Source organism: Hyperoodon ampullatus (genome assembly GCF_949752795.1).
Source record: "Hyperoodon ampullatus genome assembly, chromosome: 4".
NCBI lineage: Eukaryota > Metazoa > Chordata > Mammalia > Artiodactyla > Ziphiidae > Hyperoodon > Hyperoodon ampullatus.
In genome coordinates, this window is record NC_136917.1 from 56,105,553 (window position 1) to 56,349,443 (window position 243,891).

The 243,891-nt window shown below is 43.9% G+C and overlaps 3 protein-coding genes across 4 annotated transcripts; 2 read left to right on the forward strand and 1 right to left on the reverse strand.

The window, feature by feature from the left end:
- Positions 1-94,788: 94,788 nt before the first annotated feature.
- NDFIP1 (Nedd4 family interacting protein 1) lies at positions 94,789-222,222 on the reverse strand. 2 transcript variants are annotated; one of them, XM_079701882.1, is made up of 9 exons: positions 222,176-222,222; positions 221,168-221,300; positions 115,788-115,875; positions 112,100-112,230; positions 108,664-108,751; positions 107,560-107,684; positions 105,114-105,180; positions 101,863-101,968; positions 94,789-95,815 (listed from the first exon to the last, which is right to left on the reverse strand). In XM_079701882.1, the coding sequence occupies exons 2-8, from the start codon at positions 221,168-221,170 to the stop codon at positions 101,865-101,867; spliced, it is 606 nt and encodes a 201-aa protein (XP_079558008.1). In that variant the 5' UTR covers positions 221,171-221,300; positions 222,176-222,222; the 3' UTR covers positions 94,789-95,815; positions 101,863-101,864. The 2 variants fall into 2 exon arrangements, with proteins under 2 accessions (XP_079558008.1, XP_079558007.1); XM_079701881.1 differs by lacking the exons at positions 221,168-221,300; positions 222,176-222,222 and adding an exon at positions 149,803-150,022.
- LOC307052369 (calmodulin-alpha-like) lies at positions 129,593-130,197 on the forward strand. The gene has a single exon (XM_079703269.1). The coding sequence runs from the start codon at positions 129,685-129,687 to the stop codon at positions 130,132-130,134; it is 450 nt and encodes a 149-aa protein (XP_079559395.1). The 5' UTR covers positions 129,593-129,684; the 3' UTR covers positions 130,135-130,197.
- A 555-nt stretch (positions 222,223-222,777) lies between the features above and the next one.
- On the forward strand, positions 222,778-231,961 carry GNPDA1 (glucosamine-6-phosphate deaminase 1; the record flags this gene model as incomplete). The annotated part of the gene is made up of 6 exons (XM_079703346.1): positions 222,778-222,901; positions 226,243-226,344; positions 227,546-227,728; positions 228,769-228,953; positions 230,775-230,949; positions 231,861-231,961. The coding sequence occupies 6 exons, from the start codon at positions 222,778-222,780 to the stop codon at positions 231,959-231,961; spliced, it is 870 nt and encodes a 289-aa protein (XP_079559472.1).
- Between the last annotated feature and the right edge of the window lie 11,930 nt (positions 231,962-243,891).

Consider the following 243,891-nt stretch of genomic DNA (forward strand, 5'->3'; position numbering starts at 1 on the left):
AATCTGCTTTACTCAGTCCATTGATTCAAATGTTAATCTCATCCAGAAACACCCTCACAGACACTCTGGATAATGACTGGCCAGTATCTGGGCATACTGTGGCCCAGTCAAGTGGACACATAAAACTGACCAGCACAGATGGAGAGTAAGGGAGGGAGGAAAGGAATGGGGGGGTCTCATGTTCCAGGAAGAGATATACACTGAGTAGCCTAACTCAGGACCAAATGGCAGAGGTGAAGAGGGGAGACCATGGAGAAGCCAATGGCTGGTGGACGCTGCCCTATTGGAGAGGAAAGCTGAGTCACTGCCTCAGCACTGAGACTCTCTTACAGTTTCTGTCTTCTCCCATCTCTAGAAAAGCATTTCCCTGCCAGCTACTGAGGCAAACAGCTCCCATCATGAAGTAGTCCTTTGACAGTGAAGGCATCATCATCACCAAGCAAATGGATCAGTGAAAAGCTGAATTACACTGGGTACCATCTTCAGACATGGAAACGGAATCTTTGAAAACCTTCCCTCTGCCTCTCCAGCACATGCAGGACTGCTCAGGTTTATACAATTACTACCAAGCTATCGTGCTACACCACTTCTGTAGTGTTCTGATCACAGTCTGAGTGGGTGATTTCCACACCAGTGAAATAAGACCTATGGCTACACTCAAGATCTTCCAGCTTCCCTTGCCTTATTGTTTTCTCCATTTGTTAAGATAGAAATCCACTGAGATTTTGAGATTTTTTAAGACAGAATCCACTAGAAGCAGGTGCTCAATAAATATTTAGGATATAAATAATCCTACAGACTTCCACCTTGATATTAAGAAAGAATATTCCTACAAGGTCTGTTCTAAGTAAAGGCATTGTATTAGTTATCCCCTGCTGCATAACAAATTACCTCAAAACATAGTGGTTTAAACAACAAACATTGATTCGCTTGCAGTTTCCGTGGGTCAAGAATCCAGAAGCAGCTGAAACTGTGTGGCTCTGACTCAGGGTCTTTCATGAGTTTGCAGTCAAGATGCTGGCTAGGGCTATGACAGTCATCTGACAGCTTGATGGGGATGGGGATGGAGGCTTTCTTGGAAAAATAGCCTTGATGGAGGCTGTTCTTCCAAGATTGCTCCCTCACATGGCTGTTTTTAGGAGACCCCAGTTCCTTGCTGTTAGAAGGAGACCTAAGTTCCTCACCATGTGAGCCTCTCCCTAGGGCTGCTTGAGTGTTCTCACAACATGGCAGCTGTCTTCCCCTAGAACAAATAATTTCAGAGAGAGCAAGGAGGAAGCTGCAGTGCCTTTTATGATCTGCCCTTAGATGTCACACACCCCATTATTTCGGCCACATTCTATTGGTTAGAAGTGAATAGCTAAGTACAACCCCCACTCAAAGGGTGGGGAATTCAGCTCTACTTCTTCACGGGAAGAACATCAAATAATTTGAGGGCATATTTTAAATGTCCAGATACTCTGGGATCTTGTCTCTGACACCGAGCAGTCTCTGAGAAATGGTCATTGTACAATAAAGGAGAGATCTTTCCTCACTTACTCTGGAAAACTAATGAGCCACAGATTGGGATAATATCTCTCTCCTTCCCTGTGAGTTGGGTGGCAAGAACATCAATAAAACATCAACAATAATAATGGCACCTAATATTTGCTGAGTACGCATGAGAATGATAGCATCTCAAGAGCAGCAGCATTGCCTGTCTAGTTCTCTACTGTATTTCCAGCTCCCAGAACCAGGTGCTCAATAAATATTCAGAATTGAATGAATGCACTTCTCATTTTAATGTCAGAAGAACCTTATGAGGTAGACAATGTTATTGTTCCCATTCTACAGATGGGAAAATAGAGGCATAGGGAAATTAAATAATTTGTCAAAGTGACATGACTAATAATGGTAGAGTTAGGATTAGAACCCAGACAATCTGACTCCAAACACCACCACCACCACCATGGTCCATAGAGAAATCGAATGACAACTTGTAATTACTGAACCAGTACTGGTAACAACGGCTTGGCTTACACTAATGGAAGGAAGATGAGGCCTGAATTAAAACAAAACACTGAATAATCCAAAAACCATTTTCATTTGGCTCAGGAATATAGCCGGAGACATACTCTCAGAGGAGCAGCTACATTCAAACCATATGCACTTGGCCCTGATCTGTATCCCGGGCTGACACTCTCTTGAAGGGATCCTCAAAGGATCCAGTTCTTGCCCTCCAAGCTGCCCTGAGCTAGGGCATCCCTAAGATTCTCTAGAAAAACAGTGTCCACCCACACCTCTGGAAGATATGTCCCTATTTTTTAGTCTCTTCTTCCTGAAGTCTCATGTATAATGCTTGTTTTGCAAACAGCATATTTCTCCCTGTTGTGCCCTTAGGATGAAAACATGTTCCTTAATTTGAAAAAGCCACCTATGATGCACCCTGGGGGAACTCCGCACAAGGACCAGGGAAAGGTCCATTTCCCAACACAGGCTTGAAGGGCAAGCTGAGAGCTGTTCATGTTTCAGGATGAGATCCTGGTTCATATTCTGACTTATTAACTATATCCAACTCTTCTAGTTTCTCAGAGCCCCTCTTGCCAACTACAGCAAACACAGGCGGATACCACTGCGCACACAGCCCACATGTGGAAGCATGAGCAAGCACAGAGAAATGCTTGTAAGGCCGGCTTCAGTTTGAGGCAGAGGGCAGGTTTCATGTGGAAACCTGGAGCCTATATGGTTTCAGCTCAGCTCTGGTCCTGACTCAGTAAACCATATGCAAGCTACCCCCTCTTTCTGGATTCAGTTTCCTTCTCAAGAGCTCAGAGGTACATGCAGGGCTTTCCTTTTCCAAGGGGTGGGGTGAATATGCCAAAGGGATCTCAGTCCAATGTGGGTTCAGGTCAAAGGGCAAACTGGCCCTGAGAATCCCATGGGTTGAGTATGATTTGAAGATATTCTTTTTTTGTGTGTGGTATGCGGGCCTCTCACTGTTGTGGCCTCTCCCATTGCGGAGCGCAGGCTCAGCGGCCATGGCTCACGGACACAGCTGCCCCGTGGCACGTGGGATCCTCCCAGACCGGGGAACGAACCCGTGTCCCCTGCATCGGCAGGCAGACTCTCAACCACTGCGCCACCAGGGAAGCCCTGAAGATATTCTTTTAAAAGAATCATTGTTTCCTTAAATTTAAATTAGTTGCTAATGGTTAAAAAAAGAGAGAGAGAGAGAGAGAGAAAGAGAGAGAAAGAAAGAAAAAGGAAAAAAAAAAGGAGGTTTTATATTTTTAAAAATTCAGATATCCAGGAATCGGAAACTCTAACAACATCAGATGGATTGCGTTCCCAGAGGGAACAGAGCTGAGTACTGGCTGTCACTGATTTCAGACCAGGCGGTACCTCTTTCGACCAGTTTACCCCAGTCTCCACCACTCCCTATTGTTTAACCCTGTTCCATGTTAATCATTATGAAAATGTAATTTAAGTATTTTATTTGATTTTTTAGTAAATTACAAGCCTCATAATAGGTTAGAATGACAAAATTTCCTTTGCGTAAAATTTGGTATAGTTCATAAAAGCTGAGTTTAGGGAGTGCCCTTGCTTTGCAGATACCTTGTGTATATGCTTGGTTTGCCAACTGGGTAATCCTGACTTCTTTAAACTTTGGGGTCTGGGGACCCTACCATGACCCAGGGGGTAGCTGACCAGCCTGGGGAAGTGGCAGAGCACTGTGAGAAAAGAGGGTCCAGAGGAAATGTGGGGCTCATCTTCCACCCACCCTTAATCTACAGTCAAATGAGACCTGGCCTCAAGGGGATGGGGAGGGGGTTGGATAGGAGTCTTCAGTCTTCCTAAGACTGGAAGAATTTGATCCTTCCACCCCAGCTCTATGCAACACTAAAGTTTTCACCTGGTGCAGACAAACTTCAGCCAGCAAGCCGGTCACCTGTTTGAAAATAAAGTTTTATTGGAAGCCAGCTATGCCCATTTATTTACGGGTTATCTTTGGCTGCTTTCACCCTACGAAGGCAGCACTGAGTGGTTTCCACAGAGACCAGGTGGCAAGCCTGAAATATTTGCTATCAGCCCTTTATAGAAAAAGTTACCAATCCCTGTTCTAGCAACTCAGGTTAGCTCGAGCAAAGGATGTTTGTGGTCAAGACATAACAGGGAATGTGCTAGATGCCAGGGATAGAAGCCACAGAGAAATCAGGCCTCGGGGGAACTAAAATTGTAACTGCAGATCTTTCTCGTGGAATTACTGATTCTCTGTTTCTTCCCTGGTCTCCTTCCACTGCTGCCTTCCCCAGCTTCCCTTGCCTTCCCTCAGCTTGCACATGGCTCCTCAGGGCTACCGACACCCCTTCCATATCGTGCAAACCCTAACAGCTTTTCAGCTTTGATCTCCGTTGCGAATGGCCACAGCCTCTGAGTTCCCAATTCTGAACTCCCAGGGGAGGAATGTGATTGGCCCAGATCATCTTTTCAAGTCTATGATTCTTGGAGATTCCTGGCCAGCCTGTGACTGTCCTCTCCCCTCAGTCAGGAGCCCACCCTGGATCCACATCAGTGACCAGGGGGCTTTGCCACATGAAGCAGAAAGTGTTATCCCCTCCGCAGGGGCGGTAGGCACAGAGCCCTCCTTTAGAAGAGAATGTCACAGGGCAGAAGCCAAAACTTAGCGAAGTCAACTTGTGAGGGACCTGGCCTTTTCTTCAAGCCAAAGAGCTCTCTTATTCACAACATTGACCGAAAAGCCAACATCTGAACGATCAACATGCCCCCTCGGAGAAGGGGAATGGATCCCCCTTGGAGTCTGCAGATGGCTCTTTTGTGAGCAGAGGACCAAGCCCAACTGAAGGAGAGATGAGCAGATCAAGTGTGGCAACTGGTGGAATTTCAGAAATCACTGTCTTGTCCTAACTGGACCAGCAGAGAAGCAGCAGATAGATATCTAGTCTGGACTCTGCTGGTGGTCTGGTGGCTAAGACTTTGCGCTCCCAGTGCAGGGGGCCCAGGTTTGATCCCTGGTCAGGGAACTAGATCCCACATGCTACAACTAAGAGTTCGCATGCCGCAACTAAAGATCCCACGTGCTGCAACAAAGACCCCACATGCTGCAACTAAGACCCAGCACAGCTAAATTAATAAATATTAAAAAAAAAAGAAAGAAAAAAAGAAATCTAGCCTGGCAGACCTTCTCCTGGTTTTGCCACAAACAAACTGAGTGCAGATGCATGTGGTACTTCCTTCTGATTCCAGACCAGGCCTGTTTCCCACTGATCAAACGATGGGGCTGAATCAGACCAGCGGTTCTCAAACTGCCCCCAACCTAGCCAAGATCAGGCTGTGCCCCTGGCCACCATCACAAGACTGTTCTACAAGAGAGTCCTGGGCTCCAGAAACACCCAGCTGCTTCCCAGCCTGCTGGAAAATGTTGACTTTCTATTTCTCCCTTGGCCAAATTCTGTGGGTAGCGTGGCTCCCCGACACGTAGGCCACACAATCAGCTCTCACAACCCACTTCCTCAAGGTGATCCCATGTCGTTCTGCTGTCCATGATAAACAGCTCCAGACTGGGCAGCCCAGACCCAGGGGAAGCCAGCCTGCTCTGGATCTGGAAAGCTCCCCAGAGGCAGATAGATGGCAGCTGCTTCTCTGGCCCAGGCTGAGGCCAAGCCACAAGCTGGGAGGACAACTCCAGCCCAGGCCTCCGACCACTGATGCAAATTGGCCCCGTAGAGCCTGGCCAGGTCAGAGGGGGCCCAAGGAGCTGGAACTCCGAGTGACAGCTGAGTGGGGAGACAGCCTTCCTCATCCTACTAAGTCACTAAGAGGTTTCTGAAACAGGTGGCTCGAATTTCCTTGGAAACCCAGAATAATCCCCCATTCGAAGTGTTCACGAATCTTGTTGTCACCACCTAGTATTAATGGGCAGGCACCGTAGAAGGAAAACGGAGTTTTCAGCTGCATTTTTGTACTCTGACTTGCCTGACAAGCTCAATAAAAGCTTAAACAAATATTAAAAAACACACAGAAAGTCAGGCTGGTTTAAATTAACTTCCCAAGCACTTCACCTACTGTAGGAAGAAATTATAATAAAATGTCAGAGCAAAAATAAACCGCGCGTGGAAACAAAAATAAAACATAAAATGCCCTCTTACAACCCACTGCTCAGTACGATTTAGTTCCTAACAACATATCATTGTACATGAAATTTTCATAGTCCTAAAGCGTATTTGGGCATTAGGAATGTTGACTCTGAAAAATTCATCTTTTACACATTGGGGAATCATCCCTTTCCCTGAAGGCTTACGAATATAAACCATTAAAAAAAAAATAAAAGGTCTCTGTTAACTCTGAGATCATAATTCTCCCAAAAAGAATATGTTGCTGGACAATATGACCCCCAATTCCATTTCTCTTAGGCTTTCGCATCCTCAGTCTGCAGCTGGAGCTCCACAAACACCTTTTTCGTCAGTGCTCTAGAAGGAAGGAGTTGGAGGTGGAGATATGACAGGTTCAACTCCGGGCATCCCGCAGGCTCACCCAGCGTGGAGTTTTAAACGGGAGAGATACTTTGTAATCCTTGGGTGCCCACGCTATGGCCTGTCACATCCTCCAACCTCAGTGCTTACAGTGAGCCGGATATACTAAGAGATTAAAGAGCAGGGGTGTTTGGTGCTCTGTTTGCAGGGTGAAATAAAAAGAAAGAAAGAAGGCGGGAGAAAGAGAGAGGAAGGAAAGAGGAAAGGGAGGAGGGAGAGAGCCAGGGGAGGAAAGTGGGGGGAGGGGAGGTGGCAGGGAGGAAAGAAGAAAGGCAGGCAAGTGAGCATCTCCTGCTCAGCTAGTTCGTCTTGTAAAGATTCTCTCACGAGCTGGTTACTCCCTCTCGGTTTGTTCAGCCAAGCTGATAGACCCTCACTTTCCAACCAGAGAGAGTGCGGGTGTTGAGAATGACCTTGTGGGCCTACATACCCCTCCTTCCCCCAGCAGGTTTCTGTCACACCGCAAAGGTGATTTTCTGGGAAAGGGTTTTCCTGGCAGGGCCTGGGTGGAGCAGCCTGGTACAGCCCTCGTTATCTGGCTCCCAGCAAGACTTTCCAGGGGGGCCCATGCAAGCCTCCCCTTCCTCCGGGGTCTGGGGAGAACTCCCACGGAGCGCTCCTCCATCAGGGAGTGGAGCCAGAGAAAAAGCCCAGGACGGCAATGGAGAGGAAGCAGGCAGCCATGGGACACACTTAAGCATATACACGTGTACGCCCATAAGTGGCATCTCCATATGTAGACAACCGTACAGATGGCACGTATAGCTTTCCTGGTGAGTCAGTTATGACCTTCCCAAGAGACTGGGAGTTGACCCACCAGCTGGCAGGGTGTGGACAGCCATGCTAGGGATGTCAGGCCTGACTGTCACTCCAAGAGTGGACTGGTGACAGTGGAGGGACACACAGAGACACACACACACACACACAGAGCGTGATCAGGTCCTGTCCAGAGGGCGAACACAGACTAAAAAATGCAACTATTTCTCTAATCTGCTTGTGCTGAGTGTGCCAGAAGCAAATACCAGCAGGCCTGGAAAAAATGTTTCTGTTCTTTTGCTCGGCTCTGAGCCATCCGCCCTAAAGTGGAAGGAAAAAGAAGAGGAACAGATTCCGGGGCTGTTTTGTCTGGCTCGCTGGACCCTCTGCCCCCTTCACCTCTGGGAGGGAAGGACGGGGGACTATGTGGAGCCCCCCATACGGAGAACCTCAAACGGCCCCTTCAGTTTCCCACAAACAAGCTTCAGAAGCGGAAACTGGCCCTGGCTCCCTAGGGCAGAAACTGAGAGCTCAACTCTGAAACACTTCCTTTGCTTGGTAACAATGCACGGAGGAATTTCCACAAATCCCCTTAGCTGTCATGACTTCCGCTCCTCAACTTGGGAAAAGACAGCCTGGGACATTCCAGCCCCCACCCCTACCCTGGTTGATCTGTTTGGCTCCTAGACGGGGCTTGGAGAACGACATATATTCCCCTTCCCTATTTTCCCTCCTGGAGACGAGAAACATCCAAGTCTGACCAGGTTGTGGGAAGAGGCCTGGCCAGGCCAGTGGCATCACCAAGAGGCTGTTCTCTGGCTTCGGAGAAAGTGGGAGTTTAAAGGGAGGGATTGGGAGGACCCAGGCCGTAGAGTCAACCAGCCTGTGTCTGTCTGGGCTCCACCACTTCCTAGCTGTGCCACGCTGGGGGATTACTCGAGCTCCTGTCTCACTAGGTGGTCATGGGGGGTGCCCCATGATGTAGCTTTATAAAGCATTCAGCACAGCTGGCACATGGCAGGAATTTGATAAATGTGATCTGCAGCAGCCAACCCAAAGGTCTGCTACCTTGAGATTCCCCTGCCTCACAATGGCAGAAATCCTGTGCCCCCCAGTCCCTGTGACTGTCCCCTAATCCCATGTGCACAGACTGCAGTCACCACATGGGGTCCACTCAGCTCTTCTGCCCCAGCTTACAAAACCTGTTGGGACTCAGCTCGGTGCTCTGTGGTGACCTAGATGGGTGAGATGGGGAGGTGGGGTGGGAGGGAGATCCAAGAGGGAGGGGTTATATGTATACATATAGCTGATTCACTTCGTTGTACAGCAGAAACTAACACAACATTGTAAAGCAACCATACCCCAATTAAAAAAAAAAACAACCCTTGGGAAAAATGCCCCAAATCCATGTGGATATCTGTGTCTACAGTGCTTCCCACAGGTGCTCCTGGAGCTTGCCACCTGTCTGAGGGCCCACGTGGAGTGCTGGGTTCTGCACAGAGGCCAGGAGATCCCTGCCAAGCTCTGGACCTCACTCAACCACCAGGTCACCAGAGCAGCTGTGCTCATGTCCAGAACTGCACAGAGTCTCTGGTCTAACCTCAGCTCCTAGTTTCCAAAGTATGCTGGGAGGAATGATCTACCTTAGAGGAGCCTCAGTTTCTTCATCTGGAAAATAGGAGGGGGATATGGACTGAACTGTGTTCCCCCAAAATTCATATATCAAAGTTCTAAACCCCCAAGGTATTTGGAGATAGGATCTATAAGGAGGTAATAAAGGTTAAATGAGTAGGGTGGGGCCCTACTCCAGTAGCATTAGTGTCCTTCTAAGAAGAAGAGACATCAGAGCTTGCTCTCTCTCTGTGTGTACAGAGAAGAGACCATGTGAGGACATAGCAAGAAGGCAGCTGTCTGCAAGCCAGAGAAAGAGGTCTCACCAGAAAACAACCCTGGTGATACCTTGATCTTGGACTTCCAGCCTCCAGAACTGGGAGGAAATAAAGTTCTGTTGTTTAAGCCACCCAGCCTGTGGTATTTGTTTACAGCAGCCTGAGCAGACTGATACAAAAGTGGTGAATAGAATCAGTGCTCTGCAGACTAAGGGGTACATTGGAGGTGCCACAGAGGCTGGGAGCCATGGGAGGCAGGGCAGAGGGAGCTGGGGAGATGGGGCTCCAGATCCTTCATACCTCACTCCATTGGAACCAGCACCTATTTTAGCTGTTTTTTTAGTTCAGGTTTAAGTGCCTTTAAAAAAAAAAAAAAAAAAAAAGAACATTTCCTTGATGAACAGTTTTTTGAAACCTCAGGACAGAAGGATTTCTGAAAGCCCATGCTTGCTATCCTAATAGTATCTATTACCTGCACTGAAGCATTATGAAGTCTCAGGACTCAAGGATCTGACCAGCTTGAAGAGTCCGTGGCTTGGGAGCCATTTTGGTTGCCAACACTGATGGTGCCTTTACCATGTATCCCAGCTGCCTTCCATGGTTTACAATTATTAACCCATTCAATCCTCCCCAACACCCTATGAGGAATGCTTATCATCACCATTTTATGAATGAGAAAACTATGGTTCAGATAGGTTAAGCCACTTGCTCAGGGCCACACAGAGTGATCTGTTTGATTCCAAAGCCCATGACTACCCTCACTATCTTAGAAGAAAGGAGAAGAAGTCACAGGGCAGTCATTTGGTCAGCAAGTATCACCCCAATCTCACTGCAGCTGAGACCTGCCATACAGAGTGAGGAATCTGCCCCTAAAATCTCAGGACCTAAGTCAATGGGCTGTTTCCTAATTCTCCTCAGAATCCTATATACCTCACAAACCAGCATTCAGCTATGCTGCTCCAACTAATTTTTGCATTTGCTGCTACATATTTGGATTTGGGCCTCTGAAACACTGAGGTGAATTTATGTAAAATGGGCAAATGATCATTTTGAATTTTGTAAATGTTACTTAATGTTTTCTTACTGGACCTGCAGAACTAATAATGTCTCATTAAAGATTCCAGACATTCAAGAAAGGATGAGTAGTGCTCACTTCGGCAGCACATATACTAAAATTGGAACGATGCAGAGAAGATTAGCATAGCCCCTGCACAAGGATGACACACAAATTCGTGAAGCATTCCATAATTTTTTCTTTCCTTTTTTTTTTTTTTTTTTTTGCGGTACGCGGGCCTCTCACTGTTGTGGCCTCTCCCGTTGCGGAGCACAGTCTCTGGACACGCAGGCTCAGCGGCCATGGCTCACGGGCCCAGCCGCTTCTCGGCATGTGGGATCTTCCCGGACCGGGGCACGAACCTGTGTCCGCTGCATCGTCAGGCGGACTCTCTACTACTGTGCCACCAGGAAAGCCCCATAATTTTTTTTTTTTTTTTTTAGCTAATTGGGCTTCTCACTGTTGTGGCCTCTCCCGTTGCGGAGCACAGGCTCTGGATGCGCAGGCTCAGCGGCCATGGCTCACGGGCCTAGCTGCTCTGCGGCATGTGGGATCTTCCTGGACTGGGGCATGAACCCGTGCCCCCTGCATCGGCAGGCGGACTCTCAACCACTGCGCCACCAGGGAAGCTCCCCCCATAATTTTTAAATTATTGAATGTGGAAGAGAAAATCAACCTTAGTAGTTGAAAATTATTTTCAGAGCTTTAGACGGCCATCATGCAGCAAATGTCAGTCATTTTTATTGTTTATACGTGCCTTCAAAATTTTATTTACAACTTCTTTAATTATCTTTATGCCCATTATTTGATTCTTTTTTTTTTTTTTTTTTGGTCGTATGCGGGCCCCTCACTGTTGTGGCCTCTCCCGTTGCGGAGCACAGGCTCCAGACGTGCAGGCTCAGCGGCCATGGCTGACGGGCCCAGCCGCTCCGCGGCATGTGGGATCTTCCCGGACCGGGGCACGAACCCGTGTCCCCTGCATCAGCAGGCGGACTCTCAACCACTGCGCCACCAGGGCAGCCCCTGATTCATCTTTTTTTATTCATTTTTAAACTTAAGAATATTTTATATTTGTTGATTTGACTTTGCCCTGACAAACTATGTGTATATTTGTATATATTTATGTAATAGCATATAATACAATAGAAAACGTGCATATATTTACATACAAAAAAAAAGAAAGGATGAGTAGAATAAAACTGTCATTATTTGCGGATAAATGATTGGCTACATAGAAACCCCCTAATGATAGGCAAATACAGTGTCTGAACTCATAAAGGAGGTGTACAAGATTGCTGGATACAAAAAGCATTTGCATTTAACTATATACCAGCAAGAATCACTTAGAAAATGTAATTTTATTAAAAAGATACCCATTTCTAAAGGCCACCAAAAAAAATTAAAGTACCTAGGAATAAATCTAGAAAAGATATGTAAACCCTTTGTGGAAAATGATCAAACTTTAAATGTCATTCAAAAAGATCTAAAGAGATGGAAAGAAATACAATGTTCTTAGATAAGAAAATTTTAAATCATAATTCTGTTAATTCTAGCCAAACTCATCTATACCTTTAATCCTTTAATGCAATGTCTATAAAAACATCTCAACAGTTATTTTCAAGGGACTTGAAAAGCTGTTTCAAAAATGTATGTGGGGGGCTTCCCTGGTGGCACAGGGGTTGAGAGTCCGCCTGCCGATGCAGGGGACACGGGTTCATGCCCCGGTCCGGGAAGATCCCACATGCCTTGGAGCGGCTGGGCCTGTGAGCCATGGCCACTGAGCCTGCGTGTCCGGAGCCTGTGCTCCGCAATGGGAGAGGCCACAACAGTGAGAAGCCCGCGTTCAGCAAGAAAAAAAAAAAAAAGTATGTGGGGACTTCCCTGGTGGCGCAGTGGTTAAGAATCCACCTGCCAATGCAGGTGACAGGGGTTTGAGCCCTGGTCCAGGAAGATCCCACATGTCGCGGAGCAACTAAGCCCGTGCGCCTCAACTACTGAGCCTGCACTCTAGAGCCCACGAGCCACAACTACTGAAGCCTGAGTGCCTAGAGCCTATGCTCCGCAACAAGAGAAGCCACTGCAATAAGAAGCCTGCTCACTGCAGTGAAGAGTAGCCCCCACTCGCCACAATTAAAGAAAAGCCTGCGTGCAGCAATGAAGACCCAATGCAGCCAAAAAAAAAAAAAAAAAAAAAAAAGGCATGTGGTTGAACAATTGTCCAAGACAGCTAAGACACTTCTGAAAAAGAGTTAGTAGGAGCATGGGGTGCAGCAGTGGTGGGGGGAGCTACCCAACCAGATACTATGACTTACTGTTAAAGCTGTAGTAATGAAGACTGTTCATTGGAACAAGGACAGAAGATGGACCAATGGAACACAATAGAGGACCTTGGACAATATTCATGTATATGCAGAAGTTTGATTTATGACCAAGAGGACATTTCAGATAGTGATTAAAGCCTGAACTCTTTGAGAAATGGTGTCGAGACAATTGGCGAATTAAATACAAATAGGTGAAATTGCATCCCCGCCTCACACCATATATCAAAAAAAAGAGGCCCATCCATTCTGGGACTTAAATATGAAATATAAAAGTGTAAAATTTTGGGACTTCCTTGGTGATGCAGTGCATAGGACTCTGTGCTCCCAATGCAGGGGGCCTGGGTTCGATCTCTGGTCAGGGCACTAGAGCCCACATGCATGCCACAACTAAGAGTTCACATGCCACAACTAAGGAGCCCACCTGCCACAACTAAGACCCAGTGCAACCAAAAAAAAAAAAAAAGTGTAAAATCTTTATAAGGTGACTAGCAAAATATTTTACATGCTCAAGGATAGGGAGGATTTTGTAATCAAGGTGAAAAAGCCTAAATGATAAAGGAAACAACTGATAAATTCAACTACATTTTAAAAAGAGTGCAAAAAGACAACTTGCTGGGGAAAGATATTTGGGACATATTTCACTAACAGAGGATTAATATAGAGAATATATAAAGTACTTTCATAAATCAAAAAGAAAAAGTAAAAATAAATTGTAAACATGAGCAAAAGACTTAAGGAAGCATTTCACAGAAGAGGAAACACAAAGGGCCCACCGACATGTGAAAAGATGCTCAATCTCATTAGTCATCAGAGAAATGCACACTGAAAACCTTGATGAGATACCCTTTCACACCTAGTCTTAGCACACGTACTCCTTCACACCTACCAGACTGACTATAATTAGAAAGTCGCTCAGCCCAGGACTTGGAGACGATGTGAAGCAATGGGAACTGCCATTCACCACTGATGGTAACATAACTTGGTACAACCATTTTGAAAAAAGCTAGACCTTTTCTAATAAAGATTAACATGCACACTTTCTACCACCCAGCAATTCCACTCCTGTGCTATGTACCCTAGACAGACTCCTGCCCAAGGGTTCCAGGTGACATTCACAGAGCTTCATTGCAGAGTTTTTTAGTAGAGCCAGGACCTGAGGGAGGAAGAGAGGCTCCTGGGGCACAAAAGGTAAGGTGCCATTCACCCCAAGGGTTATGTAGGTCGTTGACTCTAATATCACACCCTTGGTGTCTACAGTGGGTTGAATGGTAGCTCCCCAAAAGGGGGCCTGAAATATATGAATGTGACCATATTTGGATAAAGGGTCTTTGAAGATGTAATGAAGATAAGGATCTAGAGATGAGATCATTCTGGATAATCTGGGTGGGCCTTAAACTTAATGACAAGTGTCCTTATAAGAGACACAGAGAGGAGAGACACAGAGGGAAGAGGGACAGTCAAGTGAAGATGGCAGAGATTGGAGTGATGCTGCCACAAGCCATAAACCAAGCAACACTTGGAGCCACCAGAAGCTAGAGGAGACAAAGGCTCTCTCCTTCAAAGGGAGTGTGGCCCTGCCGACATCATGATGACAGATTCCTGGCCTCCAGAACTGTGAGAGAATACATTTTGTTTGTTTCAAGCCACCCCATGTGTGGTCATTTGTTATGGCAGCCAAGGAAACTAATATAGGGTCTCTCTGCCTCACTGTAGCCCCGGCTCTGTTGCTCAGAAGAGTAAAAAAAGGAAACCATCCTACTGTCCAACAACAGTAGAATACAGGAATAAATTCTGGTGTTATCTCACAAGGGAACACTACAGCCCAGTGAATGAACTGCAGCTACATGGGTCAATTTGAAAGGACCTCCAAAAAAAAATGTTGAGTGAAAGAAGTCAGGGAAAACTACAAATATATGCTTCCATTTATATAAATTTCAAAAATAGGCAAAAGGAAACAATGTATTGTTTAGGTTTTCATGCACAGGTAGTAAAACTATAGAAAATAGCAAGTGACTGACTAACACAAAATAGTGACTACGATTATTTCTGGGAGGGAAGAGGCACTCACAGCTTGCAAAGTTATGGGATTTCAGCTGGATGCTGGGGGACTTCCCTGGCGGTCCAGTGGTTAAGACTCCACACTTCCACTTCAGGGGGCGTGGGTTTGATCCCTGGCCCTGCATACCACGCAGTGTGGCCAAAAAAAAAAAAAAAAAAAAGCTGGAGGCTGGGTACAACAGTATTTCTTATTTCTCTCTACACTCTACATGTACCTTTTATATACTTTTTGATACCTTTGATATTATTTATAACAAAAATGAATTAACAAAGAAAGTATAGGCTTATGGAAATTAATCTTGTCCGTATGCTGAGTGTCTCTCCTCAGACGAAAGATGCCACAGGACATGGGCTAGTTAGATCATAAGTCATTTAGTCCATCACCTGACACATAGGCACAAAGCTCCGAGAAGGGCTGATACTGTGCTAGGCTCTGACCTCCAAAATGAGGGCACGGATTTGCAGGGAAAAGTCTTGGGAGCTTGGAGAAGAGAGAGAAAACACACTGACTTATTTGCAAAATTAATTTGCAAATTGAAACGTGTGTGTGTTTTTTTTAAACATCTTTATTGGAGTATAATTGCTTTACAATAGTGTGTTAGTTTCTGCTTTATAACAAAGTGAATCAGCTATACATATACATATATCCTCATATCTCCTCCCTCTTGTGTCTCCCTCCCTCCCACCCTCCCTTTCCCACCCCTCTAGGTGGTCACAAAGCACCAAGCTGATCTCCCTGTGCTATGCGGCTGCTTCCCACTAGCTATCTATTTTACATTTGGTAGTGTATATATGTCCATGCCACTCTCTCACTTTGTCCCAGCTTACCCTTCCCCCTCCCCATGTCCTCAAGTCCATTCTCTAGTAGGTCTGTGTCTTTATTTCCGTCTTGCCCCTAGGTTCTTCATGACCTTTTTTTTTTTTTTTAGATTCCATATATATGTGTTAGCATACAGTATTTGTTTTTCTCTTTCTGACTTACTTCACTCTGTATGATGGACTCTAGGTCCATCCACCTCACTACAAATAACTCAATTTCGTTTCTTGCAAATTGAAATGTGTTTAAGGGTCACGACTTACAACGTTTTCTGTTACCCCAAAGCCTGAAAGCTTTCAGTGTTTGATAAAGGGATAAATCTACTGACTGGATAAATTCCATCCAGTTAAAAACGGAAGAAAGAACACATGCACTTAACACCCCAAAGCTCACTAAAATAAGATGAAGGGATTTTTTTTTTTTTTAAGAAAGACATAAACCCAGAAGGACAACATGAATAGGAGAAGAAGAGACAGCAGAAAAAAAAAAAAAAAGAAAGAAAGAAAACAAAGCAAACCAAAATAAACAAAAAGCCAGCAACAACAAGAAAAAGAAAGCTGGAAAGCAGATGGATGAGTGGTTTCCAATTTAGCAGGCCCCGCAAAGCTGACTCCTAAGCCAGAGCCAGGCAGGCCGAGTTGCCATATAATTTGCACGCAGATCCCTGCAGAGGACTCAGGGTTGACAGCCCCAAGTATCCCTAGAAGTGGGGGTGAAGGTGGAGCCTATGAGCTGGAGAACGCGCTCAAAGGCTGTTTAAGTGGAAGCTGGACTCATTCCGTCCCCGCTCAGTGCAGTCCCGGGTCTGCCTCTCCCTGAGGCTGGTGGACCCCGGGAGGTTTATTCTCTGAAGAGGTATACACAGAGGGTCTCTTTCCTGGGGGCAGCAGCTCAATAGACAACAGCGGGATTAAGTGAATGTCTGCCTACGGTGGCAGAGACACCCCAGCCCTCTGCCTCCATCTGTTCCCCAGGAGGTTGGCAGCCAGGGGAGCTAAGGATGGTGACTGGTACCCTGAAGAGCCCAGGGCTTGCCAGCCCTCATCACTGTGTCATCAGTATGTCTCTCTCCCCTGGTTCCACAGCAGAGTGGTGGGACTAGAACCCAGACACCCAACCAAGCCTTCCAAGCCCATGTACTTTCACCTTTTTCTGCTGGCTCCCCCAACTCAGACAGATACTCCGCTCTGACCTCCACCCCCAGCCCACTGTCCCCAACTCCAATATACTTGTAGAAAGAATTAGCTGGCATTCCGTCAGACACGTCGAGGGCCTGGCCACCCTTCCCTGACCTTGGTAAGCTCAGCACTCACATTCCCACACCCATGGTACCCTGGTCCACAGTGGATTCCTCCGGATTTTCAGGAGGTTTTCTGAAAATCCGGAGGAGATCTGAAGAGTCCCCAAGGGTCCTGGGCCCTGGAGTGAGAGATGATAACAGAGGGCAGAATCTGGTCCTCGAGGGCCGTGCTTGAGAGCTTCCTGGTCAGACTCAGAGCTGGTGGGTGAATGGGTGCCCTCTTCCCCAAGTGAGGGAGGGGTTAAACAAGTGCTTCGAGACCATCACATGCAGGGAAAGAGGAGAAGCGGCAGCTTCTGTGCCTTCCAGACCTGCAATGAAAACCCCAGTCTCCCCGCTCCTGCCACCCCACTGCTGCCAGCACTGGCAGAGATGAAGGGTAAATCACAACTGTGTAAGAGCCTTCTGAGAAGGGTGGCAATGAAGCCGTTTCCACACAAAAGGCAGCAGCTTCTAGACTATCGGGAGGACAGGGATCAAGAGTTCAGATGATTCGCAGCCCTGCCCAGGATGGGAAGCTCTCAGGCACAGCTGGCCTGTCTCCAAAGGCTGGTGCTCTTTGGCTCCATCTCTCATTCACAGATCCGCCTGACTGGTCTGCTCCAGAGCGGAGACCCCATAACGAGTCAGGAAAAAGAGCAGAAATACTCGCAAGAAACCCAAGAGGAATTCTGAAAAGATCCTCCACACCCACTCCCTCCCTGCTCCAACCCCAACTGTCATCAGCTCAAGCCACAAAGCCTTCCATCCCTGGGGAGCCCCCAGCGCCATTCCTGCCTGCGGGTACCACACAGCCAGGACAAGAAAGCATTCCTTTCTGTGGGGCGAGGAGGAAGCAGGCCAGGCCCTGCCAGGCGGGAGGGGAAGAGGGATTCCATTCCCATTGTTCTCACTCAGACCAACCAACAATGGGAGAAGGCGCAGGAGGAAGGAGGTGCCTTGGGAGTCTGTCTGACCTGCTGGAGCAGCAACAACCAGGGCATTCCAACCTCCCTACTGGTGTTTTCTCCCCCCTCCCTCCCCTAGAGTTTCCCACACCATCCCTTCTTCTTCCTCTCCCTGCCCCCACCCTCCACTTCACCTTCAATCTGCAGGAACCTCAGGGCACGGGGCCCAGCCCTGGTGCCTGTCACCTGTTGCCAGCCCCTGCTTGCCTTTAAGCTCTCCGCAACATTCCTTCTTGCAGACCTGCAGCCTCGACCCACAGAGCTAAAACCCAAACATCTCCCCAGTCTGTAGACCCCACACCACAGTCCCAGGGCCACAACCACGTGGGGTAGAGATTGCTAATCAAAATCAGTTTCTTCCATTGTAGTCATCACTGTTTTTCATGAATACGTGCCAGGTACTGGGGATACAGCAGCGAACCAAAGAAAGATTCCCGTCCTTATGAAGCTTATGTCCTCGTTTTCTGCTCTCACCTGTGTGCCAGGTCTATGTGGCAAGAAAGTGTCTCCTCGGAAACCTGGCCGGGGGTGTGGCAGTGTGGTGCAGTGGTTAGGGGTAGGGTTTTTTTTGACGCGAACTAGACCTGGGTTCAAGGCCTGTTTCTACCCATGTGCAAATTATATAACCTTAGGAGGATTTTTCTTAGCCTTCTACGTCTCAATTTCCTCATTTGTAAAGTAGGGGTTTAGTATGGAGATAATAAGCATTATTGTTAAAAAAAAAATTTAGTTATCACAGGGGTTGTTGTGAGGATCCAGTGAGAAGATGCATGTCAAGGGCTTGGCCCAGTGTCTGGCATGTAATAAATAAATGCTCAGTTAACATCGGGTGATCTCATGGGACCATTCCTCCCTGGGGAAGCTGTCTTAGGGAAGGAATCTTTGCTCTGGTTTACTGTGTACTTGCTGAAGTTCCACTTGCTCTGACTGCTCCCTTTTCTGCAACATCTTATTGTGAGCCAGCTCCCACCCCAGAAATTCACTGGGTTGTTTATTTTCCATTTGTCCATATGCTCACCACAAACACAGAGGAGCTTCTCGGAGAGGCTTACACTGAGGAGTTATAATCGCAACCTTGCAGCCAATGCATGGAGCCAGGGGACAGGATCCAAATGAAAACACTCTCCATATGGTTCAGATTTCTGGGGTCCTTGAGAAGTACAACCCAGGAAGGTTTTTAATTATGTCATTGGGCTGTTTGAGAGAAAAGAGTACCTTCTGAGAGGACCCTTTCTGAGCTACCAAACTGGAAGATGACTCAGTCTCATCAGCTATCTCCTTTGGTGTTGGGACAAAAAGGGAGGTCCCATCCTCCTGAAGACCTTCCTTCCCAAGAGGGTGAACACAACAAGGTTTGAAATCATTCACTGAACACAGTAGGGGCAGGGCCAGGTTGGGGACTGGTGACCATATTGTCGCAAATAAATCTTGCCCACAAATGATGTCTACCTGTTCATGTTTGCAGTGGGGGTGGAAAACCATTCTCAGAGTAGATATAAAACAAGGCCCTGAACTCACGAAACCCACCTTCCCCAAAGGTGTTAAATCCTAGTCTCATTTGGGGGCCATTTATGCAGATATTGAAAGACTCAAGGAAACATCCGAGGAGAGCGTGATCTAATCCTATTGTCTTAGACAAACGTGCTTTCCGAGTTCTTCTCACCATGAACTTGACTTACTGGAGCCTCACACTGCACACAGCCTCCTCATAAGTGTTACCACATTTGCTTGCCTGTTGTCAGTGTGCCTCAGATACCTAAGGAGTTTCCACTGAGCTCTTTGGCTTCTAGACACACAGGGCCGAGAGGAAGTGGGCACAGCCATCATGTCCCTGGTGACCTGAAGATCTGGGATTGGCCAAGGGAATCCCAGGATCCACACTGGATTTCTCTGTGAGTGTGTTAGGGGGTGGAGGTGAATTAGGGGTGCTGGCTTGTCCTTCTGTGTACACTAGTCCATTGGGATAGGGAATCTGGTGTCAGCTCAGAAAACCCCAAGGGGACAGGCCTGAAATGAAGACATTATAAGTGGCAGAAGGGATGGGACTCTGTTTACTAATTGTGACATCCCTCAGGGTCTGCCTGGCAAAGTGGATGGCACGTAGAAGACCCTGAATCAGTCAGAGTTCTGGTAGGAAATAGGGGTCCACTCCAACCAGAGGAATGAGAAGTTTCATAAAAGTTCAATTTACAAACTTGAAGGAAAGAAACAAGGGATAGTGCAGTGTCCCAGGGTGAGTCATAGTGGGGGAGCCTGAAGAGGCAGGGGGAGGGGAGAGTGCCCACCAAGGCAACCCAGCTCACTCTCCCTTCTCCCCCCAGCCTCCTGCTGGTGCTTCCCATTGGCCTAACCCAACCAGAAACCAGAGGGAAGTGAGCCCAAGGTGCAGATCGTCCCAGTCCATCCCCCACGTCACACAGCAAGGTAGAGAAGGGAGACACTGGTTCTGGAGGGGCAAGCAAAAAGACATCCAGCCCAGCCCTCAGTAAGGATTTGCTGGTTGACTGAGAAGCCAGCATCTGACCCAGGATGAAGCTAGAAGGGAAAGAGGCCTCTTGGTGCTCCTTTGTGTTATTGCTGTGTGGGGATAAAGTCAACGCACTGAACACTTATTCACCAAACACGGTATTAAGGGCATTACATAAATGATCTCAGTCTTCACAACGGCCCCAGGAGGTGGGTGCTGCTATGATCCCCATTTTACAGGTAAAAAAACTGAGTCTCAAAAGGGTTATGTAATTGACTTGAGACCCATACTTATTAAATGGATTCAAGTTTAATCTTACTGCTTTATTTTTATTTCCCCACTTTTCATTATGAACATTTTTAAATATAGAGAAAAGTGGAAAGAATAAAACAGTGAACATTCTTATATCAACCACCCAGATTCAATAACTGTAAGTACTTTGTCATATTCATTTTGTCTATAAGTATATGTAAATATGTAGATTTTTATTCAGAAAAAATATAAGATAATTTTCAAATATTCCCTCATGCACCTTCTAAAATACTGACACTCTCCTCCTAATCACTCTACTACTATTACACCAGAGAACATTAACACCAATTTCCTAATAACAAGCAAACCAGTTTCGAATCACATTTCTCTCGCATTCCCTAAAACACCTTTTAACTTAGTTCTTTATTTGACCCAGGAGCCAGTTAAAGGTCATGCACTGCATGCAGTTGTTATGGATTTTTATTTGTTTTCTTATGTTTTTGTTTAATGTCTCTTTAGCCCCTTTTAACTTTTTTTTTTTTTGGTGGTACGCAGGCCTCTCACTGCTGTGACCTCTCCCATTGTGGAGCACAGGCTCCGGACGCACAGGCCCAGCGGCCATGGCTCACGGGCCCAGCCGCTCCACGGCACGTGGGATCCTCCTGGACCGGGGCACGAACCCGTGTCCCCTGCATCGGCAGGCAGACTCTCAACCACTGCACCACCAGGGAAGCCCTCTTAGCCCCTTTTAATCTAGAACTGTCCTCTCAACTTTTAAAAAAAATTATATCAGCTTGGTGAAGAGTCCAGGCCTGCTGTCTTATGGAACACTCTGTATTCTTGATTCGTCTGATTGTTTCCTCATGGTGTTATTTATCTTGTCTCTGTATTCCTTTTATTTCTGTACACTGGAAGTAGAGGCTGGATTAGCTTCAAGTTAAACATTTTTGGTAAGAATCCTTTACAGGTGATGCTGGCCCCTCCTACTGCATCTCCTCAGGAGGGCTGTGATGCCAAGTGACTCTCAGAGCCTGCACTCTGACCTGCCAATCAGAGGCCAGTTCCCCAGCCAGGTAGGAGGGGTGGCAGAGGGCTGGAGACAAGCTCGCTGACCATTAGAAAAATCCAGACTGAGGAATTCCTTACTGAGAGCTGTCGGGTTGGGAGAATGGAAAATCCATGGGAAAGAATAGGGTAAGATGGGGGAGTGACAGATGACCCTGCCTTCAGAGAGCCTTCAGTCTTCTCTAAGCAGTTGTGAAATAGGCCAACAGCTCCGAGAAAAAGGACAACTCCCCACCGTGAAGCACACAGAGAGACTTGTGCCCCATTCACATTTGAGCTGCCCCAATCTGCAGTGTGACCCTATTTACCACCAAAGATGTTTGCCTTTCTTTTTGTTCCATACATTTATGTATCATTTTATTCTTTTACAGCCACAATCAAACCTGAAATATGAGGTAACTCTCCAGGGATTCAGTAAAGTTAATATATTATCTCCATAGATAGAAAATTATAGAAAGAGTGATTTGGTAAAATTGTACAGTATCCTCACTTCATTTGTTTTCAAAAGTATTAAATTGCTTGTTCTTTTTTTTTTAATTGAAGTTGATTTACAATGTTATAAAATATCTAGTTTACATATAGTGGTGTATAACTGTTCATCCCAAACTCTTGATTTATCCCTCCTTCCCTCCCCTTTCCCCTTTGGTAACCGTAAGTTTTTCTGTCTATGAGTCTGTTTCTGTTTTATAAATAAGTTCATTTGTATTATTTTTTTAGATTCCACATATAAGTGATATATGATATGTGTCTTTCTTTGTCTGATTTACTTCACTTAGTATGATCATCTCTAGGTCCATCTATGCTGCTGCAAATGGCATTATTTCATTCTTTTTAATGGCTGAGTAATATTCCATTGAAAATATGTACCACATTTTCTTTATCCATTCCTCTGTTGATGGACACTTACGTCGCTTGCATATCTTGTCTATTGTAAATACTGCTGGTATGAATATTGGGGTGCGTGTATCTTTTCGAATTAGAGTTTTCATCTTGCGGCATGGACATACATACACTACCAAACGTAAGGTAGATAGCTAGTGGGAAGCAGCCGCATAGCACAGGGAGATCAGCTCGGAGCTTTGTGACCGCCTGGAGGGGTGGGATAGGGAGGGTGGGAGGGAGACGCAAAAGGGAGGGGATATGGGAACATATGTATGTGTATAACTGATTAAATTTGTTATAAAGCAAAAAAAAAAAAAAAAATAGAGTTTTCATCTTTTCCGGATATATGCCCAGGAGTGGGATTCCTGGATCATACATTAACTCTATTTTTAGTTTTTGGGGAGCCTCCATATTGTCCTCCATAGTGGCTGCAACAATTTACATTCCCACCAACAGTGTAGGAGGGTTCCCTTTTTTCCACACCCTCTCCAGCATTTATTATTTGTAGACTGGATGTTTGTCTTTCTTATGTGGTCCCTTCTGCCCATCAACTTATGTGGGTTTTGTTTTGGTTTGGTTAAGGATTGTCCTGTTGCAAGAAACAAAAATCCACCTCAGGTAACTTAGTGAAAAAGTATATCTATTATAAGGAAATGGATATATTTAAAAACAGACAGACTCATAGGAGTCTCAAGCCAAGAGCTGTCCTACTCCTCTCAAACCACATCCAGATGAATACTTAGACATGTTTTGGGGTGTCTGGCCAGCACACAATCCCGCATGGGTCCTAAAAGCCCTGGTTTTCAGGACCTCATCCTTTGGTCATTAGATTAGGATCCGTGATCTAATCAGGATCCACCCTGGTCCCATTGGATTTCTGCCTCCCAGGAATTCAGCACTAGAACTAAGACAGGCAGGTCAGTCTCTGCTGGCTGCTGAAATTGAGGACGTGTCACTTTAGTGAAGCTGAGAAAGCCAGCGTGTAGAGAGGGAACAGTGAGGCCAACACAGAGAGGCCGGAGGTGTGTCTCAGGGTCCCGGAGGAAAAAGAGAGGCATCCCCACTGGTTTCTCCACGAGGGAGCCCAGTTCCTTATACTATATGACCCTTTTGGCTTAAGCCAGTTTGTAATGAGTCTGTGTAACCTGCCACTAAATCAATGTGACCAGGCAGTAGCATACCAGGGCAGGGCAGAGGAGCAGGTTGCCCCATGGGAAGGGACAGTTTATCACGGACATTGTTTAGAATTGCTGGTGTATGGCGAGCAGTCCACTGCTTCAGTTTCGTTCTTGACTCTTCATTCTCTGCAGAAAACACAGCCCCTTAGTGCCTGCACTGGCGGCCGCTCCCAACCACCCTGCTCTTTGAACACCACAGAGACTGAGTCGGTGAGGACCAGACCAGAAAGGGTTTGGAAAGGTTTCTTAAAGCCTTTGTTTCCCTCTGCTTTCCCAGCCATAATTCAAATACACTTCTGCAAGGAGCCCCCCTGAAAGAATTCCCAAGGGGACTGAAATTTTCCCTCTTGCCAGCCTGTGCAGGGGCAGAGGACAGGTTCTGCCTGTGGGAAACTCAGCCCTGGATGTCAGCGGGCCTGAACCTGAGTCTTCAGCCTGTTGCCAGCTCCAGCTAAGCACCCTGCCCCAGAGGCCGTATTAGTACCCAACATGGATTTCCTCATGCCAGGAGGATGGCGGGTGTCATTCTCCTCTTTCTGTGACATTCCCTCTTCTGTTTACTCAGTGAGATCCAGCTTTTAAGAGGAAGTGAGGGTCAAAGATGGGAGCCCAGAAGGCTTCCTGGTAGAGAAGATGAACTTGTACACAAGACTTCAAGACCCAACCCAACTGTTACTACCTTCTCCAGAAACACTCCAAGAATGCCTGCCTCTTCCCAGGCCTGTGTGAGCTTCCCCCTGCAAGGCCGAGATAAACGCTATCTCAGGGAAGCAACAGTGTCCAGTGGTTAAGAATGTGGTCTCTGTAACCCGGCTGCCTGGGTTTGAATTCCAGCTTCACCTTTTCACAGCCAGTCACTTTAGACAGGTTATATGATCTTACTGAGCCTCAATTTTTAAAAAACAAGTTTAGTGAAGTGTAATTTACATATCATAAAATTCACAATTTGATGACTGTGCAATTTAATAATTTTTAGTAAATTTACTGAGTTGTGCAACCATCACCATAATGGAGTTTTAGGATATCTCTATGACCCCATAAAATCCCTTGTGCCCCTTTACAGTTAATCCTCATTTCAACCCTCAGCCCCAGGCAACCATTAATCTACTTTCTGTTTCCATAGATTTGCCTTTTCTGGATGTTTCCTATAAATGAAATCATACAACACGTGGCCTTTTGTGTCTAGTTTATTTCACTGAGCATAATGTTTTTGAGGTTTATCTACATTATAATATGTATCAGTACTTCATTCCTTTTTTTTTTTTTTTTTTTTTTTGTGGTATGCGGGCCTCTCACTGTTGTGGCCTCTCCCGTTGCAGAGCACAGGCTCCGGACGCGCAGGCTCAGCGGCCATGGCTCACGGGTCCAGCCACTCCGCGGCATGTGGGATCCTCCCAGACCGGGGCACGAACCCGTGTCCCCTGCATCGGCAGGCGGACTCTCAACCACTGCGCCACTAGGGAAGCCCCCTTCATTCCTTTTTATTGCCAAATAATATTCCACTGTATGGAGTAGATAGATTTTTTTTTTAATCCATTCATCAACTGATAGATACTTGAATTATTTCCAGCTTTGGGCTATTATAAATAGTGCTGCTATAAACATTAGTGTCTAAGTTTTTGTGTAGATATCTGTTCTCAATTCTCTTGGGTATATACCTAGGAGTGGAATTGCTGGGTTATATGGTAAACTGATGTCTAACTCTCTAAGAAACTGCCACACAGTTTTCCAGAGTGGCTCAGCCTTGATTTTATTATTGCAGACTCAGCATACTGAGTCCCTACCTTGTCTGGGTATAGTGAGTCAATGCATAAATGAGTCAGTGCCTCAGGGCCTGGCTCGCAGTAAGTGCTCAGGAAATGCTACTTACTATAGCTGGTGTAATTAGCTCCTGATTACTTGACTCAGGGAGTGTGTCTGATTTGAGTCTTTATCCCCAGACCTAGCAGAGTCTCAGAAACTTGAATACAGGGCCGGTTACAGGCAGAAGAGGGTCGAGCTGTCCCAGAGGCATGCAGTGCCATAGGGATTGAGAGGGAGGGTCCTGCGGAGCGCGTGTGGCAGGACTTCCCGGAGGCAGCGGCCATTGAACTGGAAGGCTGCCTTCTGCAGGGGCACAGGATGGATCCCTAAAGAGATACCCTTCACACCTCAGGTAAAGCATCCAAAATACCTCACCTTAGACTGAATCCTGGGGCCCTCTATTTTCCTTTTGGCACAGAGGAAGAATAATGGGGGATACTTTTTGCCTACTTTCTCCGTTGCCCAGCAAAAGTTGGGAGAAGGACTTCCAAAGGCATGCAACCTGACAGCTCTCGCCAGCATCAAATTCTTTTCCCCATCCTCCGCCCTCGACCACTGAGGCTAGGAGCAGGCTCTGGGGTGCCCTTCCAGGAGGCTGGGCCACGGGCTTTGGAACTCGCTGCTCGCCCCTCCTTAGGATGCCCCTCCAGCTCCTTCCCACCCATCCTCCACAGCCCCAGGTCCCAGCCTCTGTCCCACTCATTGTTGTATGGTGAACTCCCCACACACCCACTCTGTTCCCCAGGTCCCCATTCTAGCCAGGCCTGTGTGCATGACAGTGTGTGCGTGGTGGTGGCGGGTTAGCAAGGAGAATCAGGGTTCACTAGGGCACTTACTCTCTGCCTGCCTCCCCCTCACTTTTCCCCCCGTGCCCCTCACAAGAGCTGGAGGTACAGCAGATTGGTGAGCGGAGGTCTGTGCCCCCACCCCTGCCCCGGACAGCCTCCAGCCTGATTTATCTGAGGCTTTGGCTCTAATGCACTGTAGAAGTTCTCCACTGCGGGACCTGCAGCAGTCACACCTGCTGCTCACCTCCACCTCTCACATCTGCCAGAAGCCCCCTCCCCAGAGCCCCACCTGGCCCAGGCAGCTCAGGCTGGGGGAAGGGTGTAAGGGAGGGAACACTTCCCATCCCAGAGGGCAATTTCAAAATCAATGCATTGCGGACCCAACAGCAAGCCAACTGCAGGTTTAAGGAAATCAGTGGAATGTATGCAATTAATTAAAGGGTAGGACTCAAGGCAGACTAAATACTGGAAATCAGGAACTGGAGTCCAAGTCCCTTCATGATCGGAAGGGGGAACTTCCCCATTTGATTGCAGAAAGCAATTTACTTCAATTAGCAGTGACATAAACAGGGTGATTGCTTAATAGGAGTGCCAAATCTCTAAAAAATAAACAGCCTGAATTGTATCCCTTACCATTACATTAGTGGAGTGGGATAGCTTTTCCCCAGACAGGTTGGATTAACCCTTTAGGAGCCACCCCACTCCCAAGCGGAGAGCTGCATGCCTCCGCAAGGTCTTTACATGGTGGTCCTAACATTTTTTGTGCATTTAATATGTGTGAATCAATTTGCTTGTTGCTTTCATGTCTTTTAATCCCCTCAGTAATCTTATGAGATATGTATTACTATGCCCATTTTAACAGATGGGGAGAATGAAGCTCAGAAAGTTCAAGGGGGTGAGCTTTTCAAATACAAATCCAATGATGTCATTCCCCTGCTTACCTTAAAATCATCCCATGGCCTGTAAACTCTTGATTGTAGCCTGAAAACCCCACAAGATTGATCTCCTACCTGATTCTCCCACCTCTACTCAAAACACTCTTCCACTAGCTCACTACGTCATACATTTTGTGGCCACTGCCTGTTCCTGAAACATATCAAGATCGATCCCACCTCAAGGCCTTTGCACCTGCTGTTCCCTCTGCCTGGAATGTTCTTCCTCCATTTCTGGGTAGAACTGACTTCTCTCTTCCAGATCTCAGGTCAAACATCACCTCCTCAGAGAGGCCTGCCTCGCTGTTCCCACTCCCTTTTGGCTTTTGACCTGACACTGAGAATTACCCAAAATTATCTTGTGTGTTTATTGTGGATGTATTCCTTGTTTGCTTCCCTCCCTACCCCCTGACCCCCAGCCCCAAGCTCCACGAGGGCAGAGATCCTGTCTCCTGTCTGTCTTATTCACCGCACAGGGTCAAGCACACAGGAGGCACACAGAAGTTACCTACTTAATAAAGGAAGTGTTATCCCTGCTTTTATATAAAGGAAGAAATTGAGGTCCAGCGAAGTTAAGCCACTTCATAACGCTGTCAAACAGCCAGTGAATGGCAGAGCTGGGGTTCAGACACCTTCCTCCCATGTAGTTACACTACACAGCCCTTTGGACTTTTTTTGAGAAGCTTCCCTTCCCCCCATCCACTTTGCTCTGCCACCTTCTCACCCTACCCACCCGAGCCCTCAGAAGCAGGCACCCATCCAACCAGCTGGGAGAGCATTAAAACGCCAGCCCCAGGGCTTCCCTGGTGGCGCAGTGGTTGAGAGTCCGCTTGCCGATGCAGGGGACACGGGTTTGAGCCCCGGTCCGGGAGGATCCCACATGCCGCGGAGCAGCTGGGCCCGTGAGCCATGGCCGCTGAGCCTGCGCGTCCGGAGCCTGTGCTCTGCGACGGGAGAGGCCACAACAGTGAGAGGCCCGCGTACCACAAAAAAGAAAAAAAAAAAAAAAAAAAAAGTCAGCCCCAGAGCAAAATCTCTCCTTCCCACTGAACCCCCCTCCATCACGGGTATCGGTGGTACTGTTACTCCTTAGCTGGGCAAGGTCCTCATTCCAAGAATGCAAATTCCGGAAGTTAAAGACCTGAAGACCGTCTTCCTTTGGCTCTCCACCTGGAAGAAACTGGGCTCCGCTTAGGAAAAGCACCCCTGGCCCCGGGGAATGTGGAAGATGTGGAAAAGCTGTTTGAAGGAGCTTATGCTGCCCAGTGACTGGCACACCACCCACAGCCAAATCCCACCGTTGGCCCAAGCTCCCCATACTGCCAGTTGGGTAGGGGCTGCCTGGCTTATCCTGGGCTGATTAAACTGGAAAGGGAAGGCTGGGGAAGCCATGATCAGTGGCAAGACAGGTGGCCGGGAGAAGATCAGAGAGAGGGTGAAAGTTGTGGAAAATGGGACGCAAGAACCTGAGGTTTGGTTTGCAGGGGAGTGGGACTCTGAGCTGCGGCTGACCTGAAAGCAAAGCTCTTCCCTGCCTGTGCCTGCTAGATGCTGGCTGGCTGGGCCTCACCATCTTCCTCTGGCCCCTCCACATTGTCACCCTCAGGTCAAGTATGGCTGTCATCACTGTCCCAGATTCACGGTCCTTTCCCTGTGTGACCTTGAGCAGGGCTTTAACCTCTCTGAGGCCACTTCCCAGTTGATAAGGAGATCACAGTACTCAGCCAACCTAAAGGCCGGGTTTCAACAACTGTAAATAAGGTAATGAATGGGAAAATGCCCTCGAAAGTGTAAAGTATAAAGAACATCAAGAACACTCTTGTTTCAGCCTAAGTAGGAAAGAGACTTTACCATTTACTAAACATCTACTGCCAAAGGTAGTTTTTTAATGCCCCGTGTTCAGAGGAAACTGAGACTCACAGAGCACCTTGCCTCCAACTACTGAGCACTGAAGCCTAGGCGTCCATCACTGTCTCTGTTGCATGCATCCAGCTGGGGTGTGACACTGGCATGCAGACCTGATCTAATCAGACAAAACCCTGGGGAGAGGGGAGCAGCCTAGGTGAAGGCCCTGAACGTAGGTGAAGAGCATTGCAGGGTGAGGGGGCACAGGGTACAAGACGAAGATGGAGGGGGGCAGGGTCAGATCATGGGGCCTCCCAGGCCGTGGAAAGGGGTTTTCATTATTTGGTTCCAAATTGCATTAAGAAAGAGATTTAAAAAAAACAAAATCAACATCTTTAAAAGCAACCCTGGCAGCACATGGAGATGGCCCTGTGGACAATAGGGGCCAGGATGGGGTGGGAGGAATGATGGAGCTCGAAACAAGAGATATTTAAGAGATACTTTGAATTTAAGAGATACTTTGGAGGTAGAACCCACAGGACATGTTGGATGTGGGTAGGGATGGTCAAGAGAGAGCACTAGAAGTTGAAAATAGTTTACAAAGGAGTAAAGCAAAAATCCAGAGCTGGGGACTTCCCTGGTAGAGCAGTGGTTAAGAATCTGCCTGCCAATGCAGGAGACACGGGTTCAAGCCCTGGTCTGGGAAGATCCCGCATGCCGCGGAGCAACTAAGCCTGTGTGCCACAACTACTGAGCCTGCACTCTAGAGCCTGCAAGCCACAAGTACTGAGCCCATGCACCACAACTACTGAAACCCGTGTGCTCTAGGGCCCACATGCCACAACTACTGAGCCCACGTGCCACAACTACTGAGGCCACACGCCACAACTAATGAAGCCCGCGCGCCTAGAGCCCGTGCTCCGCAATAAGAGAAGCCACCGCAATGAGAAGCCCATGCACCGCAACAAAGAGTAGCCCCCGCTCGCCACAACTTGAGAAAGCCCGGCGCAGCAATGAAGACCCAATGCCGCAAAACAACAACAACAACAACAAAAAAACAAAATCCAGAGCTGCCTTCTTGTTAGGGACACTTAAAACATTTCAGAAGATCCCAAACCTAGTGGATAAACATGGAAAAACTCTTGCAAACAAGCCTCATGTATGCCCTCAGGAAACAGGGTGGCGCCTCTAACCCCACTGGCTAGAGCCATCTGCGCCTTTCTTTAATTAAGGTCCTCTCTGAGCCCCTTCACTGTTAATTATTCCCAGCTCCTGGGTGGGACAGGACCTCTTCTCATGAGACTGTGGCCCAGCACAGCCTTCAGAAACGGCTTAGCGTGGCTTTACTTAGGCTTTGGCGCCAGCTTCGGGCCTCAGAGCCTCAAATTCCCTTGCAACCATGGGGAAAGAAGACTGAGTCCCACTTGAGGTCATAAAATGTTTTCTAAGGAGCTTAAATGTCACCTCCTCCATGAGGCCTGCCCTGACGACTCTGAAAAACGAATTCCACTTCCCTGTTATTCTCTATGTTTGTACATAGGTGCTTTAAAAAAAATTCTTAGTGATTATCATAATTTATAATTACCAGTGACTCATTTGATTACTCTTTGCCATCCTTTCCCCACCAGGCTGTGCCCTCCTGCGGGCAGGGAACATATCTGTCTCTTCAGCTTGCATCTGCAGCCCCTAAGCACACTGCAGTCACCTGGTAGGTGGTTTACATTTACCCATTAAACTCAAGGCACTCAACCAGGGCTTTGAAAGCTCCCATCATGCCTTCCTTCTTGTGGTCTCTTTCAGGCCCCGGAGCTCTGACTGCCACTGCCAACTTCTGTCCCCAGGAGCTGTGTTCCCAGGGGGAACTGATCACTCCAGTGGCTGCTGAGTGTGTCATGTCACGGAGGTCAAAGAGGTTACTGATAACAGAAAGAAAAGCCAGGCTTCACTTGTTAAATGATGGTTCTCAAAGGATTATTGCAGACATAAGTTTTTCAAACAAGGACTCTGAGTGCTGGCCATATGCCAGGCACCGTGCTCAGAGCTGGGACATGGTGGATAAGACCAACGTGGTCCCAGACCCTCTTGGAGTTCAAGATCTCATGGGCTCCTCAGGCTTTTCCAAGAGCCATTTTTTCCCCAGGGCAGATGTCCATGGCCAAGGAATCCAGCTCTTCTCCTCCCTTCACCCTGCATGGGGCAGCTTTCAAGTTCCCCAAGGAAGGAATCAATGCAGCAAACCCCACCTCTACTGACTTCAGGCCAAGAGGACACTAGGAATGAAGACTTCAAGCTTTCATATCCCAGCCCTGCGGCTCATTAACTACATGACCTTGAGCACGTGACCTCTGTAAACCTCATTTCTTCCCCTGCAAAATGAGATCAAGAGTCCCTACCCCAAAGGGTTATTATGAGAATTAAGTGGGGTGATGATGACGATAATTGCTAACATTTTTTGGAGTTCTTTACTAACGCCAGACACTGTGCTAAGAGTTTTGTCTGAATTATCACATTTAATCTTCCCAACAACCCCACAAGGAGAGCTGTTATCACCCCTGTTTTTAGAGGTGAGGACAGGCAAATTACATCATTGCCCAGTGTCACCTAGCCAGCAAGTGGCAGAGCTGGCATGCAGACCAAGCCATTGTCCCTACAGTCTATACTACAACCCATTGCCTTATATGGCCTCCCCCGTGTGAATGCAGGCAAAGTACTTGGCGCCTGGTATGAAGTAAGTGCTCAATAAATGGTACCTCTTAATTAAGCAACCGGAGGATCCCAATATAAGGCTGCCCCAGCGCTGGCAGTTCTTTGGGACTGGCCTGTGATCTCCCAGCAGTCACACTCTCCCTGACCCGTCCCTGTTCCAAGTCCCCAGTCTGCCTCCTTACAAAAGCTCAGATTGAAACAGACGGTGGCTGGACTTTCCCTGTCATCTCCCTGGCAGCTCAATCACCATGGGCCACCCAGCACCTCAGCCGTGACTGAAGACCCAGATCTGAGCCTCCCTGAAGAAGCCAAGTTGCCAAGTCGTCTCAAGGGACTAATTTTTGCTCCCCCTGTCCTCTTCACCCTACCTACAGGTAATGGCCTGAATGAAAACAGCAGGGGCCTGGGAGGTAGCTCCGGGTACCACTGGGACAAGCACGACTTGGGTCCAAAGAAAATGATAGTATGAGATCATTCATTATAATATTTAGCTCCCAGAAGAAACCACTGCAAGCCCTATCCAAACCACAGACAGCTTTGGCAGCCCCAGTATCCTCTTACGGTTACATAAGCTTTGCAGGGAAATAAATACCAACTCATCTTGAAGGAATTTTAAGGGCTAATGAACCTTAACCAGTCTGTGCAGAGAGGGCTCCCTTCCGAGGGAGGGATTGTGGTTTTCGGGAGGAAGGATTGAGAGGGCTCTGGGGCAGGGCTTAGAGGAGCCCCCATGGACCTGGCTGCAGGGCCATTCCTCAGAGAGGCTCGGTCCCGCGCAGCCTCACTCATGGGGCATTCATCCCCAAGACCAGCTGCGGCCCTGGCCACCCCCTCCTTGTAAACCACCAGAATCCACTCTCCAGGTGCCTTTCATAGGTACTGAGCTCTCCATCACGGGAGATGTTCAAGCATATTCAAATATAAACTGCCTGGCTCTAAGGGATTCAGTTCCAGGATTTTATTATTATATTATGTTTTTTAGGTATAAGAACTTGCCCTTGGCATCAACAAAAAAGCAGAATGATATGGGAGAAAGAATTTGCATTCAGAAACTGAAGACCTGTAATTTTATACTAGCTGGGTGACCTTGGGCAAGATGCTTCACCTTTTTGAGCCTCAGTAAAATAGAAATAACAATTACTCTCTTCTGCCTACCCTGCCTGGTTGCTGGAAGGGGCAGGTAAATTGCAGGTGTGTGAAAAATGCCTTGCGAACAGTTAGGTGCTGCAGACACACCAGGCATTAAGCAGAGATGGTGGCTTCCTGCCTGGGGTGATAGGAAAAGCACTAAAAGCCCAGCCTGACCATCACATTCTTCCACTAAGGCACATTCTTCCACTGACTTGTGTCTTCTGGGGGAAGAAGTGTGTCTGTAGATTCTGGAGCCAGATTCCTTGGTTCTGAATCCTGGACCTGCCACTCACTAGTTGTGTATCCTCAGCCAACTCAACTTACTTGAGCTCTCTGTGCCTCACTCGTCTCATTTTAAATGGGTATAGTAATAGTACCTATCCTAGAGAGGCCTTAGGAGAATTAAGTCAAAAATAGATATCTAGTGCTTAGAACTGTGTAAGTACTCTAGTGTTATTAATATCTTAACCAGACAAGTAAGTTAACTTCTACTAGCCACTGTCACTGAGCAGGAAGAACAATCCACACACCAGATGGGTAAATTTGGAAAGGGGTGACAGAAACAACTACTACCATTTAATGAGCAATTAATATATACCAGGCGCTGTGCTAAGCATTTTACATACATTTTACATACATTCTCTTATCTAATTTTACATACATTATCTTATCTTCATGACAGGTGGTAGCATTATTGTTCCCATTACACAGAAGAGGAGGCTAAGCCTCGGCAAGGTCATGTGACTTGTCCAAGATGACAGAGCAGGTAAGTGATGGCGTCAGGACTTGAACTCAGGCAGTCTGGTACCGAGGTCAATTCTCATAGGCTTATTTGAGGCTTGGGTGTTATCATGGCCTCTGGGATCAGAGTCACTGTAGTGAAGGGCTAAAGGAAATAGTCAGGGACTTCTCTGGTGGCTCAGCGGTTAAGACGTTGTGCTCCCAATGCAGGGGGCCTGGGTTCGATCCCTGGTCAGGGAACTAGATCCCACATGCATGCCGCAACTAAGAGTTCGCACACCACAACTAAGGAACACATGTGCCGCAACCAAAGGAGCCTGTGAGCTGCAATTAAGGAGCCCGCGAGTCGCATCTAAGACCCCATGCAACCAAATAAAATAAATAAAATTTTAAAATAAATAAATAAATAAATAAATAAAGGAAACAGGCAGATCGTGTCATGAACACAATGGGTGGCCTGCAGGCCGTACCGCAGTCCCGGGCCATTCTCAGGGATCCTGTCACCTCTGGTTTCCAAGGAAGAGGGGAAGGGCCTCCCTTCAGGGCCAGATAAGACTGCAAGGTTTGGGGAAAAAACGTCATATCTGAGGGACAAGTCAAGTGGAAGAAGAGACTGAGTCCCATCCCAGCCTCGGTGGCCTTTGTTCCTCTGTCTGTGGACAGAAGTTGGGGGACACCTCTCCAGAGCAGTGAGTCTGGGTGGGCAGACCAAATACCAGGAGCTGAGGCTGCTGGCTCAGCCAGGTAAAGCCTGTGGGAGAGGTAATAAGTAACTGGGCTCAGTGAGGTTCAGCCTGTGTATCCAGGGCAACTACAAGGTTTAATCATCCAGAGACCATAGCGCTGGAACAGGCCCCCCTGAGCCCCAGAGCTGGCAGGCCACATTCCCTGAGTGCCACGACCAAGGTGCTTGGACCCCACTGCTCTCTCCCCCGCAAAGCAAGGGAGGCCCTGCCACGTCCTCCAGCAAAGATCCGATTGCCCCCCATATTAAAAGCAACAACTTTGATCCCTGCCCAAAAGTTCTTACTGGCCAACTATACCCACAGGAGAAAAAGAACCTGTTCAAGCCTCACTCCCCAGACTTCTGTGCCTCCCAAAACACTCATAGGCTGAGAATGCCCTGGAAAGGTGGTGGCTGCCCCCTCTGTGCCAGGCCTGTGTTAAGTGCTGCCAGGCTTCTGGAGATCTGGGTGCCGTAGGGCAGGCCGGGAGAGAGGTACAGCCATGAGGCAATAGGGGAATGGAAGCCTTGGAGGCCCTTGGAGAACCTCGAATAGACACTGCCATGTAATCCTGCCCATCTCCTCCTCATTTGCTAGCAGGCCCCAAATTGGTAGTTTGGGTCTCCCTCCCCAGCCTGCAGAAGGGCTCCAGGTGGCCGACCAAAAGGCTCACGGGCCAGCTGTGTTGGGCCCTCTCAGCCTACCCAGCTCCCAGCAAGGCACTCTTCCCGCAGAGCCTCACCCACATGGCAGCCAGGCAGCTGGCAGCTAGTTTTATGAGCATCCAAAATCCAAGGGGAACCACAAAACCACGCTGGGCTGCAGACAACCGATGGAGAAGGAGGCCGATGCTGGGGATGCCCCTGCATCCTCGTGGGCTAGACTCCCACTGGGCTCTGCCTGGTGCAGGGCAGCGGTGGGAATCCACTCCCTGTCCACCAGGCGCCACAGCCTCCCGAGTCTCAGCATCAGCCCTGTGAGCTGGGGACACCTGCTTTCTTGCCAGGTAGACTCGAGAATGGGAAACAGTGGAGGACGGCAGTGGTGGGTGATTCCACGACATAGCTCAGAGGGTCAGTAACCAAAGGAGACTAGTTGGAACCTTCTCAAATATATGGAGCTTTTTCACTGCCCATGACTAACTTCTGACAAAGGGGAAGAAATCAGGAGTTTGGGGAACTCCACTGGCTAAAGGATGGTATGCGGGAGAGGCAGGGGGGCAATGTTACAGAATTTTCTAAAACTGCTTTTTTTCACCAGACAATATGTTGGGGATACTTTTCTGTGTCAGGAGATATAGTTGTACTGTATTCATTTTATATCTTACTTTCAGGTGCCTTTTTCAGCTGTGAGATTTGGAGGGCATAAAGATGGATGGATCAAAAAAGTGTTAGGGCTTCTCTTCCCTCTTGATCACAGTCACAATGGTATCACAGATCTTTTTTTTTTTTTCCTAAGATGTTTGGGGTAGGAGTTTATTAATTTATCTATTTATTTTTGCTGTGTTGGGTCTTTGTTTCTGTGCGTGGGCTTTCTCTTGTTGCGGCAAGTGGGGGCCACTCTTCATCGCGGTGCGCGGGCCTCTCACTATCGCGGCCTCTCTTGTTGCGGAGCACAGGCTCCAGACGCGCAGGCTCAGTAGCTGTGGCTCACGGGCCTAATTGCTCCACGGCATGTGGGATCTTCCCAGATAAGGGGTCGAACCCGTGTCCCCTGCATTAGCAGGCAGATTCTCAACCACTGCGCCACCAGGGAAGCCCGGTATCACAGATCTTAAGACTGTAAGGTCTTAGCTTAGGGCAACCTTCTTCTGAGTGCTCCTCCCTAACCAGTGGGCCTCTCTCCCCAGTGGTCTTTACCTCTGTAAGGTTTTCTTTTCCTTCTGATCACTTCATCACAATGTTAACTAAATATTTTTTGATTGTGTATCGTCTTTGTCCTCCACTAGATTATAAGCCCCATGAGCACAGGAGCTTATTTTAAGCACCTAGCATAATTCTAGTGAGTTCCTAATAATGAGCACTTCCTGATAATGAGCATATAATGAGTATTCAATTCATGTTTGTTAAATGAATGAATGAATACTAAGTTCAGAGGGAGATGGCAAGAGACATAAGATGTGGTCCCTACTTTCAGTCTCCCTATTTAGGGAGTGAAAAAGATGGTTGTAGCCTTCCCTGGTGGCATAATGGTTAAGAATCCGCCTGCCAATGAAGGGGACACAGGTTCGATCCCTTGTCCGGGAAGATCCCACATGCTGCGGAGCAACTAAGCCCGAGCGCCACAACTACTGAGCCCATGTGCCATAACTACTGAAGCCCACACACCCTAGAGCCCGTGCTCTGCAACAAGAGAAGCCACCGCAATGAGAAGCCTGCACGAAGAGTAGCCCCTGCTCTCCGCAACTAGAGAAAGCCCACGTGCAGCAACGAAGACCCAATGCAGCCAAAAATAAATAAATTATTAAAAAAAAAGAAAAAGATGGTTGTGTGGAAAAAAGTAATCAATTAATGACAGCATTCAATAAACAGTCTTGGAATAATTTAGGCATTCATAAGCAAAAAGAATGAAACAGCTAAATCTCACACTTTATACAATAATTAGTTCAAAATGGATCATCGATCTAAATGTAAAATATAAAACTTTTAGAAGGAAACATGGGAGAAAATCTTCATGAACTAGAGTTAGGTGAAGAGTTCTTAGACCTGACACTAAAATCACAATCCATAAAAGCAAACAATTGATAAACTGGACTTCATCAAAACAAACTTTTTCTTTTTGTGGATTATTTTTATTTTTTATTTTAAAATTTTTGGCTGCGTTGGGTCTTCGTTGCTGCGCACGGGCTTTCTCTAGTTGCAGCGAGTGAGGGTTACTCTTCGTCACGGTGCACAGGCTTCTCACTGCAGTGGCTTCTCTTGTTGTGGAGCACAGGCTCTAGGTGTGCGGGCTTTAGTAGTTGTGGCATGCGGGCTCAGTAGTTGTGGCTCGCAGGCTCTAGAGCACAGGCTCAGTAGTTGTGGCGCACGGGCTTAGTTGCTCTGCGGCATGTGGGAACTTCCCGGACCAGGGATTGAACCCGTGTCTCCTGCATTGTCAGGCGGATTCTTAACCACTGTGCCACCAGAGAAGTCCCAAAACAAACTTTTTGATATGTGAAAGACTCTATTAAGAAGATGAAAAGACAAGCCACAGATTGGGAGAAAATATTTGGAAATCACATTTCTGACAAAGGAATTGTATCGAGAATATAAAAAGAACTCGTTAAATAAACTCAACTGTAAGAAGATAAAGGATCCAGTTAGAAAACAGGCAAAGTCTTCAACAAATGCTTCACCAAAGAGATAATGCAGATGGAAACAAGCACATGAAAAGGTGTTCAACTGGGAAATGCAAATTAAAATCACAGGGGACCTGGGCAGGTAAAGTGCAGGTAAAAAAATTGGTGAAAATTGAACAAAACCTGTAGTCTAGTTAATGGTATTGCACCAACATCAATTTCCTGGTTTGTTAATGTAATACTATAGCTACGTAAAATGCTACCATTGGGGAAGCTCACTGAGAGGTTATTTTTGCAACTTCTCCAAGTCTGTAATTACTTCAAAATAAAAACTTTAAAAAAATAATAAGGAAGGTCAGTATGGGTTAAAGCTCCAAATGTGAAGAATGAATGTTAAAAGCTTTAAGCTCCAGGGGAGGTATGGAGTAGGCAGTGGTCAAGAAAAGCTTCAAGTAAACTGGTATTTAGTAGGTCCCCACCCCATGATTCAGGCCAGGCATCGTGCCAGACTGCGGGGGGAATTTAAAAGCCCTGGGCCTGGGACTTCCCTGGTGGCACAGTGGTTAAGAATCCACCTGCCAAAGCAGGAGACACAGGTTCGAGCCCTAGCCCGGGAAGATCCCACATGCCGCGGAGCAACTAAGCCCGCGTGCCACAACTACTGAAGCCCGCGTGCTTAGACCCCGTGCTCCGCAACAAGAGAAGCCACCGCAATGAGAAGCCCGCGCACCGCAACGGGCTAGTTGAAGAGTAGCCCTCGCTCTCCGCAGCTAGAGAAAGCCCACGCACAGCAACAAAGACCCAATGCAGCCAAATAAATAAATTAATTAATTTAAAAACAAAAAACAAAACAAAAAAACCCCTGGGCCTATTCTCAAGAAACTTTGAATCAAGAGGGTAGGGAGGTGGGGTGGGGAGGGTGGGAAATGCCCATTGGTAATGACAGGACCCAGTAGACACATCGTAAGCTGGATCTTGGTCAGGACTCCGTTTATTATGTGGACCCCTACAGTCCCATCTCAAAGGGAAACTATGGCGACACTTCAGGTCTTGGGGTATTGATGTCAACTCAGACCTTGTCTCCAACAGTCCTCAAATGCCTAGGTAGTCCCAGTTCCCCAGTGCAGTGACCTGAATAAATGGCCAAAGGTCCCTCTGAAGGAAGGATGAGGATATTATATGTCACAGCATTACAGGGTTCTTCTTTCTGGAGACCTAGCCACCTCTAGAGTCAGGGGCTTCCAGGTCTAAAAACTGGCTTAGGTCTGGAAAACTGGCAAAAGATGGTATCTTTTTATTGGACCCCAATCTCTAATTTGTCTCTCCTTGATTTCTTCTGCTGGTACAAGCTGAATAGTACCCTTACTAACTATCTAGCTATTTGCCCCAGAGACACTGATATACCAACCACCTCCATAACTTTCTGTCAGGCACCCTTGCTACCACTTCAGTTTTGCCAGCCATCATGATCATTATGGTCTCCTGGCTTCTGGAGGTTAAAGCACTGCCCCCTGACCTCTGTTATTTGGGGGTCCTATCATTACCATAGCTATCGGGGAGACAAAGTCTCAAAGAGCCACTCTATCCTCAGCCCTGGCCTACAGAGAAGAGCCATCACTGAACTTTGAGTGATGCTGGGGTTCCTCTCACCAGTGTATCCTTTTTACCTCTTGGCGACTGGTGTGTCCTCCGAGCCCTCCCGTGGGAGATGAGGAGGCAGGTGTTCTGGCTGTACTTAGTTGCTCTGTTTCAGCACACCTACCCTCCAAGTCTTTTCACCCCCTGCTCCATCCTCTGCCATGGTAACTTGGCATTTCAACTTTGCTTAGCAGGGGGTGGTCACTTTCTCCATGCCTCTGGGAACATCCTAGGAGTGACTTAGTACCACCTCCAGGGTCCTGCATCTCAGGAGAGCACACCAAAGTCAAACCCTTTCCTGTTCGATGTTACGTTTTGGTCAAAGTCAAACCCTTTCCTGTTCGATGTTACGTTTTGGTCAAAGTCAAACCCTTTCCTGTTCCATGTTATGTTTTGGTCCTTTGATAGACGCCCTAAGATCCAGGCCCGTGCACACTCCCCCAACCCCTCCAAGCACTGCCTGGCTTGGTCCTGCAGCCCCGGTGGGATGGGCCCTTCCCTCCCATAACACCCCTCACTGGGTTATGCTCAACTTAACCGTAAGTTCAGGCCTAGTGGCCAGGAAGGAAGGTGAGGACAGATCCTAGAAGTACCTGCGCCTTCAGGGGAGAGGCCGTTGCATCGTTGTCCAGCACTGTGCTAGCCCTTACTAGGCAGGGCTGGGCCACTTCTGCAGGCTCCAAATGTCCAGCAGAATTTGGGAACTCACAATCTTCTGAGGCACCCACCTGAGATGTCTCCATCCCATTTGTCAGGGTTCTAGGGTCTTGACCTTGGCATAATAGAACTGCTTGGTTGGGCATTTCACTTGCTTTGAAGTTTAGCCACTGAACTGGCTTGGGTCTTTGCCCTCTTCTGGAGATTAGAACACCTTTGTATGCAACAGAGAGGCCTTCAGGCTTTCACACATGCCTTTCAGTTGCCTGTTACTGGAATCAGCTGTCTATTACCTTTCTGTACAGCATCAGTGGGGCTTAGTAATAGGCAACCAATCCCTTCATCCATACAGCTCTGTGAACTCCATACCTTGCAACACCCCCCACGCCTGCTCGTGCATCCTCCACTTCACCACCAGGTGAGTTAACAGTGGGCCACCACCTCATCCCAGGGGCAGCCTGGGCTCCACCTCTGCTCGCTGTCAGCCCTGGGATAAGTGATCCCGCTCCAAACCCCACCTTATTGCCTGCTTTCTTGAACCATTCCCCGGACCCACTGTCACAGGTTGGGTTCTCCAGAAACAGACGCAGATGTGGAGTCTGGGGTGCAAGAGGCTTATTAGCGACCAACACCTGTAAAAGGAAGGGGGCAGAAGCAGAACCAGCAGAGGGGAAAGTCCAGCTGCAATGCAGGCCCAACCTGGCGGAAAGCCCTGGGGCCAATGGTGCACCAGATTTATCCCTGTCAGGCTGAAGTGGTCAGGCCTTTATACCCTTACCTTCCCAGGCCACGAGACGTGGGCCACCCTGAGGAGGGCATGGCCTTGGGTGGGACAGCTTCTGCCAGCAGAGGCAGATTCTGAGAGACACGAGAGCTGGGAGCTGCCTGCTGACAGCCCTGCATCTGGACAGCAAGTCCTGCCTTGAAGGGAAATCTGGGGGATGAAGGAGAACTCCAACCCATTTTAGTTGATGAGAAACTTCTTCCCCAAAACTTGAAACACGGGATTTCAACAGAAAATTAAAGAAGGGAAAGACTTTCCCAAAGGGGGAAAACACCTGATGGTTTCCCGGAAGACAGGAGAGTGAGAGGCTTGGATGGGGGAGCTCCATGGGGGAGGCTGTCCCCTGGGCCTGGGGACATGATCCCCTTTAGAGAACTAGACATGCTTGACACTTGCTATCTATTAGTTTCATGTTTTGGAAAAGTAGCTGAGACTATTGGTCATGAAAAAACCTCTCAGAGAGCAGTGGGCACCATCTTCAGAGAGAGGGCTCCCAATATTTCTCCAGGAGGGGAACCTGTAACACTAGCAAAGTTCTTGGGAGAGGTACCTTCTCAAAAATTGTGCCAGCTGCATGAAAAGATGCTCAACATCACTGATTATTAGAGAAATGCAAATCAAAACTGCAATGAGGTATCACCTCACACCAGTCAGAATGGCCATCATTAAAATGTCTACAAATAACAAATGCTGGAGAGGGTGTGGAGAAAAGGAAACCCTCCTACACTGTCGGTGGGAATGTAAATTGGTGCAGCCACTATGGAGGACAATATGGAGGTTCCTTAAAAAACTAAAAATAGAACTACCATATGATCCTGCAATCCCACTACTGGGCATATATCCAGAGAAAAGATACATGCACCCCTATGTTCGTAGCAGCACTATTCACAAGAGCCAAGACATGGAAACAACCTAAATGTCCATTGACAGAGGAATGGATAAAGAAGATGTGGTACATATTTATAATGGAATATTACTCAGCCATAAAAAAGAATAAAATAATGCCATTTGCAGCAACATGAATGGACCTAGAGATTATCATATTAAGTGAAGTAAGTCAGACAAGGAAAGACAAATACCATATGATATCACTTATATGTGGAATCTAAAATATGACACAAATGAACTTATTTATGAAACAGAAACAGACTCACAGATATAGAGAACAGACTTGTGGTTACCAAAGGGGTAGGGGGGAAGGGATAAATAAGGAGTTTTGGATTAGCAGATACAAACTACTATATGTAAAATAAACAACAAGGTCTTACTGTATAGCACAGGGAACTATATTCAATATCTTGTAATCAACTATAATGGAAAAGAATCTGAAAAAGCTATATCTATATCTATGTATCTGAATCACTTTGCTGCACACCTGAAACTAACACAACATTGTAAATACTTTAATTTCTTAAAAAAAGAATTTGTGCCAGCTGGCTATTCAACATCACTATAGGAAAAAGAAAAATGGAGAGGGACTGGCCCCCTCAACTCCCTGAAGGAAGTCCTGGCATTAGGATGCGACCTGATCACTGATGATGACCTCTGCCCAGGAGAGGTTATAAGCAGGGTCTTCACACCGTCCCCCAGCCCAGACTGACTGAAGGCAGAATCCCTGGGGTTCCCCTACCACTCGGGAGCAAAGGGCCAAACCAGTAAAGCCTCACTGTTCTGTTAATTATGGAAAATAGAGAATAGCAGGACACTTGATTAACACTTTCATCCTCTATATATACCTCATAAAGTCCTGAAATATCTACTTCATTGCTTATTTTCAAAGGCCTAAAAACTAGGGCCCTCGTAGAGAAGTAAAGCCCCCTTGATTTGAGAAGTGACTAACACAGAAAGGGATTTTTTTCTTTTTAATGTTTGCTTTCCATTGCACTTGAATCCAGATAAACTCAAAACCCCCTTGACACCCCCCTCCCCGGTTACAATCCCCTTCCAGAGGTGACCACAGTCAGGGTTTATCTTTCCAAATCTGCCTCTATGCCTGTACATACCTATATGTGTACAGATGGAAATAATTTTTGTGGAAGTATTTTTTAAAACATTTGTCCATAATGCCCTGCAACTTGCATTTTTCACACATCAACTTGTCTTGGAAATCTTTCCCCACCTGCAGGGTGGTGGTTTGTAATGCAGGGATTTGGCAAGGCTGAAGGCCGGCTCAGGATCTCCCTTCCCAGTGTGTTTCCAGTTAGACTGGACTAGGAGACAGTTTTGCTGAGATTTGGAGGGCAGATGTCACACAGTGACCATGCTCCTTTTTACCCTTGAAAGGTGAGAGCAGGGTTTCGGGTCACACATAATGCCGTTTATCTGCTGGCCTGTGGCTGCTCTGCCCTTCCCATGTCTGGTTCCGTGATGAAAAGCATCAGCTTCTCTTGAAGAAGTTGGAGGTGGTGAGACTGACATGGATTTCAGTGGACTCCCGCTGGTCCTCGCTCCCCCCAATTTTTTAAAAATAGATTATTTATTTGTTTATTTATTTTTGGCTGTGTTGGGTCTTTGTTGTGGTGCACGGGCTTCTCATTGCAATGGCTTCTCTTGTTGTGGAGCACGGGCTCTAGGTGTGAGGGCTTCAGTAGTTGTGGCACACAGGCTCAGTAGTTGTGCCTCGCAGGCTCAGTAGTTTTGGCACACGGGCTTCATTGCTCCGCGGCATGTGGGATCTTCCCAGACCAGGGCTCAAACCCGTGTCCCGTGCATTGGCAGGTGGATTCCTAACCACTGTGCCACCAGGGAAGCCATCCCCCCACTTTATTTATATCACTCTTAAGACTCTACCTGCCTGCCTGGTGGACTTCAAGCTGCTGCATCAGATGAGGAGACTACAGTCTTCCAAAGACTGTTCAACCAGCTCTCCCAATTGTGTAAAGTCAAATCCCCATCACACACACACACGCGCACACACACACACGCGCACACACACACACGCACACCCAGTACCCCCTGGTGGTTCCACTTCTCTAACTAAACTGATAAGAACGCATGACTATACTTCATTCTTTTGAACTATTATGAAAATGCCAGCGTTATTCAACTCTTTCCCTGCAGAAGGACTTTTGGGAAGTTCCTCTTCGTTGCTCTTATAAACCATGCTATAAGAAGCACCCTTGGGGCTTCCCTGGTGGCGCAGTGGTTGAGAGTCTGCCTGCCGATGCAGGGGACACGGGTTCGTGCCCCGCTCCGGAAAGATCCCACATGCCGCGGAGCGGCTGGGCCCGTGAGCCATGGCCGCTGAGCCTGCGCGTCCAGAGCCTGTGCTCCGCAACGGGAGAGGCCACAACAGTGAGAGGCCCGCGTACCGCAAAAAAAAAAAAAGTCCATTTAAAGAAGCACCCTTGTTCATGCTCCTTTTTTAAAAATCACATCTGTGATTATTTTCTAGGACAGAGAAATGAAACTGATGACTCCAAAAGTTGGCACATTTTACATTTTAGCAGATACATCCAAACTGCAGGGAGGCCTCCTTTGCCTGGAACCAACATAGGTAGGGTACATTCACAGGGTAGTTTTATTCTCCTCCTCAAAAAGGATAGAAAAACATTCAGCAGCCATTGATCAGTCAGGGGGAGTACCTTCCTGGGATTCAGCAGCGTGCGTGGCACTAACACACCCCGACATGGGGATTCACAGGCCATGTAGTGTGCCTGGAAAAGCGTTAAGGCACATAGTAAGTGTGGGAGGTGGGGTTACTGGTCCATAACAGCAGTAGCACCCACCCAGACCTCCGCCATGGTTTCATGGAGGGCAGGATGTGCCTTTCCACCCTTGACTCTGGGCCTTGTGACTTGCATTAGCCAATTAGACATTTCAGATAGGAAGTGAGATGAAATCTGAAATATGGTTGTGCATGACTTCCTTTTTGGCCATGAAAAGAATGTGTCTCTGGGACCTGACAATCCAAGGAGGATGAGGGACACATGGTGCAGACCTGGACTCAACCCACAGCCTGGAGCCAAGACCAGAGAGCCTGGCTTAGATCAGCTGAACCCCGGTGGCCCAGAGAGAGTTCAGCATCACACATTGACATCACGTCTGGTTAGCCTCCTTCAATTTGGAACAGGTCCTCAGCCTTCACGACCTAGACGCTTTTGAAGATTACTGATCAGTTATTTTGGATAATGTCTTTCAGTGTGGTCCTTATGATCAGATTCTGGTTATGCGTCTTTAGCAAGAATACAGAGAAGTAAGGCTGATTGATATCCTATCGGTGGTGCATGATTTCAATTTGTCCCCTTGCCAGTGATGCTCACTTTGATCATTTGATTAATGTCATGTCTGCCAGACTTCACTGTAGAGTTACTTTTTTTCTCTTTTGAAATTAAAAATAGCTTGTGGAGAGAATATTTAAACTATGTAAATATTCATTTCTAATTTATATTAGTATGGAATCAGGGTTTCCTAACTCAGTCAGCAGGTTATAATTCATCACTATCATTATTTATTTTGCAGTTCAAATTGTCCCAGATTTGGCCAGTAGAAGCCCCTTCAAGCTGGCTTCTGTGTCCATTTGACATTTCCCCACCAAGTTTTGAGCACATACTTGCTTTCTGGCACAAGAAGATGTTCCAGGCTCTTCTGGTACTTTCCATGCCCTAATCTAGGTATCAACCATTTCTCCGAGGAGCTCTAGTTCCTGATAGTGGAAAATGATATTTAGAAACCAAGATCTGGGTGCTAGGTGTGTTCATTGCTATTGAGGTGTCACTATCCCCAGGCCCTCAGTGGTCAGAGATAGTGGATATTTACATCTATCTATCTATCTATCTACCTACCTACCTACCTATCTATGTGTTGAAAGCCATGAGTTCTGACAGACATCTCCAATTCCAGTCTAACACCACAGGGTTCACTTAGGTTTTATCCCTCTCCATAACTGTAACTCTTTTCTCTGACACTGAGAAACCTGGCTCTCATCAGTCCTAATCATTGATCATTCGATCATTTTCCCTGATGTCACCAATCTGCCATCACCATCCTTTCCCCTGGATGCCGTTCTTACCCTCTGACTCCCATGCTGGTACAACCTCCACCCACATGGGCACATTCCTCACTCTGCTTGGACTCCGAACCTTCATGCCAGGCCCCTCTTCTGCACAGATACCTTCCTCACTCTATTTGGACTCTAAAACCCCATAACAGGGCATACCTATTATGTAGGTACATACCTCCCTGTAGGTACCCTCCTCTCCCACCCAGGTCTGTCTTCCCATCTTTCTACATGAGGGTGCTCCCTGTACCACCTGGACACCTTTTTCACCTTTCAAAGGCTCTGATATGCCTCCTCCTTGGATACCTTATTGTCCCTTTGGGTTTTGATGCCTCAAGCCAGGCAGTCTTTCTACACAGACCCCCTCCTTACTCTGTTCAGACCCTGACTTCATTCTGGACCACAGCAGCTCTCCCCAGGTGCACCAGGCACCTATTGTGCTTTGTGCCACCTAATGGCTTCAGGACCAATCTATTCATAAAAGGATGGGAAAACACAGGAAGGAAGGGGAAGGGAGGGAAGGGAAGGGAAGGACCCTCTGCCCCCTGGCTGCTGGGTGAAGAACAGACTGTGGGGAGGCACGAGTGAAAGGAAGGAGACGGTGGAGAGGTTGCTGCAGCAACCCAAGTGAGATAATGGAGACTCGGTTGTCCTGGGGATGGTGAGAAATGGTCATATTCTAGATATATTCTAGAAGCGAAGCCAAAAAGATGTGCTGATGAAATAACTTGGGAATTCAACCAAGGATCCCTTATTTTTCATATTGCTTAGTTAAGGTTCTCTGGTTGCAAGAAGTGGAAACCCATTCAAACTTGTTTAAGCACAGAAGATGAATTTATAAGGATTCAGTATATCTCTCGGAACCCAAAGGCAGGAGGAGCATCCAGGTCTCGTGAAGGGCAGGAACCAGGACCTGGAGAGCCAGTGGGAGCCAGGGCAGGCACCCCTCCCCTCTCTTTGATTCTCTGGCCACATAGTCACCTGTCAATGCTGCTCTCTGCACATCTGCTCCACTCTCCTCTCTTGGCAGACCTCCCTCCTCTGTTCTCCATTCACAGGGCAGAAGATGGCAATGATGATCCCCAGCTCCTGTTTTACATGCCCCATTCACAAGACCAGAGGAAACCAACTAGTGCCTGGTTCCCAGTCCCAAATTCCCAGGGGAGATAAACTGAGTGGTCAAGCATCAGTCAGAAATCTACCTCTTATAGCCAGGGGAGGAGGGTTACATAGGACAAACTTGGCCCCTGCACCCATTTTTGATGGGGGAGAGGGGTGCTCTTTAGTAACTAGGGGATCAATGGGCAAGTCAGACCCCCCTCAAGAGTGTCACCTATTCATCTATTAAAGGCAACGGATTGAGTAGCTGCTGTGCAGTACACAGAAACATACAAGACACAACCCATATCTTTAAGCCAACAATCTCTGAAGAGAACTAAGATGCGAAGCAGTAAGAAAATGATTTAGGACAGCCAGGGTCATAGGGCAGGAGCTCCGAGAAGCACCGGTGGCCTTCAGAAATGGAAAAACCCCACACACCACCAGGCTCTGTCAGCAGCATCTAAGTTTCCAAAACAGAGGCTGGTGGGGGAAGCAGGGGGGAATCTTTGGTTATTTTGCAGTGGACAGGACAGGCCCAGCAGAAGCCCCATGGGCTGGGCTGTCCTCCGATTCTGCAGGCACTGGGCCTCTTCAGGGCTCTGGACCCCCTCACCACTGATTTACGGCTTGTGCAGTCAGCAAATTTATACCCTCTGTGGCTTTGTTTTTATAGCATTGCTTCTCCAAGAGCTGGCTTCATACCTCAGACATATAAATCTGTTAGGGGGTGGTATATAACCCAAGAGGTCTTTCCCAGGTGGGCAAGATTTTGTTCTCATCTATAGAGTCTTTCAGAGCCCTTCCAGCCTGACCCCTCCACCCCCCATCCCAAGCATTCAGGCTGTCTTTATGCACCAGAAAAGCCAACCCAATCTACAGGTCCAGTGTAGCTGGGAGACGGGGCCTAGCTCCTTCCTGAAGCCCTTAAAAAAGTTAACTGAGGGCTTCCCTGGTGGCGCAGTGGTTGAGAGTCTGCCTGCCGATGCAGGGGACGCGGGTTCGTGCTCCGGTCCGGGAAGATCCCACATACCGCGGAGCGGCTAGGCCCGTGAGCCATGGCCGCTGAGCCTGCGCATCTGGAGCCTGTGCTCCGCAACGGGAGAGAACACAACAGTGAGAGGCCCGCGAACCGCAAAAAAAAAAAGAAAAAAAAAAGTTAACTGAGCCATTCAACTGCTGTTAGCCCACCACCTTGGAGAGTCAACCCAAACTGCTAATTTTGCTAATACCGGCCTGCTCTTGTTAATTCTACCATCTCTAAGACCTTGGCTAAAGGGGCTACATGACAACAAAACAGAGGTGGAATCTTGTTCCAACTAATTCCCGTCGTCATTCAAATCTAACGCGGCTAGGATCGTATTTGCGGTCTAAAGCAATACGGTACCAGGGCAAAGAAGGAAGCGTCAGGCAGATTCTTGCAACTCCTGTTCATTTCCCCTCACCTGTTCCTTGTGGCGTGTTGTTTTGGTTGGAGGAGAGCTATAGTGTTTGATGTAGGGATGGGTGAGGGGAAGGTTGAAGAATATTTACTTCTTGTGACTGAAGAGACCCTCTCCCACCTCCAAGCTAAGCAGCATAACCCCAACTCCTTCCTCAGGAGCGACTTGCATCTGTCAGAGGTGGAAGGAAGCTGGTGCTGGTTTGTTTGTGGAAGAGAACTTGCTGGACCCAAACAATAAAGCACTGTGACCCTCGGCTCTGCACTGACCATGAAAACTGTTCGGTCCTGCAGGCTCCCTCTTTGACTCAGGGATCACAGATTGTGTTCAGAAGGAAATACGAAGAGAATATGAGTTCCTCGTTTTCCTCTACATGGTTCAGTCTAGGTCAGCACTTTCCAGAGAGGGTTCCATGCAACATAAATCCCACGAAATGCTCATCAAAAAATAAGTTGGTGAAAAGACAACCTACTGAATAGGAGAAAATATTTGCAAATGATATGACCAATAAGAGATTAATATCCAACATATATAAGCAGCTCATACAACTTAACATCAAGAAAACAAACAAACAACCCTATTAAAAAGTGGGTGGAAGAAATGAATAGACATTTTTCCAAAGAGGAAATGTAGATAGCCAACAGGCACATGAAAAGATGCTCAACACCACTAACCATCAGGGAAATGCAAATCAAAACCACAATGACGGGGCTTCCCTGGTGGCGCAGTGGTTAAGAGTCCACCTGCCAGCGCAGGGGACATGGGTTTGAGCCCTGGTCCGGGAAGATCTCACATGCCACGGAGCAGCCAGGCCCACGTGCCACAACTACTGAGCCTGCGTTCTAGAGCCCGTGAGCCACGACTACTGACCCCACGTGCTACAACTAATGAAGCCTGTGTACCTAGAGCCCATGCTCCGCAACAAGAGAAGCCTCCGCAATGAGAAGCCTGCGCACCGCAACGAAGAGTAGCCCCCACTCACCACAACTAGAGAAAGTCCACGTGCAGCAACGAAGACCCAATGCAGCCAAAAATAAATTAATTAATTAAAAAAAAACCCCAAAACCACAATGAGATATCACCTCACACCTGTCAGAATGTCTATCATCGAAAAGAACACAAATAACAAATGTTGGCGAGTATGTGAAGAAAAGGGAGGCCTTCTGCACTGTTGGTGGGAATATAAACTGGTGCAGCCACTGTGGAAAACAGTATGGAGGTTTCTCAAAAAACTTAAAAAAGAACTACCAGGAATTCCACTCCTGGGTGTGTATCCCAAAAAAACAAAAACACTAATTCAGGGCTTCCCTGGTGGCGCAGTGGTTGAGAGTCTGCCTGCCGATGCAGGGGATGCGGGTTCGTGCCCCGGTTTGGGAAGATCCCACATGCTGCGGAGCGGCTAGGCCCGTGAGCCATGGCCGCTGAGCCTGCGCGTCCGGAGCCTGTGCTCCTCAATGGGAGAGGCCACAACAGTGAGAGGCCCGCATACTTCAAAAAAAAAAAAAACAAAAAAAACACTAATTCAAAAAGATACATGCACCCCAATGTTAAAAGCAGCATTACTTATAACTGGCAAGATATGGAAGCAACCTAAGCTCAACAAATGAATGGATAAAGAAGACGTGGTGTATATATACAACAGAATACTACTCAGCCATAAAAAAGAATGAAATTTGCCATTTGCAGTAACATGGATGGACTTGGGAGGGCCTTACGCTAAGTGAAATAAGTCAGAAAGAGAAAGACAAATACTGTATGATATCACTAATATGTGGAATCTAAAAAATACAACAAACTAGTGAATATAACAAAAAAGAAGCAGACTCACAGATACAGAGAACAAACTAGTGGTTACCAGTGGGGAGATGGGATTGGGGAGAGGAATGTAGGGATAGGGGAAAAAGAGGTACAAACTATTAGGTATAAAATAAGCTACAACGATATATAGTACAACACGGGGAATATGGCCAATATTTTATAATAACTATAAATGGAGTATATAACTTTAAAAAATTGTGAATCACTGTATTGTACACCTGTAACTTGTGTAACAGGTATACCATACAGCAACAATACTTCAAATTAAAAAAAAAATCAGTTTGGGCATACTAATATCTATGATAGTCCCTCCTGGGATTAATACAATGGTGTGTGTGGTGAAAGGTGTGAGAAGCCCAGGGGTTAAGAAGCCTGGTTAACTCCGTTTAACCTGTTTCCCCAACCTCTTTGACCTGAAACACACACCTTCTGCCATTGTGCCTTCTTTACTAACAATGAGCTTAAGGACACATTTCAGGAAGTGGTGCTCCCGGCCGACTTGTCCAGGTGAGGTTGAATTTGGGAGTCAAAGGGGTACCATAAAATACTGACCTACTTAGATCCATCCATGAACCAGGAACATTTTGGTTCTGAAAGTACGCCCTCTTCTATAAAAGAGGCCTCTGCATCTCAAAACAGATGAATACAGAAACATTTGACAAATTAAATGATTAAAAAAATTTTTTAATCAACAAAAGCCTACCTATCTAAAGTGAAAATCGAACCTGACAAGCCAAACATCAAACAAACGTGGTAAGTCTGCGGAAGAACAAAAAAATCTAATATTGGAAAAGTTATCTCAAATTCAACATCTACCATGACCTTCTTTTATTAGCTCATCTCATTGTGATCTATTCGAGAACTTAAGCTCTTTAAGCCTCAGTTTACCCATCCACCCTACAGGGAGGTCAAGGGCTCAGAAAGGGTGGTATGGATACACACTCAGTATGCTGCAAGGATCCAGACACCAGGCGTTAAACATGACTCTGATGTCTTGGTTTTTTCTGAGGTTCTGTGGCCGAGAACAAAATCACTGATGTCAAGGAGGGCACTAACTCACCAATGTAGGAGTGAAAAGGAGGTTGTCAAAAGTGATTTCACAACTCTTGACAAACACCCACTTTAAGGACATAAAAGGAAAAGACTGAAGAAGTTAGAAATGATCATTTCTCTGGAGAAAATGACTGCTGTGCATAGGCATCCCTCGCTGTCGTTGGCCATTAAGACGTAGCCATGAGGTTGGAGTTGGGAAAACAAATAGAATGGAGAGGAAGAAAAGGAGAAGCCGACCCCTTCTCGCCCAAAGGACTGTGGGGAGAGGACGGTAAGCAGAAACATCAAGAGGTTGACGTGTAGGCGTGTATGTCTCAATTTTCTCTCAGAGAGGAGGTGGGAGCTAGGTCAGGTGAGGAACGCACAGTGAGCAGGGGAGGTTCTTGCCCCACTTCTGATGTGGCCTCTGGAAGGGTTTCCAATACAGAACAGCAGGCCAAGCTGCCTGGCCAGAGGAGAGGGTCCGGGGGGCCTGTGGAGCTTTCTCGGTTCCTGCTCGGCAGGCACACTGAGTAAAGAACCAGAGGCCAAGGGTGGAACTCCAGCCCAGGAGAGGGAGGACCACGCAGAAGCACAGGAGGGTCTACTGAGGGTAACACAGGTCAGCAGGATGTCCTAACAGCCGCTATCTGAGCTGAGTAGGAATGAACTCAAACGTACAGCAGACACCATGGTGACCCAGCGACGGGAGTGGCCCCAAACAGTCCTCTGTGACACCAGCCAGCTCACACCCAAGGGCAAGCACAAGGACAGAGGAAACCCTCACCCCAGACTGTGAATTCCCCCAAGCCACCCCTGCACAGCCTCTCAGACCAGGGAGCAGAGACTGAGTGAAACCTCAAGAGACTATTATTATTTTTTTTTAAATATTACAATGAGGTATGTACATTTTTTAAAAATTTATTTATTTTTGGCTGTGTTGGGTCTTCGTTTCTGTGCGAGAGCTTTCTCCAGTTGCGGAGAGCGGGGGCCACTCTTCATCGCGGTGCGCGGGCCTCTCGCTGTCCCGGCCTCTCTTGTTGCAGAACACGGGCTCCAGACGCGCAGGCTCAGTAGTTGTGGCTCACTGGCTTAGTTGCTCCGCGGCATGTGGGATCTTCCCGGACCAGGGCTCGAACCCGTATCCCCTGCATTGGCAGGCAGATTCTCAACCACTGCGCCACCAGGGAAGCCCTCAAGAGAGTATTTAAAAGATCAGACTCTGGGGCTTCCTTGGTGGCGCAGTGGTTGAGAGTCCGCCTGCCGATGTAAGGAATACGGGTTCGAGCCCTGGTCTGGGAAGATCCCACAAGCCGCGGAGCGGCTGGGCCCATGAGGCACGGCTGCTGAGCCTGCGCGTCCAGAGCCTGTGCTCCGCAACGGGAGAGGCCACAACAGTGAGAGGCCAGCGTACCGCAAAAAAAAAAAAAAGATCAGACTCTGTAAATTAACTATACTCCAATCAAAAGTAAAAAAAAAAAAAGTCAGACTCCATCATAAGCTACACTGGGCTGCAGTGGCTTTTTTTCTGCCACCCAGCAGGTGGGGTAGGGTGGGGGCTTCTACCAGTTATAACCTTAAACAAAGAAGCTATAACTTTCTCCCATTATTTTGTAACTTTAAATGGACCATAATCTATAAAAAATATTGAATCATTATGTTGTATGCTTAAACTAATATAACATTGACAATCAACTATATTTCAATAAAAATTTTAATAAAATACATTGTACTATTAAAAAAAAGGTATACTTTCTCTGTACATCTGAAAGTGGTGTGAACAAAATTTATGGCCCTACTACAAACTAATGAAGATGTTTCTTTTTATTAACTAACGATGTTACCTCTTCTTGATAGAACACAAATCGGGCTCCTTAGTATGAATCTATCTACCAGGAATCAAGGCTCTTTTGGAAACAGTTAGTTGTTCACTTTTAAAAATACTTCTATTTCATAACAAATTGCCAAAGGATGGGTCAGACGTGTCACAGTGCCAGGTGGGCAGTGCTTTCTGCACAGGGCCTAAGGCGTGGGTGCAGGAAGCAGAAGGACTGGGTGTGAAACGCTGCTTCCACTGAGCCCCGAATTCACGCCCTGGAGCTCCCATCTCTCTCTGCGGTCAAGTGCTCACCGGTAAAATGAGCGTGACACTCACAGGAGTGCGACCTCACAGGGCTCTTCTGAAACATCAGTGAGATAAGGCTTAGAAGCACTTGGGACAGGGCCTGACCCCTGTGCTCAGCAGTTATTTATTACTATTTCCACATCTCTCTGCTGCTGCACTGTAAGGCACAGGACTACAGAGTGATTTTTTTTTTCCAACAAACAGCAGAACTTTTATGTCTAGAATGAACATCATTCACAGCCATCTCCATGGGACTGAGACCCACATGAGTGATTATGTCACAGCCACGCCCATGCCCACCTCCCGGGACTGCACTAAGTGCTGCTGGGAAACGGGGCTGTGCATCATTCATCACTTTATCCCCGGGGCCACACACAAGGCCTGGGACACAGCAGGGGTGACACACGAAAGCTTCCCCAGTGGAGTCTTGCCCTGTTTGCCATGTTTCTTGGCCTCTTCTTTCAGAAGGGCCTTCAGGTTCTGAGCCAGCAACTTTGGTGCAGCCTTGGTGGTGGTGAGTCTTCAACTTTGAGGATGGGCTTTATTTTTGGAAACTGGGGGGTGTTCGGAGCCCAGACAGCAAATAAGGTGGGGGGGGGGGCGGATCTTGTCAAATAATGCTGAGGGAAACCATTTCTTGATCAAACGAGCTAGGAAGCTGTTCAGCGTGCGGCCTGGTGAATGCAGAGCGTTGGGAAGCGAACACGCAGACATGTGTACACCGCCAGAGGCAGTGTGACAGGAGGTGTGGCGGGATTTTTTTCTCTAACTCTGTGGCCTCAACTCAGGGAGGCGGGGGTGTGGGGAGGGGTGTTTGAAGTCGCTGCTGTGGACAATTCTCGTTGTTTTATTTTAAAGAACAACAAACATAAGTCATCATTCAGTAACGTATATGTGGGACATTTTTCTATGAAAAAGAAATAGTGTGTGGACTCTCTCAGAAAGGATGCCTCTGGGCCGGTGAGAAGGGCTGCTGGGCCAGAGGGTCCGGGCGATAGACTTTGCCCATAGAGCATTTGGTACCGCTTAGAGCTTATCCTGTTTGCATGCTATTGCCAAGTAGACAACTAACAGCAACAAAGCAGGAGAGGCAGGAGGGAGCAGCATTCCTTTCCTCTACAATAAATATTTAACCTGAATTTTCTCTACAAAACAAAACCAAAAAAGTAAACCATAAAGGGATTAACAGGAGGCTAATAACCCCATCGGGAACTGTTAACACATCCATCCCAGGGTTGTTCACCCAGCCGGGCCAAGAAGGACATTTCACTTCTCCAAACTGTGTAAGTTTGTAGTTGGAGAAAATATAGACCCTTGACCTAAACCCGTATAGACAGTCTGCAATAATCAATTTTTACAAATTCTAATCCTGTAACTGGACTCTACCAGCTCCTGCCCTCCTCCCTTCTGGGCCTTTTGTCCACTCAGCTGCCCTCCTTTAGGGCAAGAGGGCTGGAGAAGGGATCATTTCTAGCCTCGTCCCCACCCGCCCTGCGAAGGCAGAAAAACCAACGATAACCAGTGATGAAACCCAGGCTTTGGGATCATTGGCAATTATTCTTAGGCTACCTGCAGTTTTTTGTTTGCCACTGTTGGTCCTGGGATGAAAGGAATTGGCTTTACCTGAGCTGTTGGATCCCCAAATCCCTCCCCTGGTGGATTTTCTATCCTAAATGAATGACTGTGTGATACACACCATGAAGGAAGCAGGGACAATGACTTGGGTCCCTGACATTCCCCATGCCCTTTCCTCTGCCTCCAGGGCTGGTTTGGGCTCCACTCCTTCTCCAGGCTCAAGGTGAGGTTCCAGAACACAGGCCTTGGGGTGGAACACACCTCCCAGCCTGAGCCAATCACTGTGCCAGGTCCCCTGGGCCACAGGGCTTGCATCCAGGATGGCAAAATGGCCCTGGGGAGCCAGAGCCAATGGGCCACAGGGGCCTTGCTGGGGACCCTGAGCTTGAGACAGGCACTCTGAACCGAAAACCCTGAGGATGAAGGTCCAGGCCACCACCCTCATGCCTCACAAGGAGTCTAAGGAGAGCAGAGGAGATCTGAGAGGCAGAGTCCTAGTTTGATGATCGCCATCTTTTTTTTTTTTTTTTTTTTTTGCCGTACGCGGGCCTCTCACTGCTGTGGCCTCTCCCGTTGCGGAGCACAGGCTCCGGACGCGCAGGCTCAGCGGCCATGGCTCATGGGCCCAGCGGCTCCGCGGCATGTGGGATCCTCCCGGACCGGGGCACAATCCCGGACCAGGGCACGAACCCGTGTCCCCTGCATCGGCAGGCGGACTCTCAACCACTGCGCCACCAGGGAAGCCCAATGATCGCCATCTTTGAGCCCTGACTCCAATCCATTCCCATCTCCACCCCTAGACATCTTAGTATGTGATCCAATAAATATACATTTTCATTCTCCTGCTTAAGCTAGAGTGAGTGTTGGCTTTTCTGTCTCATAACAGAAACGGTCCTGTATGGCATGCTAGTGAGCAAAGTCCAGGAGATGGGGCTTGGATCTAAAGCGAGAAAATCCGTGGGAGCAACCTTGACCAGTGAGTGTTTTTAAATTAAACCCTGGACTATTCCATCAAAGCCATGATTGCCAACATCTTCTTATCTTCTTTTTGTGGGAAAGTGGGAATACTAGAAGGAAAAGAGCCTGAAAAGCATGTTAACAAGAGGGCATTAAATAGAGGATTTACTCCCCCAATCTGGCTGCCTGTAGCCCACTCCCTCCTCATTACTAAATGGGCTTTCGCAGCCCAGCCACTGGGCTCAGAGTTCAGAGCTGGCCTTACAATTCCAGTGAAGTGCAGAACATTCTCTTACTAGGAACTACAGAGCCCTCTGAAGACCCATCTAAGTAATGAGCCTGGGTTAATAATTTACTCACTGACACCATGAAACCCTCTCTCTCAAAGGCAGGTCACAGGCACAGAGCTGTTTGACGAGGCCTCGAATCAGAGTCCTCATATGCAGCGTCTGCCCCCCTCAGCCCCCCAAACCATCACCCTGTTTCCTTGATGGTGCCAGAGGGATAGGATATTTACCGGCACATCCCCAAATTGAACTCTCAAGTAGAAAGGAGAATGAAAATCTAAAAAGATGCTGAATACCACTAATAGTAAAAACAAGATGCAATTTTTCACCCATCAGATGGACAAAGATGAAAACAATTGATATCCAGTGCTGGAGAGGAGGACATTCTTGTTCTTTGCTGAGGAGAGCGTGTTTGGGTACAGCTTTGTTGAAGGCAAATTTGCAGTAGCTACCCAGAGCAGAAATGTGCATACCCCTTGAGCCAACAATTCCCTTCTAGGAATTAACCTATAAAACACTCCCACCTATTTACAAAGATACAGGAAGAACAAAGATACACATACACTTACATTCATATATAAATGTGTAGCCAGTCTCCAAAAATGGCCCCCAACAATTTTCCTCCTCCTGCACAGGCACGGATGCTGCTTCCACATCAAGAGGTAGAGCTTGTCTCCCGCCCCTCTGAATCTGGGCTTGCCCCGTGACTGGAGTTGATCAACAGAAAATGGCAGAAGTGACATTCTGGAACCCAGCCCCATGCTGTGAGAAACCCAAGCCATGTGTAGAGGCCACTTAGGGGACAGTCAAGGTGCTCCTGTTGACAGCCCAGCTCAGCTCCCAGCCACCAGCCCGCACCAACGGCCAGCCACGTTTTAGACACTCCACCTTTGCCAACACCAAATAAGGTGGAAGAACCACTCAATTCATAGAAACATGAGGAAATCAGAAGTTATTTTAAGCCACTAAGTTTTTTTTTGTTTTTTTTTGTTTTTGTTTTGTTTTGCGGTACGCTGGCCTCTCACTGTTGTGGCCTCTCCCGTTGCGGAGCACAGGCTCCGGACGCGCAGGCTCAGCGGCCATGGCTCACGGGCCCAGCCGCTCCGCGGCATGTGGGATCCTCCCAGACCGGGGCACGAACCCGTGTCCCCTGCATCGGCAGGCGGACTCTCAACCACTGCGCCACCAGGGAAGCCCGCCACTAAGTTTTAAGGGCTTTGTTCCTCAGCAGTAGATAAGAGAAACAATATTCACTGCCGTGTTGTATGAAATAAAGAAAAATTGGAAATAACTTAAAAGGCCATAATAGGAGAATTGTTACATAAGTAATGGTCCAGTATTCCTACACCAGGAATGCTGTGCAGCCATTGAGAAGATTGAGGTCAATCTGAATGTAGTTACAGGGAAAGGTCCCCGATAGGGGCTAATGAAAAAAGCAAATTTCAGAACATGTCTAGCATAATTTTATGTAAAATGTATATTATTTACATAAATGCATACACACCAAACCATTAATAGTAGTTATTTCTGGAGAGAAAGATGTGTTTGAGGTCAAAGAAGCATCAAAAACTTCTTTTGGTTAAAAGCTTAGGATAAACAGGAAACCCATGTATTATTTCTAATTCTCACAACAACCCAGGCAGGTGGGCCTTATTTTTCCTACTTCAGGTATGTGGAGCCTTGGGTTCAGAATGGACAGGCAGCTTTCCAAGTGTCACCCAACTGAGTGGTAGAACCAGTATTTGAACCCAGGTGGGTCCCACTCCAAAGCCTGGGTGCACTTTCAGGGAAGACCTTGGCCCTGCCTGAAGGAGCTGAAAGTCTGTTTGGGGACAAGGACTCAGCCAGCTGAGAGGCACTGCTTCACAGGTTCAAATCTCAGCTTCACTGCTGATGAGTTGGGAGGCTGTGGACAAGTGACAGCCTCCTGCATCTTATTCAACCATCAAACAAGCCTTTACTGAGTACCTCCTAGGTGCCGGACACTGCTCGTGCCAGGCCCCCAGCACCTCCGAAGGGAAATCCTTGCCCTCATGGAGTTCATGATATAACGTGGGAGCCAGATATGAAACAAGTAACCAAATAAACACATAATGGACCACAGAGGGTGATAAAAGCTAAGAAAGGGGAACACAAAAATGCCTCAGTTTCCATGTCTGTAAAATGGGATACCAAGGGTGCCAACTTCATGGGATTCTTGTGCTGAGTCAATAAAACATTTCGTGTAAGATACTTACTACCAAGTTGAGGACAGACTGAATTCCAGTAAACGGGAATTATGATAACGATGATGACGATGATGATGATTAGCTAAACTGTGTAGCTATAGGCTGTGATAAGGAATTTTTTTAAAGGATGCCTAACAAACGTGTGTGAAATGAATGCAACAAAAAGAGGTAACCCACCTGGGCTAGAGCAGGCAAGGAGGCCTGCCCAGAGGAGGTACCACACAAGCCTGTGCTCAAACCTGGACCAAGCTTTGTTTACGGGACAAAGGACTCCACCCTGCCCGGGAGGCTCTGGAGGAGCCAAACACCGCAAGGCAGCCTAGCCACCCCGGGCTAAAGTGGTTAGTCCCGGCCTTATCACAGAGACGAGCAGGGCCTGCTGAGAAAACAGACTGGAACAGGCCTGCTGCTGCCACCCCCAGGAGGGCAGTGTGGGTGGGGGCGCAGGAAGGCCTGGGGGAGCACTGGGTGAAGAGGAAGCTGTAAGCGGTCCTCTGTCCCCCACTAACAGCAGGATGGAGTCAGGCTGGAGCCGCTGGCTGTGGAATCAGCCTTGTTTTTTAAACACACATGGCTGGTCCAGGCCTTTTAACCCCCAAACACCCCAGGGTTCCTGCAGGAAGAAAACAGTAGCCTTTGGTCTAGAAACTCTACAGCTGGGGTGGAGCTTAGGGCATTTCTGTTCAGCTCAGAAACAAACAGAAGATAAGGATATTGTGACAAAAGGAACTGCATTTTATAATGGAGTATTCAAAGCCAGGGAGTCTGGGCTGGTTATAATTCTTTTTTTTTTTTTTTTTTTTTTTGCAGTACGCGGGCCTCTCACTGCTGTGGCCTCTCCCGTTGCGGAGCACAGGCTCCGGACGCGCAGGCTCAGCGGCCATGGCTCACGGGCCCAGCCACTCCGCGGCATGTGGGATCTTCCCAGACTAGGGCACGAACCCGTGTCCCCTGCATCGGCAGGCAGACTCTCAACCACTGCGCCACCAGGGAAGCCCTGGTTATAATTCTTTATAATGGAGACTCCTCACTATATATCCTCAAAGCTAAGAGCAAATAATAAAAATGGATTACTCCCGTCTGCAGAGAAATACAAACTACTTATTTCTACCTCATCCACCCTTCTGAGGGGAGGGGACAGGTATCTCACCTGTTAGCAAACGTTACCTGAAGGTATGAGGTCTAGAAGCATTTAGACCCTGCACCCCTCTGTGCCCCACCCCCCCTTGTATTCCTCTGGGACTTTTCTACAGCACTCTTTGGTGAGGTGATTGGTGAAGCGGTGGTGATTAGACCAGTGATGCTTCCCCTTCTGGAGAAGTCCAGACACCTCGGCAAGTTCATGGAGGCCAGGGACCCTCTCCCCAGAAAATGCATGTGTGCTCACCACACAGAACTGTGCAGCATCAGGGGCCCAAGACTCCCCCTCTGCCCCCAAGCACATTCTAAGGCTCCAAGGACCCCAGGTTCTGTTCTTCCCAGATCAGACTGACTGGTAAGCTTCCTCCCAGCTCTCTTCTCCAATTGCTTTGATTCCATTCTCCACATGAGAGAATCCTTAGCAATCAGGAGATAATTACAAAAAAAAAAAAAAAAAAAATTCAGGGCTCAGAAACACCCAGGCGAGTGGGGAAGCTCCAGTTAGCAGGAGGAGAATTATTACCACTGGGGAGACCAGGGCGTTTGAGCAAGACCCTGGACAGTGCCTCTGAACCCCAACTCTCATCCATGTTGGGGGGAGGGTCCCTAGGACACTTAAGGCTCAACAGGACTTCCATCTGTCTCATCAGACCCACTGCTCGGCTGAGGAGGCACTGATGAGAAAGTGGAGGGTCCCCAGTCCTCAGAGCCACCCGCCCCTCCTGGGGCCTCCACCCCACACTCCATGATGGGGTCCACAAGGCCATGCTGCTGAGCGGGGGCAGCCCTGCCTGAGAGTCCAGACCAGACTGGCTGAGGCTCGCAAACCTCAGAGAAAGGTCAGGAGGTGAACACTTAATATTCACCACGACTCAGGGACTTCACTGGTGGTTAAGACTCCATGCTCCCAATGCAGGGGCCTGGGTTCAATCTCTGGTCAAGGAACTAGATCCCTCATGCCGCAACTAAAGATCCCGCATGCCACAACTAAGACCCGGCACAGCCAAATAAATAAACAAATAAATATTTTTAAAAAATTCACCACGACTCGTATCCAGCCTTGACGAAGTACAAAGATCTGGGGCTGCGTTTCAGCCCCCAACCCCACCCAACCAACCACTGATGGGGGCTGTCTTTCCCAGAGCCCTCCATCTTTATCTACCGAACTGGGGTTCCATGCTACCTCCCCACACCTGCCCCCGCATACACAAGAACCATCCCAGATCTTCCAGAAAGCAATGTGCAAGGCAAAACTGCCCCAAAGGCAGTCCCTTCAGAAACCAGGGGGATCAGGACAAAGGAACTTATGTGAGGCGGGAAGGTTGGGATCCACAAGCCTTTGGTCAGGCTCAGTGGGAAAAAGCCAGCCCCCAAACGCGGGAATGATTACTAACAGACCGTGGCCCAACCTTACACGTGTTCCACATCCACAAACTGGAAAAAATGTCGAATTAAATATGAAACAGGAAACGGAGATAAAGAGCTATGCACACAAACACATACACACACTCTTCTAGTTAGCATGGGAGGAAAGCCAGTGGTGGTGATTTTTAATTAGAAAGGAGGACTAATAACTGCCTCCCAAGGCCAAGGCCTTCATCACTGAAGCACTGGGCCACAGTTAACCCTTGTAGCCCCAGTGTGGGTGCCTTGCTATCAATGACCCCACTCTAGAGAAAGCTCATCGGGGTTTTCTAAGCCTGGCTCGTCAACTGAAGTATCTTTAAGACAGAGAAGGAGGGAGGGAGGGACGAGAGAAGTGAAGGGTCGGGAGAGCAGTGAGTCAACCCCTCTACCAGGATGGTGTATGGGTGAAGTCACCTGAAGCCTGAGAGAAATGGGCTCAACTCCCAGCTCTTCTATTTACAGCTGTGTGACCGTGGACTGCTTACTTACTCCATCTTTTGGTCTCAATTTTCCTTGTCTGTGAACTGCGGATGACAGTACGAATTGGACAGTGTCGTTGTGAGGATTAAATGAGATAACGTATGAAAAGCATTATATATGAATGTATGCCTGGAACATTATAAGGACTCAAACATGGTGGCGACTGCTACCATTAAATTAGTTTTGTTATCACTCTTTAGTCTCCTTCACATGTCTGAGGCAGCCATTTGCTCCAATGAAACACAAGGGGATAAACTCCCTCCTGTAGAGACTGAGTTCAAAACGTGTGGGAGGCGAGGGGAGAGAGAGTAGATGCTCCTTCCGTTAACAGACGGAAACCATCACCCCACTGAGAGTGAAACGTGACAGCCTGGAGGGGGGAGTCCATAGGCTGTCCTTTAGGGAAACCCCCCATCTCTACAGAGAGAGCAAAACAGGAGCTGAGGCCTCTCCTCCTCCAGCCCCTTCCCCACCCATCACTCCCCTGAGAGGCATTTGATTTGAGCACCGACAACAATACAGGTCCATGGGTTTTCCTCCTTTCTCTTCCCAAGACTGTGTGAGCTAGAACAGGCAGGGGAAAGTAGGCTTGGTTGTTTCTAAAACAAAAGTGATCATTTAGAGGTAATCATTATGGTCTTGAAACAACTCTTCATAGCTCAAAGACCATTTAAAGAGCTAGTGCATAGAACAGTCCTAGGCACACAGTAGGTGCTCAGTAAGTATCTGCTGAGCAACCAAATGGACAAATGTGATCTGTCCCCACAGTGGCTACTCTTGAGGCATCCACAGTCCAATGAAAGAGACACATAGAAAGAAACTACCCCCCCCTCACCAAGTTTCCAGGTACAGGGTCACAAAAAGCAGTTAAATTATAGCCTCCAAACACATTTCTCATTTTATAAAATCAGTTTTGGGAAGAACTGAGGTTTCTTCTCTCTCTCTCTCTCTCTCTCTGCCTCCCTGTCACCTATTACCCACATATTCATACTAAGACATCAGACCCAAGACCTGACACATAGTAGGTCTGCAATAAATATTTGTGGAATAAAAAGTAATTAAGAAATGCATTTACTGACATCAAGAGCCACACTGCTGGCCTGATGCAACTGTCAGAGAAAGATGGCAGCAGAGCCTGGAGCAAGCCAGCCCTGTGAGTTTTCTTCCATCAGCATCTCCTACCAGGTAGTATTTGCCTAAATGAAAGCACAAGTCCAGACCTGCTTCTCACTCCAGTGACTCAAGAGATACGTTTTAGAAAAGAACAGTCCACCTTAATTATTAGCAGTAGAAACAGTGCCAATAATTTACATTTTGTGAGCATTTATATGCCAGGCACCATGCTGGTTGATTTACATCCAATATATCCTTTCATTCTTACAAGAATAAATGCAGGTTATATTATCCCCATTATATAGATAAATAAACTATGGCTGAGAGAAGTGAAATAACTTGCCCAACGCCACACAGCCAGTCTGTGAGACCCCAGAGGGTCTTCCTACCCTACCTCTCAGCACATCTCTCCAACCCGTGTCAGCTTCCAAGCCTGCCCAGCTGCGTCCATTCCTCAGAACACCTCGGACCTGTGTTCAAGCACTTTCCTTGGCCTAGAAAGCCCTTCCCCACTTGCAAGACTGTGCTCAAATGCTGCTCCTTTCTGGAACCTCCCCCACCCCAGCCCAGGCAGAGCACCTGCTCCTTTCTCTGTGCCTTGAGCATCGTGCCACAAACCCAAGACAATCCAAGCGAGGGTCGGGAGCCAGTGTCACCTGTACTTCCAGCACCTAGCACGGTCACCTGTCTGCCCCACAGCACGAACATAACGCATGTCCTACAATTAAGTAAAATCAAACACATCCTTCCCCAAATAGCAAAATGGAGAAATAACCCCCCGAACCCAGGGACGTGCCCATTCTGGTCCCGTCTGTTCCGCGGGACGCGGCCGACCAGTGGGGTTGGGGTGCAGTCAGAAGACGATAAGAATTGGGCTGGTGCCCCAGACAGCCCCGGGCAGGGGTCCAGGCCCCGGGAGAGCCAGTGGTGGCTTCCTCTCCTGCCCTGAGCAGGTGCCGGGCTGCGGGGGGCAGGTCCCGGTCGGGCTGAGATGGTTCCAGGCCAGCTGGGCTCTTGGTGGTGGCGATCCTGACCCCGCAGACAGGGTCACAGCTGCAGCCCTGTCACTCCTGAGGTCTCCTGCAGGCCACTACCTGGCCTCCCCTCTGGGGATCTCCACGAGCTCAATGTTTTTATGCCAAGGAAGCCAGCAGAACAAGTTACTTCCTGGGCTTGTCTTCAAGGCCAAGGGCTTTCTCCCTGTCAGAACAAGAGGCCATTCCCCCAGAAGTCCCAGCTTTTCTTCTCTCTCTTATCAGAGACTTCTGGGCAGAGAGGACAAGGTTGGCGGGTGGTGCTGTACGTGGTGGGGGTGAACCTTCCTGTTGAGATACCTGTAAAGGGCTGGATCCAGGACCTGGGAGGGAGGCATGGGGGTCCCCCTCTGTGGAAGGGCTGGGGGGCTTGCTTGTTGTCTTCCAGCAACAGAACGACCTAAAAGAACCATGGGAAATCCCTTCCAACCCCCAAATTTTGTGTTCTTTCTGGAGGCTAGTCATAGGTATCTACAGTTCAGGTGGCTACAATTTATTGTCCAAACCAAGATACCTTTTTAAATGAAAGGGGTCAAATAGGCATAAACTGGGCCTGCCCTCTGGCAAACTGGGACATCTGGTCCTTCTACCTATGTGGTTGAGGGCAGGGAACACCTTCCCAGAGTGCAAGTTTGCCTGGCTCCAACCCTGGAATCACTGTTCAAACTTTTCCATTTCTCAAAAAGATTTTGTCAAACCACTTCTCTGAGTGACATCGTAAGATACATAATAAACCATAATGTAATCTGTCCTTTGCCTGAAGTCCTCTGGTTTCTCCTGTAGATGCTCTAAACAGAGGTGCATGTCAGGGGCCTTCTCTGGGTGGGGCCGACACCCCCAAAAGAGAAGACAGATAATTCCAAGTGGCCTGTGCTACTGAACGACTCTGTCAGTACTGCCTCTTCCGAGGGGTGGGTGCGGGGAGACAGGGCCTTTAACCAACTTTCCCAGGTGGCAAAGGGGAGGGAGACTAGCCACTGATGACCAGGTAGAGCCTTTGGGTATCGTCCTTTGGGGTGCACCTACATGCTCCAGGGAAGTGAGAGCCGGAATAAGGGGGTGGTTCTTGTCTTCCCTCCCCGAGAGCAGAATGTGGGCCCAGGCTCCCCTTTTCTCCGTCCCTCTGGCTCTGCTGTGAGGGCACAATGCAGCCCAGGGTTCAGTTTCAGGACTGTGGGGACTTAGGGGCAGCCCACCCTGATGAACTCAAGCAGACGCAGGGCTCCCCTTCTGGCTCCCCTGCAAGTTAGGTAAGGGAAACTCTGGGATGGGGCCTCAGCAACCTTCCCTTGCATTCCTGCATCCCTTCTGTAACACTGGGGATCAGGGACAAGTGACCATTGGTGACCAAGAATCCTTGACCTTCCAGGATAGTTATCTCAGGTGTGTGTGTGTGTGTGTGTGAAACTGGAGATCAAAGAATCAGATGTTGTGGGAGAGTTCCTATAGGGAAGCCCGTTTCCCCAAACTTCAGTCAGTTTTGCCATGCCCCTGTAGCACCTATACTCTTTTATTTTATGTAGTCCCCCAAAGCAAGTCCATTTTTAAACTTAAATATACAGTTTAGCCTTATACCAAAAAGAGACATTTGTGAAATAATAGATTTTATAAATGTTTTTACATCAATAAGATATAAGCATTTAATGTGTGTGTGTATTTTAACACATGACTATTAAACTTTTAAAAATCTTTATCCAGGGACCTCCTAAAGCCATCTCACAATCGGGGAAATGGAGGTGTAGGAGGTCAGGGGTCCAAGCTCAGGGCACCAGCAGGAGAGGAGAGGAGGAGGGCGGAATGGAGGTGGGGGGCTTATTCTCCTGGCTTCTCCCCTGCAGTCATCTTGAGCTGGCCAGGTCCCTCCCTCAAAGCCACAGCTCCTGGCAGGGACCCCCTCTGCATATCATCCTTATCGGGGAGTGGTACCTGCTCCCTCTTGGCTTCTTGAGGTGTCAGAGTGGTCGGTCAGGCCGATGTTCTCTCAAACCCTGGGTTCCTCAAACCCTGCTCACACCGTTGGAAACTGTCCCTTTATTACACTCTTTGCAAACTATCCAGCTGAATGTGCCATCTATTTCCTGTCTGGACCTGACTCATATACGTAAACATCTCATATAAAACATAAAACTATGATAAAGGCCCCAAGAAATGATGAACAAAGCTTAGGAATAGACAATTCATATAGAAGAAATAAAAAACAGTGAACAGAGACTTCCGGGTAAGATGGCGGAAGAGTAAGACGCGGAGATCACTTTCCTCCCCACGGATACACCAGAAATACAGCTACACGTGGAACAACTCCTACAGAACACCTACTGAACGCTGGCAGAAGACCCCAGACCTCCCAAAAGGCAAGAAACTCCCCACATACCTGGGTAGGGCAAAGCGGAGAGATTCCCACACAGAGGATCGGTGCCGAGCGGCACTCACCAGCCCGAGAGGCTTGTCTGCTCGCTCGCCGGGGCGGGCGGCGCTGGAAGCTAAGGCTCGGGCTTCGGTCAGAGCGCAGGGAGAGGACTGGGGCTGGCGGCGAGAACTCAGCCTGAAGGGGGCTAATGTGCCACAGCTAGCGGGAGGGAGTCCGGGAAAACTCTGGAGCTGCCGAAGAGGCAAGAGACTTTTTCTTCCCTCTTGGTTTCCTGGTGCGCGAGGAGAGGGGATTAAGAGCGCTGCTTAAAGGGGCTCCACAGACGGGCGCGAGTCGCGACTAAAAGCGCGGAGCCCAGTGACGGGCGTGGGACGCTGGGGCTGCTGCTGCCGCCGCCAAGAAGCCTGTGTGCGAGCGCAGGTCACTGTCCACACCGCCCTTCTGGGAGCCTGTGCAGCCCGCCACTGCCGGGGTCCCGGGATCCAGGGGCGGCTTCACTGGGAGAACGCACGGCGCGCCTCGGGCTAGTGCAACGTCACGCCGACCTCTGCCGCTGCAGGCTCGCCCCGCACTCCGTGCCCCTCCCTCCCGCCCGGCCTGAGTGAGCCAGAGTCCCCGAAGAGGCTGCTCCTTTAACCCTGTCCTGTCTGAGCGAAGAACAGACGCCCTCCGGCGACCTACACGCAGAGGCGGGGCCAAATCCAAAGCTGAGACCCAGGAGCTGTGAGAACAAAGAAGAGAAAGGGAAACCTCTTCCAGCAGCCTCAGAAGCAGCGGATTAAAGCTCCACAATCAACTTGATGTACCCTGCATCTGTGGAATACATGAATAGACAACAAATCATCCCAAATTGAGGAGCCAGGAGTCAGTGCTGTGCCTCTGAGGTGGGAGAGCCAACTTCAGGACACTGGTCCACAAGAGACCTCCCAGCTCCACATCATATCAAACGGCGAAAATCTTCCAGAGATCTCCATCTCAACACCAGCACCCAGCTTCACTCAACGACCAGCAAGCTACAGTGCTGGACACCCTATGCCAAACAACTAGCAAGACAGGAACACAACGCCACCCATTAGCAGAGAGGTGGCCTAAAATCATAAAAAGTCTGCAGACACCCCAAAACACACCACCAGATGTGGACCTGCCCACCAGAAAGACAAGATCCAGCCTCATCCACCAGAACACAGGCACTAGTCCCCTCCACCAGGAAGCCTACACAACCCACTAAACCAACCTTAGCCACTGGGGACAGACACCAAAAACAACGGGAACTACGAACCTGCAGCCTGCAAAAAGGAGACCCCAAACACAGTAACATAAGCAAAATGAGAAGACAGAAAAACACACAGCAAGAGAAGGAGCAAGATAAAAACCCACCAGACCTAACAAAGGAAGAGGTAATAGGCAGTCTACCTGAAAAAGAATTCAGAATAATGATGGTAAAGATGATCCAAGATTCTATTTCCAAGATCCAAAATCTTGGAAATAGAATAGACAAAATGCAAGAAACAGTTAACAAGGACCTAGAAGAACTAAAGATGAATCAAGCATTGATTAAAAACACAATAAATGAAATAAAAAATACTCTAGATGGGATCAATAGCAGAATAACTGAGGCAGAAGAACGGATAAGTGAGGTGGAAGATAAAATAGTGGAAATAACTGCTGCAGAGCAAAATAAAGAAAAAAGAATGAAAAGAACAGAGGACAGTCTCAGAGACCTCTGGGACAACATTAAATGCACCAACATTCGAATTATAGGGGTTCCAAAAGAAGAAGAGAAAAAGAAAGGGACTGAGAAAATATTTGAAGAGATTATAGTTGAAAACTTCCCTAATATGGGAAAAGAAATAGTTAATCAAGTCCAGGAGGCACAGAGAGTCCCATACAGAATAAATCCAAGGAGAAATACGCCAAGACACATATTAATCAAACTGTCAAAAATTAAACACAAAGAAATCATATTAAAAGCAACAAGGCAAAAACAACAAATAACACACAAGGGAATCCCCATCAGGATAACAGCTGATCTCTCAGCAGAAACTCTACAAGCCAGAAGGGAGTGGCAGGACATAATTAAAGTGATGAAGGAGAAAAACCTGCAACCAAGATTACTCTACCCAGCAAGGATCTCATTCAGATTGGATGGAGAAATTAAAACGTTTACAGACAAGCAAAAGCTGAGAGAGTTCAGCACCACCAAACCAGCCTTACAACAAATGCTAAAGGAACTTCTCTAGGCAAGAAACACAACAGAAGGAAAAGACCTACAATAACGAACCCAAAACAATTAAGAAAATGGGAATAGGAACATACATATCAATAATTACCTTAAATGTAAATGGACTAAATGCTCCCACCAAAAGACACAGATTGGCTGAATGGATACAAAAACAAGACCCATATATAAGCTGTCTACAAGAGACCCACTTCAGACCTAGAGACACATACAGACTGAAAGTAAGGGGATGGAAAAAGATATTCCATGCAAATGGAAACCAAAAGAAAGCTGGAGTAGCAATTCTCATATCAGACAAAATAGACTTTAAAATAAAGACTACTAGAAGAGACAAAGAAGGACACTACATAATGATCAAGGGATCAATCCAAGAAGAAGATATAACAATTGTAAATATTTATGCACCCAACATAGGAGCACCTCAATACATAAGGCAAATACTAACAGCCATAAAAGGGGAAATCGACAGTAACACAATCATAGTAGGGGACTTTAACACCCCACTTTCACCAATGGAGAGATCATCCAAAATGAAAATAAATAAGGAAACACAAGCTTTAAATGATACATTAAACAAGATGGACTTAATTGATATTTATAGGACATTCCATCCAAAAACAACAGAATACAGATTTTTCTCAAGTGCTCATGGAACATTCTCCAGGATAGATATCTTGGGTCACAAATCAAGCCTTGGTAAATTTAAGAAAATTGAAATTGTATCAAGTATCTTTTCCAACCACAATGCTATGAGACTAGATATCAATTACAGGAAAAGAGCTGTAAAAAATACAAACACATGGAGGCTAAACAACACACTACTTAATAACGAAGTGATCACTGAAGAAATCAAAGAGGAAATTAAAAAATACCTAGAAACAAATGACAATGGAGACACGACGACCCAAAACCTATGGGATGCAGCAAAAGCAGTTCTAAGAGGGAAGTTTATAGCAATACAATCCCACCTTAAGAAACAGGAAACATCTCGAATAAACAACCTAACCTTGCACCTAAAGCAATTAGAGAAAGAAGAACAAAAACATCCCAAAGTTAGCAGAAGGAAAGAAATCATAAAAATCAGATCAGAAATAAATGAAAAAGAAATGAAGGAAACGATAGCAAAGATCAATAAAACTAAAAGCTGGTTCTTTGAGAAGATAAACAAAATTGATAAACCATTAGCCAGACTCATCAAGAAAAAGAGGGAGAAGACTCAAATCAATAGAATTAGAAATGAAAAAGGAGAAATAACAACTGACACTGCAGAAATACAAAAGATCATGAGAGATTACTCTAAGCAACTCTATGCCAATAAAATGGACAACCTGGAAGAAATGGACAAATTCTTAGAAATGCACAACCTGCCAAGACTGAATCAGGAAGAAATAGAAAATATGAACAGACCAATCACAAGCACTGAAATTGAAACTGTGATAAAAAATCTTCCAACAAACAAAAGCCCAGGACCAGATGGCTTCACAGGCGAATTCTATCAAGCATTTGGAGAAGAGCTAACACCTATCCTTCTCAAACTCTTCCAAAATATAGCAGAGGGAGGAACACTCCCAAACTCATTCTACAAGGCCACCATCACCTTGATACCAAAACCAGGCAAGGATGTCACAAAGAAAGAAAACTACAGGCCAATATCACTGATGAACATAGATGCAAAAATCCTCAACAAAATACTAGCAAACAGAACCCAACAGCACATTAAAAGGATCATACACCATGATCAAGTGGGGTTTATTCCAGGAATGCAAGGATTCTTCAATATACGCAAATCAATCAACGTGATACACCATATTAACAAATTGAAGGAGAAAAACCATATGATCATCTCAATAGATGCAGAGAAAGCTTTCGACAAAATTCAACACCCATTTATGATAAAAACCCTGCAGAAAGTAGGCATAGAGGGAACTTTCCTCAACATAATAAAGGCCATATATGACAAACCCACAGCCAGCATCGTCCTCAATGGTGAAAAACTGAAAGCATTTCCACTAAGATCAGGAACAAGACAAGGTTGCCCACTCTCACCACTCTTATTCAACATAGTTTTCGAAGTTTTAGCCACAGCAATCAGAGAAGAAAAGGAAATAAAAGGAATCCAAATTGGAAAAGAAGAAGTAAAGCTGTCACTGTTTGCAGATGACATGATACTATACATAGAGAATCCTAAAGATGCCACCAGAAAACTACTAGAGCTAATCAATGAATTTGGTAAAGTTGCAGGATACAAAATTAATGCACAGAAATCTCTGGCATTCCTATATACTAATGATGAAAAATCTGAAAGTGAAATCAAGGAAACACTCCCATTTACCATTGCAACAAAAAGAATAAAATATCTAGGAATAAACCTACCTAAGGAGACAAAAGACCTGTATGCAGAAAATTATAAGACACTGATGAAAGAAATTAAAGATGATACAAATAGATGGAGAGATGTACCATGTTCTTGGATTGGAAGAATCAACATTGTGAAAATGACTCTACTACCCAAAGCAATCTACAGATTCAATGCAATCCCTATCAAACTACCACTGGCAGTTTTCACAGACTAGAACAAAAAATTTCACAATTTGTATGGAAACACAAAAGACCCCAAATAGCCAAAGCAATCTTGAGAACGAAAAATGGAGCTGGAGGAATCAGGCTCCCTGACTTCAGACTATACTACAAAGCTACAGTAATCAAGACAGTATGGTACTGGCACAAAAACAGAAAGATAGATCAATGGAACAGGATAGAAAGCCCAGAGATAAACCCAAGCACATATGGTCACCTTATCTTTGATAAAGGAGGCAGGAATGTACAGTGGAGAAAGGACAGTCTCTTCAATAAGTGGTGCTGGGAAAACTGGATAGGGACATGTAAAAGTATGAGATTAGATCACTCCCTAACACCATACACAAAAAGAAGCTCAAAATGGATTAAAGACCTAAATGTAAGGCCAGACACTATCAAACTCTTAGAGGAAAACATAGGCAGAACACTCTATGACATAAATCACAGCAAGATCCTTTTTGACCCACCTCCTAGAGAAATGGAAATAAAGACAAAAATAAACACATGGGACCTAATGAAACTTAAAAGCTTTTGCACAGCAAAGGAAACCATAAACAAGACCAAAAGACAACCCTCAGAATGGGAGAAAATATTTGCAAATGAAGCAACTGACAAAGGATTAATCTCCAAAATTTATAAGCAGCTCATGCAGCTCAATAACAAAAAAACAAACAACCCAATCCAAAAATGGGCAGAAGACCTAAATAGACATTTCTCCACAGAAGGTATACAGACTGCCAACAAACACATGAAAGGATGCTCAACATCTTTAATCATTAGAGAAATGCAAATCAGAACTACAATGAGATATCATCTCACACCAGTCAGAATGGCCATCATCAAAAAATCTAGAAACAATAAATGCTGGAGAGGGTGTGGAAAAAAGGGAACACTCTTGCACTGCTGGTGGGAATGTGAATTGGTACAGCCACTATGGAGGTTCCTTAAAAAACTACAAATAGAACTACCATATGACCCAGCAATCCCACTACTGGGCATATACCCTGAGAAAACCATAATTCAAAAGGAGACATGTACCAAAATGTTCATAGCAGCCCTATTTACAATAGCCTGGAGATGGAAACAACCTAAGTGTCCATCATCGGATGAATGGGTAAAGAAGATGTGGCACATATATACAATGGAATATTACTCAGCCATAAAAAGAAATGAAATTGAGCTATTTGTAATGAGGTGGATGGACCTAGAGTCTGTCATACAGAGTGAAGTAAGTCAGAAAGAGAAAGACAAATACTGTATGCTGACACATATATATGGAATTTAAGAAAAAAAAAATGTCATGAAGAACATAGGGGTAAGACAGGAATAAAGACACAGACCTACTAGAGAATGGACTTGAGGATATGGGGAGGGGGAAGGGTAAGCTGTGACAAAGTGAAAGAGCAGCATGGACATATATACACTACCAAATGTAAGGTAGATAGCTAGTGGGAAGCAGCCGCATAGCACAGGGAGATCAGCTCGGTGCTTTGTGACCGCCTGGAGGGGTGGGATAGGGAGGGTGGGAGGGAGACGCAACAGGGAGGGGATATGGGAACATATGTATATGTATAACTGATTAAATTTGTTATAAAGCAAAAAATAAAAAATAAATAAAGAGAAAAAAGAAAAGAACAAATGGTGGGCAAGTATTCAATGTATTTAATGTATTTACATACATTAAAAAGTCCAGGCTTCCCTGGTGGCACAGTGGTTAAGAATCTGCCTGCCAATGCAGGGGACATGGGTTCAAGCCCTGGTTCGGGAAGATCCCACATGCCGTGGAGCAACTAAGCCCGTGCGCCACTACTACTGAGCCTGCACTCTACAGCCGGCATGCCACAACTACTGAGCCCGTGCGCCTAGAGCCCAAGCTCCACAACAAGCCAAGCCACCGCAATGAGAAACCCGAGAACCGCAATGAAGAGTAGCCCCCGCTTGTCACAGCTAGAGAAAGCCCACGTGCAGCAACGAAGACCCAACGCCGCCAAAAATAAATGAATAAATAAATTTATTAAAAAAAAGAAGTCTAAGGACTATGTTATACCTTTAAAATCAGCAGAAAGTAAAACACAAGCCAAGAGCCTCCCCAGTGCTGTCCAGGCTGGGGAAGAAACGGCACCCCATCTTCTGCTGGTAGCAAGGAATGGTATATAGTCCTGCTGAAGAGCAATTCAGCAAAATATATCAAGTGCCAAAAAAACAAAAATGTTTACATCTGTGAACCAGGTAACCAACTCCTGGGAATTTACTGAGGAAATACATCGTAAAATGATAAAAAGAAAACTGCACAGAGACCCTCCCTTGGGCTTTTTCAGATAAAAAAAATTAAAAAGTGTCTAGATGAGACCCAAAAGAGTAGATTGGTTAAGTAAGTTATGCTCCATCCCCTCCATGAACTATTACCCAGTCTTAAAATCATAAATATAATGACTTCATAGAAATGTTTATAATGCATATAAAGCCAAACAAAAAACCACGAAATAATATATGCACTATGATTAACACCATGTACAAATACCCATACCCAAGGGCAAGATTGGAAGCACTTATTAAAGTGGTGAGATCATGGACATATTTTTTCCTACAAATATTTTCTTTACGGCTATAATATATTTAATACATTGCTAGCACAATATTATTTTGACAATCACATGTAGAAGGGAAAAATTTAAATTTCCAAAGTAACAAATATCTTGTGGATAATACCTGTAGTTAGTCTCTTACCTTCTCTAAATTCCTGGGTCTTTTAACTGCTGGTAACAGAACACCATGATGTGGTGAGTGGAGCATGGGCTTTCAGACAGAGCTGAGCTCCTGGATTTAAGAGCTGTGAGGCCTTGGGTAAGTTATGTAACCTCTGTGAGCTCCAGTTTCCTCACCGAAATATAGGATGATAACGTTTACCTACCTTCTAGGGATTTTAAAGCTAAGTGCGTAGTATAGAAGAAGTGTTCAATAAATGATGGCTATCAGGCCAATCCACTGGAGCTTATTTCTACAAGTCTATTTAGGCTGACACTGTTTTCTACTCCACTTCCTATGTGTACCTCTTTCCTCCCAAACTAGACAGTGAATTCCTTAAGGGGCACTTCCTCCAGAGTTAGCCAGAGGCTGAAGCCCACAGACCACACTCCATAAATATTAGGTGAACGATGATGGATAGATAACAATTCAGTCCCTTGTTAATCATATGAAGGGGGCAAAAATAAAAGCTAGAAACATTTGACCATTCAGGAAGAGGCTGATGAAATCTATGGTCTCCCACAAGCAGAGAGCCAGGAGGAACCCCCGAGAAATAATGACACTACCCACCCCCCAACTCCAAAGGCCTTCCCAGCTCATTCCAAAAATGGAGCAAACACAGGACCTGGAAATGAAGCACCCCTCCCCGATCCCACCCAGGGAACTAGCCTGGAACGGGAAAATTCCGAGCGGAGGACTCCACTGCTGAGGAAGGGCAGTCGGCCCCATGTGGTGGTTCCAGCCCATTTCTGAAGACTGGAGAGATCACAGTGGAGAAAACAAAGGAAGAGAAAACCTTAACCCCTCATTATATTCAATCTTCAGCCCCTTAAAGGCTAAACACTTCCCCCACTCCTCACTCTGAAAATTGGTCATGATGAGGAAAGAATCTAGCATTTATCCCATCTTTTCAGAAGGCACTGTATTTCAGGGTGATCAGTGCCACGCAAGGAGGGAGAGCTCTTCTTTACAGATTCTAGGTAATAAACGTAGAAGGAACAAAAAATTAGACAATCACCTTTTGCAACACCAGTGACATAACTGATTCAGTCAGGGATCATCAATGGATGCACTGGTTTGCGGTGAACTGGATAGTATTCAACGTGGGACCGAAGTCCACGTCACAAATTGTTTGCCGGTAGCAGCGTGGAAAATGACAGTGGCAGGACCAGGCAAGAATCTCTTACCCCCCAATCAATCTCTGCCCCAGGCACAGAGGGACCCACAGTAGGACCACCAGACAAGATACACCTCCCGATTCTAGGCAATAAGAAGTGTGCAGCGTGGCCACACCTGAACCTAATCAGGTTCCGGGTCTACCTTCAGTTTACGGGAAAAGAGGCCAATGGAAAAGGAGTTAACATCACCACCATCAACAATCAGACCAATCCAGAAGGAATCTGGGAATCTACAGGGAATCTGCCTGGTTTCTTCAACAAGTCAATCTCACAAGGGTGTGGAGAGGTGGGGAGTGAAGTTCTAGAAGAAAAGCATCTTAGAAGCCATAACAACCAGATACAATTTGTGGTCCTAATTTAAATAAACCAGCTGTAAGAGATATTCTTAGGACAACTCGGGAAATTTGAACATTGATTTGGTATTATATGATATTAAAGAATGGATGCAAATTTTATAAGTTGTGATACACGGTCCTAAGGTAACTTAGGAATATATTCTTACTTCCTAGAGACGTATAGGGAAATATTTAGGGAAATGTCACGATGTTTGTAATATACATTAAAATACATCAGTGAAAAAAAGATATGACAAATAGAACCAAATAGTAAGGGTTGTTAAATTTAGGTGGTGAACTTATAAGGTACCTAGTAGAGCTGACTTCATAAAGACAAAGGAGAATAGTGGTGAGGGGGGAGTTGGGAGTGGTTGTTTAATGGATACGGGGTTACAGTACGGGATGACGGAAAAGTTCTGGAGATGGGAGGGTGGCGATGGTTACACAACACTGAGCGTACTTCATGCTGCCGAACTTTACACTTAAAAATGGTTAAAAGGTAAATTTTATGTTACGTATGCTTTATCACAATAAAAAAATTTAGGTGGTGGGTGTTCATTACACCACTGTCATTCTTCCTACTTTTCTGTTAGTTTCTACTTTCTACTTTTCATAATAAAGACTAACTCTCCTCTGGTCACACACTGTCCCTCGGTCTTTACTCCTAGTTAGACCCTATGTCTTCCAAAAAGCCAATAGGAGGTCGAAGCATTTTTTTTTTTTAACTCCCCTTTTTTTGTTAAAAGCAAACCTCTAGGATGAATCCCTTTCTGGACCTGCAGAGAATCTGGCTCAGAGCAGAAGGGTGGAGGTAGATCCTAGAAAGAGACAACGTCTGACGAAAGAGACTCAGAGCTGGAGGCCTGAGAAACCGAGCCTGGCCTGGAGTGCCCAACACAGCCGGGCGCAAAACTAAGGCAGCCAGCCCTTCAGGTCATGTGAGGTCAGCACCATCCTCCACTGACAGTGAGGGAAACAGCCTCAGAGAGGTTAAGTAACTTGCCCAAAGCAGCTCAGCTGATGTGCGATGGATTTTTCAGAAAGCAGAGCCTGAGTTAACCAGCCGTGGAAGCTAATCTGTCTCCTCCGCTTGAGAGACTGCGGGGCTGCCACCTCCAAACAGAGCGCTGGCCAAAAACTAGGTTCGGCCTTTTCCATACCATCTTGCGGAAAAACCCGGATGAACTTTTTGGCCGGCCCAATACATCAGCCCCACCCCCACTCCTGCCACAGGGTGCAAGGTTGGTCGGTCAGTTTGGAAGCACTGACCCCCATTTACCAGGAACTCTAAACTGGGTGAGGCTCACGCAGGAGTCGCAGCAGAAACCTGGCCTCTGGCCTAAAGGCACTTCCGAGCCGTTTGTGGAGACAACACTGAGAAACGCAAGAGAGGGTTCTCTGTCTCTGCAGATTATGGCTACGGACCCCTTAAGCTCAGGATCTTGTCTTATCTTTATGCACTTAATACCTGCAGTGCTGCACGGCACAGGGAGGGTGTGGGCAATGCCGAATGTGGTGGGAAAGTGTGACGAAGTGCGCAGAGATGGCCCGAATTCGCCCTCCTTATCTGCCCTTCCCCCACCCCAGTCATTCCAGAATCCCTCCAAGGGGCCTGGGTTCCCTTGACTTCCTCCCCAGCTGCTGGAAGATGTGCTGTCACTTCTGCCAGAGCCCCACACAGATGCTAAGGGCCCTTCGGGAATGTGCTCCGACCAAAGGCCACCTCCAGGCCCTGAGCCCCGCCTGGTTGTTCTGTCCTTAGGCTGATGGGTACCTCGTCAGTGCTGGTCCCCATTTTCCCCAGCCCCTGGCTGCTAGGCCATCCAATTTTCTCCATGGGTGACAGGGACTCACGAGGCAGATGGGATCGGCTGCCTCCAATCCAGCCCCGAGACCTGGGCAAGGTGGCAGAGATAGCAGTAGAAGTCCCCACCTCGACCCCCATCAGGATAAAGGCTTGTTTGTGTGCAGAGCGATGCTGCTAAGACCATTTCCAGGGTCAGGCCTGCCCCCCACCCTCAGGAAGTCCTCTGGGCTCCAGCGGGATGAGCGCGTGACACACAGCCAGGCCACAGCTTCCAGGTGCTCAGGCCCCAAGGACGTGGGTTCCCCCAAGAGTCCCTAAGTAGGCAAATAACCCCTCCCAGACCTGGTGTCACTGTCTTTCTGACGGAGGGGGTGGGTGGGCGGGCAAACAAAAACCTTAGCAACAGCAGCTTCTCCTAAGGAAATCTCCCTCCCCACAACGTCCATGCCTCCGTGGGCTGGCATTTCATTCAGTGCCACATTTTCCTCCCTCCTTCCCGGGGATGGCACTGAAAACGCATGATCTCCAAGCTCCCACGTGGCTGTAATGACTCCAGTTTTCCTCACCGTATGCTATTCACTGACAGAGTTTTTAAATGCTGCAACATACACATACTGCCAAGCACATTCTTGCCTTCCAAAGCCTTTTTTTCATTTTGGTCAAACAGGTCAAAATTATTAGTGTCACAGGCCAGATCTGAAGGCAGAAGAAAACATGGACAAGCACAAACCTGGAATTCTGTCCTTGTTTGTTTTGAAAGCCATATTCCAACTTTTTTGGAATGTGTACTCAAATTTGAGATGGAACAATTCTGAGGTTACATATTTTATACTCAGATATTTGAACTAAAAAATTCAGTTCAAAATAGTAAACACTTGAAGTTGCATCCTAGCCCAAGATGCCAACGCTCAGTGAAGCCGCATTATTAGTCCTACTTCCTGTTGTTTATATGACAAGTTCATATAAAACTATTCTGACGAGGATACTTCCAGGACCCGCCCTCCCCGCCTCCAACCCCAGCTTTTTGCGCAAAGCTAGTTGCCTAAATAACCACCGAACAGTGCACTTTTTACAACTTTATTTTGTCCTGTTAACTATAATTAAGTTATATCTCTAAACCTTCCCAGCTAGAAAGCTTTTGTAAATGCTTCCTAATGAGGCAGCGTGGCAGGATGGTTTGGGGCAGGTTCTGGAGTCTGACCTGGACTGGAACCCCAGCTCCACCTTTTCAGGTCTATGGCTTTGGGCAAGCAACTCAACATTTCTCCACCTCAAGTTCCTCTCCTGGAAAACGGAGAAGCTAACAGGGCCCAGTCCAACAAACACACAGTAGATGCTCTGTACATGCTCACCGCTCGCTTTGTTCTGCTTGTCCTGACTTGGCAATTTTCCCTAATTGCAATCCCCTGCTGCCTACCTCACAGACAGAAAACACATGGGGGCAACAAATAGGCAAGCAGTCTGCATAACCTTGGGGGCCAAGTTCCCCGGTGACCCAAGTATGTTTTAGCATCACGACCCTTGGTCTGGCATGGACCCAGAGGAGCACAGGCACCTAGGAAGGGAAGGAAGACTCTTCCTGTTCCTTCAAGCTCTCAAAGCTCTCCATTTCACTGCCCTCAGCAACCCCCCACTCCGCCCCCACTGGGCCTCCGCAGCCAATGTCTCCTTGCACGCGGGAGGGCCTGGTTGGCCCTCATCCTCCTCCTGCAAGGTTGCTCTGTGTTGTCCTCAAGGTGCCTCGAACATGGTCCACCCAGTGAGGGTCCAACTCTCTCTGAGGAACCAAAGTCTCCTTCCCTCCAAAGCGGAGGTAGAGGACGCTGAGCTCACCTGGGAGGACTCAAACCAGCCAACGCTCACCCTTTCAGCCCAAATCCCAGTATTCAGGATGTTTCCACAACATAGCTTGGGGGCAGGGGGGGAGAAGAGGGATGGCAATTGGGACGCAACCTAAACATTCAATAACAAGAGATTATTGAAGTAAATTATGGTACAGTCAGGTGATGGAATACGACCCACACTTAAAATGATGAGATGCAGGCAATGAAAGGAGACGCTCGGGACAGACTGAAACAAAAAGCAGGCTAAAAGAGTTTTCACAGTGTCATGCAGTTTTAAAGTTTTTCAGAAACCTTTCCCACGCCTATGTGTTTATACATTTCACACCTAGATACATACACAAACACCAAAAACATACTGCAGTCACCGCACGGTGGAATTGGGGGAAATCATTTTCTTCCTCCTTTTGCTTATCAATAGTATTTTCAATAACGGTCATGCATTACCTCTGGAAAGAGGAGGAAATTAACTTCAAAAGACCATGAAGAATCGCCTCACCTCTAGTCTCTGTGGCTGAGTCACAGGCTGGGCGGAGCTCCTCAAACGCACCTTCCCCTCCCATGCGTGTCACTGACATTCCTTCCCCGTGGCAGAGAATGAGTTTCTCGACAGCAGAGCCGGCCCATCTCAGGGCAGGATGGTGCTGGCAGGGGTCACTTTCTAACACGTCCCGACATGTGTTTCCAGTAACGCTGTTTGTGGCCGCTTTCTTCTCTTGTCGCTCCTCTCGTGACCTTTGCTGGTTACAGACTTACTGGCTGGAGCCAGGTGGATTTGTGTGATTTTTGTTGATGGTTATTAGGAAGAGGAAGTGCCAGAAGGGATTACCTCAAGTTTAAACCTATTTCCAGCAGAGTCCGGGGGCCTTTAATTACACATCTCGGGTCTGTTTGGTAAAGAAGTGGTCAAAGATGTGCTTTTTATCTCCCTCGGAATCTCCTGCGACTGGCAGTGCTCCATGTGCGCCTGGTGTTGTGTCAACTCCAGCCACTGGCTCCTGGGGGGAGGAGGGCAGCGGTGGAAGATGGGACGTGAAGAGGGAGGCCGGCGAGAGGCATTTTAAACAGCCCCATACCTGGGAATCCTTCGTCAGGCCATGCCATTTTGCGGTACAGACAGTAGAGGAACTGCAGCCCCAGAGAGCTGGGATTTTGTTTGCAGGACCAGAACTACTGCAGCTTCCAGAGGAGTAGCCCGACTCAGCTACTGCTGAACTACAAGGATGAGGACAGTCAGAATGTGAAATGCCCAGCCCAATCCAAGCGCAGACTTTTCTTTCTTTCTTCCTTTTTTTGCAGATTTGTTTTCACATCTTGGTACTGAAATATTAACAGCCTGACTCACCGTGAGGCAATCCTTGACTGGAATGATCAAGGTACCAGATCAGCTGTGGGGCAGACCAACGTCACTTCCGCTACAGGTGGGTCTAGTCAGAGAGATCAGAACCAGCTGGTCCTCAGTAAGAACCTTTCCCACTCTGATTTCTCCAGGCCGGGGAAAGAAGACAGATTCCTGGAATCCACCCCCCAGGCCCTCCTGTGTCTTACTTGCCCGTTGAAGGGACTGCCAAGTGACAAAGTTGCTAAAGGTCCAAGACCGGGAAGTTTAACACGTAAATTGAGACTTCACTGGGGGAAAAAATGAGGATGCTCGGTCACTGAGGGTCTTAGCACGTTTTTGGCATAACAGCGAAGTCAGGAAATGAGGAATTGTTCTTTAGCTGCTTATATTAAAGACACAGCATTGTAGGTCAAATGCACACACAACTTCAGACAATAGGACTCCAAATTTCCCTTTAATTTACGGCCCAGAGGGGATGGAATTTGGGGAGGAACATTTGGTTAGAATGGAAACGGGAACAAATGGGGTTTAGTTAGAGGCCTCTTTCATCCTTCATCTGAGGCTGGGACCCCTTAACCACCCAAATTCTGCCCCTGGCAAGGCTGTTTCTTCCATAATCCCCAGGATCCCAACAGTTCCCTTTCAGGAGGCGCACACAGCACCGAGTACAGATTCTTGACCCAGTCTCTGGAATCCTGAAACCCCCTCAAGGCAAGCTAAGTAATACGCTTTGTCTTGGCACTGCTGCCTCATTAGTGCAATGAAAACAGGCCCTGAAAGACACAGAAGAGCTTCGTCCCTGGAGTCAACCCAGCCAGCTCTCTGAGGCTCCCAGCACCATGCTCCATGAGGCGGGCCTGGGTGGGAAAGGCTGTCTGGGGTGGGAGTGTAAAGGCTATTTTAGTTCACCCACAGTTCTGAAGCAATAGAGACAGCCTTTACATCTTACATCAGGATTGTTCCAAGTGCAGTACCCATACCTTGAGGGTACCTTAAATGATGTTAGGTGGGGCATAACATTTTTCATTTTAATGGATATGTATTTATTTTAGTGTGAATTTGAGAAAAATGAAATTAGCACATCAGTGGTTATTTCACAGATGTTGTTTAGGATGAGGCTAAGTAATAACAAATTGAATAATAATAAAAATTTTAAACTAAGTAGTAATTTAATAATATAGGTGATATAGAAATAGGACAAAATCCATGAAGCCAATTTTTAGATAACCAAAGTTTGGGACAACTCTGTGCCAGTTAGACAAATTAACCAATGTATATGCAAAGGCTAGACAAGTATATTAAAACACTAGAGACAGCCTTCCACGGTGCTAAGGACTATGGAATCAGAAAGCCCAGGTTCAGATGCTAGCTCTATCCTTCAGTTAGATCTGTGACCTTGGACAAATTCCAACTCTTTAAGCTTCAGTTTCTTCATCTGTGAAACAAATGAAAATTCCTATCTCATTATTGTTTGATTGTTCTGAGCATTAAATGAGGTAATATTTATAAAGTCTTTAGCACAGCACCTGGCATATAGCAAGTGCTTCGAAAGTAGGAGTGAGGCTCATAGAGGGAAAGGATTCATTTCTAAAGCAGGCTACTCATCTACCTGTCCTAAAGAGTTCCTTCCAGGAAGATGCAACCCAAATAGTACAGGAACATTTAGCCTTTGGGTCATGGATCTGCTCCCAGAGAAATATGCATGCAGACATGCTTGCAATTGCCAAAATTGCATACAACTTTAAGGTGTTCACAGTTGCCACCTCCTTTAACCACTTCCTGAGCTGACTGCAGACCTGGTAAGCTAAGATGGAGAGCCAGGGTCACAAGAGGTATCTCTACTACTTCTGCCCCAGGGAGGCCAGGCGTCATCCCATCTCCTGGATGCATTCCTAAACTAGATTTTGGTTCTCTCAGGCTGCCTCTAAACACAGAGGCTACCACAGCTTTACTCTCTACATGGGCAGAATGCAAATAAGATCTCAAGGACCGCCCTCGGCACCACCACCACACTCAGTAACCTGCTTGTTCTCCCTGCCCTATCTCAGTGCAGTACAGCCTGGCCTTGCAATTTTTAACTCGGTGCTAATGGAGCTGGGTAAACTCAAGAGACCAGCAAATGTACATGGAAAACCAGGGGCCCCGATAAGCTGCTGATATGGTGTGCCTGCGCTTCCGTCCGTTCTATTTAAACACTGATAGACCCCTGCACAAACAAGAAACTCTTTGTGCTCTGAGCATCCGCAACTGCCATCCGGAATCCATTCTGGACATGGCCAAGGCTTGGAGTAGGCGGAGTGGGGGTGGGAGAGAGGCAAACCTTGCCTGCATTTTATCAGACAGATGCATGCGGGGAGGACCGAGCTGATCTTCAGTCCTAAGGGCTCCACATCTTTCTGCCCCTGCCCCACCTCACAGCGCTCTCTTAACAACTGAGACTGAGAAAATGTCTTCTAGAAAACTGACTGCAGATCCTTCAAGCAGGACACATGGGCTAGTTCAAGCCATGACCCACCCACATCACACCAGTAAGTAAGAGATGACTGACTCAGCTCACAAAGAAGCAAGGAGGCGGAAGCTGGTGAGTTTCCCCGCATGCACTAACATCAACCAAAAAAGGAGTCAAGGTCAAGCCCAAAGAAACTCCAAGAAAGTCAGACTGCTATGGAGCTGGAGGGCAGAGGCTATTTCTCACGACTGTTTGAGTTTTGGTTTATTTAGTAAACAATGTTTGTAAATTCAAATTCTGAATTTGAATTTCTTTCTTGAATATTAAGATGGTTAAGAGCCTCACTCCTCAAAGTATGGTTCTTCTGGATGGGTAGTTTGGGCATCATCTGGGAGCTTGTTACAAATGCAGAATCTTGAGGCCCAGACCAGACCTTCTAAACCAGAAACTGCATTCTAACGAGATCCCTGGGCAATGCATATGCATGTTACAGTTTGAGAAGCACTGGTTAGAGTATTTATAAAGCTCTTGGAAAGGTCTATTAGAGGCTAATAAAACTATTATGGATTATTTCCTTTCAGGTTTGCAACAGATCTTCACCTAAATATCAAATATTAAAAAATAAAGTTCAATTTAAAAGAAGGAGACTAATAACAGACTTATAACTTTTGTTTTCAGTAATCAGTTCTCAAATCTAAATGAAGACATATTTCTCACAAATAGCTCAACAGAGATGACATCAGCTGGGCAGCTTCAAACACCCGTCTCTGACTTGAAAACAGGACTATTCTTAGCAGTCCAAAGACTACAATACATGCTCTTCCCATGAAGGTTCACAGCTGTACACGTGTGAATTAGTGGCACTTTGAGAAGTTAAAAATGTACTTCAGGGCTTCCCTGGTGGCGCAGTGGTTGAGAGTCCGCCTGCCGACGCAGGGGACACGGGTTCGTGCCCCAGTTGGGGAGGACCCCACATGCCGCGGAGCGGCTGGGCCCGTGAGCCATGGCCGCTGAGCCTGCGCGTCCGGAGCCTGTGCTCCGCAACGGGAGAGGCCACAACAGTGAGAGGCCCGCGTACTACAAAAAAAAAAAAAAAATGTACTTCAGATTTAGCATTATTGACAGAAGGCGAATTTTACAAAATCAGAGAGTAAATGTTTCTATAATCAACATGGATTACCTTTGGGAAAAAAAAAAGCAGAGGAGGTTGAAGATGTTTCGATCAGTGGTCAACAGTGGCTGGGTTTGGGGCTTCCCTGGTGGCGCAGTGGTTAAGAATCCGCCTGCCAATGCAGGGGACATGGGTTCGAGCCCTGGGCCAGGAAGATTCCATATGCCACGGGGCAACTAAGCCCGTGCGCCACAACTACTGAGCCTGCGCTCTAGAACCACGAGCCACAGCTACTGAAGCCCGCGTGCCTAGAGCTCGTGCTCTGCAACAAGAGAAGCCAGCGCAATGAGAAGCCCGTGCACTGCCACAAAGAATAGCCCCCGCTCACCTCAACTAGAGAAAGCCCGTGAGCAGCAACAAAGACCCCGTGCAGACATAAATAAATAAATAAATAAATAAATAAATTTATTTAAAAAAAAAGAGAGTGGCCAGGTTTGATGTGGAATCTAAAAAAAATTGATACAAATGAACTTATTTACAAAACACAAACAGACTCACAGACATAGAAAACAAATTTATGGTTACAAAAGGGGAAAGCGGGGGAGGGAGGAATAAATTAGGAGTTTGGGATTAACAGATACACACTACTATATATAAAATAGATAAACAACAAGGACCTACTGTATAGCACATGGAACTATACTCAATATCTTGTAATAACCTATAAGGGAAAAGAATCTGAAAAAGAATATATATATATATTGTTATACATATATATTATATATAATATATATATAAAACTGAACCACTTTGCTGTACACATGAAACTAACACATTGTAAACACTGTAAACCAACTATACTTCAAAATAAAAACAAAACTCGTAAGCTAAAAAAGAAAAGAAAAAAAGAGTGCCTGCATTTGGATCCTTGCTTTGTGTGCTGTGTGACTTTACCTAAGTTACTTGACTCCTCTGAGCCAGCTCCCTCAGTGTAAAATGGGGATAACAGAACTTTTACTACTGATTTATTGTAGGATTAAAAGATATTACGCATGAAAAGCACTATAAAAGCACTTGGACTCACTAAGTGCTGAATAAATGTAAGCCATTAATAAGAAATTAGTGTTGAAATACTGTTTCAAGATGTCATTCTGTGTAACTTGAGAGCGAGAGAGTGAAGGACACCTGGGTCTTGTCCTGTCTCTGAGAGCCTGCAGGAATCACTTCAGTTGAGCAGTAGCTAGAAAGATCCACATCAGCAACTAGGCCTGCCTCACTGGCTTAGAGGGGGGATTAAAGAATCCTGGGGTACGAGCTGGGGAGCCTGAGGCCAAGGTCAACGGCTGTGTTAGGGTAGATGTTCTGTGCCTCCAGGCCAGAATCCCCCCACTGCCACTCCAGTGAAGGGGAGTTGGTGGCTGGAAGCCTGGGGGAAGGGAAATAGTGTTTGTGGATCAAGAAGGGGCAGGTGCACTCCCAGGATAGGTGCTGCATCTTTGCTAAGAGTTCATGCTCTGACAACACCAACCAAATCAGTCTCAGCCTCACCACTTAAGAGCTCTAAGGGGCAAGTCAGTTAACCTCTCTGGGCCTCCCTTTTTTAAAGTATAAAATGAGGATAATAGTACTACCCACTTCAAAGGTTTGGGATGATGATTAAATGAGGTAATGTGTATAAAGAATAAAGCAGGGTACTTAGCACATGGTAAATGCTCCATAAATAGTACCCATGACTATGTATTTATGATAGGCGTCTGCAACACAGCAATTTTACTGTAGGTTGAATTCCTGGGGCCAAGGAATTGGATGTAAATTTCAGATGAACAGAGAACTGGAAATGTTTTGGTCATCCTATGAGTGAAAGACTAAGATTATAAGAAGCCTTTGTTATAATTGTTGCAAAAGCCTAGTCATTCTCCTTAGGAATGAAACAGCGGAAAGAAGAGGAATTAAGTTGGCTTTAGGGACTTCCCTGGTGGTCCAGCAGTTAAGACTCTGCACTCCCGATGCAGGGGGCCTGGGTTCCTACCCTGGTCAGGGGACTAGATCCCACATGCCTCAACTAAGAGTTCTCATGCCACAACTAAAGATCCCGCATGCTGCAATGAAGATCTCACATGTAGCAACGAAGATCCCACGTGCCGCAGCTAAGACCCAGTGCAGACAATAAATAAATAAATAAATACATATTTAAAAAAGAAGTACTGGGCTTCCCTGGTGGCGCAGTGGTTGAGAGTCCGCCTGCCGATGCAGGGGACATGGGTTCGTGCCCCGGTCCAGGAAGGTCCCACATGCCATGGAGCGGCTGGGCCCGTGAGCCATGGCCGCTGAGCCTGCGTGTCCGGAGACTGTGCTCCGCAACAGGAGAGGCCACAGCAGTGAGAGGCCCACGTACCACAAAAAAAAAAAAAAAAAGTACTAAAGAAAAGTTGGCTTTAAAAACATAACCATTTAGGACTCATCAGAACTCGTTGAAAAGCAGCACAAAGCAAGATTATCTCCACTGTAGCAAGAAGACTGTAAAAGTTTTTTTTTAATGTCTAACATAACCAGAATGGCTTAATAAGAGACCTCATCTCACCAGACTATACTGGTGGCTAGTACTACACTATGTAAAAATGATAAAGCCACAAAAGCAAGGTTGAAAAAAAACCCCCCAAAACAGTTGCTTTTGGGGGGTAGTGGGATTAGAGTTGATTTTTAGATTTTTTTCTTTTTTTCAAAATCAGGGTATTTTTGAAACCCCTGTAAGATCAAGGGGGGAAAAATGTATGACGGTCTGATAGTTTCAGGCACAGTGAGAGATGATTTGGGGCAGTGCTTTTCAAACCTTTTTTTGGCTGTGGAACACTTTTTGTAAACAAAATCTTATTGAGACCCCCCATCTATAAACCAGATAAAACATTGCTTTTATTGAATAAATTCATTTATAGGTTCAGTTTTAATCCTTGCTCCACGTAGGTCTCTAAATGAGAGCACAAACGTGTATTGGTTGCATACACATTTCAATAAAGACATTCTATTCAATTTTTTAACGGTTGAAGATATTTTTAGAAGATAAAAATCCAAATAAAAACACAGAATCCTAGTATTTCTTGGAAGATGGTTCAGGAACATAGAGAGGATTGTGAAGATTAGGGCTAGCCAACTGCCAGGCACTTTTCCATAGGGACCACAGCTTCCAGAGCTGCATGCAGAAGTCATCTGTGTACATGTAGGGAGAGGAGGAACAGTGAGCGGAAGACACCCCGATGTCTTCTGTTTAATGACCAAACCAAACTAACACAGAGGGGTATGGAGAAGAGGCGAGTCTGGGGACACTGTGACAAAGGCCTCATCTGTGCAAAGCTCCCCAGGTCCCAAATGAAAGGAGAAAACAGGCAGGCGTACCGGATGGGCTTGGATTTGCTGGGAACATCTACCTGGGGGCATTCAGGAATCCTAACTGGGGGGCTCAGGAAGGAAAATAAAGCGTGTGATCTTCTTGTCGGGTGGGGCTAAGCAGGAAGGTAAAGACGGCAGAGAGTAACTAGAGTTGCTGTGGCCCAGGCAAGATGTAGAGAAAGGAAAGGGTAAGGGGACGGCCAAGGAGATGGCCCTCTCTATGGTGGAGAGAAGAGACTGGTAGAGATTTGGTTCAGGAAAAGGCAAAGCCAAGTAGAGTGATCTAAAGTACTGGAAACCTTGTTAGGGGGAGGTACAGAGTGGCAGGTAAAGAGGATCTGGTGAAGAGCAGGGAAAGTAGCAAAGAATTTAAGGCAAGTGCAGAAAGAAACAAGGTAAAGGATAAGAAGTTCAAAGGACTTTGAAGACGTAAATCCACACAAAGACAGTGTACGACAAATCTTGTCATATAATACAAATGGTCCAAGAAAAAAGGAGGCCAGAATTTCAGCCTACAGAACTCAGGAAATGAGAATCAGAGTTTATTGGATTTATAGAGTGTTTTGATGTCACTGAGTGATGAAAAATTATTTGCCGGGGTGGCTTGGCGGTAAAGAACGCGCAATGATCCCTTTTATAGTAATCTGTGAGGATCAAATGAACATGGATATAAATGTAAGGGCCTACAGAAACACATGATGGTATTACCAGAAAAGCAAGAGTAGGTCATATTCTCATCTGGGCAGCAGGAATTTAGGTAGAAAAGAGCGGTCTGATTTGTCAGGGATGGTCTAACAACAGCCTTGACGAAGGAAGGAATGAGGAAGGGCAGAGTTTATGATAGCTATGTGGTCCTCAGAAGGAAATGAATGCCTGGGTTTGAATGATAGGTTTGGGTTTTTAACGTCCCGCCCTTGGATCCAGTGCTGTAGCTGGCTGGAGAGCTATAAAGAGCTGTCTCCTAAGTGCTTGGCCCTTTAACTACATTATCCCATTTAGAACTAAAAGCAGCCCCGTGAGAAAAGATTCTAGAACACAGATTAGAAAACCAACGTTTGGATAGGCCAAGTGAATGACCTAAGACAACAAAGCTGGCAAGTGGGGAGCAAGGGTTCCGGCTCCGTGGGATGGACACATGCGCGCATCTCCCCTCGCAGTGGTTTTCCAGGTCCCGGCCTCACAAGCACCCTGACATGCTTTCCCGACCATCCTTCTAGGCTTTTGGGGGTTGGCTTCTTCAGGTGGTAGGAATCTCTCTTTCCTTGGAGGGTACTGGTTTTAGGAAGACTTTAGTGCTCTTCTGGTGAAAACTAAGTTAGGGGCAGGTCATCACAACTTGAAAAATGCAAAAACCTTCTTACACCTCTATGCAAATAAGGCAGAGAAAATGATGGTGTATTATGGTTTCTTGGACAGGAAAGCACTTTGTCTTATGCTCCGCCCTCTCCCTCACCAGAACCTCCTTGTGCTCAGGGGCTCCCTTGCACAAATCTTGCATACCCTATAGCCAGCACAAGGTCATACACATCATAATCAACAAATAGAAATTAATATTTATCACATGAAGGCCTAAAACATCCATATTCAAGAAGCCGGAGCATTTCCATTAAGAGTAAGTCCCAGCAATCTACTGCACAGCATAGTGCCCGTAATTTAACAACACTACTGTGTACTTAAAAACCTGCTAAAAGGGTAGATCTTATGTTAAGCGTTCTTATCATCAAAAAAAAAATGATAATACTAATAATAAAAGAAGAAACTTCTGGAGGTGATGGATATGTTCACGGCACAGACTGTGGCAATGGTTTCACAGATGTATACTTATCTCCAAATTCATCAAGTTGTACACATTAAATATGTACAGCTTTTTGTATTCAATCATTATCTCAATAAAGTGGTTTACAACAAATAAAAATTAAAAGTCCAGATCAAAAGTATGTATAATATACAGAAACTATATTTTTCAGAAGGTGGACTTTATCACTTCTAACACACAGGTGATTGTCTAAATTTCACCTGTAATTCTTTCTGAGGGGAATAAAATATGTATGTAGATGGAGGCGAAGCCAAGGCCACTTGTGATGTGAAGATGCAGGAAGGTGTCTTGGCTTCCCTTCAGGTGCCTGATGTCACTAAAGCGGTGCTCTAGAGGGCCAGCTTGGGTAAACTTATGACCTCTGTTTTGCCCTGTGTTCCTAAAAGTTTTATGGGAAGGAAGGTCACTAATAAACTAAGTGTGTAAATGCTCCACCATCTAGTTAAAAAATAGTAACTGCTACTGGAGCTGACTTGCACTACATATTTTCTGAAAAACACATTTATTTACCTTTCCTTCTAATAAAATACACCCAGCAATAAATAAAAGGCAGTAAAAGTATCCATGCCTTACTATTAAAATTTGATACGTTTTTAATGACAATTTTTAGTATATTGTTTTTGAATGGATCAGGTACTGTTTGAAAATAAGCACCCAATGAAGACACGATTGAGATTGGCACCAAGTTACAAACATAATAATTTGTCCTAAGTATAGTGTCTGTACTCAGAGAATTTAAATGTCTTTCCCTAAAAGATCAAATTGCACTTTAAAATGGTCAACGTACTTCTACCAATGAGCCACTTATATAAAAATGCCACCATAAAACACATTAGTCTTTTTATTTTTTAAGTTTAAACTACAGTCTAGTGAATTTAGTTCATCACACGCTTACATAAATCCTACAGTGGAGGTGGGGGGAGTCTTTGGAATTTCAGACTTTTTTTTTAAGAAAACCTCTCAAGAAGGTATCCAACCACTTCTTGGGAGACATAATCACATCTAAAGAAAAGTGACCCGAATAAAGGAGGGATTTAAAAAAAAACCTTTAGTCACTCTTTAAACTTATTCTCCAATTTAGGCCAATCCTCTTTTATAGGGGGCTCCTAGCAATTAGGTGGCAATCTTATCCTGTGAGTCTAAAGGATTAAAGCAGAAGCAAAGAACAAAAGGAACCGATTTGCTACACTCTTCCACAGGTCCCCTCTCTTCTTAACAAATCAGACTTCATTTCCTCCAGGGCCCTCCTTACCCACCTAATCTTCTTTCTTTCTTCCTCCCACGGTCCCTTAGGAAAAAGATTCTTAAATGTAACATTAGGGAATAATGCCATCTAAACCACATTCCTTCAGATTATAACAAAGGTTGAAAATGACTGCAGAAACTAGAGGGTGCTTTTTTGAGTCCTTGTTTTGGGATTCTGACAAAGTGTAACTTTTCTGATAACTGGATCTTAATATAAAAGGTAGCAGTAGGTAATAAGCCACCCAAGTTAGGTTTCCCAGAAGTTTAGACACACTCCCTTCCCTCTTGCAGACTATTTAGGACAGTGCTCACAGGTCACCACATTAAAGAGAGCACAGCCTAGGAATGGCAGACGTGACATCTGTTGAACTTACTGTTCCATCTGTCACTGACATGGGCGACATACAAACCTCTAGAGCTCTGAGGGACTTTAAGGGGCCTGCTAATCCATTCCTTTTCCTTTACCCTTAAACCATTCCAGAGGAGGATCGACCCTATTTTTAAAGACCTCCAAGCAAGAGTCCACAATCACTCTTAGCCAGCCAAATATTTAGAAATCATTTTCCCTATGGACTTTCCCCATGGCGCTGCAGACACATTCCTTCCCATAGTCTTGCCATAAAAAGAAGAAACTATGGTAGCCACGAGCTTTGAGAAGATCTACATGAAGACAAAATAACTCTTCATTTCACCCAAAAATCGATGCCATGAAAATACCCTAATGAAAAATTAACTCATAATTTTAAGTGTAGGTATACATGCTCTGCAGGTTTCTTCTATGGAAAGTGAACGTTTGAGATGAGTACTTACCCATTATCCTTATTTGGAAGTTCTGTGTAACTGCAGCAGGAACCAAGTCTGACCATTTATAAATTCTACAGGATGGGGATTAGAAAAACATAAGTTTAGTTTCAATACCTAAATCTTGGAAACTGCTGTATCACAGAAGGGCTTAAGGTCAAAATTACTTGGGAGACCTACATACAGATTAAAACGCATCTCACACATATAGCCACAGGGAAAATATATACAACTACCCCAAAAAGGGCTTTTCTCATACACATGACCATGATTATAGAGATCTAGGGTTTGAGAGTCATTGAGCCAAACCTAGAAAAAATGGACTGCTACTTTTGCTTCTTTAGCCCACCAGTGCCCACTTTTTAAAAGAACTATATAGTACCAAGTGATGCTAGTGATAAAAGGGTTGGTGAAAATATTGATCCATCCAGTGGCTCGCTTAGTAATTTATCTGCAATCCTAGTTAAAATACTAACTGGAAATAAATCATGAATATAAAAATCCTCAATATCAATAATCAGAGAAAAAACCAACATACTAAAATGACCAGAATGACATCTAAACCTAGTGACTGCCAAATACGGCCTGAGAAATGTTCTGTCAAAATAAAGATGTGGAATCAGGAAGCAGATGGCAAAATTCTTTCTAAAACCTCACTTTAAGGGAACATTTTAGGCATTTTGGACTGTTGTGCAAATGAAAAAAAGAATGTTTCATCAAGTGTAACTCTAGCCGAGTTATGATGATAGGTTGCTCCAATCCTCTCTCCTTGACTCAGGAAGTAACAGGCTTAAATGGGGGAAGCAGCTCTCAGTAGGGGATGTGACTGCAAACCTTAACTAGCATGGTGAAAAATGAGTGCAGCTTGGGATGAATTTCAGAAAAGAGTCAGGCTGGGTTTCAGAGTCAGAAGGCAGCACTTCCTTAATTCTATAGTTTAGCTGATGATGCTTTGTGGCAAGAAATCACCTTCTCTATTTGAGAGGTTTTTTTTAGGTTTTTGACCCAATGGTGAACCTTCCAGTCAACTAATGAATAACAATGAATACCGTCTTCTCAGCACTCCAGCACTAATCTTTGTAAGATTTAAGGAAACCATTTTTCTCTGTTTTGCTGTCTACAAACCTGCAATCACATATGGATGGGGGAAAGCTTATGAAACATTTCATTTCTCACATAAATGATAACAACTATTCACTTGTAGAGCAGGATGAACAACATACAAAGCAGGGTTGGGAGATGTCTGTTTCATACAACTACATCTCAGTTTCTGACCTGGATGAAATCCTGCATAAATGCAAGAGAATTCTCTTTATTTCATATATTCTATACTCAGGTTTAATGGATTTGCATTTCAGTTTACATCTTATTAATTTGCCAATTGACTTAAAACTCTCAAAATCAGAACACAATGCTTTTTGGTAAAGAAAAAACAAGACTTTTCAGCAAAACAGGCATCAAACCAAAACTTGAGTGATGTATCTATTCTACAAGTGACAAATTCTGAGAATAACTGGAGGGCTGAGGGGATCAAAATGCCAGGCAGTAGATAGGACTATTTCCAATTTCTAGTCAGGGACACTGTCCTTCAGGAGGACAGCTCTCCATTTAGGTTGTCCAAAGAGCAGTTCTTTCTATAGACCACAAAGTTGTAAGTAAGAAAGTTGTAAGAAGTAAACTGGGTAATAAAAGAGCCCCTTTTTAGAATGACACAAAATTAGTTTCTGTAACTCTTTTCCTCCTGAAAGTCTTTCACGCTCAACCTGAACTTATCCTCCCCTTCAAGAATTCCTGGTGTCTTTCTTTGAGATGTCCTCCATTTTAGCAGCAGAGCCTACAGAGAACCAATACACAGAAGTTCCCTGTCACAGAGCACTTTCTGTGGGTGCTCTAAATGAATACAACCATACACTGTACAAAAGCATACAGTATATGCAAAGGGAAAGTTAAACCTCGAGTACCTACCTTTAGTATTGGTGGTTTAGCAAACACTCCCACTCCATCCACCTTATCGGCCTTACAGACTATAAATGCTATTTAGGCTTAAAGATATGCGAAACAAGATTTTTTTAAACCCACAAACCATCCACAGAAACATATTTGCATTTTGTTGCGCCTCTCATCACCCTTCAAATCATCTTCAGAAAGCCTGAAAAGGTGAAAATCTAAATAGCTAAAAAACATCAGCAGAACCTGATAATTATTAAGCTACATCTTGCACATGATTTTCCTGTATTCATCACTGAGGTTTCACCAAGAACCAGATTCAGGTAAGTAGTAGGGGCCACATTACTTTTTCATAAATTATTCCCTCATACTGTACATAACGTACAGTTCTATGTCTGTTCTTGGCATGTTTTAAGTTAAAATTTGATCATCGGTGTTTACCAGCATCAAGTGATTTTTCAACATCTACTATTCCAACCCTTCAAGAAGGTCAGACATCCAGAAGAGGTGGTAGGGTTGGACTCAAAGCTGAGGCCAGCACTCCATTTGCTGCGTATATTTTTCCTGATTCTCACCTAGAACCCTGCCACCTCAGGCAACCACTTAACTTGAACTATCACTTGGCCCTGAAACTTCCTTTCAGGAGTTATTTCTTCCTTTAAACGTAGTATAAGAATATAGTGAAGGCGAAAAGAAATTTCATCCGGGTTACAAATGACTCACAGTGGGACACAGCACAAGTCAGATTACTTAGTTTGTATCATTCCAAATGGCAGCAACAAGTAAGAGACATGAGGGACCTCTGTAGTCATGGATGAGCCCTAATTATCCCCTAGCCCAAGGTCAAAGCCAGTTTATTCCATAACCTTACGCAAATAACAGTGGTTCCTCAGTATCCCCTTTCAAATAATTTAAACACTCCTCCTTTATCTGAAAGGGTTGTTCTTAATAATGAACCTACCAAAGGGAGACAGAAAAGAATGAAAGACAAAAATAAAAAGTAACAGTGCAGGATAAACATTTCCACCCTAACAGTAAGGACTCTAAGTAACATATGGTACCAACTTTATATATCTACAAAGACTTTAATCTTTAGAACATTAAAATGAGAGAAATCACCTTCCTAATTAATTTTAAAGCAAAGCAAACTGTAGGTTTACATATGACAGAGTCTTAAGGACCACCAAATATGCAGAAATAAGAATTCCAAATATTTCAGTCCTCAAATATACAAAGCCAAATAAGGCACAGGACCTAAAGAATAAACACAAAGCGAGACTACAATGTTTTAGTTCATGTGATTTAGGGCCCCTCTATTTGGTCCTGTAAGATAATTTAAATAGTTCTCTCTGTTGCACATGTCCAAATTTATTCAGACTGTTTAGAGATATATTCGTTCTGAAACATAGAACACGATAGGCTATAAACTCCTCCAAACTATATTGTTGGTATAATCTAATTCAAAATATAAAAAGTCTTCAGAGACTTTCAAACCCCGCCCCACTAATCTATCGTAAAATATAACTTTTAAACAGAAACATACTATACTATTACTTATAGTAATCAATAAACGAGTTAGAATGAATGATCACTGAAACGCTGATCCAGGAGGCACTGTTTTCCTGCCTGGTTTTCAAATAACGTACACTTCTGTGCACTACATACTGACACCCCTGAACAGGCTTTCTAAGCTGATCCTGGATGTTCACATGCAGCAGATAAATGAATATCTGCAGCTATCATACCAAGCTAGTGCTGGTTTGTGTAGTTATTGGACCACCTTGCTACATTTTTTTCTTTATATTTTGAATAAGTGGAAGAGGGGAAAAATATCAAATGACTGACATTGTAAGAACCACTGGTCTCTAAATTTAACACAATTGAGACAAAAATAGAAATCAGGAGGAATGAGACATTTTTAGCTTCAACTGGATGCTCATAGGACTTAAACCAGTTGGCTGTGTTCACCTGAGAAAAAGGGCAAATGCAGGGAACACGCAGAAAACATTGGAAATAAATTATCTGAGATTATGTCTAAAAAATGAAGCATAACTGGGAATTCCAGAATGATTTAAGAGCGCTACAATTCCTCCCTATTTTAACCCATTATCTTTTGAAGAACTAATATATTTTAAGGAATATATTGAGTATGATATGAAAGAAACGTCCCCTGCTGAAAAAGAAGAAAAAAATTGGCCCAAGACCAATTTCTTTTTTTGTTTACTGAATGACTCTGTATGAGTCTATATGAAGATTAGAAAAAACTGCCTTAGCAATTAACAAGTGCAAAGCAAGATATTAAACACTAATCCACAGCAAAAGTTGCTACACAAGAGACGTTTATTAATGTTCTGTTGTATTTACAGCTTTAACATAGCAAACCAGGGTGAATACCACTTGGCAGAAAGCACATCACTCTACATTATAACACATTGGTCTCTGCTAACACATTGTAAAAGCAAGTAGTACAGTATGTTAGGGATCATCTCAAAAGTTCCAAGCTAATTCTTTTTTGCTCCTATTACCTAATCCCCTCCCTACTCCTAGCCCCTGGCCTAATCATCAGGAGACAAAAGAAAAAGAAAAAAAAGGGGTAGGGATTCTAATCACAGAAAGTATCACGAATTGCATTTTATTAGTAATTATGCTGCATTTGTCCTTGTCCTTTCTATTTTATACAGTGATAACACCTTGACAATCCCTTAGGTACACAACAGAATAAGGTACAGCAAAACTAGAATATAGACTATAAAAAATTAATGCTTATCATTTACCAATTAAGAACATATTCTTGACCACACCTTAAATGTATTTTGCACTATGATTTTGTTTCTAGGTGTTCACAGTACAATTAAATAAATTTCTAGATTAATTTTAACAGCAAAATGGATTATGTGCAGAAATGCAGTCATAACAAAAGTTATACTTTTGAGAAAACCCCTTTTTTAAATGGCCAGCATTGTACATATCTTACACTAAAATATTTAATTCCAAATTCATTTTGAGATGGAGGATGAATAAAGCAAGATTGCCCCCTACTGACTACAGGGACAAGGCTCATGCTACTTAAAATGACTACAAATAGATAAGGCATTATTAGTACATCACAGACTTGATTGCGAGAGCTTTTTCAAACATTAACCACTAATGATTCAATGATTCGCATTAACTATTAAAATTTTACATCTAGGAACAAATAGAGAGAAATGATCTTTGTCAACAGTACTTTATTTTTTTAAAGCAGGTGATTATTCCTCTGTGTTCCGCCTCTTGATTCACTTCCTGCAGGTGTTCTCTTGCTTCTTGGGAGAGAATTCATAAATGCAGGAAGGCCTCTGCCAGAAAACATCTGCCAGAGAAGGATATTGAATATTGAAACTCTGGTTAAGTTGTTATTTTGGCTAAAAGAAGGATGTAGTCACAAAAGAAGGCAGGATGTTTGGAGACACAAGAAGTACATTTTTACATAGCTTTAAGATTACTATACACTGACATCATAGTATTCAATAAACGTTACATTTTTGGTTCTTAAAGTTATAAAGGACTGTAGAACTAGAGAGAACTTGAATGCTTTCTCTAAAACCCATGAGGTCAGGGGTCTCTCTCTCTCTCTAAACCTCCTAACAAAAGAACAGAATTCAAGTAGCACTTCATCCTACACTTAACCTCAGCAGCAATGACTGAAACTTGGGGACAAAGAGACAGTAGAATCCAAATGCATAGGTAATTTTCCATACACACTCGAAGCTGTTTACCCTGCCAATTCTGCCAAATCTCACACAAGGAAGATTTCCAACAAGGATGCCAGTGATATCAGTCTATACTTGAAGCAGGGCAAAGTTAGGAAACAACTATAAACTCACAGGTACCACAAGTACTTTTTCCAATCAATTAGAAAAAAAAGTGACTGTATTTTGGGGCATGTATCTCGGAGTGGGGGGACTGTATATAGCCCCAATTTTAAAAAAGCAATATACATGACTAAAACAAATACTCTCAAAATGATGTACATCTATTTTGTTAAATGCAGTTTTCATCTAATACTCTGAGGTACTTTTGTTTTGGCATATAAATTGGTTTGGTTCTCATGGAAATAATGGAAAAAATACAAATAACTCCCTATATTACTGCTAAAAAAATACTCTAAAGAGATACATTAACAACTTAACAAATATTTATTGAGAAACTATGCTGTGATACCCTACACCGAATGAGAGTTGGATGGGCTCATACACAGGCCCTTAGCTCACTTTTCCATCTTTCCAAATTACTGTAAAAGCCCCAAGCAGCCCTTCTGTATCTTTTCTGATTAGACTACTGTATACATCTTTAAAAGGCTGGCAAGATGCAGAGAAGCTACAACACCGGAGGAAATCAACACGTTCTTTTTGAACACTTAATATTTCCCAAACCCCAAATTCACTGACACTGGTGTTTTGATTTGAAATAAACCAATGATATTGATGTAAGAGCAACTCTTCTTTACGGAGACTTCAGAATGTGCAGGGACAAAGACACAAGAATATAAGGAATCCTGAAGGCCAAGTAGAACCAAAAAGAAAATTGGTAGACAGATGTCAAATAGAGATTTTTGCAATGAGGCTGGCTAGACTCATTACAAGCCTAAGTAAATTCAGTTTTATCACTTTCCATTAACAGATAAAAACGGATAGAATGATTACTATAAGGTCAAAACACTAGAGTTTTGCAAGAATATGAGATACAGTTCAGATACAGTTCACCTGGCCACTTTCTTTAGTTCATGCTGCTTCCACGGAGGCAAATTAGTTTTAATAGATCCCTCAAAGTCAGAGCCACCCAACAAACATTAAAAATGCATTAAGAGGTCCTACCTACTGTATAGCACAGGGAACACTACTCAATATTCTGTAATAACCTATATGGGAAAAGAATCTGAAAAAGAATAGATATATGAATATTTATAACTGAATCACTTTGCTGTATACCTGAAACTAACACAACATTGTAAATCAACTATAATATTAAAAAAAATCCATTAAGAGGTCCTAGATAGGTTACTAATGAGTGATCTCAATCACCATACAAATTCCAAATGAAAAAGATTGCTAGAGAGGCAATCACTGCTCTCTAAGACCCAGAGGCCTGTTCAGATCAACTTGACTCACAAGCTGTTACAAAAACAGTGATGGAATGCCACATTTTAGGGACTGTGGATATCATTACTAAACTTTAGATTAGATCACTTCAGAAACAAAAGGAATCCAACAGCCTACAGATCACTTAATTTCAAGAGGAAGACAACAATTTCTTCTAGGACACTGTAATTTTTTTTTTTTTTAAGCAAAAATTCCTCTGGGAACATTTTCTACTGTCTTGTTACTTTACAACGCAGTCCAAATAAGTCAAACTAACTTGAGGTGAATTAAAAATAAAGACGTATTAAGAAGGAGGGGGAAGGTTATAGAAAAAAGGAAATGAAAACATTTATCATTATATGGAAAAAAGTTAAGAAGATATCTGATGCCTCATATGTATAGCTCACCAGGTCACAGCAATCACTAATTATGAAGGGCTCTATCTCATTAATGCCGCGAGGGCTTACAAATTTTCTTCCCTCCTATTTCAGATGTGGTTAAAGTAACAAATTTAAGATCCATTATACTTCGCATATACAAGTGCTTTTGCAGTAGTGTTAGATATCAGTTAATTGTGTTACCACCTTACAGTTACTATAATTAGCTCCTCAATTACCTGGCAGCATCAAAAGAAGTGGTACTCCATAAAAATTTATTTTCCAGTTAATTGGTAAATAAGATAAAGACATTTCTAAAAGGTACCTGTTTCTTTTTAAACAACATAGAAGGAACATTTTGTTTTTCCTGCTTCCTCACAGTCACACACTTCTTGCTGCCACTGTGCCCAGCTCTAGCAGTTCCTTCTGGCTTTTCTTGCTGTGAGGCAGGAACCCAAATTTCCTTTATAAGCTTATAAATAAGCTCTGAAAGGGAACCTGAGAGTTGCCCTATGACAGTGGTATGTGAGCTTTAGTGTTCAACTCTTGTAATATCTACTTTGGCTGGTTAGAAAGAAGGCCTTCTGAGGTCATTTCAGAGAGAGAGAGAGAGAGAGAGAGAGAGAGAGGTGTGTGTGAGTGTGTGTGTGTGTGTGTGTGTGTGTGTGTGTGTGTACTATATTTTGGGCAGCCTAAATAGAAAAGTCACTATTCTTATACTTTTTTCTACTACAGTGCCAGATCTTAGCATGGGAATTGAGCTATTTTTCTCTATGGCAAAGTTATTTTACAAATTCTCTACCTGTGGCTTTCTGGCAAAAAGTAAGCCCACAGCTACCTTTTAACTAGTGATACCTCCAGTAAAGAAAGTAAGAGGTCTCAGTGAAAGAAAAGAAAATCTTCACACCTTACATGATGGTTTTCTAGTACATCTTCAAACTAAATTAAACTAAATTTCCTCTGAACTAGAGAAAGAAAACATTCTACTTTTGGATCTGGATGGACAGTTCTTACCCTTGTCAAATAGACAAAGGAAATTCAGTCCCATGGGATATTACAACTTTTTGGGTTCCCTCTGGGGATACTGAAAATTAGTAAGGAAGTTATTAAAATTCTAAATGCTGCTGTAAGTCCCTAAACCCCTAATTTGGAGCTCTGAATCCTCTGGGCATGTCTGGGACAATTTCAAATCAACTAGGATATCAAAGTCAGACAAGAAAGCAAAGAAACCCTACTATGCCCTCCACTGGGGAACTTTATTCATATACCTCTAAGTTTCTGACAATGCCTAAAGCACTGTAAGGCCTCTCACTCCAAAATACAGAGAATACCAGGTCTATAATATCCCTTTACCCCTCCAACAGCATTATTACTTAACTAAGGGCTGTCTACTTCAAATCATAACCCTAAAGATGCTTTGTTTTACATTTAGAATATACCCATAAAGCAGTTCAGAAGTTTTAGAAAATCAAAACAATAATAACAAATTTTATAAACAAAAAAACCCTCCAAGTCCCTAACAATACAGGAAAACTGAGAAGTTCAGGCTTTCTCTCAACCTGTATTGTCGTGTCAACCTGTCATGTATTAGAAGCAAGATGAAGAGTGTATGCATCCTCTAATAAAGCCTAAAATTGCCTTCTAACTGAAGAATGAAGAGAACAGACAGAGGTGTGGCCTCATTCCATTTAGAAATTCAAAGCCACCATTAGACTAGACCTATAGAATCTGTGAAGGAAGGAAGAAAGGGAGGGAGGGAGGGCAGGAGGAATCTGTCCCCTCAGGATATGTTGGGCACCAATGGATTAGGGGAAATCTGTAGGTGATTTCAAGCGTTCATCCTAAGAAGAACTATGGCGACCCCAAAGAATTAACTTTTGAATCTATGGTAGGTAAGAGTTAAACCTAGGGCTTAGAAGTAACTACAAATTATACTCAGATATGTAGAGGAAGAAAAAAGATGGCAATGGTTAACTACAATAAAACCACACAAAATATCTGACAAGCCTCTTAAAGCTAGGATGTCCCAGACACAAACACAGGCACATCACAGGCATTAGGGCCTAGGCCAGTGGTGTCAGTGTCCATCTGTGCCCAGACTGTGAAACTGAATTCAAATTCAGGACACACCACTCAGGACATTTTAAACATGCAACAAAACATTCCCTTTCTTTAAAAAAAAAAAAAGTCATAAACACAAGTGGTATTCTTAATGGCTAAAATTCTCTCTCAAATAAAAGTGCACGCTCCTTTGAAGAAACTGACTTTAACCAACAGAACCTAAGTTCTTTCCATGCTTTTTTAACTTTTATAAGAAATGCCTTATGAATATACTCTACCATGCATGTATCTGAGCTTATCTGTCACTGTAGCCTTTGTTACTTATGTAAGAACATTATACATGTAAAGTGCTTAGTACAGTATCTGATATATCAAAAAGTTGACAAACATTAGTAATTACTATTACGCCATGATTGAAAAAATTTTTGTTTCATTTAAGAAGTTCTCATCATATTATTCTGTTGCTTAAAAACTTTCAATACCATCTCACCACCTGGCAAATTAAATACAGTACTTTCTTTTCTAGAAGCATATATTCTGAGACCACCACGAATCTTCAAAACTGAGAACTCTACTCTGCATGCTAAGATCACCACAATCTTCAAAATTGAGAACTACACTCTTAGCATATGATTACTTACAGAAACTATGATAACCCAACAGCAAATACAGAACAAACTGATGCTCACATGGAGTCAGCCTTGTGTTGAGCCAACACGTCACTGGGTTTAAAGGGCTGCTCCATGAGTTCAACACTTCCACTGCAAACGGGCTTAGTGCTCAAGACATTTGAGAACACTGTCTCAGCCTGGCTTTCCAGCCTTAAGCCTCAACACTCCTTTATGCTACAATCACACTGCTGTCCCTTAAGCCAGCTCCGTAACTTCTCTGCCTCTATTCCTATTCAACACTTGGCCTTAGGTGACTCTGAAATGCTTCCCCACCCAACAATTTCCACGATCATTTACACTTCCTACCTATCATTTCAGGTTTATCTCAACTGCTACAACCTTCACAAATCCTTGCTCGAGGGCTTCAACCAGTATGGTCCCACCTGTCCTCAACAGTCTTAAGGAACAAAGAGTCAATTCCACGAAGGTTAGATCTTGTAACCAGAGGCCTCTCTCTGGTGTACTCTTTCCCAAGATTCCCTATCTCCTCCTTTTTGTAGCTAGTGATGTAAGATGGAGTCAGCCTCTGGGGAAAACCACGGGTGAACCAAAGAGCCTTGGCAAGGCTTAGTCCTCCTGTTCTAGGCAAGGGAAAAGGCCCTTTCCTCCCCTTCCTTTCCTGGGGTTTGATCCTACCACCAGAATGGTAACATCAGGATGGGAACCTGAAGAAAAGGGATCAGGAAAGCCTCTCTGACTAATTTGAGAAGACAGAAGCCTTGATGGGTTTGTCAGTGGCCAGGCAAAAGGAGTTCCTAAAGTACTCGTGGTCCTGCCAGCTCTGGGGTTTAGGGCCCCACATAACTGAGCTGAGTGATCAGGCCTGAAAGGCTCCTTCTTGCTACAGTCCTCTGGAACAGGTAAAACTGCAGCAGTGGCTTCAGGATTCACGATTCAAAGATCTAGGACCCTGGGTCCCAGTCGAGACTCTTCTGCATTGTCCGAACATGAGATAATGTTTTCTCCTTCGGCAGTTTTTCTAACTTGCCTTTTTAAATAGTTTTTTTCATAGAAACACCCCTTACTAAACTAGAAACTAAAAGACAAGGCTTCCTTACCTTCTCCATATCCCCTACCACAGGGTGTACACTCTACTCTAAACCTGAATAGTCATCTGCAATGCATCACATGATTACACTGGGACTAGAATAAAGTTTTTTTCTTTAATACCTTTAATAAATAAAGAGAACTCTGGTCCTGGGCAGATTTGAGAAAGTTTCTGGCATCTTCCGGACTTTTGCATAATTGATAAATCCTCTGAGAAACAGGAGAAAGCCTAATTTAAAAAAGAAAAGTCAAGAATGAGTTTATAATTCCCATATTAAGTCCACTCCCCAGAAATATCCCTCCTGATACCAATACTTCATCATTTTTCTGCTAAAAGCTATCAAAACACAATTGCCTCTAAAATTTCCAAAGGATTTCCACACCAAATTTTCCACTTCTCAATGAGAATACATAATCTCAAGAGCCAAAACAAAGTCTCTTTTGCACATTCAGAATCTAATTGGTCTAGAAAGGAAACAAAAATAAGATGGGGCCAAACATTTACATTTGGAAGCCTCATTGAGAAGCATTATCAAAACCTACCTTCTCCCCCACCCCGCCCCGACTCCAGCGTCGCCCCACGGCTCCAGGGATCTTAGTTCCCCAACCAGGGACGGAACCTGCGACCTCAGCAGTGAAAGGGCGGAGTCCTAACCACTGGACCACCAGGCAATTCCCAAAAGCTACCTTCTGAGTTCCAAAAAAGTATTCCAAGATAATATACTCTTTTTAGAGAGGTTATAAACTGTTTTTCTCAAATAAAAAAAAAATTCCATCCTTTCTTGCCCTGGGCTTCTTTTTTTCCCGTAGACAGTACATAATGTTGTCCACTAGATGTCAGGCTCCCCTTACCTTTACAGCAATTCTCATATTCTCAACTGTACTTCTCTACTCTTAATTTAGGAGTCAGCGGGGAAGGCGACGAGCCCCCTCCCATGGTAGCTCACACACTCCTGGCCCTCCTCCTCCAGAGATGGTCCCTGAGTCTTAGACACATTTTTTTAAACACCTTTATGGAGATATAATTTACATACCATAAAGTTTACCCATTTAATGTGTACGATTCACTGGCTTTTAGTCAGTTGAAACTATAATCCAATTTTAGAACTCTGTCGTCTCTAAAAATATCTTGTACCCACTAAGCAGCCGTTCCCCATTTCCTACCCTCCTCCCATCTCCCCAGCTCTAGGCAATCACTTTCTTTTGGATACATTTTAAAATATACTCAAGGAGTAGAAGACTCTTTGTACTCAAATAGGACTGATTTTTGGCATAACCAAGAGTCATCAGCACTGAGCACAACATCATCCTGTTTGGCACCAAAATCAACAAGCCAGCTCCAGTCAAACGATGGGTGCCATGTGGGAATATAGGTCAGTTTTGTTAGACATTTCAATTTTGAAAATATAAAAAATTCAGGTATTTTATATGAAAATTCTTGATTTTCATACAAAGACAACCAATAAAAAAAAAAAAAAAACTTCTGGGGCTTCCCTGGTGGCGCAGTGGTTGAGAGTCCGCCTGCCAATGCAGGGGACACGGGTTCGTGCCCCGGTCCGGGAAGATCCCACATGCCGCGGAGCGGCTGGGCCCGTGAGCCATGGCCGCTGAGCCTGCACGTCTGGAGCCTGTGCTCCGCAACGGGAGAGGCCACAGCAGTGAGAGGCCTGCATACCGCAAAAACAAAAACAAAAACAAAAACAAACTTCTGAAAATAACTGTGGAACATACAAACCACAACTGCAGGCTAGCTATAGCTTATGAGCTGCCAGCTTGAGAACTTTGTACAGACCTGTTCTTTGAAGGAAAAACTCAAAAAAAAAAAAAAAAAGGTTCTCTCTGCAAGAGGTTCCAAAAATGACCCAAACACTGGATCCAAATACACTAAGTACATCCAAAGTCTCACTATTTTTTGCTTATCAGTAAGCAGTAAGATAGCAAGAATGATCAATTACAAACTGTTATAAATTCATCTCCCATGAAACTTTAATATATGAAGGAAATCAGCCCATTAAATTTCTTTAAATTATCAACACTGTCAACAATCAACCTAAAATTATGCTTAATGACTCTTCTTTGGTCTATTCAGGATTTGCCTGGACTTCAGGCGGCTTGGGGGAAGATGAGGAGTCAGACTTTCTCTTAAAGATACAGTTTAGAGAATAAGCAAGTCAAGGAACTACTCCTCTAAAGTAATTCTCCTGTAGGTCATTTAAAAAAAAAGTTTCTCAGTAATCAAGGGAAGGGGTAAAAATCACTCTTTCTCTTTCCTTGGAATGCCAGTAGAGCAGATGATGCTACTGGGGAGGTGGGGGATGGCATCATGGATGACTTGTATTTTCTAAGTAAAATTTAGGGTCAGCAATACATGGCTCTATTACCCTAGGTAAAACAGGTAGGTCCTGAATATATTAAGCACCTGTTGCGCATGGGTTCTACACTGTGCTAGCCAGACCCATTAGCAGCCCTGGAACCAAGGATCCTAATCAAGGAGACAACAAAAAGGCCTGAAACAGGAGAAATGTTAGGATAGGAGAAAATGATGTCACAGAAGCGGAGTGAGGCAATTATACCATCTTTAACAGCTACAGGATGTCCCTGCTATTGTAGAAATGACAGCAGTGATGATGGTCTGTTACTGTATCATATGTATTTTCTCTACAATGAAGAAGCCAACAGTATTCACCACACTGCTCATTTCTTTGCTTTAAGATGTCTTGGAAGAAAAGATTTTAAAATAAAAATTTAGAGTAATAAGTATAATCTTAAGACCAACAACCTGAAATGGCTGGTATATATATTTTTTTAAATTCCTCCCTCTCATCACAAAATAATTCTTATTCTCAACAACGGCAAACTAAAGAATTCTGGAACCCCAATTCTTACTAGACATAACTTCTGGCGGTTCTTCCAGAAGTTATATCTAGTAAGGCTATACATTTTCTGTTTTCTACTGACAGATCCAACTGAATGTAGGCCACATACACTCATGAGTAGTTCAGCTGGTTACAATATACCTATAAGCAATTTGGGGTTGAGCTTGTGAACGCTTTGTGGCAATAACTCACAAGGGGAAAAAAGATCTATGGACTATAAAGTCATCTTATCAGTGTGCCCCTCTGGCCACATAGGAAATGTGAGAAGTGTATATGGACGGGTTAGGAGAAATTTATCACCACTAAGAGACGTTCTATGAACATGTATGTTACTCTGATGGTGACAAGAGCCTAATCCTTGAAATATTTTAAAAATTATACTTATTATTGCTAATACACTACTGTATAGTAAGTGAGATGAGGGTTTACTAAAAGTAATTTTACTGCTAAAATTTAACATAATCTTTCCTCTCCTTTATCTTTGTTAAGAGCACTTACCTAAAACCAGGAACACCCACCAGAGCCAGTACTGACCATCAAAATATCCAGGGAAGTAAGTGGAAAACTGAAAAATAAAGCAAAATACTTCAGAGCACCTCAGCAGATATAATTTCACATTTTAGCTTAAGAGTTTACAAAACACAAGATTTTATCTTGTATACTAATGCTATTCATTTAGTTCTTACAAAAATTTCTAACAAGTTAGTGACAGTATCTTATATAGTACAGATTTGAAATGATTACGATATACGCAAATATATTTTCTTTCACGGAAAAGCAATCTTGAAATATGATAGCTTTCGGCTTTACATACGCCTTGTTTTGAAAGTGCTCAAACCTGCTTGTTTTTAAAAAAAAAATTTTTTTTTTGCCCATATGTTATTTTCCCTTGTAGAAATATGTCTTGGTGATAACTTTCATTTTGTTTACCCAGTGCCAAACCCAACTATCTGACCTGTTTTCTAATGATCCCTGATTTTGTTCCTATGCCTCCAGCCATGTCTTGACCTTGGAAACTTTTATCACGTATATCATGATAATCACATTCCTTTGCCAGGGACTAGCACATAATGTTATTCTGGCCAATGGAACTGAGGGCTGCTGAGAAGGTTTCCTAGCTCTTAAAAAGAAAAGGAGGAGAAGAAATAGTCCCCTTTCTTCTGTTGAACACTGTTGTATTTCTGATGTGATGCCTGAAACTGCCTTGGCCATCTTAACCCTGAGGGTGGAGCAGCTATACCAACATGTTGAGCAGACCATCAGCTGTCCTCGATGATGTCAGTGAAACATTTAACTAACCTCCATGTCAGGACTTATTTTCACTGGAAATAAAGTTTCCCCATTGTTTTCTAAGCCTTTTTTTTTTTTTTTTGCGGTACTTGGGCCTCTCCCTGTTGTGGCCTCTCCTGTAGCGGAGCACAGGCTCCGGACGCGCAGGCTCAGCGGCCATGGCTCACGGGCCCAGCCGCTCCGCGGCATGTGGGATCTTCCCAGACCGGGGCATGAACCCGTGTCCCCTGCATCGGCAGGCGGACTCTCAACCACAGCGCCACCAGGGAAGCCCTCTAAGCCATTTTGAGCTAGGTTTTCTGTTACTCAAAAAACCATCCTAACTAATACAAGCTGATTCATTCAATTCAGTTAAAAATTTAGTAAAAATAAAAAGATTGGTAACTAATTTGATCTTTTTTCTATTGGAGGCTTTAACACAGTCTGGACTTTAGCACGGTTTGAGCATTAAATACAGTATTTTATTTCTTAATAAAGTAACAAGGTTTATAGAGAAGGAATGAAAAACCTCTTAAGGGCTTGAGTTCTTAACTTAAAGTCCATGTTTTAGGTGAGTATACATTAGCCATCTACAAGAAAAGCCTGTAACTTTTATCAGATTCTCAAAGGAACCTGGAATTCTAAAAATGTTAACAATTCCTTTAGAATAAATAACTTTGAAAAACTCCAATGCTCAGTCAACACCCATTAATTAATGTCAATTTATGATAAACACACTGGTTTTATATATAAAGTTAACAATGGCAGTAAACCTATCTGAAATCAGAGGACACTTTAAGAGACTAGATATTTTACAACTTTAAATTACTTCATGCAATTCTAACTAACTGGTAACTCCTACATCACTGAAGATCTCTCTCTAATTTACCTTAGAGGTAAGGGCTCCTAATGGAGTAGAGCCATTGTTTAAACAGTTAAACAGTTTTGGCTCTCCAAACATTTTGGCATAACCAATGATGCTACTGATAACCAATCCTGGAAGGGAGGAATGATGGGAGGGAGGAAGGAGGGAGAAAAGAAGAGAGGGAAGGAGAGAAGAAAGACTAAAACTTCGGTAGTATTAATGAGAGGAATGTCTGCTTTTGATGAGATACCAGAGAGGTGACAGAGTCTTTCTTTTATTATAAAAACAACTAATTTCAGAACAAATACATGTACTATCACATTACAAACATTAAAAACAGAGAAAGCAGCCGGTGAACAAGGATAGATGGATGCCCTTGGACCACCAATATTCACTAGATTTGACTACAAAACTTGGGTGCATGGGGCTTCCCTGGTGGCGCAGTGGTTGAGAGTCCGCCTGCCGGTGCAGGGGACGCGGGTTCGTGCCCCGGTCCAGGAGGATCCCACATGCCACGGAGCGGCTGGGCCCGTGAGCCATGGTCGCTGGGCCTGCACGTCCGGAGCCTGTGCTCCGCAACGCGAGAGGCCACAGCGGTGAGAGGCCCGCGTACCACCAAAAAAAAAAAAAAAACTTGGGTGCATGAACCAACTGCAACTGATCTAGGTTCAATTTCATGAAACCAGAACAAAGACAAACCAAAAATCATTTTTAAATGATTCCAAAAAGCAGATGAAAAAGAAATAAAATATTCAAAATTATTCTACTTATTGCTTCTCTACAGACTATCATTACTGTTGCACAACTTACCCTGACAATCAGGATCCACTTAATGAGAGAGAGACCAAATCCTGAAATGGCCCCATACCTTCCTGCAGCTGAAGTGGTCAGGCAAAAAGACAGGAAAAACCCAATCCAGTTAAAGAGGAATGCCACTGTAAAAGCCAAGAGAAAAAAACAGGTCAGACATGTCCTGTTACCCAAGGAGCAAGAGTGCCCTAACAGTGCCCTCTGTACTTGCTTCTGCTTAAATGGCTTAGCCCACCCTCCAAAACCCTTATCCCACTTCCCCAAAACACCCATCCTCTGTCTTCCTCCCAAAAGCAAGCAAGAAAACACAGTCTCTGAATATCAGGTGTTATATTATTACATCTACTGCTATACGCTTACAAAAATGCCTTAATATCACCACACTGTATACTTATGACTTGTGCCCTTTACTGTATGTGTTACACCTGAGTAAATAAACATTATTTGAACATTAAATTAGTGTCCCCAAATAATCTGATTCAAGTCATTCATCTCCTGCTTCTATGAATTTTGACAGCTTATGTAACACGTCACCTCTAAAAGCACTGCATTTGCTTCATATCTTTTTAATACAGCAAATTAAAGAAATTGTTGCTCACTTCCAAGTCAGGCATATGGAAACCTAAATGCAAAATAACATCAAGGGGGAAAAATCGGGCTGACTTTGATGTATTAGAAAATAGAAGTTTGCAAAATAAAGTTCATCAAAGGCATTTAATTCCTATTCCACGGTCAGGGATGAGTAGGAGGAATGCTAAGGGGCCTTGAAGATTGCAAAAATGAAGCTTATTAGATCATGTAAAAATGAAGCATCCCTCAAAACTGCTTTAATTATATTTTGCATAGGTATTCACAGAAATAAAAGACAAAGAGAAAGGATATTAAGATAAAAGTGTACTAAGCTCTGAACATCTCAGTAAAAGGCATCAAATAAATATAATGTAATGCATTAAATAAAATGTATTAAAATAAATATAATGTATTAAATATATGTAATAAATATAATGTATTAGCTCAACTAGTTCTTTTAATTCAGTCATATTCACTCATAATCCAAAGCACTCTGGTTTGTGGGAAGTGGCTCTGCTGTGTGTATATACTTACTGAAAAAAGTTAACATGAAAATCCCATCGTTTCCTATCCTCATCTGGTCAGGATCATCAAAATCATCCCGACCCACAAAATCCTCATCCTAAATGAAAAGAAAAGGTAAATTCACAATAAATTATTTCAAGGCAAAGGAAAGACATCAAGAAAAACAGAGAAAGGGACAAAAGTGAGTTCCAATGAGAAAATATACTGCTTTGGCTCAATTCAAAACTAGGAGCATTAAGGCTTTAACTATATGTTAAAATTTTCATTTGTCTTATAAGATATAATTTTTTCTCAGTGAAAGGAATTTTTCACTTTATAACCCACAAGTTCTTTAACAATACACTTCAAAAATTATGAAGTTCACAAAGAACTATTCACTCTTCCTTTTATATATATACAAATATAAAGAAAAGAAATATATACATAAAGAAAAGAAAAAGAAAATTTTCTTACACATTTGGCTTAAATTCTAGAATATCAATAATCCAGGGCCTGTTTAGCCCAGAATATTAGTAATCCTGGGCCTATTAAGAAGATAACATTGACTAGCTCAAGTGCTTTATGAGACTGACTTGGGGTGGGGTGGGGTGGGGTGGGGTGGAGGGGTGGAAGAAGATAGTGTAATCATATGTGAAGAGCCTAACAGCGCTGCCCACTGCTCCATAACCATTTGTTTATATCGGTACACAGGTCTGAAACAACCTCACTTCCAATCTTGTCAGCAGATAGGATCCTTTCCATCCTAATCTGAAAACATAGTGTTGCAACTCTAGAAGGAAGACGATCTTGACCAACAATGACACCAACATATGCAGCTTACCTTTTCAACTAATTGTAGGTATGTGTTGAGATATTGAAAAATAAATGAATATACACTTAAAAGTAAAAGTGGTAGACTTGTACACAGTACAATGAGGGTTCCTCAAATGAAAAATAAATAAATAAATAAAACTTTAGGGAGAACCAAAACTTGCCCTACACACAAAAGGGACTGGGAAATTCATAACAAGCTGCCAACTGGTTCCCCTGGGGAATGGGAACTAAAGAAGAAGTGGCAGTGGCAGCTTCCATCTAATTTAACACCGTTCCTCTATTGTTTGAAATTTATATAAGAATGTGTTTGTTTTATATTTTTTAAAATACAAAATAGCTAGTATTATGAATTCATACTAGTAGGATAAATAGGCTTTGCCAAATTAGAAAGTAATTCTGTTTTTTGCATAACTACTCAAAGATGTACTACAAAAATACATGGAAGTAATGCCTAATAATATTACAAATGCCTTCTAGCTGTTCTTTCTGTCCTTGGTATCTCTACTACCAGGATTCCTCCTACAAACTGTTGCCAGGTTAATGTTTCTAAAACACCATACTTGTCTTATCACACTCATGCTTAAAAACTCTGAAAGACTGTGTGTGACCTACATGTAAGTCTAAATGCCTCAGCCTAGCATTCAGAAGATTCTACAACCTACAGTTCTGGTCACATACTCTTTGCTCAAGCAAAACCAATTACTACAACCATAGAACCTGCCCTGCACCTGGCTGATTCACATCTGCTTTCTGAGTTCTTATCCATCAAAACTCGGGGCCCACTTCAAATCCCATCTACCCTGTGATCACAAAGTTAAAGTCACAGTTCTTAACGCTCACTGCTCTTGTGCTGTTCCTTAGATATAGGTCTTCGTGGGCCTTTTCCCCAGCTGGATTTTAAGCTCTTGTATGGCAGGAGCACTGCTTTATACAAAGCCTTCCACCTATCCACTGCAAAATACATAGCACATTATATAAAAAAGTGTTCTATACATGTTGGCTGAATAAAAGAACCCCTTAAGAAGTTCTTTTTTTTTTTTTTTTTTTTTGCGGTACGCGGGCCTCTCACTGTTGTGGCCTCTCCCGTTGCGGAGCACAGGCTCCGGACGCGCAGGCCCAGCGGCCATGGCTCACGGGCCCAGCCGCTCCGCAGCACGTGGGATCTTCCCGGACCGGGGCACGAACCCGTGTCCCCTGCATCGGCAGGCAGACTCTCAACCACTGCGCCACCAGGGAAGCCCTAAGAAGTTCTTAAATGTGTACACTTGTCAAGTGAAAGTATTCTAAAGAGCTCTGTGATTAGTCAGAGCTAATCTCCTGGTCTATTTCATGGGACAGTTACCATAATCCAAGAGGTCTAGAGAGTACATACAAGGACTTTGGAGTCTAGAATATCTGGGTTTGACTCACCTATGCTACTTATTAGCTATATGACTTTGGGCAAATTATTTAATCTCTCTGGGCCTCAATTTTTGCATTTGTAAAATAGGGATAATATAATCTCTACCTTGCAAAGTTATTGTGAAGACTGGAAACAACATACAAAATTTATGTAAGCATCAAGCACAGTACCAACCATGTTGTTTGCTTCCAATACATGGTAACTATATTAAGATTGTTTTGTCTTTAGACAGTGAGCTGCATGAGGGTTCTTAGTTTCTCCCTAGCACCTACAAGAAGTGAATGCATTTCACCAGGTAGAATCAGCCTAGACTAGGCTTATAAACTATTACTTCTGTCAAGCAGTGGTTTTAGGAGTTTCACCCCTCATAGTAAATGTGATCTGCAAACAGTCTACTATCCTAAGGCCTGAATTTCTGGGGCTTGTGTCATTGCACTGCCCAGACCGAACTTCTGTTCCTGTTCTTATCTTTTAGTTTCCTGCCAGGCCTAGGGTCTGGAGCCCTGATTGCCCCACATTTCTGGAGACTGGATCCTGCTCTCCTTTCTCTCAATATCTCACCCAAGGCTCCACCTGCATCAGCTTCAACCTGGATGAATATTTATGAAAACACAACTGTATCACTTATAGGTCTGACATCACGAACCAAGAGTGTCCAAAATTCTCCACTGGCTTTCATCACACCCCACCCCCACTCCCATGAATTAACATCAGGCTAGATGGGATCTGAATTCACTGTGCCTCCACAGATGGCATGATCTGGACCGCTGGTGGCATGGGGTTCATCTAGATGATTGTTAGAGCCCTTCTGAGTTTAATTCTATGAAGTCCAACTTATTTATTCTCTCCATAGACTCCCTAGCAGCTATCTACCTAATACCAAAATATTAAGTGTGCAGAATCAAGGCAAAGTTGGTGTATTTCCTAAATCAGCTCCTGCTCCAAGATGTTTCAGCCATGTCAGGAGACTTGAGAAAGTGATAGTAGTAGGAGAGATATAGGGAAAATGAGCTGGTTTGACTAGTGATTTTTCTGCTCATGTGTATCTTTTACCTCATCGTTTTCAGGAAAAGATAAGAGTTTATTATCCCAAAAGAAAATGTATCTGCTTTTAAACACTAGCTGTACTTTTACTAATCAATTTAATCATAAGAAATATCACAAAGTGGATAATGCAAAGAACTTAATTCCCATAAACCAGCACCAAATAACATGGTAAGTTGGACTTACTCTTCCAGGAACCAAAGGGATAGTAGCTTCAGCTTTGGTTCTCTCAGCTTCATCGTAACTGGGCAGTGTGGTAGCCACATTGTAAGATGGGGGCTTTGGAAACCCAGACTCATCTTTGTAGTCAAAATATGCTGCAGAATGAAAAGGAAGTCACAATAATCTGAAGATTAGTTGAAATGAGGAAAAAGAGGATTTCTGCTAACTCTGGCAAACAAAAACCAGCCATTCCTCTAACAGTACATATAGAATAACTGAATCAAAAGATGTTTAAAGATGAACATAAGACTGGGAATGATTTTTAAATGTATCCACTTTCCAATTATTTAAATTCCACATTCACTTTGCCCTCCCAAGTGCTTTTGAACACTTTTTTTTGGGCTGTTTATGTGGTGTGTTCACAAAAGGCATGTAATATTAATAATGGCATAAGGTAAAATTTAAGCTAAAAATAATTCACCTGTGTGTTTGAAAATCTGTACCATGGTGTCCTCCCATTTATAAACATGAAAATAAACTTGAAAAAAAGTTAAAAGTCATTTCTCACAGATTTTGGCTCTTTTGATTCTTTCACATTATTTTTGCCATGTATTGTTTTCTGTGACATGCCTAAGGTAATTACAGATTCAGTTACAGAACCATTATTTATTTGTGTGAAATCTTGCATTCCCTCTTTTTTTTTTTTTTTTTGCGGTACGCGGGCCTCTCACTGTTGTGGCCTCTCCCGTTGCGGAGCACAGGCTCCAGATGCGCAGGCTCAGCAGCCATGGCTCACGGGCCCAGCCTCTCCGCGGCATGTGGGATCTTCCCGGACCGGGGCACGAACCCATGTCCCCTGCATCGGCAGGCGGACTCTCAACCACTGCGCCACCAGGGAAGCCCAACATTCCCTCTTTTTAATACTGCATCTTCATTCTCACTGACTTCTATTATAAAAGATTCAATATGTATTATTAGAAAAGATGTATTTACAAATGGATTAAATTTCTACACAATTTTTGAAAACACTTAAGAATTTTGAAAAAAAATTCCTATACTTCTTCAAGATTAACATTTTTCTTTCTTTTCTCTTTGGTTAATTAACACTAACTTCCAATTTTACTGTAGTATATTACTGAAATTATCAATCAATAGAAATCACCTCATTATCAGAAAAAAGGAGAAAAATTCTACTGTCTTCACATGGGCAGAAAAAGCATTGATAACATACCTATTAATAACAAAAAAACTTAGCAAATTAGGAATACTGTAAAAGAAAACTATGATTCCTTAACCTTCTCACAAAGTTCTATGAAAAATCTAGAGTAAATATTGTAATCAATGGTAAATTATTAAAAGTTTTCTCCCCTAAGATTAGAGAATCAGACAAAAATGGCCCACCATTACCACTTCTAATCAAACATTATCTTAGAGGTACTGCTAGTTGATACAATATGGAAAGAAAAGAAAATATAAGACATAAGGATTGGAAAAGAATAAATCTATCCTTAATCACGGATGACATAATTACATATGTAGAAAATCCAAGAGTATCTATAAACTATTAGAATTAATATATGAATTTAGGAAAGTCTCTGAACATATAGTTAATATAAACCATCAACTGTATTTTCACATGCCAGCAACAAACAGAAAATAAAATTTACACGGACCTTTTATAACAGCACCAAAATACACCAAATACCTAGGAATAAATCTAATTATCTCTATATTGAAACTCACAAAATATTATTGAGAGAAATTAAAGAAGATCTTAATAAATGGGAGGGATTTAACATAGACTGGAAGATGCAACATTATAAAGATGTTAGTTATCTTCAAATTGATACACAGATTCAATGCCATCCCAACTAAACTTCCAGCAGAATTTTTGTTTGTTTCATCCCATTTTATGGAAATTGGCAAACTGATTCTAAAATGTAAATGAAAATACAAAAAGCCAAGAAGTATCAAGGAAATCTTGAAGAACACAAAGGCTAAAGGACCTAATTACCAGATATCAAGATTATAAAGTTCTGGAATTAAGAAAGTTAAGCACAGGCACAAAGATGAATAAATAGACCTAAGAACAGAATATTTAGTCCAGAAAACAGATACACACACACACACACACACACACACACACACAGAGTCACTTGATTTACGACAAAGGTGACATTACAGCAGTAGAAGAAGAATGAATGGTCTTTTCAATAAATGGTGTGGGACCAAATGGATATCCATATGGAAGAACAACCTTGACCACTACCCCACACTACACAGAAAAAACAATTCCAGATGGAACGCCCATCTATGTAAATGGGAAAAATAAAATATCAAAGGTTTTAGAAGAAAATTAGGAAAATGTAATTGAAACTAAAGCTGCCACCTAATCCAATTCAAGAAATTTGTTTTCCTCTATGTCAAAATGACTATTTTACATACATTACACACACACATACATATATACATGCATGTATGTGTATATAAAACATTGTATATGTAATTTCCTTAAAAATTTCTTTTACTTTTAATTTAAAAGTCAATTTACAAATTGAAGGGTACAATCTGAATTCGCCCATAGCCACAGTAATTCTGAATACATGAACAAAACTGATACCTACTACCTTAAGGGAAACTTTTTTTTTGGCTGCGCCACGCAGCTTTCATAATCTTAGTTCCCCGACCAGAGAAGGAGCCCAGGCCACGACAGTGAAAGCCCGGAATCCTAACTACTAGGCCACCAGGGAACTCCCCTTACTACCTTAAGTTGAGGGAAATCAAGAACATTTTTATTTCCCTATTTCAACGGATTTTTAAAAAATGGGATCCATCAATATAGACACCTCACATAATTTTAAGTTTCCATGAAAAGTTTAACGACAATCTTTTCCATTTTATTTAGTACATTCAAAACAAACAAAAATCCAGTATTTGTTAGACTGTCCAAATTTATACACCACAAATTAAAACAGGTAAAGTGAGCATACAAAATAGTGACTTGTGCCTTTTTTCCCCCTACCAAAATGTGTGCCCCACTCCATCGGCCATGTACTTGCCACTCTGCCACAGTTCTGTTTCAGAGAATATGGAAGAGGTTCCATCAAAACTGGTCAATTTTCAGTAATTAAAGCAGAACTGGTTATCACAAAGATCTAATTACCAAAAGTCCTGAACTACTGCAGTTCTGTTTCTTCTCCCCCATCCCTTCTAAATATGCGTGTGCAAATTATAATCTGGCATAAGATGGGAAGATGAAAGGTTAATTAAGGATGGTTTAAACTATGAGAAACAAAATGAAAGAGTTGGGAGACTTCTAGTTTTTTTATTAAGAATTTATTAGCATAAAAGAAATCTAACATACTATATTCCAGGTCACAGGTACTAGAATCAAAGAGCAAAACAACTAATGAGGAAACTACAAAAAGAACAGCAACAGAAAAAACGTGATCACCTGGTTCCTGAATTCTACCTCCTTTATATTAAGAGTCTGTTGGAATGAAACTGAGTTCCATAAAAAAGCCACATTGGAATGGGGTTTTATCTGTTTTTCAGAACAGTGACTTTTTTTCACCTCAGACTACAAAAAATAATGTCAAAGACTTCTTAAGGAAAGCTGAAGCAAACACAAACACCAACAAATACATAGCAGACAAAAGCCTCTGGCTAATGCATTTCAAGAGCTCAGCAGTCACCTCACTCTGTTACCTACCTGCACTCTCTGCAGAGATGCTGCTGTAAGGTGGAGGAGCGTCTCCTGCAGCTTGTTCCGGCTCTCCGGGCTCTTCTTCATTCTGCAACTAAATAAAAATTTCATATTTTAATGCAATCATAAAGCCAATTAGACAGAGAAAAACCTGAAAACTGGAATAGCCTTTCTGGAAAGCTATTTTGTTTCAAAAGCCTTAAAATGAGCAAATCCTTTGCGAAGTATTCTACTCCCAGGAGTTTATCCTGAGGAAGTAATCAGACAGAGGCAAAAAAGGTAGCCATAAATGCTATTGCAGCAAAAATTAGGAACAAACTAAATACCAATCATTGGGGACTTATTAAATAAACTACAGTTCATCTCACAAAGGATTACTAAGTAACCACAAAAATGAAAATGAAGAAAATTCGACGACTTGAACAGATATTCGTGCTGTACTGTTACATGAAAAAAGCTAAGTTTACCAAACCGTATGAATCATATAATTTGGTTTTGAAAGACAGGTATGTGATGGAAGGCAGGGCTATAAAGATAAACATCTACAGTTTACACTGGTTATCTCAGGAGATGCAATTAGAGGGGATTTTTTCCTTGTGTATATGTACGTTCTAATTTCTTGTAATGAACATTTATCACTTAATTTTTTCCGTTAGAAAAATAATCTAATAATAACAGTCTGTTAAGGCAAAGAGAAATCACAGTAAAACCAAAGTTTACCATTATATCCAGTTTGTGCATAGAAATTATATCTTAAATAATTGAGATATTTACAAAAACATAAAATTCCACCTAATTCTACATATAACCTCTGTCAATACATCTTCCTCTTCCATATCTCAGTAACTTTCTCACTAGTCAAATCTACAGCTCCAGTTACTTTAGATAACTGACACTGAAAGTGTCTTCCTGCCACTGCCAGTCTAGATAGTCTATGCAACTCATTTTCATAAACAGATATGTGATTTAATTTTTCCACTGTCACGACAGACTACAGCTCATTTAAAAGATGAACTGGCTAAGGCTTCCCTGGTGGTGCAGTTGTTGACAGTCCGCCTGCTGATGCAGGGGACACGGGTTCGTGCCCCGGTCCGGGAAGATCCCACATGCTGCGGAGAGGCTGAGCCTGCGCGTGTCCAGAGCCTGTGCTCCGCAACGGGAGAGGCCACAACAGTGAGAGGCCCACGTACCACAAAAAAAAAAACAACAAAACAAAACAAAACAAAAAAAACCCAAAAAGATGAACTGGCTAAGAGTCAGTCTATTGGTGGGCAGATGGGAATATGCTTCAGAGGTGATGGAAGTATTGTTACCTGATCTGGGTGTTGGTTTTGTGAATGTCAACTCCATTAATGTTTAGTAAATGTTATATAAATATATATGACTTATGTAGCTTTCTGTGTCTATATTTTACAATGGAATTTTAAAGAAAAAATTAAAAACATTAAAAAAAAAGATGAAGTGGCTGAGAATGGGACTCAATCTGTAAAGTACTAACAGAGTATTTATCAGTGTAACTGACTTGGGGGTCTGGGTCCCAGCTGTGTACCATCAAGATATATAGAGCCAATTGAGCCAGCTGTAAAATACAAACCCCTCTAAACCAACTGCTTCAAAGAACTCTATCTTGAATTTAAACAGAAAAAGAGAAAAGCCTGACCTGTCCTAACATGAAGTAGATATTAAAGTAATATCTCAGCCTCCAATCTCTATGCTATTCAAAATCGGAAGCCAACAAAACCTTTCTGATTAATACTGCAAAGCATTCAACTTCAAATGAATTCTCCCAAATTTTCATCAACATCTACCATCTGGGCACATTTTTTTGAACCCTAGTTATCTAATGTTAAACCTAAGGCATTCCCAAAATAACTGCATTGTAACAAAAGATGAATTTTCCTTTCAAAAGAAAGGAAAGGACAAAATAGCTACAGTAAATCCAAATCTTCCTGGGAGACCAAATCAGTAAATTATTTAAACAGAGTTCCTGGGGCCATGTTCACTTGGAATACTTTTAACAGCATCTGTAGCTCTCTAGACTGGGTATTCTCAGCCTACTCCTACCTAACCACTCTTGTATGCTGCAAAAAGTACAAAAAAGCAGCAAAAAAAAAAGTTGCAAAAAGCAGCAACAAGAGTCAGCAGCAAAAGCAGAGGCAAATACAGACTTACTTTCAAGAATGTTGCCTTGGGGCTTCCCTGGTGGCGCAGTGGTTAAGAATCTGCCTGCCAATGCAGGGGACACGGGTTCGAGCCCTGGTCTGGGAAAATCCCACATGCCGCGGAGCGGCTAAGCCCGTGAGCCACAACTACTGAGCCTGCGCGTCTGGAGCCTGTGCTCCGCAACGGGAGAGGCCGCAACAGTGAGAGGCCCGCGCACCGCGATGAAGAGTGGGCCCTGCTCACCGCAACTGGAGAAAGCCCTCGCACAGAAATGAAGACCCAACACAGCCAATAAATAAATAAATAAATAAATATTTAAAAAAAAAAAAAAAGCACAGCTGGCTTTATAAGCCATCATTAAAAAAAAAAAAAAAAAAAAAAAAAAAAAAAAGAATGTTGCCTTAACTTACTGTAGCCAGTCATGTTCTTTATTTAAACCCAGCTTGATATTTTTTTCCACCTTGATATTTTTGATTTGATAATTCTTTTATTTCCTGAGCTTGGTCAAATAATTATGTTACCTCTGCATAATTTAGGTTTTAGAAAGAAAGCATGAGAATTCTAAGAAATACAGAATTCTAAGAAATAAAGCATAAAGGAGTTTTAATGCCTGTATCTACAAGATAGGTTGCCTGTCTCCTAGCAACCTGGAAAGTGAAATTTGATCATTCCACACCAGGGTAACAGATAACAAAGCAAAGAAATTCCAATTGGCTCAGAAACCCCTATTTTCTCTTTGATGAGGAAAAAAGAAACATTTCCAGATGAAAATTTTTACTCCATTAAAATTCACCACTTCAGAATCATATTATTAATTAATAACTAGTAATTAATCATACTAATATTATTTCTAACTGAAAAAACATAACCAACAAAAAACACCCACTATGATTATGGAGGCTCCACATACTGGGATGATCCCAGGACCTCACTCTACAGGGTTCCCAACTCTGGCGTTTTCTATAATGCTGGTGATAAATTTAGGCTCCGCCAAGAAAGGTGTTTAAAATGAAACATTACGATGTGGGAGGGAAAGAGGCAATCACCTTCAAGAAGTATTTAGTGACCACCATCTGTGTGAATAATAACTTGTTATACAACAGAAGCCCTAACTATACATCTTTTTACACTTTGGGGGCATCTATTGCCATTAATTTGGCTCTACCAGCCAAACAAGCCAGGCACTCACTAACAGGGGTGGTGGGGAGGGTGAAGGTGGAGGGAACTAGAACTAGAGTGGGCCTTACCTATAAGGCTATGAAATTGGTTACTTGGTTCCAAAATGTATTTTTTAAAATATTTCTTTATTTTTTAAATTTACTTAGGCTGCACCAGGTCTCAGTTGTGGCATGCAGGATCTTTTAGTTGCAGCATGCAGGCTTCTTTAGTTGCAGCATGCGAACTCTTAGTTGCGGCATGCATGTGGGATCTAGTTCCCTGACCAGGGATCAAACCTGGGCCCCCTGCATTGGGACCACGGAGTCCTACCCAATGGACCACCAGGGAAGTCCCCCCAAAAGTATTTTTAAGGTTCTCCTTTTCTGTCCTTGGGAACCTTTCCTGTGCGGCCCTCCCTGCCATATCCCTGGGGTTCAGGGATCCTCAGGCTCTCCCGAGGCTACGAGAATAAGTGTCACTGTCAATTTGGGGCTGGCGTTGGAAAGATGCCCAGTCTCTTCTAGCAACTGGGTCAGTGGAAGCCTGAGTGCAATCTACCTGTTACAGATTCCTGGTTGTAAGGGATACTGAGAGACAAGTCTGAAAAGTGGTGGTGGGACTTTCTGCTCTCTCCCTACTGCGGGGGGTGGGGGGGTGGTCCTTTGATTGTGTAATTGTGACAGATAATAAATACCTTCGCGGCTCTGGATTCTTCTCGGTCACATAATTTTTTTTAACAATTCTCATCAATTTTACTTATCTCCAAATAAGATTTAAACTATGGTTTTTCCAAACAGAATTATACAATTACCTATACATGCCATATAAAATACTGAGTTTAATACAAAACTATGTCTCCATTGCTGACAAAGGAATAATTCAATCATGTGAAAATTCAGATGGTCTTTCTCTTTGCCACTCCCCGGACAGTGCCCTTACTCCCACTTTCCTGATTACCTGCGTTCCTCCTTATGCTCTGAGCAGACTCTGTTATGGCTCCCCAGAAGAACCCTAAAACTCTTCCACATTCCCATTTTATAAATATGTCACAATCTCCTATGGTACTTCTTAGCCTTGATCGCCCTCAGGTTGAAAAAAAAAATTACCTACAGATAGGTGCTAAAATGCTTTGTCCTCTAGATTTAGCCTGTGAAATACAGCACATCTAAAATAAAGGATGTTTTTCCTTCCTCTGTATCCTATCCATACTGTTGCTATTAGAAATAAGTATATGGTGTTTTAGTTGGACAACAGAATCTCCCATATAGAAATCATACATAGCTCCAGTTCTAATAGAAGCAAACTTGAATTAACAAGTTTAAAGACATGTAAACCCTACAGGTTTAAATTCTTATTTAAGCTCTCACCCCAGTAAGAAGGCTTCCTCACTGCCCTCCCATAAGTAGTTCTAAAGATGTTCTTCAATTTAGAAATAAGCTGTTTTTAAGCAACAGAAAAGCAAGGGCTAGGATTAAGCCTAAGTAAGGGTCAACATTTACAACTGTACAGGATGGCAGTACCTAAAGGCACTTACATAAAAGTCATTCTTGGATTCTATTTACTAAGAATGAGAGAACAACCAAAAAACCTACTAAACAACAAAGAGAAAACCCAAAAACTCATAAATCCACAAGAAGAGGTATCAAAATATGCCTCATAATTCACACAAATATGTGGAAAATAATGCTGAACTTATTCAATAAGTCCATAAAGTTACAAGTATTTTCACCACGCATTTTTTTCTTGGGTGAGTCCTATTTAAATGGCAAGAAAATTCTGGTAAGTTTTAAATCCCTTCTTTAAGTTAGTAACAGTCTCAGAAAAGCCTAAACTTTAGCTTTAAATGCTATTTACCACTTCTAATTTTAGAGTTAATTTCTAAAACTTTTACTTAAAATGCAATTTTTTAAACCTCTCACTACCAACCCACTATTTCTGTGAACTCCTTAAATCCCACCAAATGAGACAGTATAATTACCAGAAAGTAAACAAGCACATTTCTTTAGGTAAACAACTGAGTATGCTATTTTACTGTGTTGTTCAGAAACAGCTGAAGTTTGTGAGGACTATACATTTTTTATTGTATGTAGACTATAGTTTTTTTTTTTGTAATTGAAGTATAATTGACATTCAATATAATATCATATTACTTTCAGGTATACATTATAGTAATTTGATATTCATATACACTTCAAAATGATCATCACCATATCTAGTTACCATCTGTCACCATACAAAGTTGTTACAGCACTACTTACTGTTTTCCCTATGCTATACATTACAACCCCGTGACTTACTTATTATATTTTAAAACTGGAACTCTGTACCCCTTTATCCCCTTCACCTATTTCACCTGCCCCCCAACCCACCTTCCCTCTGGCAACCACCTGGTTGTAGATTTTTAATTGTATATAGTATACTGACTATAAAATATTCTACCACCAACAAATTCTTTACATTCAAGAATAGTTCTCCTGGGACTTCCCTGGTGGTGCAGTGGTTAAGAATCCACCTCCCAATGCAGGGGGCCCAGGTTCGATCCCTGGTCAGGGAACTAGATCCCGCATGCATGCCACAACTAAGAGTTCACATGTCACAACTAACGAGCATGTGTGCCGCAACTAAAGGAGTTGGTGAGCTGCAACTAAGAAACCCGCCTATCTCAACTAAGACCCGGCACAACCAGAAATAAATTTTAAAAAAAAAGAATAGTTCTCTGCTAAATTACAATTAATTAGGGGATGACATTTATATAAGGTAATTTTGACAAAGAGAAATTCAACAATAAAAAGACAATCTAATTTTAATAGACATTTCTCCAAAGAAGATATACAAATGGCCAGTATACATGAGATGCTCAACATCATTAGTCATCAAGAAATGCAAATCAGGGGCTTCCCTGGTGGTGTAGTGGTTAAGAATCTGCCTGCCAATGCAGGGGACACGGGTTCAAGCCCTGGTCCGGGAAGATCCCACATGCCACAGAGCAGCTAAGCCCATGCACCACAACTACTGAGCCTGTGCTCTAGAGCCTGTGAGCCACAACTACTGAGCCCATGCACCACAACTACTGAAGCCCGCGTGCCTAGAGCCCGTGCTCTGCAACAAGAGAAACCACCAGAGTGAGAAGCCCGTGCACCGCAACGAAGAGTAGCCCCCGCTCGCCGCAAATAGAGAAAGCCCATGCGCAGCAATGAAGACCCAACACAGCCAAAAATAAATAAATTAAAAAAAAAAAGAAAAGAAAAGAAATGCAAATCAAAACCACAAGCTACCTCATCACACGGATGAATATGGCCATAAAAAAAGGAAAAAAGGAAAAAAATCAAATGTTGAATATGTGGAGCAATTAGAGCCCTCATACACTGCTGGTAGGAATGTCAAGTAGTACAGCCACTGCGGAAAACAGTTTGGCTGTTTCTCAAAAAAAAGTTAAACACAGGGCTTCCCTGGTGGCAAAGTGGTTGAGAGTCCGCCTGCCGATGCAGGGGACGCGGGTTCGTGCTCCGGTCCGGGAGGATCCCACATGCCGCAGAGCGGCTGGGCCCGTGAGCCATGGCCGCTGAGCCTGCGCGTCAGGAGCCTGTGCTCCTCAACGGGAGAGGCCACAACAGTGAGAGGCCCGCGAACCGCAAACCCCCCCCCCAAAAAAGTTAAACACAGAGTTATAAAAGGATCCAGCAATTCCACTCCTAGACATATACTCAAGAGAAATGAAAACAAATTTTCACAGAAAAATTTATATATGAATGTTCATAGCAGCATTATTTATAATAGTCAAATGGTTCATCAAATGATGAATGGATAGATAAAATATGATATATCCATACAAAAGGATGGATAGGAATAAATCAACCTAACCACCCCCCCAAAAAAAAGGCGGTAAAGTACTGATACATGCTAAAACCTGGGTCAACCTTGAAAACATTATTATGCTAAGCAAAGGAGCCAGTCACAAAACGCCACATATTGTATGATTCCATTTATATAATGTCTCCAGAAAAGGCAAATCCAAGAGAGACAGAAAGTAGACTGGTGGTTGCCAGGTGCTGGGGAAGGGAAGTGACAGACTGCTAATAGGGTCATGTTTCTTTTGGGAGTGATTCAAATGTTCTGGAATTAGACTGTGGCAATGGTTGCAAAACCGTGTGAACACAGTAAAAATCACTGAATTGCACACTTTAAAAAGATGAATTTTATGGTATGTGGATTACATCTCAAAAAAAGAGTATTTTCTAAAACTGCAAATCTATATAATGCACATTTCATTTAAAATGACACTAAAAATTGACTATTCCAAATCAGTATTTCCTTGCTAAATCAATGTCTATGTCCTTTAATGGGAGGGGATAGGTCCTGATCCCACCAATATCTCCAGAGCTTAACACAGAACACATATATATGAATGGATAAAAATAAAAAAGAAAAATAACACACTGAATTGTAACCTCATGATTTTTTTTTTTTTTTTTTTTTTTTGCGGTGCACGGGCCTCTCACTGTTGTGGCCTCTCCCGTTGCGGAGCACAGGCTCTGGGCGTGCAGGCTCAGCGGCCATGGCTCACGGGCCCAGCTGCTCCGTGGCATATGGGATCTTCCTGGACCGGGGCACGAACCCGTGTCCCCTGCATCGGCAGGCGGACTCTCAACCACTGCGCCACCAGGGAAGCCCCTTCATCATGATTTTTTAAAAATTCCTTAATATTCTCCTTTCCTGAAAAGAAAAATTAGGATCAAGAAATTAAAAGATAGTTTGACCAACAATCTGTTTTAAGAGCTGAGAATAAACATCATGATTTTTTTCTACTTTGTTTACCTAAAGATAACTTTAAAAACAAACAACCACCGGATTTAGACTATCCCCAACAGCAGCTCTCATGGCAGAGGGAAAAGATAAATGCAAATCCTCTTAACAGCAAAATGAAAACACAATTAAATATCAAAATTCACCAAAGCAAAGTAATTAGAATAATGCTTTAAAAAGACAATGGCAATAAGAGATGAAAAGTATACTACGGTAAATTTCCTCAGAAAGGCCAGCAGTTCGTAAAGCTTTCTATTTAAAGATGTTTGTGGTTATCACCGTTAACATACATAAATACAACTGATAAATATAATCTGCTTTGGAAGGAGAGAAAATATTCTAACTCAGTATTTATGTTAGTCCTTAGAAATGAGAGCAAATGCTACAAACTATGATCACCAATTTGATGGCTTTTCTTCTTTTTTTCACCTGAGGTCCAAATAACAAGTGAAGGCATACCATCCAGAGAGAAAAGAGGAAGGCAAGATAGTAGCCACTCATCACCAACTCCAACTTTATTAACAAGCCAAGGCACTAGGAGAAATAACTCCTCAACCATGAAGGCACTAAACTAGCCAACTATGGCTATGATAGTGGCATTGTGAGATTTTTGGGTGGCACCAGAAAACTGCCATCAACCTGCCAACACCTGGGATCCACATCTTACATACAAGTATTTTCACCACTGATGGCTTCACCAAGGCACTGTCAAGTAAATGGTGCCCAGTGTTTTCTGTCACCTAGCTTCAGCAAAATCTACAGCCAAGAACCTTCCAGGTTAATGATAAGTGCCCCCCCACCCCTTGCCATGCTTCATGATTTTATAAAGATTGGGGAAATAAGGAACAATCACATGGTTTTCAAATAGGTAAGTCTCTCTGCCCCTGAACATAATATCTTTTAACAAGTAGCATCCAACTATGTATGTACTAACCAATCCATGACTTGAGTCTTAGCTCTTCCCCACTTCTTGGTTCCATAAGAAAACTCAGTTCTTAGTTCAGCGCTCCAGAACCTACTTGGAGAAGGAATTAAACGTCCTAGCAAAGACAAGTTGAACTGGAGACTAAACACCTGGCTTGTTCCCCTTGCCTTTGACAGGACAGTTCATCTTTTGTTTACAGAATAAACAATATGAAAATAGGAGCTAGACCAGATTCATTTTAAAATAGTTTACATAAAATCTAGTCCATGAATGGTAAATACTGTTTGTGTTTTTAAAACCCTATATGTTGTCTTCTTCTAAGATACGTTAAAGCTCTAAAATATCATCATGAAAGCAAAAATGAATTCCTAATTATTCACCACTTAAAATGATATATTAAGCAACACTTTATGAAAAAAAAAACTGTCCCAAGAGAACATGGACTACAACTGGCATCTATTCAATGGTTCTTTTAAATTTCAAGAACAATTTTTTACAATTATCTGTTCCTATTTATAAACTCACAACAGAACTGAAAGGATTTTGGACTTGGCATGCAGAACATTTCTAGTCTCCATTAAGATTTTATATACACATATACACACTAATACACACATATACATGTATGTGTAAATGTATAAAGACATATATATAAAGATACATATATTTAAGATACATACATACCATACATACATATATATGTCTCTCCTAAAATCCTGGCTGGTAAAACAATTATATAATGCAATATTAAAATTACAAAAGAAGTCAACCCTTTTATATCAGTACAATGCAAGGCTATCATCAAACTACATGCCTATCTAGCAATATATTTAAATTAGTTTGATTTGTACAACTTTTCTGAAAAACAGCTGTACTGCAGAAAGAGTACTTAGAATGTAAATGCAGGGACTTCCCTGGTGGTCCAGTGGTTAAGACTCCATGCTCCCAATGCAGGGGGCCTGGGTTCAATCCGTGGTCAGGGAACTAGATCCCGCATGCCACAACTAAGACCCGGTGCAGCCAAAAAAAAAAAGTAAATGATATTAATGTAGATACATAACCTACAGGAGTAGAATTAGATGTAAATATGTTGTGATTCATGCTTTCCATTCTCTCCATTGCCTTTTCTTCTGCAATAGCCCACAACAGCCTTCCTCACGGATAGTCAGAAATTTGAATGATTTCATTCAATGAAATTTTACCAGGCACTATTACATGCCACAATCACACCAATTTGACTATTTTCCCTTAATATTCCTGAAAGAACACTTCCATTTTTTCATTAATTTACTAGAAAGACTGGTTGCTATTTTAAGCCATAATAGTATTATTGAGGCTGATAATTTGGGATATTAAAAAGTTAACTTGATGAAATTTGTTAAATGATGCTTTATTGTACAATTATTAAGATCAACATTTGTCAACATGGACAAAATAACTTTTCCATTAAATCTATTGACAGAAGCATTATTCCTATATACGATTATAATAAAATGCCAAAGGAAATTCTTTCTTAGGTACAGTTACTGGTTTCTTCTGGGCTCTACTTGTTTTTCATATGTCAGTATTTTCTATTCTGTGGTCAGCTTAGTGTTTGGGTGATCACAAGGGATGGCGTATTTTTATCAGCAAGTTCCTGCAGAAGTAGTACATATCCATCTTACGGATCTTCAAAAGTGAACTATCAATTTCTTCATTTATTGTTAGCTTTTTTGTGCACAAGGACATGAAGATGTTCACCCACATGTGCTTCTCAAATTAAGAACTTTTATTCATTCAAAAGACCCTACTGAGAGAATGAAAAGACAACCCAGAATAGAAGACATATTTTCTGGACAAAGGACTCATATCCAGAATATATTTTTAAAAAACTTCTAAAAAGCCATAACAAAAAGGAAAACACCGAACTGAAAAATGGGCAAAAGTCTTGAATAGACACTTCACAAAAGAAGATAGCCAAATGGCTGATAAACATATTTAAAAAGTGCTGCATTTCAATAGTCATCAGAGAAATGCAAATTAAAACCACAGATAATAGTTAAAATAAAAAAGCAGAAAATACAAAATGTTGTTGAGGGTACATAACAACCAGAACTCTCAAACTGGGAATGTAAATTTGCAGAACCACTTTAGAAAACTGTTTAGCAACATCTACTAAAGATGAATTCATATATACTGTATGACCCAGAAATTCTACTCTAGTTATATATCCTGACAGAAACACACATGTCCACCAAAAGACATACCAGGATGTTCAAAGCAACAGTATTCATAAAAGTGGAAACTACCCAAATGCCCATCAACAGCAGAATGGGTAACTAAATTATAACCTCACACAATGGAATATCATACAGCCATGTGAATGAATAAACTGTAACAACAGCAAGGGTGAACCTCATAAACATAATGCCGAGTAACAGAAACCAGACACAATAGCATTTACTGTACGATTACACTTATGTAAAGAGCAAAACCAGGCAAACCTAGTCTGCCAGCTGAGTGGTTACCCAGGGTAGGGACACAATTGGAAAGGCACATGAAGGGAGCTTTTGGAGTGCTGGTAATGCTGTTGCTTGATCTGAGTACTAGTTAACGTGCATGTTCAGCTTGTGAAAATTCACTGAACTACAATACACATTTATGATTTGTGCATGTTTCTGTACGTAAATCATACTCACTAATAGTTCCAGAAGGGGAGAAAAGGAGACTGGCAGAGGATTCGTGAAACCGAGTCCCCCTAAAACTGAGTTCCCCTGCTCAGTTTATGATTAATCTCTCTCCAAAACTTTATTTCGTTTCTGGTTCTGCCCCTGTTCGTCTCAGGATTGAGGGCTATCAAAGAAAAGGGGGGAATGAAACCACACAGGACCCTGTGGGGCCTTCCCAGGTACAAAAGCCCCTTCTTGTCCTTTGTTTCTTTTTTTTTTAATTTTATTTATTTATTTTTGGCTGTGTTGGGTCTTTGTTGTTGTGCGCAGGCTTTCTCTAGTTGCGGTGAGCGGGGGCTATGAGCGGGGGCTACTCTTCATTGCGGTGCGCGGGCTTCTCACTGCGGTGGCTTCTCTTGTTGCAGAGCACAGGCCCTAGGCGCACAGGCTTCAGTAGTTGTGGCTCGCGGGCCCTTGAGCACAGGCTCAGTAGCTGTGGCACATGGGATTAGCTGCTCTGCAGCATGTGGGATCTTCCCGGACCAGGGCTCAAACGGACCAGGGCTCAAACCCGGTGTCCCCTGCATTGGTAGGCGGATTCTTAACCACTGCGCCACCAGGGAAGCCTGTCCTTTGTTTCTTGTTTGCAGAAAGAAAGGCTTTAGTCTCCAAGGCCATCTTGGAAGTTTCAAAGAGCAGGCTCAAGCCGTTAATGATTAGGACAATAGAGTCACAGGACTCCTAGTTCCTCCTGAAGGGATATAGATAACAATCTGATGCATATCTTTTGAGCTGTTCAGCAGCAACTAAGACCCTCACCTGTGGAGCACAGTGACTATGAGCTTTTGGCAGTAGAGCCCAAATTGGTTGTAACGAAAAGGTTGAGATTCCAAAAGTATCACTGTTACCTCACCACCAACCAGTCAGAAGAAGGTCCAGGAGCTGATCACATATCCTACGACCCTCTTCCCTAACACCTGTCTTTAAAAACCCTTGCCTGGGACTTCCCTGGTGGCACAGTGGTTGAGAATCTGCCTGCTAGTGCAAGGGACACAATCCCTGGTCTGGGAAGATCCCACATGCTGCGGAGCAACTAAGCCCGTGCACCACAACTACTGAGCCTGTGCTCTAGAGCCCACAAGCCACAACCACTGAGCCCGCACGCCACAACTACTGGAGCCTGCACACCGCAACTACTGACCCCATGTGCCGCAACTACTGAAGCCCGCATGCTCTAGCGCCCGCGTGCCGCAACTACTGAGCCCACGTGCTGCAACTACTGAAGCCTGTGCACATAGAGCCCGTGCTCCACAACAAGAGAAGCCGCCACAATGAGAAGCCCACGCATGGCAACGAAGAGTAACCCCTGCTCTCCACAACTGGAGAAAGCCCGCGCGCAGCAACAAAGACCCAACGCAGCCAAAAAAAACAAAAAACAAAAACCCTTGCCTGAAAGCCATCAGACAGTTTGGGTCTTTTGAGCATAAGCTGCCCAGTTCTCCTTGCTTGGCACCTTCAAATAAACCCTTATTTTGCTGCAAATACCCGCTGGCAGAGTTTGGCTTTCTGTGCCACAGGCACACGAGCCCTTGCTGGGTTAACAGTGTAGACTGTGAGCCCTCTGCAGACTGGGACCTTCACGTGGTTCACTGCTGTATTCACCCCAGCACTTAACAGTGAGTGGCATATCATGGATACCTTATTAGCACATGTTGACTAAAGCAAGCATGGAGGTGTAGCTTTAACAGAAACCTACCTGAAGAAATGCCAGCTAATCTTAATGCCATCTTGACTTACTAGTTCACATTTATCTGAAGTATTCATATTACTTTACAAATCACCAAATAATATAAGGCTAGGTATGGAGCCACATGTAGATGACTGCTGTATCTGTGGAAGGGACAGTGATGATGATTCCATGAGTGATCAACAGCAGGTGGCATCCCCATCACTACTTCATGCTTCATAAAGTACTATGCATTACATGCATCAACACTATGGTTCCAGGCGGCGGCGCGCAGACCGGGCGGGGCAGGGCACGCGCAGCGGCTGTTGAGGGACGGGACCGTTGGGGCAGGCGGCGTCAGTGCGCACTGCGGGCAGTGAGTGTGGAGGCGCGGACGCGTGGCGGAGCTCAAGCTGCTGCAGCTGCTGCCATCGCTGGAGGAACCTTGATCCCCGCGCTCCGGACACCCCGGGTCTCGCCATGGGTGACCAGCTGACTGAGGAGCAGATCGCAGAATTCAAGGAGGCCTTCTCCCTGTTTGACAAGGATGGAGATGGCACCATCACCACCAAGGAGTTGGGGACAGTGATGAGATCCCTGGGACAGAACCCCACTGAAGCCGAGCTGCAGGACATGATCAATGAGGTGGACGCGGATGGGAACGGAACCATTGACTTCCCGGAGTTCCTGACCATGATGGCCAGAAAGATGAAGGATACAGACAGTGAGGAGGAGATCCGAGAGGCCTTCCGTGTCTTTGACAAGGATGGCAATGGCTACATCAGCGCCGCAGAGCTGTGCCACGTCATGACGAACCTGGGTGAGAAGCTGACCGATGAGGAAGTGGATGAGATGATCAGAGAGGCTGACATCGATGGAGACGGCCAGGTCAGTTACGAAGAGTTTGTACAGATGATGACTACAAAGTGAAGGCCCCCGGGCAGCTGGTGATGCCCGTTCTCTTGATCTCTCTCTTCCGGAGTGCGCACTCTCTTCAACACTCCCCTGTGTACCCCGGTTCTAGCAAACACCAATTGATTGACTGAGGATCTGATAAAGTAACAAAAGATTTGTCCCAAGCTGCATGACTGCTCTTTCTCTTCCTCCCGAGTCTCCTTCCATGCCCCTGCCATCTCTTCCTTTTGCCCTTCCCCCTTCCATTCACATCTTCCAAGGCCTGATGCATTCATAAGATGAGCCCCCCCAGTCCCCTTGAGGGGGGGGGACCTGCCCTCCTTCTCCAGCCCAGGTGGCTCTCGTCTGTCTCGGTTTGTTTCTTTTCATATGTCCTCTTATATTTTGGGTGCCGGGTGTCTGCCAGCCCTGTCCCGGGACCTGCTGGGGAGGGGCCGAGGCCCTCCAGAGGGCGGGGCAGGAGAGCACGCCTTTCGTCTTTCGCTGTTGCATGCGACCAGCCCTGTGCCGATCTCAGCATCCTGTTGGGGCAGGGGTGTTGAGAGGCATTCCAGAAGGACTGGGTGGGGGGGGGTCGAGTTGTGGTGTTGACTGGATGTGGCCCAGGAGGGGGTCAAGGGGTGAGGGAGGCTTGGAAGCCGGCATTCTTTTACCACTTGAGGAGGCCGGCTCATAGAAGGGGCCCGACAGAGTGGACAAGGCTCAGATTCCATTGGCTGCTCTTCTGAAATCATCTGATTGGCTTCCTGAGGAGGGGCTAGTGGGGCTGCTCCCCGGACCCCCCTGCACATTGTCCAGCCCGTGCTCCTGACGCGATCTCAAGCTGTCCTGTAAATACCTGGTGCTAACATCCCGTGCCGCTCCCTCGTGACGCCCCTGCCCACCCGCATCAAGGTCCCCTTGTCGGAATGGACGTGGGGATGGCCGCTTTGTAATATGCTGGTTATCCTTTCTTTTTCTTCATGCCCCTTAAAGCTTTAATTTTGTCCAACACCATGCTGGGCTAGTTAAGGGGTGGAGAGAGGGAAGATGTGCCCCACCACACTCTGAAGAGAACATGCCTGCAGTAAAACAGTTCCATCGGCCAGCTGCCCTGGAGGGCCAGCGGCCACGGGCAGCTCTGCTTCCTGCTCCGCCGGCCCCTCCTGCTCCCCTGTGGTGACTTGGCTGGCTCCGCGACCTTTGTGCTGCCTCTGTGCCCGCCTCTCCCCTCGCCCACCTGCCTGCCCTCACACTCCCCGGCCGAGAGCATGATCCGTGACCTTGCTTCTGATTTTCGCCTCTGGGACAATTCAGTCAACAGTGGGCAGTTTGGTCATCTGGATTTTTTTTTTTTCTCCCTGTTCATTTCATCTGCCCTCCGCTCCCCCTCCCCAGCCCCAGGTTGATCAAATGGCTTTTCCTGCGACCTGCCCAGCTTTGAGAATCTCTTCTCATCCCCACCCTCGGGCACCCAACCTCCGGGGGAGGGAAGGGGAGGGATGGGGCATAGTGGGAGACCCAGCCGAGAGCTGAGGGTAAGGGCAGGTAAGCATGAGGCTGTGGATGTTTCGGAGTGTTTTGGTTTTTTTTTTTTTTTTTTTTCTCTTCGGTACGCGGGCCTCTCACTGCTGTGGCCTTTCCCGTTGCGGAGCACAGGCTCCGGACGCGCAGGCTCAGTGGCCATGGCTCACAGGCCCAGCCGCTCGGCGGCATGCGGGATCTTCCCGGACCGGGGCACGAACCCGTGTCCCCTGCATCGGCAGGCAGACTCTCAACCACTGCGCCACCAGGGAAGCCCCTGGTTTTTTTTTTTTTTAAACTGGGAAATATTGTGTTCAGTTCAAGCTGTGAAGAAAAATATGTATCAATGTTTTCCAATAAAATACAGTGACTACCTGAAAACAAAAAACAAAAAACAAAAAACACTATGGTTCCAGAGTTACCTATTTTAAAACGAAATGGTAACAAGAGTATAAGAAACACAAAAGAGAAACAGACCTCTCCAACCTTCAGCTCTTAGGAAATAAAACATTTAGCATAGTGTATTGGGTACAAATAGGTATTCAGTAAATGTTTGTGGTACATACGAAGGAAAATTGGTATTTTGATTGATCACACTAATTCCTAGAAAGTTTTCCCTTCTAAAAACTACCAATTGGCATATCCAAAAAATGGAATATTCTACATTAAAATGATAGTAAAGGGACTTCTCGGGTGGTCCAGTGGTTAAGAATCTGCCTTCCAATGCAGGAGACATGGGTTCAATCCCTGGTCAGGGAACTAACATCTCACATGCCACACGGCAACTAAGGCCACATGCCACAACTACTGAGCTCACGTGCCACAACTAGACAGAAGCCCACGCACCACAACTAAGACCCGACGCAGACAAAAATAAATATTTTTGAAAAATAAGCATGATCATAATTTCAAAAATAATAAGATAGTAAAGTCAAATGTACAGCCCCAGAAAGTGACAGACATGCCTAGAATCCAGAGACTCATGCTGACTGCAGCCTGCTTGGCTCTGCTAGCCCCATGAGCTACCAGAGCTCTCTCAGCTATGCTTGCTTATTATTATTATTATTATATGATGATGATGATGCCTGGAATACAGTATACTGGGACAGAGATTACGGATGGGGAAAGGTATTCTATTCAAGAGGCTGTCTTAACTTGGGCCTGGTCATGAGGTCCCCTTCTTCTGCAAGAACGAGCACCAAGAGGGAGATGCATTAAGTATTTTATATCCGTCCCTTCACCCCATCAGAGAATGTTCCAATATGCAAGTGTATAATTGCTTGCATTTTATAATTAACACCACTCAAAGAACATGTCAGGCCATGACTGATGTTTTTTACCTCACTAAGTCTAAAGCTTACCAAAGAAAAGACCATCAAAAGAAGTAATTACAATCATAATTTTCCAGTTGAAGATTAAACACACACATTTGCCTCTTATACCTTCCAAAATCCTCTCAAATGTAAATGTTACTAAAGTTTTATTAAATTTGAAGCAAAAAAAATTCAAAATCGATTAACAGGAGACGAAGCAGCAATAAATCCTGCAAGTTAGAAGCAGGAAGACAGGAAACAATGTACACAGCAGACCCAAGAAACCTGAATCCTAACCCAGAAAGCAGAAAATCAACCTGTCTTGCACTATACCCTCCAAAGGCTCAAGAATCAGTGGTAGCAGGTATCAGCGGAAATAAGAGTGAAAATGAGATGTAAAAGCAGAAAGGGAAGTTGGAGATCCAGTTATTCATTCATTCATTCATTCATTTATGGCTGAGTTGGGTCTCTGTTGCCACGCACGAGGTTTCTCTAGTTGCAGCGAGCGGGGGCTACTCTTGGTTGCAGTGTGTGGGCTTCTCATTGCGGTGGCTTCTCTTGTTGTGGAGCACGGGCTCTAGGTGCGTAGGCTTCCAGTAGCTGTGGCACGTGGGCTCAGTAGTTGTGTCTCACGGGCTCTAGAGCGCAGGCTCACTAGTTGTGGCGCACGGGCTTAGTTGCTCCGCGGCATGTGGGATCTTCCCGGACCAGGGCTCGAACCCGTGTCCCCTGCATTGGCAGGCGGATTCTTAACCACTGCGCCACCAGGGAAGCCTGGAGACCCAGTTAAACAAACATAGCTCCCGGAATCCCCATTAGAAGACTCTCTCTGGAGAGACTGACGTGGAGAGGTCTGGACTGGAGACACCAGATCTTAGGAGAAAGAACAGCATATCAGAAAAGAGTGATTAAGCGAGAGGTTTATGTACTAAACCTTGAGATATCCCAGTCTTCCTCCGCCAATCAGCTCCCAGAACAGTAACAGCCAGGCCTATCCTCTGGGGAAAGAAGAAAGATCTAAAAACACTGTCACTCAAAGAAACAACCTAGTTAGATTAGAAGGCAAGAAGCCCCCGCAAGAAGTTCCATCAAGCATACTGAGCTTCCAAACTGCTTTACTGATTGTGTACTCTTAACCAAGCAGGCAAAGATCACCACATACTTCTAACTAAAAGGTCATAAAAGACCAAAGCAAAGAGAATAAATGCAACACGGAGGAAAGAACTATGCAGGAAGGTGTAAACTTTAAAAGGAAAGAAAAAAACTTTCTGTAATCTCAGAGAAATAAGAGAAAAAAAATTAAAACCATAAAACGAGGACAGTGTGCTACTAAAATAGGGGGTAGGGATAATTAAAGAGTTTTTGAAAATTAAAAATAACAGATTATTAAAATTTTATCAAAGAGTTAGAATATAAAATTGAGAATCTCTCATAGAAAGTAGAGAAAAACAGGTGAAAATTGAAAAGAGGTTAAAAAAATTTTTAAGGGACTTCCCTGGTGGTCCAATGGTTAAGACTCCGTGCTCCCAATGTATGGAGCCTGGGTTCGATCCCTGGTGGGGGAACTAGATCCCATGTGCTGCAATTCAGACACAGCGCAGCCAAATAAATAATTAATTAATTAATTAAAAATTAAATAAATAATAAATAATTTTAAAGAATCAGTACAAAAGATCCAAGATCCAAGGAGAGAAGGAAAAAAAAATTAAAGCAGAGAAAAAAAAATCAAACAAACATTTTTTAAAATTTCCCAGAACTAATGGACATGAGCTTCTAGACCGAAAGGACCCACTGAGTGCCTAGCACAACAGATGTAAACAGATCTACACCAAGGTACAACATAGTGAAATTTAACAACACTGGGGACATAAAGAAGCTCCTAAAGGTTTCCAGAGAAACAGAGAAAGTAGGCCACATTTAAAGAATCAGACATCACAATTGGCTTCAGTCTTCCTAATAGTGGAACCTAGAAGGCAATGCAACAAATGGCTTTCAGAATTCTAAAGGAAAATGTTTCCAACCCAGAAGTCGAAGTAAGGGTGAAGATTAAAAAAAAAAAAAAAAGTTTAACCCCCATGCATTCTTCCTCAGAAAGATACTGGAGTGTATGTTCCATGGATATGAGACAATAAACCAAGAAAAAAAAAGATGTGAATCAAGGGAAAGGGCTTCAATTTAAAAAGTTGGAAAAGGAAATCCCTAGGATAACAACTAAACAGCAGACCTTGAGAACAGCCTTCTAGAACAAGTCAAAAAACCAGGAAAGAGCCACACACACCACCCCAACAATGAAATCAATAAAATATCTGATGTGTTTGAACATATCAAAAAACTATTAAGAGGGGCTTCCCTGGTGGTGCAGTGGTTAAGAATCCGCCTGCCAATGCAGGGGACACGGGTTCAAGCCCTGGTCCGGGAAGATCCCACATGTCACAGTGCAACTAAGCCCGTGCACCACAACTACTGAGCCTGAGCTCTAGAGACTGCGAGCCACAACTACTGAGCCCACGAGCCACAACTACTGAAGCCCGCGCCCCTAGAGCCCGTGCTCCGCAACAAGAGAAGCCACCGCAATGAGAGGCCCACGCACCACAACAAAGAGTAGACCCCGCTCACCGCAACTAGAGAAAGCCCGCGCACAGCAACGAAGACCCAGCACAGCCAATAAATAAATAAATTAATTAAATAAATCTAAAAAAAAAAAAACCCAAAAACCATTAAGATTATTAAGTGAGAGTCTGAGGATGAATTCATGTTAATAAGCAATTTATGATACATACTTAGAAAATTAGGCAAACAAAAAAATTTGTTGTTAACTTTAGGGAAAATAAGGTACTGTCAGGCAAGGAAAAGTAACCACAGCATACAACATATTACTGTAAATACTGAATACTGATCTAACTACACTGTGGATATAACTATACTAGAAAAATGGAGAGACAGGAAATGGGAGTACATGCAGTTGTGGGAGGGTGGTAAAAGAGAGCTAAATCCTTAAATCTCCTAGTGGTAAGTCAATTAAAAAAAATTTTTAAACCCTGAAAACTGAAAAATCAAGAAGTAACACCCTATAAATGTTTTTTACCTTCACAGATAACAGCAAAACAGCAAAAGAAAGAGCTAAGAAGCAGGCAGGTAAGCAGGAGACTGCCGTTTTGGGTAATAAGCCTGTAAGATCTATCTGACTCTAACCTATATGTAAGTATAACTATATGTAAGATATGAAAATAAATAAAAAAAAGATTAAAATGTGATTACAAAATATGTCATGAAAGAGTAATCTCGTATTCATGGGAAACTAACCCTACTGGGGGAGAGGGAAGGTACTCAAACTCCCCTTAGGACAGACTACCTAACCTGAGAGGGGAGCTGGGAAGAAGGGAGCATTCCAGGTAGAGGAAGTAGAGCAACAGGAGACCTCCTGGCCAGAGAAGGTGATGTATTCCACGAAGTGGAACAAGTTCCCCAGGAAAACAACAAATCATGAGAGTCCATCTCCACCCCTTCTCCCAAGTCCTGGTCTCCCCCATCTACCTCTTACCTATCCTTCAAGGCCAGGCTCAAGTTACATCTTCTCAGAAGCTTCCTAAGAAGTCTCTGGAAGTAGGTGATCTCTTCCATCTCCAGATAATGCCTTTTATCTACTATCTTATTTTCTGAATTAATATAATTAATATTGTATCAATACCATAATACATTCTCATGGACTGAAGTCACTCAACAGGTATTTAGTGAATACTTACTATATGCATCAAATTGTGCTGGGTACTAAAAGTAAGGGAGGGCTTCCCTGGTGGCACAGTGGTTGAAAGTCCGCCTGCCGATGCAGGGGACACAGGTTCGAGCCCCGGTCCGGGAAGATCCCACATGCCGTGGAGCGGCTGGGCCCATGAGCCCTGGCCACTGAGCCTGCACATCCAGAGCCTGTGCTCCGCAACGGGAGAGGCCACAACAGTGAGAGGCCCGCGTACCGCAAAAAATAATAATAATAATTTAAAAATAAATAAATAAAAATAAAAGTAAGGGAAAGAAGAAAAGGAAGGGAAGATGCGAAGGAACAAGGACAAACAAAGCAGCAGTCTACAGGCACTTAGTAAACTTTTAATTAGGAAGGCCCGTGGCACATCCTTTTGCATTCCATAATATTTAAACATGCAAGCTGGCACTTCATAAATGCCTTATTACATAGATTACAAATGGCTCATAAGATGAAAAGTCTTTGATGAATGGAAGCTTGACACTTTAAAAACCAAGATACAAATCTGGGGGGGGAAAAGTATACTCTATACATAAGACAAGCATAAAAGTAACATTTTCATAAGAATAAACAGCACAGAGCGATTTTTAAAAATTCTTTTTTCTAAGATTCCTAGGCTCACAAGGAGAAAACTTGACAAAAATACAGAGAAGAAAATAAAAACCACCACAATCCCATCTTTCAGATATCCTTCCAGCCTTCTGGGGGAATACAAATCATCTTATAACCTTTTTCACTCACTACATGGTAGAATTTTCCTTCATCATTAAATATTCTTTTGTAATATCACTGTAGTATTTGAAAGTCAGTCTATATTTTTCTCATGGGAAAAAAAGTTCACTTCTTAGAAATAACTACAGCATTAACTAGGTACAGCTAAATAATAGTTAGAGCAACCTGCTAAGAGAAATACAAAATCAGTGTTAAAAAGGTATACCCTGGAAATTGTTGAGATCCTTTCAAACACAATTACAGATTCTCACTTAAATATTTTCACTAAAATGTGAAGTCCTAAATATAAAATGGCATTTGGATTACCTTAAACCTAACTGATACATAAAAAATAATATATTTTAACCTTCCAAATAATGGTGAAGCTAATATAATAAGCCAATGATTACCTTTCATGCCCAGCATAATTTGCCTTTTCTCCACCTCGATTCCGCTAGTCATTTTGACCAGAGCTGAATGGTGACAAGATGGCTGTAAAGCTTACAACATCACATAACTGTGATCACCTCAATTAACTCTCTCACCTAAAATGAAATTGGACCAATGTGTTTGACAGCATTAATGCTACCCACCCTCACATGCATGACTGAGTAGAACCGATTTTAAGTATGTACACTCTAAAATACTATTACATCTGAAAATGCAATTCTGCTTCACAAGGACAAGTGTTGAAAAGAATCTCGTATCAACAATCAATCATGTGTAAGATCCCCAAGGCTGCAGATAACCCTCAATTCATACTTCTTATACTATTTCTATAATAACATGAGATTTTCCAAACTTCTGAAAATGCAACTACTAAAAGCAGTGAATAAGAATACTAGAAATCAAGAGCCAGTTTCTTTTAAAAAAGCTAAAAAAACGTTTTAAATTGGTATTTTCTTCCTTTTAAAAGATTATTGATTTTATTGTGAACCTAAAATTGCTCTTAAAAATAGTTTATTTGAAAAAATTTTAAATTACTGATTAACTTTCCTGATTTCTAAAGGCATCATTAACTTTTTTAAAAAATTTATTTATTTATCTATTTTTGGCTGCGTTGGGTCTTCATTGCTACGCGTGGGCTTTCTCTAGTTGCAGCGAGCGGGGCTACTCTTTGTTTCGGTGTGTGGGCTTCTCATTGTGGTGGCCTCTCTTTGTTGTGGAGCACGGGCTCTAGGTGCGCGGTCTTTGGTAGTTCTGGCACGCGGGCTCAGTAGTTGTGGCTCACGGGCTCTAGAGTGCAGGCTCAGTAGTTGCGGCACATGGGCTTAGTTGCTCTGTGACATGTGGGATCTTTCTGGACCAGGGCTCGAACCCGTGTCCCCTGAATTGGCAGGCGGATTCTTAACCACTGCGCCACCAGGGAAGTCCCGCATCATTAACTTTTTGTCATGATATACCATGTTTGTTTGAAGCTAACCAGAAGGGAAAGACCTACAAACAGAATGTTTTAACTAGTGGGAAATTACAAAACAGTACTCTGTACTCACCAGTGACTTACTCTTTTAAAACATGATATTAAAGAGATTTTTCTATTTTTTTAAACCATGCATAATGTTTAAAAAATCTACTGGGCATATATATTTACTGACATCATTTTCAAAAATAATTATTCATCATGAAAGAAATTTGCTAAATCATCAATAGAATGCTGTCTCTTTGGATCAAAGCCACCAACTTCTACAAACAAAAACAATCAATCATAAAGCTGGAAGGAGACAAAATGATTTAATCTAACTACTACTTCATTTTATGAAAGGAAAAATAAAGCTAGAAAGAGATTGAAATTCTAGCCCACAGTCATATGACAACTACATACTTCATTGCAGAAGTCAGGCAATATATTACTGATTAATGTTTTGATAAAGTCCTTTTTTGTTCTCCTGAATCAGCCTCTACTTAATGTCCAAATTGAGCCTTCCAGATACTGAAGATACCCTTCTAAAACTGCTTTTTAACACAAAGTTATATGTGTTAAAGTTTGGATGTTATATCATAAAGCTCCTAAAATGAAAGCTTCAAAATACTAAAAACACTATATTCCTGACTACACAGTCCACAAAATTTCACCTAAATTTAACAAGGACAAAACAAATTTTTAAAATTTAATAACAAAGTAAACAGCAAAATAAGCACTGAGTTCCATGGAGAAAGAATTGGTGGTGGCTAAAAGGACTTGAGTTTTACCTGTAGTACTTTCAATTTTTATAGGATTGCAGTCATTGCTAATCAAATCTTAATGTTTATGATGAATCTGGGCAATACATACTATATGGGTATTATTTTACACTATTCCTGCAGCTTTTATTTACTTCCAAATAAAAAAATTTTTTAAGGAATTTTTTAAAAAGAAGCAAAACATGATCATTAGTGGAAAATTTGGAAAATAAGAATGAGAAATCACTCATCATTTTTCTTTAAAAGTACTGTTTGAAAAACAAAAACAAAAACCAAAAAGGATGCTATACATTTGTCAAAACTTATATTTGTCTAAACCTACAGAACTTTATAACACAAGGGGTGAACTTTAATGTATGTGAAATACAATAAAAAAATTTAATGTATGTGAAATAATGTATGAACTTTAATGTATGTGAAAAAAAATGTTAGGTGGTTGGTGGTTCCCAGGATGGTATGCAGAATGTGACAAAACAATGTAACTGTATTATAAATTTATGAAACCACCTCATTAAAGAGAGTGAGAAGAAAAGGTGGTGACATAAGTACCTAAGTAACTTTGGAAATGAGTAGTCTTTATAAGACTAAAGGCAAAAGAAACTGTACATATGCCCTGTCCTCTAGTTGACAAAACTGTTTCCCACAGGGGTGTAAGTTAACAATTCTGATACTGCTACACATGTACATTAGAACTGAAGTTAACTTAAGTAAATGGATGGCAGGTGGGAGGAGCCAGGTCTCTCATTGCTGGAGTAGAAGTTGAAAGATGAGAGGGGAGGAGGCTACAGTGATCCATGTAGTAATGGATTAGAGTCAGTTTATTATAGATAGATGGTTACATATGAAATGTTTATGGATGTACACACACACATATATTTCTTTACTCTGTCAGCCTAGAAGGCCTAGAAGCAATGACACACCAGCAGCAATGAGCACAGATCTTGGTTTCTAACATCATTCTCCAACAAAAGGAACCAGGGTTCCTTGGAGAAATGGCTGATTCCAGGATGGCACAGAAAATATACATTGTGAGCCTGGTGCCAAAAAGTAAGGAAGTGCTTTAAAAAACCACAAAGATGGAGCTCTGTCAAAGGGATACAAGTGCCAACTGAAAGAGATCCCAATGGCCTAAGCTGGAACAATGTGAACAACAAAATAAAATAGTGTTGGCTTATAACCCAAAGAATAAAATTAATGAGTTCATACTAGTATCACTGAATAAATAAATTAATGGAGAAGAGACAAATGTCCCATGCAGAAAAATTCCAAATAATTTACATAGATACACTGCCCCCAATGAGGTGGTGGAACTTAACTCCCCAAACCTTAAGTATAGGCTGTGCATAGTGACCACAGTGACTTCCTTCCAAAGAGCACAGTACAAAAGGGGGGGAAAGAGTCATTTTACGTAGAGAGATCTGACAAACACTACTTCAGCCAGATGATCAAGGTCAACATCAACAGTGGTAAGTCATGGGGACAGTATACATTCTTGATATGACATGATGTAAAATGGCACTTTACCTCTGTGGTCTTCCTCCCTCCAACCCACAACTCCAGTCTAATCATGAGAAAAGCAACGAACAAATCCCAATTCAGGGACATCCTTCAAATAACTGACTAGTACTCCTCAAAACTGTAAAGGTCATCAAAAACATGGAAAACTTGAGAAACTGTCACAGTCAAGAGGAGCCTACGGAGATACGATGACCAAATGTAATGTGGAACAGAAAAAACACATAGATAAAAACTGAAAATCTGAATAAAGTATGGACTTTAGTTAATAACAACATATCAATACTGGTTCATTAATTGTCACAAATGTACCACACTAATATAAGATGTTAAAGAGGAAACTGGGTCTGGGGTGTACAGAAACTACTATCTTCAATGTTTCTGAAAATCTAAAAATGTTACAAAAAGTAAAGTTTATTTTTAAATATTTAACACTTTTAACATTTTTTTTTTAAAGGAAAGGAAGAAAGCACACCAAACTTAAGAAGCAGTTACACCTCTGGGGAGAGACTAGAAGGGAAGTCAAGTTTTCCTTTACAAGTTACTGTTTGACTCCAGTATATAAAGAATGTATCTGTGTACTATTTTAACACAAGAAATGTTTAACATTTAATGCCACATTTAAACATTGAATGACAAATAAAATGAAATTGTTATTAAACAGAAACCCTCCCTAAACCTTTGTATGTCTATTCATAAATATCCAATCTCCAGAAAGACCTCCAAATCACATTCAAGCCTCTGATTTACTACTAACTGATATTATTGCAATACACAAATTTAAAAGAAAAACTGTCAAAGATTATACTAAATTGCTAGGGGAGAATAAATATATAATACACGTGAAAGAAACTGCTTTAATCAGTAAGAAAATATTTCACTAGAAATGTTCTTAAATTGGATCAATATTTAGAGCTGGTATTTAGAACTTTTAATATAAATTGTGGTATTCAGAAAAAATGAGACTAACTGTAACAGAAGGATGTGCAAAGTGATGTCTGATAACACTCGCTTTATTACTACACTTGGTGAAAGCAACAACATACACTGTACTTCTTTCTAGACAGCCACGAGAAGCAATTACAACTGGAATGTATAAAATTCAACAGATTCAATACATGATATTCACCAACTGCCTGGCATACTGGCAAAAATGACTTGAGAATAAAGATAAGATCACCAAGTTGATTCTCAGCAGTAATCTCTAATTAAAATGTTAAAAGCTGCTTTAACTAAATGGGCATTATCCACTACTACAAGAATATGATTCCACTAAACAGTTGTACTTGTTCAAAGATAATGTAAGAATAAATGATTAAGAAACCAAAGTAATTATTTTAAAGCCCTAAGAACAAGTAAATCAAAGAATGTCACTTGAATTTCTTCAAGTCTTCCTTTTTTTTTAATTAACAAAATACAAAATTACTCTCATGGTAGGATTTATTTTATAATCTAATTTAATGTAATGTAATATAATTGGTGTCCAGGATAAAGTAATTTGAAGTTATATGCAGGCAAACCAGTGGGTGGCATCAGTTTAGATGATGCCAGGATTTCCTAGAGCACCTCATAGAGAGTGAGTCAAATACAATGGATAGCTGCAGATCTGCAGCTCCTGACACTCACAAATCCTGGTTCCACATTCATAACAAATTACAAAAGTGCTCTCATGACATATTTCCTCATGTGATAATATCTGCTTAAAATATCACACCATTAGAGTTACACACAGAAATATTTATGGACGAAATGATATGATTTCTAGGATTTGCTCCAAAATAATGGTAGAGAGTATAAATGAAAAAGATTAGCCATTTGTTTTGTTTGTTTGTTTGTTTATTTGGCTGTGTCGGTTCTTACTTGTGGCACGTGGGATCTTTGTTGTGGCATGTGAGATCTTTCGTTGAGGCGTGTGGGCTTCTCTCTAGTTGTGGTGTGTGGGCTTAGTTGCCCCGTGGCATGTGGGACCTTAGCTCCCCAACCAGGGATCGAAGCTGCATCGCCTGCATTGGAAGGTGGATTCTATTTTTTTTTTTTAAACGTCCTTATTGCAGCATAATTGCTTTACAATGTTGTGTTAATTTCTGCTGTATAACAAAGTAAATCAGCTATATGCATACATATATCCCTATATCCCCTTCCTCTTGCGTCTCCCTCCCACCCTCCCTATCCTACCCCTCTAGGTGGACACAAAGCACTGAGCTGATCTCCCTGTGCCATGCGGCTGCTTCCCACTAGCTATCTATTTTACATTTGGTAGTGTATATATGTCCATGCCACTCTCTCACTTAGTCCCAGCTTACCCTTCCCCCTCCCCGTGTCTTCAAGTCCATTCTCTACGTCTGCATCTTTATTCCTGTCCTGCCCCTAGGTTCTTCAGAACCTTTTTTTTTTTTTTTTTTAAGATTCCATATATGTGTTAGCATGCAGTATTTGTTTTTCTCTTTCTGACTTACTTCACTCTGTATGACAGTCTCTAGGTCCATCGACCTCACTGCAAATAACTCAATTTCGTTTCTTTTTTTGGCTGAGTGATACTCCACTGTATATGTGGAAGGCAGATTCTTAACCACTGGACCACCAGGGAAGTCCCAAGATTAGCCATTTGTTGATAATTGTTGAAGCTGAGTGATGGGTACGTAAGACTTATTACACTAAATTTTTGTATATGTTTGAAATTTTCATAGTAAAAAGTTGAAAATGTACATAAAGAAGATGTGAGATACACACACACAAACACACACACCATTATCTTCTTAATATATACATACAATGGAATATTACTCAGCCACAAAAAAGAATGAAATACTGCCATCTGCAGTAAGTGGGTGGACCTAGAGAATATTATGCTTAGTGAAATAAGTTAGAGAAAGACAAATACTGTATGATATCACTTATATGTGGAATCTAAAAAATAATACAAATGAATGTATATGCAAAACAAACAGACTCACAGATATAGAAAACAAATTTGTGGTTACCAAAGGGGAGAGGGAAGGAGGGAGGGACAAACTAGGGGTATGAGATTAACAGATACAAGCTACTACATATAAAATAGATAAGCAACAAGAATATACACATAAAGGGAATTATACCCAGTATCTTGTAATAACCTATAATGGAGTATAATCTGCGAAAATACTGAATCACTATGTTGTACACCTGAAACTAACACAATATTGTAAATCAACTATACTTCAATTAAAAAAAAAAGAAATTATGCCTACAACTCAACAACAAAAAGCAAACAATTCAAAAATTTGAATTTTTGAATTTGCCCAATTCAAAAATTGGCAAAGGACTTGAATACACATTTTTCCAATGATATTCAAATGGCCAACAAGCACATAAAAAGATGCTCAATATCACTAATCATTAGGGAAATGCAAACCAAAACCATTATGAGATGCCACTTCACACCCATTAAGATGGCTTTGTCAAAAACAAAACAGAAAACAACAAGTGTTGATGAGGATGTGACAAAATTGGAATACCTATGCACTGCTGGTTGGAATATAAAACAGTGCACTGCTATGGAAAACAGTATGGCAGTTCCTCAAAAAATTAAAAATAACAATACCATATGAATGAACAATTCTACAAATTGTTGGTTCATATGGTAAAACCTACAAATTGTACAAATTCAACAATATATCCAAAAGAATTGAAAGCTGGGACTCTTTTGATACTTGTTCAGCCATATTCACAGCAGCATTATTCACAATGGCCAAAAAGTAGATAAACAAAATATAGTATACACATACAATGGAATATTATTTAGCCTTAAAATGGAAGGAAATTCTGACATATGCTACAACATGGAAGAACCTGGAGGACATTATGCTGAGTGAAATAAGCCAGTCAGAAGGAACAAATACTATATGATTCCACTTATATGAGGTACTTAGAGTAATCAAATTCATGGACAAAAAGCAGAATGTTGGCTGTCAGGGGCTTGGGAGGGGGAAATAGAGTTATTGTTTAAGGGGTATGGAGTTTCTGGAAATGGATGGTGGTGAAGACTGCCCAACAATGTGAATGTACTTAATAACACTGAACTGGGACTTCCCTCGTAGACAGTGGTTGGTTAAGAATCCGCCTGCCAGGGCTTCCCTGGTGGCACAGTGGTTGACAGTCCGCTTGCTGATGCAGGGGACGCGGGTTCGTGCCCCGGTCCGGGAAGATCCCACGTGCCGTGGAGCGGCTGGGCCCGTGAGCCATGGTCGCTGAGCCTGCGCATCCGGAGCCTGTGCTCTCCAACAGGAGAGGCCACAACAGTGAGAGGCCCGCGTACCGCAAAAAAAAAAAAGAATCCGCCTGCCAATACAGGGGACACGGGCTCGATCCCTGGTCCGGGAAGATCTCACATGCCACAGAGCAACTAAGCCCGTGAGCCACAAAGACTGAGCCTGCACTCTAGAGCCCACGAGCCACAACTACTGCAGCCCGCCGCCTAGAGCCCGTGCTCTGCAATGAGATGCCACCGCAGTTAGAAGCCCGCGCACTGCCACGAACAGTAGTCCCCGCTCGCTGCAACTAAAGAAAGCCCGAGCGCAGCAATGAAGACCCAATGCAGCCAAAAAACAAAAAACAAAAACTACTGAACTAACTGTACACTTAAAAACAGTGTACAGTTTAAAATGGTAAAACTTCATATATATTTTACCACAACTAAAAAAATTCTTCTAAGAAATAATTCTACCCATCTTCTCAGTATTTTTATAAAAGTTTTCTTTGATCATTGGCAATACAGGCCATAAATACACCAAATAACTTCAAAATCTTGACATGACATCCTAAGGGGCATTCCATGATATTTCTGTAACTAAAAAAAATAAAAATAAAAAAATAAAACCACATGGGCACCACTCACTCCTTCCTCTAGGATCATAACATCATATAACACTTGAACATGAAAAAGTTTGGCCTGCCGGAGATGAAATTCTTTGCTTCATCTATCAAAACCTTCCTTCACAATCCTGAAAGAACTTACCCAAAACTGCTTTACAATGTCACCAGACTACAATACAAACTTATTAGTGATGCCCACAAGCGAGCAACTTCTTTAGCAGACAGGGAGTCAGATCTAAAAGTAAACATTCTGCAGTCTTTTTTTTTGGCTGCACTGGGTCTTCGTTGCAGCGCACGGGCTTCTTCTAGTTGTGGCAAGTGGGGGCTGCTCTTTGTTGCGGTGCACAGGCTTCTCATCGCGGTGGCTTCTCTTGCGGAACACGGGCTCTAGGTGTGTGGGCTTCAGTAGTTGTGGCACGCGGGCTCAGTAGTTGTGGCTCGTGGGCTCTAGAGCACAGGCTCAGTCGTTGTGGCGCACGGGCTTAGTTGTTCCCCGGCATGTGGGATCTTCCCAGACCAGGGCTCGAACCCGTGTCCCCTGCACTGGCAGGCGGATTCTTAACCATTGCGCCACCAGGGAAGCCCTCCGCAGTCTATTTTTAAGCCTATATGGCAGTGTCATCATTGCCTACTTTCAATGGATTGAAATCCAAATATCTCAAAACATTTCAGGAAGTATTTGGCAAAATGCATGATATAGCCAAAGATCTATTACAGTGAGGCAAAGAAGGCTTGGAATGGATGAACAGGGTAAACATCCTCAGAGAGACGAAAACACAACAGGTTTCTCAACACTGGGCCTACCTAGAGCTTCCTGAAACAGTGCTTCAGAATGTTTGGACACACAACCTCAGTTTCAAAATGCAAAAAGGGAAAAATAAAGCGACAGGAAACCTATGAGCCCAGCCTATCTGTATAGTCTGTGGTAATGCTAAGTTGTGCACATATTGCTCTACCAATCAAAAGACCATAAAGGCAAAACCACTGTTTGCATTTATGAATGAATCATACAGTTTTCCATTACACTTACTTCACTAGAGGACCAGCTCAATTTGTCTAACCAGATCAAATAGAAGTCAGAACGGCCCTTTGTGACAACCAAAGAGTATCATGCTCCTATCAAGTTGCCTGGACAATTCATCAACATTCCATAATTCAAAAGCCTTTTAAATATGTATATTCTCTGACCAAGCATTTACACGCCTAGAAATTTATACTAAGGAAATGGTTGAAGATGTATATAAAAGAAACTTCAGTGACAGAAAAAAATTATAAACACCCTTAGAGACCAACAATAGCCAATTGATTAAATTATGGTTCAACTATACAACTGTATGCTCTGCAGACATTAAAATATGAACCCAGGGCTTCCCTGGTGGCGCAGTGGTCGAGAGTCCGCCTGCCGATGCAGGGGACACGGGTTCGTGCCCCGGTCCGGGAGGATGCGGCTGGGCTCGTGAGCCATGGCCGCTGAGCCTGCGCTCCGCAACGGGAGAGGCCACAACAGTGAGAGGCCCGCGTACCGCAAAAAAAAAAAAAAAAAAAAAAAAAAAAAAGAACCCATTTTATTATATAGCTATATTGTGTGCCTTTGTACATATATGTGCACACGTGCAAATTTGTGAATGCACATGTATTTGAGAACATGTGGGTATGTAAACATACATGTGCACATATGCACAAAGTGTGTGCAAGTATAATCAGGGGCCCAGGGAACTGCACGTATGTACAAAGATGTGCCTGTATATGTATGTATGGGTACATAAGAGAATACATATGCACATGTATATATCTGCTAATGCATATGCTTATATTTGGGTCATAAGCCTGTGTTTTAAGTAGATGAGCATGTATTTATCCTTGTAATCACTACTTAGAAGCTGTGACCTTGAGCAAGTTACTGAGCCTCTAGGGAGTCTTGACTTGTCATCTATACAATACCAAACGCTGCCTCGAAGGAGTTTTGTGAGGATTAAGTGAAATAATAGATATAAAGCACTTAGTACCATGACTGGCACATAATAAATGCTCAATTAATATTAACTTTCCTTATCTGTACATGTACAGTTATATACACTCATGTATACTTACACAGCTAGGAGTCCACAAGAATACACAAAATATTAACTTTGGTTATCTATATGTGATAGGTTTTTGGTGTGGGGTTTTGGGTTTTTTTGGCTTTCATATTTTGCAATTTTTCTAGGAAGATTAGGTCTTTCATTCTTTTTTTTTTTGAAGATTTCTTCAAAATAATAAGCTTTGAAAAATAAAAAAGATGGCCTGTCCTTAACATACCTCTGTTCTGCATATTAAAAGCTATTAAACACTACGCTGAGAAATACGTAATTTTGTTACTCCATCAAATTTTTTGTATTCTAGCGTTATGTCAGCATTACCTAATAGCTCAAGAAGATGGCAGTACAAAGAAAAGCCGCAGCTTTTTGCTTCTTTGCCTTATCCAAGGCAGGATGAAAAGAATGAATTAAATCATACGATGGGGTACATGTGATTTGTGAACACCTTGGTGACAGTTAAGTGATGCCTGTCAATCATATTTTACTAAAGCAGGGAGGAACTCAGGGCCTTGCCCAAGGTCATACAAAAAAGCATGTACCCCAGGCTGTGAGAGATCTAAGGACTAGACTGCACTGCCACAATTTGGGCGTGCTTATGAAACCAAAAAGCTAAATTCTTAAAATCAGTCATATCAGGAGTTGGGCTGTAGGAGGGAGGAAATTACAACAGAGGGCTGACGACAGCAGAACAACCCAGTAACTGGCCCCACCAGGATTAATCTACATGTTTTAATCATACTGGTTTTCCTCACTTCTAAAATATAAAACTGTGGATCATCTATGACAGGACATTTAATTTCATAAAAGCACGATTGCCATTTGTATGCAAATTATAGTGAAAGCATCTGAAACAAAATGTAAGCAGTTACCTGCGGTTCCAATCAACATCAGTTACCACCTGGCTCAGTTCCCACAATTACGATGTCTTAGATTGAATACCTCTAAAAACCCTGCAAAATGTCCTCCCGAATTTCCGAGGGAAACCCGGCTACAGACAGGCGAGTGAAACAAGCAGCTGTTTTCCCTAGGGCCTCAATTTAGAAATCGTACCCGAGATAATAATCCAATCATCTCTTATACATTTTCTCCCCAGCTATGCTATTCAATCTCCTTAAACGTCATTTCCAATCTCTGAAAACATACACTCAGGCACACGCCCTGCAGCCTGCAACGTAGCTCGACATTTTAGGGACATCGCCAGTTAATCGCCTTTCCCAAATCTACTGCGAACTGCGGACTTGTTCCTCGTCTCATTTTGACTTTTGTCTTAAAACGCAAGCGAGGGGGATGGGTTTCGACGAGCAGACTAGGCTCTGAAACCCTGAGTAATCGCATCTCGCTGCGGAGAGCTGTCGGCAGCAGTAGCAGCGATTTTAATCTTTCCTCTCCACCCAGTTTCCTCTTCCATCTCACGCTTTTTTTTCTTTCTTTCCAGTGACATCAAATTCAAGGTGGAAAAAGGAAAACTGAATGTCCCCTGGTCGACGCCTCCGGAGGGTCGCGGGTTCCGACCCGGGGACCCGCCCGCCGTGGGAAATGCGAGAAACACTGCGGGGCGGAGGTTTTTCCACCGCCCAAGTCCCGGCCCGGGTGGCGGAGGGACAGGCCCAGCTCGCGGCCGCCTCGAATTCGAGCCCGGGGCCCGCCCGGCCCGCCCAGGCCCAGCGCGGCCTGCCAAGCCGCGGCATCGAGTTGGCCACAGGCGGGGCCGGAGAGGAGGCCTGAAGCGGCCAGCGGGTAGGACAGGGCCGGGGAGACACTGGGCGCTGCTTACCTGCTGGTACCGGCTGCCGCAGGCCGGCTCCACCGCCGCCAGCGCCGCCAACGCCAACGCCATGGCGCAGCCGGCCGCAGGGAAGGAGGGCGAGCGAGCGAGCTGAAGGTGCGCGGGCGCTGCGGCCTGGGGGCGCCGGGAGGCCGACGGGGAGGTGCCTCGGGTGGGTCTCGGTGGCCACCGCCGCTGCCAGGCCCGCCGCTCTCCTCGGGCTGTACGCGCCGCGGCTACCGAGGTTCCGACGCGGCCCCTGGGGAGGAGGCGGGGACGACGACGACGACGACGCTGCGCCGCCGCCCCGCCCCCGACTCGCGCCGCCCGGCCCGCCCGGCCCGGCCTCGCCCCGCGGTGCCGCCGCCCCGGGTGGGCTCCGCCCCTCCTCCCGCACCCCGAGGCTGAGGCTTCGGAGTCGGTTCCGCCCGAAACCCGGTTGCTCCCAGGTCACCGCAGAGAGGGCGACGCTGGTAATGGGCCCCTCGTTCCGAGCACCGAGCTTCCCCTGCGTGTCACTTCTAGCCCTCATCACAAACCCCAGACACGGGGGCCACAGCCCCATTGTAGAGGTCGTTGGCGCCCAGGGAGGTTGAGACAGCCTCACGCAGCAGCCATCTGGTCCCTAATATCTGGCTGCAGAATCTCGGTTCTTCTCCACTCCCTTCTTGTCTGCCATCCTCATATAGACTAGGGGTCAGTCCGCTACAGGGCAGAGGCCAAATCCGGTTCAGTGACTGTGGAAAGCAACGTGAAAGTCAAATTTCTGTGTCCATAAATTGTTTTATTTGGAACACAACCGCTCCCATTTGTTTAGTATGGCCTGCAAATCCTAAATGACTTGCTATCTGGCCATTTAGAGAAAAAATTTGCTGACCCTAAATCCCGGAGAACTCCTTGATCTCAAAGCCTATTTCGGGTGGCTGATAATAATAGCATCCGTATTTTTATGTAGTCCTTTTAGTGTTTTAACAGCCTCATCCGTGGATATAGACACGATATTTTCTGAACTAAAGCTCTCTGACATGAAAGGCAAAACTTCAAAGATGTAGCCATGCTAAGAGCTTTCCAGGTAACAGGAACATATATGCAAAGGGGGTGAGGGAAGTGAAAGCTTGCCTTGTGGAAGAATGGAAAGGAGGCAGCATAACTGCCATATAGGAGATATAAGTATTGCTGTTCCACAGATGAGGGAGTAATGCCTGAAGACATTAAGTATTTTACTCAAGAACACAGTGCTGGTAAGGGTTAAAGCTGGACTGTAAACCCATCAAATTGGCTTTCTAAACCATCATCATGCAACTAAATTAGAAACTTTGTGAAGATGAAACTATTTGCCTTTTAAATATTTTTGTATCTCCCAAAGCATCTAGCACAGTATAGCTATCTATACTAGAGCAGGCATTTGAGGTCTGCTGTTGCTATCATACCCAGACATCTGGAATTGCTTCTACTCACATGACCAACACAGAAAAACACTTGATCTCTGAAGCCTGTCACCATTCCCATTTCTTCTTGATTGCCTTTCCAAGTTGGTAGTCCAGAATTGCCACTAATCTCATTATTGTTTTATCTTCTAATTTTCAAGTTATTTAACTACATATTTTAAACCTCAGCTGTACGTTTTGAACCAACCCTGAGGTCTCTGTACGTAGGAGCCAACTGTAATCAACAAAAATTCTAGGGGCTTCCCTGGTGGCACAGTGGTTGAGAGTCCGCCTGCCGATGCAGGGGACACCGGTTCATGTCCCGGTCCAGGAAGATCCCACATGCCGCGGAGCGGCTGGGCCCGTGAGCCATAGCCTCTGAGCCTGTGCGTCCGGAGCCTGTGCTCCGCAACGGGAGAGGCCACAACAGTGAGAGGCCCGTACTGCAAAAAAAAAAAAAAAAAAAATTCTATATATTTCTCTTCCTCACTTTGAGTTCTCTACCAGTATCCAAACTCCAACATGTCTGTCCCTATTTCCAAGCACTGGCCTCACATATGTCCACTGTGGGACAGTGAACAAATCCAGCAACATGCCAATCCGAGAGTTTCCAAGGGGTCTGCTCCTTAGTCTGTCCCACAATTGTTCTTTTTAATCCAGAAAAACAAGCTTCAAATGTAACGATGTACAGTGAGTCATTCCAAACATAATCTCCTACATTGTGGTTTTATATAAGGGAAAAAAAGTCTAATTTGAAATTTTAAGAAATCTCATCCTTGGAAAGTAGAAATCCAGACTTCTTTGCTCAGATTTTCTAAATTTACGGGTAAGAAGAAATAAAAAAAGATGTCTGTGCTGAAACATATGGCTATTGGAGCAACTGCTGCCACCTTCATGCATGTCTGCAGCACTTTTGTGGCTTCTGTGGAAAAGAAGTTGCTGTCCTTCTCATCTACTTCTTTCCTAAATTACTTTCTCCTTCAATAGCTATACACTCCCTGCATGTGGACATACATATTTATCATAATATAAACACTGGGCTTTCTCACAGGAATATTTTCTCTCAAAAGAAAAAAAAAAGTTGATCTCCAGCTTCCAATCTCCCTTTCCTGCTCCTTTTCTGATGTCCTGAACCAGTATGTTTTCTGTTAACGGTGAGGACTATTTTTTTTCCTCTGGGTTCCCCCAAAGCCTTTGGTAAGTAGATTGGGAGTTCCCTGGTGGTCCAGTGGTTAGGACTCCATGTTCTCACTGCCGAGGACCCAGGTTCGATCCCTGGTTGGAGAACTAAAATCCCATAAGCTGCGCGGAGTGCCCCCCCCCCCAAAAAAAGCCTTTTGTAAGTAAATTGAGGTGATGTGTGTGTTGATTCAATGGCTGTGTGAACTGGGGAATTGAGAAATTGAGTCACTGCTGTATAAGGTCTCCAGTTGGTGAGCAAACTGTACAGTGAAGGGGCAAACTCTGAATTTCTGACTCACGGATCCGTGCCTGCTGCAAGCCAAGCAGACAGAGAAGATAATCCAAGGCTGTAAAAATTGCACTCTTTGGCTTCATCTTGAGATGTTGTCAAGAGAGTTTCCACAGAGAAAGTTATTAATTTCAGATTGCTGTACTTAGAAGCTTATTTCCCCACAGAATAGCAGTAATACTTTCCATGTGCAATTCTTTTTATGTGAATTGCTGGCTCTGAATCATCCATCCTGAGAGAGAAGAGAAAAATTACGGACAAGTAAGAACATAGCTCATGTCTGTTTCCCCACTCCTACCCCCAATTTAAACAAAAATCTCCTCCAGGATAGATGTGGTCTTCTTTCACATCACCTGAGGCCAGTCCAAGGCAGTACTGAGCTCAGTAAGTAACCAAGAAAGGCTTGTTAAATTTTAAACAAAGTCTCATTGGTCTAATATCTCATTTCAGGCCTTGAATGTCTCCAGCTAATCTTTACAGGGCTCCAGCTGAACCATGCAGCTCCATTTCTACTGACTTACTACTTCTTTGAATTCTCGCTCCATCACTATGAGTTTCATTAAAGGCAAAGGTAATGTCTTGCAATTGCAAATAAAGAAATTATCCACTGATAATTCCTACTGTTTGTGGAGCACCTCCTGGGTCTTGGATCCTTTCATAATCATCTCCTTATTCTTCATAACAAAACCCTTCTACAGATGAAGAGATTCGGGAAATGTACATCACTTGCTCAGCTAGTGAGTGGTGGAACCAAAATGCGAACCTGTCTGACAACAAAACTTGGGCACTGCCCTGTGTGTGGAGGGAAATATAGGACACAGAAGAACCTTGGAGTCTTCACAATGAAGTAGAGAAGATAGGAAACACATATTCAAGACGTATTTTTAAATATAAACATTGCAAGTTAATTATATTTGTGTTGGCCTATATTAAGTAATGCCAAGAGGTGGTGAAGATAATTATGTGACTAGGTGTGATAATCAGGTAAGGACTGAGGAGAAAGGGTTTTGAATGAGAGTAAGGGTTTGTCATGATGGAAAGAGGGAAAGGCATAGCAAGTCATGAATATGGTTGTACAAAAGCTTAGAACAGGAGTCCACAAACTTTTACTTAAAGGGATAGATAGTAAATATTTTGGGCTTTGTGGACCACAAAAGCTTTGTGACAAGCTTTCTGTCACAGCTACTTCACTTTGCCATTGTATCATGAACACAGCTATAGAAAATAGTAGACAGATTGGTGTGGCTGTGTTCCACTAAAGCTTTATTTATGGACACTGAAATTTGAATTTCCTATCATTTTCATGTCATGAAATATTATTCTTCTTTTGATTTTTTTTAACTATTGAAAAATGTAAAAACTATTCTTAATGCAGGTCATACGAAAACAGGTGGTGGGCTGGATTCGGCCCCAGGCAGTAAGTAGTTTGCCAATACCTAACTTCACAGCAGAACAAAAAAAGTTTATGTGCTAAGAGCTTGAGTATATAGTTTAAACCACAGATTGATGCAGAAGGCCTAATGGAGAAGAAAGGGAAAGAGTTAAGAGGATGGGAATTTATAAAAACTCTTAAAACATAAATGGCTTGTGCAAAAAAGTAAGAGGAAAAAGGTTAGTCAAGTAGGAATCCAACATGAGACTCCTGATTCCTTAGTTTACCTTCTTGCCACTGGAACGCAACTGATTCATTCATTCAACAAATATTAATTTAGCACCAATATGGGCAAGTACTGAGGCTTTCTGCCTAGAACCTGAAACTATAAAAGAATAGTTTCTCATTTATTCTCTGAAATGAAATTAAGTAGTGCTAAGAGTGGTTATCTACTTATTTTAGTTAACAGATAATAAGTTTTGGTATGTTATGGCTTTATTTTCATTCATCTCTAAGGATTTTCTAATTTCCCTTGTGATTTCTTGGACTCGTTGATTATGTAGCAGTGTGTGGTTTACTTTCCTTATATTTGTGCATTCCCCAAATTTCTTTCTATTATCGACTGCTAATTTCATTCCATTGTGGTTGAAGAACATACTTTACATTATTTCAATCCTTTTAAATTTATTGAGGTTTGCCTTTTGCTATAGCATATGGTCTATCCTGGAGAATGTTCCATGTTTACTGGAAAAGAATGTATATTCTGCTGCTGTTGGGTAGAGTGTTCTACAGGTGTCTATTAGGTCTAGCTGGCTTATAGTTAACTCAGATCCTCTATTTCCTTGTTAATCTTCAGCCTAGTTGTTCTAGCTATTATTGAAAGTGGATTGTTGAAGTCTCCAACTATTATTGCTGAATTGTCTATTTCTCTTTTCAGTTGTGTCAGTTTTGCTTCATATATTTTAGTGCTTTATTGTTAGGTACATATATATTTACAGCATTTACTTATTTTTTACACTTTCTTGATCCAAAAAGGATATAAGTGCTTACAGTATAGCAAGAAATCATAGATTAGAGTAGATGAGAAAGAAAAAGCAAAACAAGAGAAGCAACATGAAATAGACTTTGCCTTCTTGTTCACTGTTGTCTCTATGTGAACAGAGCCTGACACATAGTAGGCCCCTGTAGGATTGAAATAACATCAGGATAGAGGTTAACACAAAAACGAAGTGATACATATTACAGGCACACCATAAATTTGGCATCCAATCATAGTGAAGACTTCATAGGTTATACAATTGATAGTGAACCTGAGCTAAATAAAACGAGAAGGACTTCCCTGGTGGCGCAGTGGCTAAGAATCCGCCTGCTGGGCTTCCCTGGTGGCGCAGTGGTTGAGAGTCCGCCTGCCGATGCGGGGGACACGGGTTCGTGACCCGGTCCAGGAAGATCCCACATGCCGCAGAGCAGCTGGGCCCATGAGCCATGGCCGCTGAGCCTGCACGTCCGGAGCGGAGCGGAGCACGTGCTCCGCAACGGGAGAGGCCACAGCAGTGAGAGGCCCGCGTACCAAAAAAAAAAAAAAAAAAAAGAGAATCTGCCTGCTAATGCAGGGGACACGGGTTCGAGCCCTGGTCCGGGAAGATCCTACGTGCCACGGAGCAACTAAGCCTGTGCGCCACAACTACTGAGCCTATGCTCTAGAGCCCGGGAGCCACAACTAATGAGCCTGCGTGCCACAACTACTGAAGCCCACAGGCCTAGAGCCCGTGCTCCGAAACAAGAGAAGCCACTGCAATGAGAAGCCTGTGCACCGCAACGAAGAGTAGCCCTGCTCGCCACGACTAGAGAAAGCCTGTGAGCAGCCACAAAGACCCAGCGCAGCCAAAAATAAAAAGATAATTAAATAAATAAATTTACTATAAATAAATAAATAAAACTAGAAGATACCGAAAACAATGGAGAAATTTCTTCCAAGAGTCTTCACTAACATTTAATTATAAAGATGCCAAACTGACCCCTCTGTCCTAAACAGAACATATGCTTTAAGTTTTGGGAATCCTCCCTGCCAGGAATGATGCTACAGCTTGTCCACATATTTACTGCCATATATGATTGTGCAAGTTGTGCATTGCCCCTCTGCAGGAATGGCCATCCCATTGTAGTCTACGCAAATGACACCCACCACCCTGAATTTGGGCAATATACAATCTGTGCAACCATAGGAGGTGAACCCACAAAATCTTTGAGTGATCCCTCCCCTGACAAATGGCTCCCAGTTTATTTAGGGGCATCGTGGGTGGCAAAGGAATGAGGAACAGCAAAGCGTCCACAAGGAAATCAAGTGACTGATCCTCATCTTTGGACAAAACATACCGACCAATTGTATTAAATAGTTCTTTGAAAAAAAGAACAAGGTGGTGGGCTTCCCCGGTGGTGCAGTGGTTGAGAGTCCGCCTGCCGATGCAGGGGACACCGGTTCGTGCCCCGGTCTGGGAAGATCCCACGTGCAGCGGAGCGGCTGGGCCCGTGAGCCATGGCCGCTGAGCCTGCGCGTCCGGAGCCTGTGCTCCGCTACGTGAGAGGCCACAACAGTGAGAGGCCCAAGTACCGCAAAAAAAAAAAAAAAAAAAAAGAACAAGGTGATTAGGGAAATGCTTAAATCTCCAACCCTCAGGCTGACTGGAAGGGTAAGAAAAGGGTTTGTCACATTTCCCAGGCTAGTAGTTTTCTTACTGTGTTTAGGGAGTATAATAAGTAACACAATTACACAAGGGAAATACTAAAGCTCATATTTATGCCTGTGGTGTGTCAGGGGAGAAACGATGTGCGCTAATTATGACACAAAAGAGAAGCGACCCTCAGGGGGCCCCCACTGGAAGAAGCTGAGGTTGGCTTAAACTGAGCAGCAGCTTGTGGGAATGCATGCTGGTTCCTACAGGTCTTCAGGGAGCTCTTCCCAGGTGACTTAGAGCAGGTCTCAGGCAAAGTACAAGAGAGAATCTCGAGTTCTAAATGAGATTACATACGGACCTGGAAATTACACCTTAGTTTTTAAGCAGTGTTGACATCCCGGCCAAATTATTCAGGAACTCCTCTATAATATTATTCCTGTGTGGGTCTCGCCATCCTCACCACATCTTCAGTAACTAAAGCCCGTAGATGGAACAAAGAGAAGCCCCCTTGTATGCCAAATTCCTCTCCTTGAGTCAGCAGTGCTCTACTAGGGTAGTGGTACAAGGTGGGGTGGCACCCTGGGAACGCAGCCTTTCCAGAGTTGACAAAACAGGTCACAAAATCTCACATTTCAATTTTAAGTGGTATAATTGGCTACCCTCTTGGTGGCGGGAATGGAAGCTGTTAGCTCTTGAAACACCAAACATCCTCTTGCCTTGTCTTTCCTTTACCTGTTAAGCCAGTGTCATTCCAGTGGCAAACATGGTCAGTATACTCATCTGTAGGTCATCCAGAATACCAGCTTAATTCCCACTGATGTTTGTCACGCTTTTTATTGTCCACCGCCCTAACAAAGCTGCCTCTGATGTCACTGGCCACATGAACAGTGCTTTAATAACTCACATGTATTGAGCACTTACTTTACGCTGGGGACTGTGCCAAGCAGTTTTACATTTATTATCTTTTTACCACTCACAGTAAATACATGGGGTAGAGTCTGTTTCTATCTCTGTTCTATGGATGAGGGAACAAGTTGCATGAAAGTTAATTATCTTGCGTGTGTGTGTGTGTGTGTATGTGTCATCGAAGACTGGGGCTAAAAGGACCTTAGAAATCATTTGATTTGATCCTTCACTTTACAGATGAGGAAAGTGAGCTCAGAGAGGTTAAGTCACATGCCCATGATCACACAGCCAGGAAGTGGCAGAGCTGATCCCCAACACAAGGTTCCTTCCACCTCGGAACTATACTATCTACCATTTTAGGTTAACACACATCACCCTGGCCTCCTCTCTGTGAGTCTGAGGCCCAATCTTTTATGATTTGAGAATTTGTGCAATCTCCAAGTGTGCTGTCATCATGCAACCAAATGTGATTCAAAACAAGGCCGGGGCGGGGTGCGTGGGGGGCGTTTTGTGCTCTCTCTGCATCAGATTGATGATGAAGTCAAACTTCATGACTCAGAATACGCAGAAGCTCTCCAGCCCTTAACAACTTTCCCCACAGGAAACCTTGTGCCAGGTGCTTGGTTACCTTTTGAGGTCTTCGTGGGTGGCAGAGAATGCTTCCAAAAATAGATCTGTCCTCAGCGCTGTCAGAAGAGGCTTGCAGCCTAAAAATGTCACTCCCTTCTCCCTTCCAAAACACAGACATCACTGCCCAGGGCGTAGCCCTTCCTTACTAACCCAGCAGGTGCCTAAAGATAAGCCTTCCTCCCACCTGGAGTCTAGACTTCTTTTATTGGGGAAGGTAGAAAAGTGTCTCTTGCCAGCAGGAAAAAAACACCTATGAATTTTGGCAAAAATTGCTCTTCTAAAGCAGATAGATTTCAAGGAAAAAGATGAGGGTCTCTGACTTAGTCTTTTACTTCCTGAAGATCAACTAAAATGGATACTGTGTGTAAAAGTACTTTGTAAACTGCAAATACCAGGAACTATCATGTGTTTCTGCCTGTGGTCCCTGCATCTCCAAAATTGCAGTGAGTGGAAGGGATGACTTCTCTAGCGATACCTCTGGTGACACAGATTTTCCAGCCACAGAGACCCAGGGAGTTTTCGTGGCCTGGGCTTTCTGTGGGTAACTCCTTGCTTGCTGAGATGAGATTAGGACCACTGCAAAAAGCAGTCCTGAGGCTGGACTGATGCCTGCTAAAACGGGGTGCAGGGCACTAGAATGAGCAGAAATGAATTCAACCAAACAGCAGAATTGAGGAGACTGGGACAGAGCATTGTTCAGCTGTGGGCGGACCTTCCAATTGAGTCTCTTCTGCTGTGTTAACCTGGAGTTGGTCTTAATACAGAGACCTGTTTGCTAGCTTCTTGCCAGGGGCATGCGATGCTTAAGCTCCGTGGAACACCTTGTCATGTCAGAGCTGTTTTCAGTTCTTTTATTTTATTCATGTATTCATTCATTCAGTAAATAGATTGTTAATTCTTACTCCATGGGCAGCTTTCTCTGTTTCAACAAACCCTTCCGTTTTCTGCCCACATACAAAGCCCACATGCAGTGAGTATAGTTTGAAGGTAAACAGGTTTTGTTTGAATAAAAAAGTAAAGTGCCTCCTTCTAGTGCACCCAGTCCCTGCCACCCTCCTGCCTCCACACCATAAACTAGAGGTCACTTTGGGGATATTTTCTGGGTTTGGGAACCATTCGGCTCCTGGAAAGCACTAATTTCAGAATGCCAGGTACTCTTTTCAGAGTATTTTTTATAATATTATTACAGTATTTATTGGGCACTCTTGTACATAGCTCCATGAGAGATTCTGAGGGAATATAAAAAGCAATAACAACAGTAGCAACACAAAGATATATCATTAAGAACAAGAAGTGTAAGATGTGGTCCCTGGGCTTTAGGTACTTAGAATGGGATGCCCAAAGGCAGAGGAAATGCATGTGACTCGTGCCACCTATCCCAGGCCCCAGATAGATACCAATAATTGATCACAACACTCCCACCAAGGTCAATGCAGCTCAGAATCCTTCTCAACACAGTGCTCTGAATCACCACTGCCAGTTGTCTGGAGTTGGCAGGTAAAATACAATCCATCCACCTCCTCTTTCCATCCCTGTATTTTTGACCAAGGTCAACAGAAGTTCAGGAAAGGAAGAAATGATCATATGTGCTACAGTGGCTGGGAAAGATGCCACAGGGGAGGGCAATTTTAGCTCTACCCTGAAGGACCGATCAAATTTGAGTAGAGTGAGTAACTAGAAAAGAGGAGAGAGGAAGGCTATTTGCGGTACTGAAGTTTCTTGCATTTTTTAAAAAAGGAGTCAAATCTATGTCTCCTTTTTTTTTTAACTTCTTGCTTTAATTTAGGAAGATCTTTCTCATCCCCAAGATCATGAAAACATTCACCTATATTTTCTTCCAATACTTTTACGGTTTTCTTTTTCACATGGACATGTTTGATCCAGTTCAATTTATTTGGGGACAGGGAATATGATAGGAATCCTTTTTTTTTTTAATGGCTAGCTAGATCTCATACCATTTGTTGAACAATCATTTAAAAAGTCTCCTTTATCATATACGAAATATCCTTATATACATGTGCTTATTTCTGAACCCCTGATTCTTTTTTTTTTTTTTGCGGTACGCGGGCCTCTCATTGTTGTGGCCTCTCCCGTTGCAGAGCACAGGCTCCAGATGCGCAGGCTCAGTGGCCATGGCTCACAGGCCCAGCTGCTCCGCGGCATGTGGGATGTTCCTGGACCGGGGCACGAACCCGTGTCCCCTGCATCGGCAGGTGGACTCTCAACCACTGTGCCACCAGGGAAGCCCTGAACCCCTGATTCTTTTTTCAGTCATCTGTTCATAAGTTTATTGTGAGTTCTGAATTTTAGAAAACTCAATTCACAAACTCAACATACAAATTAGATAAACTAAGGAGATAGGATTCTTCAGGCTGCAGGTAGTAAGCTACGCTAACCACCCTGAAATGATTCAACTTTTCAAAAGCTTAAATGTATACATCTCTTTTATTATGTAACAGCTTTATTGACATACAACTCTCATACCATACACTTCTTCCATTTAATATGTACAATTCAATGGTTTTAAGGGTATTTGCAGTGTGGAACAATTTTAGAACATTCCCATTCCCCCCAGATCTCCAGTCCTGTGCAGCCATTATATATTTTCTGTCTCTATGGATTTGCCTATTCTGGATATTTCATTACCAATGGAATCATATAATATGTGGCCCTTTGTGTCTGGCATCTTTCACTTAGCACGATGTTTTCAAAGTTCATCCATATTTTAGCATGTATCTGTACTTAATTTCTTTTTTTAAAATTGAGATATGATTTATATAACATGAAATTAACCTTTTAAAATGTACATCTAGTACACTCATTATGTTGTGCAACCATCACCTCTATCTAGTTCCAAAACATTTTCATGACCCCAAAAGGAAATTCTGCACTCATTAATCAGTCATTCCTCACTTGTCCCCCTCCCCCGACAGCCTCTGGCAACCACTGATCAGCTTTCTGTTTCTATGGATTTGCCTAGTCTGGACATTTCATATAAATAGAATCATACAACATGTGACATTTTGTGACTGGCTTCTTTCACTTAGCATAATGTTTTTAAAGTTCATCTATATTATAGCATGTGTATCCATACTTCTTTTATTGTTATTGTTGAATATACCACACTTGGTTTATCCATTCATCAGTTGATGGACATTTTTGTCATCTCCACTTTTTGGCTATTATGCCTAATTTTGCTATGAACATTCGTGTACATGTTTTTGGGTGAACTCTGCACTTCCTTTAAAAGGGGTGTTATCTTTTGCATAAAGTCATATAATTCCTTGTAATACCAATCCTGTGAGTCATCTTTTCAGGATATCAGAAAGTTTATTTCGGGACTTCCCTGGTGGTCCAGTGGGTAAGACTCCGTGCTCCCACTGCAGGGGGCCCAGGTTCGATCCCTGGTCGGGGAACTAGATCCCACATGCATGCCGCAACTAAGAGTCTGTGTGCTGCAAGCAACGAAGATCCCGCATGCCACAACTAAGACCCGGCACAACCTAAATAAATAAATAAATATTAAAAAAAATTTATTTGCTCCTAGCTTTGTTTCTTTTCTTTTTCTTTCTTTCTCTTTTTTTTTTGGCTGCGTGGCTTACAGGATCTTAGTTCCCTGATCAGGGACTGAACACGGCCCCCCTGCAGTGGTAGCGCAGAGTCCTAACCACTAGAACGCCAGGGAATTCCCTAGTCTTATTTCTTTAAAGCCAAATGTAATTTCATTTGCGGAGGTCTTGATCCCGTCACTCTATGCTAATTTGAACCACCACTAAGTAAAGTAAATTAAGAAATTAATTAAGAAAACTGCAGTCTGGTGAAGGACACGGCTAGGTGGGTGTACAAAAAGATCTGGTGATAAAGATGAGGGTGACACTGAAGTATAGTGTCCAGACTCACTAACTCTACCCCTTTTAAGTCCTTTTCCTTGCAGGAACAGGATCCAGGTAACTTCATTCATTTATTTATGTACCAGAGGTTCAAATTTTAAACTAGCTTAAACATTTAATAGGTTTTGCCCGTTAATCCTGCCGTGAACAGGATTGCCGCAGAAAGGTTCAGTGAAATAAATTAAAGAAGCAAAACAAAGTCAGACTCAGTTTTTTTACAGACCCAACTCCCCCACCAGACTCTAAGCTCTTGAAAACAAGGCCTGCATCTTTGTGGTGGGAGCACCATAAAACTACTCTATTTGTTAAATGAGAGAATGAGGGAAGGCGTGTCTAGAATCAGATTTCTAGCCTTTGCCCCACTCACCTACTCCCACCCTGTTGTTTATTCTCCCCTGGAGACCCCGGGACAAATCATGGTCTATCTGAGGCAGGGGAGCTGGAAGACTGTCTTTAGCATTTTGCGGAAAGGAGGGGGCATTCACAGTAGAAAACCAAACAAACCTGTTCGGTCATAATCCTTCATCTGCCAATTTTGAGAGGAGAGTGATTTTTTTTTTAGCCTTTGCAGTTTGTACTGAGAAACAAAAATGAAAACAAAAGCAAACGAAAAAGTCTTTAAATACTTAATCAAAGCGACTTGACCAAACCCCAAGGGTGCCTGTGGAGGTGAACAGACCTAGCATTGTAAGCCCCCAATCCTCCTTCCAGGGCTCCCTGACCCCTCAGTGCTGGCTAATTGCAGCTCTGGGAGAAACAGAACAAACAGATGGTTCAATGCGGCTATTTTAAGCAGCACCAAGTCCAGTTAGTCAATGCTGGCAACAGACAGTGCAAGAAGCACCTTCATGGCCTGGACGGCCATGTACTCTGCAATACATACTGAAGACAAGTTGCAGGGAAGCCCAAAGAGTCCCTTTCAGGAAAACACCTCTTTGCCCTTTGTTAGTGAAACCTTGGCAGACATGCCAGGCCAGAGGTGACATGTCTATCTGGAAGCGCCTGAAAAATCCCACAGTGCCTTGACTTGAAGCAGCAGTCTCGATGTGCCAGTGGCTGGCTCCTTTGTATTACTTGGCCATCAGTTCAGATGTCACCTCCTCGAGGGGGCTACCCTGGTGCCTCACACAGCCCTTGAGACCGTAGAGATGAAATCGCTTGTCTCAGCCCGCACAGTGCCCTAGTTCTGTCTCCTTGGCCACAGGAGCTCACTAACGGTGAGGGGTGGCAGGGCCACCATCTGAAAGGGGGGTGGCGGCCCTTTTGATTAGTGGGTACTCAGTTTTTCTCTGGCTTTAGCTTCTATTCAGATGAAATAATGGTGATTTTTCCCCCTGTCCCAGAACAAACAGAGCTGTGACTTATGCTTGTTTCCCAGTGTTCACTGCTAATTTCCTGCACCATCAGGTTTCCTGTTCTCTCGCATTTCCATTAAACCTAGACTCCCCCACCCTGGGATGTTGGCACATTGTGGGGAGCACATTGTGATGGGCTGGCTTGCTGGGGGTTGGGAAGAGGCTGGAAATAACTTCAGGAGAACTTGTTCCTCGGCGACACCCACCCATGGGAAACTTGTTCTTCTGACTCTCACCCTCAACCCCCAAGGGCAGCCACAGCTCACCAATCACAGCCAAGCCTGGAAACAGCCTCTGGTTCTTCCGCATAGCACTCCAGGCAGCCACCACCACTGAACTTAACTGGCAGTATTTGGCTTGATTTATTACAATAATTGGAAAAGAAAAAATAAATCTGTCCCCCAAACTGGATTCAGTTACACTGTTGCTCAGATCGTGTTCTCTTGCACTGTTTCATGAATTTTCCCATCACCAAAGTCCGTAAGGTGAGAGGGCCCCTTGCTCTTTTAAGGAGGAAGGAAAATCTCTCTGAAAACTTCTTTTAAAAATAAGTTTGAATATTTTTTAAGCATGGAGAAGTACAGAGGAGAAAACATTTAATGGCCCCTGTTCTCACTGCCCAGATCACTCCTGTTGATATTAGATAATTATTATAATGTTAGAATAGTAATGCATGTATAAGTTTTGAAATTTTAAGCATTAAAGTATAAAAGAATATAAAAGTATGAAAATATAAAATAAAGTATAGAATAACAAGTGATAACTTCTGTTCCTGTCCTTCTTATGGTAACAACTATTATTTATTAATTATTTTTTATGAATCCTTCCAGAAAAAGTATATGTATATATATACACATTTAAAAAAAAATTACCAAAAACAGGAGAGAGATAATGCTCTACATTATGTTCTGCACCTTGTTCTTTTTTTCCTTCTTATTAAATAATACATCTTGGCATTCTTTCCTGATTCACCTCATTCATTTTATCAGCATATGGTTTTCCAACATATGGATGTGTCATAATTTAATCAGTACCCTATTAATGGCAAAACATCTTTTAAAGACTTTATTGGGCCCCTTGGCAGTTGATACACTATTCATCAAAAAGAGAGGAGGGGGCTTCCCTGGTGGCGCAGTTGTTGGGAGTCCGCCTGCCGATGCAGGGGACACGGGTTCGTGCCCCGGTCCGGGAGGATCCCACGTGCCGCCGAGCGGCTGGGCCCGTGAGCCGTGGCCGCTGGGCCTGCGCGTCCGGAGCCTGTGCTCCGCAGCGGGAGAGGCCGCAGCAGTGAGAGGCCCGCGTACCGCAAAAAAAAAAAAAAAAAAAAAAAAAAGAGAGAGGAGGGACCCCTATTTCATTCATTTACTCAAACTCCTATAGCTCCAAAGATTATTCAGCTTGGTCCAGAACATCTGGCAAATACAACTACAAAGCAAAGCATCAGCAGAACTGGGGTGGGGGTGTTGTATGAAAAAAGCTGTTTGTAATGCACCAGAGTGAAGATCACTTGCAAAGATCATAAGCAGTAAATGTTGACAGTCCTAGAAGACTCAGTCACGTGATGGGGTCAGGTGGTATTGCTCTGGGTGACATCAATGCAGCGTTGCTTCACACAGACTTCGGATTAACAATGTCTCAGTAGCCTCCCGGCACTGAAAATGCTTTATTTTATTCATAATGGGTTATTTACTACAGCTGCTGAGTCCACTGAGCCAGCTGTGCTTTCCTATCACCAAGGTGCCTTGAGATCGATCGATCGATCAATCGATCGATCTGTTTATCTATCTATCTATCTTTATTTCTTTATTTTATTTTATTTTGTGGTATGTGGGCCCCTCACTGCTGCGGCCCCTCCCGTTGTGGAGCACAGGCTCCGGACGCGCAGGCTCAGCGGCCACGGACGCGCAGGCTCAGCGGCCACAGCTCACGGGCCCAGCCGCTCCGCAGCATGTGGGATCCTCCCGGACCGGGGCACGAACCCGTGTCCCCCGCCTCGGCAGGCGGACTCCCAACCACTGCGCCACCAGGGAAGCCCTATCTTTATTTTTTTTTAATTCTCCAGGGAAGAGACTTTTGCTTTGTAATTCTAATTCTGCCAAGGATTTGGGGTGATCAGTTCAGGTAAAATTGAAACTAGCCTCACTTTACCACTTGTTAACTGTGTGCCCTGGGGCACGTCACCTAACCATCCTAAGCCTATAAAATGGAGATGATAATACCTACTCCATAGGGTTGTTGGGATGATCAGCTGGGACAATTTATGTCTATAGGAAAACACATGGTATGCTCCCACTCGTGTATTTAAACACATATCTAATATGTGAATCTGCAAAGAGAGATGTCTAGGAAGATGTTTACCAAAATGCTAACCTTGGTTTTCTCCGGGGGTGGGATTTCTTAAGATATCTTTCCTTCATTTTTTCCCATACTGCTTGGGCTTCTTTGTTTTGGGGATTTAAGTTTTGGGTTTTTTGTGTGTGTGTGTTTTTTTACAACGATTAGGAATGATATTTATAAAAACCATAAAGCCATTTTCAAAATGAGATAATGCATTTAAAAGATCACATACAGTAAATGCTTAATCAATGGTAGATTTTGTTTTATTTATTCATTTTATTTAGGCTGAGCGGGGTCTTAGTTGTGGCATGCGAACTCTTAGTTGCAGGATACAGGATCTAGTTCCCCAACCAGTGATCAAACCCGGGCTCCCTGCATTGGGAGCGTGGAGTCTTACCCACTGGACCACCAGGGAAGTCCCAATGGTAGATGATATTACTGTGAAAAGCTATCTTGAAAAGATGGCTCGTTCAATTCCAGAAAATCACAATTTAACTGTATTTAAGTCTCAGAAAGCCCAATTTTTAAGAAATTAGGCTTTGGAATCAGACAGTCCTGGGTTTAAATCTCAGTTCTATATCTCTTTTTTTCCCTCTCAATCTTTTTAGATGCTACGTCTTAAGCAAAATACTTCACCACGTATAGCCTTGATATCTCCATCTGTAAAATAAAATGCTTTTCCCCTTATCCAATCACCCAAAATCCTACATAACCTTCAGACCACTTGGTGTTTCCAGTTACCTTGAACACACAAAATACCTAGAATACTTGTGACTTTGTAGTGGGTCCTGGATACAATAATAGAACCTAGTCATGCCAACACAATTAATTTCCTACACAGTATCTACTTCCTTTTCTCTCTACCAACAGAACCTGGATTTTATGCAGGGCAGCAATGTGCCCAATTAAAAATGCTTACCTCCCAGACTTCCTTGCAGTTAGGGGTAGCCATGTGACCCAGTTTGACCAATGAGATATAAGCAGTACTCATATGTTTCTTATATATCACAAGGAGCTTACAAGAAAATTGGCGTATACCTGATCGAAAGGGAGATACTCACCTGATGTATATTCTCTGCCCTTAAGTCTCCCCCCTGTTCCTGCCTGAAGCAAGAAAATGACATTTAGAGGAGCAGTAGCCATCTTTGCAACTATAGGAGCCACACACTAAGAATGACAGAGCAGGAAAGCAGAAAAAACAAGGTCCTTGATGAATTCATGAAAATGCTGTCCAAATCCTGTACGACATACTCTAGATTTCATGTTGCATAGGAAAAACAAACATTTAGTGGGTTAAGCCGCTGCTGTCAGGATTCAGTTACATGCAACAAAATGTAGTTTCAAGTGAATACACTACATTATAGGGTTTCTATGAGGAGTCAAATAAGATAGTGTTTGTCAAGTACTTAGCCCAGTGCCTGAAACATGGGCATAACTTAATAAATATTTGTTGATGAGTTCCAATTTTGTCCTGGTAAGAGGAAATTAGGAATTGGAAATCTTTTACAGAACATGATTTCCTAATAGAAAGTTAGGAACTTTATTTGTTCATTTGTAAAGTTCTTAGAATGATGCCTGGCACACAAGAAGCACTTTATAAATATTCGATAAATAAATACAATCCTAACAAATGCTTATTAAATGCCTACAATGTGCCAGGCACTGTTCTAGATGGCTGCAAATACAGAAATGAAGAAGACAGACAGTGTTCCTGCTCTTATGGTACCATCATTTTAGAAGGAGCAGCAGGAGATGAACAGTAAGCAAATAAACAAATAAACAAGAAACTTTCATGAAAATAAAAGGATGGTGTGATAGAGATACGAGATCTCCTCGGGTCGGGTTGGGTACACAGGGAAGGCCTCTTGCAGGTGGTGACCTTGAAAGTAAAACCTGATCTGTAAGAAGGAGCCAACTCTGTAAAGACCTGGGGTAAAAACATTGTAGGCAGAGAAAGGCTTGTCAAAAGCCGTAATGTAGTTATGAGTCTGGAGTTACAGAGGAAGAGTCTTCCTGTAATCACCCAAAGTTTGCATTTGCAACCACAGAGAGGAATGCAAATGCAGGGCAAATCCACATTTTATGCAGTCTGAAACTTACAACTTGGGGGGCCCCTCTTAAAGAAAAAGAATGCAGAAGTACAGATACAAAATAGGGCTTTGGAAGGGGCCTTTGCAAGTGAGTGGCTCTAAAGCTTAAGCTTTCATGAGCTTCCTGGAAAATCTATTTCTGTTTAGACCTGAGGTGATAAAGAAAAGTAGATTTTCGTACAAATGTTTTCTTAGGTCAGTTTCCCAAGGCAATAGAAATAAAAGCAAATATAAACAAATGGGACTTAAACAAACTTACAAGCTTTTGCACAGCAAAGGAAACCATAAACAAAATGAAAAGACAACCTACTGGGCTGGGAGAAAATATTTGCAAATTATGTGACAGACAAGGGCTTAATTTCCAAAACATATAAATAGTTCAGACAACTCAATAACAAAAAAACAAACAACCCAATTGAAAAATGGGCAGAAGATCTAAATAAACAGACATTTCTCCAAAGAAGACATATAGATGACCAACAGGCACATGAGAAGATGCTCATGATTGCTAATTATTAGAGAAATGCAAATCAAAACTACAATGAGGTACCACCTCACACCAGTCAGAATGGTCATCATTAAAAAGTCTACAAAGGGAATTCCCTGGCAGTCCAGTGGTTAGGACTTGGCGCTTCCACTGCCATGGCCAGGGTTCGATCCCTAGTTGGGGAACTAAGATCCTGTAAGCAGCACAGTGCAACCAAAAAAAGAAAAAAAAAAAAGCCTACAAATAATAAATGCTGGAGAGGGTGTGGAGAAAAGGAAACCCTCCTACACTGTTGGTGTGAATGTAAGTTGGTGCAGCCACTATGGAAAGCAGTATGGAGGTTCCTCAGAAAACTAAAAATAGAGTTGCCAGATGATCCAGCAATCCCACTCCTGGGCAAATACCCAGACAAAACTCTAATTAGAAAAGATACATGCACCCCTATATTCATAGCAGCACTATTCACAATAGCCAAGACATGGAAACAACCTAAATGTCTATCAACAGATGAACAGATAAAGAAGATGTGGCACATATATACAATGGAATATTACTCAGCCATAAAAAAGAATGAAATAATGCCATTTGCAGCAACATGGATGGAACTAGAGATTATCATACTAAGTGAAGTAAGTCAGACAGAGAAAGACAAATACCATATATCACTTATATATGGAATCTAAAATATGACACAAATGAACTTATCTATGAAGCAGAGATGGACTCACACAGAGAACAGACCTGTGGTTGCCAAGTAAGGGGGCGGGGAGGGATGGAGTTGGAGGTTGGTATTAGCAGATACAAACTATTATATACAGAATGGAGAGACAAGAAGGTCCTACTGTATAGCACACACAACTATGTTCACTATCCTGCAATAAACCATAATGGAAAAGAATTTGAAAGAAAAGAATGTGTCTGTATGTATAACTGGATCACTCTGCTGCAGAGCAAGAACATGGTAAATCAACTATATTTCAATAAAAAATAATAAAATTAAATTAAATTTTAAGAAAAAGTAGATTTGAAGTACAACTTATTCAGACTCTTTTGGTACTCAGAAACCCACTGAGTTTGATGGAGTGAAAAAAGTTGACATTTATGATAAGGATCCAGGATGACAGGACCCAAGAATGAGCATCTAGCTGGGCCAAATTTGTACTGCAACCAGACACTCAAACACCAGCAGGACTCCTCGTGCTTCATCCACCTCCCTAACCTATACATGTGCTTCATTCTTATCTTCCTCTTGCAAGATCAGCTCCATCTGCTTTTCTGACCCATGGGACAGAAAACCACTACCACTCATGTTACATGGTACAGCTCCAACCACTAGCTCCTGGCCCACCTTCCCAGGGAAGCTCTCTGACAGACTTGAGTCAGGTGTCCATCCTTGGTCAAAAAATGGCACCAGGGCTCCTGGAGGCCACTCAACCCTGAGATCAAGACAAAGGTAGTCACCTGAAAAAGGGGGATGATTGTGAGCCAGGGGACAAACCCAAGAGGCGTCTGCCTCATCTGTAGAGTAGCATTGTCCAAGAGAATTATAATGCCAGACACAAATGTAAACCACATATGTTATTTAAAATTTTCTAGCAGGGACTTCCCTGGTGGTGCAGTGGTTAAGAATCTGCCTGCCAATGCAGGGGACATGGGTTCGAGCCCTGGTCCGGTAAGATCCCACATGCTGTGGAGCAACTAAGCCCGTGTGCCACAACTACTGAGCCTGTGCTCTAGAGCCCGCAAGCCACAACTGCTGAGTCCGCGTGCCACAACTATGGAAGCCCGGGCACCTAGAGCCCATGCCCTGCAATGAGAAGCCTGCACACCACAACAAAGAGTAGCCCTTGCTCGACGCAACTAGAGAAAGCCCATGCACAGCAACGAACACCCAATGCAGCCAAAAATAAATTTTAAAAAATAAAATTAAAGGGGCTTCCCTGGTGGCGCAGTAGTTGAGAGTCCGTCTGCCGATGCAGGGGACACGGGTTCGTGCCCCGGTCCGGGAAGATCCCACATGCCGCAGAGCGGCTGGGCCTGTGGGGCCGTGGGCCCGTGGGGCCGTGGCCGCTGAGCCTGCGCATCCGGAGCTTGTGCTCCGCAACAGGAGAGGCCACAACAGTGAGAGGCCCGCATACTGCAAAAAAAAAAAAAAATTAAATTAAATTAAAAAATAAAAATAAAAACTTCTAGCGGGCACATTAAAGAAGTACAAAGAAGCAGATGAGATTAACTTTAATAATAAATTTGATATAACCCAAATATGATTACTTTAACATAGACAATACAAAGATATTTACATTCCTTTTTACATACTAAGTCTTCAAAATCCAATGCCTTTTTTACACTTCTGGCACAACTCAATTCAGATCAGCCACATTTCAAGTGCTCAATAGCCACACCTGGCTGATGGCTACCAAGGTGGACATACAGGTCTAGATTTCTTGGCTGAGATCTGGTGGATGCTGCTACTTCTGTCCATCACAGCAGGCCCAAGGCTGTAGTGATCAAGCCAACCTACTCTTGCCTTCTGCGGATGTCATGATTGCATGTCTGCTCTCGGGCTCAGATAAATGTGCAGGATTAATCATCACGGGCTTTCAGAGTACACACAGCACAAGCACATTTGCTGCCAAATTGCAATTACAGAGTTCTTTCTTTGCTGGACTCAGAGTTAATGTCTTTGCACTTCCTTTATTCCAGAAATGAAATTAAAGCCACTCAAACACACACACATAAAAGGCCCACAGCAACCTGCAGCTCCATCAGCAAATTGTTCAGCCTTGGTAGGAAGGTCATTAGACTGGTTTTAGATAGAGCCCATAAAGCATCAGGAAAACAGATAAATTTCAAAGTACTGATTGCTCAGCTGTACTTCAGCTCAGCCTCCCAAATGTAATAAATGCATCTCTCCAAAGTGTGTCTGCTTTCTCTTCAATTTGCTACATCCAGGTACTATAAGATATACTCCTTTTTCATTACATACATATTTGCCCCAAGTTTTAGCCAATACATATGTATATAGATCAGACCTGTTCCATGTCACTTTGGCAGGTTGGCTTCTCTTCTGTCTATAGATTTTTCAGGTGCATTTTGTTGAAAAGACCAGATGCGACTAATTTAGAAGTCTTATTTCTCCGTCTGGAAGCAATTTGTATCAGTGGCCTAATAATTTGATAGCTACTATACATCGAGCACTTATTATACACCAGGCAATGTGCTAAGTGCTTACAGACACGATGTCATTTTATTTTTGCAACGTCACCATACGTACGTACTATTGTTAACACACCCCCACTTTACAGAGGAGGAAAGTGAGGTTTGCGAAAGGTTAAGCACCTTGTCTGAAGTCATCCGCCTACAAAGCAACAAAGCCAAGATTTGAACCCCAGTTGCCTGACTCCAAAGCTTTAGCTGTTGATGTCTGCACAGCAATTCGGCATGATTTTTGAAACAGAAAGCCATCAAGTCTCGCTTTCAAGGGCCAGTGCTTTCACCAAAAGGCATCTTTGAGGCAGGGTGTCTGAGAAGAGAGGACAGTCGGAATGAGGTTACCAATTGGCAGGGCTGGAAGGTAGCAAAATGAAGCTCCTCATCCGTGGGAAAAATAAAGACAGATGTGCAAATGCCTGGAGAGAGGTCAGTTGACCAATCCTGGCAAAGAAGGGCTGGACTCCAGTCCTCCACTGTTGTAAACCAGCTCTGACCTTACTCTGTGTGGCCTAGAGCAAAGCCACCTGGCTCCCAGAGGTGTAAAGATGATGGCTCTGCCAGGCCTCCCTGAGGGCCGATTTGGATTAACTAGTTAATGGTTATACACTAGTTTGAATAGGCGAAGGGCCCAATAAAATCTCTACTCAGGTCTTTTTAGCACAGTATGAGCCCCTGCTGATGACAGATATTAAAGGAAGATTAATCTCTCTTTAGTTTTATGGCTTGAATTGAACCATTTGGCAGTACTAGGCCAGACAAGCAAAAAACAGCATGCCGATGTTAATTAGCTAACTCGGCTCTAAGAGACAGCACCAGTAATGTTCTCAGAACCTGAATTTAATGTTGGTAACTTCAGGTGGAGGGCAGGCACTGGGGCAACATTTGTCAAAAGACTGAATGCATAGATTTGATGCTTAGTCAGGCACCTACTATGTGCCGGACAGTGGATTACAAATATCAGGCTCTAAAAAGCCACCTCTATGACGTCAAGATTTTGCCTGGCGATTGGGAGTGTTACTACATCGGTCTGAATGTGGATTTCTCCATCAGTAAGTGCACAACCAGCAGTAAAGCAAACCAGCTAACTACTGAACAAGCTTGCTTGATAGCAATCAAACGATTTCTCAGAGCAAAGAGAAACTGAAAATCCAACAGTAGCTCTCTTGGAAGGATGACCCTAGAAGACGGAAATCTTCATTTGCCAAACACAGGGTAAATAACAGGATTTTCTTTTTTCTTTTTGTTTTTTTTTTGTTTTTTGTTTTTTTTTATTAGTTTCTGCTTTATAACAAAGTGAATCAGTCATACATATACATCTGTTCCCACATCCCCTCCCTCATGCATCTCCCTCCCTCCCACCCTCCCCCTCCCACCCCTCCAGGCGGTCACAAAGCACCGAGCTGATCTCCCTGTGCTCTGCGGCAATAACAGGATTTTTAGGAGCTATTTTGATAACAAATATAAATTGAAAAATATACAGAATATTTTCATCCTTTAAAGGTCCACATCTACTCACATTTCCACATGGCAAGAGTAAATAAATTCCCAGTTAGAGGTAGAAGTCACATGTCAGTCACATAACACCTCTCCCGCCCACAACTCTTTTTTTTTTAAGTGAAAGCAAGTTCATTTAGAGAGAGACACATTCCATAGGCAGATGCAGTCTGTCTCAGAAGATGGGAGCAGCCCCCCAACTCTTAACTGTTTGAAAAAATGTGAAATGTGCAAGTTTCCATACAAATAACCAGGCAATTGCCCAGCTGGTCTCAAAAGTGGCTAGATCCTGTTAATCATTTAACACCTTACCTAATGTGAGATAAACACAAGAGATGTCATTGCCAGGCTACAGTATTTTCTGGAACCATTATTTATGTATTCACTCGTTCATTCCTTTATTCATTCAACTAAAATAAATTGAGGGCCTACTATATGCCAGGTGCTGTTCTAGACATCAGTGAAGCATGAACAAAACAAAGATCACCTGTCTTCCTGGAATTTACATTTTTGCGACTACGTTCAATTCACCAGCAGAGGCCAAGGACCCTTCAGCTTGTAGTTTAACAAAACGAAATAGCCTTTTGGGCTAGTATTCAGATTTTCTTACGTTGATTCGTTCTTTCAGCAAATATTTACTGAGTAACTACTGGGCTACTCTGGAGCAATACAAACGTGCATGAAGACGGAGCTCACTGTCTAGATGGAAACATAAAGCATTTACAGAAAAAACCAATACAACAAGGAATTAAATGCCATGAACCAAGCAGACAGAATGCTGTGGAATAGTCAGAGAAGAAAATTCAGCTTCATGGAGGAGTAACTAGGTGGCATTTGAATTAGGATTTAAAGGACGAGTATGGGGACTTCCCTGGTGGTCCAGTGGCTAAGACTCCTTGCTCCCAATGCAGTGGGCTCGGGTTTAATCCCAGGTCAGGGAACTAGATCCCACATGCTGCAACTAAGACTTCGCATGCCGCAGCTAAAAATTCTGCATGCCGCAACGAAGTTCCCACGTGCCGCAACTGAGACCCAGCGCAGCCAAATAAATAAATAAATATTACAAAAAAAAAAAAGGATGGGTATGATTTGCATATGTAAAACGAGATGAGGGTGGGACATACTAGGATGAAGGGCAGTCTGTAACTGACCAAAAATAACTGATCTTGTTTTCTAATATACATGTTGGTAAAACAAGGTCTGAATGCTGCCACAGACTGAATGTTCGTGTCCCCCCCCAAATTCATGTTGAAGCTCTAATCCCCAGTGGGATAGTATTTGGAGGTGGGAACTTTGGGAAGTAATTAGGTCATGTGGGTGGAGCCCTCATGACGGGATTAGTGCCCCTAGAAGAAGAATCATGAGAGAGAGATCATTCTCTGCCATATGAGAATATAGCAAGAAGGCATCATCTGGGGCTTCCCTGGTGGCGCAGTGGTTGAGAGTCCACCTGCCGATGCAGGGGACACGGGTTCGTGCCCCGGTCCGGGAAGATCCCACATGCCGCGGAGCGGCTGGGCTTGTGAGCCGTGGCCGCTGAGCCTGCGCGTCTGGAGCCTGTGCTCAGCAGCGGGAGAGGCCACAACAGTGAGAGGCCCGCGTACCACAAAAAAAAAAAAAAAAGAAGGCATCATCTGTAAACCAAGACGAGAGCCCTCACCAGAACCAAACAATTCTGGCACCCTGGTCTCAGACTTGTAGCCTCCAGAACTGTGAGAAGTCTTTGTTGTTTTAAGCCACCCAGCCTATGGTCTCTTGGTCAGTTTGACTAAGCAGCTATATAGCAGCCCAAAGTACCTAAGACAAAAGCAAAGATTTCAAAGAAGTTTTAAACTTCTTTATCCAAATGAAGTTTTAGAGCAGCTGTTGTCCTCTGTTCAACTGAACACTCAAGGTCTACCTACAATGAAGTCACAAGAATGGAAAATTGATTTCATCTCGTATGCCCACAGTGGAACTGGCTGCTACAAGTGTTATGTTACAAATAATTCTGAGGCTTTATTAAGGTTCTGCAGGAAAGGGCCTGTGATTGATTAGTGATGCCTGCCACAGGCACAGGATTCAGATATGGTAGTTGATTCATTTGCCATCCCTGGGTTCAGGTCACATACCTGAATTACCCAGTGAGGAAAGCTCTGTAATAGAGGTTTTGAAACTGTTTTAGCAGCACAACGTTTTGTGCAAATGAAATCTTACTCAACATTCCAATATTTTAAAGAGTGGGGCTGCCCTCCTCGAAACAGGGAAGGGAGAGGTCTAGAGCCCCACCCACTCACCCTCCTCCTCACCCATCAGAGGGGCACCTGGAGCACAGCCTGAACCATCACCACTTTATGAGACTGTGGCTTTCTGTGTCACAAGAACAGCATTTAGTAATTTGTTCATATTAAATTCCACAAGAGGGATGATAATCACCATTTTACAGATGCAGAAACTGAGGTTCAAAGAGGCTAAGTGCTAAGCCGCAGGCTCCTCCCTCTTACTCAGGCTGGGCTCACATGTCTCTAGCTCTGCAGCTTCATCAGAGCTTGTCTTCCAGAGAAGAGAGCTGAGTTGAATAGAAATAAATGCAAGGAAAAGGGGGATGCTCCTGCCCCTCTGTGTGAAATTCTGTCTCCCTCTGCCTTTGCCTGCCTAGCACTTCCACAAGCCCCTCTGTCAGTGACACATTAGAGGTCTGCAATCCTGAGCCACTCAGGGCTCCAGCAGGACTGAAGTTTCCCCCTCATTTCATGAGCTGAGGCAACCTGAGTATGCCCTTCCTCCTCTCTTCTCGGCTGTTCCTAAGGAGAGCCCGTCATCTCTTCTTGGACTGGAGCGTGGGATGGAACTGCAAAGGGCGGCACAGGGTGGTCACGGTGAGTCCCCACGTAAGGCGTTTACAAATGACAAAGCACGTTTGTTATCTCACCATGCTCACCCCGCTCATCATCACCACCATCCCTTCCAGCCTGGACCACAGCAGCATCCTCCCATCCCACCTCTTCTCCCCTCACCCACTCGGGTCTCACCGCAACCCCTTCCATTTTCTGCACTGCAGGTAGAGATTTTTTAATAATGCAAATCTGATTGGGTCACTCCTTTGCTCAAAACCCTCTAACAGCTTCCCGTTGTCCTTGGTACCCTGTGGGAAGAGCACTTGCTTGTGAGTGTGTGTGCACGTGTGTGTGTGTGCGTGTACGCACGTACACTCTTGCAAGGAAGGGTGGTTTATGATACTGGGATGTTACAGTAGTATAGGTTCCATTTGATACACAGCAGGGTATGTGTACTTATTCATGTACATTTATGTAGGTCCTGCCTCAGTCCACAGAGGTATTGGAGTGGCTGCGTAAACAATATGCTTCCTGGGCAGGCGACAACAGGATGCATTTCCAGCTATGTTTTGGAAACTTCATTCATGTGGTATAAACCAACTGCAATGTAAAATAATAATAAATGAGTGTTTTATCATTCTAAACACTCTGATAGGAAACTAAGAAACAACACAGCTGCGGAGGTGCTATCACAGCCCCACGTGATTTGTGGATCAACAAAAGGGCATTCCGAGGTGCACTAGGAGAAACTGAGTCATTACCTAAGACAGTCGGTGCCAGCCCTCCTCTGCATGTCACTCAGGGACATTTGTTTATTTTTAGAGATTTTCCTCATTTTTAATTACACAGGAATTACACTGTTGGGGAGGGGGAAATTCCTCTTCTACTCCCCTTGAGTTCTTGTGGCTGGACTAATCATAAAATTGACACAAGACAGGAGAAAGAGAAACAAATTTCAATTCATGTGCATGGAGGTCCCATAGAAATGGGACCTAAGAAGTGGCCAAAGCAGGCACCTTTAACCTTTTTAGACAAGAAGCAATAAATTTGTGAGGAATTGACTGGATAAAGAAACATAGGTTTGGGGTGATGGATTAGTGAAGACGCTAAACAGAGTTTGGGCTTGGGGCAGTACATTAAAGAAGAAACAAGGTTTGTTTATATAGGCTTCTTGGCCTGACTTCCTATCTTTGTTGATAAGGGCATCTTTCTACCTCCAGATGCAGGGAGTGCATCTGTCACATGAGAGACTGATTTCCTGCTTTCAGGGAGACAGAGTCAGGGTGTCCCTCTTGCTCTGGCTGCTTCTTTTAATGATTTTATTTATTTATTTATTTATTTATTTTTGGCTGCATCGGGTCTTCATTGCTGTGTGCGAGCTTTCTCTAGTTGCGGAGAACGGGGGCTACTCTTGGTTGGGGTGCGCGGGCTTCTCACCGCGGTGGCTTCTCTTGTTGCAGAGCACGGGCTCTAGGCGTGCAGGCTTCAGTAGTTGTGGCTCATGGGCTCAGTAGTTGTGGCTCGTGGGCTCAGTAGTTGTGGCTCGCAGGCTTTAGAGCGCAGGCTCAGTAGTTGTGGCGCATGGGCTTAGTTGCTCCGTGGCATGTGGGATCTTCCCGGACCAGGGCTCAAACCCATGTCCCCTGCACTGGCAGGCGGATTCTTAACCACTGCACCACCATGGAAGCCCTGGCTGTTTCTTAAGTCACTTTAATTCAAAAGAATCAATATACCATTGAGGCACATTTAGGGGTGGCCGACTCTGGGCCCCACAACATGAATATATTTCTGCTGGAAAAATGTCAAACAATATCCACTCTCTACTCAGGAGTATCCACTGTAGCTAATTCGGTGTTTTGTGTATTTTGAGCCTTTTGTTTTGTGGGGAAGGTTGTTTTTGTTGTTTTCCTACACAGGATCATATTCTATGTATTACTCTATAACATGCTTTTCTCTTTTAACATTTTGTCTTGGCCTTATTTCCCTTTCCGAGTATGCAGATCTACTTTGTTCTCTGTAACCACCACATTCTAATTCCACTGTATGGTTGTATCATAGTTTATGGAAGGATTTTCCTCTGAATGAACATGTAGGTTGTTTCTGACTTTTTGTTATTACACCCAATGCTATATGTGAAAACTATGCACAGGTAAAAAATAATTTCTCTAAAATAAAGAAGAGGAATTTTTGAGGTAAAGCATATACACATTTAAAATTTTAAGAGATACTCCCAAATTACCCTCCATAAAGAAAGTTCAGGGATCTCCACTAAGCAGTGACATGGTTGTACAGGACTGCAATGTATGTAACTTTAGAGATTGCGGCCTAAAACTGATATAGTGTTCACAAGCAAAAAGAGGCATGCAAATCCACAGGATAATATACACTTTAAAAAACAAATAAAGCACCATTTGCACTGTCATCGGGGATTGGGGGTAGAGAGAGAATGGTGAGCATAGAGGACTTCTCAGGAGAGCAGCCTCCTCCTCACCCTTCCCTCCTCCAGGCCCCGCCCCTCTTCCTTCCCATCCTCTGGTTGAATAAAGCAACACTGAAGGGAGAGAGAGAGGACTTCAGATGGAGCAATGCAGAAGAAAAATTGGTATGTGCTCTAACACACACTTCAGGAGGCTGCCATCACCAGACCCTGTGAACAAAGTGCCGATGGCTAATTGTACTGACCCCAGTGGAAGTTTGCATTCCACCGGGCTTCTCTCTGGATATGCTCTGTTCCTCAGCTTGTGATGTAATAAAATCATGAGCAGCCTATTTCCCCAAGTCTTCCAGCCTTCAGACAGTACCCTTCCCTTCAATAACAAAATAAAATGGTTGCTTTTCCTATTTCACAACCTATGGCAAGGCCATCTCCCTCCCCAGGATTACTGTGGATTCCAGGGCTGCTTATGTGTCCCTGGTCAATTCCTGTCCCTGTCCTGTTCTTGAATCTGCTACTGGCCTCTCTGTTCTCACACCTCTCTCCACACTCATCATCGCTGCTATTCCTTCTTTAGTTCTCCCAAACATCAGTGTTTTTCTGCGGTTTGTGGGTAAAGGAGAGGGGTCACAACACAGTGCTGATCAGGAAGCATTACAACGAATACTAGGCATCACTCTTCTGAACAACCCCTTGACTACAGTACCCTGGGAGGAGCCACTGGCTGAACTTCTCAGGCCCTGGACTCATGGCAACTTGCCAGGACTCCCAGGGGCCCTTTGCCATCTCCCCAGATTTCTTCCAAGTTCACTGTCCAGGGAACAGCTCCTCAATTCCCATTGCTTTCTTCTTATTCAGCCCAGCAGTTGACCTCTCTTGGTCTTGTGGAGTGGTTGATAGGCCCCATCTGTCCACATCGGGGCTCTGCTACTGCTGCCTGCATGGCCTTCGGCATGGTACTCATCCTCTCTCAGCTCCAGTTTCTTAATATGTGACAGGGGTAACACCAGAATGTATTTAAAGGGGTTAGCACCGTCCCTCGTACATTTGTGCTAGGCATCCGTGACAATACCACCTCTCATGCCAGGAAATGACCCATCAAGTCCCTTACCGCTCAAAAGGGCTGTTATGGCCCTAAGTTTTGCCACCACCCTAGGACATTTGGCGGTTGGCTTTTTAAATATGACTTTCTTCCCTGTTAGTGTGTTGTAGGAAAGCTTCCTTTCAGCTTAGCTCCTTAGAGCTGTTGTTTGTGAAATGTACTAGTTCTCAGGGGTTTCATGGTGAATATGGGAAAAGAGGTGCTTGGGCAACTTAAACTCCCTTCCTCCAGGCCACAAGGCAGAGATTCAGTGCAACCCCTCCCCTTGGCCCTCTGCTACCCCTCCCTTCACGGATGGCACCTGCACCCACCCAGGGGCTCAAGGCAGATACTTGGGAGTCATCGTGAAGCTGCCTTTCCCTTATCTCCGCCTGTCAGTCCCCCAGCAAGCCCTTGTTGGGGTTACCTACAAATTCTCTATACACCGACCCCTGCTCCAAGCCAGGCCCATGCACCTGGGCCACTGCAGCCATCTCCCTGCTGGAACCCCTGCTTCCACTCTTACCTTCCTACAGGCCATCATCCAGCAGGAGAGCAGAGCCATTTAAAAACATGGCAGGGACTTCCCTGGTGGTGCAGTGGATAAGAACTTGCCAATGCAGGGGACACGGGTTCGATCCCTGGTCTGGGAAGATCCCACATGCCGCAGAGTAACTAAGCCCATGCACCACAGCTACTGAAGCCTGTGTGCCACGACTACTGAAGCTCGTGCACCCTAGAACCCGTGCTCTGCAACAAGAGAAGCCACCGCAATGAAGCCTGTGCACCACAACAAAGAGTAGCCCCGGGCTTCCCTGGTGGCGCAGTGGTTGAGAGTCCGCCTGCCGATGCAGGGGACACGGGTTCGTGCCCCGGTCTGGGAAGATCCCACATGCTGCGGAGCGGCTAGGCCCGTGAGCCATGGCCGCTGAGCCTGCGCGTCCTGAGCCTGTGCTCCGCAACGGGAGAGGCCACAACAGTGAGAGGCCCGCGTACAGCAAAAAAAAAAAAAAAAAAGAAAAAAAAAAAAAAAAAAAAAAAAAAAAAAGAGTAGCCCCTGCTGGCCGCATCTAGAGAAAGCCCACGCACAGCAACAAAGACCCAACACAGCCAAAAATAAATAAATAAAAAATTTTAAGTAAAAAATAATAACATAAGTCAGATCACTTCCCTCTCTTGCTTAAAACCCATCAGCGCTTCCTGTTGCCTTCAGAGCAAAATCCAGGCTCCTCGGCGAGGCCCAAGGCCGTGATCCTACTGCTGCCTCTCCAGCTCCATCCCCTGCTGCCCTCACAACTTGCTTCCTTCCTCTTCCTCTATATCCACATCCCTGGAACACTCCTCACACCCAGGCAACTCCATGGCTCCTTCTCAGCTTGCCAATTTCGGTACAGGAAGACCTACACTGACCACCCACTCTAGATCGGCCCACCCACTCCAATTTCTCTGTATCATCCTGCCCCGTGTACCGCCCTCCGAGTCTCCCTCTACTCAGTTGTTATTGTTTTCTTCCCACAAAACTGCAAGCTCCCTGAGGGCAGGTGCTCTGTCTGTCTTGTTTGCTGTTTTGCCCCCAGCCCCTGGCACAGCAGGCACACAGTATGCACTTATTGAATGAATGAGCAAACAGATGAATGAATACATTAACCAGGAAAATGAAGGAGGAAACTTCCAGGAGAACGTGTAGTGTGAGGAGACACTCCAAGGGAGGGGTTCCCAGGGAGCTCTCTCTCCACACAGGAGCCTGCTTCCTCACTGGGACACAGGTGTAGATCGGAGCCAGGAGCGACAGCCCTGAAGTCTCAGGGGCCTCCTGAGCCTTCCTGAGATGGGAGAGGGAACGGCTCTCCATCACTCAGAAACGCCTTGACTGCCGCAGCGAAAGGGCAGAGCTGCTGCCTCCAATGCTGATTTCCACACAGCGGCTGCCTTCCTCCACCCACCAGGGAGCCCACTGAGTTGCCGTAGCAACAGAGGATGGCGCCAGAGTCCAAATAGGGATGACTGCATCTCCCAGCACATCTTCTGGGGAGGGCGAGAAGGAGGGGGGCCGGTCCACAGTCGTGCCCTGGCTCTGTCTGTCTCTGGTCTGTCCCGGTGTCTAAGCAAAGCACCTCCTCTGCCCCTCACCCCCACATCCCTTGAACATTGGAGGAAGACCTCGCTTCAGAGCCTTCTCCTCTGTGTTCTCTCTCCTGCTGTGGAAGGCAAGGGGAGGGATGGCCTCATCTTTGTATCCTGTTCAGGCCCGCAAATTGGCCAGAAGAACAAAGGACAAGGGCTCTCTGATGGCTCACGGCTCTCAAGACGGCCTTAAGAATGTTTTCTTTTTAGGGCTTCCCTGGTGGCACAGTGGTTGAGAATCCACCTGCCAGTGCAGGGGACAGGGGTTCGAGCCCTGGTCCGGGAAGGTTCCACATGCCGCGGAGCGGCTAGGCCTGTGCACCACAACTACTGAGCCCACGAGCCACAACTACTGAAGCCCACACGCCTAGAGCCAATGCTCTGCAACATGAGAAGGCACCGCAACGAAGAGTAACCCCCACTCGCCACAACTAGAGAAAGCCCGTGCGCAGCAACGAAGACCCAACGCAGACAAAAATTAAATAAATAAAAAATTAAATTAATAAAAAAAGAATGTTTTCTTTTTAAATACCACATTGTTAGTCTAACTGGTCACGTCCTGGAGTTTTTGAGGCTCTGTTGGCTGCCTTTTTGGTATCCCTAAAGAAGCAAAACCTGGCTTTTACTCCCCAGAAACTAAATGCCCTTTGGGGAAGCTGCTGAGAAGCAGTTTGTGTCATTTGTCAAAAGAATGACAATAGTATCTACCACTCACTGAGTGTGTGACATGTATCGCTTCTCTCAATCCTCACAACTGCCCTGGAGAAAAGGTATTATAGTCCCTCTTTACATGTAAGGAAACTGAGGCTCCCTCGTTCCTGGGGTCACACAGCTGCTAAGGGGCCAAACTGCAATCCAAACACTGCACTTTCAGATGCTGAAACCCAAGCCATTGGCCACTGCTCTATACTGGGAAGTACCAGCAGCTACAAAACATGACTACAGTGAGCTTCCCCAGCCCCAGCCAGCCCTCTTGGGTCCTCACGTGGCCCCATCCTGACCACAGTGGCCAGCACTTGTTGGCTCAGGCCCCAAGCGGCATCACCCCCACAGGGATCTGACAGAAACTCGCTCAGAGTGGGAACAAAGGCAGCTTTTTCAGCCCCTTCTTTAGAAACCTTCTCTCCACGCCACAGAAGCAGCTCCTCGGATTGGCTGTTACCATGGCAACTGGCTGCTGATCTCTGTCCAAATATGTCAGCCCAGAACTGCAGTGCCTCCGTGTCCATTTCCTGCCCAAGCTTCCCAGCCTGCCAGCCCAGCCCCTCTGACCTCCAGGCAGCTTTGAATGCCTAGGCTTTATAATTACAGCTGCCTTTCAGTTCCCTAGTCTTGTTGGAAAACCTTTGTAATCTGCATTGAACTTCTCTTCCCAAGAGCCCATTTATCATACCCAGCCTCTGGCTCTTTATCTGGGGTTTATGAAGCACTGATTGTGTTATCCAGCCTTGCCCCATCATATGTACTCAACCGACTTGCAGAGAGCTTGGACACACAAATTTCAAACATCTGGGACTTAGTGTCTGGCACCAAGATCCTTCCGCTGCAACCGTGACTTTGTATGCGGTCTACAGTGGCCTGATTTCAAGCCTGATTTCTTCATTCATTCATTCATTTATTCATTCAATGACTCATGAGCACCTACTATGTTCCAAGCACTAGGGACACCATGTTAAACAAGACAGAATGGAAAGTTACATTTCCCCAGGGAAGAGGGGTGATAAAGTAAACAGGTAAACAAACAAATAAATATAATTTGCGGTATCTGTAAGTATGGTGCAGATAAAGGAGCTGAGGGGCTCCGATCCTAGGCTGGACATTTTCCTCTGTCCTCATCTAAGTTCCCCACTTGCACAGGGAGGGGCAAACCAGATGAGGGGTGAGTAGATGGTGCTTGGTGTCCAGTGGGCACTTTTGGATGCAAGTGGCAAAGACCAAACTTAGGGAGAAGTGTTCTTTAGGCAGTGATGCAGCTGGGGATCTGAGGTCTGAAAGTCATCAGGACTCCATCCCCATCTCTTGTCCCTCTCAGGACATCAGCAACCTTCCTTCCCCTTGCAGTGGCTTTTCCCACAAGACGGGAAGTGTGGCTGCTGACAGATCCTATGAGTTTTACTTTTCACAGCCTCAGTCATGGAAGACAGCCTGACCTCAAGCAGTCTCCCATTCCCAGACCAAAACACCAAGGGGAGAGACTCATCGCCCCAGGTTGGAGGTTCCCAGGCCTGGGCTAACCAGTCAAGGCCAAGGATGGGATCAGGGTACTAATAAGGAGACTCCCAAGTTCCCAGTTAGTGCTCTGTGCTCTGGGGGAAGGCAGACCAGCCCAGGGTCTAGACCACCCCTACAAAGTGAGACCCATCGCGGTGTGTGCCCCCTGCCACACCCCCACCCTCACCTCACCCCACCCCTACTCCTGCTTTCATACCTTAATGGTCTAACTTCTGTTTCAGAGAGGCAGCTTTGTGGCCTGTGCCCCAGTTCAGTCCCAGTTCTTAAGGTCACCCTATGCTCTGGGGTCTTCTCTGCCCACCTCACCTGTGTCACCCTCATGTGGAATCCTAACCACCCCATGCATGAGTCCAGGTCACCATCAACACTGGGCAGGTACAGCAGGTTTTACTGAAGGTCTGGAGGTGACAGAGGGCAAACACCCCATAGCTCAGAACAAGACCAACTTGTGGTCCAATTCTCACCATCTTCTATCCTTAGAGCTGAGACCCAAGGGTCTTATCTGGTTTCCCTCCCTCCTGACCTCACACCCCACCCCCAACTCACAGCAGGTGCCTGGAAATTCCTTATTACGTTCTACTGCAGAGACCTGTCTGTCTCCACTCAAATCAGGTTCCCGTGCCAACACTGGCATATCCTAAAAACACATTAAGGTGCTTTGCTCAACTAAAGAATCTTCATGCTGAGCCAACAAAGGACAGGAGAAACTTTGGAACTATAGTCACTGGTTTAACTTATCCACTCGCAAATGCTTAGGGCTCCCATTCCCAAGGACCAGAGCCAGGACAGGAGGTGGGGGCAGAGGAGTTCATGCACAGACTCTGATTTGGGCCCAGGATAAAGTGGAGTCTTCCTCGATGCGGAACTCTTGTAAGGCTGACTGGGAAAACTTACACACAGTGTATTCCACCACGCCTACTTTGAGGTTAGATGGGGTCGTGTTTTTGGATCCCTGAGGCTTCCTCCGAGGGATGGGCTAGCAGGTCACACACTACCCAACACCCAGAAGGTGACACAGAGGAAGAACAAGTGGCTCCCAGACTGCAGAGGTCGGGGATGCTTCAGCAAGGGATACAAGATCCCATTCAGGGAAGAGAAATAGTAATATGGCTCTGTTACCAAGCCTATTGCCCCAGAATCTTACCTCTGTCCCTCCCTCGAACAGAAACCAATTACTCTTATCTAAGTTTCAGGAGGAAGCTACAAACAGAAAAAAACAACTGGTTAGAACCAACTAGGCCCAAGATGGTGGAAGATTTGACTTCCAATAGACCTTGAGCCTCATTATAGTCTCATTGTAATACATTAGCATGCTAAATGACACACCCACCAGCGCCATGACAGTCGACAATTGCCATGATAACAACTGGAAAGGTCCATACAAGGACCAAAAAGGAGAGTTAGATTTCTGGGTCCAAACCACACCCCCGTTCTTGGATAATTCACGAATATTCCCCCCATTCTTTCCAATTTCCTCCCTTTTACCTCGACCCTCCTATATATTTGATGTCTCCACCCGAATTGGGTTGAGAAGTTGATTTGCGAACTAGGTTCCTGCTTCTCCATTCTTTGGCTGCTGAATAAAGCTTGTGCTTTTCCAGTCTCAGCATCAGTTTTGTATTGGCTGTGCGAATCTGATCAGAAAAAGAACCTCCCTGGCAGAGACAGGGGTCTTGGTCTGGGCTAGGACCCCAGCACGACTGCAGTCAACCAATTCAGTAACAGATCCTCTCTCCCATGGTCAGTTACATTACTTTCCAGCTGAAAAAGTTCAAGTCCGTGCCTGCATTTCCAGTGCCTGCTCTTTTCACTCAGTGCCGTGGGGCTCAGCAAATGCTAGACTCCTAATGGGGTGCCTCCTCCACAGCTCCCTATTGGATTTGTGAAGATTCAAAGATGACAGTCATCTGGGAAGCTGTGCCCTGACATGTTTCCAGCTGCCTGAAGCTATCTCTGTGAACAATCAGAGCCCTCCCTGAGACCTCAGATAAACCTATGCAGAGGTAGACTGTCCACAAAGAGCACTCATGCCTTCTAGTGCCTTGACTTAGAGGCTATTTTTAATCTTCTGGAAGGATGAGGGACAGGGATGGGGAAACCAGCTGCTCGTTCTACTTCTGTCCTCTTCTCCCCCGGAGAGTTCATATGAGGAGAGTTACCAAGATCTTGGTGCTCCTTCTTTAGAAGGCTGGTTCCTTCTCATTAACTCAGATTTCCTGAAGCCTGGTCCTATTATGGACTCCTCCTGACTTCGTGGTCTGAGCAAACTGCAGGTGGTTTTTGCAAATGCATTTGACTTTGAATCTAGGGGCTACGCTACATGGCCTTGAGGTCACTTTCCCTCCTTACAAGAGGGAAGAGCACGTTAGTGACATGGCCAGGAACCCGGTAACTTGGGTGATCTGGTCTTGGCTCTGAGGAAGACTGACTGTGAGCAGGACACTTGCATCTTGGCACCTTGGTTTGCTCATGTCAAACGCATGGCTTGATAGTTTTCTGAACCATAGTCACTCATCTCCGCTTTCATATTTTTGTCACTCCTGTGTATTACCTGTCTTATTACATACTTAATCTTTTTTTGAAAATTCATTATCTTTATAACTTGGCTCCATGCTAAGCAATACATCCATGAAATCACATATTTACGGTGCTCGTTTTATTTTTTCGACTATGTGCTAAAACAAATATTTATTTTTAATCACACTCATCTGTATAATCCCTGAAACCATCCTGACTACCATACACGTGGACCACCCTTTGGAAACGCTGGATTAGAGCATCACTTCAGCTCCCAATGTTTTCACACCTACTGTGAAATTCCAATAATCCCAAAAAGGAGAAGCAATTTCAGAAAAAAAAAATTAATCCCCAGCCAACAGCCAGCATGACCCTTGAAACAAAATTGCTGTGTTTTGACAGCTTTTCCTCTCCCATCACAGTTTACAGCACCCAACACTGACTCCAATTTCCTGAGCTTGAGGAGTCTACTGGGCCCTAGCTGCTGCACTTCTCTTGGAGTTCCATGTGGTCACTGAAGGCCTCAGTCCCAAACTGCCCCAGACGTGGCCCTGTGTCAGGTGGTGGGATTGCTGTGGCCCAGGGGGAAATGGCCTTCCCTTCCCACCTCAAGTGACTGCAGGGTTGGCCTTTCATCCTAAGCAAGCAATCCCAAGGTTAGAGCAAGTCTTTGTTGGGTTGGCAGCCTCATCTGATGCCCTTCATACCCTCAGTGTTTCCTGGAACTCTTTGGATGACACATCGAGAGATTCACGGGGATCCTTGGCTTGGAACTCTCTTCTCTGGTAAGAAATTGGCAAGCGGGGGAAAGAAGAGCTGGGTAGCCAAGAGAGGGGCAACACAAGATGTTTCCCTGGCGAAAGAAGTCGTTCCTGACACATGCACAGCGAGACAAAAGCTGAACAAATCATCAGCCGAATCATCAAGGTTGATCTTTCTCTTCCTTAGGGGTTCCCAAATCTGGCTGGTCATCAGAATCATTTGAAGGGCTTTAAAAAATAAAGTAAAAATGGGCTTCCCTGGTGGCGCAGTGGTTGAGAGTCCGCCTGCCGATGCAGGGGACGCGGGTTCGTGCCCCGGTCCAGGAAGATCCCACATGCCGGGGAGTGGCTGGGCCCGTGAGCCATGGCCGCTGAGCCTGCGTGTCCGGAGCCTGTGCTCCGCAACGGGAGAGGCCACAGCAGTGAGAGGCCCGCGTACCGCAAAAAAATAAAAATAAAAGTTAAACGCTCTTACACAGCAATTATCCTCCTAGGTATTTACCTATGATAAATGAAAACATATTTATAGCAGCTTTATACATAATAGCCAAAAACAAGCCTAAAAGTCCTCTCAGTAGGTGAAGAGAGAAACAAATTGAGGTACAACCATATGGTGGATACTACTCAGCAATAAAAAGGAATGAACTGGGGCTTCCCTGGTGGCGCAGTGGTTGAGAGTCCGCCTGCCGATGCAGGGGATACGGGTTCGTGCCCCGATCTGGGAAGATCCCACATGCCACGGAGCGGCTGGGCCCGTGAGCCATGGCTGCTGAGCCTGTGCGTCCGGAGCCTGTACTCCGCAACGGGAGAGGCCACAACAGTGAGAGGCCCGCGTATCGCAAAAAAAAAAAAAAAAAAAAAAAAAAAAAGGAATGAACTGTTGATGTGATCCATACAACAACATGGATGGATCTGGAAAACACTATGAGAAGCAAAAGAAACCAGATCCAAAAAAGTGAATCCTGTATGATTCTGCTGATATTCAAGAATGGGCAAAACTCACCTATGGTGACAGAAATCAGGACACTGGTGGTCTATGCAGGGTGGGGATTGATTTAACTTTCTGGGGCCATGGAAATGTTCTATATACATTTGTCAAAACTCATCCAATTGGGCTTCCCTGGTGGCGCAGTGGTAGAGAGTCCGCCTGCCGATGCAGGGGACACGGGTTCGTGCCCCAGTCCGGGAAGATCCCACATGCCGCGGAGCGGCTGGGCCCGTGAGCCATGGCCGCTGAGCCTGCGCGTCCAGAGCCTGTGCTCCGCAACGGGAGAGGCCACAACAGTGAGAGGCCCGCGTACCGCAAAAAAAAAAAAACAACTCATCCAATTGTACTCTGAAAATCTGTGTAATTCGCTGTAGATAAATTTTACCTGAATTTCAAAACAAAACTAAAAAATATATCCTCTGATCCCATCCCATTCCTACTGAATCAGAATCTCCAGAGGCAGAATCTGGAAATTTATATGTTAAAAAACTCCCCAGGTGATTCTGCTACACAGCCAGATTTGGGAACCTGCGGCTCTAGGAGCTTTGGCTGACTCTCTCATTGTTTACCAGATCTGAGGAAGTTCTAGGGCTGTTACTAGAAAGAAAGACTAGCTATGATAATAGCATATTGCTTACTGAGCACTTATTATGTTCTCAAATTCTTCCAATAACCCAGCAAAGCAGGTATAATTTTACAGATTAAAAAAAACTGAGAGCAAGAAACTTGCTCAAATCACACAGCTGATAAGTAGCAAAACCACTTAGCCCAAAGTCTTCTTTACTACAGGTACCTCATTCTTCCCACCATTCATTCATTCATTCAAACAATCAAAAACAAGTAAGTATTGTGTACCTTCCCAGAGCCAGCCCATCTGCTGGGCATGATGTTGTACCAACCTCCCTGAGAAGTCTCTAAGGAGGAGTAATGGGTGAGCGACATGGAGTCTGTAAGGCAGTATTTCCCTTTGCTTTGAAGAACTTGAGGAGGAAAAGGGATCCCAGGCCTCTTTTGATTTTAATTATTCAGGTTGTTTGGGGAAAGGCAGGAGGTTTATGGTTATATAAGCATTGCTAAAGGAAGCCTCTCTGTTGCTTACTTTGGGAACTTTCCAGAAGCTAACACCAATAGCAGGTCATGATAAAAATGGGTTAAAACCATTATCGGATTATGAATAATTCACAAGGTACCCCCTGTTACCCATTACATTTTGTTCTACATAATTGCCTTCTGGAAGTCTGCTCCCAGTGAAGGGAATTGGGAGTATGCATGAAATTGAATATTTCTGCCTTTGACAAATAAATTTAAACAAAATTGTGAATTAGTTTCAGTCCACTGCTGCCTATCCCCTTTGAGTTGATAAGACTGGCCTTGTACCCCAGCAAAATAACTGAGCAAGGAGGAAAGGGTCTAGCTTCTTTGAAGGGGAAGTCAGCCCCAGCTCCTATTCATGGCAGGCAGTGTCCCAAGGGTTCTAAGTATTGTGGAGGATTCAGGGTGGGATGGGGAGCTCTAGGTCTGGGGAGAATCAGAGCCAAACCACAAAATGAACTCTGGATGGTATGATGCAAAGATGGGAATGACCAGAATAATAAGAGTAATCTTTTTTAAAAAATTGAGATGTAATTCATCCTTTTAAAGTACACAAGTCACTGTACACCAGCCTCTGGCAACCATTAACCTACTTTCTATCTCTATAGATCTGCCTGTTCCAGACATTTCATATAGATGGAATCACGTGACATGTGGCCTTTAGTGACAAGTTCCTTTAACTTAGCATAATATTTTCAAAGTTCATCCGTGTTGTAGCATGTATCAGTACTTCATTCCTTTTTATTGCTGAATAATATTCCATTGTACAGATATGCTATATTTTGCTTATCCACTCATCACTTAATGGAAATTGGTTTGTTTCTCCTTTTTGGCTATTATGAATAATGCTACTATGAACATTCACGCACAGGATTTTGTGCAAACGTATGTTTTCAATTCTCTTCATTACATACATAGGAGTAGAATTGCTGGGTCATAAGGTAACATATGTTCAATTTTTTGAGGAAGTGTCAAACTGTTTTCCACTGTGGCTGCACCATTTTACGTTATTCCCCCCAGCAGCGTACAAGGGTTCTGCCCTTTTCTAGCACTACCTTTCTTTCTCTAGCAATACCCTTACTTTATCTTCCTGGTCAAAATGTTATTTATTCTATGTACCAGTCACAGCTTATCTGAAAACCTAACCTACATTACTGGCTTCATGTGTCATCCCTCTGGACAACACATTCACAGTTTAAGAAAAGCTTCCCGGAGATACAATAATACATTATTCAGGACACGTCCAAATTCAAAACATCTGAAGCAGAAAGAGGATTTATTTGCTTATGTAGCTGGGAAGATAGCAGAGCAGCTTTCAGACTCTAAGGGGGAGTTACAGGAACCAAAGCTTCAGCTTCACAGTGAATCAGTAAATCTCTCTCTCTCTCTCTCTCTCTGTTTCATCACCCCCACCTTTCTGAGCCTCCCTTTTGTTTCTTTGGTTCCCTCCTTCCACGATACTCTCTCCATATCTCATCTCTGTAGCCTCAGCTTGGCCTCATTCCACATCAGGTTCTTTCCATGTACAAGAATGATGGCTGCCAGCAGTTCAGACTTACAGCCTCCCAGCTTAGTGGCCCCCAGGGATAGTTTTAGATCTGGGGACAGGGACCCTCTCTCTCCCGGCATCATGTGTCATGCCCATCTGGATCAATCACGTGTCTAGGAAAATGAAGGCTAATGTTTGGTCTACACTAGCGACCACACCTACATCTGTGGCCAGATCAGAAGAAGGAGTATAAGCGGACTAGGGTAGGTGGTGAGAGGGACATGCTGAGCAGCCAAAAATAATCACTGCCAAAGACCTTAATTCAAAGGGGAGGAGCTAGTGTTAGAAATTTCTGACATCATGGACATTCCAAAATCATAGGCAAATAGAAGGCCATTGTGGGGCAGGACAACAACCCCAGAGCTTATTCTGTCTGTGTCTGGAGCCAGCCCTGGTCTGGACAGTCTCCTGGGGTAACAGAGGACACCGAGTCCCTGGAAAGCCAACAGGCACTTTTCAAATTATAGGGTAACACACATCACCGCAGCACACGTGGGGACTGGAGCAGACCCACCACCTAACTTGATTACTGCCTCCTTAGTTATTTAATTCTGTTGCAATTTTACTTTTTCCAAATGAGTGGAACGGAATCTTTTTTAGAAAATGGAGGAACAACTTCAGTAATTGAAAGCATTTTCTATTTTACTCTCGGTGGGTTCCAAAATCTGAAAAGGACTCTCAAGGGACTTCCAAAACTTCTCAAATAAGGTTAAATGGCTATTAGGACCCACACATTCAAGAGACAAAATGAGCTGAATCCTTAGATGTTAGAACTGGAAGACCCTGTGGGGACCACCTAGTACCCCCACTCATTTTACACAGGGAGCAATTGAGCCCCAGGGATGGAAGAGGCCTATCTGGTCACACAGATAAGAAGTGGCAGAGCTACTAAATCCAGATCTCCCAGTGCATGCCCATTCTTCTTGACCAGGCCTCTTCTTGTCTGTACTCTCCCTTATGAGCACAAACTTAAATTAAAAAAAGAAAAAGTAAATACAGCTCCAGATACATAGCAAGGGCATAAGAAAGAGGTGCTGAATGGTTGCAAAGACTTTCCAGTTTAATTCACTCTTTGGGCACTGCAGGAACCCAACCTATGCCTGGGGGAGGATTTCTTGCTGAAATCAGCACTGCGGGCACCATAATCCAGCTGTGAGTCACAAACTGCACAGAAAGCATTTTAACGAGATTTTTCTGAGTGAGAGAGGAGAGTCTTTAAGTGTGAGGAAGGGAAAGAGGTGCAGACATTTTTGAAACTGCAATAAACAGCTGAAATCAACAGACTCCACCTGGGTACTTACCATGTATAATGTCCCGTGGGCAGAACAAAGATATTTCAGACACAATTCTCTCCTTGCACATTTAGAGTCCAGTCTCCCAGGAGAGAAGACATGCTTCTGGGACATGTTTTGGAGTGTGTGTGTGTGTGCGTGTATGCTCACACACATGAATTTGTAAGCTCTTAGTTCCTGTCTGTCCCAGAAGTTGCAAATATTTCTCTTCTGCTTTCATTTGTCTTTTAACTTGCTTTTCTCTTCTGAAGTATTTCATTTTCATACATGATCATATCCATCAATCATTTCTTTTGTGTTGCCTAAGCTTTTGTGTCATAACTCAGTATCCTTCTCTACTTCAGTTTTCTTCTAATTTTTTTATAAATTTATTTATTTATTTTTAATTTTGGCTGTGTTGGGTCTTTGTGGCTGCACACAGGCTTCCTCTAGTTGAGGTGAATGGGGGCTACTCTTCTTCTCCCTTCACAGAGCAAACATCCCACTTAAATGGATGGAGATGAATGAGGGGTGACTGGGGATGTGGATTATCAGCATTAACAGCAGCTAAGCACAATGCTCTGCTAGCCGCAACCCTTTTTCTAGACCTAACCTGAGAGCATGTCTGGTCTCTCTAACTCACCTAGTTAGCACTTGCCTTCTCACAGATATAGCTTTCCCATCCTTGTTCCAAATATCTCCTCCTTGGGAACCCAACAGCTCTCCCTCTGCCCCAGAGGAATGAGACCTGCCTGTGGTTTTTTTTTTTTTTTTGCGGTATGCGGGCCTCTCACTGTTGTGGCCTCTCCCGTTGCGGAGCACAGGCTCCGGACGCGCAGGCTCAGCGGCCATGGCTCACGGGCCCAGCCGCTCCGTGGCATGTGGGATCTTCCCGGACCGGGGCACGAACCCGCGTCCCCTGCATAGGCAAGCGGACTCTCAACCACTGCGCCACCAGGGAAGCCCTTTTTTTTTTTTTTTTTTATGAGGCTATTGAATGTTTTCTGAGGGGTGAGGTCTCCTGATTTAAATATTTCCCCTCAGGGCTTTTTTAAAAATTATTTATTTATTTATTTATTTATTTATTTATTATTTACTTGGTCGTGCCGGGTCTTAGCTGCCGCAGTCAGGCTCCTTATTTGCGGCTCACTGTCTTCTTAGTTGCGGTGTGTGGGCTCCTTAGTTGCAGCAGGCAAACTCATAGTTGCAGCACGCATGTGGGATTTAGTTCCCAGACCAGGGATTGAACCCGGGCCCCCTGCATTGGGAGTGCAGAGTCCTAACCACTGCACCACCAGGGAAGTCCCAACCTGCCTATGCTTTTGCATTATAGATGACCTAGTATTCTTAGGGAAGCAGTGCCTTCTGCACTTTAGATCAAGGAAGGAGTGAGTCCGTGTTCTCGAGAGGATTCTTTTCCCTCTAACCTTCAAACTGGCATTCACCAGTAAGAGGTTTTTGTTGTCAAGGGTGGGGAGGGGGACAATATGGCAGCCTTCAAATCACGCATCTCAGTCTTTTAACAAGCAACTCCATGGTTAGAAAAATTTTAAGGACATAGCAAAGATTTAATGGCAAGGGTGTGCATTATATTTCTTTAATTGAAATACAGTTGATTTACAATATTGTGTTAGTTTCAGGTCTACAGCATAGTGATTCATTTTTGCTGTTGTATTTGTTTTGCAGATTATATTGCATTATAGGTTATTACAAGATATTGGGTATAATTCCCTGTGCTATACAGCAGGGGTCTCCAACCCCTAGACCACAGAGCGGTAGCAGTTCGTGGTCTGTTAGGAATTGGGCTGCACAACAGGAGGTGAGTGGCGGGCAAGCGAGTGAAGCTTCATCTGCCACTCCCCGTCACTCACATTACCACCTGAACCATCCCCCCACCCCATCCATGGAAAAATTGTCTTCCACGAAACCCATCCCTGGTGCCAAAAAGGTTGGGGACCGCTGCTATACAGTAAATCCTTGTTGCTTATCTATTTTATGTATAGTAGTTTTTATCTGTTAATCCCATGCTAAAAATTTGTCCCACCCCAACCCCCCTCTTCCCTTCGGTAACTATAAGTTTGCTTTCTATGTCTGTGAGTCTGTTTCTGTTTTGTATATAGATTCATTTGGACATAGATCTATTTTTTAGGTTCCACATATAAGTGATATTATATAGTATTTGTCTTTCTCTGTCTGACTTATTTCACCAAGCATAGTATTCTCTAGGTCAAGGATGCCCATTATAACATAGTTTATAATAGTGAAAAATTGGCAAGAGCCTAAAGGCTCAAGAGTAAGGGGATTCACACACCTATGGTCAATTAATCTTCAACAAAGGAGACAAGAATATACAATGGGGAAAATAGAGTCTTCTCAGCAAGTGGTGTTGGGAAAGCTGAACAGCTGCGTGCAAATCAATGAAGTGAGAACAAACCCTCACACCGTACACAAAAATAAACTCAAAATGGCTTAAAGACTTAACTATAAGACATAACAACATAAAACTCCTAGAAGAGAACATATGCAAAACATTCTCTGACATAAATCGTACCAATGTTTTCTTAGGTCAGTCTCCCAAGGCAATAGAAATAAAAGCAAAAATAAACAAATGGGACCTAATAAAACTTTATAAGCTTTTGCATAGTAAAGGAAACCATAAATAAAGTGAAAAGACAACCCATAGAATGGGAGAATATACTTGCAAACGATGCGACCGACAAGGGTTTAATTTCCAAAATATACAAACAGCTCATACACTCAATGACAAAAAAACAAACAACCCAATCGAAAAATGGGCAGAAGACATTTCTGCCCTAAATAAACATTTCTGCAAAGAAGACATACAGATGGCCAATAGACATATGAAAAGATGCTCATCATTGCTAATTATTAGAGAAATGCAAATTAAAACTACAATGAGTTACCACCTCACACCGGCCAGAACAGCCATCATTAAAAAGTCTGCAAATAACAAATGCTGGAGAGGGTGTGGAGAAAAGGGAACCCTCCTACCCTGTTGGTGGGAATGTAAGTTGGTGCAGTCACTATGGAAAACAGTATGGTGGTTCCTCAAAAAACTAAAAACAGAGATGCCATATGATCCAGCAATCCCATTCCTGGACATACATCCAGAGAAAATATACATGCACCCCTGTGTTCATAGCAGCACTATTTACAATAGCCAAGACAAGGAAACAACCTAAATGTCCATCGCCAGAGGAATGGATAAAGAAGATGTGGCACATATATACAATGGAATATTACTCAGCCATAAAAAGAACAAAGTAATGCCATTTGCAGCAACACAGATGAAACTAGAGATTATCATACTAAGTGAAGTAAGTCAGAAAGAGAAAGACAAATCCATAGGATATTACTTATATGTGGAATCTAAAATACAACACAAAAGAACATATCTATGAAACAGAAACAGACTCACAGACATCGAGAACAGACTTGTGGTTGCCAAGGTGGTGGTGGAGGGGGAGCCTGGGGAAGGGAAGGATTGGGAGTTTGGGATTAGCAGATGCAAACTATTATATATAGGATGGATAAATGATAAAGTCCTACTGTATAGCACAGGGGACTATATTCAATATCCTGTGATAAACCATAATGGAAAAGAATATGAAATAGAATACATATATATGTATAACTGAAGCACTTTGCTGTACAGCAGAAATGAACACAACATTGTAAATCAGCTATACCTCAATTAAAAAAAAAGAATATGGGGATTTATTAAATTATGGCACATCCATAAAATAGAACATTATTTATCTTGTAAAACTATGCTGTAGATGAATACTCATAGACATGGACAGATGGGCACAGTACAATAAACTGTTAGAAAAAAATATAATTGTAGTATGATGCCATTTTTGCCAGTATACATACAGATAAATGTACAGATAGATGTATGTATTTCAGGTGTTAACAGCAGTTGACTTGAAATGGTGGGTATGTTTATTATCTTCATTTTGCCTAAGTGTAGGTTCCACATATCTTCTAGGGGTTACCTTTAGGGATGGTATTGAAGAAAAAGGAATATGAGGAAGATTTCTGGCGTGCTGGGAATGTTCTAAATCAGTGCTGTCCAAAAGAAATATAATGTAAGCTGCATATGTAAATTAAAATTTACAGGTGAAATTAATTTTAAGGATATATTTGTATTTAATATAATATAATATATCCAAAATATTGTCATTTGGGTATTTAATCACTATAAACAAACTACCAATGACATATGTTCCCTTTTATTGTACAAAGTTGTTGGAAGTGTATTTTACACTCACAGCACATCTCAATTCCAACTAGCCAGACTTGAACTGCTTAGTAGACAGAGTGGCTAGTAGTTACTGTATTGAATAGTGCAAGACTGTATCTTGATTTGAGTGGTGGCTTCATGGATATTTATATAAAAATTCATCATGCTGTACATTTAAGATATAAGCGTTGGAGACTTCCCTGGTGGTGCAGTGGTTAAGAATCCGCCTGCCAATGCAAGGGAGCCGGGTTCCAGCCCTGGTCCGGGAAGATCCCACATGCAGCGGAGCAACTAAGCCCGTGCGCCACAACTACTGAGACTGCGCTCTAGAGCCCACGAACCACGACTACTGAAGCCCGCACGCCTAGAGCCCGTGCTCCGCAACAAGAGAAGCCACCGCAATGAGAAGCCCGCTCACTGCAACGAAGAGTAGCCCCCCTTGCCGCAACTAGAGAAAGCCTGCGCGCAGCAACAAAGACCCAACGCAGCCAAAAATAAATAAAATAAATAAAAGACTTGACCTTTAAAAAAAAATCTTTAAAAAAAAGGTATAGGGCTTCCCTGGTGGCGCAGTGGTTGAGAATCTGCCTGCCAATGCAGGGGACACGGGTTCGAGCCCTGATCTGGGAAGATCCCACATGCTGCGGAGCAGCTGGGCCCATGAGCCACAACTACTGTGCCTGCGCGTCTGGAGCCTGTGCTCCGCAACAAGAGAGGCCGCGATAGTGAGAGGCCTGCGCACCGCGATGAAGAGTGGCCCCCGCTGGCCGCAACTAGAGAAAGCCCTCGCACAGAAACGAAGACCCAACACAGCCAAAAATAAATAAATAAATAAATTTAAAAAGGTATAAGCGTTGTATCAATACTTCAATAAAATAAATTTTAAAAAGTTTAAATGAACCTTTAAAAAAGAGGGTTAGGAGACATATCAAGCAAAGAAAAGCAGCCTCTGGAGACTCAGCAAAGCTGAGCATCCCTCTCTGGGACCGAGGACACCATTCAGAGTTCCAGGGGCAACCCCCTCAAGTCAGCTGATTTGCCTACACAACAGAGGCTCAGCCCAGGGCCAGGCAGAGCAGGGCGAATCAGCTCCACTAAGAGAAGGAAGAACAGAAACTTGGGGAGAAGGCCCTAATGCTAGTAGGAGTGTGGAGTGAGTCTAAAGGTTTACACACAGCACCTTCTAGCTGCGTTTGCCCCCAGAGATGAAGAGAATGTTCTGGGACTCATGTAGAGAAGAGGCGGGTGAGATCCCAACCCACTGGCCAGGAAGGCTCCCACAGCCACAGCTGACCCGTGCTCCACGCAAGCCTGAGAGAATCTACCTCCATTCTGCTCTGAGCACCGCAGGTTAGGCCAGTGTTCCTGAGGTAGGGTACATGCACTCGATAATTTTAGTGGTATGTCAGAAAATGTTTTTAATAGTTATGTATTTATTTAAAATTGTGTGTGTGTGTAAGTACATGCATGTATAATGGAACATAAAATCCATAACTTCATAGATAACAATTGGTTAGGGTAATGCTAAAGTTTAAAAAATGACCATAGGGAGTCCCCTGGTGGTCCAGCGGTTAGGACTCTGCGCTTCCACTGCAGGGGGGCCCGGGTTCGATCCCTGGTCAGGGAACTGAGATCCCACAAGCTGCATGGAGCAGCCAAGAAATAAAAAAATAAAATAAAATAAAATAAAATAAATGAATAAAATAAAAGGTGACTATAAATAAAAATATTAAGTATGTAACAACACAGATGGTACATGGATATAGCAGCAACAGCAACAAATTATAAAGTGGTAGGCAAATCTTTGAATTTTTGATAAACCACTGTCCCTCCATGAAATGATCCTGGAGACCCAGGCTTTTTGGGGTGGGGCAGGGGGAGGTACTTAAGGGACTGGTCCATGCAGGTGAATCAGGAGGAAAAGAAGAGCAACAGTTAGTTCAGAATCTCTTCAAGAGGCATCAGAAATTGGTTGGTTGGAAGTCAAGAGACCATTTGCTAGAAAAAGCAAGACCTTGAAGGAAACACAGTGCAGCTTTCTCCAAAGGGACTTATATTGTGGTCACAGTAGAGATTCTTCTTCTTTGTTCCCCTGGGGCAAAGGGGAAAGGCCCCCACTCCTCACCCAGGCGGCATCCCAGAGCCATGCACTCCTGGGTCAGCAGATCTCCCAAGGGGGCACTTCCTGTCTGTGGGGTTCACAGGCAAGTGGCTGCCTGCAGGGCTGATCAAGGGCCGGGACAGCTGCCAGGATGAAGGACTGACAGAGAGGAAAGCCGTGGGGAAGTGCACATCCGTGAATATTGAATTTGTTGAACAAAAAAAGATAATGGACCAGTTCCCTAACTCTGGGTGGCGCTCTCTGTCTTAGGTCTATGAGTAGATCTGTTTTGGGAATTTGTCTTTCCTATCAATATCCTCAAAGTCCTTTCTTTCTTTTCTTTTTACCTGTTTCTGACCAGAATGCTTCCCAACTTGGATAGAACTACCTTTGGACGCCAGAGCTAAGGGTCAGGGTCCTGCCAGCAGAGCAGGAAGTAAGGGCTTTGTCTGCCCTTGAGTTCCTGGGGGCCACAGGGCCCACGGAAGAGAAGCTGCACACACACCCATTCAGCAAGCATGTGGTTTTCCCACTATTTCTTTTGGGTCCTTTGAGCCTAAAGCCTTGTGTGTGGCACCTGTGGAGCAGACACAAAGATGTCACCACCTTGTTCTTAGTGTACTCAGGCCCTCTGGGAGTAGAGAGGAGCAAAAGCATTAAAAAGGTAGAAGGAAGCCAAGAAGGAGGGATGCCTAGGAGTGCACTGAGGAAGAAACAAGCCAGGCTCACAGAACGGGGCGGGGGTGTGTGAATTATAACCCTCCTCAGAGCTCCCAGCCATATGGATGGGCCCATGATGGTAATAATTGTTTCTATTTATGGACAGCTGACAACGTGCCAGGACTGCGCTGAGCTCTCTCCATGTGTTACCCCACTTAGCAGAGTGGCTGAGAGCACATTCTCTGGAGTTATTCAGTCAGCACATTTTATTAAGAGCCTACTACGTGCCACGTGCTGTTCTAGGTACTGGAGAAACAGCAGTGCCAAGTCCAAGTCCCTACTCTAAGAAGTTACCTAAGCCAGAGGCCTCACTTGGACCAGATTTGGGTTTTAAACCTACCCTTCATTAGATGATCGACCAGTAGCCCCTGTGGGCCTTAGTTTCTCCAGCTACGAAATTTAAAAAGAATTTACCTTAAAGGTTTGTGTGAGGATTAAATGAAACAAAACGTGTCAAGTTCTTAGAGCAGTGCACAGGACCCAGTAAAGGCTCAATAAATACTGGCCGTTATTTGTAATGCTTCAGGTAGGTACCCTTATTGTCCCCATTCTTTTTTTTTTTTTTGCTGTGGTAGTAAAATATACATAACATAAAATTTATCATTTTTACCATTTTAGAGTATATAGTTCAATGGCATTAAGTACATTCACGTTGGTGGGCAACCATCACCACCATCCATATCCAGAATTTTTTCCACCTTCCCAAACTGAAATTCCATACCCATTAAAAATAACTCTCCATTTCTCCCTTCCTCTGGTTCCTGGCAACCACCATACTACTTTCTATGAATTTAACTACTGTTAAGTACCTAATATAAATGGAATCATACAATATTTATCCTTTTGTGACTGGCTTATTTCACTTAGCATAATATCCTCAAGGATCATCCATGATGTAGCATGTGTCAGAATTTCCTTCCCTTTTTTTTTTCTATTTTTTAAAACATCTTTATTGGAGTATAATTGCTTTACATTGTTGTGTTAGTTTCTGCTGTATAACAAAGTGAATCACTATACATATACATATATCCCCATATCCTCTCCCTCTTGCCTCTCCCTCCACCTTCCCTATCCCACCCCTCTAGGTGGTCACAAAGCACTGAGCTGATCTCCCTGTGCTATGCGGCTGCTTCCCACTATCTATTTTACATTTGGTAGTGTATGTATGTCAATGCCACTCTCTCACTTCGTCCCAGCTTACCCTTCCCCCTCCCCGTGTCCTCAAGTCCATTCTCTACGTCTGCATCTTTATTCCTGTCCTGCCCCCAGGTTCTTCATGACCTTTTTTTTTTTTTTTAGAATCCATATATATGTGTTAGCCTAGGGTATTTGTTTTGCTCTTTCTGACTTACTTCACTCTGTATGACAGACCTTAGGTCCATCCACCTCACTTACAAATAACTCAATTTCATTTCCTTTTATGGCTGAGTAATATTCCATTGTATATATGTGCCACATCTTCTTTATCCATTCATATGTCAGTGGACACTTAGGTTGCTTCCATGTCCTGGTTATTGTAAATAGTGCTGCAATGAACATTGTGGTACATGACTCTTTTTGAATTATCGTTTTCTCAGGGTATATGCCCAGTAGTGGGATTGCTGGGTCATATGGTAGTTCTATTTGTAGTTTTTTAAGGAACCTCCATACTGTTCTCCATAGTGGTTGTATCAATTTACATTCCCACCAACAGTGCAAGAGGGTTCCCTTTTCTCTACACCCTCTCCAGCATTTATTGTTTCTAGATTTTTTGTTGATGGCCATTCTGACTGGTGTGAGGTGATACCTCATCGTATTTTTGATTTGCATTTCTCTAATGATTAGTGATGTTGAGCATCCTTTCATGTGTTTGTTGGCAACCTGTATATCTTCTTTGGAGAAATGTATATTTAGGTCTTCTGCCCATTTTTGGATTGAGTTGTTTGTTTTTTGATATTGAGCTGCATGGGCTGCTTATATATTTTGGAGATTAATCTTTTGTCAGTTGCTTCATTTGCAAATATTTTCTCCCATTCTGAGGGCTGTCTTTTCGTCTTGCTTATGGTTTCCTTTGCTGTGCAAAAGCTTTTAAGTTTCATTATGTCCCATTTATTTATTTTTGTTATTTCCATTTCTCTAGGAGGTTGGTCAAAAAAGATCTTGCTGTGATTTATGTCAGAGTGTTCTGCCTATATTTTCCTCTAAGACTTTTATGGTGTCTGGTCTTACATTTAGGTCTTTAACCCATTTTGAGTTTATTTTTGTGTATGGTGTTAGGGAGTGTTCTAATTTCATTCTTTTACATGTAGCTGTCCAGTTTTCCCAGCACCACTTACTGAAGAGGCTGTCTTTTCTCCATTGTATACTCTTGCCTCCTTTATCAAAGATAAGGTGACCATATGTGCATGGGTTTATGGCTTTCTATCCTGTCCCATTGATCTATATTTCTGGTTTTGTGCCAGTACCATACTGTCTTGATTACTGTAGCTTTGTAGTATAAAGTCAGGGAGCCTGATTCCTCCAGCTCCGTTTTTCTTTCTCAAGATTGCTTTGGCTATTCGGGGTCTTTTGTGTTTCTATACAAACTGTGAAATTTTTTTGTTCTAGTTCTGTGAAGAATGCCATTGGTAGCTTGATAGGGATTGCGCTGACTGCTTTGGGTAGTACAGTCATTTTCACAATGCTGATTCTTCCAATCCAAGAATATGGTATATCTCTCCATCTGTTTGTATTATCTTTAATTTCTTTCATCAGTGTCCTATAGTTTTCTGCATACAGGTCTTTTTCTTCTTAGGTAGGTTTATTCCTAGCTGTTTTATTCTTCTTGTTGCAATGGTAAATGGGAGTGTTTCCTTAATTTCTTTTTCAGATTTTTCATCATTAGTGTATAGAAATGCAGGAGATTTCTGTGCATTAATTTTGTATCCTGCTACTTTACCAAATTCATTGATTAGCTCTAGTAGTTTTCTGGTAGCATCTTTAGGATTTTCTATGTATAGCATCATGTCATCTGTAAACACTGACAATTTTACTTCTTCTTTTCCAATTTGGATTCCTTTAATTTCTTTTTTGTCTCTGATTGCTGTGGCTAAAACTTGCAAAACTATGTTGATTAATAGTGGTGAGAGTGGGCAACCTTGTCTTGTTCCTGCTCTTAGTGGAAATGGTTTCAGTTTTTCACCATTGAGAATGATGTTGGCTGTGGGTTTGTCATATATGGCCTTTATTATGTTGAGGTAAGTTCCCTCTATGCACACTTTCTGGAGGGTTTTTATCATAAATCGGTGTTGAATTTTGTCAAAAGCTTTTTCTGAATCTATTGAAATGATCATATGGTTTTTCTCCTTCAATTTGTTAATATGGTGCATCACGTTGATTCATTTGCATATATTGAAGAGTCCTTGCATTCCTGGGATAAACATCACTTGATCATGGTGTATGATCCTTTTAATGTGCTGTTGGATTCTGTTTGATAGTATTTTGTTGAGGATTTTTGCATCTGTGTTCATCAGTGATATTGGCCTGTAGTTTTTTTTTGTAACATCTTTGTCTGGTTTTGTTATCAGGGTGATGGTGGCCTCGTAGAATGAGTTTGGGAGTGTTCCTCCCTCTGCTATATTTTGGAAGAGTTTGAGAAGCATAGGTGTTAGCTCTTCTCTAAATGTTTGATAGAATTTGCCTGTGAAGCCATTTGGGCCTGGGCTTTTGTTTGTTGGAAGATTTTTTATCACAGTTTCAATTTCAGTGCTTGTGATTGGTCTGTTCATATTTTCTGTTTCTTCCTGGTTCAGTCTTGGAAGGTTGTGCTTTTCTAAGCATTTGTCCATTTCTTCCAGGTTGTCCATTTTATTGGCATAGAGTTGCTTGTAGTAATCTCTCATGATCCTTTGTATTTCTGCAGTGTCAGTTGTTATTTCTCCTTTTTCATTTCTAATTCTGTTGATGTGAGTCTTCTCCCTTTCTTTCTTGATGAGTCTGGCTAGTGGTTTATCAATTTTGTTTATCTTCTCAAAGAAGCAGCTTTTAGTTTTACTGATCTTTGCTATTGTTTCTTTCATTTCTTTTTCATTTATTTCTGATATGATCTTTATGAGTTATTTCCTTCTGCTAACTTTGGGGTTTTTTTGTTCTTCTTTCTCTAATTGCTTTAGGTGTAAGGTTAGGTTGTTTATTTGAAATTTTTCTTGTTTCTTGAGGTAGGATTGTATTGCTATAAACTTCCCTCTTAGAACTGCTTTTGCTGCATCCCATAGGTTTTGGGTTGTCGTGTTTTCATTGTCATTTGTTTCCAGGTATTTTTTGATTTCCTCTTTGATTTCTTCCATGATCTCTTGGTTATTTAGTAGTGTATTGTTTAGCCTCCATGTGTTGGTATTTTTTTAAAGTTTTTTTCCTGTAATTGATATCTAGTCTCATAGCGTTGGGGTAGGAGAAGATACTTGATACGATTTCAATTTTCTTAAATTTACCAAGGCTTGATTTGTGACCCAAGGTATGATCTATCCTGGAGAATGTTCCATGAGCACTTGAGAAGAAAGTGTATTCTGTTGTTTTTGGATGGAATGTCCTATATCAAGTCCATCTTGTTTAAATGTGTCATTTAAAGCTTGTGTTTCCTTATTTATTTTCATTTTGGTTGATCTGTCCATTGGTGAAAGTGGGGTGTTAAAGTCCCCTACTATTATTGTGCTACTGTCGATTTTCCCTTTTATGGCTGTTAGCATTTGCCTTATGTATTGAGGTGCTCCTATGTTGGGGTCATAAATGTTTACAATTGTTATATCTTCTTCTTGGATTGATCCCTTGATCATTATGTAGTGTCCTTCTTTGTCTCTTGTAATAGTGTTTATTTTAAAATCTATTTTGTCTGATATGAGAATTGCTACTCCAGCTTTCTTTTGGTTTCCATTTGCATGGAATATCTTTTTCCATCCCCTCACTTCCAGTCTGTATGTGTCCCTAGGTCTGAAATGCGTCTCCTGTAGACAGCATATGTACAGGTCTTGTTTTTGTATCCATTCTGCCAGTCTATGTCTTTTGGTTGGAGCACTTAATCCATTTACATTTAAAGTAATTATCGATATGTATGTTCCTGTTATCATTTTCTTAATTGTTTTGGGTTTGTTATTGTAGGTCTTTTCCTTCTCTTGTGTTTCTTACCTAGAGAAGTTCCTTTAGCATTTGCTGTAAAGCTGGTTTGGTGGTGATGAATTCTCTTAGCTTTTGCTTGTCTGTAAAGGTTTTAATTTCTCTGTCGAACCTGAATGAAATCCTTGCTGGGTAGAGTAATCTTGGTTGTACGTTTTTCCCTTTCATCACTTTAAATATGTCCTGCCACTCCCTTCTGGCTTGCAGAGTTTCTGCTGAAAGATCAGCTGTTAATCTTATGAGGATTCCCTTGTTGTTGTTGTTTTTTTTACCTTGTATGTTATTTGTTGCTTTTCCCATGCTGCTTTTAATATTTTTTCTTTATATTTAATTTTTGATTGTTTGATTAATATGTTTTAGTGTGTTTCTCCTTGGATTTATCCTGTATGGGACTCTCTGAGCTTCCTGGACTTGATTGACTATTTCCTTTCCCATATTAGGGAAGTTTTCAATTATAATCTCTTCAAATATTTTCTCAGTCCCTTTTTTTTTTTCCTCTCCTTCTTCTGGGATCCCTATCATTTGAATGCTGTTGCGCTTAATGTTGTCCCAGAGGTCTCTGAGACTGTCCTCAATTCTTTTCATTCTTTTTTCTTTATTCTGCTCTGCAGTAGTTATTTCCCCTATTTTATCTTCCAGGTCACTTATCCGTTCTTCTGCATCAGTTATTCTGCTATTGATTCCGTCTAGAGAATTTTAAATTTCATTTATTGTGTTGTTCACCATTGTTTGTTTGCTCTTTAGTTCTTTGAGTTCCTTGTTAAGCGTTTCTTGTATTTTCTCCATTCTATTTCCAAGATTTTGGATCATCTTTACTATCATTACTCTGAATTCTTTTTCAGGTAGACTGTCTTTTTCCTCTTCATTTGTTAGGTCTGGTGGGTTTTTACCTTGCTCCTTCATCTGCTGCGTATTTCTCTGTCTTCTCATTTTGCTTAACTTACTGTGTTTGGGGTCTCCTTTTCGCAGGCTGCAGGTTCATAGTTCCCATTGTTTTTGGTGTCTGCCCCCAGTGGGTAAGGTTGGTTCAGTGGGTCGTGTAGGCTTCCTGGTGGAGGGGACTGGTGCCTGTGTTCTGGTGGATGAGGCTGGATCTTGTCTTTCTGGTGGGCAGGACTGTGTCCGGTGGTGTGTTTTGGGATGTCTGCGAACTTATTATGATTTTAGGCAGCCCCTCTGCTAATAGGTGGGGTTGTGTTCCTGTCTTGCTAGTTGTTTGGCATGGGGTGTCCAGCACTGGAGCTTGCTGGTCATTGAGTGCAGCTGGGTCTTAGCGTTGAGACGGAGATCTCTGGGAGAGCTCTCACCGATTGACATTACGTTGGGCCAGGAGGTCTCTGGTGGTCCAATGTCCTGAACTCGGCTCTCCCACCTCAGAGGCTCAGGCCTGACACCTGGCCGGAGCACCAAGACCCTGTCAGCCACACAGCCAGGTACGTGGGGAGTTTCTTGCCTATTGGGAAGTCTGAGGTCTTCTGCCAGTGTTCAGTAAGTGTTCTGTAGGAGCTGTTCCACATGTAGATGTATTTTTGGTGTATTAGTGGGGAGGAAGGTGATCTCCACATCTTACTCCTCTGCCATCTTGAATGTCCTCTTCCTCCTTCCTTTTTAAGGTTGAATAATATGCCATTATATGTATATACCATATTTTATCCATGGACACTTGGGTAGTTTCTACCTTTTGACCATTGTGAATAATGCTGCTATGAACATGGGTGAACAACTATCATTTCGAGTCCTTGCATTTGGATATACATCCAGAAGTGGAATTGCTAGTTCATACAGTAATTCCATTTTTAATTTTGTGAGGAACTGCCATACTGCATTTCCACAGCAATGCACCATTTTACATTCCCACCACAAGAGTTCTAATTTCTCCACATCCTCACCAACACTTATTATCAGTTTTCTTTTCTTTTTTTTTTTGCGGTACATGGGCCTCTCACTGTTGTGGCCTCTCCGGTTGCGGAGCACAGGCTCCGGACGTGCAGGCTCAGCGGCCATGGCTCACGGGCCCAGCCGCTCCGCGGCATGTGGGATCCTCCCGAACCAGGGCATGAACCCGTGTTCCCTGCATCGGCAGGCGGACTCTCAACCACTGCGCCACCAGGGAAGCCCAGTTTTCTTTTTTTTTATAATAGCCATCCTAATGGGTGTGAGGTGGTGTCTCATTGTAGTATTTATTTACGTACTTATTTATTTAGCTGCACTGGGTCTTAGTTGCAGCACGTGGGATCTTCATTGTGGCATTTGAGCTCTTTAGTTGTGGCATGCGGGCTCTTAGTTGTGGCACGCAGGATCTAGTTTCCTGACCAGGGATTGAAGCCAGGGTCCCTGCATTGGGAGCACAGAGTCTTAACCACTGGACCACCAGGGAAGTCCCCTCATTGTGGTTTTTTTTTTTTTTTTTTCAGTACATGGGCCTCTCACCGCTGTGGCCTCTCCCGCTGCAGAGCACAGGCTCCGGACGCACAGGCCCAGCGGCCATGGCTCACGAGCCCAGCCGCTCCGCAGCACGTGGGATCTTCCCGGCCCGGGGCACGAACCCGCGTCCCCTGCATTGGCAGGCGGACTCTCAACCACTGCGCCACCAGGGAAGCCCATCTCATTGTGGTTTTGATTTGCATTTTCCTACTGGTCAGTGATGTTGAACATCTTTTCAGGTACTTCTTGGCTATTTGCATACCTTCCTTGGAGAAACGTTTATCTAAGTCATTTTTGAATTTGAGCTGTTTGTGTTGTTGTTCAGTACAGCAAGGTGTTTTACATGAGTTTAGTCCTTTCTTCCCACAATGCTCCCAGAGCCTCTTCTTAATGCCCCTGCCAGGCACAGACTCAGGCCCCGCCTCCTCTGCTGGCATCCCAAGGCACCTCAGACTGATAAATGAAACCTGCAACAGTAGCTAGACAAGAAATAACCAAATGCAGAAAGGAGGGAGGGGAAGGCCAACTAAGAGGATAAACAAATAGCCTCCAATTCTCTCAATCGGTCCTTACTAAATTGGGCACAAAATATCAGTGCCTCAAATCCAAATGTGAAGTGATTCATATGAATTTCACCTTTGAACTTCACAAAGGGAATGTGTCTTTGCACATTCTAGGAGCATCCTCCCTGCATCCCCTCACAATGGAACAGCAGCAGCAAGGACCAGAAGACATAAGAAAAAGAGGGGCCTGGAAGGATGGTAGGTCCTGTGCAAGCAGCCTTTGGGGAGCAGAAACGTGTCTGGGGGAAGAAGCAGGAAGAGTGCTTGCTCCCCCAGCACATTCTCCAGAGGTGGAATTTTAGAACAACAGTGTAATAAGTAAGTTGATGTTAATAAGGCAATTGCAGCCATGATGAAAAGTTGTGTAGGGAAGACACGTGAGAGCAAAATCAGGAGACCTCCTAAAATGGCAGCCATCCATGAGCCACTTTTTAAGCATACTTGCTCTTCTGACAGTGACCCCAGCCCCATCCCAGGTTCCTTCCCCTAGACATTAGAATAAGACTATAGCTCTTCACCAGGAAACACTACATGCAGGTTCCCAGGCACCATCTCTGGAGATGTACCCTCAGTGGGTCTGGGGCAGGGCCTGGGAACCTGAATTTTGGCCCCGCTGCCTATGATGATGGCAATGCTAATGGCTAGAGCCCATACCTTGAACCCCGCTGGCTACTCTCAGTGGCAGAGACTCCCCTGGGCTATCCCCAGTCTGTGAGACAGCCACCATAGTCTTTATTCCCCCTTTCCCTTCCCCAATACTGGGAATGATTCCTGAGATGATGAACAGAAAAATTAGGGGTCAATGACTTATTACCCCAAGACAACAGGATTCTTCCCTCCCCAAAAGAATTTGCTAAGGGATGCTTTCACTTTTCAGGTGCTTGCTCTTAGGTGTTTGTTTGCCAGATTAAGAGTGTGAGAAGTTTGGGAGATGGCATTCAGGGGAGAGGTGGAGAGCATTTAAGATCCATGGCAAACTGAACATCACTGAGCAACGAAGATAAAATGAGAATCACAAGCTAAAGTTACAGAGAGATAGGATTTGGTTTTTATACTTGTCAAGAACATACCCATTTGTAACCATAATAATAATGGCTCATGAGCCAGGCCCTGTACTAAGTGTTTTATTCATTAATTCATTTAAAAATATATTTACATATGTAAATGTGTACAAAAATATAAACAGAGGCTGTATTTACAGATGGTTGCAAGTCAGTCAAGCAGTGTAGCCTTCTGTTTTAGCACTTGAGTTCTAGACAGCCTCAGGTTCAAGTCCTGGCTCTGACATTCATTAACTGTGTGACCTAAGCAAGAAGGATATCCAGACCTCAGTGTGCTCATCTGAGAAATAAGGCAGCACGTACCTTACAGGACTGTTCATCTGATTAAAGGAGATGATACATGCAAAGCTCTTAGCACAGTCCCCAGCATGTGGTAAAACAGCTTATGAGTGCTTCTAATGGTTGTTATTATCGTTGTTGCTGCCAGAGTAGAGTTTGAGTCCCCCATCCTAAAGCAGGGCAAGAGTTGGGTCTAAAGCCACTTCTGACTTCACACATTCCCACCCAGATACAGAGGAAATCCAGGGGATGCTTTCAGGCTAGTGCAGTTGCCGAGGTGGTACCAGAGCCAGAAACAACCTGCCACCAGCATTCATGCTGGATAACTCCTCCTGCACAGACAGCATGTCCTAGAAACTGCAGAGATCTATAAGACAGATGGGAGGCCACTCTAAGAATTAAATGAGGTAGTAGAGAACCTAGCACACAGCAAATATTCCATCATTATTAGGCACTGTTATTATCTATCATTTTGTAAGATATCTGCTATAGTGTCTCTAAAAACATGACTTCATTAATAATAATTCACATTAATTGAGCACTACTCCAAGAGCCATCTCTTGGGTCTGCATGCCCAATGCCTTCACCTTTTCCCGATGACAGCATCCCATTTACCTCTGGGGACCTTCCTCCCTCCATCACAGTCCTCTATTCCTGACAGTCAGTAATAAATTGTTCCAGCCTAACCAGCCAGAGGTGACCAAGAACAAGCCTGTGGTCTGCTGGAATCAGATTTCTTGGCTCCAAGCAGTGAGGTGGGGCACTCCAGAGGACTCACAGAAGGATGGCAGCTCTTTTGTAAGTTTTGGGTTCCAGCTCAAGGATTCCAAGGAGGGTCAAAGAGAAGTGGGAATCAGTTCTGGACTGGATGCTGTTTTGGACTCAGGATTGAGAAAAGCAGAGATTAACTAGGGATGGAGTGCTGTCATGAGATGAGGCCACAGAGCAGTTGGTTATCCGCAGTAAGAGATGAGAATAGCAAACCAGCCTTTTGCTTTTGTCTTTTGTCAAAAGTCAGAAAGCAGCAGTCACCCAAAGAGAGGTCCTTGTGGCATTTCACAGCTGCTGCCTGACTGTGGAAGAAACACAAAGCTGTGGCTTTGCAGATGGCTTTATCTCCTCTGTCCTCCCAGCCGGCTTTTTTTCTTTTTCAGTCCAAGCTGATTTTCACTTTCAGCCCCAACTGTGACTTTGTACAAAGACACCCTTCCTCAAGACACTTGACTGTCATTTGCTAGAAAATTGGCCTAATGAGAATTCAATCCTCTGACGACTGTGACATGAAGGAACCCCCTAGAGTGTGCAAAGCCCAACCTGCAGTGATAGGCAGAACCCTGCCACACCAGCAGAGGTTGGAGCTGGGTCATCCAAGACAGAGCCCCAGGGGAGGCCGAGCTACAAGCCTCCAGTGCTGAGACGCCCATCACTTCCTGGCCTCTTTCCAGCCTCCCAGAGGACTGATTGTTTAGCTATTCCTTCCATTCTGGGAGCTATCCCAATCTTTATCCAGTAATCCTTGTTAAACCAAGCCACTGAGTTTCTATTGCTTGCCACTCCAGAATCCTAAATGACCTATCTCTGTAAGCCCTGTGTTGGCTGCTGGGGATAGAGGAATAAGATGCGGGCCCACCTGGATGTGCTCACTGACTACTTGTGACTAAAGGGAGTGATTATTCTCATGACAAGAAGATTCTTCCTTTTGTAAAATAATTCACTCTTGGGTCCTCCCTTCCTCCCCCCCACCCCTCATTCTGTAAACTTCACGATGGCTTACTCTATCCCCAGTGCCAGACCTGCAACAAGCCCTTAGTGGATTCATTGAATGAATGAATGAATGGATGGTGTGAGCATCTCCATTTCTACAGATAAGGAAAAAGACAGTGGATGGTGTGATCATCTCCATTTCTGCTGATAACTTATTAGCAGATGCTTTCAATAAGTGGTAGAGCAGAGATTCAAAACCAGTTCAGCTTGTGTCTTCCCTGCACTACACCACACTATGTTTCTCTTATTCACCTGAAAAATGAGCTCTCCTTTTCTTGGATAGGAGAAAGCCAAGGTACCAAGGAGAGATTCTAATATCAAAACATCACATTCTGATTTGGCAGGTGCTCTAAAAGTTAAACAGAATTCCCATATGACCCAGCAATCCATTCTAGGTATACACCCAAAAAACTGAAAACAGGTACTCAAACAAGCACACATACACATATGTTCACAGCTGTACTACAGCCACAAGGTGGAAACAGCCCAAAAGTCCATCAGTGAACGGATGGATAAACAAATTGTGGCAGATGCATACAATGGAATGTTATTCAGCCATAACAAGAAACGAAGCACTGATGCATGTTATAATGTAGATAAACCTCAAACACATATGCTATGGGAAAGAAGCCACACACGAAAGGTCACATATAGTATGATTCGATTTATATGAAATATCCAGAATACATAAATCCACAGAGACAGAACACATATTTGGTGGTTATCAGAGGTTGGGGGTAGGGGGAAATGGAGAGAAACTGCTTAACGGGTAGAGGGTTTCCTTTTGGGGTGATGAAAATGTTTTGGAACTAAATAGAGGTGATGATTATAAAACACTGTGAGTGCACTAAATGCCACTGAATTGTTCACTTTAACACGGTTAATTTTATGTTAGGTGAATTTCACCTCAATTTTTTTTTTTTTTTTGCTGCCCCATATGGCATGAGGGATCTCAGTTCCCCGACCAGGGATTGAACCCATGCCCCCTACAGTGGAAGTGTGGAGTCTTAATTACTGGATGGCCAGGTAAGTCCCTCACCTCAACTTTTAAAAAACCACATTCCAGGAGCTGTGCTGGCACTCAGGAACACCAAGTGTTTCCCATGGCACCTATGCTTGATGCTGTTAATTGGTTTTTAGGTTGTGCCAGAGAAGCCCTCTTTTGGAGGCAGTATGGTCAAATGGCTGGAGTACAGACAGCCTTGGTTCAAACCCCAGATCAACTACATATGTGACCTTGGGTGAATTTCTAAACCTCTGGTTACCAGTTTTCTCATCAGTGAAACTGGAATAAGGGTATCTACCTCATAGGGTTGTTTTAAGGACTAAGTGAGAATATAATGCATGCAAAGCACTTGGAACAGTCCCTAGGACACGATAAATGCTCAGTTAATATTAGCTGCTATAATTATGATGATGATCCCCCATAGTGGGTTCACTGTTTCCAACTCCTCCATTTTCAAAAGTTTTTGTCATACTCTCTCTGTTATACATTTTATGCTGCAGAGATCAGTTTCTGCCAGGAAAGGAGTTGTTCTCCTCAAAGCAGACTGACTCCCCAATGAGGAGACCTCCAGCGATGAAATTCCAAGGATGTTCCGGAGGGACCCTTCCTGGTTTTTATCTCCATCAGCAGTGGAGAGCTCCCAGGAAGTGAACTCGACACAGGATCATTAGAGCGATCCCTGTTCCCTTTGGCTGCCTGTGCAATTTAGTGCACTTATTGTGAACTCTGTTTCTTGGTCATTTGCTACGTGGGATGGCATTGTTCCCCTCCCAGCCCCAGGCTAGTTCCTGTGCTCTGTGGTGTGGAGACTTGGAGATGTGGGAAACATCCCACACAGCTGGTTAGCCAGCCTCAGAGGTCCACCCTTGTGCAGACGGGTCACTAGGCTCAAAAAACATCCTGTCCACACCCTTAGCCTATCAAACCTGTGCCTCTCACCCATGCCCAGGTCACACATTCGATTTTTTTAAAATCACTGTTTTAAAAATAATTAAAAGTGTTCCGTTTGCAAAAGGATATGCCCTGAAAAGGAAGCCTCTTCTGCTCCCTGCCCTTCAGCCTCCCAGCATTTCCGTTCCCCTGCCCCAAGATCATCATGACTGTTTCCTGAATATCCTTCCAGAGACAATCGACACATATAGGAACATATATTTATTCCTCTCTCCATGACCCCCACGCATATTCTAGCACAAATGATACATACATGGAATTTGCATCTTTTTTTAAAATTAACTATCTATCATGGTAGTATTCATATTAGTTCACAGAACTCCATCTCATTTTTAATGGATGCACTGTATTCCATTTTACAGGTACCCAAAGCTTTATCCAACCAGTTCCCGACTGATGGACATTTAGGTTGTTTCCAGTATTTGCCTTTAACAAGCAGGCTACAATAAATGCTCTTCTAGAAGGAAATGAGAATTCAATTTCCTTCTGTTGAGGTGAGGCTTCCTTCTCTTCCCTTAGCACTTTGCTCATAGAGTTGCCTGTACGTACAGGACATGTCCTATATTTTGTCCTGCGTCCTGTATTGACTGTCAGGACACCCTGAATGTCTTGTATTCAGCTTTTTTCAATAAATTACTAAAATGCGTCAGAGCTATTTTTCCTCCACGGCAACTGGTGCTTAAATCACTTAAACGGCAACACCAGCTGAAAAACGTTATCTCCACAAATAAAAATTCAACCTCTTATGATCTCCTGCAGGTTTAGCTGAGAGAAATAAAAGGGGAGACTGAGAATTAAAGGTACTTATTTTCATATTCAGGAAAGGAGAACACTGTTCTTTGGCCAAAGTCCCAAGCTGTGACCAGTAACCGCGATGATGAGAAATCACTTACGATTTTTGTTCTGAAACTCAGCCAATCAGCGATACTCTCACTTCAGTAACTATGCTTCTGGATGTGGAGAAATCCACGACCAAGCCTCTGAAAGCTAGCCAGTCAGTGACAGTCCCCACGCTCCTAGACGACAGCCAATCAGCAAGCGTCTCACTCCCAGGACCATGCTCGAAAGCCAGCCAGTCAAAGGCAACCTTGCTCCAGGGAGCAGCTGAAAGTCCTTACATCCTTAAATACTTTCTCTTCTGAAAATCCATCAGCCCCTGCGCCCAGGCTTCCCAAAACCTTCCATAAAATCAGCTCTGGCTTTGCTGGGGAGACTTTGCCTTAAAAGTGCAGTCTCACTTTCAGGCAAACAGGAAGTTCACCTTTTTTTTTTTAAATCAGATGTTAAATTCAATTTATGTTAGCTTGCAGTTTTGCAGCCCTTTCAACAGTTGGACCCAGTTTATAGTAAGTCAAGAGTTTGAACCTGTAAATGACAAATGCACTCTCACAGCTGTGAGATTATCAAATTCAATCTCTTTGATTCTTGAAGTGGTTTCTATTACTTTTTTTTCAACCTTCCTGCAATATTTTTTTTTATTGAGGTGTAACAGACATAACACTGTATTAGTTTCAGGTAAACAAAATATTTGATATTTGTAAATATTGCAAAATGATCACCACAATAAGCCTAGTTAACACGTCACCATACAGTTACAAAAATATTTTTTTTGTGATGAGGACTTTTCAGATCTGCTCTCTTAGCAGCTTTAAAATCTGCAGTAAAGTTGAACAGTAGTCACCATTACATTATACCATTACATTACAGTCACATTACATCCCATGATTTATTTACTTTATTGCTGGAAGCTTGTACCTTTTGGTCCTCTTCACCAATTTCTCCCACTCCTTACCCCCTCACCTGTGGCAGCCACCAGTCTGTTCTCTGTATCTGTGAGCTTGGTTTTTTGATGTTGTTTTACATTTCACATATATGTGTAATCATAGGCTATTCTGTTTTTGTCTTATTTTGCTTAGCATAATGCCCTCGAGGCCCATCCATTTTGTTGCCAATGGCAAGATTTCATTCTTTTTGATGGCTGAATAGTATGCCATTGTGTAATATATACTGCATCTTCTTTTTTTTAAAAATATTTATTTATTTATTTACTTACTCGGCTGCACCTCATCTTAGTTGTGGCAGGTGGACTCCTTAGTTGTGGCATGCAAACTCTTAGTTGTGGCATGCATGTGGGATCTAGTTCCCTGATCAGGGATCGAACCCAGGCCCCCTGCATCGGGAACATGGGGTCCTATCCACTGTGCCACCAGGGAAGTCCCTATACTGCATCTTCTTTATCTATTCATCCATTGATGGACACATGGGTTGTTTCCATATCTTGGCTGTTGTAAGTAATGCTGCAGTGAACACAGGGTTGCATATATCTTTTTAAAAAAACATTTCTTTATTTATTTGGCTGCTCCAGGTCTTAGTTGCAGCACATGGGATCTTCGTTGCGGCATGTGGGAATCTTTTAGTTGCAGCATGTGAACTCTTAGTTGCAGCATGCATGTGGGATCTAGTTCCCTGACCAGGGATCGAACCCGGGGCCCCTGCTTTGGGAGCTCAGAGTCTTAGCCACTGGACCACCAGGGAAGTCCTAACATATATCTTTTCGAATTAGTGTTTCATTTTCTTCGGATAAATACCTAGGAGTGGAATTGCTGGATCGTATGGTAGTTCTAGTTTTAATTTTTTAGGAACTTCCATACTGTTTTCCATAGTGGCTGCACCAATTTACATTCCCACCAACAGTGCACGAGGGTTCCCTTTTCTCCACATTCTCGCCAACACTTGTTATTTGTTGTCTTTTTGGTAACAGCCATCCTGACAAGTGTGAGATGATACCTCATTTGGTTTTGATCTGCATTTCCTCATGATTAGTGATGTTGAGTATCTGTTCATGTACCTATTGGCCATCTGTATATCTTCCTTGGAAAATGTCTATTCAGATCCTCTACCTATTTTTAATTGGGATTGTTTGTTTTTTGCTATTCAGTTGTGTGAGTTCCTTATGTATTTTGGATATTAACACTTTATCAGAAATCTACTTTTCTGTATATACGAACCCCCAAATATAAAAGAGCAAGCATAACTTGTGCTGAACTTTCTCAGCAGTGAACATTTATTAAACAAGACAGAAATCCCTTTTGAAAGTTTCTGCAGTATGCAGTTGTTCATTTAATATAAAAAAGATGAAAAAACAGACATAAGCCAGCATATATTAACAACTAACCATAAGAGATGTATGATTTCCTTAACTAACACTAAGGAAAGTGCTAAACAATTTTTTATTAGGAAAAATTAAGCAGATTAAGCAGATAATACAATCACAGCAGAAATGTAATGGACTTCCACACCTGTATATCATCATCATTCTTTCAACTCAAGTAAGTGTTTGGATGTACTACCACCAGAAGTGTTTTCAGGTTCCAAAATTGCAAACAAATTTTCAAATGCTAGGATGAAATCTACTGCTATAATAACAATATAATAGCTCCATTTATTACTACAGAGATTATCAAAGATCTAAATGTCTCACCCTTTCATGGCATAGCCAAAATGCAAATAATCACAGTGCAGAAACAAATTTTCCTTTGTGCAATATTTTTCTTGTGAAAAAGGCTTGCATATAAGGCTATTGCAAGTAGAATGCCTTTCAGATGAGACTTCAGAAACAGTAAAAATTTTTGCAGACACTCTCTTATTGAGTTAAGAGTTAATCACACACACACACACACACACACACCACACACACACACACACACACATAAACCAAAAACAAAGGGACACGGGAAACTTTTGGAGGTGACGGATAAATCTATTACCTTGATTATGGTGATTGCTCCCCAGGGAATGCATATGCCCATACTCATCAAATTATACACATTAAATATATGTAGTATTTTGTATATATTTTAAAAAGTTAGTACTGCAAATCAAAACCACAATGAGGGACTTCCCTGGTGGTCCAGTGGTTAAGAATCCACCTTCCAATGCAGGGGACACAGGTTCGATCCCTGATCAGGGAACTAAGATCCCACAAGCCATGGGGCAACTAAGCTCATGTGCCACAACTACTGAGCCCGCACACTCTGGAGCCTGTGCCGCAACTGGAGAGAAGACCACGCACCACAACAAAGAGCCTGAGTGCTTCTATGAAAGATCCCGTGTGCCGCAACTAAGACCCAACGCAGCCAAATAAATAAATTAATTTAAAAAACCCCACCACAATGAGATATCACTTCACACCTGTCAGAATGGCTATTACCAAAAAGACAACAAATAACAAGTGTTGGCGAGAATGTGGAGAAAAGGGAACCCTTGTGCACTGCTGGTGGGAATGTAAATATTGGTGCAGCCACTATGGAAAATAGTGGCTCAAAATATTAAAAACAGAACTACCATACGATCCAGGAATTCCACTCCTAAGTATTTATCTGAAGAAAAGAAAAACACGAATTCAAAAAGATGCACCCCGGGCTTCCCTGGTGGGGCAGTAGTTAAGAATCTGCCTGCCAATGCCGGGGACACGGGTTCGAGGCCTGGTCCGGGAAAATCCCACATGCTATGGACCAACTAAGCCCGTGCACCACAACTACTGAGCCTGTGCTCTAGAGCCCGTGAGCCACAACTACTGAGCCTATGCACCTAGAGCCCGTGCTCCACAAGAGAAGCCACCGCAGTGAGAAGCCCATGCACCGCAATGAAGAGTAGCCCCCGCTCGCCACAGCTAGAGAAAGCCTGCACACAGCAACGAAGACCCAACACAGCCAAAAATAAATAAATACATAAATAATAAAAAATAAGATGCACCCCTATGTTCACTGCAGCATTATTTCCAAGATATGAAGCAACCTAAGTGCCCACTGATAGATGAATGGATAAAGAAGATGTGGTACATATAATGGAATATTATTCAGCCATAAGAAAAGAATGAAATCTTGCCATTGGTGACAACATGGATGGACCTGGAGGGCATTATGCTAAGTCAGATGGACAAAGACAAATACTGTATGATTTCACTTATACGTGGAATCTAAAAGCAAAACAAATGAACAAACATAATAAAACAAACACAGAGAACAGCAGGCGGTTGCCAGAGGGGAGAGGGGTGGGGGAATGAAAGAAATAGGTGAGAGAGATTAAGAGGTATAAACTTCCAGTTACAAAATAAGAGTCATGGGTATGAAATGTATAGCGTGAGGAATATAGTAAATAATAATGTAATATTTTTATATGGTGGCAGACGGTAACTAGATTTATTGTGGTGATCATTTTGTAACGTATAGAAATATCGAATCACTATGTTGTATACCAGGAGCTAACACAGTGTTGTAGGTCAGTTATACTTCAAAACCAGACAAACTCAACATATACACACTACTATGTATAAAATAGATAATCAACAAGGACCTACTGTATAGCACAGGGAACTCTACTCAATATTCTGTAATAACCTACATGGGAAAAGAATATGAAAAAGAATAAATATATGTAGGGACTTCCCTGGTAGTCCAGTGGTTAAGACCCGCACTTCTACTGCAGGGGTGTGTGTTCGGTCCCTGGTCGGGGAACTAAGATCCCACATGCAGCGCAGGCTCAGCGGCCATGGCTCATGGGCCCAGCCGCTCCGCGGCATGTGGGATCTTCGCAGACCGGGGCACGAATCCGTGTCCCCTGCATCAGCAGGCAGACTCTCAACCACTACGCCACCAGGGAAGCCTGAGGCAAGGAGAATTTTAAGAGGTGCTCTGAGTTCTGATTTGGATTGTCTTTAACATTCTTCTAGAGACATTACCAACAACTGTAATTGTTTTGGGTTGCCGGACTGTTTCTTTGAATATAACTCTGGTGAAAGGATAAAAATAATAATATGAGATTAAACTATGTGAAATTGCCAATATTTAGTTTTTTGACCCAGAAAAATGACAATTTTTGTATGATTCAATCTAATAAGTGATATTTATGGAGCAGCTGCCACGTGTCAGGCATAGTTCCAAATGCTTTCCACGTGACAATGTATTTTTTTTTTTTTTTTTTTGCGGTACGCGGGCCTCTCACTGTTGTGGCCTCTCCTGTTGCGGAGCACAGGCTCCGGACGCACAGGCTCAGCGGCCATGGCTCACGGGCCCAGCCGCTCCGCGGCATGTGGGATCTTCCTGGACCGGAGCACGAACCCGTGTCCCCTGCATCGGCAGGCGGACTCAACCACTGCACCACCAGGGAAGCCCCATGACAATGTATTTTAATACTCAAAACAACCCTATGAAGTAGCTACCATTACTCTCCCTATTTTACAGTTGAGGAAACTGAGGCACAGAGATTAAGAAAGTGCCCCAGCTAATAAGTGGTTGATCTAGCATCTGAACCCAATGGGCTCCAGAGCCAATGCTCTGAAACATGTGGGGCTTTGGCTTTTATGTGCAAGGTAGTGAGCTAGGTGGTATGGGAAATGCAAAGATCAGTGAGAAACAGCTACAGGGAATGAAGGTAAGACATGGCCTCAGATAATTAGAAAACAGCAAGTAACAGGAAGAAAGGCTCAGCAGAAGCTTTGGCAGGGGATTCCACAAACATGGCGGAGGGCAGCACAACGTGGGAATGTGTGGTCTGAGGAATGGAGTCTCTGGTGGGTCAGATGACGCACCTCCATGCACAGGGGAGAGAAACAGGGGTTGAATCCCCTGCTTAACACCTACCCCACCTATGGAATTTTCCTGAGTGTGTTATCTATTGCAGCATAACAAATGACTTTATAATTTAGCAGCTTAAACAACAAATGTTTATTATCTCACAGCTTCTGTAGGCCAGGAATTCAGGACTGACTTAGCTGAGTGATTCTGGGTCAGGGTCTCTCATGAGATTTCACTCAATATACTGATCAGAGTGGCACACTTGTTACAAGTGACAAGCCTACACATTATAATCACCCAAAGTCCATAGTTTACATCAGAGTTCACTCTTGTACATTCCAGGGTTCAGACAAAAGTATAACCACATGTATCCACCATTACAGTGTCATACAGGATAGTTTCACTGCCCTATAACCTCTGTGCTCTACCTATTCATCCCACCCTCCCTGCTAACTCCTGGCAACCATCTTTTCATTGTCTCCATAGTTTTGCCTTTTCCAGAATGTCATAGGTTTGGAATATTACAATATGTAGCCTTTTCAGTAACACACATTTATGTTTCCTCCAGGTCTTTTCATGGCTTGACAGCACATTTCTTTTCAGCCCTTATTGTAATTATTGCTTTCAGCCATTAAGTTTTGGGTAATCTGTTATGCAGCAATAGATAAGTCAATATTCTTCCAGAGTTTCCCCTAACTAGTCTCAGGGAAGAAAAGATATTATTTTTATACTCCCTCATTCATTCACCCAACTTAAACCCAACAGAGTATATTTGGCTTTGGACATAGCTAGATCTAGGCAGCTCAAATGATGTCACGGGGCTTTGTATCTCTTTTCTATTGTTTCTACTTTCCTCACTGGCAGCTCTAAGCTTTCCTGGATTTCACAGCTCAAAATTCCTTTAGAAGAAAGGTATCTCCCCACAATACCAACATAAACCCCAAGGAAGACCTGAGTCATCTCCTGTAACAGTGAGTCATGTTTTTAATCTCAAGACATAGAAAACTCTACCAGCAGTGGCTTAAATAAATACCACACGGATATTTGTTATTTCCTTAGAGGAAGCCCAGAAGTAGAGGCCTAGCACTTGTCAAACATCAAGGACTTAAGTTCCTTCTATCCTCCACTCTACCCTCATGTTTATTGCCTCATAGTTATAATATGGCTTCCCCAGCTCCAGGCATCACATCTGCCTTCACCACAGGAAGGAAGGAAAAGGAACACAGGCTGCATAGACAAACTCACAAGCAAAAAACCTGGGGTGGGGAGGGACTCACAATTCTTTTAGTTAGCCAACTTAAGTTCCAAAACAAGAGGATGGAAGGATGGGTCTGGGTAACAGTTTAAACCCAGGCATGGAGTGGGAGGAGCCTGAGGAGGGCAGAGGTTTAGGGTAGAGAGTATTTCAGGGTTAGAGAGAGAGAGCTGTAAGGAGGGTAGGAGGAAATAAGGGGTATCGGTAACATGGCTAGCCATGCTATGCTATGCTAACACAGTCAGCCATCAGTTTCCCCAGGAAATTGGTTCCAGGACCCCCACAAATACCAAAATCCATGCATGCTCAAATCTCTTACATAAAATGACACAGTATTTGCATATAACCTACATACATCTTCCCATATACTTTAAATCACCTCTAGACTACTTATAACACCTAATACAACGTAAATGCTATGTAAACAGTTGCCAGGCACAGAGCAAATTCAAGTTTTGCTTTTTGAGAACTTTCAGGAATTATTTTTTGAATATTTTCCATCTGAGGTTGGTTGAATCTGTGCACTTGGAACTACAGATATGGAGGGCCCACTGGTTTTCATTTAATGCTTACAACAGCTACATGAGGTCACTATTACATAATTTCCACTCAATTCCCAAGTTCCAGATAAGAAAATGAAGAGTTGGAGAAGCAGAGTCATTGGCTTGAGTCACTCACTCAAGTGGATATTGGCAAGACCAGAATTTAACCCCAGGCCTTCCTGATTAGTCCGCATGCAGAATCAAGAGCCTCCAGACTTAACAGACACCTGCACTGGTTCCCTACAGAAAGGGTAACTCTGGGGAAACAGGCCCAATTAAGGTCCCATGAAGTCACTTCCTGTACCATTTGAGGGCAACTGCTGCAGACCTGGAGGTATCATCTGAAGTGTTTGGAGACTGGGGTGGGAACCTCACTGTGAAACATCTGCAATCCTCAGGCTGAGATGAGATTTCTAACTGAATTTAAAAAAACAAAAGAACAAAAGACACGTACACCAACACTGAGGCCAAAGAACAAGTCCCTCAAACTGTGTTAGCTCCACCGCCCGGACTCATCAGGGCCTCACCATTAGAAGCCCACTCTCTCAAGCTGCTCCGGAGCCGCAGCGAGGCCCAAGGAAGAGGCGAACTGAGTCACGGGAACTGCAGGATGTGGTCGCCCAGCTGACTGTGGACCACACGTGTGGTGTATTCTCATTTCTGTAAAATACAATGTAAGGATATTCACGAAAAATCACTGAGGATGTAGTCTAACCTGTTAGCAATGATTACCTGAGGGTGGGGAGTAGAGGAGACCAGGGACCTACATTTTTCTCTAGTTCATACTGCTGCAAAGATGGATTTTTTTTTTAAGGTAGAAAAAATCCAATTATATTTAAAACAAAAAAGCAGTAATATCTAGGTAAATAAATGATATCTAAAAAAAATAAACTGAAGGCAGAACCAAGCCCAGCCCTAGAGGAAGCGATTCTGCTCTTCCTCCCGCGCCCCAGCCCCAGCACTGAAAAACCCTGCCCCAGCCCCCGGCCTTGGGGACTGCATCCCTGGGAGCGGCCTGAGACCCCCCCAAGTCTCCCTCCTCCACCAAACCAGTCTCCAAGCCCCGCCCCCCACGGCTTTTCCGGGGCCTGCACAGCCCCTGAGCTAAGAAAATGGGAGCCCCTGGCCCGCCGGGCAGAGTCCTCCCTGGAGCCGCGGACCCTAGAAGTCAGCCCCGCGGGCGGAGCGCGGCACCGCGTGACTTGCAGCCACATGACCCACGCGGGGCGGGGCCGCCAGCGCAGTTGCTGCATCAGCCGCGGGAGGCGTCCGCGTAAGTGGGGAGCGGGGTCCGCGGGGACCCTCCTCGGCGGGGTTCCGGGCGCTGCCCAGCCTCCGACAACCTGGGGCCGGGACCCCCAGCGGTCCGCTCGGGCCCCCTCCCCGGGAGGGGCGATGGGATCGCCATTGGGGTGGGGGAAAAACTCCTGTACCCCACGGACCGCGGATCCGGCCACCTCAGCCTTGGCCTTCCCACTCTGATTTGACCGCAGTGCGGCGGGGAGGACTAAACGCCCTCCTTCCAGAGCGATTACCTTTGCCGCGAGTTCTTTGGGGGAAACAGGATCTGCAAAGCAAGGCAGGCCGGTGGGAGCGCCCCTCTCTGGTACTGAAAGAACACACCTCTCCAGGCTTCCACCTGCTCTAGTGATCCAAGATGATCCCATGACCTCTCTGTTTATTGAGGAGGAGTTCAACAGTAGAGTATCTAGCCAGGTGGGGGTTGTCGAGGGGTGGCGAAGGGGGGCCTGGGTCGAGCTGCAAGATAATAGCCAACATGTTATATTGAATACTATGTGGTTTACATGCATCTTCTCATTTCATATTCACCATCATGAAATTTGTCAGGTAGGTGCTGTTGTCCCCCTTTTCCCGTAAGAGAAAACAGGCTCAAAGAACTTGGGTCCTTAACCAAGGTCCTGCAGTTGATCAGTGGAGGAATCGAGATTAGAACCCAGGCCTGTCCCACAGCAGCGCCTCCCGGTGGGTAGTGGAGGCACTTGGCCCAGCCTGTCAGTGCTCCGTGAACTTCCCCTTCTGGGCTCAGATAGCATGGAGAGAAGGCCTTCTCCCCTCCACCCCTTTCTCCTTACCCCTTACCACTGATTCCTTTTGTCATCTACCCCTGCAGGACAAGATGAAGCTCATCATCCTGGACCACTATTCTCAGGCCAGTGAGTGGGCAGCCAAATACATCAGGAACCGCATCATCCAGTTTAACCCAGGGCCAGACAAGTACTTCACCCTGGGGCTCCCTACTGGTGCGTTGTGAGATGGGGAGGGTGGGTGAGGGCATTATGGGCTTTTAAGGGGCCAGGTAGGTAGGCCCATTCAGCCAAGGGACTGCAAGGAGGGCTCTGAGGTACTGGCCCTATGAGTGAACAACTCCCCTGTCCCTGGACATACGAAACAGAGGACCCAGCTTCCTCTGGGTTGGTTTGTTGCTGCCTGCTCCTGAAGAGTCCTGGAGTAGAAGGGATCTTGGTTAGGCAGGAAAAACTTTGATTTTTATGCTATATCCTAAGCCAGCTCTTGTCAGTCAAGTTTCCTTAACAGAATTAAGTCCTAATACCTTAAGGCATACGTTTTATGTAATGAATTAATTTCTCTTCTCTGCATCTAGAGTGCTACTAACTAAGCGCCATCCTTGGGAGAATTGAGAAGATAGTCACTCAATGCATTTTCTGTAAGGCTTAATTAAACACAGGACCTAAGTGAAAAACAGTCCTAGTTTCTTTGGGGAAAAAAATCAGAATTTTGCCTTTACGGGAGGATATTTTGAACCCAGTTTTTCAAGGCAAATGTTCTGATTATTTCTTTCAGAAGTGGGGTGGATTTGCCTCAGTGACCAATCCACTATTGCAGGAGTCTTCAAGCTTTTTCTGTATACGGCCAAATAATAAATATTTTACATTTCACTGGCCATACAGTTTCTGTTGCAGCTACTTAACTCTGCCCTTGTAGCTCAAAAGGAGCCATAGACAATCCAGAAATGAGCATGGATGTCTGCCAGCACTGACGTTTGAGTTTATACAATTTTCATATATCACAATATTCTTTTGGTTTTTAAAAACTTTTAAAGTGTAAAAACTACTCTTAATTTATGAGCTCTACAAAAACAGGCAGCAGGCCAGATCTGGCCTGTGGGCTGAAGTTTTCCGACCTCTGCCCTAGAGGTTTGTGGGAACAGTATATTCAGGTAGGTATCTGTGAAACCACCAGCGTCTCAGGCTGTGTCGGGGCTGTGCTAACATCCTGTTTTCTAACCGTGGAGCCACCCTGGGTCAGAGTCTGGGCTTCTGCTGAAACCCCTCCCCATTTCCCCATCATCTGCAAAATTAGATCCAAGCCCCTCAGAGTAGTGTTCAGGGACCTCCACGACCTGGCCCCTTCCTGACTGTCACACTTGAACCAGCACAGCATTTCCATATGGGTTCCTTGGAACATTCCTGCTGTTAGTTGAAGCACCCTCAGGGTTCTGGGTGGAAGCCACAGAAGCCGACTCTGGCTAACTTAAGCAGAAAAGGAATTTATTGGCTAGATATTAGAAGCTCACAGAATTGATGGGAAGGCACAAGTTTGGAAAACGGACATGATGAAGCTCAGGGGGAGGACAGGGAAGCTGTGTGGCTCAGCCATGGCTAAGACCATGTCACAGGGATAGGCTGATTATTTTGTGTGGATGGGGCTGCCACTGTCATTCATTCAGCAGATACTTATTGAATACCTGCTGTATGCCAAGCTGTTCTAGGTGCCAGGGATACAGCAGTGAACAAAAAGAACACAAATTCCTGCCTTCCTAAAGCTTGAATTATGGTGGGAGAGACAGATAATAAACAAGTGAATTAGCAAAATATAGAGTATGTTAGATGGTGATAAGAGGGAAGGAGAAAAATGAAGCAGGGAAAGGGGCTAGCGAGTATTTAGGCAGAGGTGGGAGTTACAGTGTTGGATATGGGGGCAGGGAAGGTCTCTCTGAGAAAGTGACATTTGAGTAAAGGCCTAAAGAGGTGAGTTAGCTATGCAGATACCTGAAGGAGAGCATTGCTGGCAAAGGGAACAAACACCATGTGCAAAGGCCCTGAGGTAGAATTGCTTGAAGCAGGATTCCTAGCTGGGGAGAGAGTTAGCCAGGAGCCAGGTTATATAGAGCCTTTGTTAGGACTGATTATAACTCAGAGTGAAATGAAAAGCCATTAGTGGGTTATGAAAAGAATGATCTGATTTGGGTGGGGCTTTTTTCTTTCCATCTTCTTTTTTTTTTTTTTTTAAATATACTTTGTTTTTTTTTGGGCCTCATTGGGTCTTTGTTGCTGCATATGGGCTTTCTCTAGTTGCAGCTCTTCATTGCGGTGCTCAGGTTTCTCTTTGTGGTGGCTTCTCTCGTTGCAGAGCACAGTCTCTAGGCACGTGGGCTTCAGTAGTTGTGGCTCGCAGGCTCTAGAGTGCAGGCTTAGTAGTTGTCGCGCATGGGCTTTGTTGTTCCGCTGCGTGTGGGATCTTCCAGGACCAGGGTTCGAACCCGTGTCCCGTGCATTGGCAGGCAGACTCCCAACCACTCTGCCACCAGGGAAGCCCTCTTTCCATCTTCTTATTTTTAAAAGTTTCATGCATTCAGAAAAGCTGAAAGAATAGTACAGTACCACCTACCTAGATTCACCAATTGTTAACCTTTTGCCACATTTGCTTTCATCTCTTGTGGCTCATGTTCTGTCTGTACACACACACATACACACACACATTTCTTATGAGCCACTGGAAAGTAAGGTCCAGAAATCCTGACACTTTACCTCTAAATCCTTTAGTACATATCTCCTCAGAATAAGGGCATTCTCTTATATAACCACAATACTATTATAACACCTAAGAAAATTAAAAATCATTTCATAATATCATCTAATATATAGACTATATTAAATTTTTCCCCTAATTGCCCACATTTATTTTTTATAGTTTTTTAAAAAAATTAATCCCAGTGTCCAGTCAGGCTTCATGCATATTTAGTTTCTTAATCGACAGCAGTCCTCTTGCCTTTTTATGGGTTTTATGACTGACTTTTTAATGAGACTCAACTCGGGTTTGCTGCTCCGAGGGGAAGTCTTTCCCAAACCCACAGGCTAGCCTGTACCACAGCCTAGCCTGTACCACAGCCGAGATTACTGCTTCGTGTCCCCACTCCTAAACAGTGAGCTCTTCCAGGGTGGCTGCTGTGTCTCTCACTTCTCTGCATCACCATCATGTACCTCTCAGGTACTGGTTGCTCAGCGAATGTCATGTCAGTAATTAAGTCTGACATTCACTCAGGTGCTAATCGTAGTCATTTCAATCATCAGTGTGCTGAATGCTAGGGATTCAGCCGTGAACAAAACAGACACAGCCCTTCCCTCCTGGAGCTTATAGTCTAGGGGGGAAATAGGCATTAAACCAGCACTTAATGGATGGCAGTTGGGATTGAGCATTGGGTAGGACTTCAGATCTGATTTGTTTCTGTCAGATCTGACAGGTTCTCCTGGTGGAGCATCCCTGATTCATTCCCGGGCGCCCTCTGGGCTTCCAGGAGCTGGGGGCTGAAGGGGGTTCATGGCTGTGGCCTCTCTTGCAGGGAGCACCCCACTTGGCTGCTACAAGAAGCTGATTGAATACTACAAGAATGGAGACCTGTCCTTCAAATATGTGAAGACTTTCAACATGGATGAGTATGTGGGTGAGTCTTGGGAGAATCGTACTCCTCCCCTCACAGGATCGGCCCAGGAGAGGACGGGGGAGGTCTCAGGGAACCAGTGGCATTTGGGGGTAGGCTCAATTGGTGATACTGTAACTTCCAGGCCTTGGTTCACTCAGCTATGACATGAGGCTAATAAAGCTAACCTCATAGGCTGTAAGCATTAAGTGATATAACAGGTGTGGAAGCTTCTTGATCAGAGCAAGCACTTAATGAATTCCAGCATATCTCCTCCCCTGCCTCCACCCCAACTCCATGCCATTTCTTTCTGGAACAAATGGCTGCAAATGGGATCTGGGGTCCCATGGCTGAGGTGTGTGCCCCCCCACACACACCAGTGTCTGTGTCTGGACTTTCTCTCTACTGTTCATCTTCCAGTCCCCTTCCTGCCAAGTATACTGGGAAGGGAGCTGAGACTGGTGTCCTTTCCACTGATGCAAAGTGGCACCTTGGACTTCTGTCACCCTCTCCACCTCCACCATCGTTTTGTAATGGTTACGCCTTAAAGATTCTATTTTTTTTAATTGTGGTAAACTACACGTAACATAGTATTTACCATTTTAACCATTTTTATGTGTACAGTTCAGTGTTAAGTAGATTCACACTGTTGTGCAACCAATCTCCAGAACTCTTTTCATCTTGCAAAACTGAAACTATCCACTAAAAATCAACTGCCCATTTCCCCGCTCCTCAGGCCCCTGAAACATGCACTTTAAACATTGTTTTTCTTCTTGACTGAAAAAAAATCTTTTTTTGGAAGCTCTGAGATAATTCTCTCCAACCACTTGGTGTTCCAGTTGGGGTTCAGGCTGAGCAGGGTGTAACGGGGGGTGGGGTGAATGGTGAGGTGGGAGGCACAGGGTAAGGGGTGTTCTTGCTTCCTTTCCTGATGGGCCCAGCCCTACGCCCCAGAGGCTAGCCCACCTCCAGAGGTCCAGACTGATCCTGGCCTCCAGCCATTCTCTTGTGAAAAGGAGATCAGAATGAGGGCCCAGGCCCATGGTCATGGGCACGACACCAGCTCAGCTTACTCCGAGTGGCTGGGGGTGAGAGGGCTAGTGCCCTAGGCTCCCTGATGGGCTCTTCCCTGAAAGTGTCTCTGGGGGTCTGGGGGTATCCTGGCATCCTTGGGAGGGTGCTCTTGCTCAGCCTGGCATGACTGAGTGCAGCCATGGCCCCACAGGCCTTCCTCGAGACCACCCGGAGAGCTACCACTCCTTCATGTGGAACAACTTCTTCAAGCACATTGACATCCACCCAGAAAACACCCACATTCTGGATGGGAATGCAGCTGACCTGCAGGCTGAGTGTGATGCCTTTGAAGAGAAGATCAAGGCTGCGGGTGGGATTGAGCTGTTTGTCGGAGGTGAGCTCGACGCCACAGCAGGTGTCCAGGGCAAACCCAGGGTGGCTGGAACACATGAGAAGGAGACAAGATCCATGCCTGTCTGCAAACAGCTCCCTCTCTCTGCACCAGTGACAGTGGGGTCACTTATTAGCCTGAGGCAGCAGGGAAGGCACAGAGTGGGAGCCCTGGTGCCCCGCCCTGCCTCTGCCGCTCAGAAACTTTGTGATCTGGGGCATCTCCTCTTTCTGCAATTTGATGCCTTGTCTGTAAATTGAGGTATTTGGATTTGGACTCCGAGATTCTCTCTATTCCTCAGACAAGGTTTTATGGATCAGTCATGGGACTTAGTTAAACATAATCACAGACTCATGTAGTTCCAGGAGATTCCACCATCAGCCCCTGCATGCTAAAAATAGTAATTGAACCCCAGAGAAGTTTTGTGACTTGCCCAAGGTCAGCCAGCCAGAGCAGTGGAGAGAGGGTGGGGACCTAGGGTATCCCGCTCTCAGGTTTATGCGTGTTCCTGCCCTGAGTTGCCCTCTTACACTTCTGTCTGTCACGGCCTCTGGAGTCCCCCATGGGGGGTGGGGGTGGGAGGCTGAAGTCGAACAGTCTTTGACTGCTCCAGATTTAACCCTTCTTTACTTCAAGGTGGGGAGGAAATGGCTAGGAGTGCTCATGTTCTGAGATTTTATAAACTTGGCAGCCCCTTTCCAGGCCCTGTGTATGTTTTCTTCGGTGTGACTCCATCCCAGCAGGGATAGAGAAGTGGCAGGAGAGAGAGAAGTTACACTTGGATGATCTGGGGGGCAGAGGCTTTTGGGATTGCTCCCTACTTAGCTTTCTGAGGGTGGCAGCAAGTTAACAATGTCTGTGTGTGCCTCAGCTAGAAATGAGAGGGGAAGATCATATGCTTAAAGTGTACCTTTAAATGAATGAGGTGAGAGACACGGTTTTCAGGGATTTTTTTCAGACCCCAGGTGGGGAAGGAGAGATTGTCCATTCTTGAAATCATGGATCCCTGGGACTGACAGGGCTGCCCTGTCTCTTCTGGGCAGGCATCGGCCCTGACGGACACATTGCCTTCAACGAGCCAGGGTCCAGTCTGGTGTCCAGGACCCGTGTGAAGACGCTGGCCATGGACACCATCCTGGCCAATGCTAGGTTCTTCGATGGAGATCTCGCCAAGGTGCCCACCATGGCCCTGACGGTGGGTGTGGGCACTGTCATGGATGCTAGAGAGGTAAGGGCACAAGGGATCCACAGGCCTTCACTGGGGGGCTGGACTTGGCTTTTTGCTGTTAATTTCAACTATACAGGTACCACCTGAATCCATTTTATTAAAAATGAAGACATTGTAAATAAGGCTAAAATCCCAACTGACCCTATCACTGCTGTCCTTCCTCTCTGGAAGTAACCATTCTTCCCAGTGTGAGGTGAAACCTTTTCAGCACTGACTGCCCAGGAGGCCACAGGCTCCTGGTCTCTGCCTACCCAGCACCACTAATATCAGAATATGAATTTGTACCTGTCCAGGTACTGAGAGGGGCCCTCTGGTTCCCTGCAGTTGGTGGAGGCCACTGCTTGAAGGGAGGTCTCCCTGCAACCGCAGGATGCTTGTGGTTATAGCCCTGTGCTCAGGGATTCATAAATGTGGAGAAGTGTGATTGAAATAGTGTCTTGAACTGAATTGAGTCTTTCTATAGAAATTTGGGTATCATTTGAATTTTTTGTAGTTCCAATTTCCTTACCTTCATTAGAAGCATTTTCTCTTCCTTTCTGATATATTCAGTGGGAAGCAGCTACAGACATTTTAGCTTTAAGTTTCTTTGCCCAAGTCTGTAAACAAACATGTAAATCATTGAAAAAGTTTCCCTGTCTAAAGTGAATTTTTGTGAAATGAGCGATGGCAGCAGATTTCTGTTGGGTAAACCTTGAATCAGTGCCTCAGGAGGTCATTCTGCTGGTTTTGGCCTTGCAGCTTATAAACACTACAGTTTGAGGGCTCTTCCTGTGGTGTGCAGAAAGGACCTGGGGCTGGAAATCTGGAAATTCTCTTTTAAAATGAGTTCTGGGGTCCTGAACAAAGAGTCACCTTCTCTCTATGCCTCTGTTTTCTCATTTCAAGAAAGGAACAGTAAATCCTGCTCACAACTCCATGGCACAAGTGAATTACAATGAAAGGATATCTGGAATGCTGAGTTCTTTATAATCACTTTCTGGCACTTAACATTCTTTTTAATTAAAAAAATTATTTTGTTTTATTTATTTATTTTTGGCCGTGCCTCACGGCTTGCAGGATCTTAGTACCCTGACCAGGGATTGAACCCGGGCCCTTGGCAGTGAAAGCAAGGAGTCCTAACCACTAGACTTCCAGGGAATTCCCACACTTAACATTCTCGATATTTTAAGTGTTGAGGGGAGTCTGTGCCTGTTTTACTTAAACAAAAAGCATTACTCCAAGTCACATGAGCAGGTCTAATACTCTGAACTGAAAGTGACCAGATTAAGAGGCAGCTTTATTGGGATTCAACCTTAGCAGCCACACAGATAACTCTCACCATTGCTTCCAAGGCCTCCCTAGAGGTACAAATCAGGACCCCTCTTTTTCCAGTTTGTCACTGTGAAAACTCACCCAACCTAGGGGCCCCAGGACCCAGTGTCAGAACTGTTGGGATAAGGTGTGGGCCTCTATGTATGGCACATCTGTTCACAGGGCACTTTCACGGTCATCATCAAAGGTGCCAGGAGGCACTATCATGTGGTGGTCAAGAGCATGGACTCTGGGTTAGAAATGACCTGGGGTAAGTTACTGAAACCCCCATCACAGAGTCCACTTCCTTATCCTAGAATGTAGGGATAACAGTGCTCCCCATCTCAGGCTGCTTGTGTGATAAAGCACACAGAGCGTGGAGCAGTGTGCCATGTGCTAATGACTTACAATGACACATAACAACAATAGTCCTTACAATTGTTCTGGGTGTGGCCACGAGAATTCAGGTGTCTAGACTCCCAGTTCCGCTGCTCCTTCTCCTCCATCACAGGCTTGTTTTCTGATCCGCAGGTGATGATCCTCATCACGGGTGCTCACAAGGCGTTTGCTCTATACAAGGCCATCGAGGAGGGAGTGAACCACATGTGGACCGTGTCTGCCTTCCAGCAGCATCCCCGCACGGTGTTTGTGTGCGATGAGGATGCCACCCTGGAGTTGAAAGTGAAGACCGTCAAGTATTTCAAAGGTGAGGGTGGGGTGGGTCAGGGAGTAGGTTGCCAAGTTCAGGTGTGCCAGGAGTGAGGAATGGATCTAGCTTGCATGCTCTGGCCACTTTGACAACTATGATTTTAATAAAATCAAACCCTCCTCTCAGAATACAGTTTTCTCTTCCATCCATGACTATTTAAGGGTCCATTTCTAGAGACCTGTTTGCTCTGAGGAGGAGGAAAGAAAATGAAATGAAAGTTGTAGTTCAAGGGCAGTTTGGTAATCTCCTTGCAGTGATATTGAGCCTCAGGTTTTTTATCTTTCCAGATCTTGTACAGGCCATTTCCTTGTAGTCAAGGCACTGAACTGTCATGCACATCTTTTTTTCTTCTACTTAAAGCGGACACTCACTGCTTTAAATAAACTTATGTGAAAATCCTCATTTACTGAGCAGGCAAATTAGGAATTTGTTCTTTGATGAAAAGATTAATCTTTTAATGGCCAACTCTCCTACAGACTGAATTTATAACAGTCCCATAGATTCTAGCATTCATTAGGAATAACAAATTATTATTTTTTTTTGCGGTACGCAGGCCTCTCACTGTTGTGGCCTCTCCCGTTGCGGAGCACAGGCTCCGGACGCGCACGCTCAGTGGCCATGGCTCACGGGCCCAGCCGCTCCGCAGCATGTGGAATCTTCTGGGACCGGGGCACAAACCCACGTCCCCTGCATCGGCAGGCGGACTCTCAACCACTGCGCCACCAGGGAAGCCCCGGAATAACAAATTCTTTTCCTATTCTTAGGGTGTTTATTATTTGGGCCCACAGAGAAAAGATGATGAGTATCAGTTCTAGGACAAAATTTGAGAGCTCCTGGATGTTACTGTTGATGATCATGGAACTCTGCCTCTACCTGCATTAATGACTTTTGTTTTTAATTTTTTGTAGGTTTAATGCTTGTTCATAACAAGTTGGTGGACCCCTTGTACAGTATCAAAGAGAAAGAAACAGAGAAAAGCCAGTCTTCTAAGAAACCATACAGTGATTAGCCTGTGCTAATCCTAGTGTCAAGTACCTCATTGGGACAGGCAGGTCTTTCTGGAAATTGTCTTTAGGAGGACAGAATTATACTTCTTTAATCTAGTACGGTTACTCCAGATAAGTGGGTGAACTTATTATTCTTGGCTATGCAGCGTGGAGTCTAGTCATGGAGTTTAGCTACTTGGTTGTAACTTACTGTTAATCAGAAAAACAATCACTCCATAATTTTGATGTCAGCCTGACTAGGGGGTTTTAGCTTTTTGTTCTGTCTCTGACACTGTTCACATGTACAATACACTCCTGCCACCAAGTTCTATCATTATGTGCACTGATTCTCAATTGGGAGGGAGTTAGGGGCTTATGTATATGGGACAAAACCTCTTTGGAAAGTCCTGAGAGCCCCTCTTGAGCAGGCCTGCCCCTTATTTGGGAATCACTGTTTTAGATTAAGGAAGAACACTCAATGTCTAAAATCAGTATAAGGAAGCGGTCCCTCTGGTCAGTAACAAGTGCCATGGGAAGGAAACTATCCCTTACTTTCTTTCCCCAGTTTTTACTGCTCTTTCAGTTGGCCTTTCCGTGAACTCAGAGGACTCCTTGCAGGAGGATTTGGGTGGGTAGGACTAAGAAGGAGGCTTGTGCTGATAAACTCAGAGCCTCAAGGGGCCCAGCCACGTCAAACTCCCCTCCATCAGGGACCTTCCAGCACCAGGAGGAAGGCGGAAACGCTTTTCCCACCAGAGCCCTGTGTTTTGTTCCAAGGTCTCACTGTGGCACCTCTCAAACATGCTCTTTCATAAGTCCACAAGGCCAGCAGATACTGTCAAGTTCAGCGTTGTGTTCAGTCAAGGTGATGGAGCCAGGGCAAGCAGCTTAGCTGAGTTAGAAACAACACACGAGTGACATGTTCTACATCCCTAAGAGCTGAGTGCCAAGAAACATACCGTTTCTAAAGTTGCCTCATGTCCTTTCCCCACTGAAAATACCCTGCCCTTCTAACCCTCCCAGGTTCGTGTGTCATGGTCTGATGTTCCCAGAACATCAGGAAATACAATGCTTTTGCTCCTTTATCCTTCACCCCTTGTTCACAAGCTGTCCACTGCTCTGTCTTCTTTTACTCCTCTGCCTTGATGGTTTGTATGCTGCCTCCTCCTCCCTATTTCTGTGCCCATTTGAAGCTGCTGCTGCCTCTATTTCTGGGAAAGACCTTTCAGAGCCTGGCTCAGGCCTCTCTTTAAGTGCTGTGTTTGGTACCAGCATTTCATCTTTAGCTTTTATACGTGATTGTGCTGTCATTCTGTTTTAAGCTAATGGATCAATGGACTTGTTTACAATATTTTCTATTAAATCCAGTATTTTCAAGTAAAATGTGTTGTTTGTGGACTTCCACCCCCAAAAGTCAGAAGCTGGTTTGGGTTGATATTTATACATTTTGAGAATAGCTAGCGAGCAAAGCTTCATACTCACTCCTCACAGCAGCTCGGCAGGAAGTCACAATCATAGCAACTGTTGATCTTCTTCAATCACCAGAGGGGAAAATAATCAAAATATTTCATAAAAATGAAGTGCCTGTGTGAAAAAATTGTAGGAATGAACAGATGAGCAATAAATTATCCAATTCTGGCTCTACTTGGCATCCAAATGAAGATATGACTGTTAAATAGAATAAGGCAGATTTGTGACCAGGAGGGATGTATCAACTGCAAGGTATGGAAAACAGGTTTAAGTTTTTTTTTTTAGTTAAAAAAGTCAATATAATGGAACATCTTGGGTCAACATAACCAACTGAGGTACAAGTAGAAGTTGAAAGAAGGGTTTACTTTTTTAAGAACTGTATTAAGATAATTTACATTCCCATAGAATTCACCTGTTTTAAATATAAATTCAATGATTTTTATTAAGTTTATGGAGTTGTACAACTCCTCACCACAGTCCCTCTCTATCATCCCCCAAAGCTCCCTACTCCTACCCCAGCCCAGGTGCCCACTCATCTACTTTGTCTCTATAGATTTACCTTTGCTGGACATTTCATATATAAATGGAATCATACAGCAGACATCTTTTGGATCTGGCTTCTTTCACTAAGCATAATGTTTTTGAGGCTTACCCATATGACATGTAGCAAGCAGTCCATTCCTTCTTATTGCTGAAGAATATTCCACTGTATGGATATACCACATTTTGTTTATCCAGTAAAGAAGGGATTACATTTTAAGTACATATGTTAATAGGAAAAAAATCATATTAGAATGAAATGAGAAAGGATTTAGTGATGACAGCTAAACTGGAGATGTCTGTATGAACTCAGGACCTTAAAAAGATATGTCATGGGAAAAGAATCTTAAAAAGAGTGGATATATGTATATAACTGATTTACTTCACTGTACAGCAGAAAGTAACAACATTAAATCACCAATACGCCAATAAAAATTAAAATAATAATAATTAAAAAAAGAAAAGATCTGTCTTTCCCAGGCCAGTTTCCCTGGCGGCCCAACAGCCGTGTTGTCCTGCTACAACCAGCTCTTATGCAGATCAAGTGGGATGTATACTCCTGGGCCAGACTGGGCCTCTGATACCACTCAGGGCTTCTTGGAGAGGAGAAATTATATGTTTTGGGGCAGGGATCACAGTGGGCCTGGAATATCTTGTTCCCAGAAAACAAGGATGCTTTAAAAAATGTCTGAGGCAGTACCGAGAGGACAAAGCAGCCCGTTTAATGAGACTCCTATTGGCCAGGTTGTGACAGTTTGATCAATAAAGAAATATTAAATACAGCTAAGTGGAAGAAGACATACAGATGGCCAAAAAGCACATGTAAAGATGCTCACCACCACTATTTATCAGAGAAATGCAAATCAAAACTACAATATCACCTCACACCAGTCAGAATGGTCATCATCAAAAAGTCTACAAACAGGATTTTCCTGGTGGCACAGTGGTTAAGTATCTGCTTGCCAGTGCAGGGGACACGGGTTTGAGCTCTGGTCTGGGAAGATCCCACATGCCGTGGAGCAACTAAGCCTGTGCGCCACAACTACTGAGCCTGAGCTCTAGAGCCTGTGAGCCACAACTACTGAGCCCACGAGCCACAACTACTGAAGCCCGCGCCCCTAGAGCCCGTGCTCTGCAACAAGAGAAGCCACTGCAATGAGAAGCCTGCGCACCACACGAAGAGTAGCCCCCGCTCACCGCAACTAGAGAAAGCCCACGCGCAGCAATGAAGACCCAACGCAGCCAAAAATAAATAAAACTAATTTTAAAAAAAGGTACAAACAATAAATGCTGGAGATGGTGTGGAGAAAAGAGAACCCTCCTACACTGTTGGTGGGAATGTCAATTGGTACAACCACTACAAAGAACAGCATGGAGGTTCCTTAAACTAAAAATAGAACTACCATATGATCCAGCAGTCCCACTCCTGGGCATAATATCTGGAGAAAACCATAATTCGAAAAGATACATGCTCCCCAGTGTTCATTGCAGCACTATTTACAATGGCCAAGACATGGAAGCAACCTAAATGTCCATCGACAGGAATGGATAAAGAAGATGTGTTACATATATACAATGGAATATTACTCAGCCATAAAAAAGAACAAAATAATGCCATTTTACAGCAACATGGATGGACCTAGAGATTATCATACTAAGTGAAGTCAGACAGAGAAAGACAAATATCAGGATATCACTCATATGTGGAATCTAATTTTAAAAAATGATATAAATGAACTTACTTACAAAACAGAAACAGACTCACAGATTTCAAAACCAAACATTATTATCAAAGGAGAAATGTTGGGGGGAGGGATAAATTAGGAGCTTGGGATTAACATACACACACTACTATATATAAAATAGATAACTAACAAGGACCTACTACATAGCACAGGGAACTCTACTCAATTTTCTATAATAACCTATATGGGAAAAGAATCTGAAGAAGAACAAATACATGTATATGTATTGATAAAACTGAATCACTTCGCGACACACCTGAAACTAACACAACATTGTAAATAAATCAACTATACTCCAACAAAATTTTTAAAAAATAAATAAATACAGCTAAGTGGAACAAGTTGAATCTATCTGTAAAACCCCAAGTGTGACACTCAAAAAGGAAATGGTAATATTAAGTATACATGGAGTTGTATTTCAGGAAGGGTGGATGGAATGTGCTTAAATTTTCATTACATTTAGTAAAAACAAGCAGCATGTTGACATAAATGGGTGTCACCTCTCCTATTAAATACGTCTGTTTATAAAGAACAGATGGATACAAGAGTCTAGCCCACTATCTACCTGCCCCTATCTATGGCTTACTCCCTTACTTCTTCAGGTCTTTGCTCAAATGTCATTTATCAGAGAGATCTTCCCTGACCCTCCAATATAAAGTAGCAATCCTGATTCTCTAGCCCTCTCTGGGATAGTTTCTAATGCCTCCTTCCTGGGAACTAAAATCCCTACTGTGATGAGATGCTAGTGAAGCATGCATAAGTTTCCCTTAAGACATATTATGATAGAATCCTGGGTTATGAAATAATGGGTAAATAAAACAACATAGTAATTTGGATCTCAAGGGTGCCCTTAACACCAACTATTTTCCCCTAGTCCATTCGGTCTACCTAGAGAGACCTAATTCATAATGTCTCAAGACTCTAATCCCTTTTCCTCCAGTTCTTCTCTGAGCTGATGACCTTGAAAATAGAAGCCATCAGGAAAGAACTTCCACAAGTTCCCACCATCACATACACCCGCCTGCCAGCCCTGCCCTCACTGTTTGCCCTTTTCCTGTCACTTGTTCCTTGGCCAGTCCCTCTGTGCACTAGATCCCATCTTCTCTTGCCTCCTTGAGGGCATTGCTCCAGCAAGACTCTTCTCTCGCACCTACAGCATCAAATTCCTTCTTTCCTGGATCACCCTATCAGAATACAAAGCAATCTTTAAAATCAAAACTCTTTACCCTGTTTGTCCCCTCCTATAATAGCTTCATTCTCTGATACCCTTTTCAATAAGCAAAATTTCTGGAATTACCTATACTCCGGCTCCAATCTCTCTCCCCCAAGTTCTCTCTTTATTCTGGTATTCCCATTATGCACGTTACACACCTTTTGCAATTCTCACAGTTCTTAGATATTCTGTACCTATTTTTCTTTCATTCTTTTTTCTCTTTAAATTTCAGTTTGGGACATTTCAAGATACTGACATATCTTCAAGTGCAAGATTCTTTTCTCAGCTGTGTTCAGTCTACTGATGAGCCCATCAAAAGCATTCATTTGTTACAATGTTTTTATTTCTAGCATTTCTTTCTATTCTTAGAGTTTCTTTAGCTTACTCATCTGTTCTTGCATGTTGTCCACTTTTTCTGAGACCTTAGCATATTAATCTGGGTTATTTTAAATTCCCATTATTATAACTCGAAAATCTCTGCCATGTCTGAGTTTGGTTCTGATGCTTGCTTTATCTCCTCAGATTATTTTTTTCCGCCTCTTAGCATCCTTGTAATTTTTTATTGAAAGTTGGACACGAGGTACTGGGTAATAGGAACTGACATAAATAGGCCATTAATGTGAGGTTTTATGTTTATCTGGCTAGCAGTTAGGCTGTGTTTTAATGTCTCCTGTAGGTGTCAGATGCTTCAATTTTCTTCAGTGTCTTTTGTTTTTGTCTCCCCTGTTGTCTTTGGGTTTCCCTAGAAACTCCTTCTTAAAATAGAGGCTGTGTCTTGCAACTCTTCCAAGAGCTGTAATACACTGTTATAAAACTGGAGCCCTATAGATGGTATAGCATTAGGGAGAAGCATTCTATAATCTTATGGTTAAATCTGCTTTATTTTACTGGGCTAGAATCTCTGGGCTGAGACCTGTAACAGAAGTTCCTTAGCCTTTTTTTCTCCCCACTTACGTGAGCAAGGAAGGCTAGAGAGGGCTCAAACCATCCAAATGCCCTTCCCCTAGATCACAGAAGATTCCAGCAAAGTAATTTTCCTTGAGGGCAGGCTTCTGCTGTGGAAGCAAAGCTCTGGGTATATGTCCAAATGGTTACTCCTCCCACCCCACCCCCACCCCCCCGGCCACCCGTTCCCCCAACAAGAAGGGATTCCTCTGCCATCTTCAGAGTGGGAACATGATCCAGCTCCTGGAGGTAAAACCCACAGAAGCGTGGGGGCCGCCTAAGGAAAGCTCCCAGGAGTTGTTGTTCTTGTTTTAAGTTGTAACAATTTATTTGATACTTGTTACAAATTGCTCCCGAGTTTTAAACTCTCAAATGAATCCACACTCAGCCCCCTAGCAATTCATTTAAATCCTAATTATTGCCTCAAGCAACTTCGACTTTGGGTGAGCTGATCTATATTTTCTGCATTTTCCTGTCTTTCTAGTTTTTGTGGAAGTTTGCCCTGTGACCTCAGTTCTCTGATGGATCGAAGAAAATTTGATGTTCAGTTTGTTCAGCTTTTTTTTATTGTGAAGATACCCCATTCTTTCTCAAACACACTCCAGATTTTCACCGCCCCTCCAGTGAAACAGCACTTGTCAAGGCCACCAATGACCTCTACATTGATTGCCAAGTCAGTGCTTAGAGCTCATATTACTTGATCCATTTGCAGTACCTGACAAAGCCGACCCCTCCTTCCTTCAAATTTGACATGGCTTCCAGGACATCACACTGTGCTGGTTTTCTTAACCTTACTGGCTACTCTCAGTCTCCTTTGCTGCTTCCTCCTCATCACCCTGAACTCTTAGCATTTGCAGTGTCCCAAGACTCAGTCTTTGGGCCTCTTCTCTTTTAAAACTCACTCTCTTGGTAATTTCATCCAGTCTCATGGCTTTAAATACAATCTATACATTGACTCCCATGTTTATATCTCCAGCCCGAATCTCTCCCTTGAACCCTGGACTAGAATATCCAACTGCCTACCAAACATCTCCACTGAAATAACTATCAGACATCTCAAACTCATCTGTCCATGACTCAACTCCTGATCTTCACTGGCAAACCTCTGCTACCTATAGGTTTCTCCAACTCAACTATTCAAAAAGACCTAGAAATCGACTCTGATGCCTCACCTTCTCACATTGTATATCCAATCTATCAGCAAATCCTATTAGTTTTACCTTCAAGGAAGTACAGAATCTGAACATTTGTCGACTCCAAGTGCTGGTACACTTGTTCAAGCCATCTGTACTTCTCACCTGAGTCACTGCAGTAGTCTCCTAATTGGTCTGTTTCTGTCTCTGCTCACCCTGCTCCCCTAAAACGTAAGTCAGACCCTATCACACTTTGTTCAAAGTCCTCCAAAGGCTCCCATCACAGAGTAGAAGCCAAAGTTCACCCAAGGCCCTGTGTGGTCTGTAGCACCACCCACTCCCATCCCACCTCTTAAAATTCTCCCTTCCTCAGTCTGCTTAAGTCCTTACTGGCTACCACACTATTCCTGGAGCCCTCTAACATGCTCCTATCCCAAGGGCCTTTGCCCCTGCTGTTCCCTCTGCCTCGACTCTCTTCTCACAGGTGTCCACAAGGCTCACTGCCACACTGCCAAGCCTTGGTTCAAGTGCTATGTTGGTGAACTCCTCTCCACTCTTTAAGATTCCAACATCACTCTGCTTCCCCTAACACCCTAGTCCTTCTCCCGACTTCTCTCTGTGGTGCTTATTTTCTGATAAACCATATGATTTGCTTAGCGTCTGTCTCCTTCCACCAGAATTTAAGTTCCACAAGGGCAGGGAGATTTATACCTGCTTTAATCACTGTTACATTCTCAGCACCTAGAAAAGTAGTAAGGCCCATTGTGAGGTGTTCAATAAATATTCGTTAAATGAGTGAATGAATACTAGGAAACACAATAGGTTACAAGAAGTGGAACAGGATCGAAAATAAGATACACAATCACTTTTTAAATTTATATGCATTTAGGTTATATTAATATTAGTTTAGTTTGTTGATTCAATGAAAAAAATAAAAAAGAGCCAAGGAAAAGAAATAACTGTGCTGACTTTATACTTACCAACTGTGGCATCAGAATCTCACTAAATTTTCAATGTGCACAATATTCTCCAAAGCAACCCCTGGCTCTGAGAAATATGGGACTCCTTGGAGTGGTAAATCTTTGGGCTACCTGAATAATTGTGCAAAGACTAGACTACGGGTGCTGAAAGTTGATATTACCATAAACAGCTTTCTGACCACAAACTCTCAACCTGGTCTGCAGGCCGATGTTTTTTTTAATGAGCCAAAGTTCAGGGAACAGACTATTTGGCTACTCTTACCAGTATGAGAGGGCATCACAGTGTTACAATCCCTTGTCTTACTTAGCAGCTTCAGCTATAACTTAATTTCTTTACTTCAGTGGTTGCAGGCAAGTGTTACTATCAGGAGTGACACTTTAATGTCACATCACAATTGGATGTCAACTATGGTTCAAATAGTTTTAAGTGGCCTTACAGTTTTTGGTAATACTGCTATTCCTGCCTTGCTTGTCTCATTAGATGCTATTCTAGCTACCAAGGTGTGTAGCAGACTATAATGAAACACAATGAGGAAAATTAAAATCCCAGAAATAAACCTGCTTCTATAACAAAGTACTACTCCTGTCATAACCAGTTATTGCATTTATAACATGGGAACTGTTGCCACCTGCTGGTGATGCTTATGATAAAATTAATACTTGGTGGGCTCTCCAAAATTCCAGTCAAAATTTTAAAATTCCCGTCTAAAGCAGGCAACCACATGAATGGCTTTGTGATTATATTTGATTAACTCTAATTTTTTGTCTCTGAACAAAAAAGTAGTAAGTATATTAATGAAATTCTAATGTAAACGAGAACCCTCTACTACTAAAAAATGACTTTGCTGACAATGCTATAGGTCTGGGAGTACGGCTGCCAAGTGTTTTCTCCCTTACCCATCTCCTCAACAGGAAGGGATGTAGCCACTAGATGCTCACTCGCTGGATTCAGTATTTAGCTGAGGTGGCAGGCTAATCCTCTCACACTAGTGCAGAGCCTCCGTGAGTCCAGATGACCCACAAGTCTGATCAACTTGTCCAGTGTTTAATGATTTCCTCATGAAGCTGAGCAGAAAAATGACCGTAACAGGCACACAGCCTAAAACTCCAGAGACAGCCAGTGTTCTCAAAAAAACCTCAAAGCTACAAAAAGACCTCAATCAAAAAAGAATTTCAGGGCCTTCCCTGGTGGCACAGTGGTTAAGAATCCAACTGCCAATGCAGGGGACACGGGTTCAAGCCCTGGTGCAGGAAGATCCCACATGCCGCATAGCAGCTAAGCCTGTGTGCCACAACTACTGAGCCTGCACTCTAGAGCCCGCAAGTCACAACTACTGAGCCTATGTGCCACAACTACTGAAGCCCGCGTGCCTAGAGCCTGTGCTCCGCAACAAGAGAAGCCACCGCAATGAGAAGCCCACACAATGCAAGGAAGAGTAGCCCCCGCTCGCCACAACTAGAGAAAGCCCACGCGCAGCAATGAAGACCCAACACAGCCATAAATAAATAAATAAATAAATAAATAACTTTAAAAAAAATCAAATTAACAGCAATTCATAGAATGAAATTTCAAATTTCCAAAAATTATACTCATTAGTAATTAATGTGTGCAAAAAATTTTTTAATTGTGTGCCATTTTGCCCTATCAGATTGGCAAAAATAAGTTAATTTTAAAATAAAACAATAATTTTAAATGCTGGGGAAAAAAAGGCCTTTATGAAATGAAGCTAGATACACAAAACTCTGTTCTCTCATATAGTTTCTTTTTTTTTTTTTGGTGGTATGCGGGCCTCTCACTGTTGTGGCCTCTCCCGTTGTGGAGCACAGGCTCCGGACGCGCAGGCCCACTGGCCATGGCTCACGGGCCCAGCTGCTCCGCTGCATGTGGGATCTTCCCAGACCGGGGCACGAACCCACGTCCCCTGCATCGGCAGGCGGACTCTCAACCACTGCGCCACCAGGGAAGCCCCATATAGTTTCTTGATATACCAACATTCCACAAACCTATTTATTTCACAGGTCATATGAGGGGTTACCTCAATCTTCCATTTTACTCAGAGACAGAAGTACTCTGTCTATAACTATACCATCTGTCCAAAACTATACCATCTTAAAATTAGCTTGTAACTCATGCCTCAAAAATAAGCCCTATTGTCTTTGTGAAAATTAAGGGGTGAAGATTTTGTACCTAAGGAAGAAACACTCAGTTGAACAAACAAATCTTTGAGACTAACGACCTGTTGTGTTATTTATTTATTTATTTATTTTTGGCTGCGTTGGGTCTTCGTTGCCGTGCGCAGTCTTTCTCTAGTTGCGGCGAGTGGGGGCTACTCTTTGTTGCGGTGCGCGGGCTTCTCATTGTGGTGGCTTCTCTTGTTGCAGAGCATGGGCTCTAGGTGCACAGGCTCCAGTAGTTGTGATGCGCGGGCTCAGTAGTTGTGGTTCGCGGGCTCTAGGCCGCAGGCTCAGTAGTTGTGGCTCATGGGCTTAGTTGCTCCGTGGCATGTGGGATCTTCCCAGACCAAGGCTCAAACCCATGTCCCCTGCACTGGCAGGCGGATTCTTAACCACTGCGCCACCAGGGAAGCCCACGTGTTTTTTAAAATCATGGAGAAAAACCATGCCATTTGTTTCACGAAACTAAGGCTTCTTTCCTACTTCTAATACATCATCAACATAATGTACAACAGCCTAAAATAAAATAATCTCTAGCAACATCAAGTAGCCCATGAACTAAAGAGCTTCTGAGTGGCTAGTAAAGATGAACTGAACTCCTATCCAGTCACTGAGAAGAAGCACTCTTCTCAAGTATGTACTGTATAATTAGTTGTTTTAATTTCCATTTCTTATCTTCAACTTATTCTTTAAGTTAACTTTCGTTCTTATATTAAATGTGCTGAATCGAAGTCCATGTAGTTCAAACAAAATATGGGTCCTAAAATCTAAGTTCAGTCACAAGTGGAGGCGCTGTACTATGACTTTCTTTTGCTCATTTTAAGAATATGTGTTATATACCATATAGTTTTTAAATGTGATCAGTTGCCTTGGTGACAGAACACAGAGCAGCAACTCTGCTTTAATTATAAGACAATTTTTAAATAATTTTTATTTTTAAGATTAAGCATCCTCATTGACAATCCAGAAACAGTCCGTGCTCTTTGGATACACACACTTAAAATGGTTAAAAGTGATTCCCCAATTTTCAATGACAAGATATGAAAAAAGAACATGTTCACAAATGCAGATGAATTCCTCTGTCCTTTTTTTCCAAAAGTCTTATTTTGCTACCAAGCCACTCACCAAACCACAAGGAAAGACAATTTTTCAAAAAGCCAGCAAAACCCAGAAACAACGATCTAGATATCAAGCCAAAATTATCCCCTGAAACAGCGCTGTTGCAAAAAAAAAAAAAAAAGGATAGGAAGACAAATTTCCATAGCTCATTAGAGAAGCCCTTTAAAAAGAATTCAGAAAGTTAGGACTGGAACTATGGTGGTACAGTGTTCAAAACGCAGATAATTAAAGGTCAGCTTGCGGGCTTCCCTGGTGGTGCAATGGTTGAGAGTCCACCTGCCGATGCAGGGGACACGGGTTCGTGCCCCAGTCTGGGAAGATCCCACATGCCGGGGAGCGGCTGGGCCCATGAGCCATGGCCGCTGAGCCTGCACGTCCGGAGCCTGTGCTCCGCAATGGGAGAGGCCACAACAGTGAGAGGCCCGCATACCGCAAAAAAAAAAAAAAAGTTCAGCTTGTTCGGCTTGGGAACATATTAGGCTTTCTCCTATCCCAGCAGAGGAAATAGAAATATGAGCTGCTGGAGCTAATATTAAAATTGTCCTTACCAATGAAAAGCAGGGCAAGAGTCAACAGAAAGAATGCAGAACAGAAGACAAGTCGTTCTGAATCTAGGCTCTACTGCCTAGAAGA

Bases quoted from the DNA above. Each gene is read 5' to 3' on its own strand.
- LOC307052369 (XM_079703269.1), top strand. From the start codon at position 129,685: ATGGGTGACCAGCTGACTGAGGAGCAGATCGCAGAATTCAAGGAGGCC.
- NDFIP1 (XM_079701881.1), bottom strand. From the start codon at position 149,865: ATGGCGTTGGCGTTGGCGGCGCTGGCGGCGGTGGAGCCGGCCTGCGGC. The intron at 112,231-115,787 runs GTAGGTAACAGA...TTCATTCTGCAG, and splicing joins CATCTCTGCAGAGAGTGCAG to CATATTTTGACTACAAAGAT. The intron at 105,181-107,559 runs GTAAGTTGTGCA...TTTATTTTTCAG, and splicing joins AGTGGATCCTGATTGTCAGG to TTTTCCACTTACTTCCCTGG.